Consider the following 267,569-nt stretch of genomic DNA (forward strand, 5'->3'; position numbering starts at 1 on the left):
TTCTTTATAAATTACCCAGTCTCAGGTAGTTCTTTAGAGTAGTGTGAAAACAGACTAATACAAAAGGCTAAGTTCCTTAACACTGCATAGCAGCAGAATCTGGAGATGTCATTTACTCATTCAGTGAATAGTTATTGACACTGACTCTAGTCAGGCCTTTTGCTAGGGATCCTGATCATTCAACCCACAAATACAAGAAGTCAGGGAAGTAAAGCCATTGCAAGTGACTTCAGGCAGAAGTGGGGACTTGATATGAAGACATGCACAAGTAAACGTTCCACACATACAAAGGAATTCAGTCGAACCAAATATGTTCATTGAGTGCCTGTAAGCACCAGACACTCTGCTTGGAGTTGGAGATGAAAATCCAGTTCTTGCCAGTGTCCATTATATTTACTCACTGCTGTGGCCTCAGCACCAAACCTCAAAAGTATTTGTGTGAGGAAGAAAGAATGCAAAATTATGAGTTTTATTTCAGTGTAATGAATACATTCTGTGCAGAGGGCATCAGAAAGGGAAAGTGGGAGGTCAGAAATACTTCAAAGAAAAAGTAACTGAGCCTTGAAAAATGAGTAAGTTTTTATAATGAGGTTTTTAGACCAATGTGCCCCAGTTATCCTACTTGAATTTCTTGTCACAGTCCTGTGTTTTAGGGGTGTCTTAAGGCTCTGAATCTATGAATACAATTTTAGAAATGTAAAGGTGAATGTTGCTAGATTAATCTTCCAAAACTGGAAATTCTTATTTGTATCTTCCACATATTGCTCCAGTCTTTACATAAAGTACTTGTTTATACATGATCTCATTCTATGAAGCTTCAATGTATTTTTTGTGCGTACATATATATGCACACAAATCTATGTAAGTGTATATATGTATCGGTATATATAGTGTGCATGCATACATATACGCATACATAAAATCACGCCACATACATATATATGTACAAATCACACAGTAAGAATATATATATACACACATATGTAAAATCACCTCAAACTCAGCATTTTGCAAAATAGCATATGATGTTAATAACATCAATATTCGTGCTAAATAGACTCTCAGAATAGTCAAGTTGCTCCTCCTATCTGCTTCCAGTCTTGGTGCCTTGATGCAGGCCCTGCCCCATTGCTAGTCTAATCCTCTCTAGCCGACATGCCCTTTTCAGTTTCCTCAACTTTAAACCAAATCCTGGTAGAAAAGGATTCCAATAAGCTGGTGACTCAGAAGCCACAGTGAAAGACGAGCTTTCACACACACATACACAAAAATCATTTTCATGTTTGCTTTGGGAAAATGTATATTGAACATATTTTTCATGAAATCTACATTCTCCAAATCTTAGATTTTTTACTTTTCTCACTCTGGTTAAACACTGACTCTCAAGGTTACTAAATTCATAGATGAGAAAAATAACATTTTGTTTGCTAAGATGATGTTCTATTTGAAAGATACATGCTGTTAAACATACCCAACTTTTTTTTTTTTACTTTTAATAAATGGAGCTATAAGAACTAGTAAGAACTTAGTCCTCAGTATTTTTCCTGTTCTATACTTTTATGTTGATATAAAGGACTAGTGAATTGATTTTGTTAACTCCAGAAAACCCGTTGACACGCTTTTTTATGAAACTCATGATTCTTTGAAAATATTTCTTTCCGTCTTACATTTTATTGACAGCAATAAAACATTACTCAGACATTTGACCCGTCACATGTTAATGACTCATATTTTTATACTAGAACCTGTCACTTGATGTTCCTGTATGTGGAGTATCTGCGGCTTTGATAAGTGTATGGTTCTGTAGGTAAACTTGACCTGGAAAAGACACAAAGATGACACCAGATTGTAGAACACCTTGATAGTGTCAAAAATTTTTGCCACAAAGGTCAACATTGTAAGATAGACATGAGGATGTGAGACAGCTTATACCTACCATCCTTCAGCTGCAATAAGGGCCAGTCTGGGAATAGTTCCACCTTGCCTAGTTTATTATTTTGTTAGGACTGCCATAACAAAACCCCATAAACTGAGTGACTCAAACAACAGAAATGTATTGTCTCACAGTTCTGGAGGATAGAAGTCTGAGCTCAAGGTGTCAGCAGGGTTGGCTCCTTCTGAAGGCAGTGAGAAAACGATCTTTTCAGGCCTTTCTCTCAGCTTCTGGAACTTTGTAGTCAATTTTTGGTTTTCCTTGACTTCTTTTGTATCACACCAGTCTCTGCCCTCATCTCCACATAATGTTATTCCTGTGTCCAAACTTTCTTTTTCTATAAGGACACCAGTCAAATTGGGTTAGAGGCCCATCCTACTCCAGTATGGCCTCATTTTAACTAATTACATCTGCAATAACCCTATTCCAAATATGATCACATCCTGTAATACTGGCAGCTCAGAATTCAACATATAAATGTTTGTCATTGCTGTTGTTTTTGATATTTAAATTGAATTTAATTAAATACAAATGTCACCCACTACCACCATCCCAGGAACGATTGCTTCATCTTTATTAAGAAAGTGGAAACTAATGATGACTTAAGATTTCATTCTGAGGAATGTGTTTAGACAAGTTTAGGCAAACAGCAAAGACTGAGAAGTTCCACCACCAAACCTACAATATTTTGAGAATGCTTGAAACTTTAAACTCCATTCTCCATCTAGCAGTTCAATATAAGCTGCCAAAATTTAGTCCAATTAGTCAATTCCAAATAATGTAGGCTCCTTGGGGTCTATAACTTTGGGGCTGTGACAGGTCTGTCACAGTGGACCAGGATACAAGAGCTTCTCCTTCAGATTCCTTCACAATTCAACCCGGAACACCTAGGAATAGAACTCCTGGTCCAGACAAAATGTCTAATGGATAAAACACGGATGCTGACTGTACTTTTTAATTGTATGAAGGAATCTTTGGCCTACTGTCAGGAAGCCAGCTATAGTCACACAAAGGGGGAAAAAAAACCGGGATTCTGAGGCCACAGGGCCCCTATCGTTAGAAATGCATGGCCCCTGTCAAAGTGCAGGCAGATGAAAGAGTATGTAGACAGTTTGGTAGATACCATTATTATTAGAAATACCCAAATGCATGCCCTTCTGAAGTGGTTCAGACTCCTTTTATTTACAAATAGAGAAATGTTATTGTTGCACAGGGAGTGGTAAAAGTCTCCTGATAAATATGTGAAGAAGCCATTTAGGATCCCCTGGAGCCATGTACTTGTTTGACAATGATAAATGGAGATTTCTGCCACTCTCTCATCTCAGTGTCCAGGAAAAGGTTCTCACGAGTGAGGTCAAGAATGTGATATAGAAAAAGACCAAAAATTTCTCTTTGAATTCCATAAACTTTAAATGTACCGACCTGTATTGGTTTTCTATTGCTGCATAACAAATTACTGCAGCCTTAGAGACTTAAAACAGGACTCATTTACTGTCTCACAGTTCTGTCAGCCAAAAGTCCAGCACAGCATGACTGGATTCGCTGCTTCGGATCTCACCACACTGTCTTAATCCATTTTGTGTTGCTGTAAAGGAATATCTGAGGCTGAGTAATTTATAAAGAAAAGAGGCTTGTTTGGCTCCTGACTCTGCAGGCTATACAGGAAGCGTGGCACCTGCTGGCATCTGCTCAGCTTCTGATGATGGCTTTTGTTCCGCATCAAATCATGGCAGAGAAGGTCAAAGGGCAAGTAGGCATGTGCAAAGAGGGACCAAACCTGACAGATGTCCTGGGTTTATAACAACTCACTCTTACAGGAACTGATCCATTCCTCCAGAACCAATCCAGTCTCACAAGAGGGAGAACTCACTCAGTACCTTGGGCACCAAGACTTTCACGAGAGATCCACCCCCATAACCCAAACACCTCTCACTAGTCCCCACCTCCCACTACCACCACACTGGGGATGAAATTTCAGCATGAGATCTGGTGGGAACAAACAAAGCATATTCGAACTGTACATGTACTAAAACCAAGGTATCATCCAGGGCTACAATTCCCACCTGGAGCTCACTGGTTGTTAGCGGAATTCCTTCTCAGACTTTCCACATGACCCCCTCCACCTGCAAGCCAGTAACACTGCATTGGATCCTCACTTGAATTCCTCTGGCTTCCTTTTCTACTTCCTTTTTGGCTTTTAAAGAACTCATGTGATTACACCAGGCCCACCCAGAAAATACAAGATAATCTTACTATTTTAAAGTCAGCTTATTAGTAACCTTAATTACATCTGCAAAGTCCCTTCACACCAGTAATTAGATTAGTGTTAAATAGAATAACCAAGGAATGGGAATTTGGGGTGGAGGGGGGTGGCATCTTTGGAAGTCTGCCCACTGTAAGATCTAAAACCTCAGACTAAAGGCATTAATATGTAGATAAGTTATATTCAAACATTATTTTAAGCAACTAGGAAGAAAGGATAAAACATTATCCAAAAAAAGTAAAAATACACTAACCATCTTAAATGTTTTTGCCATGATTCTGGCTTTAAAATTAAAACCTTAACTGATGGAATAAAGGTGAGATGGGAAGAGCTGAGGTCTGGGACCCTTAACTCCACAATTAGTGGTGATGTTGGGGTAGGTAATTCAGCAACTCTCAGGCTCCATTTTCTCTCCTACCTGTGTCATCATCACATAAAAAGTGAATAATATTAATGTTTTGTAGGGTTGTTATGAGAATCAAATGAGATAATTTCTAGAAAGTGCTTTGTAAGCTGTGAAGTCAAAAGCAAATGTGAAATGTTAAAATTGTCACAGAAAGTTTCTATTTCAGAAAGAACCAGAGAACCCAATTACTCCTTCCTTCAACAAAATAATTACCCTGGGAGAAAAATGTATTCTGACAAGCAAGAAATCCAAACTTCAGTAGAAGCTTATCCAGCATTCTTGCTAGGGGGTATTCCTGTATATGCATGAATGTGTGTTGCAGGAGGATGCACCATGTAAAAATTGTATCATACTAATTCAATGGGCAACATCATAAGGCAAGGTCCCATTCTGATGAAAGGAATCTAACACCAAGACCTTAGAGAAAAATCTAAAAGACTCTCCTAGAACCAAGCAACAAGAAGTGAGGCCCTAACAAGGGAAAGAAAAACAAAGTATTTTCATCACTCAAGAAAATAAGCCATCTGTTGTCACACTGTGCCTGGAAGATCTTTGCAGAATTGTCTGAGTGGTTTAGGTCAGCAAATATAAGTAATCTCACAAGTGTTCAGGCACCTACTATGTTCCTATTACACCTCTAGCCACTATCTCTCTCGGAACATTATCACTAACATTTATTTCTATGAGAATTATTTTGTTTATGCACTTAACGAGCACTTATACATCATGAAACGTGTGCAAAGTACTATTCCAAATTTCTTATTAATATTAACTCAAAATGATAACTCATCTTTATAACACCTTATAAAGTTGAAACTATTAGTATTCCTATCTATAGAAAAACCTAATTATAATAATTTATTTCAAAATATTTTTCTTCTAAAACAAAATAGGGCTTTTTTTCCCCAAAGAGCTTCCTCTCTTTATTTCATCATTCTACATTTTACACCAAGAAAGAACTGGAAATGCAATGGCTAAAGGCTTTATCCTAGTAAATATGACAAAACAGACTGATTTCAGTCAAATCTTTGAAGCAAATGGATTAGCCCTACACAAAATGCTCTGTTTTTAGAGATGCCCTTGTGATTTTCTAAATAGCATAAGTTTTAATGAAGGAAAGCTTTCTCTCGTCAATACAAAAGGCACCAAGTTTTTTGTTTTTGATTCACTATGTCTCTTGAACAGTGTAGCTCTTTTCTCTAGTTTCAAAGTGTAGACAGTTAAAAATACTTTGATTTTATTCTTACCACTTTCTAATAAACATAATGAAAATGCGCCATTACCTGCTCTTAGCAGGAAAGACATGTTCTTGATATATTTTCTCACACTTTATTTCTCCAGGAAAATTTTCTAAAATTTCTCATTTTTCTGTTTCAAGATTTCTCCAGGAAATTTTTCTAAAATTTCTCTTTTATTTTTCTTTTTCAATGTTAGGCCCAAAAAAGTTTTGGAAAAAATATTCCAAAGTGGTAAACTGTTCTGCCTTATTCACACCTTGTAAGGCACACAATTAACCCAAGTGTGATATGGTCTAGTAAACTATGCCTAGGTTTGCTCTGAAAGTTCATGGGTGCAAGTGACAGAGACAGAAAAGGGCCAGGAGCAGGACTGATGTTCCTCGTCTGAGCAGAAAGGTGAAAAGTTTTGTGAATTTAAGTTTTATTTTGTGTTTTTATATTTCAAGTTCTAGCTATGTACCAGATGCTTAACATTCATATAAGAATTGTCATCAGGATTAACCAGCAGGCAGAAGTTTATTGTAAGCAAGGGCATATGACATTTGAGACCAGATCTCCTTCTTTGAGAAGTTAATTTATCTGGTACTAAAATTCTATAAAATTTCATTGAGTTCAAGGGAAAATAACATTGAGAGCTAAGCTGTCAACAAATATGAACATGTTATTAATTTGCCTCTCACCCTAACACATTTGAGGTTGTTCTTTTAGCAATATCTAACAGCAAACACCACCACGGTCCCAAGACAATTAGCCCCAAGCGCTTCAACCTCAAGACCAGCCCCTGAATTGTGTGTGCTGAGGGCCCAGAGGAAGATAACCCTTAATGTTTGAGGGTTATCTCAAACATTCATTCATTGAGCCCATTACAAACCAGGCTTCATGCTTTCTGATAATGTAGGCATTGTTTTGTAAACTTAAGGTGATATAACTGCAGAAATAGAAATAACAGCTACTGCTTGTTTCACGCTTCCTATGTTCCAGACACTCTAATAAGCATTTTTCAATTGTTAATTATTATCTTTGCTTTTTTTTTTTTGAGAGAAGTCTTGCTCTTGTCCCCCATGCTTGGGTGCAATGGCTGGATCTCGGCTCACTGCAACCTCCACCTCCTGGGTTCAAACGATTCTCCTGCTTCAGCCTCCCAAGTAGCTGGGATTAAGGGGTCTGCCACCACACCCAGCTAATTTTTGTATTTCTAGTAGAGATAGGGTTTCACCATGCTGGCCAGGCTGGTCTTGAACTCCTGATCTCAGGTGATCTGCCCTCCTTGGCCTCCCAAAGTGCTGGGATTACAGGCGTGAGCCACTGCGCCCAGCCTAATTATTATCTTTGTTGTGAAAAATGGGAAGAGTGAAGCCTGAGAGCTTGAGCAAATTGTCCAGGGTAGCAAAACTAGTGAGAAAGTAAGGACTGAAATCCTGGAAGTCTCCTTCAAAGATCCATATCTTAACCACACAATTGTGATCAAAATCTTATTTCTAACACAGATAATGAGACCTCCCATCCTTAAAATGGACACCCAAACCTCATCCATGCTGTTTGTAGCCATTTTTAACAAGCAGTTCACCTCTATATATTTATGTGTTAGTTGTATATTACCAGGTGGTTCTGGCTCAAGGTCTTCCGAAGGCTTGACTGGGGCTGAGGATCTGCTCCTAAGCTGGCTCATTCACACAACCTTGGTTCCTTGCCACACATACCTCTTCCTAAGGCTGCTAAGTCATCTGGCGGCTGATTTCCTCCAGGGCAAGTGATCCAAAAAAGAGAGCAAGGCAAGCTGGGCGTGGTGGCTCATGCCTGTAATCCCAGCACTTTGGAAGCCCAAGACGGGCAGATAACCTGAGGCAGATAACCTGAGATAACTGCCTGTAATCCCAGTTGTTCAAGAGGCTGAGGCAGGAGAATCACTTGAACCCGGCAGGCAGAGGTTGCTGTGAGCCAAGGTCGCGCCATTGCACTCCATCCAGCCTGGGCAACAAGAGCGAAACTCTGTACCGAAAAAAAACAAAAAAACAACAACAAAAAAAAGAACAAGAAAGAAAGAGGAAGGCAGAGCCCCGTGTCTTTTCTGACCTAACCTCAGAGATCACAGGCAATTGGTTCTGTTTTATCCTGCTCATTATAAATGGATCACTAAGTCCAACACAATCTTAGGGAAGAAAATTAGTCTCTACCCTTGAAAAGAGTGTCAAAGAATTTTGGGCATATTTTAAGCCTGCCACAACATTTAATCCAGTTCAGCTGGAGGAATTTCTGTTTTTCATTGTCCAATTGTCTATTACCAAATTTTGATTTTATCTTACAATTCTCAAAACTGTCTACTTACTTACATCTTATCTTACCCCGGGTATTCTAAACGATTCTGGCTTTATGTCATCCTCTCTTTCTGCTATTCTGACTCCATTACAATGTACCCAAACATGCTGAGCTCATCAGGGCTGGAAACTGATTGGCTGTTGTTAGGTCTAAATGTCAGGGTCCGGGTCCTGGTCCGGGTCTGGGTCCGGGTCCAGCCCATGTTGAAATCCGAGGGGAGTGAGTGGATGGGTAGAAAGAACACTCGGGGGTCCATAGGCAGGTGCAATGTAGTTTTATTCAGTAGTTTGCTCATTAGTAGTTTACTCCCATTAGTTCTTTCACACTCTCGACCTTTATCTCGGCTGTTTGCTCCGACTCTGCGGCACCGGCCACCGCCACGCCTGTAGCTGCACTGCCGGCTCTCCCTTGTCTTCAGGATCAGTAGTTTTAACTCTTTCTCTCTCAGGGCACTAGTGTGAGTTGTGTTGTGGTTCACCTCTGTCCATCTGTAAGATGGACAGTTTTGGCTTTCTTTCTTTCTCTGGACACTAGTGTCTGTACCAAAGAGTCATGTTGAGCCCCGTGCACAGTGACAATCGGGCAATTATACCTTTTACACACAATAGTGGTTCAGAGACAAGTATGAACTTACACAAACAGGTTATGTAACAAATGGAGGTGTGTGTCTTTGTGTCTAACTTGTTGAGACATATAGGCCTGGATATCCATCTCAGTCTATTCTTTAACCAAAGTACATCTCTGAACCTTGCTGCTGTGTTACTGAATCAAACTTGGGTCTGCCTACTTGGCATAGCAAAACCAAATGCTGACAATGGGAATGCAGTGAGAGAAGGTGGAGCATTTATTGCAGGGCTCCAAGCAAGGAGAATCAGGCAGCTAATGCTTAGACCCAAACACCCCAATGGCTCACAGTAAAGTTTTTAAAAGCAGGCAGGCAGAGGTTACAGGCAGCATCATAAATCAATACATGGAGGCTATATATTGGTTTGACTTAAAAGGTGGGACATCTCAAAGTGGGAGCCCACAGGTCACGGGTGGACTGAAAGATTTCCTGATTTGTGATTGGTTAGGGAGGCAAAACTTTGTCTAAAAATTTGGAATCAGCAGAAAAGACTGTTAGCTCTGGCCCGTGGGTGTGACTTCCTCCAGGCCTCTCAGAAAAAAATTTAAAAGAAAGAACAGTGGTCTTCAGTTCCCCCTTATCAGAGGTCTATGTGCCAGTGAATCCATTTAGTGGGGGTCCAGGTTTCTGAAAAACAACTCAGGGACATACGTTATCTTTAGTTTCTGCAGGGAAGCAGACATCTTGTGACCTTAACTGTTGTTTGAAGCTACTTACCTTCCTGCTTATAAAGTTGCTCATTTACTTCTCAGGGCTAGGTGCCCGGAATTTGTCTTGAAGGAACTCAAGATTTTCCTTTATTTTCATCTTTGGGCCAGGGGGCCGGAAGGCCCCTAAGAGGCATCCCTGTTCTGTCTCAGCTTTTCCAAGTAATCATTCATTCCTATGGTGAGGCTCACCATCAGAAGAAACACGAAAATAGTCTCTTGCCTGAGCCCTGCCCTGTTGCCATGTGATTTCCTGAATATCCTGTTCCCATTGCTTTGACCAAATTAACAAGTAAACAAAGTTTGTTTCAGACTCCGATAGCCAGCACTTCTCCTTGGATCACAGGCCCCAATTCCCCACACAGGTGTGCCCAGTCATCAGCTGGCCTTTCCATCTCTTCATCCTCCAGGGCTATCTCGTCAAAACTTCCCTGTCACCTGGAACTAATGGAATAGACTGAGTCAGTCTAAGCCACCATTTGTATACCTCAGCACTATCCACACGTGCTGTTGGATAATTCCTTGTTGGAGAGGGCCATCCTGTGAGTTGTAGGATGTTGAGCAGCTTCTCTGTCCTCTACACATGAGATGCCACTAGAACTTCCCAGCTGTGACAAATGTGTCTCCAGACATTGCCAGATATTCCCTGGGGTGCAAAATTATTCTAGGTTGAGGACCACTGATCTGAGATATTATGACTAAAATTGGCTGAGTAAAATACGTGAGACTTACCAGATAAAACATATGCAGAGATGTTCAATGCTTCATCTAAAAGAGGTAGTTGATGATATTAGGAGATGAGCAAGAAAGATTTCTGTAGGATGCAATTATTTAATTTAGATGGTTGTCTCTTCTGCTGCCGTTTGTCCCTTTTTTGTCCACCAGCTGATTTCTGGGAGAGCAGAGGGGCTCTGCACAGCAGGTTAAGTTTTATTTTCTCAAAGTTGCGAATACTTGAAGGATCTGGAACAAAGTGGAGGAAAAAGAAAACAAGGGGAACTAGAATGGGACAGCATAAATAGTAAACTTTTTTTTATGTTTAAGTTGTTTTAGAGTATCTAAGGGATGTTAATCTTTCTTTTTTCTTTTTTGAGACAAAATCTCACTCTCTCACCTAGGCTGGGGCACAGTGGCCCGATCTTCACTCACTGCAACCTCCGCCTCCTGAGTTCAAGCAATTCTCCTGCCTCAGCCTCCTGAGTAGCTGGGATTACAGGCATGTGCCACCACAGCCGGCTAATTTTTATTTTTATTTTTTTTTAGTAGAAACAGGGTTTCACCGTGTTGGCCAGGCTGGTCTCAAACTCCTAGCCTCAAGTGATCTGCCTGCCTCGGCCTCCCAAAGTGCTGGGATTACAGGCATGAGCCACCACGCCTGGCCTAGTCTTTATTTTTTTAAGTTAACCTTTACTGAGTGGTAACCATGCACCAGTCACTTTGCAAACATTTTGTCAAAATATTAACTCATTTAATCTTTGTTAACAACCCCGTGCCATAGATACTATTATACTCCTTTGACACATGAAGAAGCTGAGACAGAGTGATATTATCTTCTTTAATAACTAGTCAGGGAAAACATGCTTTCAAAGATATCTCTCCTACTCCATTCTCCCTCAGGGCTTTGTTTTTGTTCCTCTAGTACTTCTCACTTTTCTCTACACTGATTCATGCTAAGCATTGAAGACTTGAAAAGAATCACACACACAGGAACATCTGGCTCTCCATTATCTGAAGGGAAATAATAGAACCTAGAATCAGGAAGAAAAATGAACTAAGTAGAGATGCCAGCACTTCAGTGAGTAGGAAATTGGCCCAGTCTTCAAGGGGGTTTGGAGGAGATAGGGCTAAGAGAAGCTAGCAGGAGATGAAACTAGAAGGGATCAAAATTGGAGGGTACCATAAGATAAAAGGAGGTATTTCTTCAAGAAAGAGATAAATATATTTAAGACAAAATTTGAATTTGAGTAAAAACTTGGCCTAAGGCCTTGCAGAAAAATAGGAATTATCTTAAAAAAAATAAAACCATTGTTAGCATTAAAATGTACCTAAGAAAATGTAATTCATTGATTACTGCATGAATAATTATTAAGTACCTACTTTTTGTGTCCAGCCTTGCCCAGTGTATCACCCTGTTCACCAGCCCACCTTCTCAAAACCCTTCAGCAGATCTCTGCTGCCTCCTTAGCCTGGTAACAAAGGGCTTCTCTTGTCTGACCCCCATCCTGCCTTCTCAGCCTCACCTTTGCTCTTGATGCACAAAACCAAGCTACTGGTATTTTCCCTGAAATGCCTTTCCTACTTTTCAACTCAGTTTCCTCTGCTTAAAATGCACTTTTCCTAGTATCCTGCTCTATTAAAATTTTACCATCCCCCAAAGCTCAGATCAAATATCCTCTCCTCCATGACCCAATCTCTAATTCCAATTGGAAATAGCCTCTAACTTTGATATTCCACAGTACCCAGTTTTGCCTCTCTGAGGAACTTTAGGAGCTTATCATGAATTATAATAAGCTGTATATATGTTTATCCAGCTACTGAACAAACTCCTTAAGGGGAAAGAACAAGTTTTACTCATCTTTGCTCTACGAACTTTGAAAATCATGTGTTCAATAAACATTTGGTGACTCAAGTTGAAATTTGAGTGCTTGACACCTTCATTTTTAAACATGAAGTAAAACCTAAGCCAGCATAAAAATTTCCACTTTTTGATATATTCTGCCAAAATCTTAATAACATTGGCATTTGTAGAACACTTTTTAATTTCTGAAGTGCTTTATAAATATGCTCTAATTAACCCTTCAATGGCACTGACCTTATGGTATCAGGTAACGGGGTGATGATTTCATACCCCTTGGAATAATACTATAGAAACTTTCCATAACGGGGCAAAGTTAGATGCTTCCCAAAGCACAGGGAAAAGTGGGAAACCAGCAGGTTCCAAACCAAATGGCCTGCCAGTCACCACAGGAGGGGCTGAGTTGGAGGAGGTAAACATTATGAAAAGCAAAGACTTTCTTTTCTGTTGTGTTTTTTTTCTTGTTACAATTGATGACATTTTATCCCTACTTCTAAGTGCTAATTTTTACAAATTCTAGAATATAATTCAAGTCTTCTACAGTGTAGCATCATTGTGTATAAAGCAAATATCCCAAATTCAAAAATATAGATCAGTGTATATCGTTGTATTCTAGAGAGAGAAAAAAAAACAAACACCAACCTTGTTCAATGCATTGAAGAGCATAATATTAAAGAGGTAGCCAACTTTAGGCCAAATCATTATGTATACATTTAGATTTCTGTACAGACATATTAAAAAACCAATTCTTCATTTTAACACAAGGAGTCACTAAGGTTTTTCTCTATATATTATCTTTAGTATATAATTCACAAAAACTTCGGTTTCACATAACTTTTTAGGAACATACCTACTTACTAAATTCAGACACATCTGTACATAGGTTGTAAGAAGAAGTTCCCTGACCGAACAGAATCCTTCATACATCCACAGCGTGTCTCAGGGCTTGTGTTTGACATGATCCACAGCTGCAGCAGATCCTTTTTCTTGGGAGCCTCCATTCCTGGCTTCAGTCACACTGTTCCCCTTGTGGAGTTCTTGCAACTGAAGAGCTTCAGGGTCAGGTGCTGCATAAAATGTTTACCGGTTCTCTCCCTATCCTATTCACTCACTCCTCTAGGATATCATAGAATTGTGTTTAACACAATTTATTTCAACATTAATTGAACACCTACAGTTTGCTAAACACCGTATCTCCTTTAAACATCTATGGCATTGCCTTGTATTATAGTTAAACGTGTACGAAAGTGTTTCTAAAAACTTGTGGGCATTTTGATCACAGAGATGATATTATTATCAACATATCTCTTAAGGAGTTTCATGCATACTAAACCCTTTGTTTAAATTTGATAACACTTGAACACATTTTCCCACAGAAGCAATGTTGAACCCAATAGCTATGCTCTCAGGTCAGAGAATAAGGATGTATTCAGTTGGCCAAGAAAGGTAATTGAGCTATTGCATTAAAATTGCTTGTGGCTTTCTAAACTGCTTTTTAAGAAAGCATCTGAAGGAGAGTAGGATGGTGCTAATCAGAGGCTGACGGAGTGGGGTAAATGGGGAGATAGTCAAAGGGTAAAAAGCCTCAATTAGATTTTTATTTCTTTGAGATATATTGTGCAACATAGAGAATATAGTAAATAATAATGTCCTGTGAATTTCAAAACTGCTGAGAGTAAATTTTACCTGTTTTCACCACAAAAAAATAAATATTTGAGGTAATAGATATGTTAATTTTCTTGATTAAATTGTTTCACAACAGCTATAATTTGTCAAGTTACAATTTAAAAAATGATATTTAAAAAAAAACTAAGCTGGGCATGGAGGTGCAATACTGTAGTCCTAGCTACTTGGGAGGATGAGGTGGGAGGATTGCTTGAACCCAGGAGTCTGAGGCTATAGTGTGCTATTATGTCTGTGAATAGACACTGCACTCCAGCCTAGGCAACATATTCGAGACCATCTCTAAAAAAAAACCTAACACAACAACAACAAACAAACAAAAATCTGAAGGTGATTTCATGATATGTACGTCATCCCTATAGGATAAAGATGCAAATCAGTTTTTGTAATGATATCAGACTTATGTATAGTGGTAAAAATTAGAAACAACTATGTGTCCAGTAATAGAGAATTATTTATTAAATGTACCAATAGTTTATATTTTAGTCATATGCCAGGATACCATTCAACCATTAAAAATTGTGTTGTACATGTACACAAGGAGGAGAACATCATATACCAGGGCCTGTTGGGGGTGGGGTACAAGGGTAGGGAGAGCATTAGGGTGAATATCTAATGCATGCGAGGCTTAAAACCTAGATGACAGGTTGCTGGGTGCAGCAAACCACCATTGCACATGTATACCTATGTAACAAACCTGCACATTCTGCACATGTATCCCAGAGCTTAAACTATAATAATTTTTTTAAAACTGTGTAGTAAAAATTACTGTATTGTTATGTAAAAATATTGATATATATCATTAAGTGAAAAAATTAACATTTTATAAATTTGCCTCTCACCCTAAAATATTTGGGTTTCTCTTATGACAATATTTAACAGGTAATCACCCCTATGATCCTAAGAAAATTGATCCTAACTGCTGTGGTCTCAAGACCTGTTTCAGTATGTATGTGTATGTGTATGTATATGTGTATGCATATGCATATGTGTGTATGTGTATGTGTATGTGTGTGTATGTGTATGTGTATGTATGTGTGTGTGTGTGTGTGTGTGTGTGTGTGTGTATGGCCCAGATCATTCTTTAATGCTTGATGGGGTATTGATTCCTTGAGTTCCTGATAATGAGAAAAAAGTTATTTGTAGACTTACATCAGGAAGCTAAACAAACAAACGAAAGAAAAAGGACACAGAGAAGGACAGAAAAAGTGAAAGACCCACAAAGTTAGAAAGGAGAACTTAAAAGGAAAAAAAAAAAGCAGAAATAACGTATTTTTTTAATTGAAGATTTTAAAAAAGCAAAAAATCAATTTTTGGAAAAGCTAATGAAATTGGTAAACACCTGGAAAAATTGATCAAGACAAAACAAGAGAGCGTGAAGGCATAAATTGCCGATTTTAGGAATTTTTTAAAAAGGAATTCACTAAAGAGCCTACAGATATTAAAAAGATAATATTAAATGAACAAATTTCTTTACAAGTCCAAATTACCAAAACTAACACAATAGTGAATAGAAAATCTAAATACTCTTATATCTATTAAAGAGTCCATAATTTAAATAGTCCATAATTTAAAACCTTTTCACAAGGAAAACTCCAGGGCCAGGAGAATTCCTTAGTGAATTCTTCCAAATATTTAAGAAAGAAATAACACCAATGTTAAACAAACTCTTCTAGAGGTTTTAAAAGATTGTATACTTCCTAATTATTTTGCCAGGCCAACATAGGCTTGATACCAACACTGGTAAGAATATAACAAGAAAGGAAAATTCAAGTATAATTTTCCTTACATCTTAGATGTAAAACATCTAAAAATATTAGTAAATCAAATTAATAATAAATAAATATCATGATCAAGTTGTATTTAGATAATAATTATTTTTAAATATAAAATTAATCAATATAATTAACCACAACAACAAGATAAGGAGAAAAACTATTTGGATCATCTAAATAAAAATATTTAATAAAAACTTAAAATTTGTTACATATAATTTTAATAAATTAAAAATGGAACAGAAATTCCTTAGTTAATACAGTCAGTGATATCATTCATTAAAAAGACTGCGTAGCAAACTTCTTACTTAAAGTTAAAATATTGTAGCTTTATCCTCTGGTATTAGGAAAAGGATGTCTGCTATTATGACTTTATTCAACAATATAATAGACGTCCTCTTTGCCGTATAAGGCAAGAAAAACAAAGAGAATGTAGAAGGGCTAGAAAGTGAGAAATACAAATGCCATTTTCACAAATGATATGATTGTGTATATGGAAAAATGTAAAGGCTCTATGATAAATTATTAAAATTAATAGGTAAAATTAACAATGTAACTAGATACAAAGGCATTATAAAAAATTGGTGAGCAATCTGTACCTTCTGCTCAGTTCTGTTGTAAACATAAAACTACTTTTAAAAATAAAGTCTACTAAAAAAGTTTTATTCTTTGTAGTAGCCAAAAACAATTATCAAATGAACTTTAAAAAAGTAGGTTAACATAAAATATATTAACTACCTAGGAATTAATTTATTGAGAGATACACAAAATAACTATACAAAAAAAATAAAAAAACAAATTAAAGACCAAAATAGATGAAAGGATATACCATATTCATGGAATATAAGATTCAATATTTTTAAAATATCAGTTTCCCCTAATTTGTTCTATAGATTCAGTGCAATTCTATTCAAAATTTCACCAGAAATTTTTGTGAAGATTGACAAACTATTTTAAATTTTTGGGGGGAATTTAGAGGACCAAGTATAGAGAAGACAATCTTGATGAAAAATAAAATTAAATGACTTCTACTACTAAATATGAAGACATTACATTACTAAACATTAAGACTTATTATAAAGCTTCAGTAATTAAACAATGTGATATTATTTAAACAAATAAACCATTGGAATGAAATAAGAAGTCTAGAAACAGAGTTTAAATAAATCATCACCCAATTTTCAACAAAGTTGCTACTGCAATGCAGTAGGGAAAGGAAGAACTTTTCAATAAATGGTAATGAAATCCACATGAAAAATATAATGATGCTTAACTCCACCTCAACTACACACAAAAATCCATCTCAAATGGATCATAGACCAAAATATGAAAGACAAAATAGTCAAGCTGTTAGACAAAAGCACAGAAAAAAATGGCTTTATAAGCTTGAAAAAGTAATGTTTTATTAAGAAAAAAGCAATAACAATAAAGTGAAAAATTGATAATTCAGACTTCCTTTAAAAGTACACTAATTCATCAAAAGATATCACTGAGAGTGTAAAAAGTCAAACAAAAGTTCCAATGTGTAAAGAACTTGGAAGTCATCATCTCCATCCTTAAACAAGAAAAAGGCGAATAAACTATATATCACCAAATTTTCTTGAACCCATCAGAGAAATTGGATAGCAGGGCAAATTGCCACTCCAAAATCTGGATAAACAGATCCAGGCAGAGAGATACATCACCTCAGATGTGTTTTCCTAGAGCAAAAGTCATTAGAAAAGTCACTGGAGCCATAAACTTAAATGGTGATTGTGACAAACTGATGGATTGCAGACTGTCACAAAACAATTTAACTGTATTACCCATGTATGAAACAGCCTTACTGAAGGAGCTGGGTGCTGAAATAAGTATCTCTGGAAATGAGTGAAGTTTGTAATACTAAAGGCAAAAGAAAACGTGCTCTATCTGATAAAGTGTATGCCACATGGGTAACAAGTTAACAACTCTGATATCCTTTTACATGTATATTGGAATTGAACAATTAAGTAAATGGATAGCAAGTGGTAGAGCCTGCTTTCTCACTGCTGGAGTAGGAAGTTACTGACAACCAAGTGGAAAAAGCTAGAATGATCAATGTGGTAATGAATTCAAGTGTGAACATGAACTCATTTAGATGAGTGTGAACTAATTGGTATGAAGTCTTTCATGTCACAGATACAAATATTTACACATGGAAATATTTATGGATAATTGTGTATACATAATTGATATGGTTTGGGTCTGTGTTCCCACCCAAATCTCATCTCGAATTGTAATTCCCATAATCCCCATGTGTTGAGGGAGGGATCTAGTGGGAAGTGATTGGATCATGGAGGTGGTTTCCCCCATGCTGTTCTCATGATAATGAGTGAGTTCTCACGAGATCTGATGGTTCTGTGTTTGACAGTTCCTCCTTCACATGCTCTCTCTCCTGCTACCTTGCGAGGAAGGTGCCTGCTTCACCTTCCACCATGATGAAATTCCTGAGGCCTCCCCAGCCATGCGGAACTGTGAGTCAATTAAACCTCTTTTCTTTATAATTACCCAATCTTAGGCAGTTTTTTATAGCAGTGTGAGAATGAACTAATATACTAGGTTACTATATACATATATATTATTTGCTGTGTCAGCTAAGAAGACCTGGGAGCAAGCATAGAAACCCAGATCTTGGTTTCTAATACCATTCTCTAATAAAAGGTCCTGGAGAAATGAGCGATTCCAGGACTTGGCCAGGAAATATACGAGCTGAAACTGGAGCATCTTTGCAGTGCCAGAAATTAAGGGAGTGGTCAAACAACAACAAAACCCATACAACTGGGGGCACTTCAAAGGGACACAGGAGCCAGCTGAAAGGCTCCCGATCGCCACAGCTGGAACAATTTATGCAAAATAATAATAATAATAATACTATTGGATTATAATCCAAAGTATAAGATAAATATCTTTAAGTTCATATTGATATTGATTGAATAAATTAATAAATGAGAGACAAGAGACAATTATCCCATGCAGAAGAATTCCAAATAATTTATGTTGATACTCTACCCTCAAAGATGGAAGCATAACCCTCCACTCCTTAAGTGTGGACTGCACATAGTGACCTCCTTCCACAGTGTCCTCCTTCCTAAGGGACAAAGCTTTACAGTGGAGAAACCTGACAAACACTACCTCAACTAGGTGATTAAGGTCAACATCAACAACAATAAGTCATGTTAATAGGAGGTGTTCTTGATATGATGTGTTGAAAATGGCATTATCTGTGTAGTCTTCCTCCTCAGTCTAACTACGAGAAAAACATCAGACAAATTCCAGTAGAGGAGCATCCTGCAATATATGTAACCAGTAGTATGCAACTCTCTGGGTCATCAAACACAAAGACTGTCAGAACCAGGAGGAGCCCAAGGACACAAGACAGTTAAATGTAATGTTATAACCCAGATGGGACTCTGGAACAGAAAAAGAACATTAGGTAAAAACCAAGGAAATCTGAATGAAATATGGACTTTAGTTAATGTTTATGTATCAATATTTATTCATTCATTATAACAAATGTACTGTACTATTATAGGATGTTAATAATAGAGGGAACTCTATGTAGGGATATATGAGAACTCCATGCTCTGCAATTTTTCTGTAATATTAAAATGCTTCTAAAATAAAAGTTTATTTTAAAAATAATTTACAGCACAGGACAGAGGCAAATATTTGCAGTACTTATATTCAGGAAAGAACTCATAAAGAATATGTAAAGAACAGACCTGCATCCAGAATATATAATGAAAAAGACAACTTGCTGAGGAAAAATGGTCAATTTAATTGAGTATTTCACACAGAGGATAATGGTGAATAATCATATAAAATGTGCTCAACATTATTATTCATCAAGAGAAAGTAAATTGAGACTATAATAACAAATCATCTCACAATCACCCACATGGATATAATTTTAAAAACTAGAAGTACAGAGTGTTGGTGGGGATGTACACATACTGGAAGTCATCATCACTGCTGTTGTCCCAACAGCATATCAGTACAACTACTTTGGAAAATTAATTATTACCTATTAAAGCTAAACATCTTTGTGTTTTAAGATCAGTGTTATTCATAATAGTCCAAAAGTAGAAACAACCTAAATGCCATCAACAAATAAAATGGATAAATAACTTTCTGCATATCCACATCATGGGATATTATACAACAATGAAGATACTTTTTTTTGCTACCTAAACATGTAAATGAATCTCACAGACATAAACAAAATGAGCCAGACACAAAAGAGTGCCTACCATATGATATCATTTATATAAAGTACAAAAAAATGGCATAAAGAGTCTGTGATGACAGAAGTCAGATGAGTATCATTTAGGGAGAGGTAAATGAGTGGGAGAACAGGGGAGATTTCTGGGAAAATGGAATATTCTGTCTTGATCTGGGTAGTGAATATATATGTGTGTTTACTTTGGAAAAATTAGTGGGGTTCTGTACATTAGATTCGTGTACTTTTCTCTATGCACGTCATACTTCAATAAAATAATTTACAGAAATAAGTACACTGAGATATTGTTTTTCTCCTATGTTTTGTCAAAATTCAAAAGTTGGACAATGTACTATGTTGGTGAGGCTGTGGAGAAAGGGGCCTTCCCAAGCAGTGCTGGTGGGAATGCTATATGTCTCAACCCCTTTGGAGGAGAAATTGACACGATCTGTTGTGGGCTAAATTGTGCACCCCTACAAACACACCCCCAAATTCATTGGCTAAATCCCTAGCCCCTAGTACCCCAGAATGTTTGTATTTAGAGATAGGATCTTTCAAGAAGTGAACAGGTTGAGCCCTAATCCCATCTGACTGGCGTCCTTCTAAGAAGAGAAAATTTGAGAAACACTGGGGGATGTGCCCAAAGAGGAAAGACCATGGGAGAACATTGAGAGAAGGTAGCCATCTGCAAGCCAACGAGAAGCCTCAGAAGAAAAACCTGCAGACACCTTGATCCTGGACTTCCAGCCTCTAGAACTGTGAGAAGACACATTTCTGTTGTTTAAGCCCATCCAGTCTCTGGTATTTTGTTATGGCATCCCTAGTAAACTAATACACAAACAAAATTACAAGAATGTTCCAGAAGTGTTAGGGCAGTTAAAGTGTTGACAGTTTCAGAAGTATACATGCAAAAGATTACAAAATAATTTGAATGTTATATTTCTTATATAACCACTTAGCATTGTAAAATTTAAATAATTTTTATTTACTTTTTAAGCCCTCCGAATAAGGTGAGCATTTACTTAAAATTTAAAATTAAAAATATTTATTTCAAACTCCTCAAAATTAAATAATTAAACTGGCAAATGGTATGGTCTTGTAAGTTTTTAACATTTCTATTGTTGACATTAAAGCTTAAAACATACTAAGCTTTCTGGCATGCTTTGTATATACATTTGCCCATTGACTCAGCAATCCCACTTCAAGATATCTATCCTAAGTTAGACTGGCAAAAATCTGAAAAGATAAATCTACAGGCCTTTTTATGTCCGTGGCATTTGTTGTAAAGGAAACAGGAATAGAAGCTAGACATCTTTGAATTTACCTTATGGGTACATTTTACTTTGAAGTCATGTAAATGTTTTACATATTTAAAAGTCCAAATTAAATTTCAAAAGAGCAATCCCTAAAAACTGAAAGTAACATAAAAACATACTGTGTATCCAGTTGATGTAATAATCATACTAAGAGGAACTAATCCAAATGACTTTAGTGCATAGTAATTTGACTGTATATCCCTTGTAGGATATACCTTTTTGAATGAAAAAAAAAATAGTTTAACTCTTATGGTAATCATATTTAATTATATTTCCATGGTAGTATTGTTGTTTTTACCCTGACTCTATTGTGTTGGATAAAGAAAATGGATAATTATGTACAATGAGAACTGGGAAATGGGGCATGGAAAAAAAGAAAATGCAGATACAGCATCAACAAAGTTAAGTTAAAATCTTGTCATTCTGAATTTGAATTGGAAATGTCAGTGCCAATTTATTATTTAATTTTAAATGTCCACTGAAAACCCCTGTTGGTGTAGGTATCTCATGGTTCTTCACATCTTATGAGCAGAGGAACTGACTGCCTTTTGTTCCCAGCTATCATTTCAAGGATATTTGTACAGAGAACAGCCTTGGAAGATAGACATGGTCTCCCTTCAGAGCAAAGGGCAGGCATGCTTATTGCCCATGAGAAAACATTCAGATTCTCTAAAGTCAGGGTTCCTCTCCTGTTCCACACTTACTTCACGTGCAGGTATCACTGGCCCTCTTCGTAACACTTCTGGTAAATGAGGTTTGAGATACTGATGCAAAAATGCTGACACTCTTGGCTACTTTCAGAGTAATAAATTGTTTATCTTTGACCAGGAGTCTCCCATCTTCCACTAATATCTATGAAACTGTGGAAAGCTAACTTACTATTAATATCTTTCAGATGGGTAAAATATCAGACCTTTCATAATTCTTAAAAATATCTTAAGAAATGTGATAGCAAAGAATAACTCTAGTGCCCATCTTGTCGTCTCTAAATAACATTTCCACTAAAATAAATCAGGGATCCCTGGGGAAATGGTTTGTTTCAGGTATGGGGCTTGAAATGTATTAGAATGGTGTTGGAACATCTTGGTATCCTGGGGGGAGGAAAAAAGAGGTAAACAAAAACTACTAGGATCATGTCAAGAGGACCCCAGAGTCAATTTTGATAGACTCCCACTGGGACAGTTAGAACATCAATAAGGATACTAACCACAATGGATTAAAACACATGACATACATTTAAATCTATGGGTACATAATGATAAAGTTAAAAAATTCTCATTGATCACCTTTGGAGTATTGCAAAAATATATATTTTGAAAATTGGTAAATAAAGTGAAAGAATCTCGCATTTTTGTGCTTTCCTCTATATGTACTATAGCTCAGTATAAGCAAATGGCTAATGAGAAGTTCCTCTTGATAGAACTGTTCTAGCTATTAAATGAATTTTCATATCACTATTTCACAGCCTATTTTACACCTACTATGACACAAACATAAACAGTCAGACTTGAGGTTCTTCCTGATAGAAGTACACATCACCTATGAAGTAATTTTGCCAAAATAATTAAGCCTAACTCTGATGAAGCCTCTAGCTCTACCAATTTACAGAAAATATGGGACAGAAGAACATGACAAATGATAATGCAGGCATGCAAGCAGCAAATTTTACTGGACAAATACCCAGTTTATTAACAGCAACAACAAAAAGTAAGTTAAAAAGGAAGAAGGAACGGAAGGATGGGATGCTGACGCTGTATCTAACTTCAGCCCCCTTCCATAGTTGGGACCAGAATCCTAAAGTCACATATTTATGTCCTTGCCTTTGCCACAGGCCCCACCCAAACCTTTCGGGGTAACTGGCTATGTCCAATTCACAGGGCTATCCCTGCACTAGAACCCCCAAAATTTGTATTCCTTTAACTATGACTTTAGTGTAGGCAAAGGCCTCATCCTATGTTTTGGACCAGTCCCAATGGGCCCCCTTCTTGAATAAGTGGTTTAGAGAACTCGAGGTGGGCAAATGGGGGATAGAGGGATGCCAATATCCTAGGAGGCCTAAAGAAGGTTTGCAACTGCTTTGGAGTGGTAAGACATGGGTAGGCCTTCACCCTATCCACAACAGCATACAAAATGATTTTATTCTTACCCAACCAGATGACACCCAAATATAATATTTGACTAGCAAGCCTGGACCCTAGACTTTCTCTGTGTTGACCTCCCAGCTTCTGTTTCCCAAGTAAGAAAGTAAAGAGGGAGCTGCAGCTTATAAGCTGGAAAAAGACTCAGAATTTAGCATGATATCATCAATGTAATGTAAAACATTGATTACCCCTCTCAGGTGGTCCATCAACTGAGGTCTGCAGCCACTAGGCCATGACAGATAGTGGGGCTATGTAAATATCCCTATGTCAAGACAGAAAAGATCCATTGTTCTTTTTCCCAGGTGAATGCAAATTGGTCTTGACTCTCTGTGGCAATGGGGACATTGAAGATTGCTTTCACTAACTAAGTCAGTAACAAAACAGTATGTGCCAAGCACCTCTCCTACCCTCATCAGAAGGAAGATGATATTGAGAATAGCTACATACATTAAGGGGAACATCTTATTTAATTACTGGTAATCTACCGTCATTCTCCATGTCCCATCAGGCTTCTGCATGAACCACACAGGGCCATTGTATAGGAAATAGTCTTATTCTGCCTACCCTGGCTAACTCCTTAACAACCCCATGATTTATTTCATCAAGCACCCCCAGCATTCAGTATTGCTCCAGTGCTACTACTCACTGTGGGGCTGGCAACAGTACTGAGAGACAGGACTAGCAGGATTTCCTAGGCCGACTAAGAATTCCTAAGCCTAGCTGGGAAAGGTGACCGCACCCACTTTTAAATGCTGGGCTTGTAATTCAGCTCACACCTGACCAATCAGGTAGTAAAGAGAACTCACTAAAATACCAATTAGGCTAAAAGCAGGAGGTAAAGAAATAGTCAAATCATCTATCACCTGAGAGCACAGCGGGAGGGACAATGATTGGGATGTAAACCCAGGCATTCGAGCTGGATCGGGCAACCCCCTTTGGGTCCCCTCCCGTTGTATGGGAGCTCTGTTTCACTGTATTCAACCTTGCAACTGCACACTCTTCTGGTCCATGTTTCTTCCGGCTGGAGCTGAGCTTTCGCTTGCCGTCCACCACTGCTGATCGCCCTTGTCCAGACCTGCCGCTGACTTCAACCCCTCTGGATCTGGCAGGGTGTCAGCTGCGTTTCTGATCCAGGGAGGCGCCCATTGCCGCTCCTGATTGGGCTAGAGGCTCGCCATTGTTCCTGCATGGCTAAGTGCCCGGGTTCATCCCAATCGAGCTGAACACTAGTAGCTGGATTCCATGGTTCTCTTCCATGACCCACAGCTTCTAATAGAGCTATAACACTCACTGCATGGCCCAAGGTTCCATTCCTCAGAATTCGTGAGGCCAAGAACCCCAGGTCAGAGAACAAAAGGCTTGCCGCCATCTTGGGAGTGGTCAGCCACCATCTTGGGAGATCTAAGAACAAAGACCCGCGGGTAACAGTACCAGTGGCCATTTTGCATTCCCCTGATCACAAGTTTCACCAGCCTCTGTTGAAGTTCCCCAGCAAGTTATCTGAGGGCTCAGGCCTGATAATAAATTCATTCCCAAGATATATTCCAGGATGGGAGCTATGTTTTCTAACCAGGATTTTGGTGGCAGTCTTCCAGCTTGAAATACTAGTCCAATCTGTCTGACTTTCATGCCCCACCTCCCCATAACTACCTTTTGCTGTTATAGACTCTTGGGACATGTGAACGTCACTGTATATGACAGTGCATTTGGCTCCAGTGTCCACTAGGGCAAGCATAGTCTGTTTATTCCTTGGTAACCAATATCAATAAATAGTTAGCTCTACATGTAGCTTCTGGTCCTGGCCACCCTGACCACCACTGCTCTTATGGGAATTCCAAGGCCTTGGCTTTTATCTTAGTCTAAAGGGGTTGGTACTGGCTGTCCATCAGCAGGAGAGGTGGTGGGTTTGTGAGAAACAAACTCACCCATCCAAACCCAAAGAATGGACTTGGAGACCCAGAGAACAGTGAAAGTGAGACTTTTAATGACAGTCTTACAAGATTGGGTGTTTGACATGCAGGCACACCCAGCACAGTTTTAACAATGAATTTATATTCCCTAGTGCACAGGTCCCTACCCCAGTTCCTTGTTAGCTGAGTACTATGGGGTTACAATCTTCCTGGACATTGCCTATTGGTAGTTGGATTAAGGTTTTAAGTATGTTCTTTAGGGTCTCTCTGCTGCATTTTATTGCAGCCCACCATGCGTCGTGACTGTCTTAGGACTTTCCAAATATTTGACTTCTGGCCATAGTGGCTGCACTTAGCTGATAAGAAAGGGTACAATTGGCCATGTGCTGTGGCTCATACCTGTAATCCCAACACTTTGGGAGACCGAGGCAAGCAGATCACAAGGTCAGGAGTTCAAGACCAGCCTTGCCAAGATGGTGAAATCTCATCTCTACTAAAAATACAAAAATTAGCTGGGTGTGGTGGCAGGCACCTGCAATTCCAGCTACTCAGGAGGCTGAGGCAGGAGAATCTGAGGCAGAGGTTGCAGTGAGCCAAGATTGCGCCATTGCACTCCAGCCTGGGCGACAAGGTGAGACTCCATGTCAAAAAAAAAAAAAAAAAAACAAAAGAAAAGAAAAAAGAAAAAAAAGAAAGGGTACAATTATTTATGTTGCAAGCTAGCCTAAACTAAATTCTTTGGTGGGGTGGGGAGAGGGTAGTTAAGAGGGACCTGACCGATAGACACCTGGCAGCTGGGTGAAAGGAAAGCAGGAAGGAGAAGGTGGGGTGGTGATGGCTCAGTACACTCTGCTTCTTCGTTTTCTTATTTCCACACAGCCTGCTTAAACCTACACTAAGGCACTTAGAATTGAAAATGGACCACCACATATAGATTATTTTCTATATTTCCCTCCTCTTTTTCTTTTTACCCTCTCTGGTCTCATTTTTACTTAAATTACTTTGTTTTTTAAACTGTTCTAGAAGTTGTTTACTTTCTTCTTCATAGGAGGATGAGTTTACTTTGGTTTCTAGTAATGGTAGATTGTTTTGTTGGGTTGGGTCATTAGGGGCATCTGCTTACTGATAGCTGTTTCAGTTAACCTTAGTGTTAAACCCCTCACACAAGGAATGATACAACATCCTGTAGATGTTAAGACCCCTGCCACAATTATAAGAGACGTAAGAATTGAAGCTACCATTTATTTCCATTTCCAAACCAATTTTCTAACCAATCAGTAAAACGGTCATCTATTCCTGCATTTGCTGCCAGCTCGTTGGCCAGAGTTGTTAGTCCCTGTAGTGCCCTTGTAATAGTTCCATCTGGGGCAGTATTTTTGGGAATGAAAGTACATTTTTTGCCCAACATAACGCATACACCACCTTTCTCTGCTAATATCATGTCTAATGCAATTCTGTTTTCCCAAGCCATTTGGCTGGTGGCATCTAGTTGGCTGGCTATACCCTTAAGGGCATCTTGAGTATAACTGATGAAACTTTGCTGATTATAATATATGTAATCCATTTATTTTACATTTTTGTTAATAGTGGACCACCAGAAAAGTGCTGACTCAAATCCAGCAGCTATTTGGTTTTAAGCCTTAAATTTATTAGGCACTCCCCTGGGAACTTCTATGGATTATATTTATATATATATATATAATATAATATTTTATATATAAATGAATTTATATATAATGAGTTTATTATATATTATATATAATATATTATATATATTAAATCCATAGATTATATTATATTATATATATATATATGCCAGGGTGAATATATTATAGAATATATATATGCCAGGGTGAATGGAATGGCCAATTGCACTAAAGCACAAGTCCTGGTCCAATTAGATAGTAACAAGTTACAGAGATTCCCTTTCCAGCAATACCACCAAACATCTGCCCGGGGTGTATAAAGAGCCGATTAGTTGCCACAGTTTGGCTTACTGGTGACATTTAGGATATGGGTGCAGGTTGAGAGTCCCCCCATGGGCTTATTGAACCCCACCCCTGTCTACAGAGACAAGAGGAGTGATTTATACCCCTACAGAGAACGAGAGAATTGCTCTGGGATCTGCTCTCCACAAGGCGGGAAAGAGCAATGACAGACTCTTACAAGTTTCATTTCCCCGTGCATTTGTGTTTTGGAATAGAGCCAACATACAGTGCATTCCTTTGGGATTAGTATCCTATCCAAGGGGATATCCCCATTTCCCAAGGGGAAATGGAACTGCCTGTGCCTGAGGTTGACCAGCAGCACACACATAACAGTTACTCTTATTAAGGGCTTGTACTGAAAATTTAACCCAGGCATTCATACCTCCATATTCTGTTTTAATTTCTAATGTTCGTTTTAAATCTTTTAACTATTTCTACTCTTTTAGGGTTAGTTTTAGGGGCTTCCTAGGTTACCCGTATCCCTCCCATTCACCCTTTTTCCTTCCTTGTGGGTGCTGTTTTACCAGTCTCTTGACCCGAGTGTAATTGTCCACCCCCGTTTAGCTGTTCCTGCGACTATTTCAATGATATGAACCTTCCCAGCTCGGGTAGAGCTTATCTTCTTTCCAAGTTTAATTAAGTCGCCAGGCTGGAAGTGGCGAACTGTGAACTCAAGAGGCAGAGTTTGAGTTAGAAGTCCTTTTAACCTAAGGGATGACAGGATGGAGGATATGGCCAGTATATAATTTCCTAGGAATTGATCTTTGGTTTTTATAGTAGGAAGGTCAGTAGTCCTGCCTAAATATGGGAATGCTTTGAAATGGCCTTAACCCAGGAGGTTTTCCTCCAGTAGTTTGTTTTTTAACTACTTTTTGTTTCTTTCTGGCAGGTTACAAAACCCCCACACACTTGTTTATCAAGGGTGTAAGTCCCTTTACAGCCATAATTTTCAAGTATTGCATCACACATGGCCTGGGGACCCCAATGACTTCCCTTATGTGATATGGACATTAGTTCTCTCATTATGGGTTTGCTTATTTTATTATTATTATCATTATTATTATTATTATTGTTATTATTTTGAGCTGGAGTCTCGCTCTGTCACCCAGGCTGGAGTGCAGTGGCGCGATCTCAGCTCACTGCAAGCTCCACCGCCAGGGTTCATGCCATTCTCCTGCCTCAGCCTCCCAAGTAGTTGGGACTACAGGCACCCGCCATCACGCCTGGCAAATTTTTTTTTTTTTTTTTTTTTTAGTAGTGACAGGGTTTCACCGTGTTAGCCAGGATGGTCCCGATTTCCTGATCTCGTGATCCACCCACCTCAGCCTCCGAAAGTGCTGGGATTATAGGCGTGAGCCACCATGCGTGGCCCAGGTTTGGTGATTATTTAACTCCCATCAGGGAGCACCCACCTCCCATCCTCAGTTTGAGCGGCCCCTATCTTGCCCAGTTTTTCCTCCTCCTCTTTAGGAAATTGGGGTCTTAATATCACCTTAGGGATATCTGGGATTAGGCTAAACAGTTTAACTTCTTCCTCCAGGAAGGCTTGCTTAGCAGCTTTATCTGCAAACCTGTTCCCTACAGCTTCTATAGTGTTTCATTTCTGATGGTCATTTACATGAACTATGGCTATCTCTGCTGGAAGCAGGAGTTTTTTTTAAAACTTGTTTGACCAGTTTCCCATGCACCAATTTTTTCCACCTGCTATTTATTAGGCCCCGATTTGTCCAGATTTTTCCAAAGGTGTGTACTACTCCATAGACATATTTGGAATTAGTGTATATATATAAAAATAGTGCCTTCTTGGCCTTTTAGGGGCTTTAGGGCCTGGTTAACAGCATATAATTTACAGGTTTGGGTTGACCAGTTATTGGGTAATTTACCTTTTATTTACATAAGGATTGTTTGTTTCTATTAATGACAGCATGGCCATTGTTTCTTTTACCATCTATTATTTGGGATGGCTTACTTACAAACAGACTTATCCCATTGTGTAGTGAAGTTCTTTTAAGGTCTGGTTTAACTTTAGTTTGATATTTTATGATATCTAAACAGTTATGGTTCGATGTCTTCTTACTCTCCTCTCCTTCCCCAAGAAACTGGCTGGAGTTGTTAGGCAACTCCCCAGGGCCCATTGACCCCAGGAGGGACCTGGTGAAGCAAGGGACCCACCAGTTGGCCTCCCAGGGTGCCTCTGTCTGGGCCCTGCTGGGTTTGGCTCTGGGCCAAGAGTTGCTGGTTTGAAGAGCTGCCAGCCTGTGGCACCTTCCCTGACGGGCATTCTCATTAGCAAAGGCATTCCTGGCTCCTCCCTCTCTTCCTCTTTCTTTGCTTTGAATCCCCCACAGTCTGTATTCCATGCCGCCCCTTCTGATGACCCAGCAGCTGCAAAGGATCTTTGGTTTGTCCTGCTCTGGGAGGAGACTCAGTGGCTTTTCCTCCTCCTCAGCTGCAAGGATCCTCCCCAACCCAGCCCTGCAGCCCTCATTCTTATTATTTGCTGGCCCTGTAGTCATTTGAGTTTACAACCCTAGTTTTGATTTTCCTTATGTAGCCCCCCCATCCCTTTTGCAGTCTTAGTGACAGCTGCCCCTGGCAGACTTACGGCCTCTCAGTAAAACAACAGCAAAACCTTAATGGTTATCTCATCCATTTACCCTTCCATAACTTGAATCTTTCTACCGCCTCCTAACAACCAGCCATCTAGTCTTTGTTGTAGGCAACCCACTACCCTTAAGCAGCCTGATCCTAAACTCTCCTCCACATCACTTTCTCACTTGCATCCCCCAGGTCCTGGGCTCTGTCCCTCCTCAATGGCCACACTGCACCCTTTCTCTGCACCACCTCCTTATTGATTGAGCCCCAGAACCTTCACCCAGCCCTGCCAACCTCTCTGCATCCTCTCACCTCCTCTTGTACTCTTTCTTCCTTTTTACATTATCTCTTTCCCCAGTTTCAACTTTTGTGTTTCTCTTTGATTTTTGTCTTTTCTAATCAATGTTTTGCTATTTTTTTCCTTCTATTTCTGTCTCTTTGTCATCCCTTATTTCCTTTCTCCCTTACACTCAGTTTCATCCTGTAACTGATGAACCCTCGTCTGTGCTGTGAGTGCCGCCTTGGTGACTGCTCAGAGTGCAGCAGGAGTGGCCAGAAAATTGAGGCTAAAATGACTCAGGCGTCTGACTTTCACTTAGTTAGATCCACCCCCTGCAACAACTCTTCCAGACCCTTCAGTGTTTTAGAGGCATCCCTGTACTCACGTGTTGGGCCCCAGCCATCAAGGATAGCGACTTACTGGGCCGCACATAGACATGGATGGCCAGCCCGAGATTTGCTCCCCCAGGATTTCCACTTCCCCAATCCCATCATCTCAGAACTCACAAGGTTTTCTCCAACCTCCTGGCTAGTGTGCCAGTCATTGTACTGGACCTCTTTTGGCTTCCATAGGAATAGCACCACGTTTGAAAGGCTGAGGAAGAGACCGAAGCCAGTGAATGAGATATTGGGTTTATTGAGGGAACTTACAAACAGGGCAGCCCAGTAGTGGCAAGCTAGACAGGAGGAGTACAACTGCTGTAGAAAGCATGCAGTTTATATGGCACTTTGACCCTCCTCCCTCCCCCTAGCAATGTCTACCTGGAAACCCCCATGTAACTCCAAACAAAAGGCCTTATTCCCCTTTTCTATGGCCTGACTTCAATGGGATGGGCCAAGGGTTCAAGGGTTCCTCATAGATAAGGAATTAATCTCCAGGTTGGCCATTCCCGCATTCCTTAGCCCAGAGATATGAACATACATCCTCTTTAGACCATAGGGTCATTTTCAGGGTATGCTTAAGTTATTGCTGTCAGGTACGTCTGCCATGCAGAACCTACACATTAAATGAAACATCGTTTTGATATTAACTTGAACGAACTGCAAAAACAAATTTAATATCCATAGACTAGAGGAAATAAGACGACTAGATACTTGATATTAAAAAGTTTTTGTTTATTTGGCAGAAGGTGTAATGAGAATACAGTGGCTGTTTTAAAGGGAAAGTCTTGTCTTTTGGATTCATTCTGAAATATAAAGAGGTGAAATATGTCTGCAATTTTTTTCAAAGTAATCCCACATTGGAAGAGGAATAAAGACGGAGAGCAAGCTGTGATAATTGGTCATGGGTATATGTGGCTTTATTATGTAATTCTCTACTTTTGTGATTGTTTTGTATTTTTCACACTAAAGAGTTTTTAAAAACAGGAGTAAATTTTTTTCAATGAAAATAATGATGATGAAATAAACAAAAATGAATACCTAAGGGGAAATACACACTGAAGTATGGATTTCTCAAGTATTCAACTCTACATCTACAATAGACAAAACTTCCCCATTTTTAGATGACGCAAAACACAGTCCACTGAAATGAATTAGGCTCTTTAACAGTTTGCTTGCAGCATTTAATTTTATATATTAAAAAAACTGCTGATGCGAAACACTGCTCCAGCATAATTCATTTTACAATTACCCAGGACCACTTCATAGCCCAAGCTAGTCTAAATTCATAGGAATAAGTTACCCAAGGAATTAATTACCATTCAGTTTATTACTCCTCATATCATCTAAGCTGCTGAAGAAACTGGTTACCTGGAAAATTATGTATTTTTTGAATACTTGTCAAATTTAATTTGGTTGAATTGTAAGGCAAAATTAACAAGCATTTTCCTATTTCTTGTGCCTAAAGAGCCACAGGTGTGTCTTCTACAGGACAGTTGATTGTAACATGTCAGAGTAATCCTACCCTCTCCAGCTGTGCAGTCAAGGCTACCAAAATTTAACATCTCGAAGGACATAGCTGCAAAAATATCTACTGAACTTAGCAGCTATCAACAGCTAATTGCCTGGTGGCATACCTGGTTTTCTAACATCACAGCAATTGATTTGAGATTTGGACTGGTGCTTGATGTATTGCATCAAAGGTATATGCATTCTTAAAAAGTAAAACCCGTATTAATGCAAAATCAAAGTCTTTTTTCATTCTTCTTTCTCAGTTTGATAGGAATAAATTTGGCTGTCCCAATGCCCAGAAAATGATTTCAGAAGTCTCAAAAGTTACCTTTGTGTTTTATTTCAAAGTGTAAGTACTGATATTTAAATACTATCTTCTGATTTCCCATTAATTATGCCTTATCCAAGCTTTGCTCTCCCTATGGCTGCCAGGCTGAGTAAATAAAAATATAGGACACCCAGTAAACTTGAACTTTAGATAAACAATGAATGGTTTTCCTTTGTTTTGTTTTGTTTTGTTTGGTTTGGTTTGGTTTGGTTTGGCTTTGAGTATAGGTATGTCCTTGGCTATTTAGTGTAAGTATGTCTCATGCAATAATTGGGGGTGTTCAAGAACCTCCTGACACACTTATACTAAAAAAAATTTGCTAATTATCTGACATTCTATTTTAATTGGGTGTCCTGAATTTTATCTGGATACCCTAGCCCTCCCCAACATCAGCATTAGAGACACTGCTTCTGAAGCTTACAAAAGAGCTGAGCCTTTTTACATCATTTCAGTTACTTCTATTTTTGCCAGATGGAAAACTGCAATATTCTCATGCAATGTCTCAAGGGGATTGTTGTTAAGAGATACTCAGCTACATACATTCTCCAACATCAAGCTCAAGAGCAAATTTTCACCTGAAAAGCAAAATCAACAGACAGAACAGCTTAGTTGATGTTATAAGTAGATTTATTTGGGAAGAAAGTCATTGGGAAACTTGACATCCTATTTCAAAGTGTGTCACTAACTTTTCTCTGTGACTTGTAGCAACCAAAATCTTGCTGAAAAAAAATCAAAGTAACCTTTACTAGAGAATTGCTTCTCAAACTTTAAAAATACGCAAATCACTTTAAGATCTTGTTAAAATGCAGATTCTGGTTAAGCAGGAATGAATTCTGCATTTTAAACAAGCTCTCAGGTGATTCCAACACTGCTGTGGTCCATATACCACTCTTTGATAAGCAAGGAACTGGAGTAAAGCAATCCATATTAGTTAATCTGTGCAAGGTTTGATACCAAGAAAAGTTGTTGAATGTCAAGGACTCAAGTCTCAGAAGAGCCTTGAGAATCAGGTAAGTGAATTATGCTTAAACTGGGAATATAGCCAAAATTTGATTAAGCACTGACTGAGAATATACAGAAACTGTTTCTAATTCTACATAAACTTTGCCTGAAATAAGTAATAAAAACCTAGGTCAAAATATTGGTATTTATAGAAAATGGTTTTGAGGCCAGGGGCGGTGGCTCACGCCTGTAATCCCAGCACTTTGGGAGGCCAAGGTGGGAGGATCACGAGGTCAGGAGATCGAGACCATCCTGGCTAACACGGTGAAACCCCGTCTCTACTAAAAAAATACAAAAAATTAGCCGGGCGTGGTGACGGGCACCTGTAGTCCCAGCTACTCCGGAGGCTGAGGCAGGAGAATGGCATGAACCTGGGAGGCGGAGCTTGCAGTGAGCCTAGATTGCCCCACTGCACTCCAGCCTGGGCGACACAGAGTGAGACTCTGTCTCAAAACAAAAATGGTTTTGAAGCAGCATTGTCGTCTGGGGTAAATACCTGAGGAGTACATGGACACAAGAAGTGGGTTTAGGAACGGAGGTTTAACAGACAAAAGAAAGAGAAAGGAGAACACCTCTCTCTCTTGCAAAAGAAAGGGGTGCCCAAATGGGAATTCAAGCCTGCAACAGAGTTCACAGGATTTTGTAGACAGGCTTGAGGAGGCAGTGTCTGATTTACACAGGGCCCAAAGATTGGTTGGACCAGGTGTGATATTTACATAATGCACAGGGAAGCTGGCTGCCCCCACCCTAATCTTATTATGCAAATGCCTGGCTGGTGCCATGTTGCCTGCTCCTTACTGTACACGTGGCTGGCAAAGAGAAGGAAAGATGGAACTGCCATTTTGAGCATGCCTAGTCCCAGGTAGCCTTTTCCTATTGGCACAACTGCCGGCATCCACCCAGGCAAGCTTCCAACTTGCTTGTCTATGTTTGCAGCTAAATTTTACAGGCTGCTTTTTGTTAGAAAAGAAAATATTTTGGGGGCTGCTTTTTATTAAAATGAAAACTTTACCGAGAACTCCCAAACCCTCACTATCTGCCCAAATAATTTCTTCTTAACTCCAATATCAGTTTGAAAGTCAAGTAACCCACACACTTATCTCAGACTATGGATCAGGAGCCCTTGTCTTGAGGCCCATTGTGCCTGAATGGTCCCCAAATAGATTTTCGGAGAAGCTCAAGAATCTCCTGACACTTTACACACAATTGGACGCTAATAATAAGATAGAATAAGAGTGGAACGTGTCTCCTCCTCCACATTTTTTTTCCTTTTCACAAAACCCACACTACTATCTAACTGACACTATACCTGCTGATCCTGAGGCTCTAGTTACACAAAGAAAATAGTCCTTTTTCTATGCTTTCATAATGTTTAGCTATGCCTTTTACTTAAAGAATTCCAGAAACTGGCCTTAGGAGATCCAAATATTGAAGCAAGGTTTCAGGGTCCCACCTCGGGAAGGAATGCTGCAATTGATTTACAGCCTTATTGCTTCTGGTCAGACCACCAGGTGGCCCATTACTCAAGAAAACCATCGCAGCCAAGCCGGCATATCTTACTCCTGATGTCAATTCCCTCACTTTGCCTAATGAAAAATTCCTATTGGTTCTTTTTGGACAGCCAGCCAAAAAAAATCCTTGTACCTCTGCTGTCCCCCTTGTGCTTGAGCACAAGTCCCACAATAAAGCCTTGTCTGGGAAATCCAGTTGGCCCTGCGTTAATTTCCATTACATGGGGAGCCTAACAGCCTGTGGTCTGTAACAATAATGCAGGGCTGATTTTTAAAATATTTAACAACCAGTATGGCTCAGATATCATCCAGTCAGAATGTATGCCTGATCAGTCTAATCAACTGACAGCCATTATGCAAACATGATGTGCCCCAGCTAAAATATCATGAGCCTGTTCCCTCCAGAGTTTCTTTAACTTTCATCAGATTCTCAAAGGAGTCAGTGACCCAGAAAATGTCCTGAACCATTGTCAATGGATCATATCAGACAATGGAAACCCATGCACTTCAGTAACTAAACATATTTAGTGATCGATAAGTGTTATCATTGTTTGGTTATGAGTATTATTTTTTCAAAATTGCTTTCCATGAGTTAAACTTTAGAGTTAAGATATCAAATTGTACTGAGAATTGACAAGAAAGAGTCTCACGAAATCAGTTATTGGATTTTCCTAAAGAGCATAGCTATTAAATCTCACTGTTTGGCCTACATAAAACAGTTATAGATCAATTCACTGATAGTCAATTCAAGAAATGTCTAATTTGCAAGATAACTTGCTTGTTTAACTGTTTAGCTTTCATTTACCAGGTTATATTTCATGTTTGTTTACAAAATTATTATAAGAAATATTTCTATTGTCTTCAGCTTAGTTCCCACTGTTGTAGAGGGTTTGAGGATCAGAGAGTGGAAACACTCAAGTTTGGAGGGAGGAAGACTGAGGAACAAGGAGAGGAGAGAATGTAGGGCATACAAATACATCCTTGGAACTGCAAAGCTACTTTAAAAAAATGTAGGGGGAAATCGCTATGGCATTGGTCTTAGCGATGACTTTTTTTTTTAACATGGCCCCAAAAACACAGGAAACAAAAACAAAAATAGACAAATGGGATTATATCAAATTTAAAAGTTTCTGCACAGCAAATGAAACAACCAACAAAATGAAAAGACAGCATATGGAATGAGAGAAAATATTTGCAAACCATACATCTGATAAGAGGTAACTATGCAAAATATATAAGAAGTTCAAACATATCAATAGAAAGAAAACAATATTATTGGAAAATGAGCAAACTTGAATAGACATTTCTCCAAAGAAGACAAACAAATGCCAAGAATTATATGAAAAAACACTCAACATCAGTAATCATCAGGGAAATGCAAATTAAAACCACAATGAGATATTACCTCATACCTGTTAGAATGACTATCATCAAAAAGACAAAAGATGGTAAATGTTGAGAAAATAAAGGGCTTCCCTTTACTTCACGTCTTAGTACAGCCATTATGGAAAGCAAACAGAAGGGAGTTTACTCAAAAAAAGTGAAAATAAAACTGTCACATGATCCAGAACTTCCACTGCCAGACGTATATCCAAAAGAAATGAAATTGTATGCTGAAGAGAAATCTGTATTTTCATGTTTATTGTAGCACTATTCATAACAGTCAAGGCATGGAATCAACCTAAATGTCCAACAATGGATAAATGGATAAAGGAAATGTGGTAGACAGATACAGTGGAATACTATTCAGCCATAAAAAAGAATGAAATCCTGTCATTTGTGACAACATGGATGAACCTGGAGGACATTATGATAAGTGAAATAAGCCAGGCACAGAAAGATAAATAGCATATGATCTCACTTATATGAGGAATCTAAAAAAGTTGAACTTACAGAAGCAAAGAGTAGAATGATAGTTACCAGGGGTTGGAGTTGAGGGGAGGAACTGAGGAGATATTGGTCAAACATACAATATTTCATTTAGACAGAAGGAATAAATTCAAAGAGATATATTGCACAACATGGTGACTATAGTTAACAGCAATGTATTGTATACTTGAAAATTGCTGAGAGTAGATTTTAAGTATCCTCACCACAAATAAACGATAAAAGTATGTAAGGTAAGGCATGTTACTGGGAAGTGCAGGGATCCTCAGTTCTTTGTCTTATTTGGAGAAAGCATTCTGCCAAGCAACTGATTTAGCCAAAAAGAGAATTTACTGAAGCAAAATAGAGAGCAGAGAGTTACTTAAAGAGACAGTACATTCTGCAAAGATGAAGCAGAGTGGGCAACTGAAGGAGGTGAGCCAGCAGCAGCTCGAGAGTTCTGCCTTGGATTTTTATTGTGTCGGACTCTTTCTTGAAGTTTCTGCCTCTGTCTCAAGTCTCCACCTTTTTTTCTTGTCTAGGTTTCCCACGCCTGTCTTAAGTCCCTGCCTTGTCTCCACCTAGCTCTTATCCCAGGCTTATGGGACCCTCCTTTATCGTCAGTTGGTGTGCATGTATGTGCCCCGTGCTGGATACAAATCCTGCCCGATGGCAGCCCTGCTCATTACCACCAACTCAGGAAGGTTGTATTGCAGCCAAGTCTGTATCTATTGTGCCTGCATCTTTCTTTGGAATTTCTTTTTCTGCCCTAATCTGTACTTATGACACCAGGTTTTTCTTAGGAATGTCACCCTTTGCACTTCTTATTAGCATGTAGCTAGCGATTTTTTTTTTTTTTTTTTTTTTTTTTTTTTTTTTTGGCGGAGTCTCGCTCTGTCACCGGGCTGGAGTACAGTGGCGCAATCTCGGCTCACTGCAACATCCGCCTCCCGGGTTCAAGCAATAATCCCACCTCAGCCTCCAGAGTAGCTGGGACTACAGGCGTGCGCCACCACACCCCGCTAACTTTTTTTGTATTTTTAGTAGAGACAGGGTTTCACCATGTTGGCCAGGATGGTCTCGATCTCTTGACCTCGTGATCTGCCCGCCTCACCCTCCCAAAGTGCAGGGATTACAGGCGTGAGCCACCGTGCCCAGCCTGTAGCTAGCAATATTCTAACATTTTAACTGCTGAGGAATGATTATTGGGGCATCTTAAGAGGCGTTCCTTTCTGCATAGGTACCTCCTCTCCTTCCTACTCACATTTGACTAAGAGCCCACCCACTCTAGAATTAGAGAAGCTACTAGTGTGCGAATTCTGGGTGGTCCCTCAGGCATTAGCCTTCCCAGACTCTTCCCTTCTCAGGGGCTCCTTTATCCTGCCCATGTCTGGATATCTGCCTACTCTAACACATGTGTTAATTAACTTCATTTAGCCATTCCACAGTGTACACATATTTCAAAACATCATGTTGTATACCAAAAATACAAATTTTATTTGTCTATTACAAATAATTTTTTAAAGAATATGTTCTTGGAATATATTCTTAAAAGTGTTCTTAGAAACATTAATGTTTAAATGTTACATTTAAACATTAACATTTTAAATGTTCTTTAAAAATGTTCTCAGAAAATGTTGCAGAACACTTATGAATATACCATTTCATTCATTCCTAAGACTGCCTCATGGTCAAAAATGCATTTAAGACTATATTCGGCTGGGCACAGTGGCTCACACTTGTAAACTCAGCATTTTGGGAAGCCGAGGCTGGCGGATCGCCTAAGGTCAGGAGTTCGAGACCAGCCTGGCCAACATGATGAAACCCCCGTCTCTACTAAAAATACAAAAATTAGCCGGGCGTGGCGATGGGCACCTGTAATCCCAGCTACTTGGGAGGCTGAGGCAGGAGAATCGCTTGAATCCAGGTGGCGGAGGTTGCAGTAAGCTGAGATCATGCCACTGTACTCCAGCCTGGGTGACAAGAACAAAATTTTGTCTCAAAAAAAAAAAAAAGACTACATTCAAGAATACACTGGCCACTTGACAAATTGACTTCCAATAAATTGGCTTACCTTCTGTGAGCATGTGTAAGAAACACCCTTCAGAGTTAAATTGTATGGTAACATTTATTTCTCTTTAGGACCAGTTATACTATATCCTAATGGGAAATAAGACCTCTATAACAGATTATGTTTACCCTTTTACTTCTGTTACCAGAAAGTTTAGAGCCAAATTTGTGACTCAATTATTGTATCTCATTAGGAGGTATTGATCTTTATACTCGTATTCTATTTCCTTCTTTGAATTACACTTTTTGGTCTTACTTCAAAGCACTGTTGTAGTTTAAAACTCTTTGATTGAAAATTATAGAAGACCACTTCAAATTTTGAATGTCTCTTCAAAATTTGCTTACAATATCAGAAGAGTGAACAGGGACACTCTTACTATATGAAGATAACATATTACATGGAATTCCGAAAATGTTGCAAAACCTTTCATATTATTACATTTCCAGACACTTATCCAGAACATACTTCAAAAGGGTATGTATCACTGGTCTTGCTTTTGATTTTTTTTTTAATCCCTTCTTTTCTGTCTCTCTGTCCTCTTCCCCATCTCCACAACCTGGCTCTACATCCTGAAAGAGAGCCACAAAGTCTTCATCATGTTCCAGACCCAGACTAGAAATGCAGCTGATGGAACCGTAATTTTTGTCTCTCCTATCAATCAAAGGGGGCCTTTGAATCTCTCCAAGTTTTGAGAAGAAGCATCTACAAGTCAAATTTCTCTTGCTAATGTTGACCTTCTTTTCAATGCATAACTATTGCATCATTTTGTAAACAAGGTTTTCAGCTCTATTTTCTATCACACTAAAACTCTTCTAGAAATTGGATGAAGAAGGGGGAGGAAAGAAAACCCCATCCTGCCACATGTGTCAAAAATGTAATTTGTTAGACATATTCCAAAGTATTCCATGTAAACCCAGGAATTGTAGGAACTTGGACATACAGTCTCTCACTCTGTGTGGTTGTAACAGCTTTTCCATATTGGCTCTACATTTGAAATATAGTATATCTTTAATCTGACTACTTCTCACCACCTTCTTCATAAGCATCCTAATAGGAGACACCATCATCCCTAGACCAAAAGCCCATGATAGCCTTCTTCCTAGTTTCCCTGCTTCTACTGCTCCCCACCCCTCTCCCCCACCCCCCATCCACTTCATGGTCAATTCTCCATAAGAGAAACCAGAGTGGTCCTTTTAACATAAATCTGATCATGTTTAAAAGGTGCATAAAAATTGTACTTGCACTTCTGGGAAAATGCAGTAAACAAATTTTTTTCCTATTCCCCTACTAAGTACAACTAAAATCCATGTATGTTATATATATTAAAACTTAAGACTGCAAAAGATGGAGAGAAGAAGGTAGAAAGGTTAGGGGCCTTGATTTGAAAAATGAATTCGTGGTAAGTTCCCTGGATTTTCCTTTTGCCTCATATATCCTAGACTTGGTGCTGAAGAAGCCGGTAACTCAGAAATGCCGTAAGCTGCAAACCGAAAAAAAAAAAAAGAGCCTGCTTCAAATAGCCAGTCTAGGAAGACAGAAAACTTTCAGACAATAATTGTTCTACTTCAGGCAAGCACCACAGGTTAAACATGTATATATTTATATCTCCTTACCTCTACTCACTCAGCAAGAACAAAATGGGAGCCGGGACTTCTACCTTCAAAAGGCTATCAACAAGACTTCTCAACAGTCCTACTAAGATTTTATAGAGAAGGCCTACTAGGGAGCTAGAACTTTTATCCTCATCATCTGGTAACAACCCCCATTTCATGGTATCCATGGAGAACACTTAGCAGCTTGGATTCCACTGCCTCCCAGCAGTAATGAGGGTTCATCCCTCCCTTCTGGGAGGTATCCTTGCTGGGGGGTGTCACAGGAGGCTTGTAGGAGAGTCAGGAACTTCACCATTGCCCACTGATAGTGCAGCCAATGCCAACATGGCATCAGTGGGAATTATGTGGAGGCTGTAACTCTTACCCTTGTCCAACACTAATGAGGAGCTCCTGCTTCAGGTGTCAGTGGAGACTGAATGGGATACCTGGACTTGTGATCACATTTGGTGACAGCATTCTCCTCCATTCCCCCACCACCCACTTCCTCTGCCATAACAGTATCAAAGAAAGCCAGCTCAGATGAGATTGAGAGTCTCATAACTTACTAGGAAAATGTCCCAGTTTCAATGAAAACTCACTTGTAACAACAAATGGAAAGATCTCTAGAAGACATAAAGAATAACCAAATATAAATTTTAGAAATGGAAAATATAATAACCAAAATAAAAAGTTCAGAGAATGAGCACAACAGCAGAATGGAGGGGAGAAAGGAAAGAATCAATGAGCTAGAGGATACAAGAATAAAAATCGCTCAATATGAAAAACAAATAGAAGACATAAAAAAATAAGTAAACTGGGCCAGGCGCGGTGGCTCACGCCTGTAATCCCAGCACTATGGGAGGCCGTGGTGGGCGGATCACGAGGTCAGGAGATAGAGACCATCCTGGCTAACACAGTGAAACCCCATCTCTACTAAAAATACAAAAAATTAGCTGGGCATGGTGGCGGGTGCCTGCAGTCCCGGCTATTTGGGAGGCTGAGACCGGAAAATGGCTTGAACCTAGAAGGCGGAGCTTGCAGTGAGCCGAGATCGTGCCACTGCACTCCAGCCTGGGCGACAGAGCGAGACTCCATCTCAAAAAAAATAAAAAATAAATAAGTAAACTGATCCTCAAAGAACTGTGTGACTATTGCACAAATAAAAGATTTAAAGATAAAAGTTCTAACATTTGTGTCATCAGAGTCCTGGAGGAAGTAACAAAAGAGGGGGCTAAAAAAACTACTCAAACAAATAATGGCTGAAACCCTCTTAAAGTTGGCAAGGGACATTAACCTACAGATTCAAGCTGAGAAAATGCTAAAAGAATAAATCCAAAGAAATCCATACCAAAACACATCAAAATTAAACTTCTGAAAACTAAAGATGAAGAAAAACATCCTGAAAGCAGCCAGAGAATAATAACACCTTACTTACAGGAGAAAAAGAATTTGAATAAATGACAGATTTCTCATCAGTTACCATGAAGACCACTCGGAAGTGACACATTTTTCAAGTGCTGAAAGAAAAGACATTTCAACCCAAAATTCTACATTCAGTAAAAATGTCTAGTTAGAAATAGACTCCTGAGTTCTGTCCTGGACTAAGCAAACTTACTGAATGACAGAGAAATATATCTCTATTAATACAATTCTTGGTACATAATGAGGCACATCTTTAAATCTGATGATGAATTAATTTTCCTAGGGCATCAGAACTTTTTTTTATTATACTTTAAGTTCTGGGGTACAGCATCAGAACTTTTTACCATTTTATCTTTAAAATAACTTTAAAAAGATATACATTGGTAATATGTATATCTTGCTGGAAGCAGGGCGACATAATATAAGTCAAAATTTTGTAAAGATATGTGGTGATAGTTTGTCTTGAAGGGGAAATATTTAAAAGTCCATTGTTGCTCATAATTAAACAGGGTGTTTGGTCCTCTTAGCAAACAACACAAGCAAATTTCAATATAATCGGTTCAGGTCTTTGATTCAGCAACATTTTGATGACCAGTAGTTGAAGCCAAAATATCTTGGCATAGAACACTAAGATAATCAAAAGACATCAATGTCAACTATACAATCCAAGGATTCTCCATATTGTATTCAACTTTTGAGAATTCCTTTAATTCCAGGAATATGACAACTCCAACCTGTAGATCTGTACTTTAGAACTATCTTCAGGGTTTTCCTTGTGCAAAATTAAATAGGCAATGTTAAACTGGCTAGTTGCTCACCAACTGCTTTTTTTTTTTCTTGGGCACTCAACTAGACTACATTTCCCAGCCTCTCTATCCATTATGCATGCCATGTGACTGGGTTCTAGCCAACAGAATGTGAGAAAATGTGATGTGTGACACTTCTAGTCCAGAATCATAAAAGCCCTCACACTTGACCCTCCAGGTTCTTGCCCCTCCCCTGGCTTGATGGAGAGGAACTTAGAGGCCACACATTAAAGGTGGTAGACCACACAATTCAAGGAGTCTAGGTTCATGAACTATAGCTTAGGAAGACAGCTGCTTGCCAATCAGAAATACTTGTTTTGGACTTCCTGTGAGCAAGAAATAAGTTTTCTTAGGATTAAGCAACTGAAATGTATGGATTTATCTGTTGTAGCAACAAGTAATACATTAATTAATGCAGTAGGTTTTGTCACCCATAACTGCCTCCCAAAGCCCCACTCCCTACCCACCACTTTATTTCCTCTCTTCAATGACTTCCTTCTTCCCTTTATTCCCACACACATTTCACCATACAGTCTCTAGATCCTGGGCCTATGGCAGGCTTGAGGGCAATGCCCCATCAGTCCCTACAGAGAGCTATCCTTTTTCAGCTTTGCACACAAGGCACCATTTAGAAGGCAGAGGACTGACTGAGTCCTTGCTGAGGGAGAATGTGAGCCCAGCCTGAACTCCTGGGAAGCAAAAAGTGGAGCAGAAATGGAAAGGGTGATGACCCACGTTCTCATTTGCTCACTGAGGGCTGGAGGCCGATCTGCAGACATTTGTGGCTGCAGTACAAGCTCTGCAGGGAGAGGCTTGCCAAATCATCCAAGAAAAGAAAAACCTCACTCCTGTGGCTCAGATCTGCTTCTTAAGGTGAGGTTTTGTGGTTATCTCTGCCCAGGGCTTGTGATTACTGCAATTTCTTTGTTCTTTTCTTTCCAGGAACCATCCGGCTCACCTCCTTTTTGTGAACCTATGAAAAGAAAAATCACAAAAGAAACAAACAAACAAATGAGAAAACACACCTCTTTGGTACAGGGTAACCTAGTCAACCTTTAAATTAAAAAGCCACGAGTTTCCAACGATCTGCCTCTGACTATTCTGCATGCTGCCTGACTCCCTGCTGATAGCAGTGATTCAGAAACTTCATCTTAAGAAAGAAGGGCCTGGAACCAAAAGCAGCAAGGGATACGGAGAAAACACAGCAGACCATGAAAAGAAGTTGAGATAGAAAAAGAGGAAAGATGCAGGCTTACTTGTGTCACCCATGGAGATGCAGGAAGAGAAACCAGCTTTGAGGTGATGTGACTGTTTTTAGTTGTTTGTCAGTAAATAGCAGACATCAGCTTGAATGCAGTTGTTCAGTCATAGTTTTGATAAAAAGGATGATGTGTGCTTCTTTAAAGAGTAGCTGTTACACAGTAGGTGCTCAAGAGATTATAAATGAAGGAATATAAAAAAGAAACCAGGGCAATTTTTTAAGAAAGAAAAAAACAGAATATGGCTACTGATCATATGACTTCAAGATTTTCTTTAAATTCTTGGAAGAGGGAGGCCAGTAATATCTTTTTATATAAAGAAATCTCATTAAGCCATGTTCAATATAGGCAAATTAATTTTAATGCCATTTAGTTCATTAATCAGAGGTTGGGCTGGCATAGAAGGTGATTCAAAATTCATAATTAAAGCAGATCTGGCCAGTTACCATGTAGACTGAATAATCTTCCTTTCCTCATATAACTAAAATAAAAACCCTTTTGGTCTAGTTTCTAACATTTTCTCTTTGGTGCTTTGATTGGGACCTAGTATTGTTTCTCCTGTTCTGTCTTATAGTTTCTTACCTGGCCTCAACCACTTGGAACATAAACCACCTTCAATCTAAAAGAAAAAAAAAAATACAACTTTGCCCAGTCAAGAGACAAGAGCCTCACTTTTGAAGAAACAGCGCAGTGTTCCAGTCCATGTCCAATCTACGTCATCAGCTGATGCACTAGTACCAGAATTAGCATTACAAACAAAAGAAAAGGCAGGCTTAGGCAAATCCAAAGCAGATGGCTTCTGCCATGTTTGTCAATTGAGAAGGACCACTGAAAGATGAATCATTAGTTCTGGATACTAGTGCTGCATCTCATGCTAATTTAAATAGCTGTGTGGCCTTGGGTTAGTTAGGTCTCTGGGCCTCAATTCTTCATCTGTTTCTAGGTGTAAAAAGTCCCTTCCAGTGAAAAGAGCTGACTCAACCCAATTTGGAGTTTCTGAATCTTTGCCTAAAATAGTAATATTGATTCAAGCCTTGACATATGAATCATTTAATTTGCTTGCTCAGGATACCCAAAACCAGATTTGGAGCTTCCAGAGTATAAGGAGTCATTAAGAGAGATTTTTAAAAAACATACAATGGAGGAGGCAAGCATGCACATTCTCTCTGCATTGTGATTGTCTAAACTGACAACATTGGAAAAGTCATATTAAATATTTTTATGTTAGTTCCTTTAATCAAATAATATAGCACTCCAGTTTGCTTTCTCCCTTGCCTGTCCGTTCTCCCTTATATAATTACTTGCGACTAGATTTTACCTTTCTCACTGTGGAGGAGACCAAAAATGATTTGGATAAGAGCTTGCCTTTAAGATGCTTAAAGTTAAGAAGATTATATATATATATATATATGCATCTTATATATGTATCTTATATATACATGTAAGACCATATATATATAGTATATGTATTGTGTGAATATATATACACATTACACATTTATATAGTAAGTATTTTTCATCTAGTAAATACATATACACACATATGTATACACACACACCAGGTAAATACATAAAGGTAAGAATAAACCAGCATGTGCCAGGTAAATACAAATATATATATGTATATATATATATACACACACACGTATATATTGTGTGTGTGTGTGTGTGTATGTTTCCAGGTAAAGATAAAGTGCTTGTGGCAGAAGAAAAGAGAGTCAAAGTGGTTTTTATAGAGGAAATGGCTTTTAGCAGGATAATGGGGGATGAATTTTTTTCCATCTGTGGAGATACGGGAGAAACAATATTTATGATGAAGTACTGGGACTTACATTGACTTTATAAGAGCTTTGTTTTGTAGTGAGTGAGGAGCCACAGGTAATTTTTAAGCAGGGCAAGTAGCAAGCTTAGGGCCGTGTTTTCAGATCTTAATATATCAGCACTACACAGGGTAAGAGTAGGAAGAGATTAGAGACAAGGAAACCAAGTAGGAAGTTATTGCCAGGTGAGGCGTGGAAAAGGTTGTAGATTAGCCCAGTGATTAGCAATGCAGATGGAAAGGCAGATAGGAGGACAGACTCAACAGCATTTGGCCTCTGTTTAATCCTAGAGGAAAAGTGAATAAACTTACGAGGATGATGGAGTCACTATTGGCCCTAAGGAGGAAGGTTAGGTTTAGAAGGCAACATGGTGAGATCTCATCAGGGCTAGCATATTAGCACAATGGATCGAAGGCACAGAGCCACTCAGAGTGACACAGAGCTGAGCACTTCCACGCCCCCTCCCCATTTGCTAGTATATTACAACATGGACAAATATCAAAACAGAACATAGTTTAAAGTTATATGATATATTAATGCTTTTCATAAACACAAACACAAAATCACATTGACTATTTGTACAGCCTTGGAGATAATGTCAGAAAAGTCTAGATTTGTAGACCTTTTTGAAAAGGAAGGCCATAGTCAATTTTGTAAGCGGCTAAGAATGAAAGCCAGTATGTGATAGAGATTAGGGCTGTGAGAACCAAGAAGGAATCAAAGCAAGAGAGAATGTTGTCTGATGACTTGGCAAATAAATACTAATATGTTACTTTAGTGGTTGTACTGTAAGTGTTTAAAGTAACTGGGAATAGGTTTAAGATAAATTGATATTATTGTTAAATGTTTCATAACTTATTTTTAAATGTATTTGTTTTATCTGTAAATTACTTTCTTTTATTGGAATATGTATGTTTATGTTGTATATAAAACACTTACTTGAGAAGCATCTTCTAAAGACTTTTACACAAGATAATAATCCCACTAATGCATGACATAAAATAAGAAATGTTATTGTCGGCCGGGCTCGGTGGCTCACGCCTGTAATCCCAGCACTTTGGGAGGCCGAGGCGGGCGGATCACGAGGTCAGGAGATGGAGACCACCTTGGCTAACACAGTGAAACCCCGTCTCTACTAAAAATAGAAAAAATTAGCCGGGTGCGGTGGCGAGCACCTGTAGTCCCAGCTACTCCGGAGGCTGACGCAGGAGAATGGCGGAACCCGGGAGGCGGAGCTTGCAGTGAGCCGAGATCGCGCCCCTGCACTCCAGCCTGGGCGACAGAGCGAAACTGTGTCTCAGAAAAAAAAAAAGGAAATGCTATTGTCAAATGCAGTAGAGACATACTGCAAATTATACATCAGTCTACTGAAAGTTCATAGTGCCCATTGGATATCAAGGATCCTGAAAATTCTACCATTTTTCAAGCTGATGCTGTGTGGGGCTCATGCTCAGCCCCTTATCTCATCTGATCCCCAGAACAATCTAATGCCACAGGTGAAAACTATCTCTATCTTTCAGATTAGGAAATTGAGGCTTAGAGAAGTCAAGCAAATTGCCCAGGTTCCAAGGTCATTAAATTGACATGAAATCTTTTTTCTCTGAGCAAATTCAAAAGGCAGACACTTTGGGAAATGTTACCCTGAGCAGATTGGTTTTCTTAACCCAAAATCACTTACTCCTACTTCTCTGTGCTGATTCTCATCCCAGATAGGAGGAAGTGCTTTTTCTTCTTCTCCTCCTCCTCCTTCTCCTCGTTGTCCTCCTCCTCCTCCTCTTTCTCCTTCTTGTTTCCTTTCCTTTTCTTTTGGTAGTAGGTATTAGGAAGGTCATAATGCGAAGAAGACACTAACTACTACCTTAAATCTTTAAATACCTAAATCCTAAAAAGGTGATATAAATGTCAACTTGAATTTCCTCCTATTAACACACTCTAGGTTTAGACTATTTCTGACTAACTGTATACAGGCTCACCACTTTCGATGCACCCCAGTTCAACAATTAGAATAAAAAGATGCATTAAATGGGCCCATGCTTGCATTTTTCTAGCAAACTGAACACATAAAAATAATTGCGCCTGCTGGAAATGACCAGACCCTATGTTCAAAGAGGAAGATTAATGAATTCTCACTTTATAGGAAAAGTATAGGAAGTCCAAGCAAGACTACCCAAATCCACACTTTAATTTGCAGCCAACTAATTAGATAACAATAAAAAGTGTCCTAAGTCCCCGCTCTAAAGCCCAGCTGAAACTACCAGCTAGCAAATGACTCTAATTATTCTAGAGAAAAGAGTAGATGTTTGTGTATGTGCTCATAGCAGAACAGGAAATAAGCCCCTGATTAAAAAAGAATTTCTAACAACTCAGAAAAGTGTATAGGATCCCTATGATGAAAAGAAATATAAAGGAAGATGTAGTTTTCTCAAATCGTTGTCAATATCAGAGAGCAGTTGCTTGGCAAATGCTAAGACCTGGGAAAAGAAACTATTCAGCTTTTAATCTCTATCTTCTTACTTTCTCAGAATCTATCAAAATAATATATTGTTTTATATTGTAGAAAGGTAGCTTCTTGAAGCCTTAAGAAGAATTTTAAAACTTCGGTATCAAACATCTCATTAAAGACAAACTTTTACTTACTTCCAGACAATAGAATAACTTGTAAAATTGGAACCTGGTATTTTTATAAAGAAACTGCGGTCTTACACTTTAAATCCAAAATAATAAATCTGTCCTATATAATAAAAATAAATTTTATGTTTTTGAAAAGTATTTTTACACTGTAATTATATGCATAATTGTGAATTTTAGAAAGTTGAGTCAAATTGTAGGCTGACATTTAAAAGTATGTATTACATACAAATTGCAAGTAGAGTAACATGTACACTTTTGTATTTATTGAACTATGGTCTCGTATTTTGGGGTAAGAAATCTATTCATGTGTCATTAAAGAATACCATGTACATTGTCCGTTCTGAAGATATAAATACTGAGCACATTTATACCAAAGTTTCATTTATATTTGACATTTTTGGTTTCCCAAGATTTCCTGTTCTAGCCACATTATGTTTTAATCCCTTGGCTAGATAATGAACATTTGGTTCTATTTTTTTGTAACTCAAGGGGTTTAAAATATTGATAATTAATGATATTTGTGGATCATTATCTTTGTTTTTGTCTTACTCTGACTTCAAGAATTTTTAATCCTCTTTGCTCCATCCCACCTCTCATGCTTATCTCAGGTGATCCCATGGCTTGATGAACACATGATTCTTGGCTTCTGTGGCTATTGTCCTTATAACCTATAGCCAACAATTGTGAAGGATGGTTTCTTGTGTTTATCCAGTGAAAGAACAGTAATCCCAGTACCCAAATAGATTCCTGAAAACCCCTAAATTAGAAGACAGCAATAATAAGGTTTTCTTGAATTTACTTCCAACATCAGTCTCCTGAACTGATTTTGGAATTGAATTCAACATCAGCGGTCTGCTGTTTGAAGTGAATTCAAGAACTATTTATTTTAACTAAATATTTATATTAACTAAAAAAGCAAAACAGACCCTTCACACAAATTAACAATAGGTCTGTACAATTGACATCCAATTTGCCATCCATTGTTAAATTTTAATCTTCTTCCAATGTGATGTTAAGTAAAGTGGTATTTGGGGCTGGCTGCTGCAGTGTATATGTATACACACATATGAGAAAATACAGTGTTTTTTACAAATGTATATGCTCAAGTGCTTTTATTTTACAATTGAGAAAAACGGATAAAATCTAGGTATGTGTGCATCATTGATCACTGGAATGGCATTCTACAATGTATGCTAGGGCTGCTGGAAATTTAGTGGATTTAGTGCTCGACCTGATGAGAAGTCATTAGCGAATGTCTAGAGTAGAAGAGGCCAAGAAAAGACAGCTTTCATCTCGCTTTGGGGAATATGAAAGAATGCTACAAAGGATCCTAGAGGACTCTGCTACCTTCTAGTTGTTAATGAAAAAGGAGACCTGGACATTAATTCATGGGCGTGCTAATTAATTTAGATGACATCAGTGTCCTCATCAGGACCTTGGAAGAGCCTGACCATCCTCTCCTGAAGGCACTGGGCTTCCTTGGATTTGTCCTTTGAAAAATGCTCATTCTGCTAAGCCTCGAGGAAAATCTACAGGACATTAGGAAGTTACAAGAAATGAGTTTCAAATCTGAAAAGATGGAATCCAAGCTATTAATTTAGATAGTCAAAGGTAGTCCTGGATTCAATGTTCGTAGGAGGTTTGTAAAAGAACATTCCAAGAGAGTCAGTCACCTTTTTTTAATCAAACGTAATGTTGTACAGTGTAAGACAGGCATTAATAAAGGAGAAATCCCAAATCAGGACCCCAAACTGAAGGATTTGACAAATGTTCAGTTTAAAGTCCTATAACTAAGCTACCAACTCAGCCAAACAATTTGTTATATATCTTGATGCTAGTTCTGAGAGCTTAGGGACTAGACTATGTCAAGACATTGAAGTCAAGAAGCCTATAGCAAAACTGATGGGCATGGTGGCACACACCTGTAATCCCAGCTACTCTGGGGGCTGAGCTGGAGGATTGCTTAAGTCCAGGAATTAGGGGCTGCAGTGAGCTATGATTGTACCACTGCACTCTGTCTAGCCTGGGTGACAGAGCAAGATGTTGTCTCTAAAAATAAAAACAAAAAACAAAATAAACAAGACAAATGAACACTTATTAAAGACTTACTGTTTGTCAGGCACTCTTCTAAGCATTTATACATATTAAGTTACTCAAGATGTTTAATCCCCACAACGAATCTCTCTGATCCCATTTTACCTGTGAGGGAATTGATACATTCAGTTACACAACTAGTTTGTAAAGGAACCAACATTCAACAGCTGTCCAGCTCCGGTGCCCAGGCTTCTGGTCAGTATACTGTGTTTCCCTAGCTTTTGCCAGGAAAAATTATGTATCTAATACAGAAGCCAGATACCCTGTGAGTATATCAGAGTTCCTGGCTTTCACTGACAGTTTGAGTGAGGGATGCTGTTCTGGATCTTTCATTAGCTCCTCCAGATCCACTTTATCCTGTTTGATGCCTCAGCAGGCTCCCCTGCCGTCCTGAGATCAGGAGGCAAGAAAAGAAGGGTAAGGTATTCTCCTCCACCACCTCCACGCCCCCCTCGCCATGTCCCTGGAGGTCAGCTACTTCTCTCTACTGAAGGCCTCAGGCGCTGTCAGGTTTCAATGACCATTTCTTTGTGCCTTCATGCCTGGGGTGGTAATGACTGGTGTGGTTCTCAATCCCTGAGGTTCTACCACTCCTGTTGCTTCTCTTACATGTGGCCCCCTTCTTTGTGAAGAATTCCCTTTATTAAGCCATTTTCATCAGGTTCCTGCAAGAACCCAGACAGACGCAGGGGCCTTTTGATGGATGGAGTGCCAGCAGCCCACTTCTCTTTGTATTTACCATTTGTGAGGCAGCAGTGAGGAGACACGGCATCTAAGTGCTCATCTTCACTAAAGGGTCGTGTTGATGCTCTTTCCTGACTGTATCTCCAGGCTCTCAGGATCATCTGAGTTCTCCAACACATAAGACCTCACCTTCTGTGAGGTGGGACAGAAAGGTTGCGACTATCCTGATTTGTTCACTTATTTATTTATTTATTTATTCGTGCAAAAATATTTTCTGAACACTTACTATGTGTTGGGCATTGTGCTAGATGCTGGGGATACAGCCATAAACAAGGCAGATTAGCGCCCTGCTCTCATGAAGCTTACAACTTAGTGGGCAGAGACAGAAAATAATCAATAAGCCTAATAATTTTGATAACTGCTATGAAGACTATAAATTAGAATAGTGGTTACAGAAAACAACTCGCTGCTGGGTGAGGAAATGCTGCTTTCAGTAAGGTGATAAGGAAAGGCTTCTTTGAAGAGGTGACAACATGATGGGAAGGATATAGTCATGTGAAGAGCTGGAGACAGCATTCCAAGCAAAGGGACAGCAAGCACAAGATCCATGAGGAAAAGTGACATTTTTGAGGAAAGGAAAAATGGCTAATGTGGCCCAAGCAAGGTAAGTGATGAGGTAGGAGACACAGGCAACAGCAAAATCATGTAGGGCTATTAATTCTACAATGAATGTCAAGTATTTCACTCTGGGCAAATTTGAGATCCTCTATCATCAATTTTACATAAGAGGCTGTGAAGAAATACCCCCAGAAAGAACCCAGCGAAGGGGAGTTATCCAAGAGAAAGCCAGAGAACTCTAAGCAGAAAAAATTAGTTTCTTTTTCCCAAAAGCAGCAAAGATTTTGTTTTTAGTGTGTTATAGACCGAAATGATCATGGAGATTTGGAAGGATAAGAGTGATGGTTTCCTCCAAAAGTATCATCTCATGGTCCTGAGAGTTTTATATGTGGCTCTGGCCATCTGGGAGACAGAGAACTATACAACTCATGTCTCTCAAACTTTTTTTTTTCTTTTAACATTTTGGATCTAAGACAGGTGGAACTTTTAATTCAAAATAAAATACATACTGAGAGATATTTTTTCTGTATCTGGTTCTACATACAAACTTGCAATTTCTTTCTGATTTGATGTCTTAGTTGTGAACTCGCTTTTCCTCTACACAAATTTAGCATCCAAGATAAAGACCAGGAAGAGGGAGGATTTCTGGCTGAAGTTCTGGTGTAAAGGAATAAGGATGTTGCCAAAACTGAGAGTGGTTGATCAAAACCTAATGAGAACAGGAACTACGAAGGGAAATTTAAAAGCAAAAGTGGTCATGGTTTGAAAGAGCCTATGGGAATTTTGCTACCTGCATGAATTTTTATTAATTTACTGACATCTTTAGGGGTGAGGAGTGCCTGTCCCAATGGTCAAATATAGGTACCACTGGGAAAATGAACAAATAGTGAGATTATTGGGGTAACATTTTAGATATTCAGGATATTTTAAGAGTTATTTCTTAAGGGTCTTCTGTAAACCCCAGGGTTATGTAGCTTAGCTGTCTCCATGAAAGCATCCTAGCAGTACTGTTAAATCTAAGTTCTAGGACCTTCAGCTTCCTTCATCTTGCCAATATTTTGTTAAGGGAATATTTTTTCTTCTTACCATTTGCTTTATTTCTATTTCCTATTCATAAATTTCCATTCTTCTTTTCCTGTTTATCCCCAAAGAGTGATGAACAGTAGCCAGTGCTGTTAAGGGGCATGATTTACTAAAGCTGCACAAAGTGTAGTTTTGCATAAGGAAACCCACTGCTGTAAGGAAGGTGGTTTATAGCTTCTTATAAATGATAAACTAAAACTTCCCATAAGAAATCTTCTCCCCAATTAATTCCACATTTAGGAATTCCTCAATTTTGTTTACTCTTTCCATTCTATCTAAGCTGCCCCTACCAATATGTTAAGTACCAGAGGTTTCCTAGCTTATTGATACTTGATGTCTTTGATGTGCACATTCATTTCTATGAGACCCATTTGCTTTGGCCGGGTGTGGTGATTGACAAGGCCAGGTCAGCTGAGGTTGAGATAGGCACAGCCTCCTACAGACATCATTATTAATGAGCACATTATCAATCACTTAACTCCCATTCTGGCCAGGAACGGTGGCTCATGCCTGTAATCCCAGCACTTTTGGAGATGAAAGTGGGTGGATCACTTGAGGTCAGGAGTTTGAGACCAGCCTGGCCAATATGGTGAAACCCCATCTCTACTAAAAATACAAAAATTAGCTAGGCATAGTAACTTACACCTGCCGTCCCAGCTACTCGGAGGCTGAGGCAGGAGAATTGCTTGAACCCAGGAGGCAGAGGTTACAGTCAGCGGAGATTGTACCACTGCACTCCAGCCTGGGTGACAGCGTGAGACTCCATCTCAAAAAAAAAAAAAAAAAAAAAAAAACCCCTCCCATTCTGAGGTTTGTCACTCTCTATCTCTCAGCTCTTCATACCTTTTTTGCTATTTTGCCTTTACTACCCATCACATCTTTTAATAGATCTATTCAAGATCCCTGTCATGCCTGGCCAACTAGTTGACATTTTTAGGTGACCTGATTCATGTATTTAGCAGGTAATGTAGCTTAGTAGATTTAGTAAACCCTTATTTCATTGCTCCTGGACGGAAAGAAAGAGGAATCTAAACACCAAAATTTGATCTTGGTTAAAAACTTATTTAAATGAAACATTGAAATGTTGTTTGAAGTCACAGATACAATTAGAAAGGGCTTAATAACGTTTGAATTACTTTGTTGAAAAGTACTCACCCGTAAAATTTAATCCATTTATTCATCAAGGAAGTAAATTCAACAGATTATAAATGGGAACATCAAAGATGTGGCTTTGAACTATTCTGAACTATTCTTAGCAGAACAGTTTAACAACAGAAGTAAGGTTGGACTAAAGACACCTTAAAAACCAAACTGCGTTTGAAAACAATAGACAAATGTTTTCCTTCCTTACATGTCTGGCTAAAGTAAATTTTTATATGTGGAATTTGTTTTAATAGCAAGAGCCACCTGTATAACTTAAGACCAGGCCATCAATTTCATTTCAGATAAGTCACTGGACAGGAACATGCAACCCTGATTAATTTAGTTTCTTTGCTCCAAGCCAAACACTTAAGAACGAAGTTGTTTAAACGAAAAAATAGAATATTCCTCTGGTATTATCAGACAAGCAGGAAATTTAATAAAATAAACTCATATCCATTTTGAAGAAAAGTCAAGTAAGTGGGCATTTTGCAGGTACAGAGCAGGTTTTTATGCATGGTAACTTGAGAACATCTACTGAGAATAATCTAGTTTTCAAAATAAGTCAACCTTCATTATTTAAAGGGTATTTTTTAGAATACAGAATTCAAAAATTATCATAATAAATAATAATATTAGTAGAACTTGTTGGAAGTCACAGGATGCTGATTGTCTTGTAGGAAAGTAGCCCTACCTTAGATGGGGTTGGAAAATTTCAGGGATACACAGCAAAAAGAATATTGTTTCTTCAAGGGGCAACCATCCTTTTCAAAACATTGAAATATTAATATAAGGTTGGGGAATTGTCATGTTATGCAGATGTGGATTTCTCAAAATAAATAAACACGCAAAAACTATAGATAGCTACATCTCAGTTCTTGCCTTTAAAAACCATATATGACTGCGAAATAGCTCACACAAAGACCGTTTTCAACAGAAACACAAAGCTCCATCAGTTAAATTCAAGGTAGTGTGAGAAAACAGAAAAAAATAATCTGGATCATCAAAAAACTTGTTTTTCACTGCAATGTTCTGTCTATACTAAAGCAGAACAAAACTGCAGGAGCTCAGAGATAAGCACACCCCAGAAATAGATTTGCTGCAAGAAAATTTTAGAAAAGGTATAAAATCTATTCTCAAAAAGATAAAATGGGACAGACTATTAAACAAGAACAGTTCAGGATAAAATACAAACAAAATGAAATCCACAATAGACCCACTAAAATTGTTGTTAAAAGCAGCCAAGAGCTGGTTATTATGGGAAGCTGTTAGATGATGGTATGGAAAGAGTGTGGAAGTCGAATTCTGACATACTTGAATTAAAACCGATTTGGTTATTTATTCACTATATGATCATGAAAAAATACATCAACCTCTAGAGTATAAATTTCTTCATATGTAAAATGAGGTTAATGGTACGTTCCAGGGTGGTCAGAAACATCTCATTGTACATCCCTGAGAAATATAAAGTTGATGGTGCCCTCGAGTTGAATAACACAATAGGCTAAAGTCCTACCATGAAAAAAAAAAATCTATTATATACCTATTCCTAGCACATAGTAGGCACTTCAAACACGTTCATTTCACTTGAAACATAAAATGCACTTCACATATAAACATAAAATTTCACTTCACATAAAAATGCAGGCTTTATGACAAAACACTGAATCAGCAAATAGAAGACAAAAGTGACAATCATATTCTGGTCACTGAAGGAATAAATATAAATATTAAAAATTTGCAAAAGATGTCAATCAAGGAGGGCAAATCATAGTAATCTAGCCTACAAATAACAACATTGCAAAGAACACAGAAGGAAGAGATGTTAGGATCACTGATAAAAAGGTAAAATAGAAAAAAGCTCTAAACATAAATAAAATAGCAACTAAGATTAAAAATAGGCATCACCATGTATCAGGTTTTAAAAAATAATTGGCAACAAGTAAAAATGATTTTGCAAACTCACAATCTGAAATGAGCATTATATTTAAAGGGAGAGAAAATGAACAATCAGAGACATTTTTTCTCCTCTGGATGAATCAAGGCCAGAACGAAGGAGTTATATCTGAAGCAATCTCTCTTATAAATGATCAAAAAGAATGATTCAAGACATTGATTATGTGGAACGTCACTTAAATGAAATTCCTAGATCTCCAAAATATCTGAAAATGTATTAACCTGTATTAACTGTATTTTACAGTTCTAGAAGTCAGAGGTCTAAAATTAGTCTGCAAGACTGTGTTCCTTCTGGAGGCTCTAAGGGGGGATGTGTTTCTTGCCATTTTCATCTTCTAGAAGCCACCTACACTCCTTGGCTCATGGCCCCTTCCTACATCTTCAAAGCAGGTAGTGTAGCATCCTCCCCCTCTTCCCTGATATCCTGCTTCCCTTGTAAAAGGAAACATCCCTACAAAAGAACCTTTGTTATCACCTCAACCCACCTAGGTAATACAAGATAATTCTCCCATCTCAAGATCCTTGATTTTATTACATCTGCAAGGTAGCATATTCTCAGGTTCCAGGGATTAGGACCTGGACATCTTTGAGAGGAGCGATGGGAAAGATAAGAGAGTTGGATGATAGAGTCAAGAGATATAACATGAAAGTAATAAGAGTTTCCAGTAAGAGAAAAAAGAACACATGGAGGATAAGAAATTGATTAAACATATAATTATCCAAACTGAAGAAATTTTGAATTTACAAATTCAAGTGACTTGATGAGTTCCGGCAGGATGGCGAAAAAGACACACCTAGGCATATTTTGGTAACTTTTAAGCTATTAGGAACAATAAATAAAAACCTTTAAACACAATAGTAAGTTACTTAGAAGAGAAAAGACTCATGTTAGCATCAGACTTTCATATATAACATTGGTAGTGGGAGAAAGCAATAAAATAAATCTTGACTCTGAGAGTCCACATCTTTCCTATCACCAGTGGCGCTTAAGAGAACTCAACATAAAGTGAGTTTTAAACAGACTATGGGAGACTAATGAGAGAAATGTACTGCAATCCAAAATTCTTTGCCCAGCCAAAAGATTATTCACCAGAGAGCCTGAAAGATATTTTAGATATGCAAAAATTCAAAGAACAGATCACATACCCCAACTAAAAAACAAAAACAAAAAACAGAAAAACCTTCACTCAAACTAAAAACTGATGCAAAACAGAGACCTCAAAGTGAGCATTGATGAGAAAGAAGGAAACAGTGGAGAAGATAGGTAAGTCTGAATGGATTTGTCTCTTAGATTTTCTGAGAAAGTGTTGTTTAAATGTATGTAATGTTATTGTATATTAAATAATGACATTATTGTTAATGTTATTTAAATGTAAAACAAGCATCTAAAACAGAGAAGTTTCTGATAATCTCAATGGAAATTGCAATAATGATCTACACCTAAAAAATACTAAATTAGTTTAGCAAAATCTAATAATTGATACAGCAGATATGGAAAGAGGAAGATAAAATTTTTCCACATGTAGTTGAGAGTGAGGTAGACATCTATTTATAGAATGAGGTAGACAGAAATTAAGTTTCTTAATTTAGAAATTAAGATATTCTAAAGGTCTCATCTAATAAGAGTGGGAGCAGGGGAAAATAGAATAACTTGGGGGGTAATAGAACACCTCAGATTAAATAACCGCTAATGTATTTTTAAATAATAGCAGAAAAATAGATGGAAGATTATAAGTATATAAAAAAGTAAGGTAATAATTAATGGAATAGAAAAGTATAGTTGTTTTTCCAAATTAGCAAACAAAAAAAAAATGAATCAAATGATACATGATCCAACTACCAAAATAAAGCAAAGAAAAACTGAGGGAAAAGCAACAGAAAACAAATCATAAAACAGAACAAATCATCAAATAACATATTTCCATTCTTAGGGAAAAAGCAAATAAAATAAATTGCCTTTAAAAATAAATGAATTGTCAGATTTATTTAAAAAAGAAACCCAGGTGAAGTATGATTTATAAAAACCACAGTAAAAACAAAATGATAAAGATATACAGTCATATGTCACTTAATGAGAGAGATACACTCTGAGAAACATGTCATCAGGTGATTTTTGTCATTGTGTGAACATCGCAGAATATACTTACACAAACCTAGATGGTATAGCTTACTACACACCTGGCTGTATAGCCTATTGTGGCTACAAGCCTGTACAGCATGTTATTGTACTGAATCCTGTAGGCCATTGTAACACAATGGTAAGTATTTGTGTATCTAAACATACCTATACATAGAAAAAATATGGTAAAAATACAGTATTATAATCTTATGGGATCATTATCATATGAGGTCTATCATTGACCAATGTATGACTGTATTACAAATAAAGAGGTAAGCAAAGAGATCTCCATCATATGCAACAAAAATAAAGTAGTTATTACATTAATTTCAGACTAGGTAGAACTAAAGTTTAAAGGACCAAGCAGAATCAAAGGACACTATAAAAAAGTAAAAGGCACAATTTATAAAGATGATACAATAATCACAAACTGATACATGCCAATTTATATACAGTTCTAAAAATGCAAGAAGAAAGTCCTTGCATGATCGGGGCCCTGCATTCCTTTTCACTCTCATCAGAAGCCACTTCTCCACTTACCGACTGTTTGCTTAGTTATTAGAACACCCCCTCTGTTAGTCATTAGAACACATCAACTTCCTTTCCATCCCAACCCTTTTTATTTGCTGTCTTTCATGTGCTTTCACTTACGGTTAAGGGAGGTTAAATGTCATTTTTGAGGTCACTTCTGCCTCTAAGTCATACTAACAGGGACCATATTTACCCTTCTACAGAGATGACTAAAAATCAAAACAGACAAATTAACATTGGTTTTTAAGGTATTGGTTTTAGGTAATGAAAGACAGCTATCTCTGAAAACCAGAAAACGAATGGAGATAACTGAAATCGTCCCATCTCACTTCCTGGAGTTTCAAAAAACAAGGAATGAAAATTTTCTAATGAAATTCAAACTCAGTGTATAGGTCGAATAAATTACACCTGGATGAAGACAAAATTAACAAAGGTAAATAATGAATCTGGAGAAATTATCCAGAATGAAGCTCAAACAGAAGAAAAATATGAACAAAGAGATGTAAAAACATGGAAAACAGTTAGAAAGTTCTAAAATACCTTTTATTGGAGTTCCAGAAAGAAGAAATAAGGTAATGGCTGAGTATGTACCAGAATTATTTTCTAGTGTTAGTCAGCTTGAAGTCCATGAATTCCAAGGGAGATTGATATACCACTCCATCCTACTGATTGATTACTCAGATCCTCAACTCTTCTCTCTTTCTCACACTCCAATTATAATCTGATAGAAATCCTATTGGCTCTACCTTCAAAATATATCCAGAATCTGACCCCATCTCATCATTATCACTGCTGCAACTACCATCATCTCTCACCTAATTACCGTACTCAATTACTACAATTCTTCCTACTTCTACCCTCAGCCCCAACACCTATTTTTCAACACCACAATCATAGTGATTCTTTTAGAACAGATCACTTCTTGTCACTCCTTTGTGTAGAACCTTGAATAAGTCTCAAAATCCTTTTTTTTTTTTTTTTTTTTTTTTTTAGACGGAGTTTCGCTCTTGTTGCTCAGGCTGGAGTGCAATGGTGTGATCTCGGCTTACCGCAACCTCCGCCTCCCAGGTTCAAGCGATTCTCCTGCCTCAGCCGCCCAAGTAGCTGGGATTGCAGGCATGTGCCACCATGCCTGGCTAATTTTGTATTTTTAGTAGAGACGGAGTTTCTCCATGTTGGTCAGGATGGTCTCGAACTCCTGACCTCAGGTGACCTGTCCACCTTGGCCTCTCAAAGTGCTGGGATTACAGACATGAGCCACCACACCATTCCCAAGTCTCAGATTCTTGTAATGGCCCTACATAGTCTGCCCTTTGCACTTCTTTAACCTAATCTCTTATTATGCCATTCCGTATTTTCTCGACTCCAGCCACATTGACCTCATTGTTGTTACTCCAATAGAGTAAGGATGTTTTGGCCTGAGGCCTTCGTCTAGTTCTTTCTTTTGCCCAGAATGTTTTCCCCCTACATGTTTATTTATCCAATGCCTTCATTTATGTCTTCCTTCATCAATTATGACCTTCTGAATGAAGCATACTCTGACTACCTCTGACCCACCCTCTCAGCATTCCTGGTCTTCTTTACTATGATCCACTTTTTTCCTTCCATAGCACTTTTCTGACATGCTGTTTTTTATTTTGTGTCTCCCTGTACTCTCACAGTGTACATTTTTTAATGTCTTATTATTATTATTCCCTGATTTATCCCAAATTCCTAAGAGTTCCCAGCAAAGAGTAGGTACAGTACATATTTATTAAATAAATGAAATCCACATCAAGACACATCATAGTGAAATGGCCAAAGACATTGGAAGCAGCTAGAGAGAAAGGGCACTAGTAAACAGTTGAGTTCTCAACGTCAACAATAGAAACCAGAAGGCAGTAGAGTAATTTTTACCTTTTAACCTAGAAATTTGTACACAGTGAAACTACTTTCTGAGAATGATAGTAAAATCAAAACATTTGCAGATAAAATGGGTTTTCACCAAAAGGTATTCGGTAAAAGAAAATCAGAAGTTTGTAATTCAAGATAAAGAAAATAATCCACAAGTACGATCTGGGAAATAAATAATAGTGAGTACAGAAAATAATAAACATGTGGATACATCTGAATGTTAATTTAAAACAACAAATAGATAAATGAAAACAACAAATTAATAATAAAATTATGGACTGGGTGTGGTGGCTCCCATCTGTAATCCCAGCACTTTGAGAGGCTGAGGTGGGTGGATCACTTTAGGCCAGGAGTTTGAGACCAGCCTGGGCAACATGGCAAAACACTGTCTCTACAAAAAATACAAAAATTAGCTAGGCATAGTGGCAAACACCTACAATCCCAGCTACTCAGGAGGCTGAGGCAGGAGAATTACTTGAACCCAGGAAGTGGAGATTGCAGTGAGTCGAGATCATGCCACTGTACTCCAGCCTGGGCAACAGAGTGAGACCCTGTCTAAAAAAAAAAAAAATATATATATATATATAGAAAAAAATTAATAATAAAATTATGTCCAATTTGTAGAATTTTAAAGAATATAGCTAAGTTGCTTAGCAACATTTGAAAGTAAGTCAGAAACAGGTGGTATGACTAGAATTGAACCATTCTAAAGTCATTAATGTTTAAGACAGGGATTGGCAAATGCCAGGCCTTAGGCAAAACCTTGCCCATTATCTATTTCCTTTTATTTTTCAACAACAGAAATTTATTCTTTCACAATTCTGGAGGCTAGAAATAAAAAAATCAAGGCATTGTCAAGGCCATGCTCCCTCTGAAGTTTCTAGGGAATAATCCCTCCTTATGTTGTCTTAGCTTCTGGTGGTTACCAGCAATTCCAGTGTTACATAGCTTATAGCTGCATCACTCCAATTTCTGCCTCAGTCTTCCCATGGCTATCTTTCCTCTGTGTGTCTGTCTGTGTGTTTACATGGCCTTTTTATAAAAAAAGCTAATCATTAGATTTAGGACCCACCCTAATGCAGTGTGACCTCATCTTAAGTTGATTACATCCGCAAAGACTCTATTTCCAAATAAGGCAACATTCACAGGTCCTGAAACTTAGGACATCAACAGATCTTTTTGTACTTGGAGAAGTCCATGGCTTCATACTCTACTTCCTGGGCCCTCAGCAGTGGAGGACCCACCCTGGGGGCCCTCCTGGCAGCTTATCATCTATTTCTATAAATAATTATTGGAACACTGCTACATCTATTCGTTTATGTAGTGTAGTTGCAAAAAGACCCTATAGCCTGAAAAGCCTAAAATATTTGCTATCTGGCTATTTACAGAACATTATTTTTCCAATCTCTGGTTTAAGAGCAGCATAAATATGTTTATTATATCTAGACTTTAAATTTTCAGAGTATGAAGTAAAATAACAGGAACAGAAAATGTAACTCCCAATGAAAAATAAGGAAATAAAAGATAAAAGGAAAGGATAGAGGGAGGTAATTAGAGTCAGTAATTGCAGAAAGCAGTTTCTCTTCCACTATTACCACCACTACTACTGCAACTCCATAACCAGGGCAGGAAGAACACAGAGAAGAGGTTGATGTTATCAAAACATAGGAACTTACGAGTCTTGCAAACCCGAACCCCAAATCCAGTATGAAGTGAGTTGCAAGGAAGAAAAGTGATTTATAGAGTTTCAGCTCTAGCATTTTCAGTGGCTTCAGAACTGGAAAAAAAAATCATTTAATAACCAGCTCAGATAGATTTAATTGGCTACATAAAAATGCTTTGTATGGCCAAAAAGAACATGCACATAGTCAATAGACAAACAACAGAACTGGAATAAGGACAAAATCATTATATTCATGGCAATCTATACAACTGGAAAAAAAAACCCAAACCAAAACAGTATTTTTTTAATGAGGGTATATGTATTGCTACCCTATTTGTAGTTGTGTAACAGTGAAAGAGCAAAAGAGCTAACATAACTAACTCCATATTTGTTTAAGTGGCCTTTACCCATTCCTGCACATAGGCTAGGATAGTTTTAAAGCACTGAGATAAAACTCAAAAACAGCTATCATGTAGTTTTGAAATGAACTCTGGGATTAAAGGGAAGGATATAAACAACTAACTGTGTTTTGTTAAAGATTTACAGGAGCACTGTGACCTGACCAAGGACAAAGAAGTTCCCAGTCTCCACAAACCCTCATTGGCACTCAGTTGTCTGTGGTCCTTGGTTCCTTTTCATCCCAACCCCTGAACTTAGTTTTCTCATATTTTCTCTCCCATAAAAACCCTCCAGCCAGACTGAAAAAAATTTAAGATGGTACTTTAGAATACTATTTCACTATCTTCTCAGTTTTGCTGCCTTTCTGGATAAACCTGCTTTTCCTCCCACCAACACTCATCTGTCGTGTCTGGCTTTTGAGAGGCTATCAGCCAAACCTAGGTTTGGTTACAGTGGAAGAAGGAGAAAGACAGAAAAAAATAACCAAAAACAAATAGAATGCCCATCAGTATGGGAATGGTTCAGTGAAATATATTTACACAACTATCACATCATGGCTATCATATCCACTACATAAAAATGAAATTGGTTTAAGTTCTGGTAATAGAGAAGTAACAGATGTAGGACTGGCCCTCTATCAAGGGCTGCAGAGGCACTTAGCCTTATTCTATTTGCAAGGTAACAAGTTAGCCTGCCACAGTTTCATAGATACTAGCAGAAGAAACAAGACTCTGAGAAACAGCAACAAAAACAAAAACAAAACCAACTTTCTTATTCATGGCACAATAGGCCATTTTCTACTCAAACATCCTAGTAAAGACTTTCTGGGACAATAGCTATCATAAGATGTATAGGAACGTCATGGAGAATTATTCTCCAACATCCTCCTGAAAAGAACAATTATAAATTCTAAACAAAATGTAAAAAATTAAACAAAATATTTGAGGGCATTGGAGGGAGATCAAAAGCAGGCAAAATTTTGAAAGAATTCAAGTTTTGAAAAAAAAGATGTGCATTGGGTAAGACCCAAGTTTAGATAGACTTTCTCTGAGGGCCCTCTTCAGCCCACTTTAGCACAGCCACTGGAACTCAAGAAGAAAACATCTTGGTTTAAGTTGCCAAAGGACAGAATTGGGGGCCACCAGAATGGCTAAAAATTGAGAGGGAAAAAAATCTGAAATAAGAAAGTCATTCTTTGGAGGAAGCCCCGAAATTAGTAAGATAAAAAACAACAACAAGAACAACAAAACCTTTTTTTAAGTAATTGGCTGACCTCTGAATTCCACCTCAAAGGGGAGACTGCAGAGACAATAAAAAGAAATTAAAGGCATCCAGATTGGAAAAGGAAAAATAAAACTATCTTTGTAGATAAAATCTACAAAAAACCTCTTGGGACAAGTAAGTGGGTTAAAAAAGGTTGAACAATTCAAAGTCAACATAAACATCAATTGAATTCCCCTATAGTAGCAACAAACTATCAGAAATTTAAATAGAACCAAGTATCATTTTACAATACCATTAAAAATAGGAAATACTTAGATTCAACATTTAAAATGTCAATTGTAGACCGGGGCAGTGGCTCGCACCTATAATCTCAGCACTTTGGGAGGCTGAAGTGGGTGGATCACTTGAGGTCAGGAGTTTGAGACCAGCCTGGCCAACATGGCAAAACCTGTTTCAACTAAAAAATACAAAAAAAATTAGCCAGGTGTGGTGGCGAGCACCTGTAATCCAATCTACTAGGGAAGCTGAGACAGGAGAATTGCTTGAACCCAGGAGGCAGAGGTTGCAGTGAGCCGAGATCATGCCACTGCACTCCAGCCTGGGAAACAGAGCGAGACTCTGTCTCAAATAAAATAAAATAAAATAAAGTCAATTGTCCCCAAATTAATCTACAGATTCAGTGCAATCTTATCAAAATCCCAGTAGAAGTTTTTTGTAGAAATTGACAAGTTGACTCTAAAATATTTATGAAAATACAAAGAAACTAAAACTTTAAAAAATGAGGGTAAGGCTGGGCACGGATTATAGGCTCACACCTATAATCCCAGCACTTTGGGAGGCTGAGGAGGGTGGATCACTTGAGGTCAGGAGTTCGCGATCAGCTTGGCCAACATGATGAAACCCTGTCTCTACTAAAAATACAAAAATTAGCCAGGTGTGGTGGCGGGCACCTGTAGTCCCAGCTGCTCGGAAGGCTGAGGCACAGAATCGCTTGAACCCCGAAGGTGGAGGTTGCAGTGAGCCAAGATCGTGCCATTGCACTCCAGCCTGGGCGACAGAGGGAGACTCCATCTCAAAAAAAAAAAAGAGAGAGAGAGAGAATAAAAGCTGTAGAACTTACAATAATTTACTTTAATAGTGCAAAGTAATCAAAACAGTGTAATATTGGCATAAAGACAGAAAAATAGTTCAATAGAATAGAGTTCTGAAATACAGCCAAGTATTGGACAAGTGATTTCCTGCAGAAGTGCAAAGGCAATTCAGTGAATAAAGGATTGTCTTTTCAACAAATGGTGCTGAAACAATTGACTATATTTATTCAGAATAATAAGCCTCAATGTATAACTTGTACCATATACAAAAATAACTTGAAAGTAAACCTAAACTACTGAAACTTTAAGAAGAAAATTTAGGGGAAATTTTTGAAAAATACTTAGGCAAAGGTTTCTTAGACATGACACATCAAACATAAAAGAATAGATTTATAAATGAGATTTCATCAAAATTAGGAAGTGCTGCTCTTTAAAAGTTACAGAGAAGAAAATGAAAAGTGAAGACACAAATGGGGAAAATATTTGCCAATCACATAAAGAACTTGTACTTAGAATAAATAAAGGACTCTCAAATGGCAAATCAACGTATGAAAAGTTGCTCACCATCATTAGTCATTAGCAAAGCTCCCTCTCTCAGAATCTCAGCAGAAGTACAATGATTGGCCAGTTCATTCACCACTGGCCCACAAGAATAGACATTCACTGCTGCTGGCAATGGAGGGTCTAAAACAATTTGAGTGTTGAAGGGATATAACCTCCTCAGCAAGAAGAGCAAAATCAGAATATGCTTGGACCATGTAATCCAAAAAAGCAAGGCAAATTGATTATATAGGACAAGGACTTCCTTTTGAAGAATAAATGAAGACATAAAGAAATTAAAAATAAATCTTGATGAGAGTGGCCAAGGTGGGCGACTAGAAGCAGCTAGTGTGCATGGCTCTCACAGAGAGGAATGGAAGAGGCAAGTAAATACATCTGCAACTGAAATATCCAGGTACTCACATTGGGACTAATCAAGGAAACAACTTGACCCATGGAGAATGAAGAAAAGCAAAAAAGGACTACAGGCCATCCAGAAGCAACATGGACCCAGGGGAACCTCCCCTGCCCGGGGAAGTAGTGAGTGAATGTGTGACACCAGAAAACCATGCTTCTCTGATGGAACTTTGCAACCCTCCAGTCAGGAGATCTCCTTGTGAACATACTCCACTAGGGCCTTCTGTCTGACAGACAGAGCTATGTGGAGTCTCAGCAAAGCAGCCACTCAGGCATGCATGGAGACCCTGGAGCATTAGCTACTTGAGCTTTCTGGCAAAAGTAGCTGCAACTCTGGCAAAGTGGGATGTTAGACCCCCATACATACCCATAGGAAAGAGGCTGAATCCAGGAGGCTGAGCAGTGACAGTCAGCAGGCCCCACTTTCATGGCATCTCACAAGATGAGACTCACTGGCTTGGAATTCCAGCCAGCCACAAGTAGTGGCATTGTACCTCCCTAAGAAGGAGCTCCCAGGGGGAGGCCCAGGCTGCCATCTTTGCTGTTTGGGTGCCTGAGCCGTTTCAGCTTTCAGGCTTCAGAGAGTCTGAGCCCACTGGGGGTGAAAGGAATCCCTCAGCACATCACAGCTGCTCTACCAAAACATAGACTGCTACTTTAAGCAGATCCCTGAGCCACTCCTCCTCACTGGGCAGGACCTCTCAAACTGGGCCTCCAGCAACCCCTGCCAGTGTTCTCCAGCTGACAGAGAGTTGAGTTCTCCCTGGGACAGTGTTCCCAGAGGGAGAGGCAGGCCACCATCTTTGCTGTTTGGGCAGCTTAGCTGTTCCAGCCTTTGGGTTTCAGAGTGTCTGGGGAAACTGAGGACTGAAGTAGACTCACAGTACAGCACAGCTACTCTACCAAAATGTGGCCAGACTGCTTTTTTAAGTAAGTCCCCAATTGCATTACTCCTCACTGGGTGGGACCCCCCTAACAGGATCTCTACCCACCTCCTACAGGTACCTTTGGGATGGCAACAGGCCTGTACCTCTCTGGGACAAAGCCAGAGGGAAGGATAGGCTGCCATCTTTGCTGTTTCATAGGTTCACTGGTGATACTTCCAGGTACTGGAAAATCTAAGGTGACTAGGGACTGGAGTGGACCCCTAGCATACCACAGCAGCCCTACAGAAAAGTAGAAAGACTGTTATATGGGTGCCCATTCCCCTATCTCCTCACCAGGCAGGTTCTCCAGGCCTGGACTTCCAGCCATCACCCCCACCCCCACCCCCCGCATCCACCAGTATAGCTACTGAGCCAGGAGCAACTCAGCAACTCCAAGGACAGAGCCTCCAGGGGCAACTGAAAGCCTCCTCTGCCACTGCCTCTGCAGCGGAACTGTCCTTGCCACCCTCAGACTATCAAAGGAGCAAAGACCCAAAGTGCGTTATCCACACCTCCAACATGCTGCAGCCAACCCAAGGAGAAGCCAGTCCATCTCCCACGGGTCCCACGTACCCTCCACTGCTTGACACCAGACAGGAAAACCTTGGCTGGGGCCCTCAGCACAGACCCTTCATCCTGGGCTGATTGCACTGAGCGATTACTGACCTGCATCTCCCTGAGGTGGAGCCCCCAGGAGACAAGCAAACACCCCTTGGCCATAATCATACTAAAGTCTCTTGCCCGCTGCCTCCAAGTTGGGGAAGGAACATAAATACTGAGATCACCCCAGAGCTGCAGTGGGCAGCCCAGGAGTTCCAAGTCACAGTCTACAGCCAGCACTCAAGGGGGAAAGGAATCCACACTTTCAGAGCATTGAAAGGGAACGTGGCTGCAACTGAGAGAACATAGGGGAGCCACATAACTAAGCAAGAGTCCACCAACTGACCAATAAGTCTAAGCACCACCTGCTGGATCACACCCCAAAGCTTCAACACCAAAAATACCTCACTAACATACCCCCCTCTGAAACCAGAGACAAGAAGTCAGCTTCAAATAAAGACCCTGCACAAAACCTCAGCCTATTGAAAACATCCAGAAAAGAAGAAGAAAAAAAAAACTTCCTGCCCAGGGAAGCAGTAGTGAATGAATGTGTGACCCCAGAATACTACGCTTCTCTGATGGATCTTTGCAACCCTCCAGTCAGGAGATCTCCCTGTGAACCCACTCCACTAAGGCCTTCAGTCTGTGCTCAATCTATGCTGCAATTAAAGGAACATCCACATGTGGAGATGAGAAAGAACCAACACAAGAACTCCGGTAACTCAAATTGCCAGAGTATCCTATGTCCTACAAACGACCTTACCAAATCTCCAACAAGAGTTCTTAACCAGGCTGAACTGGCTAGAATGAGAGAAATAGAATTCAGAATATGGAGAGGAATAAAGATCATTGAGATTCAGGAGGGCAGCAAAACTCAACCCAAGGAAAATAAGAATCACAATAAAGTGATACAGGAGCTGAAAGACAAAATAGCTGGTATAAAAAAGAACCTAACTGTTCTGACAGAGCTGAATAATACAATACAAGAATTTCACGATGCAATCACAAGTATTAACAGCAGAATAAACCAAGGTGAGGAAAGAATCTCTGAACTTGAAGACTGGTTCTCTGAAATAAGACAGTCAGACAAAAATAAAGAAAAAAGAATAAAAAGAAATGAACAAAACCTCCAAGAAGTATGGGATTATGTAAAGAGGCCAAATCTATTAATCACTGGCATCCCTGAAAGAAAGGGGGAGAAAGCAGACAATTTGGAAAGCATATTTCAAGAGGTTGTCCATGGAAACTTCCCCAGCCTTGCTAGAGAGGCTAACAGTTAAATTCAGGAAAAACAGAGAGCTCCCACAAGATTGTACACAAGACAGTCATCCCCAAGACACATAATCATCAGATTTTCCAAAGTTGAAGGTAAAGAAAGAATGTTAAAGGCAGCTAGAGAGAAAGGGCATGTTACCTACAAAAGGAACCCCATCAGGCTAACAGCTGACCTCTCAGCCAAAACCCTACAAGCCAGAAGAGATTGGGGGCTTATATTCAACATTCTTAAAAAAAAAAAACTTCAACCAAGAATTTCATATCCAGCCAAACTAAGCTTTCTAAGTGAAGGAGAAATAAGATCCTTTTCAGATCAGCAAATGTTGTGGGAATTCATTACCACCAGACCTGCCTTACAAGAGATCTTGAGAGGAATGCTAAATCTAGAAGGAAAGACCACTATCAGCAAATACAAAAACACACTTAAACACACAGACCAATGTCAGTGTAAAACAACCACACAAACAATCCAACATAGTAACCAGCTAACATCATAATGACAGGATCAAATTCACACATGTCAATACTAACCTTGAATGTAAATGGGCTAAATGCTCAACTCAAAGGCACAGAGTGCCAAACTGGATAAAAAAGTAAGACCCAATAGTATGCTGTCTTCAAGAGACCCATCTCACATGTAATGTCACTCATAAGCTCAAAATATAATGATGTAGGAAAATCTGCCAAACAAATAGAAAACTGAAAAAAGCAGGGGTTGCAATCCCAATTTCAGACAAAACAGATTTAAAACCAGCAAAGATAAAAAAAAAAAGACAAAGAAGGGCAATACATAATGGTAAAGGGTTCAACTCAATAAGATCTAATTATCCTAAATATATATGCACCCAACACAGAAGCACCCAGATTCATAAAGCAAGTTCTTAGAGACTGTATTAGTCAGGGTTCTCTAGAGGGACAGAACTAATAGGATAGATATAGAAATAGAGGGGAGTTTATTAAGTATTAACTGACATGATCACAAGGTCCCACAATAGGCCATCTGCAAGCTGAGAAACAAGGAGAGCCAATCCAAGTCCCAAAACTGAAGAACTTGGAGTACGATGTTCGAGGGCAGGAAGAATCCAGCATGGGAGAAAGATGTAGGCTGGGAAGCCAGGCCAGTCTCGTCTTTTCACATTTTTCTGCCTGCTTTATATTCTAGCCACACTGGCAGCTAACTAGATGGTGCCCACCCAGATTAAAAGCAGGTCTGCCTTTCCCAGCCCACTGACTGGAATGTTAATCTTGTTTGGCAACACCCTCACAGACACACTCGGGATCCTTCAATCCAATCAAGTTGACACTCAGTATTAACCATCACAGAGACCTACCAAGAGACATAGACTCCTACACAACAATAGTGGGAGACTTCCACACTCCACTGACACTATTAGACAGATCATTGAGGCAGAAAATCAACAAAGATATTCAGGACCTAAACTCAACATTGCACCAAATGGATCTGATAAGCCTTTACACAACTCTCAACCCAAACAAACAAACAAATAAAGAAAAAACAGGATAAACATTCTTCTAATCATCACCTGGCAAATACTCTAAAATCTACCACAAAATTGGACATAAAACAATCTTCAACAAATGTAAAAGAACTAAACTTATACCAAACACACTCTTGGACCACAGTGCAATAAAAATAGAGGTCAAGACTATGAAAATTGCTCAAAACCATGCAATTACATTGAAATTAAACAACATGCTTCTGAATGACTTTTGGGTAAATAATTAAGATAGAAATCAAGAAGTTCTTTGAAACTAATGACAACAAAGATACAACATACCAGACTCTCTCAGACACAAATAAGGCAATGTTAAGAGGAAAATTCATAGCACTAAATGCCCATATCAAAAATTTAAAATGATCTCAACAACCTAACATCACAATGAAATAATTAGAGAAGCAAGAACAGATCAGCAGAAGATGAGAAATAACAAAAATTAGAGCTGAAATGAAGGAAATTGGGACATGAAAAACCATTCAAAATATCAACGAATCCAAGAGTTTGCTTTTTGAAAAAAAAAAATAAAACAGGCCACTAGCTAGACTAATAAAGAAGAAAAGAGAAGAAAACCAAACAAACATGATTAGAAATGACAAAGGGGATGTGACTACTGATCCTACAGAAAAAAAAAAAAAAAACCATAAGAAGCTACTTTGAACACCTCTACACACACAAACTAGAAAACCTAGAAAAGATGGATTAATTCATGGACACCTTCACCCTCCCAAGACTGAGGCAGGAAAAAATTGATTCCCTGAACAGATCAATAATGAGCTGCAAAATTGAATCAGTAATAAATAGCCTAACAACTGAAAAAAGCTTGGGACCTGATGGATTCATAGCCAAATTCTACCAGAGTACAAAAAAGAGCTAGCACCATTCCTACAGGCACTATTCCAAAATATGGAGGAGGAGGGATTCCTCCCCAACTCATTCTATGAGGCCAGCATCATCTTGATACCAAAAGCCTGGCAGACACACAACAACATCAACAAAAAAAGCTTCAGGTTAATATCCTTAATGAAGATCAATGCAAAAATCCTCAAAAGACACTTGTAAACCAAAATAAGCAATGGTGAAAAGATTCTCTATTTAATAAATGGTGCTGGGATAACTGGCTAGCCATATGCAGAAGACTAAAGCTGGAACCCTTCTTTACACCACACATAAAAAATTAATTCAAGATGGATTACAGACTTAAAACTATAAAATCCCTGAAAGACAACCTAGGCAATACCATCCTGGACATAGAAACCGGCAAAGATATTACGAGAAAGACACCAAAAGCAATCACAACAGAAGCAAAAATTGACAAGTGGGATCTAATTAAACTTAGGAGCTACTGCACAGCAAAAGAAACTATCAACAGAGTTAACAGACAACCTACAGAGTGGGAGAAAACATTTGCAAACTATACATCTGACAAAGGTCTAATATCCAGCATCTGTAAGGAACTTAAATTTATAAGAGAAAAACAACCCCATGAAAAAGTGAGCAGAGCACTTGAACAGACACTTCTCAAAAGAAGACATACATGTGGCCAACAATCTTATGAAAAAAAGCTCAACATCAGTGATCATTAGAGAAATGTAAATCAAAACCACAATGAGATACCATCTCACACCAGTTAGAATGGCTATCATTAAAATGTCAAAAAATAACATGCTAGCAAGGTTGCAGAGAAAAGGGAACACTAATACACGGTTGGTGAGAGTGTAAATTAGTTCTAACATTGTGGAAAGCAGTATGGCGATTCCTCAAAGAGCTAAAAGAACTGTCATTAGACCAGCAATCCCATTACTGGGTATATACCCAGAGGAATGTAGATCATTCCACCATAAAGACACATGCACGTGAATGTTCATTACAGCCCTATTCCCACCAATAGCACAGACATAGAATCAACGTAAATTTCCATCAATGACAGATTGGATAAAGAAAATGTGGTACATTTACACCATGAAATACTATGGAGCCATAAAAAGGAACTAAATCATGGCTTTTGTGGGAATATGGGTGGAGCTGAAGGCTATTATCCTTAGCAAACTAACACATGAACAGAAAACCAAATACTGCATGTTCTCACTTATAAGTGGGAGTTAAATGATAAGAACTTATGAACACAAAGAAGGAAACAACAGGCATTGGCGTCTACTTGAGGGGGGAGGCTGGGAGGAGGGAGAGCAGCAGAAAAGATAACTACTGAATATCGGGCTTAATACCTGAGTGAGGAAATAATATGTACAAGAAACCCCCATGCCACTTGTTTGTCTACGTAACAAACCTTCACATGTACCCCCAAACCTAAAAGTTTAAAAAATAAATAAATCATAAGGAGATGAAAATAGAACACAAAATGGACTTTCTGAAAAAAAGTACTTGTAATTTAATTGATTTTAATATATTTACCATATCATCATGTATGAACTCAATCATTTAATTAAAATTTAAATATATACATATATAATATATGTATAATAAGCAATTAAAAATTTCAACAGACAAACTAAAAGAGAAGATGGTCAAAGCCGAGAACAGTCTTATTAGTCTGGAAAAGAGTCAAAAACACAGAACTAAACAGAGAGAGCTGAATAGAATAGAAAGGACAAAGGAAGGGCTGTTTTAAAAACCTGGAAAATATGGAGCCTTTTCAGGGAGCCATCTGAATAAATCATCTCCATTAGTTTCCTTTTTTCTTCACTTTTCTTGTGCTGCTGATCTAGGGCCCAAACTTGGAAACCACAAGGCTACAGAAGTCAAAGTACCAAAATAGTACAAAGGCTGCCTCTTTGCCTTGTAAATGTAACTTAGTTTTAATGATACAAATTTCACACACACACACACACACACACACATCTCATACACAAGTAGAAATTTGAAGATATTTAGAATGAGAAAGATCGCAGAAACATCAAATCACCATACCAACCAGCGTTTCCCTTTTTCCCAAAGGTGAGGACACAGTACAAGTCTAACATGAAAGTATTATCCAAGTTTGCAAGATTCCATTACTTTTTAAGTCATCAAAAGCATAAACTGATGCTTATGTATACCCCAGATGTGTCTCCCTGAACAACTTAAATTTCCAAAAAGTTGTTTTCATAGTGAATTTCTAAAAAACGAAGGCATATCCTGCCCCCACTTTGATCCTTTTAACTATAGATGCTTTCCTTTTAAAATTGTTTCTTCCAAATCTTAATAAAAATGGAAAAATAAGATTAAACATTCAGGTAAAAAGAATGTTTTCAAAAAGTGGATTTGGGTAATGTTTTTAGCATTATTTACAATAATGCACTAACTACACTATATCCAAATTGTAAAGCCTTACAGCTTGAGGAAGATAAGAGAGACTGGGGAACAGGAGTGGAAGCTCTGTTAGTGAGTTCAGCAGGTAAGCTAATGGAGCAGTGTGCTTCTCTAGTATGAAGGAATCTATTTACTGCCTGTAAATATTTATTTTTAAAATCCTAACATTGTAAGTCAAAGCCCAGTATTAATATTTCCCAATCCTTTACCTTTGACAGTGTTTATCCAAAGTTTTTTGTACTTAAAAGGATTCTTGCTTATTTGTTTGCAAAAATCCTTACTTCTTTCATGTCTGATTCTCGATGAGGTGGAATAAACAGCCCTACTTGGCATTCTGGTCAGAAAAAATTTAGGAATTTTTTCTGACTGATTACTTGCTTGTTGGGTACAGCTATGAGTTTAAATAAAACTATATACATATATCTCATGAGGTGGGGTCTAGGACACCTGCTGATGGCTGGGAAACACCATTACAGATCAAATGGCTCACAATGATATAAAGAGCTTCTTTGGAGGGAAGGTCACAAATTATTTGCAGTGAAGATGATGAGAGATTCTGGAAACAATGTCACCAACCAAATGTGGACAGAAGGTTTCACAATGAAGGCTGTCGATATTATTGGCCTCACACTGTCATTTACAGTCATCACATCTGTGCTTTTCTGAGAGCTCTTGAGTGAGCCCACTTATGAAATGTGACTTCCTCAAAGGTGTGACAGGATTCTGTTTTGTGGTCCTTACTAGTCTTTGTAATTCCAGCTTCATCCAGCATCTGGCATGCAGTAAAAGCTCACCACATGTTTCTGAGTGAAAGAGAGCTCTGCATATGATGACTGTAACTCCTTATAAGAATTGTTGTTCTCAGGCAAATAATATCATAGGAATGCTGCTGTAAATATAAAGAAAGATTTTTCCTGAAAGATTCATATATCACAGCTAGACTACCTCTTCAGTATCTATTAATTGAATATCAGACAAGAGACTCCTTAAGGTCTCTACACTCTCAAAAATTGTGACTCTTGAAACAATTGCCAAAGTTTATTTTCATGGAAAACATCTGCTGTGCCTAAATGACCAAACATTTCCAACAGACATAATTTTTATCCAAGGATGCAGGGGAGAGGGGAGGCTTGGAGGAAAGAAATTAGCAAACCATTATTCCAACCACTAAGATAGAGAGACAGTTGGGCAGAATTAGTTCTGTTTGGAGAAATACCAATGTGTAAAATAATAGCAACTACCTTTTATTGGATGCCTACTAAAAGCCAAAGCATTACAGTAGGTGATATGTATACACTATTGAGAATCCTCAGAGCGAATTGCCCCAGATCACAGAGCTAATAAGCAACTGAGTTGCATCCAGGCCCAGGGTCAGCCAGGCTCCACAGTCTTCCAGTACTTCTCTAGGGGCTGTTCCAGTAAAGCCAAGGTGGAGAGAGGGATCAAGCGAGGTTGCTGAGCAGCAGCAAACGAAAGGGGGATGGAGGTAGGGTGCTGAGAATGAGTGGAAATGAGACTCGGAGACTGAGATGGAGGACTAAGCAAAAACCAGGTATGACAAAGGCATATGACAAAGAGAAATGACAAAGGCAAGGTTGCTCATGCTAGTTGTTAAAAACCAGTCAAACTCCTGGGCCAATAGTTTAAATTGCTACTGCAGAACTGGAAACCCCTCTCATGGGGCTTCTGAGGTTGCAGCCAGGGCATTGCCCCTGGCTTTCTTTTATGGAACCTTTAGAAATTTCTGTGGCCCCTAATGACTCTCATCTGCTTTGATGGTTCTAAAAGTGCTTAATTTTATAAATACATAAATTTTTATATCTCTATTTCAAAAGGACAATCAGAACAGAAAGTGTGACTTTGAAGTTGCTGTGATTTTTTGGTACTGAGAGCAAACCCTGTTTTTTGTTTGGATGGTTTTTGATTATTTCATTTAAAAATCTATGGTAGGGGGACAAATTCATATACAGGTTAAATATGCTGAGTAGGTAGATACATTTTTCAATATTGCTTTGATATATATTGAGTGAAAAGTATGACCCTTTTACATATGAGCAGCCTGGATCAAGGCAAAAATTTGCAATAGGCATAAAGAAATCCAGTAGAGATCGAGTTGACTGTGGCTTAGAAAAGGTGAGAAACTACTTTTACTGAGTAGAAAAATAGAGTCATGCTGGGAAATGTAGGACTTCTATAGTTGAAATTTCTGTTTTTCTGTCAAACCAAAGGGAAGAGAAAGACAGTTTTGAAAGAGAGAAGCAAAAAATCCCCCAGGGAAATTACTTCAACAACTAAATTGGGAGAGGTTGAGATAACAGACAGCTACCACGTTGAGAAAGGCTACTGGGGTTGTTCATCTTTGATTCCTGTGAAACTATATTTTTTTACACATCAAATTGACACCTTAAGTAGCATAGATGAAAAAGGAGATGTTCAGTTTTTACAGCGTTAGGAGAAAGAGGAAAAAGATTAGAACTGAGAAGAATTAAAGTTGAGACAGAGAATTAATTCATTGTATTTTGCATTTACATTTTACTGCATTTGTTTGCCTTGGCCATAATATACTATGTAATTCTGTCCTAGCCATAATATACTACTGTAACTTTTAAATTTTATTTTCTTTAGTTTTATTGGGGTATAATTGGCAAAAATCATATATATTGTATAATGCAATGTTTTGATATATGTATACATTGTGAAATGATTATTACAATCAAGCTAATTAATGTGTCTATCACCTCACAGGTTTTTTGTGTGTGTTTTCGTGGCAAAAATACTTACAATCTAGAAAATTTACATTATTATTAAGTACAGGGACTAGGTCTCCAGAACTTATTCATCTTATAACCGAGAGTTTGTACCCTTTGATTAATATGTTTTTCCCACCCCTTGGCCCCTGGTAACCACACTTCTACTTTCTGTTTCTGTAAGCTTTATAGTATGTAATTTTAATTCCAAGTTTCAGGGAAAAAAAAAACACATCAGTGAATGGAAAAGTTCTTTACTGGGCAGGGCCAATGCTTTATATGTCTTCGTAGCTCTCCTCTTCTGTTCAGTCAGCTCACAGAAAATGCTAGATGGGGAAAAATCTGTGTTTTTATATGTGTATGTGTTTTTGGTATTATGAGATCTCAGAGTGTTTTTGGTTTAACTACTCCTCTGGGACGCTTATCCATTTGAATTCCAGGGACAGAACCAAGGGCCCAGGGTCCAAGGCAAAAGTCTTCTAGGAGTATGGAGTATGTATTTGCAAATGTATGATACTACTGGGTGGGGAGAGTGGCCAACTGGAGTTTATATACCCTACTCAAAAGCATTCAATTTCATTTTAGCCTCCAACTTTGTGCTTTCCAATTTTTTCCATTTTAGGCCTCCAACTTTACATGTTTAGAGTGGTTCTTGGTGATACTGGTTGAGTGTCTACTACAATCTGGGTGCTGTAAATCCTTTTGATAATGCAACAGAGTAGGTAACGTGACTTCATTTTACAGATGAAGAAACACACTTACAGAAGCAAAATAACTTGCCAAAAATCACTCAGTTATTAAACAAACCATGTTAGATATTGATATGGTTTGGCTGTGTCCCAACCCAAATCTCATCTTGAATTGCAATTCGAATTGTAATCCCCATGTGTTGAAGGAGGGACAATGTGAGAGGTGACTAGATGATGGGGGCAGCTCCCCGATGCTGTTCTTGTGATGGTGAGTTCTCAGGAGATCTCATGGTTTTATAAGAGGCTTTTCTCCCCTTCATTTTGCACTTCTCTCTCCCGACATCATGTGAAGAAGGTTGGGTTTGCTTTCCCTTCCACCAAATTGTAAGTTTCCTGAGGTCTTCCCAGCCATGCAGAACTATGAGTCAATTAAACTGCTTTTCTTTATAAATTACCCAGTCTTAGGTATTTCTTCACAGCAGTATGAGGATGGACATTAGTCACAGGTAAGTCTTCTCTTTCTACTTTTACCAGCCTATTGAGGGCAGTAAGCTTACTGGAGGTAAATGAGGAAACAGATGCTTATGTACTAAATTGCATATTTTAGCCTGTCAAGTGACAGCAAATGTTTCATTCCATTTTACTTTTTGTACTCTGCAATGATGGTATGTACATAATTTTTTTATTCATTCTTAAAAAAAGTAAGTTTTACAAGGCCAGGCACAGTGGCTCGCGCCTGTAATCCCAACAATTTGGGAGGCCGAGGTGGGCGGTAACCTGAGGTCAGGAGCTCCAGACCAGCCTGACTAACATGGAGAAACCCCATCTCTTCTAAAAATACAAAAAAATTACCAGGCATGGTGGCAGGTGCCTGTAATCCCAGCTACTCGGGAGGCTGAGGCAAGAGAGTCACTTGAACCCAGGAGGTGGAGGTCGCAGTGAGCCAAGATCACGTCATTGCACTCCAGCCTGGGCAACCAGAGTGAAACTCTGTTTCCAAAAAAAAAAAAAAAAAAAAAGGTTTACAAATGTTAGTTGTGAATTCACAGTGTTCCCATGAAGAATTTGAAGAGAAAGCTTTCATTCTGTATATTAAACAGAACAACAAAACTGATAGGCAAAGACTACACTAGTCTTTTCAAGACAGCAATGTGAAAAAGGTGGAACACAATGGCTTGTTCTTGGTAAGTAAGTGCTCTGACTGCTTCTAAGCTTGAAATAATTGTAATGTGTTATACTTGCATTTCATTATTTGGAGTTTTGAAATACAGTTCAAAGAAAATAAGATCATTAAACAAAAAATATAGAGATGATAATAGGCATGATTTACATTACAGAAACCTTTTTTTTAGTCTCAAAAATATTTACTCTTTAGAGTTCTTTATGCTTTGAGCTCTCATAATACAACTAAGTGCTTGTTTTTGACTCATTAGTTACTTAACCTAGGGTTAAGGTACAGGAAGACAAGCAATGAAGCAAAGTGAAAAAGGGGTTAAGGTGCATTTCTTAAAGGGTTTGAAGCCCTGATGGTTAAAAAGCATTATGAAATAAAGTTATCTTAGAAATAGTAACAATAGTAGCTAATAAATATTGTTTACCACTTCACAGGCACTATACTAAGCACTTTATACAAATTTAGTGCCCTCAATAGTCCCATGAACCGGTTAGTATTATTATCCCAATTTTGCAGATGAGGAAACTGTGGCACAAAGAGAAAAACCTCTTGTACTCAACAATTTTTAACCCTGGAGTCTCACTTATAATTCTCTTTAACCAAAAGAAAGAAATCGGTCACAAATATTAGAGATGAAGGTCACTTAGAGATCGGTTTGTCCATCATTTCTCCAACTGGGTTCCGTATGAGAAGATGTGGGATGAATGGATCCCCAAAGAAATTTGAAGATCAGTGCATATTCTGCTCACTCACTTTCTTGTTCAGCCACAATTTTTGAGTTGTTTGAATTATTTTACAAGTTCATATCACCTTTAAACTCAGAATAAAAGTTGTTTAGCCTTTAAAAAATTGTGAAATGTGCTAAAAGTGTTTGAAAAAAGTTCTTTCTCATTAACAATCTCCCAAGTTTGTATTTGTCTTTAGCCTATTTGTCTTTGTTCCATCAAGCTCAAACTACCTTAAGCAAAGTGATTAATGGAACAATTCAGGGGTTGGCATACTACAGCCAGGAGAACAAATCCAAGCATTTTATTTATTTATTTATTTTTATTTTTAAAGGGTTGTAAAAAGGAAAACAAAAAAAAAGGGTGGGGGGGTGGGGGGACAGGGTCCTTGTGCGCTCGTGAAAGCCTATTTACTATCTGGCCCTTCATAGAAAATGTTCACCAACCCTGAGAATAATCAAACATTCTGAAACAATAAGTACAACTTAAGGAGGTTTTACTTTGACAATGTAAGTATAAAAATGTTTTCTCTATTCCCATAGTGGAGTAACTAATTTACAGAACAATTAAGTGGCAAGTTAAAATCAGAATATTTACTAGTGATATAACTAAGAATATTTAGCTTTGGTTATGAACAACTTTATTTTGCAAACTTAGGCATGCAAGAAATAGAATTTATGTCTGTAATGACTTAGTTTGTTTCTCATACCACTTAGGGAGCAGAAACTTAATGTCAGTTGATTTGGGGTTTCCCTTTTTCCCAGGGTTGAGTGTAATTTTGAGGGAGACATCTGGTTACCATGTTTCACGTGTTTGTACTGCTGAAGCAGCCCCTACTCTTCTCCCGGGCTTCCCATCTGTCTCACCTCTAATGCAGCAGCCCTGCTTCCCAGTCACACAGCCCCCTATTTATGCAGCCCCTAGTCACACAGCCCCCTAGTCACATAGCCCCTAGTCACACAGCCCCTAGTCACACAGCCCCTACAGGACGTTTCCCCACTGTTACTTCCTTGCCACTGTCTAAAGCCATTATAGTTTCACTAAACCAAAGCCAGATTCTTTCTGCTTAAAAGAATTTATTGCCTGTAATTGGGTTAGCATTTGCTTATCTCAAGAGTTTTGAGCCTTTCCTAAGCTCAAGGGAGTATCACTTTTAGCCTCACTGCATTCTCATTTATAGCATTTGTGACATTATAACTTTCTGAGTCTATTTGCCCCCCTGGCTTCAAAACACCTTTGAAAATAGGCACGATTTTGTGTTTTCATTTGTTTCTCCATTTTATAGCAGTTTCCAATACATACTAGGCACTCAAGTATTGGTTCAAGTGAATGAGTCACTAAATTCATTACAGAAGTCTTTTAAGGCTTGATTATAGTTTTGTCAGCATTTGAGTTATTGTATGCATCAGGGATAAACTTACATTTCCTTTAAATTACTCTTTTACTGGGAAGACTGGTCTTCCCTCACATCAATGGAGATTTTGTGTGTGTGTAAATATTTACTTATACACACACTTCAGGTTTTCAAAAAGCTTCAGGTAAATATAGTAGAAAGTGGAACTTAAACTGGTAAGCGCAGTAGATATCAAGTTTGGTAGTGCTTTTCATTAAATATTAGAATAAGATCCAGAATAGAATCTAGTATATCATAGATGCTCCTGGGGAGCCACTGAATGAACTCTGCGCAAGTAAAAAAATAATTTCTTTAAGATACAAATTTTGTTTTGGTCAACAGAAACATCACCTCTTGATGTGGAAATGAGGTACTCTGAGTGCTTCCTAATTTCCCCAAGTGTTAACTTTGTTGTCTGCTTATCTGCTATCAAAAGTGTCTTCTAGGGCAACAGAAGACATTGCTTTACACACGTACTTGTCTTGAGCACTATCCAGCAGCTTCAGTGTAGAGCTGAAGCAGATATGAGCCTATGGGGGAACCACACAGAAAACTATATTCCTGACCATAAAAGCTTAGTTCTCCAGAGAAATGCTATCCTATCCCTAGGTTATAAGTTAATCTTTGTTTATGGACTCTGTTCTACAAAGAAAGTGTTCAAATTCCCTGTGAAATCACAGGTGAAGATTATGGGTGGTATTAGAAGTGCTTCTCGTGATTTTACCAATGAGAAGGTAGCCCCCAATAAAACTTACCAAATTAAAATATGCATGGAGAGGGAGAAAGGTCAGAAGAGTGACTTTCCTAGAACTGAGGTGTGGCTTAATCTATATGTACAAATCTAATAAAGTATGTCACTTGAGATTTAAACATAGCCAATATATGTGTTGAGAACTGTCCAAGGCAGCACAACTCAATCCGGGCACCTTGGGCAATCTGGTCCCCTTAGAGTGGTCTCTGCTGAAGAAGGGTGGATATTTAATCAAGCATCATCACAAAATGCCTGAAATGCCCCTTGCTACCTATCTCACATCACTTCAATCCCACAGTCATCAAGTAACCTGCTGATTATGCTTCCAGGAGAGGATGTATTGTGGTTTGGAAATATGAAAATTCCGGTAATTGGAGTATCTTTGATTATAACTGTAACTTGATAAAGTGATTTCTTTTATGTATATTTATTCATCATATCAGACACATACAATCTTAGTAGATATTGACAAGGTCCAGTTACTACCAAAGGCCATTTGGCTACTAATTCCTACCTAGATCAAGTTCTGAAATGATGGGTCTTATCTTCTTTAACTGTAGAAATTCAGTAACCGCGATCCAGTGCCTGAAATAACTACAAGTTTAGATGTTTGCTGAATGAATAAATTACATACACACAAAGCTAATCCATGTTGAGATCTCTTGATAGCCAAAATGATTTTCCTGGAGATCCCAAATTCTGTCTCCTTGCATATGGTCTTTCTATTTAAACTTTAGCAAAGACATTTGTTCGTTAACATTCTTTATATAATAATTCACAATGTAACTTCCTTCTAAATTTTGGTGCCAGAAAAAATTATCAGGAGGAAAACTGAGTGCTTCCTTCTATCAAATGTAAAATCTTCATTATCCATCATCTTTTTTCTCGGCTGCCAGAAAATTCCAAGACATATTTACGTATAATCACAATGGCTATTATCTTCTGACAAAATTTCTCCTTTATTTTTTATCTTTAATATATTTAAATATTGTCTACTGACTTCCTATAGTAAGAGAATTTCTCTTGAGACATTTTCTTCTTGCTTCCCTTTTATTCCATCTCCTAACATTGTTATACACATTGAGTAACTCTAATTTGAAAATCTGAAATCTGAAATGCTCCAAAATCTGAAATTTCTTTAGCATCAACATGATGCTTGAAGGAAATGCTCATTGAAGCATTACAGATTTTGTATTTTTTGATTAGGAATGCTCTACTGGTATGTATTCTGCACATATTCTAAAATAAAAAAACTCAAAATCCAAAACACTTCTGTTCCCAAGCATTTTGGATAAGGGATAATCAACCTGTATTACCATTTTAGATGCTGTATTGATTACCTCCATAGCTTTAATCAACTGTAGGTGAGGAAAAAATCTTTTCTCTGTCCATTTTAGGAGCCCCAGCTGGGGCTCTGTAATAGAAGACAGATTAACAGGAGAAAAGCAAACAAATTAGTAAGAGTTGAATACTTCATACTGAATTGGACAAAGAGTAGTAAATTACAAAAATGTGGCAAGACAAAGGGGCTGGGGCCAGGGCAGAAAATGGTGGAACAGTAACTGGGAAAATGAGATATATTTTGCATGTTTGTCCCCTTCAAATCTCATGTTAAAATGTGATCCCCAGTGTTGGAGGTGGGGCCTGGTGGGGGGTGTTTTGGTCATGGAGGCACATCCCTCATGAGTAACCGGGTTTGGTGCTGTCCTAGTGGTAGTGAGTTCTCTATCAATTCATGCTAGAGTTGGTTGTTTAAAAGAGCCTGGAACCTCCTCTGCTTGCTCTCACCATGTGATACGTAGATTCCCCCTTCTACTTCCACCATAATTGTAAGGTTCCTGAGGCCTCACCAGAAGCAGATGCTGGCACCAGCTTGCTTGTATAGCCTGAAGAACAGTAAGCCAAATAAACTTTTTTCTTTGTAAATTACCCAGACTCAGGTATTACTTTATAGCAACACAAATGGACTAATACAATAAGGGTTACTTTAACAAGGTTTGTTTGTACAGGTTTTTTTCAGCCCTTATGACAAAAATGTTACTTTCCTTCTGGTATAGACAGGACATCTTCCGCATGGGAGTTTTATGTCCTGTTTTAGGAAGAAAAAGGGGTGGTCAAAGCATCCTTCTTGCATCCGCTGTTACAAGCTCAAAATAATTTGTATGCCAAAATGGCAATTTTGGGGTGGCATACTCTGCTACCCTTCAAGATATATACTCCCTCTACCAGAGACATATTTCTTAATTTCTCTCTTCTCCCCATCATCCGTCTCATAAAATGAGGATATCAACATGAACTCTTTTCCCCTTAGGTCTCTTTCCACCCCTCTTCTTCATTCTTCCAGGTTTTAACAACTGTCTTTTTATGTGGTCAAGGTCAATACTTAAATTCTGTGCTGTAATCAGTGTTTACTGTGCTTTGCCTATGAAATGATTCTAAAACAGTACATTACTGAACTATGTAGGTATCTTTCACTGAAGAGCTCGGTATTATATTTGGAAAACATTATTTTCTGTATTGCTTTTTGCTTTCCTGAAGCTCCTGTGTTTCCTTTTCTTTTGCAATATGCATTTTTCATTTCCTTTGGTATGGTAGCACTGAGCTAGAAGTCAGTTCCAGGGTCCTCATTCTGCCAGTACCTTGTTGCATGGATGAATAATCACTTGTTTGAAGTTTACATGGAACATGACAGCCTTGGCCTTTTGGAAAGTTGTCACTTTAGATGATCTCTAATTTAGGTATTTTTCAGAAGGACTTCAAAGGAAATATGTTCTTCATTAGTGGAATTCATAACACAAATCAGCTTCATGAAAATACAAAGTTAATAAAGGCATTCCATATGACTGGGAGGAAAAAAATACCTTAGTGTTAGAATAAAAGTAAACTTCTAAATATGTAGAAAGTTTATAGAATCTAGGATAAAAAAATATATTTAAAAAATACAACTAACAAAATCAAAAGCTAAGAAGTTGGTCTGACAGAAGCCAACAAAACATTACTAAAAGTAATGAAAAGTATATGGAGTATTCAAGACAAATACAATACTTCTAACCTTGTAGGTTTCAAAATCAACCTCAAAAACAGGCTAAATATATATTCCTCCTTACTCAAAATAGTTTTTGTATGCTTAAACCATATAGACAAGCTTAAGGCTTCTTTCTAACAAATTCACCTGTCAACTGAATACCTTCCACGTGTAAGAAGCTATTCTAGGCACCAAGGACAAAGTTGAAAAACCAGATGTTGTGTTTAAGTACTTAGAGTCTAGGCAATAAATCACAATATACCATACAGGGTGACATGTGGATAGGGAAGAGCTAGCACCTGTGTGTGGGCAACCTGGGGGAAGAGGGACCTAGGGAGATAATGCTAAGGCTGAGACTTGAAGAATAAGGATTTTCTTAGAAGACAAAAGGAAGGGACAGGCATCACAAGCAGAAGGAATAGTTCAACAGAGTGGGGATGTGAAGACTCATAGCCATGTGAATAATAGGAGCCATTTGTTAGCTGCCTCATATAACTGGTGTGGGGATGGCAGGGGAACTTGGAGTCAGAAGAGATGCACACCAGAAAGGCATTATCTATCTCATGAAGGCTTATGGAGTTCATTCTAAAATAACTGAAAGCTTTTTGCAGTAAAGAAATGAAATAATCAGATTTGTATTTTAAATGTTCAGAAAAGACTGAAAGGAGTCAAGACTTTGCAGAAAGCCCAGTGAGGAATTTCAAGAACCAGAGTTTATCAGTCTGCTTGGGCTGCCATCACAAAATGCCACAGACTCAGTGGCTTAAACAACAGAAATTTATTTTCTCACAGATCTGGAAGCTGGAAGCTCAAGATTAAAGGGTTGACAACACTGGATTCTCCTGAGGCCTCTCCTGTTGGCTTGCAGACCACTGCCTTCTCATTGCATCCTCACATGGCCTCTTCTTTGTACATACACATTCTAGATGTCTCTCCCCCTTCTTATAAGAACACCAGTCATATTGGATTTGGGCTTCACACAATAGCCTCATTTTACTTTAATTACTTTTAAAAGGCCCTATCTCCACATAAAGTATTATTCTGTGAAGTACCAGGGGACAAGACTTCAACATATGAATTGTAAGGGGACACAATTCAGCCTATAACATAGAAAGTGGAGAAGAAGGGACAAATGGAAAGATAGGAAGTAGAAATTAACATGACATGATTCTTTGATGAGTCAGTTATACAGAAGAGATATGGAGATCTACCTGATTCTTTGTTTAGGCAATCAAGTGTCTGCTGGTGCCATTTGTCAAAAAAATGAATGCAGAAGAAGGCTTAGTTTGCCCCCACAAAAGTGAATACTTCAATTTTCAAAATGTTACAGTTGAAGCAGTAATTTCTAGCTAAAAGATAAGTCAAAGTTCAGAGCTTAAGAACAAGTAGTATAGATAAAAGCCAAGGGTATGTGTGATTGTCCACAAAGAAAATGTAATATAAGGCCGAGCGTGGTGGCTTATGCCTGTAATCCCAGCACTTTGGGAGGCCACCGTGGGTGGATCATGAGGTCAGGAGTTCAAGAAAAGCCTGGCCAAGATGGTGAAACCCCATCTCTGCTAAAAATACAAAAACTAGCCAGGCATGGTGGCACATGCCTGTAATCCCAGCTACTCAGGAGGCTTGAATGCATGAAGGGGAGGTTGCAGTGAGCTGAGATCGTGCCATTGCACTCCAGCCTGGGCGACAAGAGTGAAACTCTATCTTGAAAAAAAAAAAAGAAAAAAGAAAATGTAAAATAAGAACAGAAGGGAATGAAATCCTGGTGAATGATGCTAAACGGTAGTTGCAGAAGCAGAAGCCAAATATGAAAGCTGTGAAGGTTTATCAAGAGAGACGAAGAATCAGAACAGAGAAAAATGGCACAAAAATTAAGGGAGAGAAGAATTAACTTAGATATAGTTGTTAATTCCTAAACTTTTTTTCAGAAACTTAATGATATTTTACCTCAAGGATCATGATATATACTTTTTTACGAGTTCTAATGTGCTTATGTTAGTAAACTAGAATATAATTTTTTATTATTTCTCACTATCCAGAATGTGTTCAAAATACCCTACTGATGTCATACAGCTTTCACTACATCTTTTGCAAATTTCAAATCTTTAGAATGAAAAAGTATCTCTAAAACCAAAATATGATGCCGTATATCTTAAATTAATCCATAAACTGATTTTTTTCCAGGATTAATTATTCTTGACAATACCCCTATTTATATTGGAATACAAATTTTGAGGTCAGATGCAAAACAAAAGCTACCTATAACAATATGTATGCCTTAAATACTGTAGAGGTTGTAAGATATCTAATGGACTGATATTTGAACAATATAACACATCTTGGAACACCATGCTCTTAGAGCACTAACTAGAGTTTGAAATCTTTTCATGAAATCTACTTGAGTGGTGCTAAAGATTTTATGCAGAAAACTGAAAACAAGTTGCATATGGGAGTAACATTCATCAGCTATATTGTAAATATTATTTGGAGGCAATCAGAGAGAGACACTTTAAAATTCCACATCACTCTGGAGAACCTAAGGCACAGATACAAATGATTTATTATGTTTTCAAAAAGTGACAAAAGGGAATATTAATTCTGGAAGATTTTTAATCAATTTAACACTATTATACATTAGAGGAAAAAATTTTGCACAAACATTCCCTCACAAAGCCAGTAGTCTTATATTTACATAGCATTATTATGGTAATTTAAAATGTTAATCTATGATACAATGTTACTTCAGAAAACATATAATAAAATATAGTTGTCTTATAGCCATGCTCCCATTTTTGATGAAAGCTAGTTAGCTCATCCTAATGTTAGTTTAATACTTTAAAAATGCATAACGGATATTCAGTCAGCATTATAAAACCTTTAAGACAGAAGGCTGTCAAGCAGAATAGACAGAGGGCTCATCATCACTTATGTCTGAATCTTCATCTACTCCTTCAATAACCGATTTCTTCCCTTTACAACAGGATACAATTAATCCAATCAAAAATACCTGTAAATTTAAATAAGCCATGTGTTATTTTTCAAATTTAAAATCATCTGGAAAGTAATGCTTTAAAATTCAATGACAGTACTATGATACAAATGGCTTACTAAGATACAAAGAGTTTACACATTTAACTATAATTTATAAAGGAAGGTCAAATCATGCGTGGGATATCTGCACTTACCCCAAGAAAGGCCCAGTTACCAAAATAGTAAGCAGCACTGAAGAACCAGAACTTGTGAAGGAATAGGTATGTCCGGGTAACAGTACACTGATCTGTAAAAGCAAATAAAAGACTATGGTGAGATAGGTTCTTTCATAAAATTGATGATTAATACTTTCTCTAAAAGATTATTAACCAAAGCTAATGACTAAGATCATATGGCTAGTAAGTGTCAGAGATGGTACTGAAACTTAGGTCTCTCTCCAAAGCCCACTCTTTCAATCACCTTAATGTAGTGTTAAAAACTGCCAATTAATATGACATATTTAAAAAAAAATGAATGCCACCAGTGCAATCCAGATCTTAAGTATAAAAAAATCATTTTGACTAGTTTGCTTTATTGGAAATAGAAGAATCATTTTTACTTGGAGTGTCAGACATATCATGAAACAAAAAAAAAGTTTTCCTGATGAACATCAAGAAAAAAGAACAAAGTAATCAGATGTGGTCAGTATTAAGTTGCACTTGTAGGGGCAGAAAGGTCTAATACCTTTCCTCATCCATTGTAAGTTTCACGGTCAACACTCCTATAACAGAAGACAGGTTAACAAGAGAAAAGCATAACAAATTTATTTAATCAGTTTTACATGACACAGGAGGCTTCAGAAATGAAGATTCAAGGGAAAACTGTGTATTTTCAAGCTTCGTCAATGAAAAATGGAGAGCTAAGAGCTAAGAACAGAGAGTAATTGGACAAAAGTGTATAACCAAATGGTAACAGACTGAGGGGGGAAAGCCAGCAAGGTCTGTATGTTCAGATTCTTCCTGGTCTTTCTACATAGCATCCCCTCCTTCAAGGTATAGGGCAGAACTCCTTTTGGAATGAGGGTCTTATGACCTACTATTAGACAAGGTAGGTCACAGAATTTCTTTATGGCCAGCTCCTACATAGAAAGGCAGGGGAAGGTTAGAATAATATTTCTAGGTTTACGGCTGGCTTTGGAAAAGTGGGGTTCTAATTTCTATGACATGGTTGGGGGAAGAGAAGTTCTAGTTTCTATGGTCTGCCTTGGGAGAGAAAGGGGAACAGAAGAAAGAAGGGCAAGGGAAGGTTGAAAGGATACTTTGCTTCTGGGGGTCTTCCAATATCCTTCAGTTCAAAGTACTTAGCATTTTACAGTGTGTGCTATCATTTTCTTATCCCCAACACACTTTTCTAAGAAACCAATTCTCACTGCAGCTCAAGCTTGAGAGGTTTCTTTCAGCTTTTATCTTTTTATGACTGCTATTGAATGGATGACTACTTCTTCTAAAGAAATAAGAAAATCATTATTTACTGATGTGATTCCTGTTTGAACTTTAGACAGCATTATAGCTGCAATTAAAAATAAATCATATATTTTTCTCCTTCAAATAAAATGTAACTCTCAAAGAGAAAGAAGCAGACTGGTTATTTGATATTTGTGTAAACCCCATATTAGTTTTGTACAAATACATTATTTCCATTAGTTACAAAGTCATCTACACATATTCAAGCCATTCAGAGAGGCCTGTGGCAACACAGTACAGTTGACCCTCAAGCAAAACAGGTTAGAGATACCAACCACCACACACAATCAAAAATCCACATATAACTTTTGACTCTTCCAAAACATAACTACTAAATAGCCTGGTGTTTTCTGGAGGCCTTACTGATAACACGAACTATAGATTGACACATATTTTGTATGTTATGTGTATTACATACTATGATCTTACAATAAAGTAAGCTAGAAAGAAGAAAATGTTATTAAGAAAATCATAAAAAGTGAAAATATATTTACTATTAAGTGGAAGTAGATTATCATAAAGGTCTTTATCCTCATTGTCTTTACATTGAATTGGCTGATGGGGAGGAGAAGGATGGGGAAGAGGAGGGGTTGGTCTTGCTGTCTCAGGTGGCAGAGGTGGAAGAGGTGAAGGAAGCGGAATAGGAGGCAGGAGAGGCAACTGAAACTTTTATTGAAAAAAAATCCAGCATAAGTGAACCCATGCAGTACAAACTTGTGTTGTTCAAGGGTCAACTACATTATGTAATTGAGTGTAAAATTATATATGCTGCATCTAATAGAGGATACCAACCTCACGAATTTCAGAAGGCCTACTTCTTTTCAGTCTGTTAATTACAAAATAAATTATAATTTCTACATATTTTTATCCAAAATGGACAATCGCAAAAAGATCCTACATGCAATTAGAAGACCAATCTCATATCCTATTGCTAATCAAGAAAATACATCTTTTATTTCTATTTTTCTGAGCTCTCTTCTCAGCTTCAATAAGTAAGTGTTCTTTTCTCTCAAAACATAAAATTGAGCTGAGGGCTACATAGTCCAGCTTATTACATAAGGGATCTAATAACACTTTTTTTGTTCCTGTCACATGGTTTTCTGAAAATAGCATTAAAGTTATATTTTATCAACATATAAGACTTGTTACATAAAGCTTCAGATATGTGATGTAAAGATTTAGATAATCTAAATTTTATCTACTCTAAACCCTTCCACTGTACTTCAACATTTACTTCTGAATTGCTCAATACCAAACTGAACAAACCTGTCTCTTTCTGGTTAAAACAAAAAAACAAACAAAAACAAACAAACAAAAAAAAATCACAGAGTTTAATAAAGAAGCAACCTCTTCCTTTTAGGAGCAAGGACTACCAATCTAATTCCTATCTATTGAGCCCCCAAAGGCTCCCTTCAGAGTCTTTCTTCTCTTTATCAACAGAAAAGTCTAGAATGAATATTCACAGTTTTCTAAGAAAACCAGAAAGCCTTTAAGCAGCATTAGCTGGACATATTTCTGTCTCCTATAGTTACCATAGATGAGTACAGCTTTACACTAGGTGCTGGGAGTTCAGACTCACAGCAGAGACTCCTGGATAGAAAATTTATTTGTCATTTACTTCGTGCTCCCACCACATTTTATTCTCACTTTTATTACAGAACTTACTTCACAGTGATATAGCTATTCAATTTGTCATTTTTTTTTCCAGTAGATATACTGAGTATCCTAAAATACCATTGGAGTACTCAAATCCATTCATATTCAATGACTGTTGACGTAAAATAAATTTAAAAGGGGATATTTTATTTAAAATTCATATTATTAAATAGCCCATTTTCTAATTTTTAAAAATTGAAATCTGACAAGATTCCAAGGGTATAAAAATGAGAAAATTGAATATATCTTGAAATTAAAGCATAACTAAAATGTCCAGCATGGTGAACGAAGAGCCCAGGCTCCGGACTCTGACAGACTTGCAGGTGAATGGCATTTGGTCACTTTTTTGCCGTGTGTACAGGCATATCTGAACTGTGGAGCCTGTGGACTTATAAAAAGGGGATATCACCATCTTTCCTCACAGAATTGCTATAAAGATCCTATGACATATACATCAAAAGCCCCAGGCAAAGTGGCGCTTAATATTAATTTTCTTCCTTTTTCCTCTGCAAGGTATAGAGAACAACTGTGAAGAGCTACTCAAATGGTTGCAAGTCTTAAGATTTCAGACATTCATGTCCAACAGTAGGAAAATAACTGGTTAGTCATTAATATCATGACTACTCTGTGCATGCCCATTATTTTTCTGTCTCTATAGTTGAAACAGACACAAATGGATTTGGCAAAATTCAAATTTGTATAATCAGTATCAGCATACACTGCTAAATAGTAATATACCTTTAAATAACCAATTTGAATGTTTCAAAAATGAAGAGCAGGATAGGCTTGGACCTACCCAAAAAATGCCTGTTCATAATTATTTTAAAAACAAGAATGGTATCATTCATGGTTTAAGTATTACTTTAGCTTCATTTTACAAGTGTAAGCCGTGAAAAACTCAACTTTCTCAATACTGCTAATGCTGTAAACTTAAAAAATAAAAGTTCTTTCACTCATTTCCATACTTATGATATTTTGGGAGTCAGAACTTGACAAAATTAGAAATTTCAGGGCCAGAACAGGGCTAACAAAACAGAGGCTGAGCTGGCAGAAGCAAGATAAATCAAATCATTCTTCTCCAGACATCTAATAATCCACTTAGTGACATTTTAAATTGGCTTATACTCTCTGACTCTTGCCCACCACCAAAACCATATCTTAAATATTTTTTTGATCACATTATTTTACATGTTTACCTTTTTAAAAGGTTGTGGACTTTGACAGAAGCCTTTTAAAATACCATAAAAATGTACCATCATTCTGTGTTGTTGCTGAAAAATGATAGAAGGCTAAAAATCCACACACACAATAAGTAACAGCTCTTTATATGCATCTTTATACATATATATCATTTTATTTCTATTAACTGGGATATATCCATATAAAAATTTTTGCTAATAAGATGCATGCATATATTTCCTATTCAAGTGACAATTCCACACTGAATAAATGGAGGGGAGTGCCGTTCTTCACCATCTGCCATCTTCCAGCTGCTCACCTGAATCACAGATATCTAGGAGATATATAGATTTCTTCCTACAATTATCCAACTAAGAAAATCACAATAAAGGTTCTGAATTTGGTTTTACCTTCAAAGTAAATTTAAACTGTTGGATATTTCATTTAGGAATTGTGTTCTAAAATCAGAAGTATTCCAGAAACTTCTGACTGTTGTTCCTCAAAAGAACATATAATTGAATTAAAGATTAAACTTCCAATTAAACTAAAGATTAGATGTTAACAATGAACACTAAACATGGGGGAGGGGGGCTCAGATAATTTTTTTTCTGATGAGAAAGTGGCCATACAAAAAAGAATTCAAAGGGCCAAAAAGGGGCATCTGAAGCATATGAATAAAATCAAGACTTTTGAATCCTGCTACTACCACCATTCCTTCATCTCTTCTCACATATCACCAAACAGAGAAATAACAGGAAATGCAAGTATACCATTTTTTTTGTAATTTAACAGCAGTCTTTAAGGATTTATCTGATCAATTTTATATTATATATTTCCTGTTTCCTTTGTTATGTCACTTTTAATGTATCTTGACTGCCACTAAGATAACTTTGGTTAAGTAGAATAAATAATACCTTTTATTTTAAATACATATTTTAAAAACATTTAATGTTTAAGCCACAACTGAGTCATCATGTTAAACCTTCACTTGAAATCAATTTATAATTAATTACTCTATACTTGCATTTTATAAAACAAAGCCTTATTTTACATGTGTATATATATATAGAAGACATTTGAAAACACTCATGTAACATGGAGAATAATTTTAAAACGAGCAATTTATTTGACTAGTGACCAAAAAAACTTAGAAGCCTAGACTATTTAGAAGCCACTTCATAGCTCTTGGCTGCCCATGACTGTGCCAATTGGTTCCTGATTAGGGTCTTGCTACTATTGAATATTTATAATGAACATACATAACTGTATACAGGCTAAGGAGCTTGGATTTTATTGTGATATGATTTGAAATTATTTATAAAATGGTTTTAAGAAAGAATAACAAGAGTGGAGTACAGACTAGAAGAGGAGATTGAAAGTAGAAAGAGGTTTACCAAGTTAGAAGACTATACAACTGGAAAAATGAGCTCAGGGATGGGAAGAAAAAAGTTGGGATCTGAGAGATTTTTAGGATTTAAAATCCTAATGTTTTATCGTCAGATGGAATACATACACGTAAAAAGATTTCGGAAACTAATGAAATATATCCAAATAAATGGGAAGGCAGAAAAAATGAAGATATATAATAAAAACCAAAGTTGTATATTTATATTAAAATTTAACAAGTGGCATACAGTTAAATCAATGTTTTGTTAAATCTCACTGGGAGATTTAGGTAAAGGGGAAGAGAACTGATGAATGTCAAAACTCATAGAAATTTTGAAGGACACAGTTTTCTTATACTTTAAGAATACACAAACTGTATCAGGCTAATAAAGATATTTGCCAGATGTTTTGCACTTAAGAATAAGTTTCAGAGTAACCATTTTTAAGAACAAGTATAATCTGTGTTGAGCTCTGGTTATATTTAAATAAGTTTAAAGCATTTCCAAGGTGCTAAAATATATATTTGCCTTTTAAGAAAGAATGCTACTAATTTCATTTTATTACTAATTGGCCATATAACACTCATTAAAAGGGAGTACAAGGTAAGTATTAGCATATAAAATGTAGAAATGGTATAATCACAATCTGTGTAAGTGAACTCTAAATTACTGAGACTTACTATCTGCTGGTTGTAATTGTCCAAGGATAGTCAGATATAAAGCAATTGTCTTCTATTACTTTAACTTTTGATAAAATAAAAGTAGTTTAAATGGATATACTAGAAAATATTAAAGACAGAAAACTGAGATTTAGTTGAGTCTGACACTAATTTACTATGAGACCCTTGAGGTAATTCATTTAGCTTCTAAATATCAGTTTCTTTGTAAGTGACATACAGGTATGTGTGGTATATGGTGCTAGATCAAATTTCTGGGAATTTAGAGAGAAATTTGCATTTGAAAGAAAAGAAAAGATTGATGTTTTCAGAGTTAGCCACCTTAAGCAATAATCTGTGAGTAGCTGAGAAGTTTCACAAAATTATTTAGGTTGGCTTTGGTGTAGATACTGGAGAACTTAGAAAGCATACAGCTAATCAACTTTACTATACTATTTTAGTTAAACTTCTATCAACACAACTGCAATGTCACCTAGAAAAAGAACCTCAACATCAGGAGACTTTCTAGATCCCCAGCAACATCCAAGAAAAATGATGCTCTGATCAATACTCAATTTTCCAGTCTGCATCGCAATCTTGCTTGACAACAGACATAATACATCAGGCTATCTCAGCTAGATACCAGCCAATAAGATCACTGAGGCCCTCTTTCTAACTTCATGTTTACCTAGACATTGTATGACTATAAATTTGATTTTCCATGCAAATTCTTTCTCTCTGGTGATAATTCACTAACCTTGATCATCTAGTTTATTTAATAGTTAAACTTTCTAGGGTAAATTAATTAGCTGCCATTTGGATGACATTAGATTCTTGGGCTGTTCTCTGTTCAGTCATATGAAGCTAAATATAGATGCTGGAGACCAAAGTATGGCACTTCTTAGAAAATAGTTCGATCTCATCACCTACTATTGTGCTACACATCTTATGGGTTTACTATAATCAAATCAAATGAGGTTATCAACACAAACTTCTTATTTGTCAAATAAAAGATTAGAAATGTATAGTATTTAACCACAAAAAAAATTTTAACCTGTTGAAAACATAGCTTACTGGTTCAAGATAACAGACTTAGCACAGTCATTTGTTTCTTATCCTTCTCAGGACCTCATTACCGTTCTAGTATAGGAATAAAGCCAGGAGCAATCCTTTATCAGCAAAGAGAATGGAAGTAGAACCATCAGCTGATGAGAGGTTCCAACAATAATCCGCAAGATGGAAGGCCACATTTAAAAGGTCTCCAGTAAAACAGATGGTTTTCCTCCCATTTATTTTAAAATATAATATGAGGATCAAGAAGTCCCAGATGCATGCACAGAGTTACCAGCAATGACACTTCCCAGTTCCTGATATTTAAATACAAATTGGCATAAATGTGAATGGATCATCAAATATATGTAGAGAACAATCAACATGAGGGAAAAAGAAAATAAGATAAACAACTGTACTAGGATAACCAAAATTATAATTTTACTTAAAGGAAACCATTAAGAAAAATATTTACTATCTTCAGGTATTAAAGATATTACATCCATAAAATAAGGATGCTTGAAAAGAACAATCAGAACAACAAAATACTCAGGGAAAATAACAATTTATTATATGAAATTAAAATTCATAATATGGTTGACAAAGCTGAATACATACCAAAGAACATAGAGCAAATGGTAGGCAGAAAATATGAAAATGAGATAATACAAACGATCAATTGAAGATATTCAATAAATAATAAAAAAGAATTCCCCAAAGAGAAAATAGAAAATAGAAAGAAACCATGAAGTAGCTTCAGAAGAAAAAATAAACTGGCATTAGATTTCTTACCAGTTAAAATGAAAGGAGGTGATAATAAATATAATGCCTTTAAAGTTGTAAGAGGAAATGACTTCTCATGTAGAATTCTAAGCACAGCCAAACTATCCATTAATTGTGAGGACAGAATACTTTTCAGATATATAAGCACTTTTCAGATATGTATTTCATATAAACAATTTTATTTTTTACCCTAGTAAAACTAAGGGCTTGGGAGAATTCACCAAGAAAGAAGATATGATTTACAATTCATCGGAAGTCTAATGGACAGAAATTGTAGCATTATAATATATAATTGTGATTTGTAAAGCTGAGCAGCAGAATCAGAAAAGAATTAATCCAAATAAAAACAGGAAATCAGTAGGTTCCCAGAAGGAAGTCTTCAGGTCAATACAATGGGTTTCATCCAACAGATAAAGTGACCAAGAAGCTAGAAAATATTAGGCATACTAACATCTTACGTTACTTTAATAATACTATTTAAAAAGAGAAAAGACAAAGGAACAAATTTTAAAATGTGGTTCAGTTCTACAAATGTTTAAGGGAGACAAAGATATATTTTCTTATCCTCAAGGAATTTACATTTCTATAAAGAGTAGAATAGAGATAAGATATATAAAGACTATACATTGAGAGAGAATAAGGTAACGTTATAAAAAGTATAAATGCTATGGGAATTCAAAGGAAAAAAGAGAGCACACACATGTTTGGACATTGAAAAAAGAACGCTGAGTTAGAAATTAACCTTGTAAGATCAGGATTCTGACTGATGAAAATGGGAGGGGTAGGGCGAAGACTTTTTGTGATATTTCAAAAACAAATCATTGAAAAGCAAAGGTAGATAAGAATCTGTCCATGTCCGAACATGTATGAAAAAAAGCTAGAGACTTGTAAGGGTTAAATAGTAGTAGTCCTTAAATCCTAGACTGAATTTATCAGATGACGTGAGGGGAGCCCTTACAGTTTTTACTAGATAAATGGCATTATCAGAGTGCTTTGGAAGAGTGGTTTCCACAGTGTGGTTCCCAGACCAGAAAATTCTAGGGTCCCACCTCAGATCTGCTAAATCAAAAACTTTGGGTCAGGCGTGGTGGCTCACGCCTGTAACCCCAGCACTTTGGGAGGCTGAGGCGGGCAGATCACCTGAGGTCAGGAGTTCAGGACCAGCCTGGGCAAAATGGTGAAACCCCGTCTCCACTAAAAATACAAAAATTAGTTGGGCATGGTGGCACGTGCCTGTAATCCCAGCTACTCAGGAGGCTGAGGCAGGAGAATTGTTGGAACCCAGGAGGCAGATGCTGCAGTGAGCCGAGATCACATCACTGCACTCCAGCCTGGGTGACAAGCGAGGCTCCGTCTCAAAAACAAACAAACAAAAACACACACACAACTTTGCAATCTCGGTTTCACAAATCTTCCAAGTGATTCTGATGCATGCGAAAGTTTGATAACCTTTCTTTTACTCTAAGTTAAGGTAAAATCACTAAAAGGTACAGTAATTTAAGGGAGACATGATGGAAAGGGGATGTAAGGGTCATTATGGCAAACAAAACAAAATAAAGACAAAACAAAACAAAAAAACTCTGCAGCTCTTAGTAACTGATTAGGTGTGGAGAAGAAGCGAAAAACTACTTTGAAGAATGTGGTAGTATAAGAAATACTTAAGTCAGTATAGTCCAAAGTCTTTATCTAATAGTTTATACTATCTTCCCCAAGAACTATTCATTATAAACATTCTTATAAATACATTACCAAAATAAGGCAAAGTTCTTTATATTAGTTTTACATGATTAATAATTCTCATTTAGAGTTTCCCATACATAGCTAACAGGTTAGCATCTTTATTTTTTCTTCCTTGACCTTGAGGTAACACCCTAACCTACATACCACATCACAGCTACACACATGCTTTCATCCATATGTTCAATAACCAGCTGCGGCACTCAGAACCTAATAGGTTACACTATTAGTTCTCTATGAAGGAATATCCAGAACAAAACGAAGTCAAGCAGGCCCATAGGAAAAAAGAAATGTATAACCTTAATAGGTACATATAATTTTTAAAGATAATTATTATAGATATTATCAAAATTAGAATGTGAAATATTAAACAAATACTTTCTAATTAAAACTCTTAAAAAATGGGCATCACCCCTGACTCCCTTCTCTCTCTGTCTCTCTCAAAGTCTCTATCAAGCAAATACTATTGGCTCTACCTTCAAAATATATCCAGATCCGGACCACTTTTTGCCACTGCCACTACCACCATAAGCTCTCCCTTGGATTACTGCAAAACCCTCCTGTCAACCTGCTTTTACCCTTGGCTCATTATGGTCTGTATCACAGGTAGGCAAACTATGGCACACAGGGCAAATCAAGCCTATCATTTGTAAGTTTTATTGAAACATAGCTACAGCCATCCCTTAAGTAATGTCTATGGCAGTTTTCATGCTGCAATGGAAGAGCTGAGTGGTTATCATAGACTACTGCATGACCCACAAAGCCTGAAATATTTACTATCTGGCTATTTACAGAAAAAAGTTTCCAAGCCTTGGTCTATATACAACACAGTAGTCAGAGTGATCCTGTAAGAACATAAGTCACATCATGCCATTCCTCTGTTCACAATCTTCCAGATACTTTTCATTTGAAAGTAAAAGCTGACGTCCTTAAAATTATCTGCTTGCTATTCCTCTGCCTCCTCAAGCATACTCCTGCTGTGTACTTGCTGTTAACACTATCTACAATACTCCTCTCCAGATACTGTGTTTGCTCCTCACTTCTTTAAAGTCATGTCACCTTCCCAGTAAGAATTCCCTTTCTCCTGTACCTAAAATTTCAAACCATTCCTCCTTCTGAACACCAGTTAATCTCCTTTGGCACTTTATTTTTCTCTATAACACTTGTCACCTGACATATTTATTTGTCTGTCCCCTTATATTAAGTAAGCTCCATGGGGACAGGGATACTAGAGTGTTTTGTTCACTGCTGTATCCCTAGCACCTAGAATAGTACCTAGCACAGAGCAGACATCAACAAATATTTGTTAAATGAAAAAGCACAAGAATAATAGATAAGTAAAATTAAATGACCTATGTAATACTGGATATTAAGACATTTATACATTTATCTTAGAATTTCATGACTAACAGGATTGTGGTTCTCAGTATTACTAAAGAAGATATGTCAATATATTCGAAAAGTGACTGAAATGCAACACAGTCATTACTTAATATTGTATTCCACAAATAAAGAGGGTAACTTTCTAAATAAAGCTATCAAAGTTATCAAAATTCTAGTAGAGTTAATGACTTATATTAATCTTATAAGCTAAATTTAACTATCCTTAACTTTCTCATCCTCACTACCAAATTTTCAGACCATAAAACAAAAGGACCACGTAGTTTTTTTTAAAGGTCTCTGCCCCATGTTCTTCCGTCTAAAGAACCAGATGACCTACATTCTCCTGAAGAGGGTTATGTTCTTAGTTATATACTTTCAGAAAGCTAAAGCTTAATATGGGGTAGGAAGTGTGAAGTAGATAGTCCATATTCAAACCTGCTTTTTAAATTAAGACAGGAGCAATCTAGCACCATTTCATTTTGCATTATATTTAGGGACTACCATTAGGCTCACAGCACCACAGAAGGTATTAACGAAGATATTAGGAGACTGTCATCACAAAGCATCAATGTCACTTTTTATTTCACCCTTTAAGACTTAGTTTCTAGTGAAATTGCTTGACCAGCTTCATTTTAGTCTGTTAAAATCAACTAGTGTAGTAATTCTTTTAATAACATCAGTTTTAAACAAAAGTAAGCCTCTCTGGCAAAACACATTCTTTATGTATTTGTATTTATTTATTTAGCTCACAGGCCAAAGTTTGAAGGGCAGAGATTTTTTTTTTTTTTCACTTAAATCCATTGTTAGTGACAATGTAAGTGTTTAAACAGTATTGCTTTAGGAATCGCAGAAGTTCAAGTAGAAAGACATATTCCATATTCTGGCAAAAGACGGTACAAAGACTTTAAGAATTTAATTTTTTAAAAGTTTCAGTAACTACCTTCAGTTACCTTCAGTAACTACCTACCTACTCATACTTTTCAACAAACTGGGAAAAAAGTCTTCTCTAAAATCAGCATCTACTTGGCAGATGTATGTCATCATGTCTCTCATTGTTTCATCCTTAAAAATGTGTAATACTTTTAATTGCAGAGGTAATAAAAGATATTTATTTTTTTTAAAGTGATTAGCTACTTCTTTCCTGAGGCACACAGACTTTTAGATTTTGTTTATGCACGAAAGCATTTAAAAATGAGGTAATATATATACTCTTTCACCTACTTTCACGGTGTTTACTTTTCTATGTCAAAACATACAAAGTTAGATCATTACCTTGTATGTATTGCTATTTAAAGTATCTTCATTGGTAGATAAATACCCAGTTGGTTCCTTTTGTTTCGCTATTTCTTATGTAAACTTGGTGGGATTTGGATACTAGTTACTAAAATGAGATAAAATATGAATCTGGTTTCAAGACTTCTATAAGGGGTTAAACTACTTTAGGAGACAGAAAAGGAATAGGACAACTCTCCCTATCCCATGACTTGGGGTGGGGGTAGATGAGAAAAATAAATGGAGGCGAGAAGGAAAGAAGTTCAATCTAAGAATGGAGATTTCATAGCTTGGTCAGACATGCATGTCCATACAGATAAACTAGCAGACAGTTAAAAAATAAGAAAAGAAAGTTAAGATTCTGAATTCTTGATTTCTTCCCCATATATTATTCAGCATAACTAGCTTATATACTGTCAACTCTCCAAACAACATTAAAAAACCTCACTCATCTAGCAAAGCTAAGTTTAGCAGACTGACTTCAGTGAGGAAGAACAAGAAGAGGAAAGACAGAGAAGGATATTTACAAGGTTTTAGGTTTGGGTGGGCTGGACCACTTTAATCAGCATTTTTCAAGGTGAGAACCTGGTTAGAACTGACAAAATAGTTTTGGATTGGTAAGGATGATGAAATGAGAAGTCCTGAAGCAAGTCTTTCTGGGAAATCAGTCTTGATAAATAAGCTATTTTAGTTGTTTCACCATCATGAGTGAGAATTTCCTAAAGCAAGTATACAACTATGTTTGCTTGTTCTAAGTTTTATTTAACATAAAGGCATGGAAATATTCCTGCCCCAGAATTGTTTATCAGAGTAATATTATATTGGTGCCAACTCTCCCCATTTTATGGGATTAAAAAGTTTTTAAAATTTATTGATCAGCTTTAAAAATGTTTTAGACTTTATTATGAATTGTTAAAATTAAATCTGGTAATCTGCAATGATATGCTAGAGTAGACAGGTAAATCTGAAAAATAACGAGGGAGAAAGCAGTAAATTTACAATAGTCCCTCAATATCCATGGGGGATTGGTTCCAGGAATCACCCTCCCATTCCCACCCTAAGACACCAAAATCCACGGATACTCAAGCCCCTTATAGAGGAGAATAGTATTAGCATACAATGTACTGCGAGGGTTTCATTCATTCATTCATTCATTTTTTTTTTTAAACTAGTTCTTGTCCTCTGCCAATATTTTGAGCTGATCTTATTCCTTTCCTTCAGTTGGCTGGGTCATAATCTGTGTTGATAATTCTAACACAGATTTTTGCAATTCTATTTATACTCATTCTCTTGGAGAGCTCTCATCCAGTCTCACAACTTTACTTCCCATCTATCCCCGAGTAATCCAGTATAAATTTTTTCTCCGGAACTCCAGATACAACTTAATTGTCACTCAAGATCTCCACTTGATGTTTAATGAACGACTCAAACAAAAATGCTCAAAACTAAACTCTACGTTCTCCCTCAATACATAAATGTAAACAATAGATAGATGGAATAAAGAATACAATTACTTTGCAAAAAGACTCAAGAGGAATTAGCCAACAAGAAATCTCCTGAATGCTGTTCAGTAAGATTCCATATGAAATATTAGATTTACAAACAACTTTTGGTAATAAATTCATGCTTTTAGTTCATGTGGCATTCAGTATGTGGGATTTTTAAAGGTTATTTTTAAATATAAGGTAAAAAATCCCTAATCAATCCATTTATACTTTTTTAGTTATGTAATACAATTAAAAGATTAATGCTTGAGGTAATGGATACCACATTTGCCCTGATGTGATTATTATTTATTGCACGCCGTTATCAAAATATCTTGTGTACCCCATAAATATATATACCTAGTATGTATCTACAAAAATTTAAGAAAAAAATCCCAAACCAAAACCACATTAAGGGATTCTCCTCAGTTAAAAATTTCTTCACTTAATTCTCTACTTCAGTCCATACAATCCTACTAAAACTGCATTTCCTAACAATTTAAGATTTGCTAGTTGCTAAATTTCTCTTCAAAGCATCAACACTATTGATCTCTAAACATGATACTTCATTGCATATTATAATGCCATAGTATTCTTTTTATCTTTCCTCTTCCAAACTCTTATGTCTCCTCCAATAACCCAGGTTTAGCCTTTCCACCTTTGTTTTTTCTTCATATTGTCTATGACTTTCATTCCTTTATTGCTTCAAACAACCATTTCCATTATATTTAAAAAGCAGCAACGGCCTCTCTCTCTTTTTTTTTTTTTTAACAATTTAAAGGACAGATGATGCAATAATGTTTCATTTTCTCGCACTCAAACAAAACACAAAAATGTTAAATGTTGAAAAAAAAAAACTGGAATCCAGACACTTGCATTAAAAGTCCTAAGTCTTATACTACCTGTGCAACTTTTATCTCTTGGTACCCTAGTTTCTCCATCTGCAAAAATGATTAAACTAGCTAGATGATCTTTCTAAAGTTTTTTCTTCTTTAACATTCTAGTTCATATTTTTAAAACTGTTTACAACTTATGTGGCTCTTTATGGACTTTATTCCCACATCTATGACTCTCATACAAAAAATGAGGGGATTCTTTAACTTACATAATATCTTAGACAAATGGTTTCAGAAGGATAGGTACTTGAGATTCTGTGAAAATAAGTCAATGTGCTCACTTGTTACCTAAAGAAAGAAAGTTTGGGCCGGGCACGTTGGCTCAATCCTGTAATCCCAGCACTTTGGGAGGCTGAGGCAGGCAAATCATGAGGTCAGGAGATGGAGATCATCCTGGCTAACACGGTGAAACCCTGTCTCTACTAAAAATACAAAAAATTAGCCGAGCATGGTGGCGGGTGCCTGTAGTCCCAGCTACTCAGGAGGCTGAGGCAGGAGAATGGCATGAACCCGGGAGGCAAAGGTTGCAGTGAGCCAAGATCGTGCCACTGCGCTCCAGCCTGGGCGACAGTGTGAGACTCCATCTCAAAAAAAAAAAAACAAAAAAAAAAAAACAAAAGAAAGCTTGGTAAACAAATTTTATTTATAGAGACTGTACTTCTGTACTTTGAATCATCTCTTGATGATGGCCCTTTTTACTCCAGAACTTAAAGTTCAATTACTTTTTAATGTAAGATATCAATACACATTTTACTTATTCTTTCTTACATTATTATTTACAATAATTCTCATTTTCCCCCTTTGTACTTCCTATTTATATAATTATAAGCCTGCTTTAGCTTTTAATTTTGTCTGCTCATTTGTTTATAATTCATGTAGTTTGGTACATAGGTTTCCATTTTAGCATTTGCTAAGTTGTCTTAATCATCTGCCCTAGTAACATGGTATCCTCAAGCTAAATCCTAACCCGGTCACGTGATTATTTTTTAAGGTGCGCTCTCTCTCTCTCTCTCGCTACATATATATAGTAAGCAAATATACTTAATCAGAATAAAACCACAAAAATCAACTTTGATTTATAGAGATCATTCCATTCCTAGTCACTTTAATGTCCAAATAAGACAACACAAGTTTACAATAACAAAGATAAAATAATTAAGCAGGGCAGCAGAAATAAAAATTTAGGTTAACGAATTTTTATAAATGATCATTTGGAAACATATTATCTTGCTTCACCCCTAACTGTAGTCTCCAAATATTCAATAGTGTTGCCACCATTCATTGCTATGATAACATACCAAATATATTTATGTCCTTATGCCTGGTTAATGCAGGTTTTTTTCTCTGCTTGAAATATCCACATGTTATTTTCTGTTTATTCATTTAGATTTAACTTACTCTTTTGGGTCCACAGAAAGGTTATACTGCCCCCCAGGGCAGAATAAATCACCATCTCCTTTTGCTTTACCACAGCATTTTGATTACAATTTTATTACAGCTTGCCATTTATTTTTTCTCTTATTATAATTATTTATTTTCCTATCCAAGTCCATTAGGCTACATGCTTTTTGAAGGTAACTACTGAACATGTGTTTTCTCTGGTACTTTCTCTTTCCCAGAATCAAACCCAGTACTGACAATGTCTTCTATTTTTGTCCATTAAGGTATACTGGTCTTTCATCTTCCTATTTTGACTCAAATATTTATAGTTTCCAAATGTACATGGTCTTTTAAATAATTATTTGTTTTACATATTGTATTTACATTTACACATAAATTGTCTATATGTAAAGGTCTCCTTGGAGTAATAGCATGTAAAATTTAAAACTTGATTCCTAATTTGCTCAGTTGACTCACTTTGAACATAAACTATGCATTACCTGTCAGGATGAATTAAGTAATACTGTCGTTTTAAGAGAACTTCATAAAAATAGTAAGATAGGCATTCTTTTTAGGATTACTGCTAAATTATTCTATTCTTTAATGGATTATTTTAAACACAAAGTACTTAAGTTATTTTTAGACAAACGACTCATTTGAAACCTAATCATTTTAAACACAACTAGGATTCCAGCAATATTTTCTATGTTGAATAAATGTCAGATTGCCTCATATATAAACAATATTAATTTTAAAAGTCTAAAATATGTTTAATATTGATAAGACAGCAACATATGGATTTTCAGAAATTGCTGCTTTAATATCTCTCCAGGGAGATTAACTTTTCTCAGAAAGAATTTTAATTATAACACTGAAAATTAAAATTTTTGTTTTTAAATCCATAAATCATTCTCTAAAATTCTGTTACTTGCAATGGATACATTGCAAAGGTGCCATCAAATGCCTTATGAGTTATTTATTATAGTATCATTTAGTCAAATGTTGTCACGAAATATGTTGTAAAGAATACTGTATACTGCTATACAAGTCCCTCACCATCCCTCATCCTAAGGGTAGGGATGGGGTGGCATCCCTACCCTTATGTGTCTAATCCAATGTCCTAATCTAGTTATCTTTCTCTATCATTATTATTCACTTAAAAAAACTACCCTGCCACCCCAAATTTAGTTATACTATTTCTACCTTCCTCTTCTAAGTATGTACTGGCAAATTTAACATTTAGAGATGTGCTATAGAACAAAACAAAGTTGGGAAAGATAAACCCATAAAACTAAAGGGTATGTTTTTGTATTGCAAAATAACATTTCAAAGAATGAGTCAACTAAAATGTTTAAGAAAAAATATTCAGTAGTTCAAAGGGAATCATTTTTAACTACTATAAATTAGATTAGACTGAAAAAGAAAAATACTGAATGTGATTCATAAAAAAGTTACAGTCAAGTGTATTATTTGATTAAATCTTATTGACCTACAATATAAAAAATTCACTCAGTCCAGTAATATCGGGGCATTTTAAAGGCCCCGTTATCAGTTCAACATAATTTTGAAACTACAATTTGTTTTTGTTTTACAGCTAATGTTTCAATACTACTGTAACAATTTGAACAACAGAATCTATTTTAGATCTTCAAGGTCATTGACTTCTTAGTTAAAAACAAATTACAAACCAATTAAACACTAATTTTTCAATCTGTTTTCATCCAGCTAAATATGCAACTCAAAGCACTTCAACTATCAACCCTACTTGTGATGTACGTATACATTTCAAAGTAAAAAATCTTGAACTAACATCATTAAGTAGAACTGGAAAATTCTGTTCTATTTATTTATACTAACAACATTTTACTATTATTTCTTCAGGCAAAATAAAGTTATCCCCATCAGATGTTTATCCATCTCATCTCTTGATTTTAATCCTTTCTCTCAGTTTTAGTCTCTTCCCTTATTTCCCTACAAATCCTGGACTCTGTGGTCACTGTTTATTTTCTAACCTTCAACTTGTCCTTTGCTTTCCATCCTTAAATCCCCAATTCTCCTTCAGTTCTTCAATCCATTCCTTCCCCCAAACAACCTAAGAACTGATGGAGAAAAATTATACAAGTTGTGTAGACTTGTTCAATAAAAATATAAAATTGATAATTTCACCTCTGTCCCTTGACATATTTACCTATCATTAACTTACCTTCAGTTAGATCCTCTCCTAATCCCCTTCATAGGCTATCAAAATCTTTTGCTACTTTCAACTGTCTACCCCACAGCCCGCTTAATTCTCAGTATATGTCCTGAGCTCATCCTTCATAGCCAGTTGAGACAATTATACAGATATGCCACTTCTTGCCTACCCTCAGATGTAACTTGTTACTATCTGAGGCCATATCCTTGCTTCCTTCTTTGCAATGTACAGAAGGAAATATCCCTCATTCTATCTAAAGCATTCTGTCCTGGATATTCTTAATACCATATCATGCAGAATTGGATGATATTGGTCTATCATTCATCCTTTCTGACATTTTTCTTCAATCTTTCCTGCTCCACTAGTTCCATCCCATTATCCCTGAAGTCTCTCCTAACTAAAATAAAAAAAAGAGTTCTTGACCCTGCACATCTTCTTCATGGAATTAATTTTTATCTCTAACATTAAATTTTTTCTCTTTTTTCAGCCTTCTTCTCCGTACCTTCCTTATCAGCTTGCCCTTAAATAATGATTATCCCAGGTTCCAGCGTCCATTCTCTTCTCACTCTCTACCCTCTGAGTTTCTCACATATACAAGAACTCATATGTACCCCTGAGGGATTGGTTCCAGGACTCTGTTGGAAACCAAAATCCACGAATGCTCAAGTCCCTTACATAAAATGATGTACTTATACACATCATCCCACATCTTTTAAATTATCTCTAGATTACTTATAACACCTAATATAATGTAAATACTATGCAAATAGTTGTTGTATTGCTTTTTGTGTTTTTTTAAAATTGTTTCTTTGTTATCTTTTATTTTATTTTTTCCCAAATTATTTCTGACCCAAAGTTGGCTGAATCCATGGATCTGAAACCCATTAATATGGAGGGCTAACTGTATACCCAACTGCTTATGAGACCTCCACCTGAACATTTTTGAGACATCTCAAGTCAACTAATCATTTTTTTTTTTACAATTTTTCTAATCTTAGTACTTTTTTTTTTTTTTCTTTTTCCCTGAGACAGAGTCTTGCCCTGTCGCCTGGGTCAGAGTGCAGTGGCACGATCTCAGCTCACTGCAACTTCCACCTCCCAGGTTCAAGTGATTCTCCTGCCTCAGCCTCCCAAGTAGCTGGGATTACAGGGGTGCCCCACCACACTCAACTAGTTTTTGTATTTTTAGTAGAGACAAAGTTTCGCCATGTTGGCCAGGCTGGTCTCAAACTCCTGACCTAAGGTGATCCACCTGCCTCGGCCTCCCAGTGTATTTTTTATCTCAGCTGGTAACACCAAAATTAATCAAATTACTCAGTAACTAGAGTGTCATGCTAGAATCTTCTGTTTCTCTCACCATTGCTCTACAACCAATCAGAAATTCTTTCAATTTACTCCTTAAATTTCTTTATTTCACACCCTCATGACCACCGTTTAGTTCAGGCTTTCAACTCTCTTGGATTATTTTAGATAGCTCTCCCTCCCCTAAGTGATTTCCATACTCTGGTCTCAATTTCTCAAATCCATTATCTATATAACTGCTATAATTAACTTACTAAAAATAAATCAGATCATAACTTCTACTTTCTTACTTGAAACACTTCATTATCTCTTTAGTCACTTTCTAAAACCTTTTATGATCTGACTCATGACTCTGCCTTCCTCCCTCCAACCCCTAAACAAAACCAATGTCTCAAACTCTCTTGAACACACGCCTGTGCAATTTAAGGTAATTGTTTGTACACTTTATTCTTCTGCCTAGAACAGCCTTCCCTTGATGTGCATACCAGATAACCTTAAAATGTAGCTCTGCTATCTCTTTCCTGAAACGTTTCTTTTTTGACTACTACTCCATAGTGATCCCCACAAGGCAGAATTAATTGCGTCTTCCTCTGGCCTATCCCTGTACCTTATACTTGTTCCTAATACTCTATTACATTACATAGTTGACCCTGCTATAAAAAACTCAGAATTTGTGTTTTTCATAATGGTATTCATGAATGATTCATGCAGAAATACACTATATTTGACACATTACTTTACCATAAAATAAAAGCATGTTGAAGGCAAGATTAGAAAACACTTTTACAAATTTTGAAAGAATAAATCAGGAATCCTTAATCAGAAATCCTTAATAAGAATACTATAACATTCAAAGAAAAAAAAAATCACCTAAACAACTCACATAGAAAAAAAAAACATACTCTAAAAATACACAGAGGTTAAGAGCACAGAATTTTTGTCAGAGTACACATATAACAATTAACACAATGCCTTGAAAACAACTGTATGTTTTTAAAGTTAACTGCTATTATAACTAACACTATTATTATTAAATTAAATAATCAGACATGGATGAATTAAAAATTGTTCTAGGTCATAAGTACTTTTGGTCTTGGTACTAAGAACTGTAGATTCCACCAAACTCCTTTATGTTTTTAAGGAAAAAAAATCACTTAAGAGTGATTTCTTATCACACTAGTAAATGTGATAAATAAATAAAATAAATAAAAAATTACTTCCTAAGTAATTTTAATGGTTCTTTCTCTAATGCAAATCCTTTCATCAACAAGAAATTCTACTGAAGAGATTTACCAACCTCTACTTGCTAAAAGTTTCCTTCTTACCACGTAGTAAAACAAATGCATCAAATGATTAACACAGCAAAATGCCAGGAAATTCTTTTCCTACAAAGTTGTAAGTTTTAAAACAAGCTGTTTTTACCTTCAGGAGCATCTGCATCACATCTCTTTGGCACAGAAAGGGTTGAATTGCCTTTATGATTATCAGAAGTTATATTAGTCTGAAAGATAAAAATATAGTTAAAATATAAAAACCACATTAATAAATACATTTGGATTTAAAAAGTAATCACTATGAACTGTATACTCTGTATACTAACTACATCTATCTAACATTCCAAAATGTAAATTTTGTGCAACATTGCTCTTAGAAGAAAAATAATTATGGTAAATTAAACATTAAGGCTTTTTGCAATAATCCTTTAGGTCCTGTGTTGAACAACACAGCTTCTTCCCAGAACAAACAAATTCCATTTTTAATACAAAGTATAGCATCTGAAAGGAATGCTATTTTCAGACTGTGGAACATGCAAAGAATATCTTTTGTCCAAGCAAAAGCATAATCTTCCTTCATTCCTTCACAGGAGGATGTTTAATAAGCATGACCTAGTGAGGTAGGTGAAGGGGATGAGGCAAGAAGAGAATAAAAAGGTATAAGAAGTGAGAAATATGGTTCAGGTAGTTTTCCAGCATGCTGTTTCCCAAACTCAGGTCATTCATGTACCTCCATCATGATCTGTGCTTTATCTGTTTCACCTACATTATAACTAAATATTTTTCAATGAAATAGCCTTTTAACACTCACCAATATTATGGATGGTACTGATTGAGGGTTGATAGGTTCGTTAGATTTTTCTTTCTAATTGCATGTTAAAGTAAAGAAAGAATGAAGGAAGAACAGGATAAAAAAGAAACGATCTGGGCACACTGATTTAATCATGAAAGACTCCACTAAAGCAATGCTTGATCAGGCCCTGAAACATAAATATGGTTTGAACAGTTAAGAAGTAGAGCAAAAGGTATTTTTAAAAAAGGAAAAAAACTAAACAAAGTTTGAATCAGATATGGTCAGAATATTTTGAATCGTCAGAAAATCCAAACTTACTGTTCTATTGAAACCAAAAGCCACAGTTCGCTTTTGAGAGATCAACACCACCAATAAATCAGCATATGAGGATACCCATCATGTTAAAAGAATGTATAGTTATCTACATATAAAATGTTTATAAAGGCTCTTCTAGGGGATTCATAGTGCCAATGAACGGACATGCTGTGCTCACCAAAATGTTCTTTGGGAGCCATATTATTAAAATTCGTTAAAATGTTATTTTAGAGGAAGTATTATGAGTTTTAATAAAGTACTAAGGTAAAGCTCAGTAGCTTAGCACCACGGGACCCGTTTAAGAAACTACTGTAATGAAATTCTGTGTGCTGTTTCAAAAAAACAACAGTATGAAACAAATATAAATATGCTAAAAATAGAAATAAAAAACCAGTTTTAGCAATATTAAATTTAATCTGATGAGCTAATATCTTATGCTAACCATCACAATTAAAACTTCATTTTAAATATCACTATCTTTAAAATATCAAAATAATCAAGTTTTAAATATTTCACTTACCTCTATTAAGTAATTTTGGCTTCCATACATAACATATTGGGGAGCAAGACTATAAATCATGTAGCTAGTGTGAAGGACAATAAGCAGAAGTATCATGCAGAGAAAAAGGAGTGCTTGGGGCCTGGTTCTACCTCTTCTGATTTTATATAACTGGAAAGAAAAGAGTGACAAAATTTCAGCAATATATTTCATTTATAAAGCATTAAATCCTGTTCTTGTGTTATGGGAAATGATTTACACAGTTCAATCAACCATTATTTTTCTTCCAAAGTAAATACTAAAAGTTCTTAATCATCCCAAATAATTTTAAGATTATTCACATGGTCTATTTCCAGAGAAATCTTCTAAACTTATTGTGTAACAGCATCTGTTAGAAGTTCATGCAGCTAACTGTGAACTACCTCTAGTTCTATCTAAAGATTAGAAGTATGAATTTAAACTACAAGTATCAGTAATATACTATGGTTTTATATAATTTTTTATAATACTGCATAAGAACAGACAATGTCATGTGTTTATAAACATCTATTTCTATGAAATACTCGTGACATCCTTATACTTTGCTATAAAAATTAGTTTATGAAAAACTCTGATAATCTTACTAAAGAGCTTTTCACATTTTTCTATATTAAAGGGAAATGAAAACACATGGTAACTGAAATATAAGGAACCAGGTAACTTGCTTCATTTCAATAGCATAGCAAATGCTTTTATTTTAGCAACTTAGGTATCACCTCCCTGTTTTATTACTAGATTGTAGTACACTACAATTGTACTATTGTAGTACAGACTCCAGTTCTAGATGGGATGACAATAAGATCATTCATAAATTTACATTTCCCAGGTTCTTTCACAGCCAGTAGTGGCCATGTGATAAAATATTAAACACGAAAAGGAAAGCAGAAGTCTGTTAGGGATTTCTGTAAAAGTCTTGTTTTATTGATATAATTGTATACCCCTTTCTCCTAACTACCTTTTTCTTCACAGAATATGAACAGGATAAAAGGAACTGCAGCAGCCATACTACAATCATGACAGAGATACTCAAAGAATTACAGAGATATTGGATCTGACTTTTTGAGCTACTGAAGCAATACTAGATTCTTTTTTTCCATAGCAAGAAATCTTTCTAGCAAGAAATCTTTCATTAGTTCAAGCCACTATTTAACCAAGTTCTCTTTTATCCACAGCTGGAAGTAGTGTCTACCTGATACAGCTTCATTTTAAAATTGTTAATTTATCTCAAAATAAGCATTTGAAGAAAATAACCAATGATATGGTAATCTTTACTAATAGGGAGGGCTATCTCTTGAGCTTCAGTGTATCTATTACATTCGGATGTGTTTCTACTAAGAAATAATATAACTTTTGGACCAGGGTTTCTCAACCATGGAACTATTGACATTCTAGGCTAGGTAAGTCTGCCCTATGCACTACAGGATTTTTAATAGAATCTCTGGCCCCCACCCACTACATGCCACTAGCATTCCCCAATTATAACAACTAAAAATATCTCTAGATATTGCCAAATGTTTCCGGGGGGCAAAATCACCCCCGTTTAAGAACCACTGCTCTAAATAAAAAGTACTTTTATGTCAACATGAAGTGAAAAGGCTAGTATTTCTCTCACTTGTGGTATAAAGATACAGCTACTATATTCTAAATCTAAGATAATTTGTAATTATGGAGATCACACACAAAATGATGAGAAAAAAATAATACTGTAATATATACTTACTCTAATCCAAAAGAACCATATGCCAATATTTCGAATTCCTGCCATTGAAGTAAAAATAAAGTACATAATAATAATTGTTATAAGAATATAATCAAGAGGGAAAACCTGAAAAAAAAGATGAAATTAAATTTAACATATAAACTATAAGCACTCTAACAGTCATATAAAATAAACTAAAAACTTCATTATTCCCATCCGGCAAACGTTTACAATATCAACTTTGATTTAGATTAGGCTACTGTGCTTAAAAAAAAAATCCTCAAAAAACAAACAAGTACCAAACTATTACCAAAATTTTTAATACCATTATCTTAAGAAATATACTAAAGCAAATTAAACTAAAATTGCATTTATCTATAAAAGACTTGATTAAATATTAATACCAAAAATAATTTGGAGAGGACCACCTCATGTTATATAATATATCCCAAGTCAAATTATGTATAACATAAAAGTCCAGGAATATATCAATATGATATTTAAAGCAACATGTCAATGTGTAAATTACAGGCAAATAAAAAGTAAAACTAGAAAATAATATAAGCATATGTCAAACTATTCATAGGTTTTTAGCATAATAATTTTATGTGCAACAGGATGTCAGAATGTTTGCTAGACTCTAGCATTTTATACTCTAGCAGCTACAGTATAATATGATTGATATTTTACTTACTGTTTGTAGTAAAGGCAAAAGCATATTCAGTGGATTACTCAGGTTAGCTCCAAAAATTATGAAACCAGAATCTATTCCAGCTGAATGAAGAGCTTTATCTAAACTAAAAAAAATTACAAAGAATGAAATTTATGTTATACTATCAAATTTTCAGCAAATTTAGAAAAAATATAATTTAAGCATGCAAATACACCTGAGTCAAAGAAAACAATGGATAACAAATTAAACCTCACTTAAATATCTCACAGCTATTGTTCAATTGATGGAGAATAAAGAAACACTCTATTATTGGACGTTTTAGCCATTCTTTGAGTTAATGCTATAGAACACTTCAAGTAAAAAAGCTACTTAAGATGAATAACCTACACTAATGGCATTCAGCAACAAAATGTATATTATCATAGAATTTGTATAAGTGCTTTAGAAAATGTGTCTACTGTACTTACTTTGACAAGAAGAGAGAAATTACAAACAGCAATGCAACTAAGATGAAAAATATTCCCCAGACGATCTAAAAGCAAAAATATATTCATTAAAATATAGTTCTAAAAGTTGATATTAAAAGCACAAAATCATTATATTCAATATGAGTTGCTAGAATATGACAATGATCTAACAAAAACAATCTAAGATACATTTTAACTTAGTATACAATTCCAGGCATTTATACCTGAATTTTCATTATGAGACTATTTGATTGAGAACATGTACATAAAAGAGACAAAGCATTTGAAGTCTTCACTAATAAGTAAACAAATGAAACTCTTTGTTAGACCAAATACAAAGTTTTTATTCTATTACACTGAAATGAGACTGAAAAGTACATTATGACTAACACACAGACACACACACACACACACACACACACCCCAAAACCATGAAATGCAGGTTATATTACCCTGTTAGTTAAAATAGAAAATTTAGAACATTTTCCCATAGAAGCAATAATATATATAAATGATATATATAGTGGTTAAATTATATTACAATCTGTAAAAGCCTATACAAGTGATACTATTCCTGAAACAGAGTACTAACAACACTGAAAAAATTGTCAGGTAAAACAATGTTTCTGTGGAAAAAATGTCCTAAGCACTGTAAGTAGTGGAACATACTTCTCCCAATTGTATGAACTTTATATTAAAGATGGTAGAAAAAGAGGAAGAAAAATATTATAACTGAGTCTCTAATGAAAAGTTTCAGAATATAAAAGAGTTGAAATCTATGTTAGCAAAAACCTAAGCTCTTTTTCCCCGAAATCTTCCCCAAGTTCCAGGGACAACTGGGCTAAAGAGTTGTCAAGACCAGACCCAAAAAGAAGAGTCCCAGTAAGCAGTTAAGTGTGTTGGGCTCCTCCTTTAACTGGAATTGATATAAATAGATCAATGAATGTTATGAAATCATGAATGGTAAGGAGATTTTTTCATCTTATTTCACATGACTGTTGAAGTAAATTTTAGAATCCTGAGAGAATAAAAGAAGTAACACATGAACCTACCTAGCCTGAAAAGATGATTTTTGGAAGTAATTTTGGACGTGTGCTCTGGGGAATTCTTCAGTTATGGCAGGGTGCCTTTGGGGCTCACTGGGAAGGAGAGAGTTGACAACGAGAGGGGACCAAGAAGGCTATAGTCATCTCTTGAAAACAGAGTGATATTGCATGTACTATTTTTCATGCTAGGATTCCACAAGAAAATTCATTATTTAAAAAGGGTTTCATTGCAAAAGATTTTGAAGTGACTTCTAATTTATAGTAACAACTGCTCATTAGCAGAGGGTATAAAGGAGTTATACTTTTTTTTCTACTAGATTCAGGCATCTATATTTGGTACTGTGGTGAACTGAAAAGCAACACAGACTTATACTTAGGATTCTCAAGTGAAAAACATTCCCTCCTAATAGTTGTTAACAAAAAATAGTTTGTAGCAGTATAACTATGAAATGCCAATTAGTAGTAGGAGAACATGATATAGAAACAGCATTTGAAGTTAAGATTCCCTCCCTTTGGTATCCATTTTGGCAAAAAAAAAAAAAAATTAAAATTAAAAAAAAAAACCCTCTTAGCTATCTTCCAAATCTGTAGAGATGACTGACCCAGAGTTAGACTGCTTAATCAGTGACTTAACAGAACACAGAACAAATGTAAAAAATACAAATATTTTATAAAGACCAAGAAAACTATACACACTTAAATACTAGAACTTAAATTAGTAGTTACAAAATCATATCAGTGATGACCACATTGGGTTGACCTAAATGCTACATATTATACTCTAGCTATAATGCCAATTTTGAAATAAAAATTAAACAATAGAGGTAACATCAATAAAAATGGAGTAAGACATGTGCAAAAACAATACAAAGAATTCCACTATACCCTTCACTCATATTCTCCAAATTTTAACGTTACCTTATCATTCTCTTTTGAACAAGTCTTAATTATTATATATCAATTTCTCTTGAACAAGGTCTTTCATAACCTTGACATTTTGTAGAGTCCAGGGAAGTTAATTTGTAGAATGTCTCTCAATTTGGATTGCCTATTTTCTCATGATTATATTTAGATTATGCTTTTTTCCAGAAATGACAGAGACAGAGAAGTGTTGAGTCCTTCTCAATACATCATATGAAGTGGCAGTCATGTCTATTTGCCCCATTACTGATGAGCTCAACTTAAATCATGTAGTAAGGTGGTTTCAGTCAGGTTTCTCCATTGTACAATTATTATTTCCCCCTCTGTAATTAATATGTTTTGTGGTGACATACTTTCAGAATATGCAAAATCTTGTTCTCACCAAACTTTTAACTTCAAGTTTAGTATCCACTGATGCCTCTTCCCAGAAACAATACGTTTTTTTCTGTGGTATTTGTCAAATGCTGGTTTTCTAATTGCTTCTGTATTTATTTGTTGGCATTCTACTGTAGGGAAGAGCTTTCCCTTCCCCATCATTTACTAATGTATTTACTTATGTCAATATAGACTTATAAATTATTTTATTCAATTAGTTATCATCTGTTATTATCATTATTTTGATACCTAAATGGTCCCAGATTTAGGCAATAGGAGCCCCTACAAACTGGTTCCTTTTATTATATGCCCACTATTCTCTAAACACTTCTTACTTTCTGGCATCAGATGTTCCAAGCTTATTAAGTGCTTTCCCAGCCACAGTCCTAGAATCAGACATTTCTCCAAGAAGCCCTGGTTCCTTTTAATGAGGTTAGGTAGTGGTCTGTCTATTAATTAAAACATATGCATATGCAGAAATCATTACTTTATTAGTACTAAATTAGGACTCTATTTTCAATCCATGGGTGGTTGAATCTGCAAACGCAGAATCTGCAAATGCAGAATCCGCAGATATAGAGGGACTGTTGTAATTCATCTGTTTTTCTTCTCCCTACCTCACTGCTTTCTGCTTTTATCTTATTTTCTTCTGTGTGATTCCTTTTGTTCTTCTGCTTGCTTTTTTGGGATCGGACATTTGTTTTGTTTTTTTTTTTTTTCCACTTTTACTGGTAAGTGTGTTTCAGGCTATGAATTTCTCTGTTTTTTTTTAACTTTATTAAAATACTGAGTTTTATTTCACATGTATATTTTTGTCTCCCCACCATTTCCATGTCTGACCACCACTACTACTATGTCCTATCATAACATTCCATACATACTTAAGACCAAACAAAGGGTGGAGTTCCGTCTTTAAAAACTAAACAGGCATTTTGGACAACACATTATTGGCAATGGAGCCTAGACAACATTTATCAAACATGGTAGGGAAAGTTCCCACTCTGCATTATAAAAAGGACAGCCAGATACCAACTGCTACAGAAATGAAGTAAGACAGAAAAATTTTAACAAATTGTTTAAACTATTTTCTTAAAGATACTTCCTCAACTGCCAGAGATCTTGAATAGCCTCCTGGTCAGTCATCCGGAAGCAATTCTTCATATAATTGATGAACTTGGCTTCCACTTTGGGAAGAGAACCACCTTTTTCTATACTTGCTTGCATTTTTGCTTTAATGTCTTCTACAGAACTAGGTCCTTTTGGTGTTTTAGGAGATTTTTCCTGTTTTTTGAAGGATTCTTACCCGTTTGATCTTGGTGTTGATGATGGTTTTGAGTCTTTTCCATTCTGATTTGGCTTTTGTGCATTTTTGGCTGGATTATCTCATATAGATTTCTTCACTGGTGCTTTTTCTTCAGTTTCCTCATTATCAAAATCATCATTATCATCATCTTCATCATCATCATCATCATCATCATCATCATCATCATCATCTTCATCAGTAGCAAGTTCTACTTTTTTCTGTGGAACCTTGCTACCACCTCCAGCGGCAGACCACTTTCCAGATATACTTAAGAGTTTCACATCCTCCTCCTCTTCATCTACTGACTGCATCTTCCTCCACTGCTACTAAATGTTGTTCACTAATATGCACTGGCCCTGAACTACACTTCAACCGTAAGACCACTGGTGGTGTTATTTCAAAGCCCCTAAGGAAAATTGTTGGCTGTACAGACATTTTCAAAGTTGCCAGTGTTACTTTAATTGGACTGCCTTCGTAATACACTGCCTCTGCTTCAACAATGTGTAATTCATCTTTTCCATCAGCCCCTAAACTGACCGTTCTTAAAGATAACTAGTGCTCATTTTCATCATTATCCACCTTAAAGTGATAATCTTTGTCAGCCTGTAGTTCACAACCAAATAGATAGTTCTGGGGACTCCGGGGGTTTATGTCCATGTCCATCGAATCTTCCATCAGGTGGCGGCACACACTTAGGTGGGAGAGAAGGCAGATGGAGATAAACAACCACTGCTCAAGAGAACAGCCGCACAGGACAGAATCACATCAGGGACTGATCTCTATTTTAAAGGTATCCCACAGATTCTAATATGTTTCAATTATCATTAACTTTTAGAAATTCTGTAATGTATTTCCCCTTTCTTTTCACTCAAAAGTTGCTGAATATAAGGTTAATTTTCAAGTGAAAAGTATGTTAGTCTATTGATTTTGTTACAATTTCTAGTTTTAATGCACTGCAATCAGAGAAAAGTTGTTTGTAATATATCTAATGTTTGAAACTTCCTTGATACTTTCTTCAGGATACAATTAATAATACGATCAACTTTTGTGTTCCCTGTGCATTTGGAGAAAAGGTTATTTTCTATTATCTAGATGTAAAGTTTAAAAGTTGTAAGTTATAACTTACTGATTATTAGGTCTTCTATATTCTTACTCTATTTCATCCACTTGAAATGTTTTACCCTGAGAATGCTGTTAATCTCCTATTACTATTATATTTCAATCTCTACCTTCTGGAATCTCCCATAGTTTTTGCTTTCATAAAGGTGGCTGCTGTGCTAACTGGTACACAGATATCCACAGTTATTATATCTTCATTCTAAATTGTGGCTTTTCATATTTAAAAGTGTGTAAATTTTCTACTGCTGCCAATGACACACCACCACAAACTTAGTGGCCTGAAACAGCATCTACTTATTATCTCAGTTTCTGTGGGTCAGCTGTCTGTGCATAGTGCAGCTCAGTGGATTCTCTGCTTGAGGTCTCACAGGCCCAAAACCAAGAGTAGGGCTATGTTTCCTTCTGGAGACTCCGGGAAAGAAATACTTTCATGCTCTTTCAGATTGTTGGCTGGCATTCAGTTCCTTAAGGTTGTAGAGTTGGAGTTTTCCTTTCTTTGTTGGCTATCATTTGGGAACATCTCTCCGTTTCTTAAGGCTGCTTGCATTCCTTGTCACATTTCCCCCTCTATCTTCAAACCAGTCATGGCAAGTCAGGTCATTCTCGCACTTTGAATATCTTTGATGTACCCTTTATCACTTCTGACTCTAGCCCAGAAAGCTCTCTGCTTTTAAAGGTTCATGTTACTAGACTGAGCCCAACTGAATAACCCAGGATAATCTTTGTATCTTAAGGTTTATAACCTTAACTACATCTGTAAGTTTCCTTTGCCACTTAATGTCACAGGTTTCCTGGATGAGGGCATCATTAGGTGAAGAAAAAGGCACTGTATCTACCACAAAATGTGTCCTTCTTTGTTACAATTGGTGTATTTTGGCTTGAATTCTATTTTGTCTAATAGGATCATTGTTTCCTTATTGTTTCCATTTGTCTAGTATGTCTTTAAACACCCATTTATTTTTAGTCCTTTTGAACTACTGTTTCAGGTGTGTCTCTTTTAAATAGCATACATTGGATCTATCTTCTTTGTGAAGAAAATAAAAATTTTCTTCTAATGGTGAGTTAGGTGTATTCACATTTGTTGATATTATGGACATATTTAGTCTCAATAATATCTTACTGTTAGATAATGTTGTGTATGTTGTATTTCCTGTGTTCTTTACTCTAGGTACCTAGAATAGGCAAACTGATGGAGAGCAGAAAAGAAATCACTAGGGAATGGAGAATTACCGTTTAATAAATACATTGTTTCCATTTGAAAAAGATCAGAAAATGAATAGTGATGATGGTTGCACAACATTGTGAATGTACTTACTGCTATTGAATATACACCTAAAAATATTCCAAATCATAGACTGAGGCATATATATTTTACCACAATAAAAAAATCTAAAAAATATATGCAATATAATTACAAACATGAATTTATAATTTTGTGTATAAGCATAAGAAGTATATATAGTAAAATCTCAAGTTACATTTAAAACCTAATGATCTATAAGTTACCCAGGCCAATTAGCTGTATAAGCTCAAAGTATACTCTTCTGTCAGGGAAGAGTTTATTCAAGTATTTAATGAACATCAGACTGTAGGCTTAGAAATGTGTTCAATATTATATATGAAGGCTGTTTTAAAGAGCTATTATCTTATTCTAATTAGGTGCTTATTTTTATAATTATCTTCAGCACAAAACTAATCTCCCTTCATTTCCATGGTAGGATTTAAGAACTTGAAAAATCCTACATAAAGAACTATAACAGCAGCAGCTGCAATTTTATGAGCTGTTTACATCAAAAGGAACTGCACTGCATACATTATTTCATTTAATTCCCACAACAAAATAAAGTAAGTATATAATTCCATTTTAAGAATGAGAAAAGTGAGGTTCAAAAAGCTTAAGTAAGAAGTTACAGAGTTGGTGAGGAGCAGAGCAAGGACTCAAACCCAGGATTAGGTGACCACAAAGCCTATGCTTCTGAAATAAGTTATGTATATGCTAGGGAAATGCATGGCAATCACAAGATCAACAGGCATCTTCATGGGAACGAAAAAAAAAATCCTCTACTAATTTTAAAAACTGTAAAATTTTTACATTTGCAAAAATTTAAATTTAATTCATTTCATAATAAGACAAACATGAATTATAGTAGAGAATAAAAGGTAACACTGGCACAAAATTTTGAGATAGAACATAACTTCTAAGAAATTTAATGTCAGGAACATCTCAAAGGTCTTAAATTACCTTCAGTATACACAGAGAGAGCTGTATAGAAGGGCAAGTGATTCCTTCTGAAACTATTCCAATCAATAGAAAAAGAGGGAATCCTCCCTAACTCATTTTATGAGGCCAGCATCATTCTGATACCAAAGCCAGGCAGAGACACAACAAAAAAAAGAAAATTTTAGACCAATATCCTTGATGAACATTGATGCAAAAATCCTCAATAAAATACTGGCAAACCGAATCCAGCAGCACATCAAAAAGCTTATCCACCACGATCAAGTGGGCTTCATCCCTGGGATGCAAGGCTGGTTCAATATACGCAAATCAATAAATGTAATCCAGCATATAAACAGAACCAAAGACAAAAACCACATGATTATCTCAATAGATGCAGAAAAAGCCTTTGACAAAATTCAACAATCCTTCATGCTAAAACGTCTCAATAAATTAGGTACTGATGGGACGTATTTCAAAATAATAAGAGCTATCTATGACAAATCCACAGCCAATATCATACTGGATGGGCAAAAACTGGAAGCGTTCCCTTTGAAAACTGGCGCAAGACAGGGATGCCCTCTCTCACCACTCCTATTCAACATAGTGTTGGAAGTTCTGGCCAGGGCAATTAGGCAGGAGAAGGAAATAAAGGGTATTCAATTAGGAAAAGAGGAAGTCAAATTGTCCCTGTTTGCAGTTAACATGATTGTATATCTAGAAAACCCCACTGGCTCAGCCCAAAATCTCCTTCAGCTGATAAGCAACTTCAGCAAAGTCTCAGGATACAAAATCAATGTGCAAAAATCACAAGCATTCTTATACACCAACAACAGACAAACAGAGATCCAAATCATGAGTGAACTCCCATTCACAATTGCTTCAAAGAGAATAAAATACCTAGGAATCCAACTTACAAGGGATGTGAAGGACCTCTTCAAGGAGAACTACAAACCACTGCTCAAGGAAATAAAAGAGGATACAAACAAATGGAAGAACATTCCATGTTCATGGGTAGGAAGAATCAATATCATGAAAATGGCCATACTGCCCAAGGTAATTTACAGATTCAATGCCATCCCCATCAAGCTACCAATGCCCTTCTTCACAGAATTGGAAAAAACTACTTTAAAGTTCATATGGAACCAAAAAAGAGCCCGCATCGTCAAGTCAATACTAAGCCAAAAGAACAAAGCTGGAGGCATCACACTACCTGACTTCAAACTATACTACAAGGCTACAGTAACCAAAACAGCATGGTACTGGTACCAAAACAGAGATATACATCAATGGAACAGAACAGAGCCCTCAGAAATAACGCCACATATCTACAACTATCTGATCTTTGACAAACCTGAGAAAAACAAGCAATGGGGAAAGGATTCCCTATTTAATAAATGGTGCTGGGAAAACTGGCTAGCCATATGTAGAAAGCTGAAACTGGATCCCTTCCTTACACCTTATACAAAAATCAATTCAAGATGGATTAAAGACTTAAATGTTAGACCTAAAACCATAAAAATCCTAGAAGAAAACCTAGGCATTACCATTCAAGACATAGACATGGGCAAGGACTTCATGTCTAAAACACCAAAAGCAATGGCAACAACAGCCAAAATTGACAAATGGGATCTAATTAAACTAAAGAGCTTCTGCACAGCAAAAGAAACTACCATCAGAGTGAACAGGCAACCTACAAAATGGGAGAAAATTTTCACAACCTACTCATCTGACAAAGGGCTAATATCCAGAATCTACAATGAACTCAAACAAATTTACAAGAAAAAAACAAACAACCCCATCAAAAAGTGGGCAAAGGACATGAACAGACACTTCTCAAAAGAGGACATTTATGCAGCCAAAAAACACATGAAAAAATGCTCACCATCACTGGCCATCAGAGAAATGCAAATCAAAACCACAACGAGATACCATCTCACACCAGTTAGAATGGCAATCATTAAAAAGTCAGGAAACAACAGGTGCTGGAGAGGATGTGGAGAAATAGGAACACTTTTACACTGTTGGTGGGACTGTAAACTAGTTCAACCATTGTGGAAGTCAGTGTGGCGATTCCTCAAGGATCTAGAACTGGAAATACCATTTGACCCAGCCATCCCATTACTGGGTATATACCCAAAGGACTATAAATCATGCTGCTATAAAGACACATGCACAGGTATGTTTATTGCGGCATTATTCACAATAGCAAAGACTTGGAACCAACACAAATGTCCAACAATAATAGACTGGATTAAGAAAATGTGGCACATATACAGCATGGAATACTATGCAGCCATAAAAAGTGCTGAGTTCATGTCCTTTGTAGGGACATGGGTGAAATTGGAAATCATCATTCTCAGTAAACTATCGCAAGAACAAAAAACCAGACACTGCATATTCTCACTCATAGGTGGGAATTGAACAATGAGATCACATGGACACAGGAAGGGGAATATCACACTCTGGGGACTGTTGTGCGGTGGGGGGAGGGGGGAGGGATAGCATTGGGAGATATACCTAATGCTAGATGACGAGTTAGTGGGTGCAGCGCACCAGCATGGCACATGTATACATATGTAACTAACCTGCACATTGTGCACATGTACCCTAAAACTTAAAGTATAATAATAAAAAAGAAAAGAAAAAAAGAAGGGCAAGTGGACCTAGATCCACTTTCTTCCTCTAGTTTGACTTGAATGTTAATGTTTAAGAAACACTAAATGAGCTGGGCGTGGTGGCTCAAGCCTGTAATCCCAGCACTTTGGGAGGCTGAGGCAGGCAGATCGCCTGAGGTCAGGAGTTCCAGACCAGCCTGACCAACATGGAGAAACCCCGTCTCTACTAAAAATACAAAATTAGCCAGGCGTGGTGGCACATGTCTGTAATCCCAGCTACTTAGGAGGCTGAGGCAGGAGAATCACTTGAACCTGGGAGGCGGAGCTTGCGGTGAGCTGAGATTGCGCCATTGGACTCCAGCCTGGGTAACAAGAGCAAAACTCCATCTCAAAAAAAAAAAAAAAGAAAAGAAACATTAAATGAAAATTTGGCTTCCTATTTCTGAATTACACCAATTGTAGACAAACACAGAGATAAATGAACAACAACTTTCATATCTCATTTAAGGAAAAAAAGTAGTGTTTATCTCATCATAATACACATTAAACCCTCAATTACATAACGATCAGTTTGTACCCCTAGAGATTCCTTCAGGCATGTCTATTACCCTATTCCTAACTTAGGACCAGACATGGAAAGATGGGTAAAAATTTAGATCAATATTCAGAAATGACACATTTACTAACAAAAAGAATAACTGTACTGGAGGTTTCAGCCAGTGAAATTAGAAAAGTAAAAAATAAAAGCAATTACAAATCTTATAAGGAAGAAGTAAAACTGTCTTTTAGCAGCTGATATGATCATGTATAAAAGAAAACCTCCTAAGGAAGCTACAACGAAGGTACTAGAACTAATAATTCAACCAGGTTGCAGGATATAAGAGTAAAATACAAAGACAAATTTCTACATACTAACAACAAATATTAAAAACTGTAATTAAACAATATAATTTGCAAGACTAAAAAAATACTTAGAGGTAAATTTATCAAGATATTTTTAAGACCTCTACTTTGAACACTACAAAACATTCCTGAGAGAAATTTAAGATGTAAATAAATAGATATCATGTTCATGGATAGAATATATCAATTCTCCCCCAAATTTATCTATAAGAGTGAAAGTAATCCCAATAGATATCCTAGTGGATGTTTTGTGGAATTATAAATTGATTCTTAAATGTATATGAAAATGCAAAGGATTTGGCAAAGCCAAAATGATTTTGAAAAACGAAAATAAAACTGAATAATTCATACTACCTAACTTCATGGCAGATTATAAAGCTCTATTAACCAAGTATTAGCATAAAGACATATAGATCAATGAGTAGAATGGAGATTCCAGAAATAGACCCACACTTACACTACAATCAATTTATTTGACAAAACTTCCAAGGAAAGTCAATGAGCAAAGGATAGTCTTGAAAAAAAAATTATGCTGGAACAATTGGATACCCACATAGAAAATAAAATGAACCTTAACCCTTAAGTCATACCATAGCACAAAAGTAACTTAAATGGGGTCATGATCCCAAGCATAAGATGTAAATCTACAAAATTTCTAGAAGAAAATGTTTCTTACCTTAGGATAGACAAACATTTCTGAGGACACAAAAATATGAACCAAAAATAGACATATAAATTAATATTCATCAAAATTTAAGAAACATCTGAATTACAGTGTTAAGAAACCAAAAACATAAAGAAAACTTGCCACGAACTAGGAGACGATACTATACATATATTTGACAAAGTGCTAGATCCAGACTATATAATGAACACTTGTATCTCACTCATAATACAAAACCCTAATTTAGAAAATGGCCAAGAGATTTAAACACACATTTTACAGAAAATAGCCAATAAGCATACAAAAAGATGCTAAATATCATTTAGTCACCAATGAAATGCAAAGCAAAACTGTGAGATGCTACTGCACATTCATAAGAATAACTCTTACAGACACTACATAAGAGTTGACAAGAATGTGAAACAATGGGCAATCTCTTATTGCTGTGGGAATGCAAAACGGTTGTAACCCTTTTGGAAAACACTTTGGCAGTTTCTTATAAACATATTAAACGTTAGATCCAAAAATTCTACTCAAGTATTTATCCAAAAGAAATGAATGAAAGCATATCAACACAAAGGTTTGTACAAAAGTGTTCATATTAGCATTATTCATTATAGTCTCAAACCAGAAACAACCCAAATTTCCACCAACAAGGGTGAGTGAATAAACAAATTGTGATACAGACACACACTGTAATACCACTGAACAATAAAACTGAATAAACCACTGGGCAAAAAAATAGTATTAAATAATAACATGAGCAAATCTCAAAAATTGTGCCATGCCAAAGAAGCCATCAGACAAAAGATTGTACACTCTATGATTCCATTTATTTAAAATTCCAGAACACATAAAACTGACGTCTAATGATAGAAAGGACATCAATAATTACCTAAAGTCTGAGCTCAGGGGAGCAAGAGAGGGCATGAGGTAGATTTTTCGAGTGATGTGGATGCCCTATCTATCTATATGGGGCAAAACCAGTCTGTACACTTAGTAAAGTTGATTTGAAAATCCTTCTAAACATATGTTTGGTGAAATGGAACATAGCATATATAAAAGAAGGCAGCTGATGTTAGAGACCAGATTATAAATATTTATAAAAACCTAAAAACAATTTAGGATTAAAGTAAAGCTGGAGAGAGTTTCATCATACTTTCAGTGCTATGAGGACAAATCACCTTGAGGTAAAAAAAACTGGGATGAATTTTTTAAAAATTTATTCTAACAGAAGATTTAAAAAGTGATTATATAGAAAAATTAACTGATTATGGTATATTTTTAAAAATCTCTTTCAAACCAGGGGCTTTTTAGGGTGAGCAGTTAGTGCATTTCTTTCTAATTATAAAAGGTGGAAAAAGCAGCACCCAAATTGAACCTGACTGACTCATCTTTGAATGGTTCTTTGAACCATTTCTTTTTCTTTTTTTAACATTTAAGTTCACGGGTATAAATGCAGGTTTGCTACATAGGTAAACTTGCGTCATGGTGGTGGTTGTACAGATAATTTCATCACCCAGGTACTAAGCAAGGAACCCATTAGTTATTCTACCTGATCCTCTCCTTCCTCCCACCCTCCACCCTCTGAAAGGCCCCAGAGTGTGTTGTTCCCCTCTATCTGTCCATGTTGAACCACTTCTTTTAAAATTTAGCACAAACCCACTTTCCAGCTTCATTCTGCCTAACTTCAAGTTAGTCCACTGACTGAATTTTCTGAATTACAACTTGTATGCTATTGTATACAAAGGTCTGGTGTTTGAAATGCTTCCAGATATACAATGAGCATATTTGGAAGTCTGTGGCCAACAGTTTTTGTTACTTTTTAGTCTGAGCCATATTAAAGTGATCTTAATTCATTCTAGGTAATTAGGTTTAAGTACCATAGTCCCAAGAATTCAAGGCTGGCAAACAATGGTTTCCAAAAAAAGAAAATAATAATTTTCCATGTCAAATAATATCTTTAACATACTTTCAGAAACATAATCTAACAATGAGGCAAATTCTATTACTGTCAGTCAGAGTTCCTATGTTCTTTTTTTTAGATTAAAGTCATTTTGTTTCTCACAGTTTTAACAACCCATACAAATAGATAAATTCATAAAGAAAATGTCACACATACATAATTGGAACATTATTCAGCCTTGTAAAAAATAAGAGAATCCTCTCATTTGTGACAACATGGATGTGCCTGAAAGACATTATGCTAAGTGAAATAAGTCAGGCACAGAAAGACACTGCACAATTCTTATGTGAGACACCTGAAATAGGAAAAAGTATAGATATAGAAATTAGAATAGTAGTTACCAGGGAATGCAGAAAAGAGAGAAAAAGAGTTGTCATCTAAGGGATATAAAGATGCAGTTACACAAGATGAATAAGTTCCAGAGGTCTGCCATGAGAGGGCCTACAGTCAACAATAATATGTGGTACATATAAAATTTTAGAAAGAATGGATCTCATTTTAAATGTTAACAAATCAACAACAGCAACAAAGGAAAACATAGAAAGTTTTGGAGGTGATGGATATGCCCATTACCCAGAATGTGGTGATAGCCACATAAATGAATATGTATGTTTAAACTCACCAAATTGCATTAATTAACTATGTGCAGTTTTAAAAGAAACAACTGTATCTCCATAAAAGTGGGAGGAAACACCAGTATGGTAAAGCATGAAAACAAAAATGTACACCAATAGAAAAGAATAGAGAGCCTAGAAATAAATCCACAAACCTAGTCAATTTATTTTTGATAAGGGTACCATGAATACATACTAAGGAAAGGATAGTCAATCCAACACAGTGCTGGAAAAAATGAACACGCCAACAGAATGAAACTGGGCCCTTATTTTACACCATACACAAAAACCAAATCAAAATAGACTAAACACTTAACATAAGACCTGAAACTGTAAATCTACTAGGAGAAAGCATAGGCTCCTAAGCTCTAAGTCCCAGATCAATTTAAAGGAAAGTATAAACTTGAAGAATATGCTAGCAGCATATTGCAATACTTATCTATATTTTTATTTTAATTTCCCAACAATTGTTGTAATACATTGCTCAGAAAGGTTATGCACCTTACCCAAACTACCAAAGAGAGCTGTGATTTAAAACCAGATTAAACCCCCAAATCCATCTAAGTACCATGCTGTAATGCCTCAAAAGGAGAGCTCAATCTCTCCAAGAGGTACTATATAAACTTGGGAGAAGAGTGACAGCATAATTTTTAAAAACTTCATTTACCTTCAGGGGACGCAGAGCGCCACAAAATTTTGTCCACCAGCTGTTTTCAATGAATTCTAAATGTCTCTCTCTCTTCTTAAGTGTTCGTAACCTTTCTTCAAATTGTTTTAAGGCGCGTTTATCCCTTGCTGGCAAAGGTCGACCATCTTTGCTCTGCAAATAACAGAACAAAATAAAACTTTTACCATTAACATCTTAATAAAGTACCCAGCAGATTTAGCAGATCAGGCAACAAAACCTTTTCAGGATGGACACTCTTTAGGCAAATTTACAAACTAAAAAAAACCTGACAACTGCAATATGACAATAAACATAGGATAACCAAGGTCAGCATAAAAATGTGGATGTGTGTACATTTATGCCTACCTTCCTCTTGATCCCAATACATGGTAGAGTTATGTGGAGATAACCATTTGTAAAAACATTCCACAAAAAGTATGTTTGATAAGAAGTGTTAACTACTATGTACTTTGCTCAATGATTCTCCCTCCTCTCCAAACTCACTGTATCACTTATTTCAATATATTTGGCTCTGCCCCTTCCCTCTCTTTAGTCAAGTGGTTATGTTACCTGAACTGATGATTCTCAGCCCAATTCAAATGCTAGCAGAATGAAGCAACACAAGCACAGATGGCATACAGAGGTTTTTGTAACAATTGCTAAGAACTGATACTTCCTTGTTTTCCAAGTACTTTGGCAAATGAGTCAAGCTTTCTTTGGCCAACCTATCTGACAGATAATTTCCATCTATTTTTACATGACACTTTCTGTAACCATGAGCAGTACCTTTCTCATCATATTTCATAGATACACTTTCCCACTGAACTCTCCTGCTCCTGTCTTCAATTGGGTACAAAAATAAAACAACAACTAAATACAGAAAAGGTAAAATATAAAATTGTTTTTATCAGCAGGAACAAGAAAAATATTTGTATAGGATTACATTTTTAAAGTGTAGATACATTAGCTATCAGAATGTCTTTAATATTCCTATTAAGGTTTAAATAGGTTCCTAGCAGATACACAACATATTGCTCTTCCCATATATCCTAGTGCAGCCTCAATTTGAAATCATAACTATAATGCAGAGAATCCCTATGTAACCTTTAATAAAGAGATTTACACAGTTACAACAATCTCTTTACATATCGGCATCACTATGATCTTCTGGAACCAATCATCCTCTCCCACACCTTATCTTGTTGCTTGTCAAACTTCATGCATAAGAATCACTTGGAAAGTTTGTTAAATACAGATATCTAGGCCCTATCCCCAGAGGATATGATTTTGTAGGTCTTGGGTGGAGCCTAGAATTTGAATTTCTACCAAATTTCCAGGAGATGCAGATGCTACTAGTCCAGAGACCACACATTACATACTACAGACTATATTCCATTCCTCTAAGTACATTGGGTATTATCACTGGATCCCAGAAAACGAAAACTAAGAGGGATTTTCTGAAGATCAGAGTAATAAAATGAACACTCCCTTCTGGAAGATAAATCCAGGTAACAATACTTCAAGTGTGTGGTATGAGAAGGATTCGGCACTTTATATCTTAACCATAACAATTTTCCCTAAAATTTCCATTATCGTATCAAAAAGATACTACAAATGAGGTAATTTTGTCTCAATGCTGGCGTTCACTATTTTAGAAAAAAAAATAGTAAACTGATTAAAGGATCCACTTGAAACAAACCCAAGTTATCTGCCTACTTGGTGAATGCTTCAGTGGAATGAGGGATGAATTTCCATTCTGCATTGCCAATTGACTAAACGAATATAAGAATAATTTTGATCGGAGAAACAAATACTAAGATGTAAACTCAGCAGTGAACATCTACCTCATTTGAAAGAAAAAATGTAGTTATACAGGTTAAAATGTAGTTAAACAAACCCCTGGTTAAGAAAAAAAGTAAAACATGAAAGCTTCCCTTCACACTGTCTGTCTCCAATTACCATATTACCATTCCCCTTTCCTATGGTTTTTACTGTTAAGCAGTTAAATATCCTTCAGCAAATTTTCTATTTACACACACACACACAAGTACACATATACAAATGTATTTACGATGCCTTATGATATGTTAGTAATTTTTCCTGATCTTCTCCCTCCTTCCACCCTCTACCCTCCAGTGGGGCCCTAGTATGCACTGTTCCCCTCTATGTGTCCATGTGTTCTCATCACTTAGCTTCCATTTGTGAGAACATGCAGTATTAGATTTTCTGTTCATGTGTTAGTTTGCTAAGGATAATGGCCTCCAGCTCCCTCCATGTCCCTGCAAGGGACATGATCTCATTTTTTTATGGCTGCATACTATTCCATGGTGTATATGTAACACATTTTCTTTATGCAGTCTACCATTGATGAGCATTTAGGTTGATTCCATGTCTTTGCTATTGTGAATAGTGCTGCAGTGAACATTTGTGTGCATGTGTCTTTATCGCAGAATGCTTTATATTCCTCTGGGTATACACCCACTAATAGGACTGCTGGGGTTGGATGGTAGTCCTACTTTTAGTTCTTTGTGGAATCGCCATACTACTTTCCACAATGGTTGAACTAATTTGCACTTCTACCAACAGTGTATAAGCGTTCTCTTTTCTCAGCAACCTTGCTGGCATCTGTTATTTTTTGACTTTTTAATAACAGCCATTCTGACTGGTATGAGATGGTATCTCATTGTGGTTTTTATTTGCATTTCTCTAATGGTCAGTGATGTTGAGCTTTTTTCATATGATTGTTTGGCCACATGTATGTCTTCTTTTGAGAAGTGTCTTGCACCTTTCTTGTGCATAAAACTGGTCTTCTCTTTTTATATTTATTTCTCATAAATCTTCTGAATAACTCTTTGAGACTAATAGTATTATATTCATTTATTAAATGAGAAAAAAAGGCCTACAGATGTTATGTGCACAATCAGTAGAGCTAGATTTTGAACTGAGATAGTCTGATTTTTACATGACATAATTCTTCAAGCTACATATAGATTTATAAATATATCTCATTCCTTTTCATCATTGCACATTACAAGATGGTATCTAGATTTAACAACTTATTTTGAACATGCAGATTATTTCCTTTTTAAATTTTTGTTGAGGGCCATTAACAATGTGCCATAAACATTCTTATATACCTGGATACAAACATGTACATACAATTCAGCAGGATAATTTCCTAGAGGTAAACTGTTAGATTAAACTTTAATTATTAAATAAATATTTAATTATTAATTAATTTTAAATATTAAAATATATATGTATTTATATGTACAGGCACATGTCAAAACATTCAATTTTCTTTAAAAAGTTGTATATTTTATATACTCACAAACAGTCTATCTAATCCCCAAATTCTGATAAAAATTTGACACAGATGAAAATTTAAAAGAGGTCCAAAGAAGTTTTAAAAAATATATTGAGTTGTTCTCGACATATATTATTATTTTACAGTTTGTGGCTATTGTGAATGGGATTATTTTGTATTACATCTTCCAACTAATTAATGATTTTTATGTTTACATCTAGGCACTGTGATAAACTCTTATTAGTTCTACTAGTTTGTCAGTTGATTATTTTAGATTATCATGGTAGATGATATTTGCCAACAAAAAACGTTATTTTCCTTTTTCCCCCTCCTCTCCATGCTTATATGTAAATTCTAAATTATTTCTTATCTGACTCACATTGCCAGATATATGCTAAAAGTAACAAGGATACTAACATTACTCCTATATTTGACGTTAATGGGAATGTTTCTATTCTTTCACTATTAAGTATTATGCTCATTAGAGGCTTCCTTTCCATATTTTCTTATCTTTATTTTGAAAAGACTTTTTAAAAAAATGTAACTACAAATTAACTTTTAGCAAATACTCTGACATCTACTAAGATGTTTATATTTCACCTTTAATCTCAACATATTAAACTACTTTAATGTATTTTCTGATGTATCATGTTTGCATTTCTGAGATAAACCTAATCTGATGATTACGAAATATTCTCTTATTATAGCACAGGTTTTGAATTGCTATTTTTTGTTTGTTTGTTTGTTTTTAAACAGGGTCTTGCTCCATCATCCGGATAGGTTGGAGTGCAGCGGCACGATCATGGATCACTGCAGCCGCAACTTCCTGGGCTCAAGTGATCGTCCCAACTCAGTCTCCCAAGTAGTTGGGACTATAGGCATGCCACTATACCTAGCTAAGTTTTTGTATTTTTTTTTGTAGAGATGGGGTTTTGCCATATTGCCCAGGCTGGTACCAAAATCCTAAGCTCAAGCAATCTGGGACTACAGGTGTGAGCCACCAGTACGTACCTAGCCACTTATATTTTATTTGTATTAAAATATTTGCTTCTACTTTCATAAGAAAGCCAGTATACAGCTTTCTTTTTTGTGTGCTGTTATTGTCTGGTTTATTTATCAGAATCATACTAGCTTAGGAGAAAAATTTAGAGGACTTGCCATTTTTTTACCATGATCTTTGAGTAAGATTTATCTGTTACTTGAAGATGACAGAGGAAGAAAAACTTTTTACAGTATTTTTAGAAGTACATTTAATTGGCAAGGGGTTACATGTAATCTTTAGCTTATTCAACTAGTAAATAAAACTTGAACATAAATATAGAAAAATATAATATTATAAACGATGATACCTGAGAACTAGTAAGATCTTGATCATACATAAGAAAAACTTTTGTTTTTTAAGTGTTAGAACAATGATAGAAATTCTCAAATTGCTAGTGTCCTACATTACACAGAAGACAAATTTTTAAAAATATAGACATGGTTTTGTAAGGATACTGTATTAGTCCATTCTTATGCTGCTATAAAGAACTACTTGAGACTGGGTACTTTATAAAGGAAAGAGGTTTGATTGACTCACAGTTCCGCAGGGCTGGGAGGCCTCAGGAAACTTACAATCATAGCAGAAGGGTAAGCAAACACGTCCTTCTTCACATGGCGGCAGGAAGGAGAAGTGCCAAAGGGGGAAAGCCTCCTTATAAAGCCATCAGACCTCATGAGAACTCACTCACTATCATGAGAACACCATGAGGGTAACTGCCCCCATGACTCAATTACCTCCCACTGGGTCCCTCCCACAACATGGGGGATTATTGGAACTACAATTCAAGATAAGATTTAAGTGAGGACACAGCCAAACTGTACCAGATATGCTGCAAAAAATTCAAACAATGTAAAAAGTTATGGGGTTGACAATGTCTAAGTCATATCAGAAAGCAGTTCTAAGACAAAGTAGTTTTATGCTTCCCAATTACACCAAAACATCAACTCACTTTTGATTTAATCGTTTGAATGTGTTGTTCTACTTCTTCAATGTCTTCAGTGTTTTCTAAACGTTCATAAGCAGCGCTTCTAGTGCCTTTTATCAGATTCAAAGGTAACGCAGACATGCCATAGGCCTAAAAGAAAAACAATTGAAATGTTTTAGAAATAATGTTTCAAACATATTATACACAATTTTAGGTTAAAAATGTCTTTTAAAGTCATAAGAGTCAGCAGTTGTGAAAGAGTACAGTCACTGAAAACGTGGTATATGGGAGTGAACATTATATTGTCTCATAATTCTCCCGTTTATTTTGCATTAAACAGAGTCAAATTTATACTACTATTCCTCAAAGGTTAAGTTGCAAATTTACTGTAAATTTACTGTACAATACTTTATATCAAAGTAATAATTACAAATTCAGACTAATCGAAGGTTAAGATACTATAAATTAGTAAAAAAATTTTAAAAAATGATTTTCTATAAAAAACAATTTTCTCCAAGTATATATAGTAAACCTTTGGTAAAATAAGTATTTTAATATATACATGTTATTTGATTAGCATACCAATTATCTACATTATAAAGTTTATTTAAAAGTTCTAAATATTTATAACCAATCTTTTCACTAAGTATTTTAAATATTTTCCAAGTAATTTTAACTTATTAATCAGCATTAAGAATAAACATGTTATTATATATACTACCCAATTTCATATTCCAGTCCCAAATGACAGCTTTTTAATATAACCATTAATAATACTTAATGGCATCTGCTACATAACCATTATTCAGAATCATTACTGACCATATTTCCTTAGCAGAAACACTGACAACTATCACCTCCTGGTGGCAGCAACAAACTCTGAAGTGGATACTACATTATGTACTTAAATGTTTTTCACTTTCCTTCTGGCACACTGTACCCAGTGCCCCCTGTTAGATGGGCCAGGAGATTGAGTTCAGGACAGTGAATGTGAGCAGAAGTGATAAATGCCACTTTTTAGGCATGACACCAACACCAAAATATCCTGGGTGATCCTGAATGCTTTTTCTCCTGCTCTCTGCTACCTAGCTGTCAACTCCAAGAATGACTTAAGATACCTTTAGTGTTAATTTTAATTACTTTAATATTCTAATATTCTTCACTAAGTCTCTTTTATGCAATGATTAAACATTGCTTAAACCACAATTCAAATAGCAAAGCATAAATTCTAACAAATCAGCTTTTTTTTTAATTAAGGGAGAAGAACAAAAAACATGAATAAAAATTATCCTGAAATCAACTAGTTCTATCATGTAATATCAACTCTACAGTATGTTGTATTTAGATACTTACCTAGCTGAAATTATTACCCAATATCCAAATCCTTGTATTTCCAAAGGAGAAACACTTAAAAAACCTTGCACTTAAAATATTATTAAAACATAAGTTAGTATTCTCATTATTTCCCTTTTATCCCAAAAAAGGACGGGGTGGAAGAAGATTCTGTTACTATTAGATGAAAATGTAATTTGGATACCGTACACTTTAAGTATCCCTCATCTTAAATGGCTGGGACTAGAAGTGTTTTGGATTTCAGAATTTTTTGGACTTTTGGTATATGTTGGTATATTTGGTATATTTTTTGGACTTTTGGTATATTTGGTATATTGAGCATCCCTAATCTGAAAATCCAACATCTGAAATGCTCCAAGAGAGATGAAACAAGATGGTGGAATAGAAGCCTACACCATTCATCTTACTCACTGGAAAACCACATTTTAATATCTACACACAGAAAAGTACTGTCACAAGAACCAAAAATCCGGTAAGCAATCACAGTACCTGGTTTTAACTTCATATTACTTACTAAAAGAGGCATTGAGGAGGTCAGGAGAGACAGTCTTGAATCACCAATGCCACCCCTCCGCCATCCCCCAGTGGCAGCCATGAGGCACCATGGAAAGAGAATCTTTTCGCTTTCAGGAGGGACAGCACAGTGACTGAGGGGACATTACACTGAACTCAGTGCTGTCCTATCACCGTTGACAATACAGCCATACTGGGCTCAGCTAGTGCCCATGCATAGAAGGAACATTTGCACCAACACCAGCCAGAGGGGAATCACTCATCCCAGTGGTTGGAACTGGAGTTTCTCAGCAAGCCTTGCCACTGTGGGCAAAATGCTCTGGCATCCTAGGTAAACTCAAAAGGCAGTCTAGGAAACAAGGACTGCAATTCCTAGGCAACTCCTAGTGCTAGGCTGGGCTTACAGTGGACTAGGGTGGCATGTGACCCAGGGAGACACCAGCTAAGGGAGTGCTTGCACCATTCCTCTCCCAACCCCATGAAGTGCAGCTCACCTCAACAAAGGTGACTCTTTCCTTTGGCCTGAGGAAAGGAGAGGGAAGAGTAAAGAGAACTTTGTTTTGCATCTTGGATACCAGCATGGCCACAACAGGATACTGTGCCAGAGTCGTCAGGCCCCCATTCCAGGGCCTAGCTCACAGATGACATTTCTAGACACACCTTGGACCAAAAGGGGATCTGCTGCCTTGAAGGGTAGGCAGGATTGATTACCTGCTGACTAAAGAGCCCCTGGTCCCTCAATAACCAGCAGTGTTATCTACCATGCACATTGTGGGCCTTGGACTCTGGGACATGCTGGCTTCAGGGGTGACCCAGCACATTCCCAGCTATGGTGGCTATGGTAAAAGACTCCTTCTGTCTGAGAAAAGTAAAGGGGACTTTGTCTTGCACCTCAGGTACCAGCTCAGCCACAGTAAGGCAGAGCAACAAGCAGATTCTTGAGGTCCCCAAGTCAAGGTCTAGACTCTTAGAGGACAGCATTTTTAGACATGCCCTGTCCAGAAGGGAGCCCATTGCCCTGCAGGCTGAGTCTCAGGCCTGGCAGCATTCACCACAAGCTGTCAGAAGAGCCCTTGGGCTTTAAGTGAACATTAGCAGTGGCCTGGTGGAACCCCATGGAACAGTGTCGATGGTGGCCACAGGGAGAGACTCCTCTGCCTGTGGAAAGGGGAGGGAAGAGCAAGTAGGACTTTGTATTGTGGTGGTGTGAATGTCAGCTTAGCCACAGATCATCAGGTAAACTGCTAAGGTTTTTACTCCAATTCCTGGCTCCCAGACAGCATCTCAGTAGAAACCTTACAGGCCAGCAGAGAACAGCATGACACATACTTAAAGTGCTGAAGATAGAAAAATTTTACCCTAGAATAGTATATCCAGTGAAAATATCCTTCAAGTATGTAGGATAAAGATCTTCCCAGAGAAACAAAAGCTAAGAGACTTCATTAACACCAGACCTGCCCTGCAAGAAATAGCTAAAGGGAGTTCTTCAATCTGAAACAAAAGGATATTAATGAGCAAGAAGAAATCATGTGAAGGTACAAAATTCACTGGAACAGTAAGCACACAGAAAAACAAAGAATAGTATAACACTACAATGGTGGTGTGTAAACTAGTCTTGTCTTAAGTAGAAAACTAAATGATGAACCAATCAAAAAAAAAAAAAACTTTTCAAGACACAGGCAGTACAATGAGACGTAAACAGAAACAACAAAAAGTTTAAAAGCAGGAGGATAAAGTTAAAATGTAGTGCTTCTATTTGTTTTCTTTTTGTGTGTTTGTACATGTAGTCAGTGTTAAGTTGTCATCAGTTTAAAATAATGGGTTATAAAATAGCATACGCAAGCCTTGTGGTAACCTCAAATTAAATAACATACAACGAATACTTAAAAACATAAAGGCAAGACATTAAAGCATACCACCAGACAAAATCACCTTCACTAAAAGGAAGACAAGAAAGAAGGAAAGAAGGGAGGATCATAAAATAACCAGAATATAAATAACAAAATGGCAGAAGTCCTTACGTATCAGTAACAACACTGAATGTAAATGGACTAAACTCTCCAATCAAAAGACATAGACTGATTGAATGGATAAGAAATCCAAGACCCATTGATCTGTTGCCTACAAGAAATACATTTCACCTACAAAGACATATACAGACTGGAATGGAAAAAGATATTCCATGCCAATGGCAACAAAAAAAGAACAAAAGTAACTATGTTTATACTGGGGAACATAGATTTCAAGGCAAAAAACTGTATGAAAAGACAAAGAAGGTCATTATATAGTGATAAGGGGGTCAATTCAGCAAGAGGATATAACAATTATAAATGCACCCAACACTGGAGCACCGAGATATATAAAGCAAATATTATTAGAGTTAGAGAGACAGACCCCAATACATTAACAATGGAGACTTCAACACCCCAATTTCAGTACTGGACATATCTCTCAGACAGAAAATCAGCAAAGAAACATCAGACTTAACCTGCACTACAAAATAAATGGACCTAATAGACATTTAAAGAACATTTCATCCAGTGTCTGTGGAATACATATTCTTTTCCTTAGCACATGGATCATTCCCAAGGATAAACCAAATGTTAGGTTATAAAACAAATCTTAACACATTCACAAAAACTGAAATAATATCAAGCTTCTTCTCTGACCACAATGGAACAAAGCTACAAATCAGTAACAAAAGGAATTTAGAGAACTATAGAAACACATGGAAATTAAACAATATGCTCCTAAATGACCAGTGGGTCAATGAAGAAATTAAAAAAGAAATTGAAAGAGTTCTTGAAACAAATGATAATGGAAACACAACATACCAAAACCTACAGGATACAGCGAAAGTAGCAGTAAGAGGGAAAATTACAGCTCTAAGTGCCTAAATCAAAAAAGAAGAAAAACTTCAAACAAATACTGTAATGATGCATTTTAAAGAAATGAAAAATATAGAAAAAACCACACCCAAAATTAGGAGAAGGAAAGAAATAAAGATCAGAGCAGAAATAAATGAATTTGGAATAAAACAATAAAAAAGATAGATGAAACAAAAAGTTGGTTTTTTAAAAAGAAAAAATTGACAAACCTTTAGCCAGACTAAGACAGAACCCAAATAAATAAAATAAAAGATGAAAATGGAAACATTACAACTGATACCACAGAAATTCAAAGGATCATTAGTGGCTACTATGAACAAATAATTATATGCCAACAAATTGGAAAATATAAAAGAAATGGATAAATTCATAGACACATACAACCTACCAAACTTGAACCATGAAGAAATCCAAATCCTGAATAGGCCAGTAATAAGTAACAAGTAACAAGATCAAAACTGTAATAAAAAGCCTCCCAATAAAGGAAAGCCCAGGACCTACTGCTGATCCACTGCCGAATTCTATCAAACATTTAATGAAGAACTAATATCAGTCCTACTCAAACTGCTCCAAAATATGGAAGAGGAGGAAATAGTTCTAGTTTCATTCTATAAGACCCTGATACCAAAACCAAAGACACATTTAAAAAAAAAAAAAACTACAGGCCAATATTCATGAATATTCATACAAAAACCCCTACCATATATTAGCAAACCAAATTCAACATCAGAAAGATCATTCATTATGACCAAGTGGGATTTATCCCTGAGATGCAAGGGATGGTTCATTTGATTTGTATTTGTTGAACCATCCCTTGCATCTCAGGGATAAATCCCACTTGGTCATAATGAATGATCTTTCTAATCAATCATTGTAATACATCATATCAAGAGAATGAAGGATGAAAACCACATGATCATTTCAATTGATGCTGAAAAAGCATTTGATAATGTTCAACATCCTTTCATGATAAAAACCCTCAAAAAACTGAGTATAGAAGGAATATACCTCAATGTAATAAAAGCCATATATGTGAGGTCCACAGCTAGTATCACACTGAATGGTGAAAAACTGAAAGCCTTTCTTCTTAGTTCTGGAGCAAGACAAGGATGCTCACTTTCAACACTGGTATTCAACATGAAAGTCCTAGCTGGGGCAATCAGACAAGACAAAGAAAGAAAGGGCATATAAACTGGAAAGGAAAAAGTCAAACTACCTTTGTTTGCAATGATATAATTTTATATTTGGAAAAACTTAAAGACTCCACCAAAAAACTATTATAACTGACAAGCAAATTCAGTAAAGTTGCAGGATACAAAATCAACATACAAAAAATCAGTAGCATTTCTATATGCCAACAGTGAACAATCAGAAAAATAAAATTTAAAAAAGTAAGCCCATTTACAATAGCCCCAAATAAAATTAAATAACTAGGAATTAACTTAACCAAAAAAGTGAAAGATCACTGCAATGAAAACTATAAAATACTGATGAATGAGGAAGACACCAAAAAAACGAAGAAATATTCCATGTTCATGGATTGGAAGAGTCAGTATTGTTAAAATGTCCATACTACTCAAAGCAACCTACAGATTCAATGCAATCCCTATCAAAATAGCAATGACAATCTTCACACACACACACATACACACAAACACACACACAAAACACACACCTAAAGTGTATACAGAATCCCAAAGACCCAGAATACCAAAGCTATCCTGAGCAAAAAGAACAAAACTGGAGGAATCATATTACCTGACTTTAAATTCTATTACAGAGCTATAGTAACTAAAACAGCACGGTACTGGCATAAAAACAGACACATGGACCAATGGAACAGAATAGAGAACCCACAAACAAATCTGCACACCTATGGTAAACTCATTCTTGACAAAGGTGCCAAGAACATGCATTGAGGAAAAGACGGCTTCTTCAATAAACAGTGCCAAGGAAACTGGATATCCATATGTAGAAGAATGAATCTAGACCCCTATCTCTTGCCACATACAAAAATCAAATCGAAATGAATTGAAGACCTAAGATCAAAGACCTCATACTATGAAACGACTTCAAGAAAACATTGGAGAAATTCTCCAGGACATTGGTCTGGATAAAGCTTCTTAAGTAATACCTTAGAAGTACAGGCAACCAAAGCAAAAAATGACAAATGGGATTACATCAAGCTAAAAAGCTTCTGCACAGTAAAGGGAACAGTCAACACAATTAGGAGACAAGGCACAGAATGGGAGAAAATATTTGCAAACTACCATATGACAAGCGATTAATAACCAAAATATATAAGGAGCTCAAACAACTCTACAGAAAAAAGCCTAATAACCATATTAAAAAGTGGGCAAAAGATTGGTATAAACATTTCTTAAAATAGACATACAAATGACAGACAAATGAAAAGGTGCTCAACATCACTGATCATCGGAGAAATGCAAATCAAAACTGAGATTATCATTTCACTCTGGTTAAAAGGGCTTTTATCTAAAAGTCAGGCAACAACAAATGCTGGTGAGGATGTGGAGAAAAGGGAACCCTTGTACACTGTTGGTGGGAATGTAAATTAGTACAACCACTACAGAGAATAGTTTGGAGGTTCCTCAAAAAACTAAAAATAGAGCTACTATATGATCTAGCAATCCCACTATTTGGCACATACTCAAAAGAAAGGAGATCCATATATCAAAGAGATATCTGCACTCCCATGTTTGCTGCAGCACTGTTCACAACAGTCAAGATTTGGAAACAACCTAAGTGTCCATCAACAGATGAATGGATAAAGAAAATGTGGTACATATATACAATGGAGTACTATTCAGCCATAGAAAGAGTAAGATTCTGTCATTTGCAACAGCATGGATAGAACTGGAGGTCATTATGCTAAGTGAAATAAACTAGGCACAGAAAGACAAACATCACATGTTCTGGCTTATTTGTAGGATCTAAAAATCAAAACAATTGAACTCATGGAAACAGAGAATTGAAGGACGGTTACCAGAGGCTGGGAAGGGTAGTGAGGCAGTGGGAGGCAGGTAAGGATGGTTACTAGGTACAAAAAAAAAAAAAAATGAGTAAGACCTAGTATTTGAAAGCACAACAGGGGAACTATAGTCAATAATAATTTTGTTGTACATTTTAAAATAACTGGCTGGGCAAGGTGGCACATGCCTGTAATCCCAACACTTTGGGAGGCTGAGGCGAGTGGATCACTTGAGGTTAGGAGTTTGAGAACAGCCTGGTCAACACAGTGAAATCCCATCTCTACTAAAAATGCAAAAAATTAGCCGGGTGTGGTGGCAAGCACCTGCTGTCCCAGCTACTCGGGAGGCTGAGGCAGGAGAGGGAATTTCTTGAACCCGGGTAGTGGAGGTTGCAGTGAGTTGAGATCGCGCCACTGCACTCCAGCCTGGTAACAGAGTGAGACTCTGTCTCAAAAGTAAATAATTAAATTAAATTAAATTAAATAACTAAAAGAATATAATTGGACTGTTTGTAACACAAAGTATAAATGCTTGACGGAAGAGATACCGAATTTGCCATGATGTGATTATTATGCATTGCATGCCTATACCAAAATATGTACTCCATCTATACGCCTACTACGTACCCACGAAAATTAAAAATAATTTTTAAAAGTGTTCCAAGGAACATTTCTTTTGAGCTCAAAGTTTCAAATTTTGAAAGCTTTCAGATTTTGGATTTTCAGATTAGGGAGGGATACTCAACCTTTAGAGTAATTTCCCTCTAATTACCTCAATTTTTATCAAATGTATACTTTCAAAATGTATACTTTGGTGAAATATAAAAGGAAAAATATATAATTGGGTTTAAAATGTATATTGTAAAGCTGAAAAGTTACCTACTGGGTACAACATTCACAATTTGGGTGATGGCTACACTAAAAGCCTAGACTTCACCACAATGCAATATATGCATGTCAGAAATCTGCACTTGCACCCTCTAAATATATTTTTTAAAATTAAAAGCATCTCGTTTATATTTTTAATATTAAATTCTATATCCTCAAAACATTGAAAAATACAAAGAATAAAGCCTATGGGAACCAAAGTACCTGATAGTTCCTTTAACATTTCCTTATAGGATTTTCCTATCCTTATTATCATTTTAACCTATTTAATTTGGTTATTCTAGTACTTCCATATTCTTTAAACATTATTGATAAAAAGTAACAGAATAATTTAAGACTGATTAATATATAGCATTATATGATTATTTACCAATTCTCATTACTCATTGTATTAGTCCGTTCTCACATTGCTATAAAGAACTACCTGAGACTGGGTAATTTATAAAGAAAAGAGGTTTAATTGGCTCACGATTCCACCAACTGTACAGGAAGCATGGTTAGGGATGCCTCAGGAAACTTACAATTGTCGCAGAAGGCAAGGGGGAAGACACCACGTTGTATGTTGCTGGAGCAGGAAGAAGACAAGTGAAGTGGGAGGTGCTACAGATTTTTAAACACCCAGATCTCGTGAGAACTCTATCCCGAGACAGTACTACGAGGATGGTGCTGAACCATTAGACACTACCCTGATGATCCAATCACTTCCCACCAGGCCGCACCGCCGATACTCGGGATCACAATTCAACATGAGATTTGGGTAGAGACAGACAGCCAAACCATATCATTCATATTATTTTCATAATCCAATAGAATGTCGCTTTTTACAACAAAATGCCATGGCAATATTTTGCTAAACCCAGCTTACATGCAGGTATGTTTCCCTGTCCTCTCAACCACCTCCAGTCTAGGCCTATTTGTCCTCAATGCTTGTTATTCTGTGTTGGATGGATTAGGTTCCCTGAATGCACTAACTGCAGTACTCGATACTGTTTCCCAAGGAACCTTTTGCTCTAGTCAGTATTAACAACATGGCCCTTATTTACAGTCTACTGTGAAACACAAGTCCTTCTGAATTATCCTAAACTGGTCTGCTGGTCTCAATTTCTACAAATCCATCTTCTACACTGTTTCTAAAGTGATCTCACTCTAATACCCAAGTCAATATATGTCATTCCTCTAATTAACATCCTTTAAGATTCTACAGGACTAATAAATGTATTTTTCAAAGCATTCTGGTATGAGTTCCTAGGAATCTGGAAAGGTGCCACTAGGGCCACTACATAAGATAAGGCAGCTAGCCATGCAGGAATCTGCTGCTACTTTAACCAGAGCAATTCTACTTGTTCCCAACCTCTATATGTATATGAACATATAAAATTGTTTTAAAAAGTTGTTTTGCTATTTTTTTTATGAAAGGTACAATTACTGGTTGGTATTGGGAAAAGACTCTAATTAATGTAATTCTGCATATAAAGCACTTCATGACCTGATCCCTACCAACTTGTTAACTTTATCTCATGCTTCTGAATTGTTCATAGTTCTTAAAACACTACAATTTTATGCTACTTTAGGCTTTGTCCAACACACACATTTTATTCCATGTAGTGCCCTCATCTAGAATGCCCACCTTCTCATCTTACTTCATTAACAACTGTTAATGCCCTTCAGGTCTCGGTTTAATTACAATATGTCTGAGAAACCTTCCCTGACTTGTAAATGTCCCTTGCTTATAACTCAATTATAACGCATAGGTATATTAACATTATTCATCTGCACATTTGTTTTATCACTAGATCTGCCAAACTTGGCTGAACAGATTTCTAGACCAGACTAATAACAACTACAGTAGACTATTTGGTATGTAATGACTAAGTCCCAATTCTTTTTCCTCCTACCTTTGTTTCAAGAACAAACATTTATTAAATTAATAAAATAATTTCCCCAAGAAGATAATAATTGACCAATAAGCTTTTAGGAAGAGAGAGCTCTTAATTCACACAAAGTTATTTCCTTAAATGGAATTGATATACTTATTAGAAGAGCTGAACTGAATTTCTAAATAGCTTAATTTAAAATATTTTATAAAATAAAAAAGTTTCTGGTAACAACTTGTGGTAACATAAGACCAGAACAAAACACTATTTTTAAATTTTTAATTGTCCGAAGACAACAAGTAGAAGAAAGGTGCCATCATTTGGTTACCAAGCTTTTAGCTTGTTTTTGGATTGCATTTTCAATAATTATCAGGAAATTTAACTATAATATTTAGATTATGATAAGCTTGACATAGACCTTATATAAAACATTATAACTTTTAAGGTCTTTAAACAACAATCTTTTGAACTTCACGAACTTCACTTCAGACTTTTTTTTTAATGTACAAAAAGGCTATCCTTTTCAGAAACACAAAACTTTTATTACTTACTACTGCCCTCTAGTGAATTTCCAGAAAAAAAAATCAGAAAACTAAAGAGATTGTATAGTTTAAAATGCTTCTATTAATAGGTTGGCCATAATTGTCTCCAAATTTATTTTGACTTCCAAGAATAAATCACCAACTCTATTTGAAAACTAAAATGTTTTAAAATAATATATACAAACTACATTCCTAATCACTTCTTTTACTGCTCAGTTTAGAATGGCATGTTTTCTTTACATATATCTCTCCTTTATCTGGAATGATGGTTTCCAACTCTGCAGGCCTTAGATTATTGTAAAGGGTCAACACTAAATACTACCTGTAGACTTAATAAATGTCTTCCACATATTTGTGAAATCTATTATTCAAAGATGTACATGCTATTATGATTAATGAAACAACACAGGTACTCAAGACTTTCAAGTATTCACTGAGTCTAAGACGTATATATTTTCTTACATTTAATATCAGTGAAATTTGGATGCATCTAAAAATTGAAGGCATCATATAATTGAAGGATAGGCAGAAGCCATGACATAGTTGTCGCTACATGCACATTCACAAATTTGGTCACAGCAAGTTACATTACAGTCACTTCAGTTGAATTACATGCATTCTGGGTACAATTATTGAGTTTAATTGCCACTAATGTCTTAAAAGATAATATGATTTGACATTAAAGCAAAAAGTTAATGTGTAAGTCAGGAGAAAGAGAATGAAGATGCATCAGTAGTAAAGAAAATATTCATTAGAATAATGGGCATAATTCTGTATTTTCTTAAAAAGCAACAGTCAAGTGCTTCATAAGCTTAAGAAAGGAAGATATCCAAAACAGAAGCATTTTTCTGCTTAGGTATATGCAAAAGGATTCCCTTCTATATGGCAAGACAAGAAACAACAACAAAACATCTTAAATTTACAGGATAGGTGTGTTGGCGGCTTCAAAGAAAATCCCAGAGATAAGAATAGAACGCACAAGAAAAGCTGCACATCAATTCTCTTGATAGCATAAAAGACAATACACTTTTTTAGTTTCTGTGTATGAGCGAAAGCATGTGAAACTTATCTTTCTTAGCCCAGCTTATTTCACCTAACACAGTGACTAAAACTAATGACTAAGAGAGTAGAGGCCGTTAAGGGTAGGGAGTAGGGAGGGGAGATGAAGAGAGGCTTGATTAATGGGTACAAAAGTACACTTAAATAGACAAAATACAACCTAGTGTTCGATAGATCAGTAGGGCAACTACAGTCAACAATAATCTATTGTATATTTCCAAATAGCTAGAAGAGAATAATTCAGATATTCCTGGCATAAAGATAAATGTTTAAGGTGATGGATATTCCAATTACCCTGATTTGATCATTACACATTATATGAACATCTCAGACTATCACATGTACCTGGAAAATGTGTATACATACCTATTATGTATCAATAAAAATAAAAGACAATACAGTTGGTTCCCATGTCACAATGGCTCAACTTAGGATTTTCATACTTTGTGATGGTATGAGACCATTCTTTTTTACTTTCAGTACAGTAGTCAATAAATTACGTAAGAAAATATTTGATATTTTATTGTAAAATAGGCTTGGTGTTAGATAATTTTGTGCAACTGTAAGCTAATGTAAGTGTTCTGAGCATGTTTAAGATAAGCTAAACTAAGCTATTGTGTTCAGATAGGCTAAACTAAGCTATGATATTCAGTAGTTTAGGTGTATTAAATGCATTTTCAAACTTAAAATATTTTCAACTTATGATGGATTTAACGGAATGTAACTCCACTGTAAGTCAAAAACCATCTGTGTCGTATAGTAAAACATGAACATCAATAACCAATTCAAAAAGTGATATAGAATTCTCACACTCCAAATATAAAGTTTTAGGAATGCCTTTCATTTCATATTTTCCTTGTTATGAATGTAGATAAATCCAACAAATCTCACTCACTAAATATAAAACAAAGATTATAAATGATTAAGAAAAACTTGTCAGATTTTTCCTTATAGTGACACATAAAGTAATGGTGCACCTTACAATCGGTAGCATATATTCAGTGAAATATGCTATCACATAGGCTGAGAAATTTGACTTTTAAAGGGAATTTCTTTCTCAAAATATTATTGAGAACCACTGCTGTGGTTCATAAGGTGTTGTAACATGAACTGAATGTTTGTTTTCCCCTAAAATTCATATGTTGAAATCTAATCCCCAGTGTGATATTTGTAGGTGGAGTTTTTGAGAGATAACTGAGTCATGAGGGTGGATCCCTTATAAATAAGATTAATGCCCTTATAAGAAGGGTCACAATAGAGCTTGCTTCCTCTCTCTCCCTGCTCTTTATCATATGAGCATAGAATGAGAAGACAGCCAACTGCAAATCAAGGAAGAGGACCCTCACCAGACACCAGACACCTTGATGTTGTACTTCCCAGTCTCTAGAACCATGAGAAATAAATGTTTGTTGTTTGAGCCACCCAGTCTATGGTACATCTGTTATACTGACCTGAACTAAAACATGGAGGCAAACCAACATTTGATGGGTACAAGAAGAAAATATTAAATGTTTTATTTCTATATTTGAATCTTTATCACTTCAATTTTCTTTAACCTATTAGTTTATATTTTACATTAAATGTACAAAGATTAGCATAATAATATGTAAATATGTATTTATAATCATAAATATCCTGGTGGACATATTTAAAGTTTTATGGATAAAGGTATATAGTAAACAATTTAGCAGTCACTGCTTCTATAGGCACTTCACTGGTCCATACGATACATTTTGCTGAAGACATCATTATTCAACATTTCCCCACTTGGTGGCACCAAAAAATTAGAATATCTACATATATATCCGTGCCTGTTAAGTTTTACTTTTTTAAATGTAATAAGTATCAATTCCCTTTCAATGTAAGCTTAAAATAATAGGCAAACTAATATGCTGTTTGACCTTCTCCTACAGCTCACTGTCCAATTATTTGGCATTCATTAATACAGGGTACACTAGTCAGAATCAGTAAAATTTAAATAATCAACTAGTTTCAAAAATAAACAATAATACATAACTAAGAAATTCACACTTGACTGACACATAAGATAAAAAAATTTCTCTAGCCTCAATACAAAAAAAATTCAGTTACAAATTCCATAACAAACATGATTTTTACATTTCATATTATATTTAGGGTCAAAGTACTCAAGTATTAATTTCCCACTCTGGGTACTTTAATTAAGATTAAACCTATTCTAGTCCTCACACATATTTTCTATACCCTCTTTTAAGCTGCCACAAGGAAAGTCCAGTTCTCAACCTTTTCCAAGGCAAGTTAGGAGAAAACTTTGTATCCCAACTACAAGCAAATATGATAATTATACTATTTAACTACCTATCTACAATAAAACCACATATCTATAAATTGTTGGTTTTCACTGAATTTTTACTAAAATTTCGGTAAGTATTATTGGCTCATTTTTACAGATGGGGAAGCTTGGGATCAGGTAATAGATTTTAAACAAACTCAACATTCATGACCAGAGCTCAGCTATACACACCATGATGCCCCTCTTGAACAGGGTATCATCTACCTTCCTCTTCCCCTCCCTCTATACACCATAGGTATTAAAACTGGCCAAATCATGGCTTGGCAGCAAAACCTGAGCTTTGAGTACTTGTAGTGCTATTCGAATCATATTATCTCTCTATCCACACTCCCCCAACCCCAACTAACCACCATTCAATTATGAATGCCTTTTTGACTTACCTTTGAATAAGAAACATTCTCACTGATCATGATACAACTGCTTTTTGCATTTGGTTTATTTTCACTGAGAGAGGAAAGAGGTGGGAACTATAGTTTGAACCATATGAAACTGTGAATATTCAACTGTTTAAGCTAATAGTCACTATTAAGTGGCCAGTAGATTCCAAGACTTGGTGGATTATTTAATTAAATCCTCACTACTTTATTACTTAAATATCATACCACTATAAAGATGAAGAAATTTAGATGGGAAAGTAGGTCAGGAGGCCTATGGACTTGAGATCCACATTTCAGCCTCTCCACACCAATTATTATAATTTTATTGTTTATGCTACTTAAAGAAAACAAATAAGTGCTAGGAAGTTGGATCTTAGTGGGCTGTTACATCGGAATCTCTCCCTTGGCCTTAGGCCTTAAGTGGCCCCTCTCTTCCTATTTAGCAACTCTTCTATGTGTTCCTGGTTCCCACCCTCAATCCCATTATAAGGTCCTCTGGTTGTTTTATCAATATCCTTCAGCCCAGCCCTCTATACAGTAAATCATCACATAACGTCATCAATGGATTCTTGGAAACTGGGGCTTTAAGTGAAATGATGTATAACAAAACGAATTTTTTTTTTTTTTGAGACGGAGTCTCGCTCTTGTCGCCCAGGCTGGAGTGAAATGGCACAATCTCGGCTCACTGCAACCTCTGCCTGCCGAATTCAAGCGATTCTCCTGCCTCAGTCTCCCGAGTAGCTGCGATTACAGGAGCCCACCACTAAGCCCGGCTAATTTTTGTATTTTTAGTAGAGATGGGGTTTTACCATGTTAGCCAGGCTGGTCTCAAACTCCTGACCTCAGGTGACCCTCCCACCCCGGTCTCCGAAAGTGCTGGGATTACAGGTGTGAGCCATTGTGCCTGGCAACAAAACCAATTTTACTACAGACTAATTGACGTAAACAAAAGCTAACTTCCTATTGCATATTTCTGGTCACAAGAACATCACCAAACTTCTAAATAAAGATTCAAAGCACTTCTAATATTAAATACTGAAATAAATGTAAGCTCTACATACATTTAGGAAAGATTAATAAAAACAAAATACTCAACTTTTGGTGAATTAGTGAGTGACGATGGTTGTGGTCATAGTGGGTTAAATTAAGGAATAAATGTTTGCAAAGTGAAAATTATAAAGAGCTCCTAGTCCTACCACCACACAGTTCAAAAACAAAAACAAAGAAACAACAATGTTGGGCTAGCTGAACGTTTTTGTATTGCAATTATTGTTACGCACTTGTATGTAGTATACTTCATGAATTTTTATTTTACAATAATTTGCATTCATTTACTCATTCATTTTCCAAGCCACTTATTCTTAGTTCAGGGTCACGGGTGGCTGGAGCCTATCCCACCAGCTCAGGTTGCAAGGCAGGAACCAACATTGGACAGGATGCCATTCCAACTGCAGGGTGCACTCACACATACCTACACTAACTCCTACTGGCACAACTTCAGACATACCAATTCACCTAATACGCATATCTTGGGAATGTGGGAGGAAACCAGAGTACCCAGAGAAAACCCACGCAGACATGGAAACAACATGCAAACTCCACACAGTGGCCCTAGCCAGAAACTGTTCTTTTTTCACATCAACATTATAGGAAAACAACATGAAAAAAAAAAAAAAGATGTTATTTGAGGACCTGCTGTATTCTAGAAAAGTGAAGTTCTTTTAAGGATAGCTTAACCAATTCAGTATGAATATTACGTCAGTTTAATTGATTTAAATAATTTTCAAAGTTTCCATTTAAATATAAAATATTAGTTTAAAATGTTTCTTTCCAATAATATCATTCTTACAAAGAAGCTCTCTTTCAAATAGTTTTAGTAACATCTTATTTTCTCCACTCCCACTCGCTACCCTCATAGCTTATTTAATTCAGAGCCACCAGAGTGATACTGTTAAAATGTTTGTCAGAGCCCATGACTTTTCCATTTAAAAACTTCCAGGGGCTTCAAATCTCAATCAGTATAAACTTCAAAACCCTAACTGTGGACTATAAAGCTCACATGACATGGCCTCTTGCTACCTCTCAATGAAACTTTTACTACTCCCCCTTGTCAACTGAATTCCAGCCACAATGGCTTTGCCTCCTTGCTAGTATCTGAATATAGCATGTATGTGCCCACCTCAGGATCCTCACACTTAATCTTCTGTCATGGCTTACTTTCACTTCATTCAGGTCTCTGTTCAGATGTTAGAAACTATTCCTGATCTTTACAGTAGTCTCAGCCTCTACTACTGTCTATCTCCTTATGCTGCCTTATTTTTCCTCATAGTATCTACCAATTGACCACTGGGAGACACATCTCCACGCATCTTTCATTTCTGCATATTTTGCAAGCCAGGAGCTAACTGACATCCCCCCACCCCGCCCGCCAACCCACCACTTTTTTTTTTCTGTACTATCTTTTCAAAGATCTTTGTATAGCAAATAGTCTTGGCAGATGCAGAAAATATCTCTCCCTGGAGCAAAGGACAGGCATGCTTACCATCCATTATAAAAGATTCAGCTTCCCTAAGCTCAGGGTTCCTCTTCTACAATACACTCTATTATGTGCAGGTCTCATCTAGTTCTCTCTCCATTGCTCTAGGGGAATTGGGACTCCGGGAACCAACACACAAAAAAGTTGATCCTATGGCTACTGCTATTGCTGTGAGTAGAAGTCTTACATCTTCAGTTGTCATCCACAAAACTGGCAGGTTACAAGTAGGATAAATATCCTAGGTCCTTCATAGTTCTTGACATTGACATTACATATTGAATTTCTCTCTATTTTTTTCTCCTGACTTATGTTTCATTGATTACTATATCCTCATTTCTCTATAGGTTTCAAAGCACTTTTACAAATGGTATCATTTGACCTTCAAAAATCCCTGTGGAACATTTTCTATTTCCATTTAATAGGGAAGACACTGATCCAGAAAGGTTAAAGGACAAACCCAAGATTAGCATAACAGATCAGTCACAGAATAATAGCAATTAAAATCCAGGTCTAATTCCTAATTTGTTATTAACTTGTGACTACTTCTTAAAAGACAACTACTATGCTGTACATTCTGTGAGATAGAAGGATAATCACCCACTTATATTAGATGACAAATACCTTATGTGGTATCACATAAAAACACAAAAATTTCAATGAATAATAAAACTGAGTACCCAAATAAGCACCTGTAAGATATTGAAATGTATGTCTTTTGGGGTTCTTTTATTATACATTATGGCACGTGAATGATCATGTGACAAAACTAAATTCCGCTCTTATGATAACAGCCATTTCCTTTATGTCTAAAGGAAGACATCTTAAGAAAATACCCAAAAATGTTTCCTTTGTAACCAGCATTTTCATCTTTGCAAGAATTAAGAGTGCTTCAACATAAACTTCATTAATCTGAAAGGTTCCAGATAATATTAATGCTGCTTATACAACTCTCAAGATAGGTAATAAAGAAGCATTTATTACTAGCTTTTTATCTACAATGTGAGCAAAAGACTCAAAGAGAAGTCTGTATACAACTTGGTCAGTCATTTATAATTCACACCTTACCACTTCCAGGAAGACTGAGGGGAAAAAAGTTTGAGAGTATAAGAATAGATTTCATATAAAAGAGAAGTATCAAGTTATATAAAATATCTGATTTTAAAAGCCCTATGTCCCCAAGTAGAGTAAATCCGCAAAATCAGTAATAGATACGGTCTATGGTTCAGAGTTCTAATATGCTTATAAATCTATTAATATGCTCATATTATATATTATATGCTATTATAAATCTATTAATATGCTTATAAATCTATAGGCATATAGATTTATAAGCATATCAGATAATATTATAAATCTATTATATAGATTTATAAGCATAGATTATAACAGTATATAACCACCTTCAAGGTTCATAAGTTATAAAATTTCTGATTATGAAATTGCACAAATACAGCTAAAATGATGATGGCTAAGTAGTTAAAATTTTACCCTTAAGTAAAGAAAACTGAAGAAAAATTGAAACAGAATCAAAATATTATAAAGGAAAACAGAATAAAGTTTAATAAATTACTAAGGTAAAAAAATTGTTTTATAAGGCAATTTTAACTCAATTATCCCCATTTCACTTACTGTGTAAGTTATAGCTGCCAACATTCCAATCAAGGTCAGAGAACTGATAGAAAATGACAATGCAGCTAAACCATCTGTGAAGAAAGAAAAACTGTTAAAAATGTACATATATACTACTCAAATCCTTATATTTAGCAAATCAACATAGAAAGCTGAGCTGCTTACACATTTTGAAGAAATAAAAACCAATATGTATTACCGTATTCTTGAAGTGCTAACTCCAAGTGGAGAAAAGAGTTTCTAAAGGACTCTTTAAAAATTGATTTGTAAAAAATCTTTCCGACTAGCTGAGATTTTCTTTCCTTCACCTCTTAAAATTAAGAGGAAAATTACTGGCTAATTATTGGGCCCAAAAAGAGATCAGCAAAATATCAGATGCTCAAAAGGTGATTAAAAAAATCACATGGCCTTTCTCAATGGCAGACCCTGAGAAATAACATTTCATAGGAAAGCCACTGACCTTGACTCTTTCTCCCTTCTCCCCTCAGTCTTGAGACTTCCAGTTTCTTTGTTCTTAATTTTCAAATTGGTTCTTAATAGATAATCAGAAACTAAAATCTTAATTAAAGATTTATTTCACTTTTTAACTTGAAAGGACAAGCTTGTCTACTTGGCAGAAAAATAAAAGCAAACACAACGAGAAAATAGGTTTAAAAATACACACACACACACACACACACACACACACACACACACACACAAAATACTATGCTAACGCATTGGATTTAGGAAATTATCTAAAGGAAGGTCAAACAGTGAGGGGCAGGAATGACACTTTCACATAAATATATCAAATTATGTAATAAAATAGTATGCAAATTTGAATATTCTTAGGTAGGAGCAACACTTTTTTCCAGTTTTAATACAGGTCCTATTAGGCCTGTATTGAGCGAGTTTAAATGCAAGTCCTGTGGAATCAAATACAAAGTTTTGATTAATTTAATGTATTGACATTAATCTTTTATGAGTACTAATAAAATTATAATGATCTATCATCTTAAAACTCATGTCTCAGTTTTGTATAACACATAAAGAGGGCATATTATTAACAAATTCACAATCACGCAAGGCAAATTTTTAAGCCTTAATTTTTTAAAACTACTTTTTATCAAATCAAAGACATTTTGATGCTTTTACTTTACTGATCATACCAGAAGTATCAAGAGAAGGTGTTTATACAACTAGGAGGGGTCTGACATCTGGCTGATAATTTTAAGGTACTATCACTTGTAAAATGTATCTCCAAAACAGTGATGTAAAAATCTGAAAAATTATGTGTCTTAGAAATGGTAAAATAGACATGCTGACATATTTGGCCAATCAAAATGTTAATATTACTAAGTCAAAATCATCTGAACCAAATAACTCAAAATTGATCATTATTAATTATTCCCATTTGGGTAAAAGATAAATAAATGTGTGCTGAAGATACCTGAAGATGCATTCTATTTATATGTTAGGGGGTCTATGATCTGGCTACATATATCTTTATGATATAATAAATAAATCCTATTGTAAACAAGTTGTAGTATAGTCATAAAATGCATTACTCTGCTGCAATAAAAAGGAACTACTAACACAAATGAATTTCAAAACATTATTTCATGAAAGATGCCAGGTATACACAAAAAAGAATCATTAATAAATGGAATCAGAATTCTACTTACAATATTCAAAAAAAGCAAAACTAATATAACTAATATATAGTGGCAGAAATTATAACAATGGTGCCTCTCATGGGAGATGATATTAACTGAATGGAATACTGCGAAAAAATTGCTGGAGTGATGGATGTGTTCTACGCCTTGACTGAAATCAGTTACAATGACTATATACATGTATCATAAAATCTACGCATTTTACTACATATAAAGCATTTTTTTAAAAAAGGTTATATAGGCTGGGTGCAGTGGCTCATGCCTGTAATCCCAGCACTTTGGGAGGCCAAGGTGGGCGGATCACAAGGTCAGGAGTTCGAGACCAGCCTGGCCAATATGGTGAAACTCCATCTCTACTAAAAATACAAAAATTAGCTAAGCGTGGTGGTGGGTGCCTCTAGTCCCAGCTACTCAGGAGGCTGAGGCAAAAGAATCACTTGAACCCGGAAGGCAGAGGTTGCAGTGAGCCACGATCACGCCACTGCACTCTAGCCAGGGTGACACAGCAAGACTCCGTCTCAATCAATCAATCAATCAATCAATCAATAAAACGGTCATATATCCTTGATGTCTGAAAAATGCAATGCAAGGAGGTGGGATGAGAGACAAAAGGACTAAAAATTAAGAATAGTTGGGTAACTGTTTTGGACTTAGCTCATCTAGAGTGATAAGTAACATGTATTCTAGAATATGGTGTTTTAACACTGGGAGACAAAAAAAAATAAAGACTAAAGAGAATGGAATTACAAAAAACAGAATAATGCTACCTATCTAATCACCAATTCAAGTTATACTAATACTCAAAGTATAACTTATGAAATAATGTTTAGGGTAGAAGAGTAGTTACTCAAGATATCTAAAGGAGTTAACTCCAAGAAAAGAAGCCATTAATTTATCAGCAATAGAATCAAGGTACATAAATCTGACAATTCAGTATTAGTAGATGCCAGGCCTGCTACCCTTATTCTTGCTGGTATCAGCAAGATATTAATGAATCACAATTTACAACATGAGATCTTAAGTGGAAAGCAAGAAAATTAAGAACTCATACAGCAGACTGCAAGACTTAATTTAATCATCGTTTAGTATTGTACCTGGGTAAAAAGAAAGAAGTGCTGATCAAAGAATGTACAGTACCTATTAGAATAGTCAAAAAAGCAATTTTTCTGCATAGTATTTATAGAATTAAGTACACTAGGTATCTTTGAAAATAAGGTTACTATGTTCAAATGCACAAGGAATTTTGAGTAATATGATACACAATATTTTAATATCACTTTCTAATGCCAGTTATTTTTTCAATGATTAAGCAATTTTCTTAACCTAATCCATAAGCCTTTTTTTTTCTGTAAAAACCTAGGTCACACAGAGTAAGTTAAGAAAAACTTCTAGAAAAGCAATGCCAAAATATTTTGATGAGGTAAATTTATAATAAAACATTTAATTCATATAAAACCTCTGTAATTTATATTTTATATAAAAGAAGATTTAATCTCAAACAAAAACATAAGGTTCTCTCTTACTAATTAAAAATAAAATCTAATATATCCAGTACATTTCTTTAACATATTATTTTATATTATCCTAAGTAAATTAAAAATCACATAGAAATTATAAGAGCCTCACTGCTAAAATACTTTGAAGATTAAATTTTCTTTCAACATGGTAATTTTATAAAAAAGTCAAGAAAACAGCTACATAATAGCTAGATGGCTAAAAGCAAGCCTTAAGAATGCAACACTTCTAATTTGTCTAGCATTAGGTTCAAAATGACGAGTTAGAAAAACTGTGGGGTTAAGTTCTTTTTCTTTTTTGAGATGGAGTCTCGCTCTGTCTTGCTCAGTCCCCCAGGATGGAATGCAATGGTGCAATCTCAGCTCACTGCAACCTCCACCTCCCAGGTTCAAGTGATTCTCCTGCCTCAGCCTCCCGAGCAGCTGGGATTACAGGCGCCTGCCACTGCACCCAGCTAATTTTTGTATTTTTAGCAGAGACGGGGTTTGGCCATGTTGGCCAGGCTGGTCTCAAACTCCTGACCTTGTGATCCACCCCCAACCCCTCGGCCTCCAAAAGTGCTAGGATTACAGGCATGAGCCACCACGCCCAGCTGGGGTTAAATTCTTAACAAAATACAAATAAACTGCTTCTCAAAAGTCCAAAGTATCAGGAAATATAAACTACTATGTTTTTTTAAAAAAACAATACTTACGACTACTTCCAAGTTCTTCAAATAGGGACTTCACTTTTTCCCACTCTGTAGAATTTTTGTTATTGGGAACATTCAATGGAACAAAGGCACTACAAAAGAGAAAATAATTGTTTTAATATCTTTAAAGATAAAAAGTTAAATTAAATGGTTTGAAACTCAAATTATTTTTCTCCAAAACAATAAATAAATAAAATCTGTACTATGCACAGAGGGGAGTGAAAAGTTTCTTATCTATGCATTTACTTCATTGCAAATTTGTTTTAATAGTTGTATTACTGCATTCAGAAAAATTAGTTTCCTTTGTAATCCCGTATGTTTTTTGCACTTAAAATACTTTATTATACTTTAATAAAGCTGGTAAAAAACAAAAAATTAATATATAATATTTTAAGAATGGACCACAGGTTTAAAACGATCAAACCAATCCACAAAAAAGGTTAAGGACATCTGGATTAAATCAATAAAGCAGAATGTAAACATATGCAATTATTTAAGAAACAAAAGAAATACATTAGAATAAACAGTAAATGTCTCACTGTGGAATCGGGAGTGATTATTACTTTCTTATTAGTATTTTTCTATTAATATATCTTTCAAGATTCTATCCAACAGACACAATGAAAGTAGTTTCTATTTGTTTTTCAACCCACAGGTGAAAAGGAACTGTAGAAATAATAGAGACAGCTAGCATCCTAGGACCTGCTCTATGATCTTAGACTGGGAAAAGATAGAATAAATAAATGTGCACTTTATTATCTAGCCCATATCAATAACAAGAAGATAATCAAGAGATTAAGGTAAAGAGCTGGGTATCCCTTAGGTTGTATATGTGTAGGAACAAACAGGAGTAGGAAGTAACTCTAATACCACGTCCTTCCCAACCTAATTTTAAGTGTAAGCAAAGTGATAAGATTTATCCTCTGTTGTAAAGAGGAAATGAATTAGTTCAATAATATATTAAGGTACCTGCTCTAATAATGTTTTCATGTAAAACAAAGTAATTATTCAAAAATTTTCTTTTTAATTAAAAAAATCCCTATTTCCTGTTGCTACTGATAACTCTTATTTAAAAAATGACTGGGCACAGCATGTCAGGGGGTTACTTAAATTTCTAACTATCTGCATTGACTTCAGTTTACTATATTCTTCTTAATCCTAGAGACTTATTTCTCACCACTTTTAGAAAAAAAAAAAAAAGTGCTTACAGGCATAGAGCAATAAATGTAGAAAGTTTATTTTTGTTGCCCCAGGTATGAAAGTAAACAAATGAAAGTAGAGGTGTGGAATCAAGAAATAAAATTATAACATTTTTGTATATTACACATCCATAACAGAAATATAAACTAGGCAAGAAAAAACTACCCATATGATATTCCTTTATTTGGACAGTTTGTTCTGGATATCCCAAAAAGTATGCTCTGAACTTGTTAGCTGGGAATAACCAATCTGTGAGAGTGGGAAAACAAAAATTTCTATGTTGTACAAAATACCACCCACCATACTATTAAAAAAGAAATATGTATTAGGATATCTAAAAATAGCATTCATTCTCATAGGGTTCAATACGCAATATTCTAAAACTCAGTATGTCAGTTTTAGGTAATCAAAGATATTGTACAGAAAGAGAATAAAATTAATTAACCCTTGCTCTTGATGACACACATTCAACTCCTGAGCAGAATTATCTAGCAGTTCAAATAGAGTAACACCAGAGGGAAACTTATATAATCAAAAAAACTAAAAAGACTAAGTTAAGTGACCCACACTACTATCAGAATGACTTCAGGAAAATACTTTGAAAGCATCCATTACAGAGTTAAACATTTGAGCACTTAGTATTTTAGGTATAAACGAAAGCACAAATTCAAAGCAGGTTCTTAAATTACTTTACCATCAGGATTTTATAATCTAAAAAACAGACCTAAAATATTTTCACATAAACTAAGAAAACATCCATAAGTAGAACTCAAAATATGGCAAAGGCACTAATTAATCAACACAGACCCTGGCCTTAATTCTGCAGGACACTGATGAACCAGGCTTTCCTCTTTCAATGGAGCTGAGGTAGGGGAAGAAGATCCAGAGGGCAGAGCAGCACCTGACTGGTATAAAAGCATGTCAACCTTTTAACCACCCGAAGGAATAAACCACTGTTCATTGACCAAATATCAGCCCCATAGACAAAGATCTATAAAGAAAAAGAAATACCTCCCAACAGATGAAAAGGCAATTGAAGTCCAATAAAGTTATAATATAGATATATCACTTCTGAGGAAAGAAACAGCAGTTAAAATTATCAGGTATACTAAAGCATTTACTAAAGTATCAGGTATACTAAAGTATACTAAATGAAATGGTGATGACATTAAAGTAACCGAGAGTTAGAATACAATGGGATTTGTGTGGTAGAAAGGTGCACATACTTTTAAAATCTCAGCCCTTCTAAAAAAAATGTACACAGAGCACCTCAGCTTCCAAAAACACAAAGTACTAGATTAAGCCATTTATGCCTATTGTTCCATTATTGGAATACTAAGCTTGTGAGAGTTATTTATATTTTACTACTCAAGGTCATCACCAAGGTCTGATTTTTCACCAAAAAAATTTGCAACCTCTGGCATAAATGGGTTAAAATACAAACTACAGCCTAGTAAGATTATACTTTTCCCTCATGCCCTTGAAAATAACAAAACTAAAAAACTGCTTAGTAAAAATATTTCCTACCCAATCTGATTCATTGAATTAACTTCACACACGTTATCTCTTCAGAAACAGACAAAGGAAAAGCTAATGAATTTCAGTAGATATGAAATGGAAATGATGAATTCAGCATAACTGAAAATAAGATGTTCACTTCTTACACTCCATCACCAAGTCAATTCATATTTATCTTCCAAATAGCTTATGTTTCTTCCTCTCTGTTCTCTTTGTAACCACTGTAGTTCCAATGCTCACCTGAACTTACATAATGGCTACTTAACTGATCTTCCTACCTACTATTTACATACCACTTCTCCAACCCAACACCCAAAATCCTCTTGCAATACAACCTTCACAGTGCTGTAACTCTTTTTTTTTTTTTTTTTTTTGAGACGGAATCTCACTCTGTTGCCAGGCTGGAGTGCAGTGGCACAATCTCAGCTCACTGCAACCTCTGCCTCCCGGGTTCAAGCCGTTCTCCTGCCTCAGCCTCCAGAGTAGCTAGGATTACAGGCGCGCACCACTATGCCCAGCTAATTTTTGTATTTTTAGTAGAAGTCACCATGTTGGCCAGCATGGTCTCGATCTCTTGACCTCGTGATCCACCTCCCTCGGCCTCGCAAAGTGCTGGGATTACAGGCGGGAGCCACCATGCCCAGCCCACAGTGCTGTAACTCTTAAAGCAAAGTCATACATATTTATTTTCATGCATTCATTTACACAAATATATACACATCTTCACTGTCTTTCAATTACTGGGTAGGACAAAATTAAAAATTTCTTAAACACGGCACGTAAGACCCAGAGTCTACTTACCTGGCTAATGTCATATCCTGTCACTTGCCCACGGGAACACCTGAAACATCATATTACCCTTCCTTTTTTGAGGGGAGTGGAAATCTAAATTCACATCACACTTTTTATGTCATTCTTCAAACACCCCATGCTAACCTCAGCATCCCAGTTAATATATTTTATAGACTGAATTGTGTTCCCTAAAAATTCATATGTTGCTGGCTCTCTGCTCCCCCATTCTACAGAAAGCCTCATCTTCTCAGCATCACCAGACACATTACTGAGACATCATGGTGAAAGTGAAGGCCAGACTAAATGGATCTGGCCATAGTGGTGCCTGGTCACCAGAGCTCCTTTTAACTCTGGCAAAGTGAATACTGTTGCCATCACTGACCCTTCAGTGACCTTCACTACACAGCCTAAATGTTCCAGCACGATTCCACCCATGGCAAGTTCTAGGGCACTGTCAAGGCTGAGAACTGGAAACCTGTCATCATTGGAAATCCCATCACCCTCTTACAGGTGCAAGATTTCACCAAAATTAAATGGGGTGATTTGGGCGCTGATTATGTTGTGGAATCTACCAGCATCCTCACTACCATGAAGAAGGCTGAGGTTCACTTGAAGCAGGGAACCAAAAGGATCCTCCTCTCTGCCCATTCTGCTGATACCCCCATGTGATGGGCATGAACCATGAGAAGTACAAAAATGGCATTAAGATGGTCAGCAATGCCTCCTGCACTATCAACTGCTTAGCCACCCTGGACAACTGTGGCATCATGGAGGGACTCATGACCACAGTTCATGCCATCATTGGCACTCAGAAGACCATGGATGGCCCCTCTGGGATACTGTGGTGTGACAGCTGTGGGGCTCTCTAGAACATCATCCCTGCCTCTGTGTTGCGGAAGCTGTGCGCAAGGTCATCCCTGATCTATAGGAAGCTTACTGGCATAACTTTCCATGTTCCCACTGCCAATGTGTTGGTTGTGGACCTGATGTGCCATCTGGAGAAACTTGCCAAATATGATGACATAAAGAAGATGGTAAAACAGGCATTGGAGGGTCCCTTCAAAGGCATTCTGGACTACACTGAGCAACAGGTTGTCTCCTCCAACTTTACTAGTGATACTCATTCCTTCACCTTTGATGCTGGGGCTGGCACTGCCTTCAACAACCACTTTTTCAAACTCATTTTCTGATATGACAATGAATTTGGCTACAGCAACAGGGTGGTGGAACTCATGTTCCACCTGGCTTCCAAGGGGTAAGAGCCCCTGGGTCACCAGCCCCAGCAAGAGCACAACAGGGAGAGAGAGGCCCTCAGATGCTGGGGAGTCCCTGCCGCACTGAGTCCCTTACCACACTGAGAATCCCCCTGACACAGTTTCTGTGTCAGACCCCCTGAAGAAGGAGGGACCTAGGGAGTACCACCTTTGTCATGTACTATCAATAAAGTCCCCTGTACTTAACTCTCCAAAAAAAAAAAAAAAAAAAAATCCATATGTTGAAGCCCTAACCCCCAATGAAATGGTATTTGGATATAGGTCCTTTAGCAAGGGAATTAGTGTTAAATGAAGTCACAAGGGTGGGGCCCTAATCATCCCATGGCATTGGTGAGGAAGAGACACCAGAGAGTGCTCCTTCTCTCTCCTCTACCCTCTCACTCTCCCCCTCCCCTTCTCCCTCTGCAAGCACAAAGGAAAGGCCATGTGAAGACAGAGCAAGAAGGTGGCCTTCTATAAGCCAGGAAGAGAACTCTCACCAGAAACCAAATTTGCCAGCACCTTTAACATAGACTTCTAACCTCCAGAACCATGAGAAAATAAATGACTGTTATTTAAGCCACCCAGTCTATGATACTTTGTTACGGCAGCCAAAGCAGATGAAAACATTATACACGTTACTCATCTTTTTTATTTGTCAAGTCAGCTGACCAATTGCCATTCCTTCGAATCTCAACTCAAATATTACTTCCTCTTAGATCTCCTGATTCTGCAATGCAGAGTAAGAACCTGCTCCTCTACCATCAACATCTGGTATGTATCTCCTATCAGAGCACTTAAACACTGTAATTAAAGGTATGTATCTGCATGCCTCCACAACGTAAACCTAGAGGACAGAGACCATGGTCCTCTACCTTTAGCCCCAAGATCTAGCATAGTATCCAACACATAAGTGTTTCAAAAACGTATGAGCTACATGAATTAGTTAAATCTAGATCACGGCTTTGCCATAAAATTATCTAGTTTTATTAGCAAAAGCATATCACTTAAAAGAAACTCTGAATATGCCACCTTCAAAAATATTTCAAGACCTTTTGTCAATCAGTTAACCTAAATGCACACCTCATTCAAATATTTACATACGATAATGAGAAGAACACTGTCCTAGATGGCTGAAATGCTAATAGTCTTTAATTCACTATTTTCTTATTCTGACTGTTGCAAAGATTTGTAGTTTTATTGATGATTCTCACTCATGTTCTAAAATAGGAGTTGGCAAACTATTGGCTGCCTGTGTTTATAAATAAAGTTTTCCTAGAACACAGTCATGTTCTTTGTTTATGTATTGTCTATGATTACTTCTGAGCTACAAGAGAGACACAAAGACCATACAGACAATAAATCTAAAATACTTACTATCTATGCTTTAAGAAAAGTTTGCTGATTCCCGCTCCAGATAATTCAGGTTTGCATACAAGGGACCTCGATGTTAACAAGGGAAATTAACATAAGTAGATTTGGCTTTCTTTAAAAAGCCAAAAAAATACTTTAGAAATATACTCCAGAGCTAAAATACATAGAAAAACCACTAAAAAAAGTGCTTACAAAAAGTACTCTTTTTCATGACACATCAAGGCAGGTAAAAAGAATTGAAAATATGACTTGACTATAAAACACATGCATCCTAAGAACTCCTGGAACTACAAAAAGTTCAACAATTTTATTCCCATTACAAGTTACATGTAATAAGTAATTTTTTTATTTATGGAAAGTTATTTATTGAAAATTGTGAGGCTAAATTATCAACAGAAACTTTAAAAAATTTATTAACTCCTAATATATTTCCTAACATAAAAAGTGAGACTAATCACCTATTTTTAACAAAGATAAATGTCTTCCATTAACAAGGATAAATTTCAGAAGTACAAACAAATAAGCAAAATCTTACTGATATTAGTATAAAAACAAGAAGAATTAAGAAAGGGAATTCATTGACAAAGATTTAAAAGACTGATAGGGTCAAATCTGAAAAGATGCACAGACAAGAATTTTCATCGAAGTGTTATTTATAATGGGGAAACATTATAAATGTCTAAGCAGTCATCACTAGAAGATCAGTTAAATATATTTTTGTATCCTTAGAAGGAAATGCAATATAGTCAAAATTGATGGAGCTACACTTACTATCCTGCAGAGATGCCCACAATATGTTAACAGGCAGATTACCAAGAATTATATAAAACATAATCACATTTGTGTAAAAAACATGTAGAATGCATGCAAGAAGGGAGGTGAACTCTGCATGCATTCAAGCACATAAAAATGTCTAGATGAAACAACATAGACAAAACTGTTAAATTGAGATTTAGAGAGTGGATTGTTCTTTTTTCTTACATTTTTTTCTTTCCTAGATTTTTCTGAATGATCCTTTTATTTTTTTTTCAAATAATTCTATTTCCATTTCATGGTTAAAAAAAAAAATCAAGACTTACCCAACTAAAAGAAGCAGTGCACAAATCACAACAAATCCCAAAGTATACTTGAGTGCCGTTTTAATTTGCTAGATGCCAAGGAGAAAAAAGTATAACATTTAGCAAGCCCTTTAAAATATAAAATATTCTTGCAACACTTTAACAGTACCTTCACATCAGATACATGTTTACACTCAATACTGAAACAAAGGTTGAAAAACAACCTTAAAATTTAAAGAAAACAGGTATACTACATCTTAAGTATCTTTGCAAAACATGAGATTTTTTAAATCTTTTCAATAGTTAGGACCTTGTAAAAACCAATCCACCTAATGCATAGTTAATTCTCCAGTAGGCATCTTTAGTAAAATTATCAGAATATGTAATAAAATATTCCCCCAGACAGCAATCAGAATCTACAATGCCCCAACCCAATTCATCAAAATGGTTTATAACAATAATAAACACAATATACACGTTTGTGTTTGAGTATATACATGAGTATATATTAAATATATTTGTATATATACATACTCATATATACATATAAGTATATATACACATATACATACTCATATATACATATATAAGTATATATACACATATACATACTCATATATACATATATAAGTATATATACACATATACATAAATATATGTGCATATATACTTACATACATTAATATATATTTTATACATATATAACATATATCATGCCAGGCACTGATAAGAACGTCACATATGTTAACTCACTTAATTCTCATAATAACTCTAAGATAGGTTGTTCTCATCTTTAGACATAAGGAAGCTTAAGTCCAGAGAAGTTAATAATCTGTCCTAAGGCACATAGGTCATAAGTGATTAAATAAGTACTTAAGACCAGGAACTTGGGAATTTAAAAACCATGTTTTGCTTGGTGCTTATAATATACTCCAAAGGCTAAGAAAAGCAAATAAAGACAAAGCTGGACATTCTGAATACGAATAAAAAAGTTAATAATAATCTCATTTTAAATCGGTCAGAAATAACATTTGTCCTCTCAGACTAACGAAGTATCTAAAAATCATCTTTTAAAATCTGAATTAATGTTTCACATAGTTCTTATTCACAAAGGGGGTAAGATATTCTTTAGGAAAAAAACTAAAGAAAAGGTAAAGAAGATCCTAAGATCAACCAAAGGGTAGAAGAATGTGCACTTTGGAAGAAGTGAAAGAGAACGCATACATCTCGTGGAGATTTTATCAAATTTGTAACTAGCTACCTTAGTTTACATACCTTGGTTTTTCCAAATATAGAGTAAAATAGCATCTGCAAATAACAATTTTGACTCTCTTCATAAATATTTAAATATCTAATTTTTTTTCTAGGAGTCATTTAAAATACTGTTAATTAACTTGCTCCTAATCTTAATGCAAATGCTCTTGAAGTTTTAAGCATGATTAAGCATGATGCTAGCTTTTGACTTAATACATTTATTTGTGTATTTAAATATAAATATAAACAAGGTATAAAACAAAATCCTATAAGTCAAAAAGATAAGACATTTAGTCTTACTGTATAACTGTTCCTCTAAATTACAGTGTTCGATTTTGACATATACCTTTTAACATATATTTTTTTCTTTGACCTATTAATTACCATATATTAATAGATTTCCTGATTTTCAGTCATCCATGCAATTGAGAGACAGGCCCAACTCGGTTATATAATATCAATATATTTCTAAGATGCTCCTGAATTGTATTTACTATTATTTTAGCTGTTTATACCAATACTTAAGTGATAATGGTCGGCAGTTCTGAACATTGATGTGTGCTGTATTTGTCAGGTTTTTAAAAAGTCGGTCTTTTTTTTTTTTTTCTGAGACGGAGTCTCGCTCTTGTCGCCCAGGCTGGAGCGCAGTGGAGCAATCTCGGCTCACTGCAACCTCTGCCTCGCGGGTTCAAGCAATTCTCCTGCCTCAGCCTCCGGAGTAGCTGGGATTACAGGCCCTTGCCGCCATGCCCAGCTAATCTTTGTACTTTTAGTAGAGACAAGGTTTCGCCATGTTGGCCAGGCTGGTCTCTTAACTCATGACCTCAGGTGATCCGCCCGCCTCGGCCTCCCAAAGTGCTGGGATTACAGGCGTGAGCCACAGCGCCTGGCCAAAAAAAAAGTCAGCCTTACCCTGGATTAGTAAGAACAACCTACAAGTGCTCCTTCTTTATGCTTTTGAACAGGGGCCAGCAAACTACCTTCAGTGTGCCACATCTGATTCATCTTCTGTTTTACTGGATCATAAAATGTTCGCTGTCTCTGGATAATTTTAACACTATAATGGCAGACTTGAGTGGCTAAGACAGAGACCATATAGCCCACAAATCCTAAATTATTTACTACCTGGCCTTCTACAGAAAAAATTTTGTATGCCTGATCTAGAATTGCTTTGTCTAAAACAATAGTTACAAGCCACATGTGGCTAGAAAGCACTTGAAATGTGGCTAGCTTGAATTGTTGTGTAAAAAACAACCCAAATTTCAAAGACTTAGTGTGAAGAAAAGAAACTTAATATTTCACTAATAGTTTGACTATATTTGAAATAATATTTGGAATATATTATGCTAAATACAATGTATAATTAAATTAATTTCAACTGTTTCTTTTTATTTTAATTTAGCTAACATTGTATTTCTATTAGACAACACTGCTGTAGAAAAAATTCAGTCATTCCTTCTCTGAAAAAGCAGGAAATATTATTTTTCTTTCCTAAACTAAGGCCTCTAAAATAAAGATACTTACAGTACATTTACTAGTATCATCATCATCCTTTTCTTCATAATAGAAGTAGACAAAAGGGATCCAGAAGAACACACAGAACAATATAACAGAATATAAAGCTGTGGAAATAAATAATAAACCGAGCTTTACTAAATACATATGTACTTAATTATGGTTATCTATCTATATGTATATATAGTCACTTAACAAATTCACTCCCCTATCTGATTCCCTCTTCTCATAACTCTTTCTATATAGTACATGATGCCCAAATAGCCTTTTCTGTCCCATGTCCCAAGAAATCAACAGTATTATCAGAATAACAACCCATAATTCAAGTTAACTTTACAGCAATTTCTAACAATAGTAATAACTGGGTCAAGAACAATTGTGGCAGCTGACATATGAGCTCTTACTCTGTACTAACTACAATGCTGAGAACATCCTATAAAACATCCCATTTAAATGAACTTTAACTTTTGTGTTCATTCCAACTTAAATTTGAGTACACTTGACACAACATTTGCTATTCCAGCAAGTTAAAGAAACAGCTATAAATAATATTGTCTTTGTGATATAAATAATTTTCTCATCTCAAGTTTAAAAAAATATGCAGTATTATATAACCAATCTTACACAAATCAAAATAGAGAAAAGGTAAAAAGAATAGTAGAACAGTAAAATTAGACTCTCTATTTACCCATCAATGGACACGGGGGTTGCTTCCAAATTTTGCAATTTGTGAATAATGCAGCTATGAACATGGAAGGACAAATAGCTCTTCATGACCCTGTTTTCAATTCTTAGATTATATTCAAAATTAGATTCAACATTAACTGATAGGAATTACTATTTATCTGCTTTTTTTAAAAAAAATGTTAGATTTGACATACTTTTAACTGGCAGTCAGTCAAAATATTTATCTAAATTCAATACAGAGCTTAAGTTAATCCAAAGATACAGTAACTTTAACAATAAAAACAGAATAAGGAACATTTGAGACTTAAGCCTAAGAAACCTGTTTTAAAATCTGTATATTCACATTCATTTGTTTGTACATATTCATGAAAAATAATAGTACCAGTATAATTATATAAAGCAATTACAGAATGATAATCATTGTATTCCTTTATAAAAGAAAGCAGCTGTTACCATCTCAGACCCATTAGGATGGCTACTAACAAAAAACAATAATAATGACAAGTGTTGTCAAGGATGTGGAGGAACTGGAACCCTGTGTGCTGCTGGTGGGAATGTAAAATGGTATAGCAGCTGTGGAAAACAGTACGATGTTTCCTAAAAAAATGAAAAATGGCATTACATATGATCCAGCAATTCCACTTCCAGGTGTATGCACACAAGAGTTGAAAACAGACCCTCGAAGAGTTATTTGTACACCCATGTTCCTAACTGCATTGTTCACAGTAACTACAACATGAAAGCCACCCAAGTGTCCATTGATGGATGGATAGAGAGGCAAAATGTGGTATACAGGAGATCGAGACCATCCTGGCTAACACGGTGAAACCCCGTCTCTACTAAAAATACAAAAAATTAGCCGGGCGTGGTCGTGGGCGCCTGTATTCCCAGCTACTCGGGAGGCTGAGGCAGGAGAATGGCATGAACCCAGGAGGCAGAGCTTGCAGTGAGCCGAGATCGCGCCACTGCACTCCAGCCTGGGCGAGAGAGAGAGACTCCGTCTCAAAAAAAAAAAAAGTTAGGAAATGATATATGGCTATATGCTACAACACAGATGAACTTAGCATAACCAGGACATTACGCTAAGTGAAATAAGCCAGTCACAAAAAGACAAATACGATATGACTCTACTTATATGAGGTACTGAGAGTAGTCAAAATCAAGGACACAGAAAGTAGGACGGTGGTTGTCAGAAGGAGAGAGGAAGGGCAGAATAGAGAGTTACTGTTAATAAGGTATAGCTCAATTTTACAAGATGGAAAGTGTTATGGAGATGAATGGCACCAATGGCTGCATATTATGAATATATTTAATACCACTGAATAGTACACTTGAAATGGTTAAGATGGTAAAAAAAATACAGAAAAATGCATGTTAGTAATGTATAATAAAATCTAAATTACTTATTGTGTTGGAAGAAATGATTTTAAAGAGTTGTCTTAACATTTGCTAGCACTACCTCATTTATCTGGAGGACACTTATGAAACAGCCCTACTACATGCAATACAGATAAAAGAAACTCAAATCAAATAGGACCCTAAATAATCAACAGAGGCGCAGAGTTAATTTATACTTAGCAATCACAAAATGTCTGTCAACATACTGAATTTGGCACTATAGACATTTAATGAAATTTATGCAGGCTTTTAATATTATGAGCAACTAATAGTGACAATAAATCTTTTAGGGCAATGAATATTGGTGTTTCTACTACAAACCAAAGAGTAGTGAGTTTTAACATTTCTATTGCAAATCTAACAGCCAACAGACATAAACATTTATCTGCAAGGAACTTAAACAAATTTACAAGAAATAAACAACCCCATCAAAAAGTGGGCAAAGGATATGAACACTTCTCAAAAGAAGACATTTATGCAGCCAACAAACATATGAAAAAAAGCTCATCATCACTGGTCAATAAGAAATGCAAATCAAAACCACAATGAGATACCATCTCACGCCAATTAGAATGGTTATTAAGTCAGGAAACAACAGATGTTGGAGAGGATGTGGAGAAAGAGGAATGCTTTTACACTGTTGATGGGAGTGTAAATTAGTTCAACCATTGTGGAAGACAGTGTGGCGATTCCTCAAGGATTTAGAACCAGAAATACCATTTGACCCAGCAATCCCATTACTGGGTATATACCCAAAGGATCATAAATCATTCTACTATAAAGACACATGCACACATATGTTTACTGCAGCACTCTTTACAATAGCAAAGACTTGGAACCAACCCAAATGCCCATCAATGATAGACTGGATAAAGAAAATGTGGCACATATACACCATGGAATACTATGCAGCCATAAAAAAGAATAAGTTCATGTCCTTTGCAGGGACGTGGATGAAGCTGGAAGCCATCATTCTCAGCAAACTAACACAGGAAACAGAAAACCAAACATCTCATGTTCTCACTCATAAGTGAGAGTTAAACAATGAGAACACATGGACACAGGGAGGGGAACATCATACACTGGGGCCTGTCAGGGGGTTGGGTCAAGGCGGGGGGAGAGCATTAGGACAAATACCTAATGCATGCAGGGCTTAAAACCTAGATGATGAGTTGATAGGTGCGGCAAACCACCATGGCACATGTATACTTATGTAACAAACCTGTACATTCTGCACATGTATCCCAGAACTTAAAGTAAAAAAAAAAAAAAAAAAAAAAAAAAAAAATTGTTAACAGGTATTCCAAAGCTTTAAAAACTTAAATACAAAATGCCATTTGTAAATCACCCTAAATACCATGCCAATATTAGGATTAAAATAATCAAATAAAATAATTTGTGTAAAATAGAAAAAGAAAACTGAATTAGCACAACAGACTTGAGTAGGCTGACAGCCTCACAACAAAAACTGGTTGATAAACTGATAGGTGGAGTAAGGTTTAGCTTCAGCCTGAGTATGCCACTTGTGTCTGTTACTTGGTGGGCTTGGCCTTTAGATAGCCAAACAGCCTAATGACTATTTTATAAGCATTTCTGGTGCTCCTAATCTTGTGTGATAAACAATCTTTTGAACACCTAAGTTACCATTATATTTAATTAGCATAGCAATGTATAAGACAAATTCCTGTACCTCAATAAAAAGACAACTTTTTAAAAAAATGGGCGAAGACTTCAATACTTCACATTAGAAAATATACACAATTTCTGGGCATGGTGGCTCACACCTGTAATCTCCGCACTTTGGGAAGCCGAGGCAGGCAGATCACCTGAGTTCAGGAGTTCCAGGCCAGCCTGGCCAACATAATGAGATCCCGTCTCTACTAAAAATACAAAAAAACTAGCCAGGCATGGTGGCAAGCACCCGTAATCCCAGCTACTCAGGAGGCTGAGGCAGGAGAATCGCTTAAACCCAGGAGGCAGAGGTTGCAGTAAGCCCAATTCGCGCCACTGCACTGCAGCCTGGGCGACAGAGCAGGACTCAATCTCAAAAAAAAAAAAAAAAAAAAAGAAAGAAAAAGAAAATATACACATTGGCCAACAAGTACATTTTAAAAGATGCTCATCACCATAAGTCATCAGGAAAATGCAAAGTAAATCTAAATGGCTAAAATTAAACTGGCAATACCAAGTGTTGACAAGAATGCAGAAACAACTAACATTATCATACTTTACTTGTAGGAGTGAGGTACAACACTGTAAAAAGCTGTTTAGTAGTTTCTTATCAAGTTAAACACATACCTATCATGTGACCCAACAATTTTCTTCCTCTAGCAATAAAGTATAACAACTTATGTAAAAGGACCTCTGCCCAGAGAAGCTTGGTTGATTTGCAGAGTCCAGGGCACTTATTGGAGACTTGCAAAACAAGTGCATTTGCCTAAGTGACCAGCTTTGATTACCAAAACTACAGACTCCAAAAAGGAAAGCAAGAATTCTCCAAAAATCATGTTTTTGCACAATCTAAACTAGCCAGTAGTGCATGGTTCCACATCCAGCTGTACAAAACCACCTTTCAATTAGTAACATAGAGAACACACCAAGGGCTAAGTTCCTAGGAGTTAGTCAAAGGTAAGCCACACAAGCAGGACCTCCCTGAAAACATACAAGCATTCAGCAATATTAGGTCTGCTGCATTAACTCTTTTACAAGAATGATGTTCAGAGAAACATTATATGCAGTGATCAAAAACTGGAAATGATCCAAATGATCATCAACAAGCGGATGGATAAGCAAACTGAGTGATAGATTCACATAAAAGACGATCACACAGCAATCAAAAAGAAACATGAGAAACAGATGAATCTCATAGACCTTGTGTTGACTAAAACAAGCCCAGATGTAAGACTACCTTTCTACGATTGAACATAAGGAAGTTTGAGAATGGACAACACTAATCTGAGAAGTCAAAAAAAATGGGGCAGCTATTGACTTAAAAGATGTATGGCAACCAAAATTCCCATGTTGCTGGTAAAAGTGCCCACAAAAGTTTTTAGCAATCAACATCTGGGGAAATGAAGTGGAGAACAGACACAATTTTCAACAGAATATAATATCCCTCTAGTAGTCAATGATTCAAAATAGGTTTAAAACTGCTCTAAATATTTGTTTCCCTGATACAACCTTCTAAGCTATCTTCTAATAATCTGACTGTTCTTTCTCAGTGTCCTTTATAAAGATTTCTTCTTTTAGTCCATAAATGTTGAACTGTAAAGAGAGAATTAAATGAACATTTATTTTATAACATTTATCATATGATCAGTTCTAATGTCAAGTTGAGTTTATATATCTGTAAATGGGGGAAAAAATATTGCTGCCTCCACTCTCATGAAACAGGAAAAACTGCTTTCTTAAAAGTTCTACATCAAACTCACAGCCATTTTCAAAGGCAAATTATTCTTGACTCTAAAGTTATGACACTCTCATATCCTAACATCTCTATAAAATATGATTTTACTTATAAATGTTTTTGTTAAAAGATTGCTACTAGCAAATAAAAGATAAACAGGTTTTTGGTTTAACAGACCCACTAACATCAAAGAACACATTAAGCAAAAATTTTTAAGCCTCATGCCCATAGAAATTGAGCGAAATTAAACTCATGAAACAAGTTGGTTTTTTAAAACAACTTATCGAGAACTAGCAAAAAACAAGTGAATAGAGAGCCACTTAAAGGTCATGGACAAAAACTGTACCAAAGAATACATAGTAATTCCTAAGATGTTTAAACATATACGAAGCAACAATCTACCTTTTAAAAGCCATGTATCATTAAATTATAACTCACATGAAAATTAACTTGGATACATTAGACTTTTAAATTGTTAAAAATTTTCTCCCTCTCCCTCCCCCTCCCCCTCTCCATCTCCCTCTCCCCAAGGTCTCCCTCTCCCTCTCTTTCCAAGGTCTCCCTCTGATGCCCAGCCGAAGCTGGACTGTACTGCTGCCATCTCGGCTCACTGCAACCTCCCTGCCTGATTCTCCTGCCTCAGCCTGCCGAGTGCCTGCGATTACAGGCGCGCGCTGCCGCGCCTGACTGGTTTTCGTATTTTTTTGGTGGAGACGGGGTTTCGCTGTGTTGGCGGGGCTGGTCTCCAGCTCCTAACCGCAAGTGATCTGCCAGCCTCGGCCTCCTGAGGTGCCGGGATTGCAGACGGAGTCTCGTTCACTCAGTGCTCAACGTTGCCCATGCTGGAGTGCAGTGGCATGATCTCGGCTAGCTACAACCTCCACCTCCCAGCCACCTGCCTTGGCCTCCCAAAGTGCGGAGATTGCAGCCTCTGCCCGGCCACCACCCGGTCTGGGAAGTGAGGAGCATCTCTGCCTGGCCGCCCATCGTCTGGGATGTGAGGAGCCCCTCTGCCCGGCTGCCCAGTCTGGGAAGTGAAGAGCGCCTCTTCCCAGCCGCCATCCCGTCTAGGAAGTGAGGAGCGTCTCTGCCCGGCCGCCCATCATCTGAGATGTGGGGAGCGCCTCTGCCCCGCCGCCCCGTCTGGGATGTGAGGAGCGCCTCTGCCCGGCCGCGACCCCGTCTGGGAGGTGAGGAGCGTCTCTGCCCGGCCGCCCCGTCTGAGAAGTGAGGAGCCCCTCCGCCCGGCAGCCGCCCCATCTGGGAAGTGAGGAGCCCCTCCACCTGGCTGCTGCCCCGTCTGGGAAGTGGGGGGCAGCCCCCACCCGGCAGCCACCCCGTCCGGAAGGTGGGGGGCAGCCCCCCGGCCCGGCCAGCCACCCCGTCCGGGAGGGAGGTGGGGGCCAGCCTCCGCCCAGCCGCCGCCCCGTCCGGGAGGTGGGGGGCGCCTCTGCCCAGTGGCCCCTTCTGGGAAGTGAGGAGCCCCTCTGCCCGGCCACCACCCCATCTGGGAGGTGTACCCAACAGCTCATTGAGAACGGGCCATGATGACGATGGTGGTTTTGTCCAATAGAAAAGGGGGAAATGTGGGGAAAAGATAGAGAAATCAGATTGTTGCTTTGTCTGTGTAGAAAGAAGTAGACATAGGAGACTCCATTTTGTTCTGTACTAAGAAAAATTCTTCTGCCTTGGGATGATGTTGATCTATGACCTTACCCCCAACCCGGTGCTGTCTGAAACATGTGCTGTGTCCACTCAGGGTTAAATGGATTAAGGGCGGTGCAAGATGTGCTTTGTTAAACAGATGCTTGAAGGCAGCATGCTCCTTAAGAGTCATCACCACTCCCTAATCTCAAGTACCCAGGGACACAAACACTGAGGTAGGCCGCAAGGTCCTCTGCCTAGGAAAACCAGAGACCTTTGTTCACTTGTTTATCTGCTGACCTTCCCTCCACTATTGTCCTATGACCCTGCCAAATCCCCCTATGTGAGAAACACCCAAGAATGATCAATTAAAAAAAAAAAAATTTGCTTATGAGAAAATTTAAAAAAAAAAAGAATTTTTTAAACGTATCCTTCCCAACTACCAATGAAAATAGCTAACATTTACATCAAAACACAATGACAAAGAAAAACTTAGTCAATATTGTGACAGAATAATTAGTCATTACAAAGCTTTTTGTTTTAGAGGTCAAAGTATAAAGATATTCTGGGAATTCTAAAAGCCTTCTAAAATTATCTATTTACCCAGCTGAAAAACTCCTGAGTCAAGACTGATAGTTGCATATCTATACCCATTTCCTTTCAGCTGGCACTCCCTTTCTTGACCTTCCCCCTTCCTACTGCAGCCTACTTGAAACTGATACATGATGGCTTAAACTCTAGCACCATTTTAAAATCTGTGGTGACCTTAAGATGGAAATCATGTCCTAAGGATGGAGAGTAGAGAAGGAATGAACTTAGTACTCTCATGATGTTATGGCACTGCCATACCAGCCCTGGATAGCCTATCTCCATACTTACTTTAAGTGAGACTGAAATACTATATGGCTATTTAAACCAGGAACTTCTGAACTGCTAATAGCAGCCACATATAATTCCTGAAACAGAATTTGGTACTAGAAATGGGCAAATTCAAATATTTATTCCTGAGCTATTCCAAGCCCTTGGTCATCTTGTCTGTGAAGGGTAGGCATAACAGATCTCAACTAACTTTTGCCACTGAACATGATAATATCATCAGGTGCCACAGAAAATCCCATGGGTTCAAGATATACTTCTCCTTGCATTAACTGTGTAGCAGCAACCCTACTTCCCCTAATAGGGTCAATCACTCCATCTGATATGGTAACTATTCACTGGAATAAGATCAAAGTGGCCTGGTAGAAATCATACCTTCTAATTGAAGGGAACCATTATTTCATCCTACAGTGGAAGTACTCCCAGATGTCTAGTAAGAATTATAAACCAGTAAGCAAGGTAAGAAGCAAAAGTTTTGTGAGTAACAAACCACTCAAAATTACTAATAAATGAACTACTCAATACTGAATTAGGAATAATAGTGTAAACTTCTATGCTCACTTCTACTTCTTAGTTACTGGTAACAAGTATATATTTTATAGGAGGAAGAGAAACATAAGTGCTCACTGGTCCCCAGCATTCTCTAAAATGTAGACAGACTTTTCAACTCATTTTACAAGGCTAGCAGTCTTAATACTCACACCTGACAAGAATAATAAGACAAAGAAAAATTACAGACCAGTCTCACCTGCAAATTGATTTTTTAAAAGAATCCCAATTAAGAGAGCAGCAAATCAAATCCAAAAATACATTTAAAAAACAAACCAAAAAAAAACCACCAAGATGGCCAATTTAGGTTTATGCTAGGAATGCAAAATTAGTTTAAGTATAATCTAGCCATGTAATACATGATATACCACTTGAAAGAATAAACCAAAATAAACAAAAAAGCTTTATATGATATCTTATAGATACTTCTGTATCTTAATAGATACAGAAAAGGTGCCTTTTAAATGTATTCATTTAACAAATACCTACTGAGTATGTTTCAACCATCATTCTAGGAAGAGGTATACAGCTAAATCAAAACACAGAAGCCTCTCATGAGACTTAATTCTAGTGAGGAAAAGACACAATATTTAAAATCGTAGTATGTACTACTCAAATTATCTTTTAAAAATTTCTTAATAAGAACACAACCCAACTGAAAGTTACTTTAAGCAGAAAACTGAAAAAGCCAACAAATTTTTTAAAAACATACAACTTCATTTACAAATAAGTGAAACATAGACTAGTGAACTCTCATTTCACACTCACCAGACTAGCAAAAACTAAACATGTATGACAATATCAAAGTTTAGAATATAGAGCAACTAGAAGGCTTATGTTCTTCTAATAAGAATTACATTAGTACAAACACTTAGCAAAATAGCTTGTCATTATCTACCATACTGAAGATGCATATAACTTATGATCTATCCGTTTGACTCCTATGTATGTACTCTGCACATATACAACAGAAAACATGTACAAGAATGTTCATTGCACAATTTTAACATCAAAAAACTAAATGTCCACACTGATTAATATGTGGCATAGTCATACACAATGAAATTATACTTTCTTCAATAATCTGTATAAATGTCTAGAACATGAAGATGAATGAAAGCAAGCAAGCCATTTCATATAAAGTTCAGAAATGTAAAACTAAGTAAGAATATAACATGATAAAACTGAAAGGCAAAGCAAGGGATTAACATAAACTAAATTTAGAGTATTTCTAAGGGAGAAATAGAAGAAATGGCATCAGGAAAAACACAGGAGACTTCAAAATGACTACCTCAAACTTCACACTTAATATGATCAATAAATAGTCTGCTAAGCATAAAAGCATATGTCAAGTAAACATCAAAGATGTTGATATTTGCAAGACTGCTGTGGTAGGCAGCTTCTAAAGTGGCTCCTGATAACCCCGCTTCTGTATTCACGACCTGTGTAATCTCAGCTTGAGTGTGAGCTGGCACTAGTGACTTACTGCTAAGGAACAGAATATGAACAAAAATACTGGGACGTCACTTCTGAGATTACGTGACAAAAAGACTGGCTTCCATCTTATTGCTGTATCCTTCTCTCACTCTGAGACGCCCTGGCTGCCATGTTGTGAGCTGCCCTATAGAAAAGTCCACGTGACAAAGAACTGATGTTACAGGCCAACAGAGAGATAAAACCCGAGGCCTGTCTAAACCCATGTGAGAGAGCTTACATGTCAACTCTCTCCCTTGCGGAATCTTGGAATGACTGCAGTCCCACCAGACATCTTCCTTGTAGCCCAACAAGAGAACCTGACCGAGCACACCCAACTAAGGTGCATCTGGATTCCTCACCCCAAAGAAACTGAAATAAGGTTTGCTGTTTTAAACTGCTAAATGTTGAGGTAATTTGTTACATGACAGTAGATAACTAGTACAACTGCTGACAGTATAGCAAAGTGAGTCAGACGTGCTGTGTAAGTTCTAAGAATATACAACTTGAGAATAAAAATCATTTACAGGGTTGAACTTAGACTTTGTATTCTGAAGAACAGTTGTTTTCCCCATGGATATTTTTGGTTATTTCCCCTTCTCAATGGTATTTATTCCAAGGTTTACACTGCAATGCCATTTTTTTAACAACAAAAAAAAATTGTTAAATAAAATGGTCAGACAAAAGGCTAAATAATTCATGCTATAATTCACAATTGTATAGCAACAAAGAATCACATTCCAATGTATAAGCCTTAGTCCTTCATAACTTTTTAACCTCATTTTTTTCATCTATGAATTAGGGATAAGATTACAACTCTAGAAAATCAAATAATAAAAGTGCAAATCCTCTAAGATTTTCAGTCATATTAATAGCAACTATCCTTTACTGACTCTCCATAATATACACAGAACTGTATTATAATCTTCACTTACATTAGCTGATTCGATACTTTTCCCAACAACTTTGATATACAATTTACATATCCTAAAATTCACAAATTATAACTGTGTAATTCAATAATGTTTGGTAAATTTATAAAGTTCTATAGCCATCACTACAATCCAGTTTTAGAACATTTCCATTACTCCAAAAAAAGTTGTTTTGTGCCAGTTCACAAATAATCCCCAATCCCACCCCTAGATTGAGGTGACCACAGATCTGCTGTCTTTAGAGATTTGCCTTTTCTGGTCATTTTATATGCATAGAATTATATAAGATACAGTCTTCTGCATCTGGCTTCCTTCACTTAGCACAGGGGTTGGGATTTTTTCTCTGTTAACAGATAATAAATATTTTCACGTTTGCAGCTTATACATCTCTGTTGCAAATACTCATCTGTGCTGCTGTAGCAAAGCAGTCATAGACAACACATAAACAAATAGACACAGCCAGGTTTACAGAAGCCATGCCATAATTTGCTGACTTGTAACTCAGATTGCTGAATATATTAATATAGTCCATTGTATGGGCATACTGCATTTTATTTAAACATTCACCAGTTGTTGGACATTTGAATACTTTCCAGTTTGGGACTACTATAAAAACTGCTACTATGAACATCTTTGCCTAGACATTGCATTCATTCCTGTTGGGTAAATTCCTAGTAGTGGAACTGCTGGACCATATAGGAAATTTAACTTTTTAAAGGAGTTACAAATGGCTGGGTGTGGTGGCTCATGCCTGTAATCACAGCCCTTTGTGTGGCCGAGACAAGAGTATAACTTGAAGCCAAGAGTTCAAGACCAGCCTGGACAACACAGTAGAGACCCTGTCTCTACCAAAAAAAAAAAAAAAAGGAAGTTACAAACTGTTTTTCCAAAACAACTACACCATATTACATTCCCAATAGCAGCATTCAAACATTCTAGTTTCTCTGTATACATGGCAGCACTTGGGTATTGTCTGTGTGTCTTATTACAGCCTGTTACAGACTGAATGTTGGTGTCCCCGTAAAATCCATGTGTTGAAACCCTAACTCCCAATGTGATAGTATTTGGAGGTGGGCTCTTTAGGGGGTAATTAGGATTAAATGAAGGCACAAGGTGGGATCCCATCATGGGACTGGTGTCCTTAGAAGAAGAGGAAGAGAGACCAGAGTTCAATCTCTGTCTCTGCCATGCAAGGACGCAGCAAGAAGGTGGCCATCTACAAGCAAGGAAAAGGGTCTCCGCCAGGACTGAAGTTGTTGAGACCTTCAACTTGGACTTCCTAGCTTCCAGAATTGTGAGAAATAAATGTTTATTGATTAGGTCACCCAGTATGTGGTATTTTGTTAGAGAAGCCCAAACTGACTATAAGACAGATTTTGGTACTGAGAAGTGGGCTGCTGTCCTAACACATATCTAAAAATATGGAGGTCACTTTGGAACATGCCACTGGACCATTTTTTTTAAAGTAATGTTATAAAATAGCAAAGAACTTGGGAACTGTGTTCTAGTGTTTTGTGGAAGGCAAAGTTTGCCAGTGATGAAACTGAATATTTAGCTAAGGAGATTCCTAAGCAAAGTGTTGAAGAAGTGGCTTGATTCCTCCTGACTGCTTAGAATAAAATGAAAAAAGAAAAAAAAAAAAAGGAATTGTTAAGCAAAATGAGCCAGAACTTGAAGATCTGGAAAATTCTCAGCCTATCCACATTGCAAAAAAAAAATGGAAAAGCTTGTTTTGAAGAGAACACTAAGGGTGTATTTGATAATTGGATTAGTGAAGATATGAACCAAGAAGAACCTAATCAGCCATCCCAGCAGAAACACTGCCAGTTTGAACTGAAGGGGAGGAAGATGGGATGAAATGAAGGAAGGTTGATAGGCTTCTTGGATCCTACAGGACCAGATCACAAAGTTGTTTGGCTATGAAAATGTACTACTCTACAAGACATAAAAAGAATGTCCCCAAGGTGATTAAGAGATCAAGGCTGCATCCTCATTTCAAAGGGGGTGGGAGGGGATTGTCTAGGTTTCAACATGTCAGAGAATAGCTGCCTTGAAGCCTTGTGGGTACAACTCCTACCCATCAGAGCCTTGAGGTTTAACACTGCCCCGCAGAATGGTAGAGGCAGGACCATCACCACAGTGGGTCCTGAAGGCATAGGGTCAAACCAAAGAAGACTATTTTTGAGCTATCTTATAATTCTAATAGTATCTGCATTGCTAGGTTTTTTACTTTATTGAAACGCTTTTTTCCTTCTGAATTTTCCCTTAGAATGTCTATCCTATACCTGTACTGCCATTATATTTTAAAAGCAAATAACTTATCTGGTTTTAGAGGTTCACAGTCAGAGAAGAATTATGACTCAGGATAAATTTTACTTGTGGTCACACACATATCTGATTTAGAAAATATTTAGACAAGACTTTGTACTTTAGAGTTGATGCTGCAACAACTTAACACTCTTGGGGCTGTTAGGATGAAATAAATGTATTTTGCATAGGAAATGGACATGGATTCTGGGCTGCCAGGAGTGGAATGTTATGCAGTAAGTTTGTCCCCCCAGAATTCATATGTTGAAGCCCTAACCCCAATGTGATAGTACTTGGAGATGAGGCCTTTGGGAGGTAATTAGGTTCAGATGAGGACATGATGTTAGGGCCCCTGTGATGGCATTAGTGTCCTTATAAGAAGAGAAAGAAACCAGAGTACATGCGCTAGATCGTTACCTCTCTCTCTCTCCCTCTCTCTCTCTCTCTCTATGCCATGTGAGGACACTGCGAGAAGGCAGCTAGCTATGTATAAGCATGGAAGAAGGCCTTCATTACAAACCAAATCTGCCGGCTCCAGAACTATGAGAAACACATGTTCGTTAAGACTCCCACTCTATATTTTGTTATAGCAGCCTTAACTAATAAGACAGCATTCTAGTTGATGTGCTGGTATATCTCATTGAAAACGTAATTTACATTTCCCTAATCATTAATGATGTTGAATATCTTTCTATAGGTTTTTAAGCCATTCATAAATCTTCCCTGATGAAATGCCTGTTCAAATTTTTGCTTATTTTTTAATTGAATGGTTTTATTAATGATTGGTAAGATACATTCTGAATATAAGCCCTTTATGATTTATACATGATTTACAAATATGTTTGGCTTGTCTGTGGTTTATACTTATTTTTGTTTTAATTGTGTCTTTTGAAAGACAAAGATTTAATATTGATGAAGTATAACTTATTAAGGTTTCTCCTATGAATCATGCTTTTGGTGCCATATCTAAGAACTCTTTTTCTAACTTAAGGTCACCAAGATTGTATTCCTTAATTTCTTTTTTTTTTTTTTTAATTTGAGACGGAGTCTTGCTGTGTGACCCAGGCTAGAGTGCAGTGGTGTGATCTTGGCTCACTGCAACCTCTGCCTCCTGGGTTCAAGAGATTCTCCTGCCTCAGCCTCCCCACATAGCTGAGATTACAGGAGCCTGCCACCACGCCCAGCTAATTTTTGTATTTTTAGTAGAGACAGGGTTTCACCATGTTGGCCAGGCTGGTCTTGAACTCCTGACCTCAAGTGATCTGCCAGCCTCGGCCTCCCCAAGTGCTGGGATTACAGGAGTGAGCCACCGTGCCCCCCTCCCTTAATTTCTTCTAAAAGTATTATACTTTTACAGCTTAGGTCTATGATTGATTTTTGAGTATGGTGTAAGGTAAGGCTCAAAAAAAATCATTTTTTGCATATAATAGTCCAACTTTCCCAGCAAAAACTTTTTAATTGAATGGAATTAAACTGAATTGGCACAGCTGTTGAAAATCAATTGACCATGAATATAAAGGTTTATTTTTGGATTCTGAATTTTATTCCATTGCTCTATATGCCTGACCATCTGCAATACTATATAGTCTTGTTTACTGAGTTTTATATTATGTTTTGAGATCTGAGGATGTAATTCTCTAATGTCATTTTTCTTTTCCAAAATGTTTTCTGGCTACTGTAAATCCTGTTGACTTCCACGTAAATTTTAGGATTGGCTTGTCAGTTTTTCAAAAATATTTTTAAAAGTCTGTGTGACTTTAATAGAGGCTGCATTCAACTTATAGGTCAGTTTGAGAGAAAACTGACATAATTGCATCTTTACAGCATTGTGTTTTCAACCCCATAATATGGAATTGTTTATTTAAATCTTCTTTTAATTTCTATCAGCAATTTTTCTGTAGTTTTCAGTGTAGAAATCTTATGCTTTTTTGTTAAATGTGAAGTACTTTTTTCACCCTTTTTGATGGTTTCTGATTGGAATTGCTTTTCTCAGTTCATCTGAATTGTCTGTTTCTAGTTTTCATATCAATCTTATACTTGTGATTCTGCTAACCTTACTTACTGGTTGTATTTGTCCATATATAGGTTCCCTGAAATTTTCTACCTATAGAATCTTATATCACCTGTGAAAGTAAGACAGTAATAATTCTTCTTTTCCAGTTTGGATGTATTTACTTAAGTAAATATTTAAATAACTAAATAATAAAAATTAATATTTAAGTAAATTTATTCATTTAATTATTTATTTATTTAGACTTATCACACTGGCTAGAATCACTAGTACAATGTTAAATAGCAGTGTTGAGAGCAGACATAGTTATCTTGCTCCTAATCTCAGAAGAAAAGTATTCAGTCTTTCACCACTAAGTATAATGTAGCTGTAGGCTTTTCATAGATATCCTTTGTCAGCTTGGGAAGTTCTCCTCTGTAACTACTTTGCTGATAATTTTTAATCAATGATCGATACTGGAATTTTTTTTTTGCATCTATTGAGATGATCATTCATTTCTGTCCTATGTATGTATGTTAAGTAAACTAATTTCTGGATATTACAGCAACCTTACTTTTCTGGGATGAATTCACTTTTGTCATACTACGTAATTCTTTTTATATGACGCTGGATTCAGTTTCCTAAAATTTTAAGAATTCTGTGTCTACATTCATGAGGGATATTAGTCCACAGTTTCCCTTTCTTGTGATGTCTTAATATGATTTTGGTATGAAGGAAATAATGGCCTCAAGTGAGTTGGGAAGTGTTCCTTCATCCTCTATTTCCTAAAAAGGTTGATAAAGGATTGGTATAATTTCTATTTATAATACATAAATAGAAATTGGTATAATGTCTTATTTAAATATATAATTGGTATAATTTCTTATTTAAATATATAATTGGTATAATTATTTAAATACATAATATGTGAAATTCTTCACATATTTCTTATGTGACGAAATCTAGGTATGGGGTTCTCTTTGTGGGAATATTTTAAATAAATAATTCAACTTCTATGCTTGCTACAGTGCTATTTCTTCTTAAATCAGTTATGGTAATTGATTCAATTGGAAAATTGTCTAGGAATTTATCCACTTCATCTAATTTGTTGGTATAAAGTTACTCAACATTCCTTTGTAACTCTTTTAATTTCTGCAAAGTTGGTAACGCCACTTCTTTCATTCCTTATTTTGATAATTTATATCCTTTTTCTCTTTCTCTCCCTCTTTCCCAATGCCCTAAGTCTGGCTAAAGATTTGCTGATTTCTTTTTTTTCAAAGAACCTACTTTGGTTTGAATTTTCTTTATTGTTTTTCTGTTTTCTATTTCATTGGTGTCTGCTCTAAACTTTATTTTTCCTCTGCTTGTTTAAAATTCAGTTTGCTCTTCTTTTTCTGTTTTCCTAAGGTAGAAGTTTAGGTAGTTGAGAATTCTTTTTTAACAGAGGGGTTTAAAGCTGCAAATTATCCTCTGAGCTCTGCTTGAGCTATATCCCATAAATTTTGATATGTTACATTTTTATTTTCATTCTGTTCAAAATATTCTCCAATCTACCTTGTGATTTCATCTTGATCCATGGGTTATTTAGAAGTATGTGGTTTAAATGCCAAATACTTGTGGATTGCCAAGATTTTTTTCCATTGCTGGTTTCTAATTTAATTACATTATGATTGGAAAATGCACTTTGTATGATTTTTAATCCTTTTAAATTTACTGATAATTATTTTATAACCTATCATATAATCTATACTGAAGAATGTTCTCCGTGTGCTTTAAGTCAATTGTGTTCTGCATCCATTGGGATACAATTTTCTACATTTTTAAGTTCATCAGTATTGTTGTTTACATCTTCTCAACCTTCACTGATTTTCTAACTGTTCTATCAGAAAACAATTATTTCCTAACCAGTAAAGAGTTGGTTACTCAAATTTGCAACTAATATTGGTGAATTATCTATTTTGCCTATCAATTCTGCCCATTTTGAATTTGTGTATTTTAAAGCTCTGTTAATAGGTGCATACAGAATTATAATTTTTCTGTCATTTTAATGATTAACCATTTTATCATTATGAAATGTCCGTTGTCTTAAAGTCTATTTTATTTGATATTAATATAGTCATTTCAGCTGTCAGAATTACTATTTGCATGATATCTTTTACTAACCTTTTCTTTAACCATATACTATTTGTGTCCCTGAATCTAAGGTGTTTCTCTTATAGACAACACATTGACGAATCTTCATTTGTTGATCCACTATGACAATCTCATTTGATTGGGGGTATTTAGACTACTTACACATAATATAACAATTACTGATATGGCTGTAATTACATTTGCCATTTTATACTTTATTATGTCTTTTTTGTTGTTCCAGGCTTCTCCTTTACTACCTTATTTTGTATTAAAAGTTAGTTTCTACATTACCAATTCCTGACTTATTTTATAGATATTTATAGATACATAAAATAAGTATATTTTTGAGTCATTTTCTTAGTGGTTGCTATGGGAATTATACTACATACCTTAATTTATCACAATTTACCTTCAATTAATATTCACACAATACAGGCAAAATATATTTTATTAAAAAACTTGCTCCAAAATAGCTCTAATACTTCTTTTTCTTTGTGCCATTCCCATCATATATTTTATGTCTATATATTATAAACCCTAAACCCAACATTTACAGTGTTATAATTACTACTTTATACAATCTTAAATCTTTTACAAAGGTAAGAAAAGGAGAAAAAATATAGTGCCTTTATATTAAACATTCACCATTATAATTTCTGATTTCTTTCTTCCTATGAATTTGGTTTACTGCCTAGTGTCATTTCCTTTCATCCTTAAAGACTTCCTTTAGCATTCTTGTAAGAAAGGGATTCTTGCAATGAATTTTCTCAGGTTTTATCTTGGAATGTCCTATTCCACCTTCATTTTTAGAGGATTTTAGAGGACACAGAAATCTTTATTTTTTTTTTCCTTTTCATTTTAGTGCCCTCTGGTATCCACTATTTCACATTAGAAGTTAGTCACTAATCATAAAGATGCTGTTATGTAATTTTTTGGCTGCTTTTAAATTTTTGTCTTTGGCTTTGGCTTTTAATAATTTAACAATGATTTGTCCAGGTCTGTATCTCTGTTTTTCCTACTTGGGCTTCACTGAGCTTCTTAGATGGGTAGATTGCTTTTTGGCCATAATTTCTTCAAACTTTTTTTCCTGCCCTCTTCTTTCTCTTTTCATTCGGAGATTCCCATCACACATACATAGGTAAACTTGATGCTGACCCACAGATCTCTGTGGCTCTACTGATTTCTCTTTAATCTTTCCTCTCTGATCTTCAGATTAGATCATCTACCTTTGAAATTCACTGCTTCTTTCTTCTGTCATGTCAAACCTCTGGTAAGACCCTCTAGTAAATTTTTCACATCAGTTACTATATTCTTCAATCTCAGAATTTTCATTTTGTTATTTTTAAAATCATTTCTATCTCCTTTTTGAACATCTCTATTTGTCACACTTTATTTTCATTCTTAGCTTACTTTGCTGCTTTAAACTGATTTACAATAGCTGCTTTGAAGTCTTTGTCTGCTAAATCTAACATCTAGAAATACTGTTTCCACTATATGCTGTTTTCCTTAGCATTGTTCACATTTTCCTATTTCTTTGCATATTTTATAATTTTATTGAAACTGGACATGTTAGACAATATGTTGTAGCAACTCTGTATTATGCTTTTTGCTCCTGAAGGTTGCCTCTTTAATTCCTCTGTTCACTTATTTGGCAGGGTTAAGCCTGTAAAATCTGTTTTCCACAAGTGTGCAACTGCTGATGTGTCTATTTTTTTTTAACGATTTTTTTAGTGTTTTTTTTTTTAATTTTTATACCAGCTCAAAAAAATATATATTTATTTAAATTACTGTTTTTAAGCCTGGCTTCCTAGGGATTGCTCCTGTGTCTATATAGCTTAATAATCAGACAATAACCAGAAATAAACTTTGCTCAAACAACTCAAGCCAATAAGACTTCCAGCCCTTCCTTGCCAATGAACCTGCATATTGGTAGGAGAGTGTATTAAAAGTTCAGGCCAATTGCCCCTGGCTTTTCCTTTCTGGTCTCCTACACACATGTGTAGAGCCTCTAGGGCAGCCAGGAGTACATGACTAGGTTGGGCCCTCTCCAGTCTCCAATACACATGTATGCAGCTTCAGCCAGACATATGCTTGTCCCAATTATGACCACAATCCCATGCTAGTAGAATCCTGGGTCCTCTCCACTCACCTGACTCCAAGATTGTCACTTCCATAAATAATAGCACTAGAAGTGAGCACCACCCAACTGAGAGAGTCCCCTTCTGATACAGCAGTATACAGCTGTAGGTCCTCCCTGGACCCACCCTGCCCTGGCAGATCTTCTGCAATAACCAAGCTGGAAGTTGGGGGTAGGGAAACATAATAGCCCTAGGCTGAAATACAAGAAACTACCACTGTCCCTTAGCAGTTTTTAAGCATAAACACTTCTCAGACTGTTGTATGTCTTTCACTGATTGCTAAAGAACTGAAGCTGTTGTTTTCTGTTCAGTTTTGTCCAACTTCATATTTGTTTTCTGGTGAGAGAATCTACCAATTTTCATACTTGGCCATGGCTGAAATCCCACCCCACTCACTCAATCTTAACAACACAGAAATACACATTATTCTCTCTCATTAACAAAGTAAGAAATTCAAGTGAGTTTCTCTAAATTACATAGAAAATAAAAAATTCATGAATTTCACAAATATTTGAGTACCTACTATGTGCCAATATCTGTTCTTTGTGCTTAAAACACATCAAGGACCAAAAGAGATAAAGATTCCTGCCCTAGCACAGTATAAATTCTAGCAGGGGGATACAAACAATAAACATAACTAAAACTATATAATGCATCAGAATGTAATTAAAGGCTGTAAAGAAAAAAAATAGACTAGGATAAAATGAGCCAGAGATTGAAGGTAGGCCTCATTCACAGGTAACATGTAAGCAAAGATTTAAAGGCTAAAGGAGTTAAATTAGTCAAGTAAATAACTGGAAGAAAAGCATTCTAAGCAAAGGGAACATAAAGCAAAGGGTCTAAGGTAGGAGTGAAACTGAAATGTTCAAGGAACATTAATAACAACATTAATATAACAGTGATGGAGAGATGTACTAGTTATCTACTACCATGTAAGAGGCTACTCAAAACTTAGTGGTTTAAAAAAACATTTACTGACAGATTCTATGAGTCAAGAATATGAGCACAGTTTAGCTGGGTCCCCAAGCTCAGAATTTCTCCCAAGGCTGCAATCAAGATGTTAGCCAATGCAGCAGTTATCCCAAGGCTTGACTGGGGAAGAACCTGCTTCCAGGTTCACTCACTGCATTTTTGGCAGGATTCAGTTCCTCACTAGCTGTTGGCTGGAGGCCGCTATCAGTTCCTTGCTATGTGGGCCTCTCCATAAGGCAGTACACAAACTGGCAGCTTGGTTAATATGAGCAAGCAAGAGAAAAAGCCAAGGAGTACAAGCAAGACAAAGTCATTGTCTTCTACCTAATCTCAGAAGTGACATCCCATCAGCATCATTTTAGCCACATTCTCTTTGGCAGACGCAAATCTCTAGGTCCAGCACACACTCAAAAGGAGGGAATTACATAAGGGCATGAATATTAGGAGGTGGACAGCATTGTGGGCCATCATGAGAGTTTGCCTAGCACAGCAAAATAGTAGATGAGAACAAAGAAGTTTGTGGGGTGGGGAAGAATGTCAGATCACATAAGGTCCTGCAGGCTTCAGTAATGACTTTGTCATTTCCTGTGAATTACATGGGAAGCTACTTCAGGGTTTTGAGCAGATAAGGAACAGAAGTGTCATATTTTTAAAGAATCACTCTGACTGCTATATTGTGAATAAAACAAGGGTGGAAAAGACAGACTTCTGTGATAACCCCAAAAGAGACAATGGTGTCTTAGACAGGATTATAGCCAGAAAAAAAAAGGTAGTGAGAAGTGGTCAGATTCTAGATAAATTTTGAAAATCAAGCACAAGGGAATTTTCTGCCATATTTGACACAAAATGTGAAAAAGTAAAGATTCAAGGATGACTCTAAGGTTTTCAGCCTGAGAAACTCTATCCTTCTTGTTGCTATCCACTACAAGAAAAAAAACCTACTGTATGACAGATTAAAGGTCAGTTGCTTTAGAAATGTTAAATTTGAGATGTCTTTGATTTTTTGGTAGAGAGTTCTGTAACGGTTGGACATAGGATTGTGAAGTTCCAGAGAGGTCTGCACAAAGATTCGAAACTGGGAATTGGGCATATAGGTGATATTTAGAAGGGAGCAATGGTATAAAATCACCAAAGGATTAACTGAAACAGAACAGGTTCAAGGATTAACCCGTGGGACATACAAATATTTCAAAAGGTCAGAAGAAAGAGAACGAACCAACAAAGGAAACTCAAAAGGCACAACCAAGAACATAAGAAGAAAAACCAAGAACATATGTCTCAATCTCCAAAATCTGGAGTGTGAAGGAAGGTTTATGATATTAATGTGACAAATCATCAGTTCATTTAGAGACAAAAAGTACAAGTCACACTAGTTATAAGTCCAAGAGATCATTTGCTTTCTTAGTATTTCCAACTGGAAACAAATTCTTAGGCTACTAGGTCTCTAGAGATTATCTAGATAATCTCTTGAGCAAACTTAACAGAAACCACTTACAAAACATCCCCTTTAATTAAGAATACTTTCTTTTAAAAAGGGGGAAAAGGGGCAGGAGACAGGACACAACTGTATCTTATCAAACAAGATTTTATAAAAAGGATTTTGAATCAAACAAATCTCAAAATTAGTCTCAGTCTTTCTATCTTGTCTGGAAAAGCACTGAAATATATTATTAGAGATGTTTTCAAAACAATAGTGTCAAGAAAATTGAAATTTGATGAGATACTAGTCAGTTCTTTCAATATTAACTTTCCTATATCATTGCACTAACAGAGAAAATTTCTCTTGTTCTCTTATCTGATTTGAATAAACAGCAGTAAATAACACCTATTTAGCACTAATCACATGTCTCAGACTCCTAACATTATGAAGTAGGTACTACTTTATCACCATTTCACAGGTGGAGAAATCACAAAGAAGTCAACTTCAAAGGTCTCATGTACTCTTCTCAAGTTAGATTCTAGGAGTTGTAAACCCTACTATGATTTGAATGTGTCCCTCAAAGTTCATGATCACTACCCAATATGGTAGTTTTTGGAGTTAGGGCCTAATGGGATGTGTTTGGGTAGCAAGGGTGACCGCTCATGAGTGGATTAATGTCACTATCATCTGAGTGGGTTCATTATAAAAGGATGTGTGTGCCTCCGTTGCTCTTCTGCCATGAGATGACAGCAGGAAGGCCCTTACCAGATGCCAGTTCCTTCATCTTGAACTTTCCAGCCTCCAGAACCATGAGCCAATAAATTTATGTTCCTTACAAATTACCAAGTTTTGAGTATTCTATTTTAACAGCACAAAACACACTAAGATAAACCTAAGTTCAAAATACATAAAAAAGTTTCCAGATACAAATTATCAGCACCTAATCAATAGGGGATGAAGAGAAACTTCCAAAAAACTCTCTTAGGTGCTCTAAAAGTCTGGCATAGAAACTGGAACTGAAAAGCTTCCCGGTCCATCTTATTCTCCCTTAGTTCCATAACTTAATTCATCTAAATATGTGTATAGTTTGACTCACTCCTATTTTTACTACAAAATTGTTTAACAGCAAAAAAAAATTCTACTAAACACCTAATAAACTGGGATTTTTGACTATGAACATCCATACAATGGAAAACAATGCAGTAAAAATCTTTTAAATGTACATATATAATATCTTCTTAACAGCTGCATTTGAAAAGACCAAATATTGTCAACAACCCCATTTTTCATCAACACTAGCATGGATAAACTATGGTATGTTAATATAGTAATAAGAATCAACAGAGTACTGTTGCCTGCATCAATATAGATGTTTCAAATATAATGTTACACACTGAAGAAGCCAAACACAAAACATTATGAACTATATGATTCAATTTACATCTACACACAAGATGATAGCCTGAAAACTAGTGTCAAGAGAAGAAAGTCTATGTGGATGATATGGTTTGGCTCTGCGTCCCCACTTAAATCTCATCTTGAATTGTAACAATCCCCATGTATCATGGGAGGGACCCGGTGGAAAGTAATGGAATCATAGGGACGGGTATTTCCCATGCTGTTCTCATGACAGTGAATAAGTCTCATGAGATCTGATGGTTTTACATAAAGGGGAGTTCCCCTGCACATGCTCTTGCCTGCCACCATGTTAGATGTAACTTTGCTCCTCCTCGCCTTCCACCATGATTATGAAGCCTCCCCAGCCACGTGGAACTGTGAGTCCATTAAACCTCTTTTTCTTTATAAATTACCCAGTCTTGGGTATGTCTTTATTAGCAGTGGGAGAACAGGCTAATAACATGAGGAATTGATAGGCCAATTACAGAAGAACTGAACAAAAATAGCCTCAAATAATTCCTGCTTAGGGTTTGGGATAGTTTTAATTCATTTACCCCCGCCTTTCATTAATTTCTTTTACATGAATTTCCTTTTACTTAATGTTTTTTCTCACTTCTTACTTTTGCATGCATGCAGGGGTTGTAGAAATAGGGAGAGGCCAAATATAAAGATAAAAATAAATTTGAAATAAAAACAATTTAGATAAAAGGCTAAAACACAGACAACATAAGGGATAAAAGGACTGCAAAGCAGGCTTAAAGATGAAATTAAACAGAACTCAGAAGTCACTGCTAAGCCTGCATAGCAGGTCTAAATACAAAATTAAACAAAACTCAGAACTCAAAACTCACACGAGGGCAGTTTTATAAAAGAAAAGAGTAGGCTGAGGGTGGTGGCTTATGCCTGTAATCCCAACCCTTTGAGAGGCCAAGGTGGGAGTACTGCTTGAGCCCAAGGAGTTGAAGTTTACAATGAGCTATGATCACGCCACCGCATTCCTGCCCAAAATACAGTGAGATGGAAGGAAGGAAGGAAGGAAGGAAGGAAGGGAGGGAGGGAGGGAGGGAGGGAGGGAGGGAGGGAAGAAGGAAGGAAGGAAGGAAGGAAGGGAGGGAGGGAGGGAAGGAAAAGATGAAGAACTAAATAAAACATTCAAAAGAAATAAAAGGTACGAATCCTTAAAGTTTCTGGGGCGGGCATAACCTTCCCAGATGAGGGAGTCACCTGATCAGAGTCCTTAGGTGTGCAGGGAATAGGATGAAAATGAACAACTTTACCCTCTCATACTTCAACAAGCTCCAGAAAACTGAATCTGCTTTGTAAGTAGCTTCAATTAATGAGGATTATTAATAACTAATCAACAGCTGGGGAGTGCTCACAAGGAGAAGCAGCAGGCAGCCTGATTTCTGCCAGCTTCTCAGAACAAAACACCCCAAATTCCATTAATATAACAGAAGATCCTTAAAAATGTGGTTTCCAGACCCTAGGATTTGCAGAGATCCTTTCAGGGTATTCACAACATCAAAACTGTTTGCATAATGATACTAAGATGTTATGTGCCTTTCCACTGTGTTTACAGTTAAACTAATGGTGCAAAAACAACAGTGGATAAAACTGCTGCCCCTTTAAAGGAATCAAGATAATAGACTCAAATTACACTAGCAGTCATTGTATTCTTCAGGGAGGAGGGAGATTTGAGCCTTTTATTCACAAAAGTCCCTTTTGAAGCAGTAAAAATTCTAGTGTCCACATTTGCATATATATCCTTTTAATATTCTGTGTGACAGGAAATACACATAAACCATGCTGTACTTGTGTCTCACAACATCTCAATTTTGTCTGCGCTCTTTGAGTTGTGAGCTACAGTAGCCACTTTTTTTTTCAAAGAACATCATTTTTACTTGAAAGAACAACTGACAGATAAGCAATGGTTATCCAGACTTGATTATTAGACAGGCTTTCTCAAAAATGAACAGTGAGACTGTCACTCCAAAGGAAATAAGTGACAGTATTTGTCACCAATGATAAAACTGAAGCTTTCAAGAGAAAATTAGAATGTTGGAAAACTTGAATCTATCTTTGAGTTTTACAGCTTCTCAATATATACTTTTCTGATAAGAATAATGGCGATATTAACAAATGTGGTTTTTTCAATGTATAATGATATGTGTCAACATTCAGAAGACCTATATTATTCACTGAACAAATATTTTCCAAATGAATAAGGCATAATGTCAACTGTCTTATTTGGCATTTGACAAATGGACAAAAGATCCATTCAAAGTGCAAATGGGCCAACAGATTTCAATGTCATGGAGTATGAAAAAGCAGTGAGACTATAAATTTGAATCAGTAGTTTGAAAGTAGTTAACACTCCTAAACAATTTCATTGAGGAAGATGACTAAAACTTCTTTAGGAGTTTTAAGAGTTTAAACCTTTTTGATCAGTTTCTCCTCTATGGAAAACCAGCATCTAAACTAGCACCTAAACTGGTACCTAAGAAAACTTGACACATACAGAAAAAACCCTGCATTAGAAACTCTATGAAGGAAAATATGTATACAGTTTACTCAAAGTTATCATGAATTAGGCATCTAAACATTAATCTTAATATTCTAGAAAAGAGATTATCACATGATCTGTTAACAGAAAGCTCTTCTTTTGAAAACACACATGGAACCCAAACATAAAAGACAATTAAAGCATAAGTAGGTCCCATGGAGTCAATGCTTAGCCGCCTTATCCCTCAAACCTTTATCTCATTGCACATGCACGAGACATCTTTAGAAAAGCCACTGACTTAGGCCACTGGTTTCTAAACTTGGCTGTGCTAAAATCAGAATCAGCACCATTAACTTTTTAGTAATAGATTCACAGGCTGCCTATCACAACAAAGTAAATTAGAATCTCTCTGGATACAATCTACCATTCTGTATTATTTAAAATGTCCCCAGTGGGCAGGTGCAGTGGCTCACGCCTGTAATCCCAGCACTTTGAGGCGGGCAGATCGCTTGAGGTCAGGAGTTCGAGACTAGTCTGACCAACATGGCAAAACCCGATCTCTACTAAAAACACAAAAATTAACTGAGCATGGTGGCGAACGCTTGTAATCGCAGCTACTCGGGAGGCCGAGGCAAGAGAATCACCTGAACCTAGGAGGCAAAGGTTGCAGTGAGCCAAAATTGTGCCACTACACTCTAGCCTGGACAACAGAGGGAGGCTCCATCTCAAAAAAATTAAAAAAGGGGTCCGGGCACAATGAGTGGCTCCCATCTGTAATCCCAGCACTTTGGGAGGCTGAGGCGGGAGGATCACCTGAGGTCAGGAGTTCAAGACCAGCCTGGCCAACATGGTGAAACTTTGTCTCTACTAAAAATACAAAAAATTATCCGGGCGTGATGACATGTGCCTATAATCCCAGCTACTAGGGAGGGTGAGGCAGGAGAACTGCTTGAACCCAGGAGGTGGAGGTGGCAGTGAGCTGAGACTGCATCACTGCACTTCAGCCTGCGCAACAGAGCAAGACTCTGTCGCAAAAAATAAAAAAAAAGAGGCCCCAGATGATTTCTGAAGCTGCTCTTGGGAGTTCAGTGCTGCTAATCATTCTTATAAGTAACATCCCCAGTACTATTTATCAAAAGGCAGCTCACTTAACAGTAAGAAGCTACAGCTGAGGAAATAAGAACTACTTTGGGCTATGCCATTTACTGACAAAGTGATCTTCAACATCTCTCCACATCAATTTCTTCATCTGTGAAAGGTAGAAAATACAAAAAAAAAGGGAGAGAGGGCATTCATGAAAACTAGATAAGATTTTGAATGTAAAAGTCTTACACAGTGCCTGACAAGGTTAGATCATGAAAATATGTTGATATATTAGGAGGGATAGGAAGGATTAGACAAACTTAGCCTCTGACAGAAGAGATGGATAAAAACTGTGTTTTCTGTTTGAACTCTGTATAGTCCTCAAAATCCAGGAGAAGACAAATTAGATGTTTCCTATTAGGGCAGTTAGATAGTATCTAGCATTTGAAAAGAAACAGCTGAGCTTCAGGATAGTAACTACCTTCGAAGCTATGGAATCCTTTCAGGTTCCTAGCTGTAGGTCACCTCTGGGTCAGAGCCAAAGGCCTATTAGCCATAGCTGAGATGGAGATGGCTAATATTATACCACTAACCATTCATGTTATCCAATTAAATTTTCTTGTTTTGATTCCATGGTCATAAAACAAATTTTTCAATTCATAATCTGGCTTTTTAAACAATTTTTTTTCCTAGATCACTGTCTCAACTATCCTATTCAAAGCAATTATATTTCTCACTATAAATTAAGTTCTATAGGAAATCAAGCCTTAAGTCCCAAGACATCTACTGTTTGTAATGATTAACTTATCACACAGGCATTTAAAATAATACTAAGGGCACATTATCCTTGAGTGGATTGAGGACACACTATCTTTGGGAGGACTAAGAAAAATACTTACAAAATTCTTTTCTGTGGGCTTAATTCTCTCCATGCAACAAACTGAAAAAGCCTGCATGAATTAACATTCCAGTTTACAAGTCTTTTGTGAACTTAGTTACAAAGGATTAGTCCAATGGCCTCTAGGTTCAACGATAAGATACAGTTCACAGACCTTGACTTCACTAACGTATAAACTGGCTTATTTCAACATATGTTCTACAGAATCGCTACACTTTAGTGTCATACAGGTGACAGACCTCCCCCCCCGAAAACTTTGTGTAGAAGTATTTATATTCTATTTATACTAAAAAGGCAACATTCTACTTAATATAGCTCCATTTCAAAACTTTTAACTTAATAGGTCAAAATTGTATTTTATTATATTTAATATATTCATCAGAAATAATAAATTATATTTTGAAATTTCATAAATACTAAAATCTACCCAAAAGAAATAAAATTTCATGGGGCCTACAGATTTTAGATTAGGATAAAGGCAAAGGAGCAAAGCAGCTGAATTAAAATTCAATGGGGCAGGGCACGGTGCCTCACGCCTGTAATCCCAGCACTTCGGGAGGCCAGGATGGGCAGATCACTAGGTCAGGAGTTAAAGACCAGCCTGGCCAACATGGTGAAACCCTGTCTCTACTAAAAATACAAAAATTAGCTGGGCGTGATGGTGTGTGCCTGTAATCCCAGCTACTCGGGAGGCTGAGGCAGGAGAATCGCTTGAACCCATGAGGCGGAGGCTGCAGTGAGCCGAGACTGTGCCACTGCACTCCAGCCTGGGCAACAGGGCGAGACTCAGTCTCAAAAAAAAAAAAAAAAAAAAAGAACAATTCAATGGAACTCGAAAACATATCCCATCCATAGAAACTTTTGTAGATTTTTTTCAGTTTCCCATTTAATGTCCTACTGAGATCTTACTCAGCATCTTTATTGCTGAAAAAAAAGACATCCTTCTCCTAACTCAACAATTACACTTTTTTTATAAAACACAAGTTTCATGTTTATTCAAAGAGAAAATTCTGGAAACATTTAGCTTTTGTATTATTATAAAGCTTTTATAATCTAATACTGAGAAGGATGTTTGAGGGAGGGAAGGAGGAGGAGCCAAGCAACCATAAGTCCGGGATTAAAATGACTCTGTGGAGAATAAAGTTGATAGTACAAATTCCCCGGAGACTGCAGTCTACTAATGGCAATACTTAGAAAAAATTTTTAGAAAATTGAAATTTAAAATAAAAAAAAACAGGAGTGGGAAATTGGTAATGATAAAAGGAGAGGTGAGATTTAAAGTAACTTGACTGAACTGCTACAAAGAAGTGTTACAAAGTGAATCTAAATGAAGCAAAGTAGGTTCAAGAAGTTTCAGGATTTTGAAAATGAATACATATTATTTATTCCTGTTGTAGAAAACAGAAATCTCATATGCGGTTTCAAAATTAAAAGCTTATATGTAGCTTTATATTGTAGGAGTTATTAAGAAATTATTGTAGGCAGATAGAGAGGAAAAGGGTCCTTAGGAAGTTTTCATCTTTTAAAGCATCTCCAGAAAAGTTTAGGCAACCTTTGATATGCAAATGCAAGCCATTAGAAACTGGGTCCACCCAAACCTGGCAATACCAGCACTCTTCTTCTTGCCCTTGCCCCACATGTTCCTGGCGACATGGCCGTCCCCACATATCCCCACCTGTGTAGAAGATCATGGCACCCTGTATTTGCATATTAAAAGGCTAGGTGGGAGGGTCCATTTTTTTTTTTTTTTTTTTTTTACAGGCTCTGTGGATGACATGCCTGGTCAAACCAATCCCCTGAGCCCTATGCAAATCAAACACTGCCACCTTCAGCCTCTTCATATACCTGACTGGTATCCGTGGCAGGTGGGGTTCCCTCTCTTGGTTTTGGAGCTCCCCTCCCTCTGTCTCTGTACAGGGGAGCTTCTTATTTCTTTCTTCCCCCTTCTTTCTTGCCTATTAAACTCCCTGCTCCTTAAAACTACTCCATGTGTGTCCATGTCATTTTTTTCTAATTCGACCCAAGAGGAAGAACCTGGGGTTCTCCACTCATCGGAGTCGTATCAATATTTTGGTTAGCAGTCCAAATAGGGAAAGAAACTGAAAGATACTTACTATAGTAACCGTATAATACAGTGTCCTCAATCTGTCTGCTGACATTAGCATTAGCCCAGTCCTAAGATAAAAGGAAACAATAGAAATATTAATGAAACATCCATTTGCCTAACAATTAAGAGTCAAGTTTTAATACGACTATCACTTCCAAAATCTATCCACTCAAATAAAAACAATCTATGTCTTCAATAAGTGAGAGACAGACAATAGACAAATTTCAGTATGTAAATGCTGAGATAAGACAACACAGTTCTGGGAAAACACAAAGGCAAAAGGCACCTAACTCAGACTGAAGATCAGGAATGGCTTCTCAAAAATGACTAAACTGAGACCTGAAAGGAGGGAGAATGATCTCAGGGAAACAGAGAAAATAGTAGGAAGGAAGAGGGAGTAAAGAACATACACAGAACGTTTGAAAAAAGCTTCAAGAAGCTAAATATACATTCAAGTGAGCTTTAGGAAAGGTAAGAGAAAGCAGGTGGAGAGAGGTAAGAGAAGGACACATATGTCAGGGGCTGGTGAGTCACGCTGAGTATTTTGGACTTTGTCCTAAGGGCAATGGAAAATAGTGATGAATTTTATGCAGAGAGTAACAAACCTGATTAGTACTTCAGAAAGAACATATTTGAGCATATTATACATTTTTTTAAAAACCTACAGGAAAAATCAGTCTAATCTCCTTTGCATTCATCCCACACAAGGGTTGTTCAAATTACTAAGCTTAGAAAATATAATTCAAATTAATCTTTTCCAATAGAAAAAAAAATCTATTATGTCAGAACTAAGGTACAACGTCAAGCCTTTTGGCCTATACTCTAAATTCAGTGTATGTGAAAAATTAAACGTGGAGAATCTAAAGGACTTATCACTGCTATTAAGTATAAAGCAAAATTTAGAATCCAGGTCAATGTTTTATAAACACTTAAAGAGCTCAAGTCAGTGTCAACATTCTATGAGTGCTCTTAAAAAAGGGCATCAATATTTAATTCTCTTAAGATAATTAAGGATTTTTCTTTTCTTTTCTCTTTTTTTTGCCCATAAACACCTCTAGCAACGAGTAGCTATAAATTTGCTGATAAATGCCCAAAATATAAAAAAATGTAGAAAATCCAAACTTACCTCTACAAAGGCAAAACCTTGATGTCCAAAGCACAATAAAAACAATATGTTCCCAATAGTAATAAGGAATAGTAACAAACCCTTAATAGGCCAAATAGAAACATTAATGTTAACCATATAAAAAATAAATCACAGGATATAACAAATTTAATAAATGGAAAGTCATCTGTTCCCACATGTAAAGACTGTAAATACCAACTGCCATCCAAATTAATCTTAAAATTAATATATATCACCAATCGAAATCCCATTGTGCTAGGAGGTAGAGTATATTAACATATTGATTCTAAAAATCATCTGACAAAACAAGCTAGGGCCAGAAATAAATTTGAAAAAGACCAACAAGAAGGAATTTCCCAATTACTATCCTTTACTAATAAAACGTGAAAATCTACTATTATATAGCCTTTGACCTACCTATTGGCAAAATTTAAAACAATAACATCCAGTAATGCCAAAATGTGGAGGGAAAGCCATCTGCTACACAGTAAGATAGTCTACCATGTAGACATTCTTTATTGAATCGATCCTAAAAATATTCACACAAATTAGGATGGATATTAGTACATAGATATTTTATTCATTGGACAATACTACTTGTCCAACAAATTACCTCAGGAGCTCTTACAAAGCGATAAGCTAGCCCAAATAGGCCCTTCCTTTCCCACACAGCAGGAGCTGTACCAAATTCCATCACTCATTGGACTAAGAACCCCAAAGTCTCCAGGTGTTCAGCAATTGTCCTAGCATTCAGTGAACCACTTGTACCTACTCAGCTCATATTCTTTGGCACCCAAGTCCAAGGTGTTTATTCTACCTGCAAGACCATCCTTAAGAGGCCAGGTGCGGTGGCTTACATCTGTAATCCCAGCACTCTAGGAGGCTGAGGCAGGTGGATTGCTTGAGGTCAGGAGTTTGAGGCCAGGCATGGTAGTACACACCTATAATCCCAGCTTCTTGGAAGGATGAGGAATGAGAATTGCTTTAACTTGGGAGGCAGAGGTTGCAGCGAGCCAAGATCATGCCACTACACTCTAGCCTGAGCAACAGAGCAAGACTCTGTCTCAAGAAAAAAAAAAAAAAAGAGAGAGAGAGAAAAGACTAGGAGGTTATATGCCTCTACTAAAGCACCTGCACTTTGGGAGAGTTTCTCTCTTTGCCTAATGTAGTTACAAAAGAACCTGAGCACTTGCTGACCCTTGTCAGGGTAAATTAGAGCCTGTACTAAGTAACATTTATTGGTTTTGGGCCAAGAGTCCTTTACCCAACAATATTCGGTGTAGGGTCGTTTAAAATATTTTTTAAAAGAAAAATGAAACTGGAGACAATCTAAATGCCAGAATAGAAATAGTAAAATTTACTACTGTACATGCATAACATAGAATAACATGTTGACATTAAAAACAATGAGACCTATATAAACTAGCATAGATAGATATCTATGAAGTACTTTTGAGTAGGAGGAAACAGAACAAATCATAACCAAAAGTTTTAACCCATGTAATCTTTGTCTAAAAAATGTAATGAAAGAAATATCCAAACATATTATAGAAAAAATGAAAAGAAAATGTAAGTAGTGCTTACCACATAGAATGGGAAAGCACTGGGGAGAATTCTGTGCAATGACTGAAAATTTTTTCATCAATGATTCAAGTAACCAAATGAATATGTACATAATCAAAGCTTCAACTCCTAAGAGCTGTGCTTCTTTAGTGATTACTTCTGTACCAAAACAGAAGTTTAAAAGTATTTTTGTGGGTTTTGTTTTGTTTTTGAGACAGTGTCTCACTCTGTCACCCAGGCTCCAGTACAGTGGCATGATCATGGCTCACTGCAACCTAGACCTTCCCAGGCTCAGGTGATCCTCCCATCTTCAGGCTTCCAAGTAGCTGGGACCACAGGTGTATGCCACCATGCCCAGCTAATTTTTGTATTTTTTGTAGAGACTGGGTTTCACCACGTTGCCCAGGCTGGTCTTGAACTCCTGGACTCAAGTGATCTGCCTGCCTCAGCCTCTAGGTTTACCGGTGTGAGCCACCATGCCTGGACTAAAAGGATTTTGAAGATGAGCAAATTAAGAACAATGTGTCAATGGGCCAGAGAATAATGACAACTATCTTTTTTTTACTTCTTATAAGTTATACAAACTTCCCACCAATTTCCAAGACAGCCCCAGGAGGTAGTAATGTCTCCACTAAGAATCACTTAAAGATTAGTTTAAAATCAGACAAAATCCCAATCTCAAAAAAAAAATATTAAAAATAAAAAGTCTGAAGGTTAACTTGAAGCAAAAGAATCACTGAAATTTAGCATCTTTTACTCTATAAGGATCTTTTGCCTAACCAGTTCTTGTGGCAACAGGAGTATTGCTGTTACTATTTTAAAGCTACAAATATGTGTAAGATATACAACATCACTCAAGTACTGTTAGTGTATTTGGCTTTTACATACTCTCTTGCCTCCAAGATACTTGATGTATTGTCAAGAGAGCTTAGTTTGTAAAACTTTCCTTCTAATTTTGGGAACCACTATGACCTTGATATGTTTTATAAACTATTGCCTCTCAAAGTAGAAACTAAAAGAAACTTCAGAGTCATTTAGTACACAAAAGAATGTGAGACAATCAAGAACTAAATAAAGAATATTAAAGAATAATATTTCAGAAGACAAGGATATGAATTCCACAGAACAAGAATGTAATTGGTCGTATATGTAAATTCCATTCCCCATTTTTCAAGTTGACTTTTGAAACCTGCTGTATAACCCAAAACTCCAAAATGATTCTCCTCACTTTTACCTGATAACTTCACCATAAAAATGGTGGTTCTCATTCAGGAGCCATTTTGATCCCCATGGGGCATTTGACAATGTCCGGAGACATGGTGGACAGAGTCAGTATACTACAGGAATCTAGGAGGTAAGAGGTCAAGGACGCCACTAAACACCTACAATTCACAGGGCAGGCCCCCATAACAAAGAATTATCCAAGGCAAAATGTCCATGATTGAGAAATACTGACTTAGAGGTCTCTAAAATAATTTGCAGTCCCAAGACAGGAGCTCACTCAACTTACTATTAAATCTAAAACCTATCTCCATTTGTATCCAAATTCTAGACCTTCTTTCCTCTGAAGTACCCACACTCCTATTACACCCAACCCTTTCACTTTCACTCACCCTTCTGGAGGAAACTGCACCTGCAATGATACCTTCTCTCCCCTCAAAAATTTCTCTCACTGTACTGAATTCTAAAATATACAAATTCTAGTAACTATTAAACACAAAGAGATACACAAACACCACAAATAAAAACACCTCCATTAACCCGCTTCTCACTTTCGTAGAGAACAAAAACTTCCTGAAAAGTTGTCAGCATTCCTTATCACTTCTTCCTTACTTCTCTGTCCATATCTAACCCACTCAACCTAACCACCCTACTGTTCTGCTGAAATTATTCTTCATGGTCACCACTGATCAAAGCCACCAGTCACTTCTCTACCCCATTCACTTCACCTCTCAACACCACTGAAAAAAGCTATCATTCTTTCTTCCTGAAACACATTATTCTGATTTCCATAAAGCCTCCCTCTTCTGTTTTTCTTACCTCTCAGGTTGCAGATTCTCCCCTTCAGCTGACCTTCCACACGATAGAGAACTCCAGCCCTCGGTCCAATGTCAAGGCTTCTCTGACTACTCAGTCTTCCCAGCTGCTAGTCAGTCCATAACTGTAGATATCATCCATATGTTGCTTCCCAAATACTTCTCTCCAGCCCTAAGCTCTTCACAGAGCTTCAACTCCCTACTTAACACCTCACACTTTAAAGGTAGCCTGTCCGAACTATAACTCTTTTCTCTACACCCCCTCACTTGCCCATGCACATGCACATGCCCTCTTATTCCTCTAGGTTTCCCTATTTCTCTAAGGTATACAAAAACCTAGGCATCAGTGCTCCAATTTTCTTTTTCTTTCACCTGTCCCCCTATATCTAATCTATCAGCAGATCCCAGCAGCTCTACCTCTAAAATACATGCCAATTTTAATCATTTTTCTCTACTAGCACCACTCTAGCCCAAGTCACCTTTATCTTTTACCTTCATTAACTTCATATTGCAGTTAGGAGAAAATCTAAACTTATTAATATGACTTAAAAGTCATGAACAGTCTGGCTCCTGCCTTATTCTGGATCTCAGCTTTTACCAAAGCAAAACCCTCAACAATACATGTCAGCCAAATAAGCCAAGTTCATCCTGGCCTAAAGGCCTCTATACTTGCTGCTGCTTCTCCCTAAAGGCTCTCTCCCTCTGGCTCTTTACTAGATTGGCTCCTCATCCAGGTATCATGGCAAGAAACCTCAGCAGTTTCGCCTTCCTATCCCCCTCTCCAAAACACTCATAACCTGACTAGACTCTCATATCAATCTATTTCCTCATAGAATTTATCACTATAAAGTTACCTTATTTTATTTTATTACCTTATTTTATTGTTGACTATTGATCTGCCCTTGCAGACTAAGCTCCATGAGAAAAGCAACCTCATTTGCCTTAATGATTAATCTCCAGTACCTACAATTGTCAGGCACATACTACATACTTGGTAAATATTAAGTAAATAAACATATTTAAGGTTCAATAAGGAGCACAAAGTTCTAAGATACAGTTCCCACCATTTGAAAATAGGAATGAGGGAGCAGTAGAGTTTAGCCCAGACATCTAATAACAGGCCATAAAGATATTCATAATTAGGGAACAGGAGTAAGATATGAACAAACACCAAAACATTAAATGTTTTCATGACATACCTTAATATTAACTAATTTTTTTATTTTTACATGTTGTATAAAAGAAAGAATATTTATTCATATTAGTGTCAATTTCTTTTTTTTTTCCATTGGATCAGTATAGTTCATGTCTATCCCCATCCAATGTTATTGGCCAACTATCAAAGACTGTTAAAGACAGCACTTCCAGCTGTACTCTAAAAGGTTCTTTTCTGTTATCTAAAAAGTTAATTACTTTAGAAAAAAGCTAGAAACAAATTATCTAGCTAAAATTATTAATAATGCCATATGTTGAAAGAAAGGTCAACAGAAACAACTCAGGCATTATAATATACCCCTGCCATAAGAAGGCAGAGAAACCTAGAAGGGTAACTAAAACAAAAATAAAGAAACTAGCAATGACTGCCTGCTCACAGAAAAGCCTGGGCACCTTCTGTTTTTAAGAAAAATGTTAGCAATCATTAATATGTGGAGTTTCCAAATAATTATACCTTAGAAGCCAAGTCCATAATTAGAGAGAGGCTTCAAAATATTTGAGGTGGAAGTAGAGAAAGTTAGAGAATGCATATATTCATTTAGGAATTTCAGATGCACACTGTAAATATTATTATACATTAGCATTCATCATGGAAAACAATGTCAACTTGTACATTCATCCTTACAAACAAGATTGGAATAGACCAAAACCACGTTGGCATCCTTTTTACTCTGACTACATTTACAATCATGGCATGAAGTTTGAAGAATTAATTCTTAAACACTTAAACTTATCTTTCACTAGGCACCTGAATTCAGTAATAACTTTAGGAAAAACTACTGTCTAGAGTTTATCAAGAAAATGTTTTCAAAAATTTTTTCAGTTCTACTTTTGAGAGTCAGCAAATAGTCCAGTTTCAAATAAAAACTCATGAATTTCACTAATCCTCACCGAGCCGCCCAAAATGAGAAGGGAAAATACAGACACACAGAATGTTTCAAGGTATCAAAAAAACTACCAAGAAAAAAACTGATACATTATCTAAGCTAAAAGCAAACAGAACTAGAGACAACTTAATAATGAAAAGTAGGAAAGGCCAGGCACAGTGGCTCATGCCTGTAATCCCAGCACTTTGGGAGGCCAAGGCGGGTGGATCACCTGAGATCAGGAGTTCAAGACCAGCCTGGCCAACATGGTGAAACCCCATCTCTACTAAAAATACAAAAAATTGGCTGGGCATGGTGGTGTGCATCTGTAATCCCAGATACTCAGGAAGCTCAGGCAGAAGAATCATTTGAACCCAGGAGGCAGAGGTTGCAGTGAAACTCCGTCTCAAAAAAAGAAAAGTAGAAAAAAACGAGAACCAACAATTGATGAATAACTAATATCCTAATAATGAAACAAAGCTTTAAAAAAGTAGAGGGAAAAGTTTTAACAGATTTTTTCCCCTTCTAAATATTAGTGTAACATTTAGATTTAACAAATATAGTGTGTTAACTACAGCCATATTTTTTTTCTTTTAAGGGCACATGTATTAAAACAAGCACCCTCAATTTTTATAGTTAATATTTTTGCTTCTTTAGTGGACTCTTAAAATCTTGTTCAAACAAGTATAATGCAATCTCATAGATTTAAATATCGAAAACAAAGAAACAAAACAAACCTATTTCCCAGGAAGCAAGCACTAATTTAAGCATTGGCCCAAAACAATACTTAATCTAATAGAAAGTTCATAATTTCATGAAAACACTTTAGAAATTTTTTTTTATTATACTTTAAGTTCTAGGGTACATGTGCACAACGTGCAGGTTTGTTACATATGTATAAAGATGAAATGTTTTCCCACAAAATCTAAATAAATCAAACATCCTCAATTCTAAACTAAAAAAATCTCCGATTCAAACAATAATTATACCAGGGATAATTATATGACCTCTATACATCAGAATACACACATATACATATATATCATTATCTATTTAAACTTAACAGCTTTCAGAAAGAAAAATACCCTAGAAATTTATAATTATGTACTGTACATTTGGAAGTATACTACACTGTTTTAAAATAAAAAGAATATCCAGAAATTCTGAAAATGTCAAAATCTCTTATCCAAGAAACAAAGCGATACACAGAGCCAAAAGAAATTAAACATTTTTATAGAATTTAATTCTAAAATGACACTTATTTCTCAGAGAAAATGACCTCATAATGTTACAATCGACCATTTAATTATCTATGTCTAACATTATTAAAAGTGTATTTATTCTTGCCCAATAATAAAAAGCAGAGAAAACCCAATGATACCAGTAAAATTCGTCATTTTCTCTAGAAATAATGTTTCAACCCAAAATATAAAATGTGAATTAAGTTTATATTTTGAAAAAATGTAGAATCACTGGTAGGTATCCTATTTACTAAGCTACCTGAAAATATCTCTTACTTGTTTAGAAGCCATCTTCCCAAGAAACCTCATGAACAAAGCTCTCTGGAACCAAACTGCGGAGCTTCAAATCCCAGCTTCAGCACTTACAGGCTATGTTACTTCACCTCTTTGAACCTTGATTTTTCACCCACAAAAACACAGATAATACTACTTATCTCACAGGATTGTTTAAGAGACCAAAGGAAGTTACTAAATGTAAATCACTTAAAATAGAGTCTGACACACAGCAAATATTTAATAGATGTTAGTTACTATATTTATAACATTACAATGTTTGGCACACACTAAGTGCTCAATTAAAACTTGCTAACTAAATGGTGTACAGAAAAAAAAAATGTGGTTTTCACAGCAATCAGAGTATATCTAATTTTCATAGTAATCAGAATAAATTTAAACCTAATTACAAAAATATTTTCAAATTATTTACCCCATTTGGACCAGGGATCGTGGCTCATGCCTGCAATCCCAGCACTTTGGGAGGCTGGGCAGGTGGATCACTTGAGGCCAGGAGTTTAAGACCAGCCTGGCCAACATGGCAAAACCCCATCTCTACTAAAAATACAAAAAGAACTAGCCGGGCATGGTGGCTGCATGTCTGTATTCCTAGCTACTTGGGAGGCTGAGGGACGAGAATCGCTTGAACCCAGGAGGCGGAGGTTACAGTGAACCGAGATCATGCCACTGTACTCCAGCCTGGGCAACAGAGTGAGCCTCTATCTCAACAAAATAAAAAATATATATATAAAATAAAATAAAATATAAAATAAAATAAAATTATTTACCTAATTGAGCCCAATTCAGGAAGTTATTTTGTAATCATGCATTATTAAGATAAATGAAAAACTATTTCATTCAAATATTTAAGTACTAAAGCTAAATACTGGGGCTATAACAACAGAGACAGTTCCTGAGTCACAGAAGCTTAAGCTAGTAAGAAACTTAAAAGTAATTTGCATAATTTAAAGGAAACTCAGAAACCTTTAGTCCACACCCTTCATTTTTAAAATGAGGAACCTCAAGTCCAGAAAAGTCAAGTGGTTTGGCTAAAGGTCCACAGCTAGACAGTTAAGGGTCAAGACTAGAACTCAGATCTTATAATTCCCAGCCTAATTCACTACACCATACTGACTCAAAGTACTCAATATGAAACGGAGATTAGGATCCTGATCTGCCACTAACAAAAGCCGTTCTCAATTATTTACTTATTGCATTAATGCAAATCAAATAAGCTTCAAGGGAGTTACGAGCAGCAAAAAATATATAACCTATTATGATTACTTAAAGCATTTGCAGGGCGGCTGAATTAATAGTTCTTATGTCAGTTGTAAGTCTGCTTCTAGTCTCTCAGGTTAGATGTCACATTCTCAGCTTCTATGTCGTATTTCCATTCTCATTCATTCCCAGATACAAAAATGAAACACAATATATATCGGACTGCCAAGTGTGCCAGAAATTTGAAAGGAAAAAAAATCTGCAAAGTAAGATTATATTTACCTTAAATGTACCATTTTGATTTTTCATGTAAGAAACCAAAAATATATCCACTGGTAGAAGTGCTGATGTGATAAGTGCAATTGCTAGAGAAAAAATTGCTGTTATGGTGGAGACAACTTCACTTTCCCGCCGACTTTGGTATTTACGAACATATATCCAGCAGAATGCCAAAATAGCCTGAAATAGAACAAAAAGAGATGTTTGTTACTACCCAGTGTATTTTCTCTGATTTTTGTATGTGTTTGAAAGTTTCTAGCAGGAAACCTTATGTGAAGTAAAGGTTATTTTAGTTGTGTAAGGAAAGCCCACTATCCCTTAAAAACTTGTCCAAGATGTATAATTTTCAAAGCCTACTTCATGAATGCAGTACATCATGTAGGCATACACACACAATACTATTAATAACAGTGCTCAGCTACATATTTCCTCATTAAACACAGTGCAAACGTTAATGGTTTCACACATCACAGTTATAACTAGCTTTGAATATTTTTTCCCTGTAGATTTTTCCAACCTAAAGGAGATATGAGTAGAAGCTGTTCTATTCTAGGCTTATTACTGAAGCATTACAAAATATAACTTGGATGAAAATTAACTTCTGTCCTGTTCTGACAGTTCAAAGAATAGCATTGAGCTAAAGATTAACTGCCAGTAATCACCATGCAATTATCACATTATACTATAATTTAAATTTTAAAGAGCATTAAACAAAGAAAAGTCAACGCTGAAAATGGATACATGTGCACAGCAAGGAGCTTTCCAGTGAAAAAAGTTCACTCAGAGGTAGAGGTTGACATCTCTAGTCAGCCAGGTACTCTTAATAGTTACCAATGCCATTCTAGTGACTAACACAGAGCATAGGACTTTAATGATTCTCTAACGTTAGGAGGCATCGGAATCACTTGGAGGAACTGTTAAAGCACAGATTGCTAGGCCCCATCCTCTGAGTTTCAGATTCAAGAAGTCTGGAGTGGAGCCAGAAAATCTGCATTTGTAACAGCTTCCCCAGGTGAGGCTGCTGCTGGTCCAGGGCTGTATTTTGAGAACTTCTACTCTACTCATAGGGAGTTGCAGACAGAGACTATGTTATTTCAGCCTTCACTGTGAGTCAGAATCACCTGGGTAACTTTTAAGTACCCTTATACCTTCCCTACATTCCCCAATCAATTCTATCAATGGAGAATAAGGCTCCTCCAGGCATCAGTACTTTAAATGCCTGAGGATTTCAATCTGAGCCAAACTTGAGAACCATTGTTCTAAATAAGAGCTCTGGTAGTTGTAAAAGCCTTGTTTTGACCTTTCACTTTTTCAACAGCGGTTACTTTCTTTCTGAGCATCCTACAATTCCAGGGCCCAAATGAAACTAATAAAACCACCAAACCAGTTTTGCAGCTTCCAAATCCTTCTACCGCAAGCAAGATACAAGAACAATTCCATCATCTCAGAAAATTCCTTTGTCCCTTTGTAGTTAACTCCTCTCTCTGCCCCCAGCCCTTGAGACAAGAATAATGCATGATGTTCACAAGGGCTAAAAAATTCCAGAGAGCAGTTTTCCATGACTACAGGCTAAAGGCTAATAAGACCCTGAAAAACCAGGGCGTGGACCAAGCCGGTTAAGACCCACTGGAGCCAACATGGCAATGGATTTGACCTAGGTTTCACCTAGGACCTCATTATATGCTCATTAACATGCTCAATCACACACCTACCAGCACCATGGCAGTTCCAAGACCACTCATATTTGATGTAAAAATGGGTGGCACCACAATTTCAAGAAGTCTCTACTTTTTTCCAGGAATTTTCATAAATATGTCCCTTGGATAAAGAAACCCATAAAGGTAGAAACTCCAAACCTCACCGTGTGTCTCTCTCTTAAGAATGCCCACACGAGTGTGTACTTTTCCCTTTAATAAATCTCCACACTTACACTATTTTCTGACTTGCCCTTTAATGTCTTCTCATGACAGTGTCAAGCGCCTGAAAACCAGCTGGGGTTGAGATCCCACCAGTGTTTGGGGATCTCCCTCAGCCCACCAGGACCACCCTGACAACCACTATCTGTTTTCTGTCCCTGTAGTTTCTGCCTTTTCTAGAATATCATAATGTCTTCATATAGTATGTTGTCTTTTCAGTCTGGCTAGTGTCATTTGGCACAGTGCATTTAAAACCCATCCAAATTGCTGCATGTCATTGCTTCATACTGCTGGCCTTTCAACTGGTGACAGAATAGCAGGAAAGAATTGAGTGAGAAGGGAGTTAAGACTTTGGAACAAACAAACAAAAAGGATCTAGGCTCAAATTCTTGATTTTGGAAATTTTATTTTTCATAAAATGTGATTTTGTATTAATATTTGAATGAGCTTGTTTTTAAAGGAATTCATAATATTTTTAACATTCCCCAAATTCATTCTGAAGTCTTTGAAAGCTGAGCCTCATCTTTACATCCTCAGCAGTACTTGACACAAAGTGTTCCAATAAATTTTTTATTGGATTTCAAGAATGAAAGAAAACCTGCATTTTGTAGGTATTACTGCAAACAAAGGATTTTGCCAATATCAGGCAGACAAACTAGGAAACGGCAACCAGGCAGAAGAGTTAAGCCAGAGATTCCCAAACTTTTTGGTCTCAGAATCCCTTTATAATGGTTTTAAAACTGAAAACCTTAAAGAGCTTTTTGTTCATGTTATCAATCATTACTACAATATAAAATAGAACCAAGTATCCTCGTCTATAGGAATACTTCTTTCATAACAAGTTATAAGGATTAAATGAGATATAAAGGGTTTACCATAGTGGCTGGCCATAGTAACTGCTTAACAAACAGTAGTAGTTGTTATTAGATAATTTGATAAAAGAAACAAATATATAACTCTGTTAACAATTATAAAGAAAAGTTTCAAATAGTCCCCCCAGCTTCTCCCAAAAGATTCAAAATAAATTGGTCTGAACACTGAGATTTTTAAAACTCCCCAGGTGGTTCTGATGAAAGGTCAAGTTTGCAAACCACTGGGGCAGAAGAAGGAATGAGAAGAGATGAATCTTTATTAAACTAATGAGAATAGATGATATACTGTATGGGATCTTGTTAAACTGCAGATCTGATTCAGCAGGACTGGGGTCACATATTTGGTATTTCTAACAAGTTCCCAGATGATGCCCACACTTTAAGGAACAAGAATAATTTTGCTTTACAAAAATGGAGAGTCTCCTATTGTAATGGCAAATACAATTTAAAGGTGGTGTGAGCCAAATTATAGAGGACATTGAAGCTAGATAGAACAGTTTAGATTTGATGTAGTAAAGACAGACATAGTTAGATTACAGGCATGAGATACCAAATCTAACAATTCCTTATGTGTGAAGAAACTGAAGTCCATTCTTTTTGCCCACGATCACAAAAGTAGGCAACATTCATGTCCTGATTCTTTTTTTTTTTTTTTTTTTTTTTTGAGACGAAGTTTCCCTCTGTTGCCCAGGCACTATCAGAGCTTGCTGCAACTGCCTCCACAAACCACCTCCTGGGCTCAAGCATCCTCCCACCTCAGCCTTCTGAGTAGCTGGAACCTCAGGCATTTGCCACCTCGCCCGGCTAATTTTTTATATTTTTAGTAGGAATGGGGCTTTGCCATGCTGCCCAGGCTGGTCTCAACTCCTGAGCTCAACTGATCCACCTGCCTCAGCCTCCCAAAGTGCTGGGATTACAGGTGTGAGCCACCACACCTGGCCCATGTCCTGAATATTTAGTAGATGATTGGCAGAAGTTCTCCAAGTGTGAAATCCCTAGGCCCTGGTAGTCCCCAGAATCCTTTCTGGAGATTCAGAAGTTGAAAACTATTCTCATAATAAATACTAAGATGCCATTTGCCTTTTTCACTGTGCTGACATTTGCACTCATGGTTCATAGCCACAGTGGGTAAAACTACTGGTACATTAGCGTGAATCAAGACAGTGGCACCAAACTGCACCAGTAATCATTGTATTCTTCACCACAAGTTCAAAAAGGGACAATTTAAATTAAGACTGTGCTTCACAAAGCAGTATAAATTCATTTTATTGAAATTCAACCCTTGACTCTTTTTAATACTTTGTGGGGTAAAATATGAAGCATGCATACATAAAGTCCTTCTGCTGCATACGAAGATGTGATGGCTATCTCCAGGAAAAGTTTAGAGTTAAAAGCTAAACCAACTACTCTTCAAGGAACACCATTTTTACTTGAAAGAACAATTGTCAAACTGGTTATTCAGACTTCGCTTTTTGGCAGATTTTGTCAAATGAACAAACGGAATCTATCACTTAAAGAAAAACTGACAGTATTTGATACCAATGATAATTATGAGTCAAACTTTCAAATGAAAATTGGATTTTGAAAGACTTACATCCACAACTATGAGCTTGACAACTCTTCAATACTTAGAATTTTCAGAGACATTTCTGACAAGATCAGTTGTAATTTAATGAAATGTGATATTTTGATATTGTGTAATGAAATGTATCCATATTTAAAAGATGTGCATAACTCAGTAAACCAACATTTTCTAAGTGGCCATGGCATCATGTTATAAAACCATGCACGGGTAAAACAGCCTTTCAAAGTGCAAGATGGGCTAATGGATTTTAATGTAACAATGAATGAAAAGCTCATTGATAGGGTTTCAGATTCCACCTTGCAGCTGACATGAATCTTCCACTTGTTGAGCTTTGGTGTAGTGTCAAAAAACATCCATAATTATCTGAAAAATGCTCCTCTGTTTCTGACTACCTATCATTGCAGCTGTATTTTCTCCCTACACTTCGACTAAAATAACATACCCCAAAAGACTGAATGTAGAAGGCAACAAAAGAAACCAGCCTTTCTTCTAATAAACCAGGATTTAAAGAGATTTGCAGAAATTTAAACAAAAGTCCTTCTTCCTAATGCTTTTATCCACAACATTCAAGTGTCAAACTCCTAATTCCCTTCTGATTTTATTTGTCCTTGCTGTAATATTGCCAACTTAAATGGCCTCTCTTCTTCATCTATCCAAACTCTACCACAATTCTCATTTTCTTCCAATATTGCTGTCTATTCTCTTAAGTCCTGCTTTATTTATAGTCACACTTTGGCTTTCGGTCCATAAAATACATGTTTCAAGAATTTCAGTTTTCTCACTTATCTTCAGGCCCTCTTTAAAGCCGTATTTTGTTTGGTTTACATCCTCTTACAATTCACACCACTTCCGTACCGTAAATGTTTATTAATTTATAACTGCCAAGATAGTCTCACGTAACTTTCATACATTACATGCTTATTTATTTTCTTCTAAACAAACTAAATCTGATGGACTGGAAAAGCCAGGGGGCTCTCCAAATACAGGACTGGGTGGCTGCAGAGACCACAGTCAACCTTTAGGGTTTCATTTCCTCCAAGAGAGGACTAACATGTTCCAGGGTAAAGGCAGTGTTTTTATCTGTGACAGTGATGGCAGTAACAAGAGGATCCTTTTCTTAAATTTTCACACCATTCTTTTCTTTTCTTTTTTTAGTCTCTACTGCAAAAATCTACTAGAACATAATACATAGGTACCAGACACCAACTGGATCTGACAATTAAAGTAAAACCAAACAAGCCTGATTTCCAGAACTGGAGGTTTTCGTTTTGCAATGCAAAAAGGTCAAAATACGTGGGAACAGAAAGTAACTACAGCCTCGGACGATGAGAAAAGAGAAGATTTGAGAAGGTAGAGAAGTTATGAAAGGAAATAAATTGAACTCCCAAATAAACCAAAGGGTTTTAATATGAACAGGGAAGTAATAGCCAGGCCACTTTGAGCCATTTCTATCTACACTTTGCTCACTGAATATGCAGAAATAAGATCGTTGGAAAAGAAAGCACCTGAGGTCAGACAGGTAGTAGTATATACTCCGACACTGGTAATAAAGAGGGCTACAGCTCCGCCCTCCACAGGTATCTACACCAATCAAAAAAAAGATTAGAAGAGAATGTGACACCTGGAAGTCAGAACGAGCAACTCACGTCATCAAGGCAGAATCACACAATAGGCACAGAGGTTGGAGACTCACTAGCCCCAAGGGTAGGGAAAATGAGGGAAAAAACATACAGAGAAGGTGACAAGTAAACAACGCCAGCGCCTACTTAACTTGCAAAGATCCAGCGCTGCCGCCCCACACCGTGTGCCACTGTTTTACAGGGGACGAAAGGCCACCACATACTTCTCAACCCCGAGGGTCTCTTCCGCCCCCAAACCCCACCGGCCCCATTGCCCAAGTCAGCGATGACCGCAAGAGCTTCCAAAAACGACCCTGCAACCCTAGACGTCATCGGTGAAATGACAGCAAAAGAGACCGGAAATCGACATCCCCCTGTCCCCGCCGCCCGCCCAAGCCCCCAACACTAAGGAGCCCTCCACATTCCAAGCTAAAAGCGGGGCGGGGCGAAGAGGGTCTCCGGGGCCCGGAGAGGCCAACTGCAGGGCCTGCCCCTCCCTTCCTCCCCCAGTCCAAACATGGGGAAAACTCCAAGCGCCTCCCCTACCAGTAGTAAGAGGCCGAATATGCACCAGCCGATCACCAGCTCCGCCGAGGCCGCGCCAGAAGTCGCCATCTTCGCTTCCGGTCCAGACCAACCTGAGCGCCCGGGGTGGGGAAAGGGGAGGGGGAAAGGGGAGAGAGCGCGAGATATACTGCACCCGCGCACCCTAAAGGTTAAAGGGGCGGAGGGGGAGGAGCAAGTGGTTGCCAAGGAGACTGCTCAGGGGCGGGGCGCGTGCGGACGCAGTGACATCACCACGCTGCCCTCGCTGGCTTCCCTGCAAGCTGAGATGTGGGAGGGCTGCAGAGGAGGGTGTTGGCTCATAGCTGGGCAACCTATTGAGATATTTGACTCAGCCTAAGCTGATAGACTAGAACAGCAAGGGAACTCCACAAAGAATGGGCTAGGTGGACCTGGAGATCCAAGTCAATTTTAGAGGTTTATACTTCTTCACCAAAAGGAAGTTTGGCCCTCGTGTACAAGGTGGAATGTGTGTGATTAGCAGAACTCCTTACCAGGTTGCAAGAATGGCTGATGTCAGGACTCTGAGCCCAAGCTAAGCCATCATATCCCCAGTGACCTGCACGTATACATCCAGCTGGCCTGAAGCAACTGAAGATCCACAGAAGTGAAAATAGCTTAGCTGATGACATTCCACCATTGTGATTTGTTTCTGCCCCACCCTAACTGATCAATGTTCTTTATAATCTCCCCCACCCTTAAGAAGTTTCTTTGTAATTCTCCCCACCCTTGAGAATGTACTTTGTGAGATCTACCCCCTTCCCCCAAAACATTTTAACTCCACCTCCTATCCGAAAAACTGTAAGAACCAATGACAATCCCACCACCCTTTGCCGACTCTCTTTTCGGACTCAGCCCGCCTGCACCCAGGTGAAATAAACAGCCATGTTGCTCACACAAAGCCTGTTTGGTGGTCTCTTCACACGGACGCATGAGACAGCTGACTGAATAAAAGTTGACTAGCTGCCCAAATCACTCTCATTTACTGGCACTGGTGCCCAGCCGGGATAACTGGTTGGCTGGACATGAACTTATCACATGATGTTATAGCCTTTCTATTCAGATGTGTGCATGCCTGTGAATTTCCATGATAGCTTTGTATGTAAAGGTATATGCATCAGCAAACGAAACACACTGCCATAGGCCCACAATGAAGAAGAAGGAGGAAACTCTTGGGATGGCTTACCTGAGTCCACGGGGAGGAAACTCTTGGGATGGCTTACCTGAGTCCACAGGGGTGTGAGTGCATGTTTCACCACTGTGATGTAGTCAAGAAACAACTCTGAGAAAAAATACCATCATCTTTTTCCAATGTATTATGTGGTGATGAGTTATCCTCTACCTAGAATCTACTTCCGGCTGGAAGCCTGAGGGAAAAAGTAGGATGGTCCTTCCTGCCTGGACAGAATAAGAAGGGAATAGGGGAGAATACAGTTTTAACTTGAACTGGTACCATCATAAGCTGTCTTTAAGCCCTCTAGACCTGCAAATGTTTGAATTTCACTCTTTCTTCCTAATAATTCATATCCCTGGAGACCTCTGTCATAGCTTCCTTAAAGTGAAGACAGATATCGCTTCCAGGTTGTATCTCTATTCCAGGTTGTATTGAGCACCCTTGACATAAGTAACTACTTCTTAGAAAAAGATTCTGTTTACATTTCAAAAGGAATCATGCCAAAAGGGACCAGATGTTCACCTAATCAATAGAGACTGCACCCAACCAGATAAGGGCATAACCAGGCACACTCTTTTATTATTATTATTATTATACTTTAAGTTCTAGGGTACATGTGCACAACGTGCAGGTTTGTTACATATGTATACATGTGCCATGTTGAGGTGCTGCACCCATTAACTAGTCTGTTACATCAGGTATATCTCCTAATGCTATTCCTCCCCACTTTCCCCCACCCTACAACAGGCCCCAGTGTTTGATGTTCCCCTTCCTGTGTCCAAGTGTTCTCATTGTTCAATTCCCACCTATGAGTGAGAACATGTGGTGTCTGGTTTTCTGTCCTTGCAATAGTTTGCTGAGAATGATGTTTTCCAGCTTCATCCACGTCCCTACAAAGGACATGAACTCATCCTTTTTTATGGCTGCATAGTATTGCATGGTGTATATGTGCCACATTTTCTTAATCCAGTCTATCACTGATGGACATTTGGGTTGGTTCCAAGTATTTGCTATTGCAGGCACACTCTTTACTATCAGTCATCACCAGAGGACTCTGAGGCTATAAAAAGAGTAGAACTTCAACAGCTCAAGATAGCCATCTTAACAGACACTGTCTTACTGTCACTCATGATCAGCATCTAGCATGTGCCACCAAAGGTTCTGCTCAAATCAAAGACTCTTCCTTACAAAATGTTGATATGCATCCTGATCAGCCCAGGACACTCTCCTTGTCCATGTTGCTCTCCTTGGATTGGTTAATCCTGTTTTCCTAACCTTTCTCTTGATGTTAAATGTTATTTTCTTTTAGAATGTTTAGCCTATAATATTTATATGTGTACTACTATGTTTGGTTTGCAATATTGACTGACTTGTGGAGTGGCTAGAGCTTTGTGTCCTTGGTTCTGACTACCAAATGAATGGGTACTACTAAGGAAAATTACCTCCTTCGGACCTTCATACAGCTCATGGCTTTTATGACTGAAATAGCATCAACAAAAGTCTGACTGTGGAAAGACACAAACTTGCAGGGACTTGAGCCACTGACAGGTAGTCACTTATATCTCCTCCACAAGCCCCAGAGCATACTGAGGTATACTTAATTATGCCTTTTCCTGCTGAGGTCTTGTAATCTTCTTCTAGAAGCTCATTTAAGTTGGAGGAGAGGCCTAAGACAACCCCAAGCCAGTTCTTCCCCTTTCCCCAAATAGTCTAAATCCCGTCTGTAGGAATGATGATACATACCTTGCACCAACAACTTTGGGAGCACAGGCCAATCCCAATGTAGCTCCATTCTCCTAGTTCTACAATCAAAGGAATCAGCCCTTTTTGATTATACCCAAGAAAGTCAGCCCCTGATGCTACAGTCCACTGTAGTTCTCTCTACTGGGTCAGACACTAGCCCTCTGTGTCCTCAATTTCAGGGGCCATATTTCAAATTCTCCAAGTAGCTCCCTTGAGTCCTCTCTTACTAGGCTAAGGGTTAGAAGGTAACACCCCACTCCAACCCACCCACCCCTCCACCTCACCCACAAATACACCGCTCTTTGGAGTTAAGGATGGAATTCCACAGATCAGCAACTGTTCTCATTAAATAAATCTGTTTATGAATCTTCTCCTCTTGCTAATACATTAGTAGAAATTTTATTTGGCTGAGGGGTCTAAGAGTTATAGAATAAATTCTTGAATCTCTTATTAATTATGCATATAAGGGAGAATTCATAGTTAGAATGTAGACAAGTAAAAATAAAAATCTGACCCTCCTCCATGGAAGCCCTGGGGCCTCCATTTTTTCTGGGGACCAGGATCCAGGTCTCCTGCTCACCTGGAGGCAAGAAAGGGAGCCCAGAGTCAGGACCCAGTGAGAGGGTTCTGGAGCTGAAAGGGAAAAGACTCCCCTAAGGATCTTGAGGACAGTCAAAATTTGCTGAAATGTCCCATTTCTGGAGAACCCTACCATCTCCATGACTGCAAGCCCATGTTAGCCTGCTGGAGAATGAGATACCATGGGGAGGAGAGCCAAACTGCTCCAGTTGACAGCCAACTCACACTCAGAAGCAGAGCCGCCTAGTCAACAGCAGCTGATCACATATGCCTGAAGGAGCCCACCTGAGCCCACAAGAATGGCCCAGTTGAGCCCTGCCCAAATGGCTGAGCAACTCCATCATGAGCTAGGAAGTCTTGCATGGTTTGTTATGCAATAGCTAACTAATACATGTACCCAGTATGAATGGGATGCCGGGATTCAATGACAGGTTGATTACTAGTTACCTGCAAACAGAAAGCACCCTACAGGTACAGATTTCATTTTCCCCTTATTTAAAGTTGGATCTCTTGTTAGATGGTGATGAGTTATACCGAAATGCATGTAGATGTGTGCATGTGATTGGTGCTTAAATTACGCAGTCCCCCATGCCACAGGAGGAAACAGCCATGGCCTGACCATTAGGGCCAAGGCCAAATAGCAAATAGCAAAATAAGAAGTTCACCTTTAATCTATTTCCTCCATACCTAAATTTTGGAGATCAAGGATGTAGACAGATCTGAAGACATTGAGTTTCCTTTTTGGGGGGCCTTATCATCCTTTGTTTACTGTCTGATCTCTAGAAGGAAGATGGACGCCAGGTGGGCAGCAGTGGTAACTGTGGACACTTTCTTCTTGTAAACCCTGCTTTCTAGGGGCAAAAATCTCTCACCCTTGGGCCTGAGGAGAGTTGTTGTGAGGCAGAGGCTGTTCCCTCACTTCTGGCAGAAAAGAGTGTTTCAGGCCCTTCACCTTCCTTAGATCAAGAGAGTCAGAGCCCTCAGAGCTGCACTTCAGTGTGGCAGCCACTAGCGTGGGGCTGCTGAGCACATGGAATAGGCTGCTCTGAACTGACATGTGCTGAAAACTTAAAATATAGACAGAGTTGCCAAGATTTAGTACCAAAAGCTATATACTTCATTAACAATTATATATTGATTACATATTAAAATGATAATATTTGGGATATATTGGGTCAAATAAATTATTATGATAAAAAATCTTCCCCACTGCTTTAAACTATATGTGATATTGGAGCTTTTACTGAATCTGGACTAAATATTTTTAACATCTGATGTGCCCTCCATTGAATTAAGTCCATTAAATAAACTGGCTGAACCCTTTTGCTGCCTCTGACTGCCAAAGTTGTATTGGGCAGTTGCTTGACTTTCAGTTCGGAAAAGCCTCATATTTCTGTGTTGTTGACAAGAGTGACTAGTTACAGAGGAATAGTAATTTGAATCAGAAAGATGAGTAGAGTGAGAAGAAAAAGTCATTTTGGGTAGGTATAGGCATGCATATCAACATTCTCTTTATTCTTAAGTCCAGTCATTTAACATATAAATCAGATCAGCAAGGACTGAACACATTCTCTTGAATGATGTTTTTAAATCTAAGAAGCCTCTGAATCAGACCAGAGTTTTTTAAAAATAATATTTTTATTTGCTGTTTACAATTACAAAAGGAATACATGCTCATTTATAAATATTTCAATTTGAATAATTTAGAAACAAAAATCGCTCTTATAAATTTACACAATCCTTCCTACCCTAAAATACTTCCCTTTAAGAGCTTCTGGGGCTTTTTGTATGCACATTCTGATGTGTTCAGTGAGAATGTAGAAAACTAATACCCCTTTCCTGTTCGCCTGTAGTTACTGTAGAATGCACTTACTTAACCCCTCACCCAACAACTCATGGAAAGATACCAGGATTTCTGTGGACTCTGTTCCATTTTAAGTTCAAAGAAATGGTCAAAAAAGCTAGTCAACCCCAAGAGGTTTATTAAGAGAAGGTATCTGTCATGCCAGACCCCTATTGACTTCAGTAGGAATGGCACTATGTTCAAGAGGCCTAAGAGGAGACCCAGAGCCAGCAAAAAAGACATAGGGTTTATTGAGAAACTTACATACAAGGAGAACATATAGGAGAAACACTACCATTTGTAAAAAGTATGCAGTTTATACAGCATTTTCACGTAGCACTCTCCCCCTAACAACACGGGGCAACCTTCATTTAACCCAAAACAAAGGGCTTTAATCCCCTGTATGGCCTGTGTTCATGGGAATGGGCCGGGAGTTCAGATATTCTTCATACATAAGGAATGAATCCCTGGGTTGGCCACTTCTAGACTCCTTAGCTTGTAATTCTGAACATACATTCTTCTTAGACCATAAGGTCTTTCTCAGAGTATGCACAAGTTAAGTTATTGCTGTCAGGTGCGTCTGCCATAGAACATTCCAGAAAAACTTCTATCAAAACTAGACTCCCTTGGCTTTATTAAGAGAGCTAGTAGCCTTTGAAGAAAAGCAAAGTTTATGAAGGAGCAACTATTTCTGCCCTCATTTCTCCAACCCTCAGCTTTTGAATGGTTTCCGTCCCCTAGAGCCAGTTGAAGGAAGACACAGAATTTGAAGGGAGAGTGTGACCTGAATTTTGGGAGAGGCCCTGCCTCTTGTAATTGCTGCAGGTGACTAGCACACAGAAATTCCCAGTATCTTGGTGAAGAAAGGGTATGGACTAGCTCCTCCCCATATTCTCCCCACACGCACACACACACACGCCCATTGAACTCATCACTGAATGCTTTGGAGGATTGCCCCTGAGAATCACCCTATTCATGTGCTTATTCCTGTGGAAGCTGCGGAGAGATGGAACATCCTCTGCTGGGGGAAGCACACATGGAAAGTTGGGGAGCAGCACCGAGGGGGGAACAAAACCAGGCAATGATTGCCTACAGAAAGGTCATTTTCAAGCCAAAACCAGGCAAAGATAAAACCAAAAAAATAAGACTACCGTGAACATAAATGCCAAAACTATTAAGAAAAATGTTCATGAAGTAGGGACAATCCTCCCTTGATCTTTACCCTCCATGGCATTCAATGAGTGCCCCTCCTGGAACTGGGGGATTGGGGGTGAGTTTGAAGGCCAGGAGGTATAACAGTGGTGTCTCATTCCCTTTATGAGGTGGTTTTAGAAAACCAAAGACAGAGCAGGGCACGGTGGCTCACGCCTGTAATCCTAGCACTTTGGGAGGCCGAGGAAGGTGGATCACGAGGTCAGGAGATGGAGACCATCCTGGCTAACATGGTGAAACCCTGTCTCTACCAAAAATACAAAAACTTAGCCGGGCGTGGTGGTGGGTGCCTGTAGTCCCAGCTACTCAGGAGGCTGAGGCAAGAGAATGGCATGAACCTGGGAGGCGGAGGTTGCAGTGAGCCGAGATAGCGCCACTGCACTCCAGCCTGGGTGACAGAGCCAGACTCCATCTCAAAAAACAAGCAAATGAAAACCAAAGATGGGATTGTGATCAAGTGGCATAAACTGGGAGACAAAATTTATAAAAATAATCTTACATAGGAATTGGTAGAAAGAACAAAAAGAATACTGAAAGTATTAACAGGAAAGAAGAACAGCATGGCAGAATAAATTTATTTTAACAAGACAAAAAAGATAAAAAGAATCAGGAAAGAGACTGTTTTCTTATCAAAATCCCAAAACCAAGAAGTAGTACATAGAGACTTAACTAGGGCTTCAACTGTAGAATAGAGAATAGAAGGGTGGGTGACTCAAGCCTACTTCAGGGTCTGCAATCCAAAAGAGCCCTACAGAAATGACTTCACAACTTAGCTCCTGAAAGTGGAGTCAAGCTAACTGCATAATGGGGACTAGACTAGGGATATAGTTTGTAATCTGAAATTATTTAATATATTTAGACCACAGTTTAACTATGCATCCAAATTCATTATGTGTGTTGTACCATTGGATGTTAACATGTTGATGTTTTAAAAACATAGCTGATGATTATATACCAAATTTTTAAAATTTGTTACCTGAAAACATTGAACTATTGAAGTCCAAATAAAACTCTTGGAAAACCTTAAAATTTCTCTTTCCAACTGTCATTTTTTTCTGTGCTTCCATTTCTAACCAATAAGCCTCCTGATTGACAAGTTCCTTCCTTAGTGATTTTAATTCCTTTAGGCGGGCTATAGTTAAACATTACTGGCCTCAGATCCTAGTGACTTTGTGCAAGTCTGTCATGATCCATAATGTGTTGATTTAGAATTTAGCATTCTGTTGTGTTCTATATAGTGCCTATACTTGATCTGTCAAAAGGATTTAGCAATGATCCAAGGTGAACATTAATGCGGTGCTGAGGATGTCTGAGCACACCTGCCTTCTCTTCCCAATACTACGTGATCTCCTTTTCCCTCCTAATCCTTCCATGTCATCTAACTAAATAAACCATCACAACCCTAAGACATTTCTTCTTTTGTGATAAGGCTTTTTGTGTTTATAAGGTCATGGGAATGTATGGTTGAGAGACACATTTGGTTCGGCTAGAATATTTGCTCATTTATATATAATCCTGTAGAAAGCCAAAAGTTTCGCACAAGTGCCAATCTATGAAAAATTAAATAGTCATGGTCTACGTTTTGTTATTCAAAATAAAAATAGCTTTTTTGAGGCCCAACATATAAAGTATATTCAAAAACCTACTTCTGGTTCATGCCTGTAATCCCAGCACTTTGGGAGGCCAAGGCAGGTGGATCACCTGAGGTCAGGAGTTCGAGACCAGCCTAGCCAACATGGTGAAACCCCATCTCTACTAAAAATAGAAAAATTAGCTTGGCATGGTGGCTCATGCCTGTAGTCCCAGCTACTTGGGAGGCTCAGGCATAAGAATCGCTTGAATTCAGGAGACAGAGGTTGTAGTGACCCAGTGACCCAAGATGACACCACTGCACTCCAGCCTGGGCAGCAGAGTGAGACTAGTTCTCAAAATAAATAAATAAATAAAAATAAAAATAAAAAATAAAAAAAAAACCCTAGTTCATCGATTTCATTGAATAGAAAAAAAAAATTCCAGGGAGAAGAAGAATGCCACTGAAATGTTAATATCTGGGTGTTTTATTTGTGAACACAGAGACAACTTTCTAATTTACTATCCTAAAATTAGATTGCACACAGTATCATAATGTGAATTGTAAACTTTACATTTCCATATTTCTATAATTATAAGCTCTCAATGGCTACTGTTTATAAACTTTTCTTCTCCTGATAAAACAAACATTTCCATGTACACTAATAAATGTTCACTTTTTCTTTTCTTTTTTTTTTTATTTTTGAGTCGGAGTCTCACTCTGTCGCCAGGCTGGAGTGCAGTGGTGCCATCTCGGCTCACTGCAAGCTCCGCCTCCCGGGGTTCACGCCATTCTTCTGCCTCAGCCTCCCGAGTAGCTGGGACTACAGGCACCGCCACCACGCCCGGCTAATTTTTTTTTTTTTTTCATTTTTTTAGTAGAGACGGGTTTCACCGTGTTAGCCAGGGTGGTCTCAATCTCCTGACCACGTGATCCGCCCGCCTTGGCCTCCCAAAGTGCTGGGATTACAGGCATGAGCCACCGTGCCCGGCCTAAATGTTCACTTTTTCTTAAGATTTTTCTTCTGCATATGAAAAAAATAATTTATTCATAATTGAGACACATGGAATACCTCTAAGTATTTTTATTGTGTCAATTCCTGAACCTGGTGTGTATTTCAAGGTATAAAAATAAATTTGCATATACTACTCAACCATAAGTTGATGTCAAAGTCAGTTAACAATATAAGTAGAAGTTATAATAACTGCTTTTTATTTATGACACTTAAAAATGATCTATAGCACACTCAATAGTTTTAACAAAAAATGCTCCTTTTTTTGTAGCATGTGTTGCTCTTTTTTCAAACAATAGAATCCCTCTCCTGACTCAAGCATATATTCTTTTTCATAGCATGATTCTGTTTGTTTTATTTCTAGGCAGAGTTTTTCGGCTTATATTTGAATTCAAAGTGTAACCTTTAGTATTCAATTCCCATATGTTAATGACTTATAGTCATAACATTTTATAAAACCAATTGGTCTTATTAGAATTTATGAGACTACAGTAAGTCATTTCTAGATAACCATTTGTGTAACACTATGTGAAATAATTTAAAATTGATCTTTAAAATTTCAAACAATTCATAGACTAGAATCATTTATCTTTACATTATCATTTGCTGCCAAATATATTCTGTAATTTATTGTTTCATGTAATCTTTATTACATTGTTTTTAATGTAATAAAGATATAAAGTAGGGAATTTAAACTGGTATATCTGAATCCTGTTTTTAAAAATATTCTAAATTAAAATTATTGTATTAGTTCGTTTTCATGCTGCTGATAAAGACATACCTGAGACTGGGAAGAAAAGGAGGTTTAATTTGACTTACAGTTCCACATGGCTGGGGACATCTCACAATCATGGCAGATGGCAAAAGGTACTTCTTACATGGTGACAGCAAGAGAGAATGAAGAAGAAGCAAAAACAGAAACCCCTGCTAAACCCATCAGATCTTGTGAGACTTTTTCACTATCACGAGAATAGCACAGGAAAGACCAGGCCCCGTGATTCACTGACCTCCCACTGGGTCCCTCCCACAACATGTGGGAATTCTGGGAGATATAATTTAAGTTGAGATTTGGGTGGGGACACAGCCAAACCATATTATTCTGCCCCTGGTCCCTCTCAAATCTCATGTCCTCACATTTCAAAACCAATCTTGCCTTCCTAACAGTCCCCAAAAGTCTTAAATGATTTCAGCATTAACTCAGAAGTTCACAGTCCAACATCTCATCTGAGGCAAGGCAAGCTCCTTCTGCCTATGAGCCTACAAAATGAAAAGCAAGTTAGTAACTTCCTAGATAAAAGGGGATACAGGCATTGGGTATATACAGCCATTCCAAATAGGAGAAATCAGCCAAAATGAAGGGGCTACAGGCCCCATGCAAATCCAAAATCCAGCAGGGCAGTCAAATCTTAAAGCTCCAAAATAATCTCCTTTGACTCCATATCTCACATGCAGGTCACATTGATGCAAGAAGTTGGTTCCCATGGTCTTGGGCACCTCCGTCCCTGTGGCTTTGCAGGGTACAGCCTTTCTCCCAGCTGCTTTCATGAGTTAGCATTGAGTGTCTGCAGCTTTTCCAGGCACACAGTGCAAGCTGTGGGTGGATCCACCATTCTGGGGTCTGGAGGATGGTGGCCCCTTCTCACAGCTCCACTAGGCAGTGCCCCAGTAGGGCTCTGCGTGAGGGCTCTGAACCCACATTTCCCTTCTGCATTCCCCTAGCAGAGGTTCTCCATGAGAGCCCCAGCTCTGCAGCAAACTTTTGCCTGGACATCCAGGTATTTCCATACGTCTTCTGAAATCTAGGCAGAGGTTCCCAAATCTCAATTCTTGACTTCTGTGCACCTGCAGGCTCAACACCACATGGAAGCTACCAAGGCTTAGGGCTTCCACCCTCTGAAGCCACTGCCAGAGCTCTACCTTGGCCCCTTTTAGTCACAGCTGGAGCGGCTGGGACACAGGATACCAAGTCCCTAGGGTGCACACAGCACATGGACCCTGGCCCTGGCCCATGAAACCATTTTTACATCCTATGCCTCTGGGCCTGTGATGAGAGGGGCTGCTGCGAAGACCTCTGACATTCCCTGGAGACATTTTATACATTGTTTTTGGAATTAACAATTGGCTTCTTGTTATTTATGGAAATTTCTGCAGCTGGCTTAAATTTTTCCTCAGAAAATGGGATTTTCTTTTCTATTGCATGGTCAGGCTGCAAATTTTCCAAATTTTTATGCTCTGCTTCCCTTATAAAACTGAATGTCCTAAGCACCCAAGTCACCTCTTGAATGCTTTGCTGCTTAGAAATTTATTCCACCGGATACCCTAAATCATCTCTCTCAAATTCAGAGTTCCACAAATCTCTAGGGCAGGGGCAAAATGCCACCAGTCTCTTTGCTAAAACATAGCAAGAGTCACCTTTACTCCATTTCTCAACAAGTTCCTCATTTCCATCTGAGACTACCTCAGCCTGGACTTTGTTGTCCTTATTGCTATAAACATTTTGGCCAAAGCCATTCAACAAGTCTCTAGGATGTTCCAAACTTTCCCATATTTTCCTGTCTTTTTCTGAGCCCTCCAAACTGTTTCAGCCTCTGTTACCCAGTTCCAAAGTCGCTTCCATATTTTTAGGTAAATTTTCAGCAGCGCCCCACTCTACTGGTTCCAATTCACCCTATTAGTTCATTTTCATGCTGCTGACAAAGACATACCTGAGACTGGGAAGAAAAGGAGGTTTAATTGTCCTTACAGTTCCACATGGCTGGGGAGGTCTCACAATCATGGCAGAGAGTGAAAAGCACTTCTTACATAGTGGCAGCAAGACAGAATGAGGAAGAAGAAAAAGCGGAAACCCCTGATAAACCCATCAGATCTCGTGAGACTTATTCACTATCACAAGAATAGTATGGGAAAGACAGGCCCCCATGATTCAATTACCTCCAACTGGGTCCCTCCCACAATATGTGGGAATTGTGGGAGATACAATTCAAGTTGAGATTTGGGTAGGAACACAGCCAAACCGTATCAAATATGAAACATATTCATGAGTTAAGAAAAGCTTTTAGAAGGAAGTATCATCATGGTAGCGTTTTTTGTTTGTGTTTATTTTTTCATCTTAAAAACATTTTTACTTGACATGTATTACTTGTACTTATTTATGGGATACAGAGTGATATTTTGATACATGTATGCAATGTGTAATGATCAAATCAGGGTAGTTAGCATATTCATCACCTCAAAGATTTATCATTTCTTTGTGTTGTGAACATTCAAAATCTTTTCTTCTGGCTTTTTGAAAATATACACTACATTTTTGTTAACTATATTCACCCATTAGGTTTTAAAGGATGAAAAAGAGTTTATCAAACAGACTAGGAGAAGAGTAAGCAAACATCTCATTAAGGCAACAACAAGTGCAAAGGCACAGAAGCCTGAAATACCATGTTAAGTATTACTTGAGTGATCAGTAACTCAAGTGGCAGCAATTGGCCACTTAGAGACTAGATCACAAAGGGATGTATGTGCCCCACTAAGAAACTTAGGCTTCATCCTGTAGACAATAAGAGCCAGTGAAGTGTTTTAAGCAGAGAAGAGAAATAATCAGACTTGCATTTTATAACTGTCTCTTTAAGATAAACTGAATGCTGAATAGGAAGTGGGAAAATGAAGTAAGGGTTCATTTCAGCTACAATCAAGACAAGAGATGATGAAAGCTAAACCAAGGTTATCAATATGAAAGAAGATACATTTATGAGATGGCAAAAAGATTAATTTTCAAGACATGCTGTCCAGGTATGGAGAATGAAAGAAAGAGGAAGGAGGTAGAATACTGTCAGGGTTCCATCAAATAAACTAAACCAGTAGGAGAGAGAGAGAGAGAGCACATGCGTGTGAGAGAGAAAGCGAGCAAAGAATTGACTTGTGCAATTGTGGGGGCTCCTTAGGCAAGTTAGAAATTAATAGAGGAGGCCATCAGGAAGAGCAGACTGGAAACTCTCAGGCAGGAGCTGACACTGACAGTCATTGGTAAAATTTCTTCTTTCTGAGGGAAACTGCAATCTGCCATAAGTCCCTTCAGTTGATTGACTCTGACCCACGGGATCATTGAGAATAATTTTATTTACAGTTGGCCCTTGAACAACACAGATTTGAACTGTGCAATTCTACTTATGTGCAGATTTTCTCCTGCCTCTGCCAACCCTGAGACAGCAAGACCAACCCCTCCTTTCTCTCCTCTTCAGCCCACTCAACATGATGACAGTGAGGATGAAGACCGTTTTGGCAATCCATTTTCATTTAATTAATAGCAAATATATTTTCTCTTCCTTATGATTTTATTTTCTTTTTTATTATTATTTTTTTTTTTTGAGACAAAGTCTCACTCTGTCACCCAGGCTGGAGTGCAGTGGCATAACCTCGGCTAACTGCAACCTCTGCTTCCCGGGTTCAAGCGATTCTTCTGCCTCAGCCTTCTGAGTAGCTGGGATTACAGGCACCTTCCACTACGCCTGGCTAATTTTTGTATTTTTAATAGAGACGGGGTTTCTCCATGTTGGCCAGCCTGGTCCCGAACTCCTGACCTCAGGTTATCCGCCCACCTCGGCCTCCCAAAGTGCTGGGATTATAGGCATGAGCCACCATGCCCAGCCATAATTTTCTTAATAACATTTTCTTTTCTTTAGTTTTCATTATTGGAAGAATGCAATATATAATACATACAACATGCAAAATATATGTTAATCAATTATTTATGTTATTGGTAAAGCTTCCAGTCAACAGTAGGCTATTACTAGTTAAGTTTTTGGAGAGTCAAAAGTTATAGGCAGATTTTCAAGTGCATGGGGATTCAGCATCCCTAACCCCTAACTTATTCAGGGGTCAACTGTACTTGTCAACTGATTGTAGATATTTATCATATCTACAAAATACCTTCACGGCAACACATAGCATTTGAATAGTTGAGTATTATAGCCAAGCCGAGTTAACATTAGAGATGCTTTTCAGAATTGTAAATTGAGAGATGTGGAGAATGATGATGCCACTAATGAAGACAGGGAACATACGAAGAAGAGAAGATTAAGGGTGAGGAATGACAGAAATAAACTGTATTTCATAGATTCTAAGATGCACTTTTCTCCTTTACATTTTAACATCTCTAATGTTAGGACTCACCTTTAAATTGATGGGATCTTACCACTATAATTGGTATATTTTGTTCTTCATCATTTATAAAATGATGGTGCATCTTACAGTCAATGTCACCTTAGAGTGAAGGAAACAAGGTAGTAGATTTTAGTTGGTACCTTGGATTTGAGGTGCCTGGGGAACACGGATACCTCTAGTTCATAGAATGTATAGGCGGGAAACTCAGCCAAGGGACCTGCCACAGAGGTATGAGTCATCTATACTCAAGTAAAAGCTGAAGCAATGAAAATGCAAAAAATTCCCAGGAAAAATTGGTAGAAGTGAGAATAATAGTCAGCTAAATAGACAACCCTAAAAAACCAGCAAACTTTAAGGAGAGAATAAAAGGAAAAGAGTGGTTAGAACTAATAATCAGAATACATCATAGAAACAAAGAGAGAAGATACTTTTTAAAACTAATGAGTAGCTGTCAATACCAAATATAGTGAGAGGACTAGCAAGTGCCCACCGAGTATGGCAACATGAGTGGGGGGTCATTAACGAATTTTCTAGAATAATTCCACTGGAGTGGATAGGAAGCAGACAAGTTGCACTGGATTAGAGGAATGAAGGAGAATTAGGAAAACAGAGGTTATGAATGTAAAATATTCTTTCAGGAAGCTTGACTAAAAAGGGGTGGAATAATGAAAAAGTTAAATAGAGAGGATAAGGTCAATGGTGATTTCTGCAGAAGTGACTCAGATTTGAACTCATTTCTAAGAAACATAGAAAAGGCATGGGCCACTCTTACGTTCCTAAACCAAACAGGGGTCCCATTGCCCAGTGCAGTAAGGCCAAATATTCATACCGAGGTTGCTTTGCAGCAGGAGAAAGGAGGGCCTTTATTAGTAGGGTACCAAGCAAGGATAATTGGGCAGCTGAAATGTAAGACCCAACCTTCCAGATGGCTTGCAAGCAAGGGTGTTTAAAGGCAGAGGTAAATTTCAGGAAAGCAGAAGTTATAGGCAAAACTATAAATCAACACATAGAGGTGATACATTGGTTTGGCCTACAAAGGTGGAAGCAGAGTCAGGTGGGGCAGGGTGCTTCCAGGTCATATATGAATTTCAAAGATTTTCTGACTTGCAATTGGTTAAAGAAGAGAAGCTTTGTTTAAAAATTTGGGATCAGAAGAAAGAAATATTAAGTCTGGCCTGTGGGCGTGACTTCCTCCATGCCCCTCAGGAAGAAATTTAAAGCAAGAGTTCAGTCCTCAACTGCCTCTTATTTGAGGTCTACATGCCAGTGGATCCATTTGGTGGGGGTACCAGCTTCTAAGAAACAACTCAGGGACATATATTCTGATGTTCTCTTTAGTTTCTACAGGGTGAAACCGACTTTGCAAAATTATAACTGAGGAAATTATGACAGTGACAGAAATCACACCTAACTGATTCCATCTGGCTCCTAATCTTTAAGCTGTCCTTCTTCATTCCTGGGGATAGGCCAAACTAATTTTGAGAAGGAATTCAGTTCATGGCTTGATTCTGAAACAAAATTGATAATAGACCTTTCCTGAAAAGACCCCTTCCTTGCCTGGGTACCAGTCTGCCTTTGCAGGACTAACAAATTAGCTACAAGATTAGAAATTACAGTTTAGGGGCATGCAGCCTCTGGCTCCAAGTTGCTGGGGATAACATCACTATTGCAAACCTAAGATCAGTGCTTGAGATATTTTCAGAATCTGCACTGGATGGATCAGCAGACACCACCCAGACCAGTAATCTGGCTCAACCAGTTCTATCATCTCACCCAGATGAAGAGAAAACAGCAAGAAAAAGTCAACTTCGACCCCCTATGGTTCCATCTCCAACCTGACCAATCAGCACTCCCCACTTCTCAAGCCCCTACCTGCCAAATTATCTTTAAAAACTCTGATCCTCAAATGCTCAAGGATATTTGATTTGAGTAATAATAAAACTCCAGTCTCCTGCACAGATGGCTCTGTGTGACTTACTCGTTCTCCACTGCAGTTCCCCTCTCTTGATAAATCGTCTCTGTCTAAGCAGTGGGCAAGGTGAACCCATTGAGCAGTTACAAGGAAACCAAACATCTCAAAACTCTAATTCCCTTGGCTATAGTTTTAAGCTACTCTTGCCTTCTTGCTTATCAAGTTGCTCATTTACTTCTCAGGGCTAACCAGGTGTCTGGAATTTCCCTTAAAGGAATTCAATATTTTTCTCTATTTCCATGCTTGGCAAGGGGAGCAGGCAGCAGCCCCCTAAGAAAGGTTCTTGCTTTGTCTCACTGAACACATGAATTTAAGTTCGATTATCAGATCATTTTTTTTAACAACTTGAACTCCGAAGAAATGAGGTAGTCAGAAAAAAAGGAGGAGTCAATCAGTCAGCATTCTGGCAAGAAACAGAGGGTAGTACATCTAAAAGTGTACTTTTAATCATCTAAAAGTGATTCAGAAGAAGAGTTCAATGATTGGACTATTTACAAAGATGTGAGCAGGAAAAAGGGAAACTAACCCTAGAGTTGTCAAAACAGGAAATCATTACCACCACTGAAACGTCACTCCCTGTCTCACAAGGAGGTTACTGGAATCTGAAAAGACCTATACACTTAGGAAAGAGCTTTCTAGTAGCCATTGTCACCTACAGTCCCTCAAGAAGGGAGCCAGGGGATAAATACTCTGTTACTCTTTTTGAATGTACTTAACAGGAAAACAGAAGGCAAGGGAGCCTATTTATTGCAAACATAATGATCAGCCTCCTGGGGCACAGAGCAGAGTGGAGAAGGATGGAACGTGTATCTGGAGGAGCAAATGGAAGACATTCAGCAGAAGGGGAAAGACTTGTTTAAATAGAATAATACCAAGGAAAACAGGACTGCTGGTGAAGACAAAGAGGGCGTTTTTCACAGATACTTCATGTTCTAGCAATAGTGGAAAAACAATGCTATTTCAATTTTTGAGTAGTTAATGAGAAACTGATATTTCTAAATAAGAAAAGGCCGAATATCCTTGTTTTAATGAAAGTCTATTGTTCATTTTGTATTGTGCAAAATGAAGACAGCCACTGATAGCTATAGTTCAAAAAAGATTCTAATTATTTGCAGAATAACTAAGTATATAATGTTTCAGCTTTATATTAAAATACAGCTTTCCTATTAAAAGGATGTTTCTAATTTTAAAAATATGAATAAATTGATGTTATAAAAAATACTGCTGGCTAGGTTTAGCCCTGAATAAAAAGAAGGAACAATGTCAAAATTTGCATAGGCCTTTAGTATTTCCATTTAATTTTGAAACGAAGGTTTATTTATTTAAATTTTGGGTTTTTTATTTTACTCTGTTATGTACTTAATCAAATATTGATAGACGAAATGACTTCAGTAATGTTGGCTCTGTATCTATTTCATTTTTTAGCATCACATATAGATAACCTTTTGCTGAGACAGCTTAAGAATTGTACCAAATAAAAAGCCAATGCTATTTCTACAAATGAGAACTTAGAAAAAAAAAATCTAGCACCAATAAGATATCAAATTTTGACTTTTAAAATTACTTTTATCAATACATAAACATATGTCCACATGCATACTTTCTAGATGGATTGTCATTTCACAGAAGCCTTTTCTCATATTGAAATGGAATGCAGATTGGGTAGTTAAATTTGATAGTGAGAAATAAAAATAAAAAATTCTAAGCCCCCAACTGACTGAATTGACATCTCTCTTGGCCAAGGGGAATCGAGAGAAATCTTGGAAGCTGAATTCACAGTCATGACAGGATGGATGTTCAGACATGCCTCATTATAACCCCCTCCCTTGCTAACCACCATTAGGCTTTCTACTCTGAGGGCTAAACAGAAACTAGCCCTTTCAAAAGACTCCACACTGATAATGTTGATCACTAGCTTATCTTTCCAGGTACAGAACAAAGACAAGATGAAATCAATTGTTCTTTTACCCTTGCCTGAGATGTCTGCTTCCTCTATTCCCTTTTTCTTCACATGTTCACCTTATCTTATGTAAAATGTAGATTTATTAGGCACTAACTAAAAACCTTACAAGTATGTAATCATTAGTTTCACTGCTACCTGCCCGCCCCTTTTCTTAAAGGAAAATATGTAAATACTAAACTTCCTGAGAACCTCTTTGGAAAACACAATCACAGAATGCATCTGTGACTTGCATTTTAACCAGGTGAACCCTCAGGCCGGCTCAATAAACATCAATGATCTGAGACTTATGCTTCAGTCACTCACTTTGGTCTGTCAACGGAAAACTCTCAAGAAATTTCCTTTTTATATCTTTTAAGCAAACTCAAACACACACACACACACACACACACACACACACACACACACACAGCTTTTTCTTTGCTAAGTCTGTATGTCAATTAACATCTGACCAGTACTAGAATAAGCTTAATTTTCAAGGGAAGATGGCGTGAAAGATAGAGAGTTGTCCCATCATTTCTGATGATTACAACTCATCTTTCTTCAGGCCAGATTTTTTTTTTTTTTTCCTGATGTGCAAATACAAGTTTTCACAAGTTTCTTGAAAACCATTCAGTCTTTACCGTTACCATGTACCCAAATCAATCATCTGTTTACTATTACCTAATTACCTTGTAACTTATACGTTTCTGGAGCTACCTGTAATCCAGTCTCATGGACTCACATTCAAAGAAACACCAGTTGGGCATAAAAATATAATTAGAAGCAAGGGAGATTTGATTCATGCCCATGAGAAATTACCAAAGGGTAATTAGAGTAATTATACTTCTTTTAAGTTCTCTTTAGACCTCACTCTCATATTCTCTCACATGTCTGCAGGGGCAGATTTACCACCGTGTTAATGGAGCTTCAGCGCCAATGATCCACTTGCACAGGTGTTTTCCATGGTCCTGTGGAAAAAAAGGCCTAGCAATGTGTTCCCGTGGACCTATGGTTTTTTTGTAAATTTTTTGTAAGTAATGTATTTTCGCTTCAGTCTGTTGAGACCACTGTCTCTTTCCATTTTCACTTTCACATTTTGCCTCATATGAGCATCATTGGAGTGGCTGCAGGCATTCTGAGGCTCCAGCTCAGGTTAAGTAGGGTTAGGGATGCATTTAGTTTAGATTGAGTGGGTTGTATTTACATGGAGTTACTCTCATGTTTAGTTAAGTTATTGCTAGGCATCCAGGTGTAGCAATGGCTTTCAGGAATATTCTTATTGCCCATGATTCCAATTTGATGTGCACTATGACACAAAGGCAAGACCAGAGGTTTGTATACTATGACATGAATATGTCTCAAACCAAGAAGTTTGTGGGTAGTGGATGAGACACTATTTTTGAAAGTGTGGAGCCAAAATGAAGGCTGTTTTCTAGATTTTGTGATGTCTGTGGTATTTGGCATCTGTTAAAATTTTCTAATCTGTTTTTCTCATTCTAAATTAAAGTTTACTTTTGAGTCTAACTTTGTATTCATAATTTTCCATTCTTTTTCTTGAGGAGGAGCCCCCACAAAGTTAAAAGCTTGTCTCCTGGATCTGCCTTGCAGATGAGAAAAAAATTCTCACTGCCCTCTCTGTGGTTCCTTCCCAGAAAACTTTCCTGACAGACGGACAGGCTGGCTTTTCACACTAAGCACCACTTCCTGCTTAACAGTGCCCCCATCACTGCTTCTGTCTTTCTGTTGCCTTTTTAAGTACACTTTTCTCACTCACGAATATCTTGCTAAGTATCTGGGTCTTCTTTTCCTAACTGCCTTCTTTTTGAGAAGTAGCTCTGTGTTTTGGAATTAAACATAAATAAAATCCTCCATCTCTTCCACAATTAGCCATTGTTTCTCAAACTTGAGCAATACATAAATTAGTCCTTTTTAAATGGGAAAACATTTTGGGGCAATCTAATGACAACTTATTTTCATGATGCTATTTAAATAAGTAAAAATGTAAAACAATGGATGAATGAATGAATGTATAGGCTTTACACAACTTTACAACAAATAAAAATTCAAGTGAAACTTAAAAAGAAGATAAAATCATGTTAATAACATTATTTTAATGTGATGCATAGTGGCATTTGGCTGAAAAAAAATCATTCAGTCCTGAGTTTAATAGTAGAAAGATGCAGACTCATGTCTGCTTTTATAATTAATCTCTTTTGACATTTTGATTTCAATAATGCAAATGTAGAAAATATCTGTTCCCATAAGTATATGGTACAAAATGGTATTAATAACTTCAAGTCTTTGTTTGCAAATTAAGTATAATCAGGCCTTATGCTTAACTAAATCTCTGCCAGTGAGCAATCCTGGAGTGCCAGTTTTATAGTGGAGTCATTTGATAATTGTATAAATTTTTGTTTTTACTTGGAGATAATATGAGTACTGGCACTATTGAAATATGTATTAAATGGGTATGTAATCTAATTATTGCTGGAACTGGAAATAGAACTATTTGTCATTGCATATTTTCTGCTAATGAAATATTAATTACAAAATGGGATGTACATGATAGTATTCTTAAAACCATCTGTTCACAATGTGAATACTGTATAACGTTGACTAACTAAAGAGATTCTTGTGAGGTTAGTAAGCCTGTATTATCATATGTCACAGGATCCATCAATTCTACCATGACATTTTTTTGTTCCAACCAAGGAACTACTTTCACACATTCAGTTTGTTACCTTACCCTTACTCCATGCAAAACAGACAGAAAATATAAACTGCAAGATAGTACTCAGTTATCAGGTACTTCAAATGAACCAGATGATTTAATATAGGCTCGTATTAATTTTGTAAAATGTTTCTGAAAATAAAAATGCAGAATAAAAAATTGACTTAGAGAATTCTCAACTATTGTTGTTTTGCTTTACTAAATAAGATAATTATAAAATGCTTCTTGAAATTTTGGCACTAAAATTATTACTATTGATTTAGTCTATTGTAATAGTTATGCTAAAATATTTTATAGGCTCCCAAAACAATTATTTACATATTTTTAATGTGTTATGTACATATAAAATCAGAAGAAAATACCTGAATAACCAAAAATTATAACACTAGGACTCACACAAAGCCACTCACATGAAACCACTCACCTGTGCTTCAGAAAGCTGAGGGTTTGTAATCTACAAGATAGAAGCCTAAAAGTGTCTGGGCATCACTTTATAACTTATCTTGACAACCTCTGTACACATAGGTGTTATATTGCCAACAAAATTTTGTGATTGGTAGTTTGAATGTTGTTATAAGTCATTATAAATATTGACATTCATCTTTGTTTGGGCAGACATAGTTGCCAACTGCCTCTCATGTCCGCAGGCCCTTTGAACCCTGCTCATAACCCTTTGTTGCAGGGACTAGTGGAACACATTAGTGGCCATGTTATACCTGGTATGATTCTGGTTTCTTGGCCAGATGATAAAATTGGGGAAGAGGAGAACAGCCAGTCTGTAGACTGCAAAGTAGGAAACAAGAGGGTCAGGCCCAAGAGTTTTGCCCGAAATGACAATGAGGATAAACTGAATACAAATTCATGAAGTTCTAAATTTTTAAAAAAGAGGGAGAGAAGTAGTTGGCCAGTTAGTAAACAGAGAAGGAGAAAGGTGTACAGAAAGAAGGTAATAGCAAATATCTGGCAATCGAACTAAGAAGGCAGAGGTTGTGAGTAATCAAAAATGAGAAAGGAAGAAATGCAAGCTCTGAATCCAAAAGAAGGAGGTAAGTGGACATTTAATCAAAGTAGCAAATAAGAGAAAGGATGAAAAAGTATATTTAGTGTAAGAATTGATAGAATTGATTGGCTCCTGAATGACTTTCTACATTCTGAAGTCCATGAAACCAGCCCTACAGAAGGAGATTCTTTTTTTTTTTTTTTTTTGCGGGGGGCTTGGTTTGGGGAAATTTCCTGACTCCCCAACGAGGCCAAGATGAATAAGCATGATTTCTGTTTTTCTGCTTTCCACATGGAGCCTTTTAATAAGCTCCACATGAGTTAAGATATTCTCAAGGAACTTCTGTCTTTGCAACAATAAAAGAGACCTAATTAATACAACCTTTTTAATAATTGCACAACACTGTACTCATTAGCTAGCATATGAATTTATGTGTTGTGTTAAAATGGTCCATTTAACTTATCGATTTCTACGACTTTAGCCTCTAGGCCTGGGGTTATGCATGTTATGCACATCTTCAGTGTAGAGACACAGGAAATTATCCATAACTTCTTGTCAAATGAATGAATGAAACAGCCACTCTAAAAAACTACAAGCACATGCACTAGTCTTTAATCATCCCTATTTACAGTGCTTCATTTGCATAAAATAGGGTGCTTAATATGGCAAATACATGACACACATACACACACACACATATTTTAATAAGAGAAGTGACTGCTCCTTCTGCTAACTCAGAAATGCAAGACAGAAAGTTTCTCTAAAATAGCTATTTTTTCTATGAAGAATCATTCAGGGTCTCTCTCACTTACATGAAAGCAGGGAAAATAGACTCATTGGACCAATGCTACCCCCACTCTTCAGCCTCCTCTTTGCCCCTCAACTCCTCACCAAAGGTCTTGGTACACCAAAGGTGGTTACTGGGGAGGAGAATCCAAGGCCTTCTCCTAGAAAAAATGAATCAATCCCTAAACCTTGTTCCCTGAGATACAAATTTGGGAAACTCAGCTATGTGGACCATCACAGTGATTTTAATTAGGCCTCACGGTTCAAGGAAAGCAAGAAACCTTTTAAATTAAGTCATTTGGGGAAAAGTAGGTCCCTATACAAATAAATGTGCCTAAGTTGGTCCTCAAGTTTTATGTGAGGATTTATTCTGACTTGATCTGGAAGGTGCCTCCTGACTCTGCCACAGTGGTTAGGCTTTAGATAATAAGAACTGAGCAAGGGAAAGTTAATTTAAAAGAAAGACCACCTTGCCTCCCAACATGGGGCACCATTATGACTTTGTGCATGGCCCTGAACCAGCAAGAGTTGCCCTGCAGCAATGGACAGGACTCTGAAGCTCCATCAAACCAGTCTCTCATGACAACACTTAGCAATAGCAGTAAGCAATGGAGTTGTGTACTGTACTCGCTCTCTAGCCCTGGCTCTCTGTGGCTAGAAGCATACTGATGCTTTCAGAATGAGTATGCCCTTGAGGTTATTGGGTGGTTGGTGATACTAAAATTCTTGATAATAGACCACATTGGAGATTTAATAATTCATTTTAACATTAAAAGAGACACAACTACAGTGTACCCCAATGTTGTGGAGCAGTTCAGATATATTTCTTTGAACAATTTTTGTCTCTTTATATATATATTTGATTTTTTCTTTTCCCTACAATCTCTTCTGCTTTAGTCTTTTCAGTATGAACCTGTTTGTAACAGGGAATGTTATCTTTCTTGCTTTGGTGTGTTATTCAGCTTGTCACTCCCACATGTCCTGGGCCCAGGCCAGCCAGCAGCCTTGTTGCCCATTTCCCAGTGCTCCCTCCTCTACTGCCATATGCCCATCTGCTCTGTTTGCCTTTTCTGGGGGTGCCCCAGCTGACACTTTAAAAAATTCTCACAACCATATGCTCTCTCCCAGGCACACTTGCCTGACTTCCCTGCTTTGTCCAGTGGCCATAAAGGACAGACTGGAAGTCGCCAAATTCCAAATTCCAAGGCATTTTAGTCATTGCCTTTTGTTAGGAGCTATGTCCATCTATCCCATTATTAAACTTCAGAGCACGGCACAGTGATATTTGTCTCTGTGATTATAATCCCCAAAGGTTAGTGCTCCACACCAAATATCTTGGTTTTCCTTAATAATACATGATAGATACATGATATATTATTATTCTACATTTCAATCTTTTGGACAACCCAATTTTTTTCTAAAGTAAGAGCACTTACTACTTCTTAATAGCATAGTCTTTTACTATGGACTCCTAATTATTGATGTGGGTTTGAATTTGAATTTTAAGCAAATTTGCTTATGTGCTTGGGTCTATTTCTGTACTTACTTTTCTGTTGCATAGGTCTATCTATTCATATCAGCCAGTATCTCACTGGCTTTATGGGATATTGTATTATTTGGAAATGCTAGTTCTCCCTTGTTATGGGTTGAATTATGTCTCCTCAAAATGTATAAGTTGAAGTCTTAATCCTCACTATCTCAGGAAAGTGACCTCATTTGGAGATACTCTCTTTACAGAGGAATCATGTAAAATGAAGTCAATAGCATGGACTCTAATCCAGTTTAACCAGTGTGCTTATAAAAACTGGAAATTGGAAACAGACCTGCATAGAGGGAAGATGATGTAAAGAAACATAGAGAGGGCCAGACGTAGTGGCTCACACCTGTAATCCTAGCACTCTGGGAGGCCGAGGTGGGTGGATCACCTGAAGTCAGGAGTTCAAGACCAGCCTGGCCAACACGGCAAAACCCCGTCTCTACTAAAAATGCAAAAATTAGCTAGGTGTGGTGGCAGGCGCCTGTAATCCCAGCTACTCGGGAGGCTGAGGCAGGAGGATCACTTGAACCTGAAGGGAGGAGGTTGCAGTGAGCTGAGAATGCACCACTACACTCTAGCCTGGGTGAAAGAGTGAAACTCTGCTCAAAAAAAAAAAAAAAAAAAAAAAAAAAAGAGAAAGAAACATAGGGAGAAAATGGCCATCTACGAGCCAAGGACAGAGGCCTGGAACATCCTTTCTTCACAGCCCTCAGAAAGAAACTAAACCTGCTGAGATCTTGATTTTGGATCTTTAGATAGTAGAACTGTGAGACAATGAATTTTCATTGTTTAAGTCACCCAATTTGTAGTATTTTGTTATGGAAATTCTAGCAAACTAATACATTCCTTATTTCTCTTCTTTTACAGGATTATTCTAAGTACTCTTACTTTTGCTTTCTGTGTAAATTTTAAAATTGACTTGACTTAAAATTAACTCCAGAAAATAAAACATTTTGATAATTATATAGACATAAGATGTTTCTATGTACTCAAGTTTCAAGTGTATTTTTACATAGTTTAGTAATATTTAAAGATTTACCCATATAGGGTACTATAGTCTTAGTGCATATGTCCCTTTCAAATGTATATGTTGAAATCCTAAACCCCAAGCTGATGGTATCAGGAGGTGGGACCTTTGGGGAGGTTGTTAGGCCATGAAGGCAGAGCCTTCATACATAGGATTAGTGCCCTTATACAAGAGGCCCATAGAAGTTCATTAATCCTTCCACCATGAGAGGACACAGTAAGAAGTTGCCATCTATGAGGAATGGGCCTTCACCAGACAGCACATCTACTGGCCCCTTGATCTTATACTTCCCAGCCCCCAGAGCTGTGAGAAATAAATGTTTGTTGTTTATAAGCTACCCAGTCTATAGTACTAGTTATAACAGCCCAAACAAAGACATAGGGTTTAAGAATTTATTTTCAGTTTACTTCTAAGTATTTTTATCTTTTCTGTTTTAATTGTAAATAGGGTTTTTTCCTACTTTTTTTCTAACTGATTATTTGTACATTTTGGCTGAGTGCAGTGGTTCATGCCTATAATATTATATATTATATTATATATTTTAAAATTTAAAAAATAGTATTTGTACATTTTAAGGCTGTTACTTTTAAACCTGCTTAATAAAATATAAATTGTCTCTATTTTTTCTAAATTCTGAAACATCATTCAATTATTGATTTCAAAGATTTTATATAATTCCCTTATTAAAAGTACCTGTAAAATGTTTTGTGGGTAGGTAGTTATATATATATACATATGAACTTGGTCTTAAAGTATACATGTCTAATTTTAATAGAGACTGCTAAGAAAATTCAATATGCCATGGGAAATAGTGTGTTGAATTTTCTATATTGTGGTCGCTTCTGACAAATTGTGTGTTCCTAGCAAATTATCCATTTAATTCATGTTTTAAAAATTATTTGCAGAAGTTTGTGAAAGGTAGTCTCACTAATTTTTAAAAGTCCTTTATTCAATGGTTATTTTCTCCTAATCATTTTTATTTTGTGTTCTTGATATTTGCCTATTTTCTTGAGTTTTTAAAGACCCAATATTTTTACTTATTTATTATTTTTATTATTTTTTCATTTCATTCATTTTTGCTTTTATCTTTATTACTTATTTTTATTGACATAGTTTTAAGGTGATGATTTTTGCCTCAAATTTCTAATTCAATTGCATCTCCAATATTCCCTTATATGGCTTTTTAATTATTATTGTTTTAGAAATGCTGTGATGTTATTTACCTTTCCCTTTTCAGCTGAGAGCATTTTTTTATTGCTATATAACATCTACAGCACAGTACACAAATTTTAAGTTTATATCTTGATAAATTTCTACTTATGCATGCACTTTGTAACGACACCCAGATGGAGCTATGGAACGTATATGGCACCCCCAAAAAGCTTCCTTATGACCTCTACAAATTGGCAACTGCCCATCTCCTTATTACATGATAATTATTATTATAACTTCTATCACTATAGATTAATTTTGCCTATTTTTTTACCTTAATATTATATGGACCCACATAGGATATATGGCCAATAATATATAAAAGGATGTTCAAACACTTTAGTACTCAGGGAAATACAAATTAAACCAAAAAATGAAGAACTCTTCCCACCTACATGATGGAAAAACACTTCAAAGTTGACAAACACTTGAAGTGTTGGCAAGGGTGTAGAGTAATGAAAACTACTCTGGCAGTGTCTCGAAAATAACAGGGCATTATTATATTATAAAATTGAACATGGGCATACACCATACTATCTAGCATTTTAACTTCTAGAATTATACCTGAGGGAAATTTCTGCACATGTTCACAAGAAGGCATGTACATGAATGTTTTAGCAGCTTTTTAAAAATAGTAACAAAAATGATGGAAACAACCCAAATGCCCATCAAATACTTCTCCCTTTACAATAATACACATAGTGATGAAAATGAACTACTGTACACATCACTATGAAAAGATTACAGAAATTAATGTTGAGCAAAAAAGCAGGTTACCAAAGAATATATGTAGTATAGTTTTAGTAATATAATATTTTTAAATGGGCAAAATTATGCAATATGTTGTTTAGAGATACATATGTAGTAAAGCTACCAAAGCAAAGGCAAAATAAAGACAAAAATTGTGGTTTCCTCTGTTGCGGAAAAATGAAGCTAATATGGGGAGGTGGGAGTGGCTCACAAGAAGCTTTAACAGATTTTTAAAGCTTCATTTTCTAGGCCCAGTGTATTAGTCCATTCTCACACTGCTAATAAAGACATACCAAAGACTGGGTAATTTATAAAGAAAAGAGGTTTAATTGACTCACAGTTCAGTCTCCGGAAGGGGAAGCAAACACATTCTCCTTCACAAGGTGGCAGGAGAGAGAAGCGCTGAGCAAAGGGAGAAAAGCCCCTCATAAAACCATCAGATCTCGTGAGAACTCGGTCACTATCAGAAGAACAGCATGAATGTAACCACACCACGATTCAATTATCTCCCACCTGGCCCCTCCCATGGCACGTGGGTATTATGGGAACTACAATTCAAGATGAGATTTGGGTGGGGACACAGCCAAACCATATTATTCAGTGATGTTTAAGTGTTAATTTTAGTATTATTCTCCAAAATGTACTTATGCATTACATGCACTTATCTATGTTTTACATATTTCACAATTGTAAATTTTTTTAAAAAAATACAATGTTGAAGCAATACAAGGACTAGAAAAACTCATAAATAACTTCATCAGTTATGCTGGAGAAGGTGAAATATCAGGTTAACGTTGTAAGGTCTTAATATTATTTGTAAAGAATAAAAACTTTTATTAATGTTAGACTTTGAGAAGTAATGCACATTATAATTTCTAGAATAACACAAAAGAAAAAACAGTATATAATTTTCAAACTAGTAGTGGAAAAAATGAAATGCTAAAAAATATTAATTCAAAGGAATAAAAGAAACGAAATATGAAACAGGCTACAAATAAAAAGCAGAAAATAAGGTGTAAGATTGAAGCCCAGTGATTCCAGAATTACATTCTACATACATGGGCCAAATACTTCTGCAAAGAAATGTTGTCAGACTAGATTTTAAAAATCCTAATCACAACAGATACATTAAAAAACTAAAGATAGAAATAGGATTAAAGTAAAAATGAAGAAAAAACTATAACAGGTAATTCTAAATGAAAGAATAAATTATCCAGGCCGCAACCCTTTCCTGGTAAAAAATAAAAATTAAAATATAAGAAAGAGAGTGAATTGTATAATTAACATGCATAATATATAACATGTATATTTAATATGATTAATATATATTAATATAAAATATAGGCTTTGAGTCTAAAATTTTTACTAAGAATAAAGAGTGTAACTTCATAATGATAAATGTTGAATTTTTAAATAAGATATCAAATATCAAATTTGTATGTATTTAATAATAGTTCAAAATTTATAAATCTAAAACTGGCAGAGCCACAAAGGCATAAACAATATCTATAATTATAGAGTCTCTCTCAAATTGTTGTAATATGTGGGTAAAATAAAAATAAAAATAAGAATACAGAAGGTTTAAAGAATGCAGTTAATGCCTAAAGGACATATATGAAACACGACAGAATATGACAACCAATAAATGCAGAATATACCTTCTAACTTTTCATTCATCTCAAGAATGTTCAGCTTTACCTGAAGGAGGATCGTTAAAATTGTTAGTGTAAAGTTTTACCTGATAATTCTAACATCTGGATCATCTTGGAGTTTCCATTTGTTGGTTACTTTTTCTCTTGAAAATTCATTGTATTTTTTGTATGCTGAGTCATTTTGCATTGTATCCTGGATATTTTAGACGTTATGTTGTGAAACTCTGGATCCTGTTGAAATCCTCTGGAGAGTGTTTTTTTTCTTTGTGTGCACAGGCAAAGTTCTGGCTTATCTCTTGTATGCAATGTTGGGTTAGTAGCAAACTTTTGCTGTGCTCTTTGTGTCTGCCCCTTGGCTAAGCCACTCAGAAGTTAGTGTAGGTCTTGTACAGCGGGTTATCTCACAATTTTGTTCTCAAAGCCTTTGCTATGCTTTTTTGACTGTGATTCAGGGCATTCAGCTAGGGAGTGAGCAGATTCTACAGGTCAGAGTTAGTGCAACTGAAAAACTGGCGGTTACCATACATTGGGTTCCAGAAATTATCCCTTTCTAACAATGCCATTTGCTCAAACAGGAGCTTCCACCATTACATGGTCATATAGATGTTTCCTGATTCTCCATCCTATACATCTGCAGAATGTTGAGGAGGAGAGTCTTATCTGGACTGTCAGACATAGCGTGTGCAAACTATCTTTGTCTGACCTTAGCAACGAGATTTGAGTTATTTGTATACCCTCTAATATTTCTTTTTATGTTTTCCCCTAGTAAGCCCTATTTTATATCTGTTCACATGACATAAGTGGTATGTGCTTTTGACCCATTTGCATAATGCAGACTGAAAAGATATTTTTTTCATCTTCTATAAAGAGACTATATACTTATTCTAATATTATTTCTAATATTTTTATTCCTAATATTATTTTTATGACTTTATAGACTTCATAGTGATATCAAGTTCCTCCTGATATCTAACCATCATTCTTCTTGCTATAGTTTATTTGTCTAATTATTTCTTGAATACGCTAGTGGAAATTTGTTCTCATTATCAGAGAATATATCAGCATATACCCAGAAACAGTAAAATCCCTTGACAGTCTGCTAATATTGCAGGCTAAATTTCAGACACATTTCTCAGAGTACTTAAATATAAATAGTCATTTCTGCATTACAGAAATCAATGTAATTAACTTCTATGTGTTGACTTCTTTCAAATAGATCTTTTTCTTTGATAACACTGAATTACAGTTGACCTATTATGCATGTTAAGAAGTTACTAGTATCATAAATGCCCTGAACTATCAAAATGCTTCTGAAGAGAACTAAAAATGTTACTTCTTATAATGGAATTTTGATGTCCATGTCTCATGCTGCACATTCCTTTATGTTAATACCATAGTAAATGTCATTAACACTGTAGTATTTAATTATACTAAATATTTAATCTTTTAGAAGGACCATCAGATTCATTTTCAATATAAATCAAGCACATATGCCCAGATTATTATGGTCAAGGCAGGAAAATCCAGGATGCAAAAGCATAGCAAAAATTTCATATCTGTCTACCTCCTTTAAGCCACTTACATGACACACATGTTGCAAAGCACTGCAGAGCACAGATAGCAACAGACGTAGTTTGTATTCTTCAGGTCCTTATAGTATAAAGATCCAAAGACAAGCATACAAATACATAACATTAGACAGATTGTGCTAAGTACCAAAACAGATGTAAAAACAAGAATCACAATTTGGAAGAAGAACATTACTTTGGAGATCATTTAGTTTAAAACAGTGTTTTTGACTTTGAAGAAATTCTGACCTAGAGAAGTTGAGGAACTTGCCAAGAAAATAAGTCATTTGTTTAGTGGGAACACTTACAATGGGCCTGGCATGTGGTATGGGTAATTCATGAAGAATGCATAGGGTTTAACTAGAAAGAGATCAGAAGGAAAAGGGGATTCCAGAAAGAGGGAGGAGCATGAATAAAGAGAAAGAGGCAAGAAGGCATAGGCCATATTTGACAATCAGCAAATTGACAACTTTGACTGAATTTTGGATAATGTTTCTACAACTTTAAAGTGTATAAGAAGGTTTTTGAAACTGTAAATTCTAAGCCTCCACACCTACAGATTTTGCTTCAGTAGGTAAAAAATGTACCTTAGAAATACACATCTTGACAGGCACCCAGGGATTTGGGCACAAGTGATGCAAAAACTGTCCTCATCTCTGGTATAAATGATGAAAAATAAAGTTAAAGAGTAGGATACAGCTGCTGTCAAGATGTGAGACAAGGATTTTATTTTTAATTTGGTAAAGCATAGGAAGCCTTTCAGGATTATAAGCAGGAAGGTGACATAATTACTCCTACATTTTAAGAATAAATGTTGCAACAATAAATAACATGCTTTGGAGGTAGGGAATCCACTGGAAAACTACCATAATAGTAGAAAGCAAAATGGGCCTGAACTAGGGAGTAGTTTTAAAATGAACAACAGGAGGCAGAGTAAAAAATATTACAAGTAAAATATATTACAGTAGGTGATATAGTCTATGACAATGGAATTTTTTTTTTTAAATCCTGAACTTTCATGTTTGATGAGTGGGAATATAGTGTTAGTGGTACTAGTTACAAAAGCCATTAATTAATTAATTTATTAATTTATTATTTTTGAGATAGGGTCTCACTCTGTCACCTGGGCTGGAGTGCAGTGGCACAATCATGGCTCACTGCAGCCTCAACCTCCTGGACTCAGGTAGTCCTCCTGCCTCAGCCTCCTAAGTAGCTGGGACGACAGGTGCATGTTACCACAACCCGCTAATTTTTTAAAAAAAAATTTGTAGAGACTGCATTTTGCCATGTTGCCCAGGCTGGACTTGAACTGGGCTCAAATGATCTGCCCGCCTTGGCCTCCTAAAAAGTTGGGATTATAGGCACGAGCCATTTTGTCTGGCCTATTTTATTCTTTCAGGAGAAACAAGATTTCTTTCCTTTGTATTTTCTGAGAATTGAGAGTATGGGAATAGAAAATACATTTTGGAAGTGTTGAGTTGAGCGCTCTGTCAAGCTGCATAGGCAGTCCAAACTAAATTTGGAGATTAGGAAAGGGATCAGGACTAGAAATGGGAGGTGGGAGTCTTTCTCACAGAGGAGATATGTTAGGAGGCATGAAATTAGTTAAGATCATCAAGGCAGAGGGTTGACCAGTAAGAAAAAAGAGGCTAAAAGATAATTTCTTGTGGGGAAAACCCACCCTTTGGAAGGTAGGAAAACAAGAGTAACAATCTAATAAGCAGAGAAATACTCTTATGACGAAAATAGAAAAATGGAAGCCTAAGAGAAAAGTTACACTTTTAAAATTGTGTCTACCCTGAGAACCCAGGGTTGCAGAAGACACTGTGTCTCACAGTGTGTCTCATAGAAACTGATGAAACATGATGGCTTCAGGATGACCACTAGCAAGCACAAGCCTAGGAACTAAACCTAAAATGAGCTAAATCCCTAACTGTAATGCAGTATCTTCTCCAGCTCCATTGCAGTTCAGGCTCCCATCTCACATTCCATGATGAACAGGTGGGCTTCCATTAGAAAGACAAGTGGGGAACTTTTAAAAATCTATACAATATTTGTGACTTCTACTTCTCTGCATGAACTATCATTAGCCTGGTAAAAGTTTCAGAATCTCTCAGGCACACAAGATTCTCTATTCCAAGGGTGCTACTCAGGATGAATGTCTACAGATCAAAGCAAGAGGAGCAATGGGGTCACACAAACCATTCACCTAAATAGAGAGACTGCCATCAAAGTTCATTCTTATCAGTACTCATGAAATGAAAAAGCAGAATGTTCTCCAGGTGGTCCTGTCTTCAGAGAAGAAATTTCAGGATGTTGGAAAAAGCGTTATCTATTGTAACACATCTAACAAAGGAAACACAAAGGTGCCATGAAATGCAGGCCAAAGCAAGATAAAAATCTCAATTCCCAATTCCGTCTGATTCTTCCCTATCAAAGCCTATTAACAGAAGTAACTGTAATGAAAATGTGAAAATTATAAAGAAATGGGACAATAAAAGGTATTTGATGAATATATACTTCTAAGTTAATTTCATTATCTCCATCTTGGGCCACCTGGCCTAAGTTATGTTTCTATAAAAAATTTAAATAATTAATGCCCTTAATATATAAGGAATTTTATAGTCAGAAAAAGTCAGTTTCAACCTCATATTCAGTGTGTAATATCTTTCTAAACAATTTACATTGTTAATACATATACTATTACTCAATTAATATTTCACTATCTTTTTCACAGGTTATCGAAAAGGGCTTCAATCAAATATTTTGTGGACTACACTTTTTGTTTTTATTTTATTTACCACCAGTCTAGAAACACTGTTTTTTAAAAAAGCAAATGATGCTATCTTGGTATATCTTATCTAAATGACTCATTAATTCATTTAATGTTTACTACATTATTTCCCCAAAGTTGAAAATTTCTCTGCTTAATGATCCAAATGGAATTTTTTCAAGAAGCAAAGTCTACCTCTATTTTTTAATCTACTTTTAAATGATTTATCTGTTTTTCTTTTTTCAAATTGGAGACTACAATGACCATCTCTGGTCTTCTGAAAAACTCTTATTCCCTGTGATCTCTAAAACATGACAGCAAAATCTTTTAAAAAACATCTTAGGCAATTTTTCAATCCTTGACTTGTTTTGTTTTCTTCAGTGAATGCTGTGCCATGCAAATGGATGCCACACAATTTAAAAAATCAATTTCAATCTAGGTCTTGAAGAGTCCTAGTTGAAGCAGGAAATTTTGTTATCAGGGACTTTGGAAATGGCCTTATCTCTGACATTAGGAATCTGTTTGCACTGCACAACTCTTGTGCTGACCAAAAACTCCTGTGCTATTGGTAAAGTATCTATGGTAATGTTAAATCCTTGTATTCCCTACTCATCTTCAATATAGGCCTGAGTTAATAGGTTGGGTTCCCACTTTCACATGTATATGTTAGTCCTTAGTTATCTCAGTTCTTTTTAAAAAATCTTAAACAGTTGAGCCTCCTGAGACATCAACTTAAATGAAAGCCAGTCATTGAGGTCTCATTGACTTAGCGAATTGTAATACTGTTAAGTCCCCGTTCCCTAAGAAATGTGAAGGGGTGGGGATTCTGCCAACTTACAAATTGAACAACTAATCAGATTCCCTTGCTGCTAAACCCTGCATTTGAGATTAAGTTGGTGTCAATGCTTACTTGAGTCTTGTTTGAGTCGTCTTTAAACACTTGTTCCTCTCATTGAGGCCAATGTTTGCTGTCAAGTTAGCTTTCTCCTGTATACTTGTCCTCAGCTTTCTGCTCACTCTTTGTTCCCAACTTCTCTATTGCACTCTGCATTTTCAAGTGCTGAAGCATGCCCTATACTTAACCTGCCTAACTAATGACACAATTCACTTATCTTGAAGTGGAAATTTTAACACAGTTAAGGATTACATGTTCTTTTACTTCCTTCCTTATCTATCTTGGATTTAATTATTTAATTGTACCTGACTCTTTCCAATATGGGGGAATCATTTAAAATTCAAGTTGAATATATTGTGAAAAGAGTGACTTTAGCCCATACTAGTGCTCCATCAGGCACCCATGCCACTGTAAATTTTCTTGAGAGCAATATATGTCCAGGAAACAAAATCAGACAAATGCACAAATTTGCCCCATAAATGTAGGACAGAGAGATCCTTAGCTATCCTCCCTTACCTTGTCATTCTCTTTATGTATGAGTGGTACTGTTAGAAATAACTACCCTTTCCCAAGAATTAAGTCTCTCAATTCTTCAAGCCCTTCAAACTACTCCTGGGGATTGGCCACTTATTTCCCCAAAGCCTTGTATTCAGTGGGTATTTCATCCTAGATGATTTAGTAAATAATTTGATGCTGTGATTTCTGAAGTCCTATCAATTAATATAAACAGGATTTTCACTGCTTTCCATTCCAGGGCAGATATTAGACCCTTTGCTTCCCTCCTTTGTCATGATAGACTGTGGTCTGCAACCATGTCTCTTCATTTGCTCTGTCATTCAGCCAACGAACTAACTCTGCTTGATTTAAGCAGAAAATGGATTTGTTAAACAGGTATCGGGTAACTCACACAACTTAAAGGCTATACAGCAAGAAACAATGATTAAATCACACCGTAAACGTAGTCCGGTGAAAACACAACTGCCACCTGTGCTGTGCACTTAGCTGGGAAAGAGACTATTTCATATTTTCAACTTTAATGGTGGGAGGCAAGTTCTGCCTCATGTGGTGGGAATTCTACAAACATGGAAAAGAAGCTCTTGTGTTAGATGACCATAAGGTGCACTACACTGTGGCAGACAAAACAAAAAAAAAAAGAAAAACCCAAACTCCTTGATTTGGTCTGCATTCTTTAATAGTGTATATTAGTAGATATATTAATTTTGAATGATTTATATCCTATCTAATAATTAGCAAAAACCTCCATGTGTCATATAAATTTATAACACAACAAAATGAGAAATCATGGACTCTTGTTTTAAAACTATAGAGGATTGGATCAAAAGTATCATAGGGATGATATAAGGATTTTCAATTTTTCAACATTTCAATAGATACTCAATGGTTCCAGAATTTACACCACTGAACATTCCAGTAGATGTCCAGTGGTTCTAGAATTTATAGATAAAGAGGAGTATAAACCAATGAGAAATGAAATTTCACTTGATAGATTTAATCATTTCCATTAGCTTTATTTAGGTTTATTGTTCAGGTTTCATTGAATTTATTTTCATGGAAAATGTAAATATAAAAGGGAAAATGTTTGGATAGACTACTACAGTTCTGTGTTGTGCTGCCTATCTAGTTTAAGGGATAAATAGAAATCAATGAGAAGTGTGCTACATCTATGGGGCTGTCATGTTTCTCAAGAGACATGAGATGACATATCTCATCCTGCTATGCCAGCATTCTACACATTCTGTCAGCTATGACTTGCTACTGAGGTTGGCCTCTGCACCTCTTTCAACTCTGTGCTTTAGCTGATTCTTTCTGCCTGCTTTCAATTTTTTGCTCTTGTCGCTGTCTAATAGCAAATCAACACTGATAGACAAGATTCCATGTAATTCAAGACTTGGATTGATTCTATCATTATAAAATGCACATTTAACATGGAACACTTTTGTAGTTTCAAGATATCATGGGTAATTCATTAACATTTTTACTAATAGAAAGTTGCTTTTCCCAGAGAAATTTAGAATTAGAGAGAAATTCCCTCTAGCAATAACCAGAGACAAAACCAACTTAAGAAAAACAAGACAAAAAAAGAGAAGTTCCTTGGCCAGGCAAGGTGGATCACGCCTGTAATCCCAACACTTTGGGAGGCCTAGGCAGGTGGATCGCTTGAGCACAGGAGTTCAAGACCAGCCTGGGCAACATAGAGAGACCTCGTCTTTATTTTTTTTTTTAATTTAAAAAATTATATAAAAAAAGAGAAGTTCCCAAAACATAGTATAATTGGCCCTCTGTACTCATGGGATCCACATCCTTGGATTTAACCAATGATGGATCAAAATATTTGCATCTGTACTGAACTTATACAGACTTTTTTTCTTGCCATGATTCCCTAAGGAACACAGTCTAACAACTACTCACATAGCATTTACACTGTATCAGCTATTATAAGTAATCTATGGGAGATTTAAAGTATACAGGAGAATGTGCATAAGCGACATGCAAATAGTAGCCCATTTTATTTCAGGGACTTGAGCGTCCTCGGATTTTGGTATCTGAGAGAGGCCCTGGAACTAATCTCCCATAGATACCAAGGGATTATTGTACCTGTTTTAGGATTCTTTCTCATCAGATATTGTAAGCTTATTCATCATGATCTCAAGAGAAAACAACTTTAGATGACTGATCAAAGTTCCATGTGTTGGTGCATTTGTTTCTCTATTAATGTGGCCTAATTGTCTTATCTACCAACTGCTGCAGTAATTCCATAAAGATTCGATCCCCCTCAACTTTTATTTGCTTTTCCCTTTAACTTTTGTATTTCTAATGATTCTAAGAAATTTGCCCTTTTGGAGTATTCACTGCACAGGAGCACTATAGTTCATATATTAGTTTTGAATTTTTTATCTAGATGAGTAAAAATAAAAAAGTAGAAACCTTTAGGCAGTTATATATTCAGAGACTGTTTCTGTATTATAGAAAACCATAAGATAAGAGCAATTTTGTTTTGGAGAAAAGAATATATATTTACAAATTAATTACCTTTTTAAAAAAACATATTAGGTAACTCTTTGCAAAGTAAGATATATATGCTCCTATTTGTAAATTGGTTAACAAATAGCTTAAATCCTTGACGTTTCAAATGTTTGCCTTGAGTCCCAAAAACCAATTTGAAAATAAAAAGCATAATTAAATCTGCCAATTTTATTCAAATGTCCAAAACATTCTAGTTGAATTTTGACAGAGTTGATCATTCCACATTTTGTATCTTACTAAAACTGAGAGTTGTCTTATCTGGAAAGCCAGTGATTTGACAATTTTCCTCTTGCTCCCCTAAATTTGCTTTCTTATTGTCTGATAGGTGCACTTTTTACCCAGAAGCGGCTCAGTAATGCTTGCTTTGGATTCCAGCCCTAAGCAATATTTTTGAAAAGACTGGAAATAAAGTTTCTATAGAAACTAACAATATGATACAATCTTGAAAGGTTGGAACTGGACTAAGGGGATTATTTAAGAACAACTGACAAATGTGTTGAATCCTCTTCAGAACAGTATATGGTTGGGTCAGTTGGGATGAGACTAATTCTTCAGGGTGTTGTAGAAGTGGCTATACTGAAGGATGCTTTATTTTGCCCTTCATCAGGTTCAGTATTGCCTAATTATGTTTTAGCTCTTGAGAAGTGTCAAATGGCCTGAATACTAAGACTTCACTGCTCCCAGTAGCCACTGAATCCTGGCATCAGGTAAATATTTTCCTAGAGTAATAAACACATTTTCAACTACACGGCAAGAAGAAAAAAATAAACCAGAAGTTTAATTAAGTATAGGTAGAACAATTAAGGAATAGAAAAGATATAGGTTAAAGCACTTAAAGTGGCCTCTTACATAAAGCTCGTTGATAATAGGTGATGTATTAAACAGTGTTTTGAGATACTACTGTCCTACATAAAGTATTATAATTTTGAAGCATTGATGACATTTTTCAATGTGAAACTTCCAAAGATTTTTGTCAGAATAATCAAAAGTGATTACTCTTTTTGTAGCTAATAAATATTTTTAAAGCTTATGTAGGAATATAACATGAATACTATGGTGAGTTGTCAAGCATGAAGGATGTCTTTTTATGAACAAAATTCCAGTTAACTAAATCAATCTGTGTTCTCATTCTTTTAAAAACCCTTGTAAAATTTTATTTCCTTTCTTTTAATTATTGCTAAATAGTTACACATGCACAATAAACTCAACTGGAGGAATATTTAAATTGACCAAAAAGGGCAGTACAAATGATTAGCTGAAATGTATAATGTAATCTTTAAGCCGTGAAAAAATGCAGATAGCAAAAACATTTTGTTTTAAAATATTTTCCATTCAATACTAAAAGATACTTTTGGTATTAAAACTGTTAACTGGAGTCTTGTTCTTTTTATAAAATACTGATTTTATTAAAATTAGATTGTTTCTAAAATACACTGGAGTTCATTATACACCAAGATTACACTTACTGCGAATTTATGCTGCTGATTCATAAGCACCAGAGAACGAAGTTCATAATGAAACCACTGACATCATTGTGTTTAAATGTACATAAACCTTTGCTATTATGATCTGTTTTATATTTCATATTTACCTATGAATGATTTATTTTCCATAAGAAACTCTAATATGTCAAATGAACAACAGCTGTTGCAAAGCGTGCTTATTTTCTGAGGGAATGGGGGAAGAAACAGCCAATTTAGAACTTTAACCAATAAACTAAAAACACTAAAAAGTAAGTTTTCCTTCCCCCTGCTGGGAATTAACTTTACGTACCATTGAGAATCAGAAGACTTGGTTGCAGTTCTAGAGGCCAAAACTAGATGGTGCTCTACAGTTATCAGTACTTCAAGTCAATTCCAGACGTTTAGAGTAATGGGATTTAAGGGCTTTATTAAGGATGTATTTCATGAGTTTCATATTTGATTCTTCTTCTTTCTTCTTCCACGGACTTTCTTAGGGGATAAGAAAGTGGATAACATTCAGAATTAGCATGGCTCTAGGCGCTTTACAAGCATATTTTTCTCTTTTGATTGCCTTAGTTATTTCCTGCCCCACTTCTCAGCCCTTATCCATCACTTGTAAAATTATCAGACATACTAGTATCAGATGAAGAAATAAATCCTAGAGTAATAGTTAAGGGAAATATTTGGTGTTATGCAAGTCAAACTCTTGGCCAGAATTAACATTCAGGTCTTTGATTTATCAAGACTAGCTACCTTACCTAACAAGGCGAGAAAGTACAGGCAGTAAGACTAAATTCATTTTGGGGAAGGAGAAGAGCCAGTAGTAACACATGGTTGTTGTTTCTTCCATCTTCATAGCAGTTTTTGCTCCCTTTCCTGAATATTCTCATTGTTCCCTGTCCACCCTTCTGAGGATATGTTGATAGAAGAGCAGAAAAAAAGAATAGGAAGGGGAATAAAATGTTCACAAACAAGCATACTCCACATGCCAGGCACTGATTTAAACATTTTACATATGTTTTCATATTTATCTTCTGAAGAAATCTAAGAAGGCATAAATGAATGACCTCCCTTTTACATATGAGGAGTTTGGCACTCAGATTAATAACTCCTCAAAGTCAGTAAGTAAGTGCCATTCTAAGGATTTGGCCATAAGTTTGTCTAATTCTAGAACCAATCGGGTTTTCTACAACTACAATTGTGGCATTAAAAAAAAAAAAAACAAAATTGGTTATAGTCTCTTTCCTAGTGCCTGTTTACATTGAGCATGGCATGATTCTAGGTTTATACTGTTCAATGTACTGTCCTATGTATTATCTCATTTAATCTAATAGCCAACTCTGTCAAACTATGAATAAAAGTGAAATTTCCAAACTTAACTCTCTAATCAGTGGCAGTGCCTAGTTAACAGCCTAAGTATTTTCATAATAAATTTTAGTTTTACGGTAGAACTTAAGCACATGAAAATGATCAACTCGTACATTTTTACTATTTGCTTTATTTCTTATAATTGATATAAATGATCTTAATTTACAATTTTCCTAGTCAATAAGGGATCAACAATATGTATTAATACCATAATTTCTCAAAAATACAAATAAAAACTCTTCCAATTAAATTTTTAACAATTGTCTATGTTTACATTCATTATACCATATAAACTGTGAAGAATATAAACAAATAGAAGGTGATTTTTTCCGTCAAGTTTTTAATAAATGACTGGGTAAGACATGTATGAAGATTCATTCATTAAACACTTATTTACTGACTACTGTGCAAAACCATCCTCGACACTGCAGGAGCCAGAAGGACAACCAAGTCAGAGCCCCTGACCAAAAGGACTGATGAACAAGGACGTGCCCAGGTACCGCCACACCCAGTCATGGATTCCTTTGTCTAGACACAATCTTGGAGAAACCGCTTGCCATTTGAGGGAAATGCCATTGAATTCAGGATAAGACCTTCATTTCCTGTTTGGTATATTCAAAACCCATATCAGAAGAGGGACTCTTAAAATTGACCCATCACCAGATGTAAAGCCAAGTTTCTTCCCTCCTCAACCTTCCACCTACTTTTGCCTCGTTTGTCATGATTGCCATGTATTTGGAGACTTGAAGAAAGTGTTTATATAAGTGTAATTCATTGTTGATTGTGTTGCATGGCTTAAAGTCTTTAGTTTCTCCATTGATTTCTGAATATTATCCACTTTCTGATTCATAATTCAGAAACTTAGCAGCTGACCCCCATGTGACCTTTATTTTGCTCAGTGAGACCATTTTCTAATGGCTAATTATTAGGATGGTCTTATTCCTAACCAATTTGTCTTTTCCACTTCTCCAATTCGTTCCACTAAAATTAATTTTACAGTTGACATTTTATAGTATTTCATTAGCTTTTCTGAACCTTTGATTACAATACTATCACATAACTGAGAATGTTGTTCATACTGAAAAGAGAAGCTATTGTTAACATGTAACTTTTGTCAGAAGTGTAATTTTTAACATTGTCATTTTCCATGGTAAGTACAGGAGCCTTGATGGGTTAAGGATCAGTTTTACTTTCCTTTATTACAAAACAAATCTGGAATGTACTCCCAGAGTCAGAAAGTCAGTGAACATTGGTGTCTAAGTAGGTTAGTATTATATATATACAGTTGATTTCTGGCGCCAAAACTTCTTAGCCGTCTAGGTCGACTTTTATTCCTTGTACATTACAAATAACTGTGACACATTTTATCCCATTAAGTCTTCATGACACCCCTGTGAAATTTCTTTTTGATTTTTTTAAATCTCCAAATTATCCAAGAAGAAAGAAGGCATTAAATAAATGAAGGGATTTTCCCAGGGCACACAGCTATAAGACACATGGAACTGAGATTTCAAAATTAGATCTAACTCTAAATAGAGTACTAACAGCTCCTAGTTATTTAGCACCTACTATGTTCCAGGCATGGCTCCACATACTTTACAAGCATTAACTCAAATCTCACAACAACCCTTTCATGGAGGGAATATTTTTTTCCCCACTTTACATATGAGTAAACTGAGGCATCAAGACGTTAAGTAACTTCTCAAACTTCCACAGTTAGTAAGAGGCAGAACCTGGCTTCAAACTCAGGCTGACCTCTGTTTTGCTAACTCTTTGTATACTACCTGATAGGTTTAATAACCACTTTGGCATCTCACAGAGGTGCTGTTAGAATTTAATGGCATAAAATGTATCATGGCTGTTTGTAAGGAATAAACATTTATCAGACTATGTGAAAAAAAATTTGAGGTCAGAAATGAAATACATGTACATTATATTGATGACGCACATTCCATCCAGATAAAGAATATAAGACTATAATCAGGAGACAGCATCAGAGAATATGTGTTGTGAACAGCTTTTCCTTCATTACCATTTTTTCTTCAGAATTTCTTTGAGATGGTTAAGGAATCTAGATCAGAAATTTTAAGAGCAGGAAACACAAATATTGGAGGTCACAGGTCTAGTTCATATTATTATTATTTATTTATTTATTTTTTTTTTATTTTATTTATTTTTTTTATTTTTTATTGATCATTCTTGGGTGTTTCTCGCAGAGGGGGATTTGGCAGGGTCACAGGACAATAGTGGAGGGAAGGTCAGCAGATAAACAAGTGAACAAAGTTCTCTGGTTTTCCTAGGCAGAGGACCCTGCGGCCCTCCGCAGTGTTTGTGTCCCTGGGTACTTGAGATTAGGGAGTGGTGATGACCCTTAACCAGCATGCTGCCTTCAAGCATCTGTTTAACAAAGCACATCTTGCACCGCCCTTAATCCATTCAACCCTGAGTGGATACAGCACACGCTTCAGAGAGCACAGGGTTGGGGGTAGGGCCACAGATCAACAGGATCCCAAGGCAGAAGAATTTTTTCTTAGTACAGAACAAAATGAAAAGTCTCCCATGTCTACCTCTTTCTACACAGACACGGCAACCATCCGATTTCTCAATCTTTTCCCCACCTTTCCCCCCTTTCCATTCCACAAAACCGCCATTGTCATCATGGCCCGTTCTCAATGAGCTGTTGGGTACACCTCCCAGACAGGGTGGTGGCCGGGCAGAGGGGCTCCTCACTTCCCAGTAGGGGCGGCCGGGCAGAGGCGCCCCTCACCTCCCAGATGGGGCGGCTGGCCAGGTGGGGGGCTGAACCCCCACCTCCCTCCCGGATGGGGCGGCTGGCCAGGTGGGGGGCTGAACCCCCACCTCCCTCCCGGACGGGGCGGCTGGCCAGGCGGGGGGCTGACCCCCCCACCTCCCTCCCGGACGGGGCGGCTGGCCGGGCTGAGGGGCTCCTCACTTCACAGTAGGGGCGGCCGGGCAGAGGCGCCCCTCACCTCCCGGACGGGGCGGCTGGCCGGGCGGGGGGCTGACCCCCCACCTCCCTCCCGGACGGGGTGGCTGGCCGGGCGGGGGGGCTCCTCACTTCCCAGTAGGGGCGACTGGGCAGAGGTGCCCCTCACCTCCCGGACGGGGCGGCTGGCCGCGTGGGGGGTTGACCCCCCACCTCCCTTCCGGACGGGGCGGCTGGCCGGGCGGGGGGCTGACCCCCCCACCTCCCTCCCGGACGGAGCGGCTGGCCGGGCAGAGGGGCTCCTCACTTCCCAGTAGGGGTGGCCGGGCAGAGGCGCCCCTCACCTCTCGGACGGGGTGGCCGGCCAGGCGGGGGGCTGACCCCCCCCCACCTCCCTCCCGGACGGGGCGGCTGGCCGGGCGGGGGGCTGACCCCCCACCTCCCTCCCGGACGAGGTGGCTGCCGGGCGGAGACGCTCATCACTTCCCAGACGGGGGTGGCTGCTGGGCGGAGACGCTCCTCACTTCCCAGACGGGGTGGCTGCTGGGCAGAGGGGCTCCTCACTTCTCAGACGGGGCGGTTGCCAGGCAGAGGGTCTCCTCACTTCTCAGACGGGGCGGCCGGGCAGAGACGCTCCTCACTTCCCAGATGTGATGGCGGCCGGGAAGAGGCGCTCCTCGTTTCCTAGATGGGATGGTGGCCGGGCAGAGACGCTCCTCACTTTCCAGACTGGGCAGCCAGGCAGAGGGGCTCCTCACATCCCGGACGATGGGCGGCCAGGCGGAGACGCTCCTCACTTCCCAGACGGGGCGGCAGCCGGGCAGAGGCTGCAATCTCGGCACTTTGGGAGGCCAAGGCAGGCAGCTGGGAGGTGGTTGTAGCGGGCCGAGATCATGCCACTGCGCTCCAGCCTGGGCACCATTGAGCACCGAGTGAACGAGACTCCGTCTGCAATCCCGGCACCTCGGGAGGCCGAGGCTGGCTGATCACTCGCGGTTAGGAGCTGGAGACCAGCCCGGCGGACACAGTGAAACCCCGTCTCCACCAAAAAAATACGAAAAGCAGTCAGGCGTGGCGCAACCGCAGGCACTCGGCAGGCTGAGGCAGGAGAATCAGGCAGGGAGGTTGTAGTGAGCTGAGATGGCAGTAGTACCGTCCAGCTTCGGTTCGGCATCAGAGGGAGACCGTGGAAAGAGCGGGAGAGGGAGAGGGAGAGGGAGAGGGAGAGGGAGACGGAGAGGGAGAGGGAGAGGGAGAGGGAGAGGGAGAGGGAGAGGGAGAGGGGTTCATATTATTATTAATCTACTCTAATTCTGCTCCTATTTTTGTTTTTAAATTATTGCCTTCTCATAAAGACTGGTTTAAATTGCCTTCTTGGAAATTCAGGGGCTTACAAAAAAAATTTTTTTAAAAGAACGAAAATATCTCTTCCATTCAGACTCCACAAATACTGAAATTTCACCACGGGATTAATCTTTTTTCCCTTATTTTAGATGTTTTTTACATCACTTCCGCTTGTGTGCCATTGCAACTTTGACTACTTCTGCATCAAGCTTTTTAGGACATTTGGTTCTGATCAACTCCCTTTCTGATTTCCTAGCTCTCTCTTACAATGGAAAACTCATTTATTTTTGCCCTGGGTAAACAACTTATGCTCATTTATAACTCAAAGCTGCCTGGGCAATTGGGTGATTATTCAGTGATCTGAATATAAACAACCAAAGTAGATAAAGGCTGGAATAACTTAAAAAATTAAACTTTTATTACCCAGTCTTTCCAGGTAATTGTCTCACTTCAGCACTTTAATTTCTCTATAGATCAAGCTTAAGGGCTGTTAATAAATGACCTTAAAGAAAGCATCCTTTTTATCATTATATTTTTGTAATAGTCTATGCTATGCTTTGTCTGTATATAACCTGCCTACACAGATGTTACTTGGCTATTGTGTTTTATGACATGGTGCTTTTAAGCCAAGTCTACCAACTCTCACTTGACTGATAAAACACCTCAATCCACATATAGTGGACCACATTTTCTTGCACTTCCTGTTGCTATACTCTGAAATACTTAGACTCAAATTTATTTTTCACAGGAAGCTGTATTTTGGTAATATGTATTAATAAGGAATATTTGTTACTGAGACACTGAACATGGATCATGCTTACATGGTATATTTCCACCACAAAATGTAAGCTCCAAATGCCATAGTAAGGTTGGCCAAAGCAAGTTTAAGAAGTGAAAAAGAAAAAACACTCATAGAAATTTCAGAACTGTTAAGATCATAAATCATAAGTAGATTTTCTTTCTAATCCCAGCAGTATACCCTAAAGGATAAAGATTTATAGTCCTTGTAATTTTATTTTAGGTACTATAACGGCTAGTTCTATTCTTAGCTATACAAATGTATCATTTTTCACTCTTACAAAACTATTTGCTTCAGTATCTTCTAGCCAGTGAATTCCATGTCTGTTTGAAGATTTAACACATCAGAAATTTTTAAAGTTGGTTGCTTTTGTTGACTTTTGAAGTTTTTTTTTCATTTTGGTCATTTAATATACATTTTGTTTATAGTTTCTTATTAAAAATTTTTATTGTATATATTTGAGATGTATAACATGGTGTTTTTACACACATATACATAATGAAATGAGTGAAATGATTACTACAAATTTACATATTCATCACCTTCCATAGTTACTGTGGGTGTGTGAGTGAATTGAGAATACCTAAAATCCATTCTCTTAACACATTTTTAGAATACAATATAATATTATTAACTATATCCTCATGTTGTACATTGTATCTCTAAACATATCATACATAACTGCAAATTTGTACTCTTTAACCTACTTCTCCCCTTTTCCTCCCCCTCCCTGCTCCTGGTAACCACTGTTTTACTGTTTTTATTTATTCGACTATTTTTTTTAAAGATTCCATGTATAGGTGAAATCATACAGTCTTTTTCTTTCTGTGTCTGGCTTACTTCCTTAGCATAAGATCCTCTAGGTTCATCCATGTTGTCACATGGCAATATCTCTCCTTTTAAAGGCCAAATAATATTCCATTGTAGATATATACCATAATTTTTTAAAAAAAAATCTATTCATCTGTTGATGGCTACTTAAATTATTTCCATATCTTGGCTATTATAAATAATGCTGAAAAGAACAAAGGAGCACAGATATCTCTATGAGGTGCTAATTTCATTTCCTTTGGGTATGTACCCAACAGAGGGATTGCTGGGTCATATGGTACTTCTAATTTCGATTTATTGAAGAACACCCACATTGTTTTCCATAATAGCTGTCCCAATATACACTCCCACCAGCAATATATAAGGGTTTCCTTTCCTCCACACCCTCTCCAACACTTGTTATCTCTCAGCTTGTGTGAGGTGATATCTCATTGTGGTTTTGATTTGCATTTCCCAGATGATTAATGATGTTGAACAATTTTAACATTTCTATTGGCTATATGCATGTCCTCTTTGGCAAATTTTGATTCAGGTCCATTGCCCATTTGTAAATTTGGCTATTTGGTTTTTATTAGCTATTGAGTTGTGTGAGTTTCATATATTGTTTTGATATTAATGCTTATTAGATATATGGTTTTTAAATATTTTCTCCCATTCTATAGGTTGCATTTTCATTTTATTGACTGTTTCTTTTACTAGGAAGCTTTTTAGTTTGGTGTAGTGCCACTTGTTTAATTTTGCTCTTGTTGCCTGAACTTTTGGTGTGATATCAAAAAAATCATCAAGGTCAATATCATGGAGCTTTTCCCCTAAGTTTTCTTCTAGGAAGAGTATGGATTGTTTCTTACGTATTTATTTTTCATTAACATTTTTGTTATTCTCATTACAAATCTCAAGTTGCCTTTGGCACTATAATAAACTTGGCTAAGAACTTTAAAAGAATGTACACGAGTACATTCAAAAAACTGCCTTGTCTCCTAGGAAGATGATATGTAAATATATTTGGCATAACTGGCATGGCATCTCCTCACAGAAACACAAGGCAGCTTCTCAGATGGTTCTCAAATTAAAAGTTCTGCCCACCTCATATACGCTGTTTTCCATTACCTTTTCCAGTAAAGTGGGGAGGGGATTCCTCTCCCTAAGTACCTATAGATAGCTTCCTACAAATTGGGGCAAAGCTTAATGTCTAATGCTTTGGTCTTCAAACATTAGTATCAGAATTACCCAGAGAGCTTGTTAAAGGACCAAGTGCTGTACCCATTTGCAAAATTTCTGATCCAGTAAGTCTGGGGTGGGGCAAGATAATTTGCATTTCTAACAAGGCCCAGGGGATGCTGTTGCTGCTGCTGCTCTGGAGCAGCACTTTGAGAACCAGTGCCCTCATGCATGAGAGTAGGGGTATTTATTTACTTGCTTTTTCTTGATCAAAAAATTTTATGTATATAACTGAGTAATATATACTTAAGTTCCTGATAAGTTGCTTTTATTTTCTTGCTGGGAATGTGGATTTTTAAAAAGGACATGTTGAAAACAATAAAGACCAATGGATGGATTTTTTACTTTCGACATGAATTTTGTTATTCTTTTTCCATTTTGTACTCATTGCAATGGTCATTGTCTCTCTTTTCTTAGAGGCTACCCTTGTGGAATTACTGTTATATGTCATTAACATGTCTTTTACAGATGAAGAAACTGAGGCACAGAGAGATTTAGTAGCATGCTCAAGTCATACAGCTAGTAAGTGGCAGATATGGGATTTGAACCAAGTCAGTCTGACTTTACAGCTTGTCCTTAAACAATGTGCTTTATTACCTTCCAATCTTCAGAGGGCATAGCAATTATTTAAATAACTTTTGAAATAGCCAGAAATGCACTTTCAGCTGTTAAAATAGGCAATTTTGAAAAATACTTTTGAGACTAATGATTATACATGGTGCAAAAATTTTTGTAGTTGCAGTCAGTTGCAAAAAGAATAAAGTACGAGATTTCTTGTAAGATCTGACCCCTAACAACTTTTCAGATTTTTTGCACCCTGCCTTCAGTTGACATTAGTCTATTCATTAGCCCCTAAAATGACTGTGCATTTTGTTACTTCAGAATCCTTGCTTATGTTGTATTTTTAACCTAGTTTAAAACATTTCTGTTCTGCTCCCTTAGGTGAGAATTGTTCCTTTATTCTAGACTCTCAACGTGCTTTTTACCACTCATGTCTTTCCACTTTGAACCAGAAAGTCTATTTTTACATATTTGTCTATTCCTTTAGAATCTAAGCTCCCTGGGGGCAAAGTCAGACCTCACTCATTTCCATCCCCTTCCCTATACCTCCTACTCCTGGTGGTGCCTGGCTCAGAACTGAGTAAATGGAACCTGAAATATGTTTGTCTATTCCTTTAGAATCTAAGCTCCCTGGGGGCAAAGTTGGACCTCACTCATTTCCATCCCTTTTCCTATACCTCCTACTCCTGGTGGTGCCTGGCTCAGAACCCGAAATATTACTGAATAATTATAGACAATTAAAAAATTGGCTTTTATTTATTGCCTGTGGTCACTCAGCTATTTGGTTTTGGCCTGGGACTCTCAAAACCAGGTGTTTGCTGTTAAATTCCTGCCAGATCTAATGTTTTTCTAAAAGATTATTTGGTAACACTAGTGCTCTGTGACTCTCTGTTTTGTGTTACCACCTATCTTACTAGAATGAATTATTTCCCATTTTCTTCTCTGTGTTTGTGTCTATTTCTCTGATCTGTGGCTAATGTGTGGGGTAACTCCTTCTCACCTACTCTAACACCAGTCAAGCTCTGAATCGCTTACATTTCAGCATGCTATTCATAAAATTGCCTCTGCTCCAATCTCAGTTTTTGAACATGTCCAAAGCATTATAATTTTTCCACACCCTTGACTTTGATGAGGTCATGTGCTATAAATTTGTCCATATCTCCGAAAAGTTCTGATTTCTCTGTCTTCTAGCTCCCTTTTTCTTCTTTAGTGGTTTCATAACTGAACATCCTAATATGATTTTTCCAGTCCAGCTAAGATCCAGTGCTTAGAGGCATTGCAAAATCAATGTCTACTAATAAGTTCAAAATATTTTCACTTCTTTTATTGGTTGTCTTTGAACACAAAAGGAAATATGAAAAAATATTGTGAACAAAGGCACCCATTTTCAATGTAAGTATTTGCCAAGATAGGCCTGGACCTAAGAAATGTTGTGAGTTTATTTTTCATATTCTTTCTCAGTGAGTTGATTCTTCTTTGTTCTATTTTTTCCCACTCTACACAAGTCTTTTTATGAGTCTTAAAAGAAAATTGCTAATGTCTTAATTCTCTTGCCTGGATTTCTTTTCAGATTAGCTTTTCTTGATTTCCTTACCCTTATTTTTAATCATTTTCTCTATTTTCATCCGTGAGTAGCAGATGTGTGTAGGCTCAGTTTAGCTAAATAAAAATTAGGTACCAAAATATAATTATTCACCCATGTTGGTATACTTGATTTAGGAAAATATATGGATGATTATTTGCAAGGCTTATGAGTCAATGATTATCTGCATTTAAACTTCAAAATTTTATACTAAAAAATAGAAATATGATTTCAATATATACGACCCTTATATAGTTAGAATTGTAATATCAATTGAGAAAAGAATAATGGAAAGAAACTACAGCATTATAAAATAAGTTTAAAAAGTCAGGATTCTTTAGCCACTTACCCAATAAACAGATGTTGAATTCATATTATCCATAATCACTAAGGGGGATATTAAAAATATTGAGCCCTGAAAGGAATCTACTTTCCCAGAGTTCACAATTATATTATGTTTATTTACTACTTGTATCACATAGGTGTGAAAAAAGGTATTATAGAGGATATTAATGGATTTTATATAGGATAGTAAAGAGATATCAAGTTCAGGGAGTTTTATTATTATAAATTATAAAACATTAGGATAGGGTATATGTTTGCCTTACAGGTGTCTGATTGTTTGGCTGCAGCCCTCTTAGGGATCCATAGAGCTTTAGGTCTGAAAAAACTTAGACATTATTTAGTCCAACTTCATCACCTTACAGCTTAGGAAACTGAAATCCAGAGAGTTAGATGACTTATCCAACATTGGTGGCATGCAACAGCCAAGAGTGTAAAACTGGGGTCTTTTTTATTTCACCTTTCCATTTACTTATTTATCTCTTTAACAAATATTTGAATAGACCTGGGAATACAAAATATCGGGACAAAATAAATAAACCATCATTTGCTCTCGAAGTGCTTCTCGTACAACAAACTATAATTGATGGAATGACATAATGGCATAGATAATAAAAGAATAGTCATGTTGGCGTGTGTGGGATTCCCACATCAGTGTTGCCACATAGCCTCCTCTTCAACTTAGGATAATTTCGACAGATTTTTAAAAATCTTGTCAACAACATTTTAGACAAGCAGAGAAAGATTTTCACTTTACACTTGTGCTAAAAGTGTGGGCAAAACCAAGTTTTACTTGAAATGTCTTGTTTCATTTAACATTTTGGGTTAGATAAAAAACAATGTATTTATTTATTTATTTTTAATTTTTCTTCTGAGGTGGGGTCTTGCTCTGTCACCCAGGCTGGAGTGCAGTGGCGGGATCTGGGCTCACTGCAACCTCTGCCTCCTGGGTTCAAGCGATTTTTCTGTCTCAACCTCCTGAGTAGCTGGGATTACAGGCGCCCCACCATGCCTGGTTAATTTTTGTATTTTTAGTAGAGACAGGGTTTCGCCATGTTGGCCGGGCTGGTCTGGAACCCCTGACCTCAGGTGATCTACCCACCTTGGCCTCCCAAAGTGCTGGAATTACAGCTGTGAGCCACTGGGCGGGCCAATGTATTTATTTTTATTAAAAGTTTCAGGCACAGTGTTTCACAAAAATAAATAAACACAATGCTACATTTTATTATACTTTTTAAACATTGTTTTTCTTTTAAAGAAAGTTTGAAATTTGAGCTAGTACTAATTTTGCTGCTTCAATTTAGCGTAATTTAAGTCACTTTAGGAAGGCGTATTTGTTGTTTTTATCAATTATTCATGAAAAGAAAGTTCCAATTCTGACAGTCAATTTTTATTAAAGGAAGATATGAAGTTATTGTTTAACATACATTGCTAAGTGAATTACATGGAGTGAAAATAAAGTAGTTTGTGTAGCTTTATTAATGAATTCAGACACTCAGCATTGACTCCAAGTCTCTTTAAAATTAGGTTGAATTTAAATATAGTAAAAGTCCAGTTTCAAACTTAGTTTATTTTTATAATGCTAAATTTCTCATATTAAAGTTTTGATGATTACACAGTCTCCATTTTATTAAAACTTATCTTTATTGTTATCTTTCAAAAATATAAATAGCAATAAGGACACATGAACACTTTTTATTTTTTTTCTAATGAGACTGCATAGAATTGTTATGCATAAAGCAGACTTCAAAACAGGTCAGGCATATCTAACTTGTAAAATAGAGTGTACATAGTTCAATACATAATGTGTATGCTTTCATTACAGGGTGAATGTGTTTAGTGTGTCCAAAAAATTTTGGTAATACAACTAGACTATCCTTCCATCCTCCAGTACCTCAAAGGTAGAACACAATGTATGTTTTTAAGATAAATATTATTTCTGAAATACTACAGAACCCTAAAATTTTGCTGGTAGTTCTATCTATGTTCTGGATGCCCCAAATGTCTTTGTGTTTGAATTACTAAAAATGAAAATCTTGGCTGGATGTCATAGCTCATGCCTGTAATCCATGCATTTTGAGAGACCAAGATAGGATGATTGCTTGAGCCCAGGAGTTTGAGACTAGCCTGGACAACCTAGTGAGACTGCATCTCTACAAAATTTTTTTAAAAATTAGCTCAGTGTGGTGGCTCACAGAGGTGGTGCCTGCTACTCGGAGGCTGAGGTGGGAAGATCACTTGAGCCTGAGTGATCAAAGCTGCAAAAAAATGGAAATCTTTATTTTTGCAGAATTTACAGAAGTCCTAATCTAGACAAAGGCACTTTTTATAATGGTTAAAGGTTGCTGCTGCTGTTTAAAGTTAGTAAAGTGGCTTCTAATCTAGGAATATACGAAAATGCACTAGAATACAGTTTTTAAATAATCTGTAAGCAAATACTACTAAAAGCTCTCAAGATTTATAAATTTTGAAATTTTACCACCATATTTAAAATATTATAGTTGATAATTCCTGCTGATGGTGGAGTTTCTATCACTAGACTCGCATTTACGTTTGAGGTAGCAAAAAACTGTTCCTTTTGGCTTTCCAAACAACCAGCAGAAGTTAGTGTGTAATTTCCAGTTAAGTTGTTACTACTTGCTTTTTTGTTTTGTTTTGTTTGTTTTTAATTGTTGCACAATCAGCCAGGACACCATTCTTGACTCAATTACAATATATTCTGAGAAATAATAAACAGAAACTCTATTTCTCTTACATGTATCAATGACATACAAAATATTTCCTCATAAATCTAAATTTAGCCCTCTGGAAAGAATCTAAATAAACTATAAGGGAGGTGGATAAACTCTTGGCAATGATGTGGTATGCAGTAGAAACAGTACAGTCTATATTACTCAGCAGTCTTTTTATCTGCAACTGATAGAAATTTAAATTCAAGTTAACTAAACCAACAACGAGGAAAAGAGAATTCATTGACTAACATCATAGAATATTCAAGGGTTCCATCCTGCTTCAGGGCTTGCTAAATTCAGAGACTCAAATGAAGTCATCTTTCTCTTTTTATTCCCTAGCTCTAGTTTGTTTTGTGTTGGCTATCTTCCACGAGTAAGCTGTCTATTTGAGGTGGCCTCCAGAAACTCTAGGCTTACTGCTGACTATTCCAGTGAAAAACGGTTTCTCTTCTGAATAATCCCAATAAAATCCCGACACTAAATATCATTGGATAACTTGGATCACACACACACCCTTGAGCCAATTGCTATGACCAAGGAGGTAGGATATGCTCACTATGCAGGGCTAAGTCACATGCCTACTCCTAGATGAGAGAGCTATGGTCAGCTCCATTTAAACAACCGAGACTGAAAGTGGAGAAGACTTGATCACTGAAAGGAAAACCAGATGAAGTTACCCAAAGAAAGATGTTTAATAGGAAAAAAAATTTAAAGTCTACCTTACTTTCAAATTCAGGTGATTTTGGTCTACTTAATGATAGGTGACTTCTACTGACTCATTTTCTTCTCCATATATGATATTGATTTGGGTGTCAAATGACTAGCCTTAAGAATGTAGGTTCGATGGGGCACAGTGGCCCATGCCTGTAATCCCAGTAGTTTGGGAGGCCAAGATGGGTTGATCACTTGAGGTCAGGAGTTCGAGACCAGCCTGGCCAACATGGTGAAATCCCCGTCTCTACTAAAAATACAAAAAATTAGCTGGGTGTGTTGGCAGGTGCCTGTAATCCCAGCTACTCGGGAGGTTGAGGCAGGAGAATTGCTTGAACCCAGGAGGCAGAGGTTGCAGTGAGCTGAGATCTTGCCATTGCACTTCAGCCTGGGCAACAAGTAAAACTCCATCTCAAAAAAAAAAAAAAAAAAGAGAATGTAGGTTCATCTTGATTTTTATGGTATCAGAATAAAGGGCACATACAGTCTCTGGAAACAAGTTTATAAGAAATTGTCTCTGTAGTCTCAGGTTGATATAAAGGAAATAAAGAGTTTAAGTAGTTCAATTCACTGTTTTAAGGCATACATGAAGTCTTAGTATTCTAGTATTTATATGACATTACTTTTTGTATTTTATCACTGGATATAATATTTAAAAAACCACTAATTCCTGATTTTTCCCCTTATTTATAAGCTGGTTTTCTCTTCCAACATGAAGGTCACCATTACAGTTCCAGGCAAATAAACAGGAGATAGCAGATGTCTTCTCGGGAAGAAGAGGGTTATAATGTAGTGGGAAGCCTGCCTCCATTGTCAAGGGGTTTGTGCAGAGAACTGGGGAAGCAAAGGTTAGAGAGGGAGCTGTAGCACCAGACTGTGGAGACCTAGTCAGCTGAAAGAAGCCATTGGATCCTTACTAAGCTGAGAGGGTATAGACAAGGGGTTTATTAACATCAGACACTAACAGCAGGTGCAGAGCTGTGAGTCAGCCAGCATGCAGAGTATGATTGTACTGGTAGTTTTTACTGGTAGTTTATAGTTGTGTCTGTATTCTTAGGTACTTGCGTTGTCCTGATTTCTGTGATTTTTACTTTCAATATCAATTAAATGACATTCAGCGCATATCCAAGGACTAGCATGAGGCCAGCATTCTCCCTCTTCCCCAATGCTATTGAGTGATTTACACTTCTCTCCCACACATTCAAATGCCATCTTAAAGAGAAATAGAGAAAGGAGAATGAAATGTTTTTGCAGAGTTATTGTAGGATTACCCCATGTAATCTCTTCAGATAGTTGGATTGTACTAATATTTGAAAACCAAATTCAGTATTTCAACCCTACTTCCTAGTGTGTGGGTGGGTAGCGTCATAAAGATTAGATCAGTTATAGAGAAATAAAGAAGTCACGTGATATGCACCTCCAAGTTGTGGTATGTGTAAATCCTGATACACAAACCAATGAATTAACTTTAAATGTAAATTTATACTATTGGCCACTAGCAAGGGGCCACTTAATTTACTCATAGACATTTAGCTGGGATCTCTGTGTGTGATGTTAGTGCCATAAAAGGATGAACTTGAACCTCATAAGGCTGCATTTTTGTCTAGGTAGATTTAGCAAAGATGATAATATTTTTTTTTTTTTGAGATGGAATCTTGCTGTGTCGCCCAGGCTAGGGTACAGTGGCCCGAACTCAGCTCACTGCAAGCTCCACCTCCCGGGTTCATGCCATTCTCCTGCCTCAGCCTCCCGAGTAGCTGGGTCTACAGGTGCCTGCCACCACGTCCAGTTAATTTTTTGTATTTTTAGTAGAGATGGGGTTTCACCGTGTTAGCCAGGATGGTCTTGATCTCCTGACCTTATGATCTGCCCGCCTCGGCCTTCCAAAGCGCTGGGATTACAGGTGTGAGACACCACGCCCAGCCCTAGTAAAGATTATAATTTTTTTAAAACTAGGTCACCTTGTAATGGAAATAGTAGCAGAGGCCAAAGAAGAAAGTAGAAAAAAAGTTTTAATAAATATAGCATGTATAGGATGAATATTCTACTTATACCAGATACATAGATGATTGAAAATGGGATCATAAATAGGGCAAAAACACTGAAATGTATACTTATGTAGAAACATATATGGATAGAAAATTTACAAAAGAAGAAAAAAGAAATTTGGAAAATATTCATTTTAGTTTTAATAAAGATAAATCACACAAATGATTTATATAAATATAAAAAGACCCCTTCTCACTATTGAAAGAGCATATTTTGTATTGCTGGCGAAATTGTAAACCTTTTTTTTTAGTAATTTAGCAGTATTCATAAGACAGTAGATGTTTTCAGGATTATAACTTAAAGAAGTAACCTCAAATATAGAAAACTCTGGGTTCACAAATATGTTGATCATGTTTTTTAGTAGTAAGAAAGTAAAAACAACCTAAGCATTCCAAAGTAGGAGAATGATTAACTATACCTAATTGTTTAAATATTATGAAGGCATTTAGGACCAAAGCAAAAAGGAATAAAAGTCATTCTAACATTTTATAAATGTTACTGTTATACCTAATGACAAATATACATTTTTTAAGAAACAAGATAATGTCAGAATCATAGGAGTATCAGGCATTATTTTTCTGGTTTCCAAATACTAACAGTGTAGTCAGAATATCTGTTTAATGGCTAAGTGCATAAAGAAAGAAAATTGCTATGGGGACAGAATTGAATATCTCTGAACCCCAGTTTTCTTCTCTACAGATACCACCCAATATAATCCCTCATTCAAGTTTTCTAGATTCTAAAACTCTGTAATCTATGGTCTATAAATAATGAGCATATGAAAGATTTAGTTTTAGACTTCTTTCAAAACGTTGTCACTAAGATTCCATGGAAATAGAGCATTGCCATCTGGTGGGATAGCTCATAAATAAGAACATAAATAATGCATTTTAAAAGTTTGTTGCATTAATAAATATTTCAAAAAATATAGAAAAGTTATAACAAAGAAAGGATTATTGAGCAAAAGCAAAATAATAGATACTCAACACTCAACAAGATTTCATTCTCAGCAAACTATCGCAAAGACAAAAAACCAAACACCGCATGTTCTCACTCATAGGTGGGAATTGAACAATGAGAACACATGGACACAGGAAGGGGAACATCACACACCGGGGACTGTTGTGGGGTGGGGGGAGGGGGGAGGGATAGCATTAGGAGATATACCTAATGCTAAATGATGAGTTAATGGGTGCAGCACACTAACATGGCACATGTATACATATGTAACAAACCTGCATGTTGTGCACATGTACCCTACAACTTAAAGTATAAT

At 36.9% G+C, this 267,569-nt stretch overlaps 1 protein-coding gene and 1 pseudogene across 2 annotated transcripts; both read right to left on the reverse strand.

Annotated features, from left to right (window-relative positions):
- Positions 1-86,312: 86,312 nt before the first annotated feature.
- On the reverse strand, positions 86,313-240,283 carry LMBRD1 (LMBR1 domain containing 1). 2 transcript variants are annotated; one of them, XM_031012196.3, is made up of 18 exons: positions 240,152-240,283; positions 238,752-238,873; positions 211,149-212,564; positions 204,614-204,790; positions 194,801-194,861; positions 164,889-164,986; positions 162,132-162,199; positions 154,919-155,007; positions 151,052-151,125; positions 132,093-132,218; positions 126,795-126,947; positions 112,381-112,445; positions 111,935-112,037; positions 111,262-111,366; positions 109,524-109,673; positions 108,044-108,122; positions 86,957-87,048; positions 86,313-86,778 (listed from the first exon to the last, which is right to left on the reverse strand). In XM_031012196.3, exons 3-18 carry the CDS (start codon positions 211,215-211,217, stop codon positions 86,665-86,667), a joined length of 1,623 nt encoding a protein of 540 aa, XP_030868056.1. In that variant the 5' UTR covers positions 211,218-212,564; positions 238,752-238,873; positions 240,152-240,283; the 3' UTR covers positions 86,313-86,664. The 2 variants fall into 2 exon arrangements, with proteins under 2 accessions (XP_030868056.1, XP_063563764.1); XM_063707694.1 differs by lacking the exons at positions 211,149-212,564; positions 240,152-240,283 and having other exon boundaries at positions 238,752-238,853.
- Positions 114,418-119,596, reverse strand: LOC129534423 (nucleophosmin-like; annotated as a pseudogene).
- Positions 240,284-267,569: the final 27,286 nt, after the last annotated feature.

This window comes from Gorilla gorilla, chromosome 5, assembly GCF_029281585.2.
Source record: "Gorilla gorilla gorilla isolate KB3781 chromosome 5, NHGRI_mGorGor1-v2.1_pri, whole genome shotgun sequence".
Taxonomy (NCBI): Eukaryota; Metazoa; Chordata; class Mammalia; order Primates; family Hominidae; genus Gorilla; species Gorilla gorilla.

Coding starts and splice junctions, on each gene's coding strand:
- LMBRD1 (XM_031012196.3), bottom strand. CDS start 211,217: ATGGCGACTTCTGGCGCGGCCTCGGCGGAGCTGGTGATCGGCTGGTGC. Junction 132,219..151,051: donor TGGCAGCTATAACTTACACA/GTAAGTGAAATG, acceptor TTTTTCTTTTAG/GCCTATGGCATGTCTGCGTT. Junction 108,123..109,523: donor GCCAAAATTACTTAATAGAG/GTAAGTGAAATA, acceptor TTTATCTTTCAG/ACTAATATAACTTCTGATAA.